At 45.8% G+C, this 288,358-nt stretch overlaps 1 long non-coding RNA gene across 3 annotated transcripts; it reads right to left on the bottom strand.

Annotated features, from left to right (window-relative positions):
- Positions 1-176,782: 176,782 nt before the first annotated feature.
- On the bottom strand, positions 176,783-287,977 carry LOC138515669 (uncharacterized). Of its 3 annotated transcripts, XR_011282147.1 has the most exons (4): positions 287,851-287,943; positions 263,844-263,946; positions 177,628-177,794; positions 176,799-177,057 (listed from the first exon to the last, which is right to left on the bottom strand). It is a non-coding gene; the product is annotated as an uncharacterized lncRNA (long non-coding RNA). The 3 variants fall into 3 exon arrangements; XR_011282145.1 differs by lacking the exon at positions 177,628-177,794 and having other exon boundaries at positions 176,783-177,057; positions 287,851-287,959; XR_011282146.1 differs by lacking the exons at positions 176,799-177,057; positions 177,628-177,794 and adding an exon at positions 223,809-224,079 and having other exon boundaries at positions 287,851-287,977.
- Positions 287,978-288,358: the final 381 nt, after the last annotated feature.

Here is a 288,358-nt window from a genome sequence, read left to right as displayed (position 1 = left end):
GCGCTGCACAGAAGATGTGGTTGTGTTTGCTCGCATTCTGCTCCGCACAGAAGATGTAGTTGTGTTTGCTCGCATTCTGCTCTGCACACAAGATGTAGTCATGATTGCTCACATTATGCTCTGCACAGAAGATGACGTTGTGATTGTATGCATTCTGCGCTGCACAGAAGATGTGGTCGTGATTGCGCGCATTCTGCTTTGTAAGAAGATGTAGTCGTGATTGCTCGCATTCTGCTTCGCGCCGAAGATGTCGTCGTGATTTCTCGCATTCTGCTCTGTGCAGAAGATGAGGTTGTGATTGTTCGCAATCTGCGCTTCACAGAAGATGTGGTTGCGATTGCTCGCATTCTGCTTTGCACATAAGACGTACTGGTGATTGCTCGCATTCTGCATAGACGATGTAGTCGTGATTGCTCACATTCTGCTCTGTGCAGAAGATGAGGTTGTGATCCTTCACATTCTGCACTGCACATATGATGTGGTCATGATTGCTTGCATTCTGCTTTGCACAGAAGATGTAGTTGTGATTGCTCTCATTCTGCTCAGTGCAGAAGATGCGGTTGTGATTGTTCACATTCTGCTCTGCACTGAAGATGTAGTCGTGATCGCACTCATTCTGCTCTGTGCAGAAGATGGGTTGTTAGGGTTTGTATTCTTCGCTGTGCTGAAGATGAGGTGTGATTGCTCACATTCTGCTTTGCGCAGACGATGAGGTCATGATTGCTGGCATTCTGCTCTGCGCAGAAGATGTAGCTGTGATTGCTTCCATTCTTCTCTGAGCAGAATATGAGGCAGAATATGAGTTTTTGATAGCTCGCATTCTGCTCTTCACAGAAGATGTAGTCGTGATTGCTCACATTATGCTCTGCGCAGAAAATGAGGTTGTTATTGTTCGCATTCTGCTCTGCGCAGAAGATGAGGTTGTTATTGTTCGCATTCTGCTCTGCACAGAAGATGCGGTTATGATTACTCGCATTCTGGTCATCGCAGAAGATGAGGTCGTGATTGCTTCCATTCTTCTCTGAGCAGAAGATGAGTTTTTGATAGCTCGCATTCTGCTCTGCACAGAAGAGGAGGTTCTGATTGTACGCATTCTTTGCTGCACAGAAGATGTAGTCGTGATTGCTGGCATTCGCTTCTCCACAGAAGATAAGATAAGGCTGTGATTGCTCGCATTCGGCTCTGCACAGAAGATGTATGTGTGATTGCTTTCAATCTGCTCTGCCCAGAAGATGTAGTGGTGATTGCTCACATTCTGCTCTGCGCAGAAGATGAGGTTGTGATTGTTCGCATTCTGGTCTGTGCCGAAGATGAGGTCGTGATTGCTGGCATTCTGCTCTGCGCAGAAGATGTAGTGGTGATTGCTCACATTCTGCACTGCACAGAAGCTGTTGTGATTGCTCGGATTCTGCTCTATGCAGAAGATGTAGTCATGAATGCTTGGGTTCTTCTATGTGCTAAAGATCGCATTCTGCTATGCGCAGAAGCTGAGGTCGCGATTGCTCATATTCTGCCCCTTGCTCGCTTTCTTCTATGCACAGAACTTGTAGTTGTGTTTACTTGCATTCTACTATGTGACAAAGATCGCATTCTGCTATGCACAAAAGATGTATTCATGATCGGGGAAATGGCCACTCAAAGACCTCATGCTATCCACCAACCAAAGGCGGGTGTACAGACACTTGCGCATAGGATTTACCATGCAGGAGTAAGATTGGGTGTTGGTTTAAGGGGTGCGTGTACACTGCCGTGGTTCTGATCTGAATTAGGGGTGTGCGTATGCAGTGTAACAGGGTGCAGGAAAGTTTTACGGGGTGCACACACAGAATTTCTGAGTTTTACCCAAGTTACGATAAATTGTACGTATGTTGTCGTGGTGCTGGCAACAGTTGAGAGTATCCCGTGCAGGGTCCCCGGGATGCAGGTCTGCTTGCGCGGGACCCTACACACTGTTTGAAGGGTGTGTCTATTCGCCCAGGGGAGCATGCAAAGGTAGCTGCTCTGGCTGTTTTGTTTTGCGTGGTGGTTAGTGGGGGGCATTCCGGCCATGGCTTGCGTTTACAGTTACTGTGCACAGACAATTCCATAAATATGCAAATCGCACATTTTCTATTCTGCGCACAGGCTCGCACAGGCTCATGCAGTGTCGTTCTCAGCACTCAGCCTTTGCAGGATAAATGTGCCTGTTAAACTGTGTGAACGACTTGAACAACAGATCGATATTGCAAGATGGTGTATCTCTACCAAATACCACTGCAGAATCTAGACTGACCCCTGCCATGAAAGCTTTAAAGCAGCTCATCAGATATGACTAAAGCAGAATTGTCCCATTGATCTAAATTGTTGACATACATCAATAGAACCCAAACTGGAATGACCTTGCCTGAGTGTTGGGAATGATTGCATCAATGTCCAAGTCAACACAATGTTCATTAAAAGAAGAACTTTATACTTGGCTTGGAACCATACTAAGAAAGACCTTAAAACCCTGTGACATTGCATTGTTTTGTTTTACATAAGCGTACATTGAGCAAAGAGACATGCTCGGTCCATCAACCAGTGAACTTTGAGGGGAATCTTTTCTTAAAGCCTGAGCTTGGGACCTCATTATGAGCAGTGGCGGTAATGTTAAAACATGCATTATTTCAAAATACACTTATCAAAAAAGAAAAAACCTGGGAACAGCACCAATAAATTGTGTGCGGACAATACAGGCCTACCTCGGGCTCAACCTACAACAATTCAAACTATTGGCCTGTATATCTTTGGTCTTTCACAGCTTAGAATCCCACAGTTTCAAATACACAAAGTTTTTTTTTTAAATTAAAAAAAAAACATTGTGTTCATAAATATTCAAATATTCTAAAAGCATGACCACATTTCATCGAATATATATGGTTGAATAACTCTACATGGATAGCCATGTTGAACTAAATTTCGATTTCAAAATACTGCATGTTTCTCCGTTCCGCACCATTTTGAGTTTAAATACAGATACCCAAACAATTCTTCTTCTTTTGTACATAATCATCCTTACATCACTAGTTCGCATGATTCCATGAATGTTGCCACCCTCTTTGCATGGGCATCATGGGTAAACGGGTGCTGGGTCTCAGCACATTAGCCTCATCCTGCTGCAAACAGTTGTTATCAAGCAGTATATCAAATCAACAGGTGAGACCAAGCCTGATGTGCACATGGTCTTTCCCCTTCTGTAAGTTTGGCAGGGAAAAGAACGATGGTCTAACCGGTCTGCAACCTTTGGCTCCCAGATGTGTTTGGACTACCATTCCCATGATCTCCTGACATTGACTATGCTGTACAGGCCGGATGGGAATGGTAGTCCAAACACATCTGGGAGCCAAAGGTTGCAGACCAAGGGATGCCCATAGCAATGCCAGAGGTTAAGATTAATTCCAAAACCTTCCAGCTATCACCTCCTTTGTGTTGCATCAAGCAGTGTATGCCTGTGTATACATGGTCTCATGTAACATGTATTATCCTAATTTGTGTCCCTGTAATAAATGGTTTAGTAGGGTGCTACACATTCACAGACCAGGTGATTGGGATGTAAAGGAGGCGTGCTATAAGAACCTATGATGCTATGCTGGATAGTATGGAGATCAAAAGCATTGTATGGGCCTTGATAAATGGCTCAGTAGGCAATATGCATTATGCCCAAACTGATGATTAAAAATATTTCTAATTTTTAATCAGCTAGCGGCTCAACCGATGATAGTTGCATGATGGCGGATGTTTCAGCTTACATGCGCTATTTCCTTTGACAATGCTTGTCGTTCAATGTAAGAATGTGTATATGTTGCATGGACACCTTTTTTTCAGAAATACACATATGAACAATATACATACATAGCAAGTGAATGAGTGAGACCACTGGTCTAACGTGTGCCATGCAACTGAATCATGAAGATATGAAGCAACATCACTGGCCGAAAGCAAAGTCCTATGCCATATTGGAATTGGTAAAGGTAGTAAGAGTGGTTTGGTCAACATCGTAACTAATCTCGAAATCTTGTGATGTGTGGGGTGCATGCAAAGGCCCCAAACAGAAGTTCCTTTCACCTGAACAGCAGCATTTAAACACTGCAACCAAAAACGGCCCTGCTTTGCTTTCCCTGTCACATGAATGGCAAGAAGTTAAACACTGCATGCAAAAACAGCCCTGCATTGCTTTCCTTGTCACACAAATGGCAAGAAGTTAAAGACTGGAATCAAAAACAGACTGGCTTTTGCTTTTATATCACATGAGTGGCAAGTATTTAAACACTGCAACAAAAACAACCTGGGTTTTTATTTTGTGCTTATGTAAAAATAAAGATCCATGTGGAAAGGGGCCTACTCATCATCATCTATGCACAAGCAGCAATGTAAATTTACCATAGAAGAAGAAATCAAAGAATCCTTGCAACTGCAAGACAGGATTTAAAACATTAATAGCAAAAACGGCCTGCATATGTGTTGAAAATAAAAATGGCTTTAAAAGGCCACAATGGAAAAAGATCTCACTGCTCACACAGAAAATGTCAGGGAAACATGATGTAGGGGGTCACCAAAGCAAATGTATACTAGGTTTCACCCACAAAACTCCTGTTACCTGTGAAGAGACACTACTTCAGGAAACACCAGTTCTGGCTGAGGCAGGAACTTCACAATGGCAATCCCCACATCTAGCTGGATATCACACCTATCCTCTAACTATCCTGCAATAAAATGTGATGTTGCGGTAGGCGTCATAATTCCCTGATCTGCAAACATGATGGCAGTAATGCAGGAATTTCAACGAAGGCAATCCTTGGCTAAAGCATGATGAAAAGGTGCAAGTTCTTGTTGCACCCACTTCAAAGAGCAACCTGTGCATTTCAAAGAGATTCATAAAAACCCTTTGGTCACAGGCTGACCCAGAAGCACAATGGCTGTGGGGGATGAAGCGGCTAGCCCATTTGCTGACAGACACACTCATCATTCATATTAAAAGACTATTTTGTTTTAGGCCTTTTGGGCAGCCATCAGACTGAGGATGGATCTCAATTTTATGCCATTGTTTATGTAATTTCCAGCTGGTTTTAAGGATATACATTGCAATTACCTGGGACTCTGGGAACTGTAATGGCCAGTTAGATCAGGCTTCTGGCTGACATGTGACAATTATCTAATTTGATGAAAAGGAGGAAAATGAAATTAGGAACATGCTTGAAAACGTACATATTCATAACTGTTGTACATTTTATGAAAATGACAAAAAGCTGGCTCATGGCCATGCTACATCGCACGGATTTGGTGGATTTGTAAGTAGCATATAACCCCAGCCCTAAATTGCATAAGCCCTTAATTTCTATAGTAGTTCATCCAATATTTCCCATTGAAACCCCCAGTTGCCCATATAGCCCAGTCATCTCCCCCTAGAAAAATCTCTTGTTTGCCTCTGTATATTAGCATATCTCCTTTGAAAAACCTCTCTGTTGTCTGTGTAAATCCTTAGTATTTTTTCAAGTAAATCAATTCATTCCCCCATTGAAATTCACAGTTCAAGATTGTTGCAATTTGAAATAAACCATCTTGTTCTTGGTGTTTTTATTTCATTGTTGTAGTCAGTAAAGTGTTCCCTCAAAAGAATTATTCTCCTTGTAACTAAAAAACGAATTTGTCTTTGTATTGTGTGCATTAACCAAACACATTCCTGTTTGCATCTGTTCTATTAAACCCAAACCATTGTTCCCAATTTGAGCAATCCCTTTTGCCTAGAAGTCTACCTGTTTTGAGCCTCTGTCCTTGTCATGATCCTTGCCCCTGGCCCTCACTGGCAAGTCAGCCTTCCAGTTAGGGCCATGTCAAAGGCCTTAAAACCTCCTCCAAGACTCTCTTGGAGTCAGTCCTGGCACCTTTGGCGCTAGGCTCATAACCATCATGAAGACCAACATTAGAATGGGACTATTTACTTGGGACTATTTAACTTCGGGGGGGAGGGGTTCAGCCAACATGGAGGCACACACATAGCTCAATTACAAGGAACTGAGCTATGCGGTCTAGTCTTTTGGGTGTGGCAGGCCTGGGACTACTTTACCTGGACTACTTTGGGTGTGGCAGGCCTGGGACTATTTTACCTGGACTACTTTACCTGAGACTATCTAAACCGCACCCAAACAGTAGAACATGCTTTGCGTTATTCTGCTGTGGGCAGCGTAACGCTCACCGTGTCCAGGTCTTTGATGCCAGCTTACCTGAAACCAAGGACCTGCAGAGAGAGAAAGAACACTATGAAATTTACCTGGAACAGTATCCTGTCTTCAATCCATCGCCGACTTCAGTTCCACTCACCTGAATGTACGTACTCCATCATCCGTCACTGCATACATCCTGGAATACCATAACCTGGGAAGAGGAGAAAGAAACACAGCATTAGTAAGCGTTCACTTAGGTTTCCTCCCAAATGAAGAAAGCCAGACATTTCTTACCTGGGTAGTCATCTCCTGGTCAGTATCATTGCTGGAACAATACGGCGCTCGGTGAGGAACGTCGCAACCTGCAAGGAGAGAAAAGACACAGGTTAGCACTATAAAAGGCAAATCAGCACCGCGCATTGCGCATTGCTCACCGGACAGCATCGCGCACACCGCACTTTCGCCTGCCGGCCCATGCTCATCTTCAAACTGTTGACAACACCAAAATACCTTTCCATATCTAAGAGGAAAGAAGCAAGACATTATTATTCAAACTAAGAGGAACATAAGAACTGCAGATAAAGAATGTAAAGTAGGAAACCTACGCAGTCGCAACAGGCAGGCCTGGATTCCCACAGGGGGGGGGGCTTGCACTAGTGGAGTAACTTGGACGCCGCTCGCCCCCCACGTCCCTGCCACGAGGAGCAGGACAGAGAATCCACATTTTACAATATTAAGGTGAGGAGAGGGCCAAGGGCGAGGAAGGAGTTGAGGCCAAGGGAGGTAGGAAAACATAGAGACAATCTGGTATTGAATCCAGCTCTCCTATATTGCAGACCCATCTTTAACCAGAGGTCTTACCAAGGGACCAGGAGAGGGTTCGAGAGTGCAAATCATCCAACCAGGGCTGGGTGGCGTCCCCGTGGATACCAGGTGAGCGTAACAGTCCTTGACACTGAAACCCGATTTTCCTATTGTAATCCAAACCCCTTCCCTGAGCTGCCTGTCAATGTAAACATCAGTATAAACACATTTCCATTTGCCACCGTATTTTACCTTTGCATTTGCTTTTTCTGAAAACCAATTTTCCTACTTTATTTCTTTTGATCTGGTGTTCTGATTAGTATTCTCTAAAACTTTGCCTATCTCCTAAGTGTAAGCAATATGAATTTTCTTCTATCCTGTCCCCTCGCAGTTGTGAAAAATAATCAAAATCCCCACTTCAAAAATGGGTTTTCCCTTTCTTTGCTGGCTTCCCATCTTGTGGTGTTGGGATTAACCCCAAAACCGATTTTACCTCTATATTCCTACTCCTTGCCACTGCCTTACATTCAAAGGACTCAAGTCCAAATTGATATTTGGGGGTGTGTGTTGCAGAGGGGAGTGCTTTAATGAAGGCACTATCACTTTGGGTGGAATTGTTATTTTCCTCTTTTGTCATAAAAAACATGAGTTTAACAGTCTATTTCAACCTGATTGTATATTCCTGATTGTCATTATAACAAAAGTGAGTGTAACAGCCCATTTCCAATTGGTTGCTCTAGATATTACATTTGTGTTGCCACAATTTTGGTGGCTGTCGTATATTGATTGTCCTCATTTACATTGAATAATAAATTAATAAAGTATCGTATTAATACACACCAACCTGGTTGTGACAAAGTGTGTTTGTAGAGGTTGGTGGGACACGGGTTGGAGGCCTACTGAAAAGAATCTGCAGTATATTAAAAATAAAAATTCTTTTATTGTGCACCACTTCCATTGCAGGGGAAGGAGTTACCTGGCTGGAGTGTGCCATGTAATAAACTGTGACAGATGTCTCAGCACAGTAAAAGTGGTAGTGTCCTAAATTGGGGAAATCTTAGAATGTGTGTCCTTTAGGGCAGAAGGTTGCTGCATTGGGATATGGCGGTTCTCCCCACACCTCGCTAAGGTGGATTCAACACTCCTTGCACAAACCTTAGAAGAGTCAATAGCAAACTCCCCTGCTTAGAAGAAGATATGCACATTCCCCCTTAAAATCTGACATTCTCAGACATATGCCTTCAGAGCAGAGCTGCACCAGCCATGTTCCTGGTCCACTGAAATCACTCATCTGATCTGGTCCCCCAAATTCTATCAAGAGCAAGTGCTCAACAAACCACTTGAGACCCGAGCAATAGAGCTCAAACTGGATTATTTCACACAAAAATACACCTAGCCATGGAATGGACTGCAGAAATGAATGAGGGATTTTCAATGAAATAATGAAAAGAGATCAGTTATAGCTCGCTTGAGAACTGTAGTCACTCCTTCACTTCTTGGGGGCCACACCACCTGAACCTCAAACAAAAGTCACTCACAGCAAATGAGGTTTCAAGTGTCACTGAACTTTATTTTTATTTTTATTGATTTTTTTGTGGTTGTCTTTGGCTTAGCCAGAATGTATGGACTCTGGGGAGCTTCAACTGTGAGCCTGGACTAATGGCTGCATACTCTGTCACAGGCCCTGCCAGCACAAACATGTTTCATGCTCCTTGGCACAATACTTCCTTCACTCTTTCTCCTCCTCCTGGTCTGGTCGATTCTTTCCCTCTTGTCTCCTCTCTCCACCGCTTTATTTATTTATTTAGATTTGTAAAGTGCACTGCAGCCCACGGGCATCGAGGCGCTAAAATGAGCTTAAGAGGCTTGATTCTGGGTTACATGTATACCGCCCATGGAGGATTCTTAGACATGCTAAAGGTTTCTACAAACATAAGAGAGACTGCATGGTTATAAGGCTGCATGGTTACAGAAGCAGCGTAGACGAAGCAGGTTACAACAACATATTCAAACAAAGAGCATAGTTTTGACTGCCTTACGGATGGCTGCATGCGAGTCAATGCTCCTGATGAGTGGCGGTAAGGCATTCCAATTGTGCGCTGCCTGGGTAGGGAAGCTACTTCCACCGGCACGCGTTTTGTGAGTTTTAGGGACGGTGATCAGGTTTGTGTAGGGTGTTCTAGCTGGCCTGGAGGAGAGGGGTTTGGTGATTCTCTGGGCCAAGTAAGGGGGGGGAGATGATGGAGGCACTTATGGGTAAGGGCTAAGGTCTTGAACATGATTCTCTGCTTAATTGGAAGCCAATGGACCTGCCTCCTAAATACTGAGATGTGGTCTCTGCGTGAGAAACCCGTGGCAGCCCTAAGGGCATTATTTTGAGCAATCTGTAGTTTAGCTATGTTTTCTACAGATGTTCCCACAAGAAGGGCATAGCAATAGTCCAGTCTCGAACCAATTATTGCCCTGGCAATGATGAGACAGTTCTGCTGTGATAGGTAAGGTCTGACTGAGTTGATGAGTTTGGAATGGTAGGCCGAGGAAGATGCAATGGCATTAACCTGCCTATCCATAGTTAGGTTTGGTTCAAGGTAGACACCCAGGGTCTTAATCGCCTTTGACACATTGATGGGAATATTGTCAACAGAGAAGCAGTTGTACTGCTTGTCCAGCTTGCCCAAGGTGGACAGGGATCCAATGAGCAGAAGTTCTGTTTTCTCAGTATTGAGGCATAACCATTTATCTGCCATCCAGGATTGGATTGTCGAATACATTGAATTAAGGGTGTTTGAGTCTGACGTGATAGGGGGATGAGTACCTGTGTGTCATCAGCATAGTTCATATATGAGATGCTCAGGGCATCAAGGATTTCAAAGAGAGTTCTGGTAAAATGGTTGTACATGGTGGGGGCAATGCAGGAACCCTTGGGTACACCACATTTGGGGATGCTGGGTGTGGCACAAGAAGATTTTGAGAAAACCTTCATAGCCCTGCCCTGTAGGAAGGAGGTTATCCAGTTACAGGCCCTAGGCGAGAAATTGTCTGCGGTGGTGACACAAGGTCTTGTGGTCAACCAAGTCAAAAGCTGCTGATAGGTCGAGTAGGAGGAAGAGAGCAGGCTTGCCGGTGTCATCTGGTTCTTCAGGTCAAGGAGGGCCGTTTCAGTGCCATGACGCGGCTGAAACCCTGACTGCTGAAGACCGAGGAGGTGGTGGTCTTCTAGAAATGTTTGAACTTACAGATAGGCTGCCTTGTCAAGTATTTTAAGTAAGAAGGGGACAGTGGTGATAGGCCTGTAGTTCCCTGGGGCCAATGGGTCAAGGGATGTTTTTTTTAAGGAGCGGATGAACCCACGCTTCTTTGAGACCAGTAGGGACGTGGCCTGACTTGAAGGAGGCATTAATGAAGGCCGTGATGAGGGGGGCAAGGGATGGAGCACAGTCTTTGATGACTTGTGCTGGGCAGGCATCACCTTTGCAGTTGGACGGTTTAATAGAGTTGAGGAGTGTGATGATTTCAGGGATGGTCACGTCCTTGAATTCAAACATTGGAGAGTGAGTGGGGCAGTCGGAGGGGGTGAGCTACTGTGACTTTTGGCTATAAGGTTGGAGAGAGCTCGCTGGTGAGCAAGGATTTTAGAGTGCAGGGTGTCAAGTTTATTCAACATGGCTGACTGAATGTTATTACACCACACTTCGTCCTTCAGAAGTGAAGGAGGTGGAGGGGCAGGGTTTTCTAGCTCTCTAAAAATGGAGAATATTTCTTTGGTCCCTGACTTGGCATTGGATATTCTAGTATTAAAGGATGTGGCTTTAGCGTTGACAATGTCCATTTTGTGTTCTTTTGCTAGAGCCTTGAAGGCTTCTAGTGTGCTGTCCTTGGGGTTACTATTCCAGTTGGATAGAACAACCCTTTCCTTGGAGTGTAATTCAAGGAGGTCCTGGGTAAACCAGGCATTGGCGTGCTTGACTTTTTTAGCTTTTTTGAGGGTGAGTGGGGCCTCAATGTCAATGGCCTGGGTGATGGTGGTTTTAAATACATTAGCTAGTATCTCAGGATCGTTGGAGAAGGGGGGCAGTAGTGCCGGCACCGAGAGATGTTGCATGAGATTTTCCTTTGTGAGTTGCCTAGAACTTCTAGATAGTGCAGCTGGGAGAGGGTTGTTGGGCTTAGGTTGTTCTTTAGAGTTCAGGATATCGAACATGATGCAGTGGTGATCAGAGCATGGGAGAGGAGTGATCTTTTTACGGAGGAGAGGGCAGTTGTGTTGGGACACCCAGTCTAGAGAACAACCCTTGATGTGGGTGGGCTGAGAGATGGCTTTGTTTGAAACCGAGTGTGGAGAGAGCTTTTTGGAGGGCATAGCCATGCGAGTCTTTGGGGTCGTTGAGACATAAGTTGAGGTCACCAAGGAGTAGTATTTTAGAGGATTTTTTGAGGTTATCAGAGAGGGAGTGGATGAGGGCTTCCTGGAAGTCTGAGATAGGACCAGGGGGGCGGTACACTACATGGAGTGTGATAGTGGAGTTGTGAGAGACTTTCAATTCGAGCAGGAGGAAGTCGGAGTTCTGATCGAGGTCATACTGAATTATTCTGATCTGGAGAGTGTCCCTAGCAATGACTACTACACCTCCCCCTCTATTATAGGAGTGTTCTTGTCTGTAGATGGTGTAGCCTTCCAGAATAGCGAGGGTGCGGGTGGGGCCAGAGGTGTCACTGAGCCAAGTCTCGCTGAGGAAGATTATGTCAAGGTTGTTCCTGCAGATGAGGTTGTGTATGTCCAAGGTGTGTGCAGGTAGAGATCGCCAGTTAATGAGGGCATATTTGAGTGGGGTATCTGTCACTGGGAACATGGTGGTACTAGTCTGGGCAGGAGAGTGCAAGGTAAGATTGGTGGGGACAGGTTGAGTGCCTAGCAAGTTAATATCAGGGCCATCGCAAGGTTCCACAATAGCTACAACAGGGGTGCAGTGCACTAAATCAGTAGCAGCGCTGGGAGGAGGGGTAGCAGCATTCACAGTACAGTGCATGTTAACAGTATTGTCATCAGAGTATTTCACAGTAGCTACAACAGGGGTGCAGTGCGAGGTGGCATGGTATATAGTTACGTTGGCAGGAACTGGTTAGTTACCTGGTATGGCAGTAAGGCTAGGAGTTGCCTCAATGGGCGCACATGAATCATTAGACGGACCGGCAGAGGTTGGCACGCTAGTGGCAATGTTAGTGTCTGGCATGCATTTATTCAAGATTAGATCCGGTATTAGGGGCGAGCGGCGTGAGTGGCAAGATGCTGAATAAGTCTCTGCAATGGCAGCCGAGGGCAAGTGCATGCTGGGCAGAGGTGCCGTGTTGTGGTGTGCGGGGGCGTGAATACGCCTCGGCACATGTGGAGGCAGGCAGAGGTTCGCGAAGTGGGATTCTGTGACGAGCATACCGCGCCGATGAGACACACAGGGAGGAGTGGATAGGTAGGTGGTTGGGATGCGACCTAGTCTCGAGCAGAGACGTGCAAGCCTGCAAAGAAGACTCAGAGTGGTGGAGGCGTGGGGGCGGGGCATAGCTCGGGAGCGTAATTGCTCATTTCTGTTCAGGCTGGGCACAGAGCATGGGCGACTGTGTGAGGTGTCAATGAAATCGTTACCTTGTAGGGAAGGGTTGGTGGCAGCGCTCTGCCCTGTCGAGCAGTGGAGAGCTGCAGAGAGCGAACTGCTTGGCCTTTAATACCCCAAAATGATCAGGCGCTCTTCACCTCCACTCATGACGTCTCTTGTCCTGCGAGTGGTGCTCTTCTTGCACCCCACTGTGCTATCTTCTTTTTCTGTCCTTGCCTCAAACTGGTTTCTACTCATTTCTCTTTCTCATTCCTTCTTATGTCTTTTCACTCTGTACTTTTGTAAATGTCTGCTTCCTGCTCTACTCACTAATACTACTCTATTCTATGCTCACCTCTGCAGGGCTTTCTGTTATTCACCTCCTCCTTTCTCTACTCCCAGCTTTTGGTTTCTTTCTGCTAATCCCACATGCTATATGCTCAGCACCATGTCTCTGATCTTTTGTCTCCTCCACCATCTCCTCTCCTCTTTAGGTCTGTCTGCTCCTCTTTGCCTGCACTGCTCTTTACTCCTCTCTCCAGGTCACTCCTCTCCTTCCTCACTCCTCCATTCTCTGCTTCACTTCCCAGGTCTCTGCACTCCTCTCTCCTTCCTTCACTTCTTTCTTTCCTCTTACCTCTGCACTCTCCTGCCACACTGCCTTTACCTGCCTCTTGCTCACACTTCCCTCTATTCCTTGTTAAGCCCCCCTTCTTGTGTATTCTCTGTCTGATAGTACCCTTCCAAGATCCATCCCAAGTTTGGCCTGGGACTATTGTTTGTGGTACTGCAGACCCCCTTCATTCCTGAATAGCTGACGGCTCACAGCTGCGTGGAGCAAAGCGATTGGTTGTCCAAATTTACCTTTCTTCCTTACTTCTTGTGCATTATTTTGTGTATGTCAGCATCACTCCATCTGGTGGGTTTACAAGAAGGGCGTCGGCCATCTTGCCTCTCCTACCACTCGTGTTGATTGTATCCGCCATGTTTGGCTGGCAATCTGCCTGGTGCCACGCTGACTCTATGCTTGGATTGCAGAGGTGTAGATAGGATAGGGCCTGAGTGGGCAAGGCACACCCAAAATCTCTAAATGCCCACTCAGCAGCGCCCCGTGGGCATTTACAGGTGTTAATGTCACTTAGGTGGGCCCAACTACATGAGCGTTAGACAATCCTGGTTACTCCTCTGGTGGATTGTCAAAATAGTTCCTGTAAAACAAATGGAAGTGTTTGTATGGACATGGGACTGCTGCTGAATGTTTGCTGCTGACAGAGGGGGGTGCACAGTGGGCATTGATTCCTCCATTTGTATAGGTGTATTTGATCAGTGCCACTGGGCATGCCACACACATGACATTCAATGCAAGAATTTAGCACTACACGAATTTGTTCTGGCAAGTGACACGGTAACTCCCACAGACCGTGATAGACAATGAGGGTTTGGGAAGGAGAGTCTTTCTCAAAGGGGTTTGCTGCTATAGCTGATGGGTTATTGGGCACAGTGGAAGAGTCTGGGCGATGGGTTGACCAAAACTCTTTGGTTGTGGGCCTTCTTAAAAGGGTGGGGCTACTGTGTCTTATACTGAGACCATCATTTTTAGAGCAAACCTCATTATGGAAAGGGGTGACTTTGAGGTTACTCTTGATTTCCTCATCCAAATAATGTTGATCTCAAGCCTTTCTCCTTTCAAGGTATCACTTAGTCTAAGCGTCCATATTTCTCCAATGATGGGGATCCTTAGTCTCAAGTAGAAAGATATTTCTTTCTAGGCTGCTGATGGGCAGGGGGCCTTGTGGACCCCAGCCTTTTCCTACTCTAAGTCCTAGGTGACAAAGCAGGTGAGGGGACATGGCCCTCAAAGGTTCCATCAGCTCACAACCGGTTATGTTATGTTACGGAAATTTGTAGCACGCACCTTTGGTCTCTTGGCGTGAGGAAAACAAGGACGAGCAGAATAGGGTCTTCTGAGAGCATCTGAAGTCGAAATGGTTCTCACTGCCCTTGAGGGCAAGTGGTAGCTTATTCCACAGTTTTCTAGTGGCAACCGAAAAGGCACCAGTTCTAACACGGTGGAATCTTGAAGGTCACTAAAAGATGAGCATTGCTAGAACATAGAGTCCGATCCGGAATCTAGTGTAGACATGTGTTCTGTAGATAGTTTGCATCATGATGGTAATAGGCAGTGTACTAGGCAAAGAGATTTAAATTCAATCCGTGTGGACACTTATTAATTTATTTATTTTTACATTTGTATAGTGCACAGGCAGCCCTACACTGGGAGCCAATGCAAATCCCTTAGCATTGGACTAATATGAGCAACATAAGGAGTAGCAGTAGCTTCCCAAGCAGCCATAATCTGCTGAAGCTGAATCCGATGGATCAAACCCAAAGGTTGTGCCTGGTATTGAGAGTTACAATAATCAATCCAACTATTTATGAGAGATGCCTCTACCGGAGGACGAAGATGCTCCGGAAGAAAAGGCAGCATTTTACGAAGCGTTCTCGGGACAAAATGACTAGTTTTACAAACTGCACCGATCTATGGGGCCATGTAAAGTGAAGTTGAAAAGATAACTCCCAGATGTTTAACCTCCTTCTCTGGATCAGGAAAAACACCAAGTCATAGGCGCCAGAAAGAAGGAGACCAAGAAATAGAATTAGATGGAGAACCCACCACCAGAATCTCTGTCTTGTCCCCATTAAGTTTCAGCCAATTCAGGTCCATCCATCTTTTCACATCCTCCAGGCAAGCGAACAGACCTGCGGACACCCCGATCCGGTCACAATGAAGCCAGACCAGGGTCTAGGTGTAATCAGCTTGCAAATAGCACCGGAACCCGTGAGAGCGGATCAGACTCAGAAGTGGCCAAACATAGATGTTAAACAGGGTTGGGGACAGAGCCGAGCCCTGAAGGACTCCACAAGAAAGTGAATGAGATGAGGAGAGAAAAAAAAGAGAGAAAAAGGGATTGGCCCCCCCTCAGTCAGGAAGGAAGAAAGCTAAGTGAGCCCCTTTACCACTCAGTACGCTTAAAGTCCTAGGTACCTGGACACATTGTATCTACGTGCTGCCTGCAGCCATGTGAGTAGAAACAGGCTAGATACCTGCACTAGCTCAATGAAGTCAAGGTCACTGTGCTCAGAGCCCTAACCCTGCGCATGGATATGCACATAGGACAATACCCTGTGCCGTGCTGTGCATGCAGGACACAACCATGTGCTGAGCAAGTAGCACCTAACCCTTTCCTGTACAGTGCAAGTAAGACCTACCTGAGTGTTGTGTTAGATCCTACTTGCAAAGGCAATAGTCATGCCCCAGAAGCTTTTCCTTAGTGGAATGAGGTTTTGGAATGCAGATTTGTAAATATTAAAAATTGAAAATTCAGGGGAGTAAACTGTGGTGTGCGCTAGTCCAAAACCTCACATGAGAGGGTATTTTAGCAGCAAAAGCAACTAGTGTGGTCCCCCAGACCAACACCATAGAATCAGAAATGATATAGTTGGTGCCGCTTTTGCGCCGATTTGTATATATAACTACGTTTTATTTGAGTAGAACTTTTACTATGATTGTTCACGTATTGCCAAGGGTATCATTCTGGATGAGAACCAGTAGAGGACATGGACGAGTCTCCATCACCAGCCTGGGCCACATAGCTTGTAAATATACCCTGGCCTATTATGGGATTATCAAAGCCCTTTATGCTTTCCCGAGTGGTCTCCTGTGTGATCTTTTGTCCTCAACCTGCCTTCTTATATGTGATCACACCAAGGTGTCCAAAGATGCGAAGGTCTGTTCAGGCACTACCTACAGCCTTGTCCCACCACACAGTTCTGCTCTTAGTGAAAGATTAAGATGATTTTGAATTCTTAACCTGCCCAAATTCCACTCTCAGGTCGACTGTATTTTACTAATACAAATGCTACAATTTTTTGCATTGGGTCTTATGGAAAGATTGTGGTTGCGGGAAAGAAGTGGCATCAACGGTCAATTTTACGGTACCACCAAATTCTGAGTGTGGCTGTAAGGTTGAAGAAACGTCTAGATATCTTCACTGGTTCTAAGCGATTTCATATTGCCATGTGTTAATTTAATTTCAGATGTGTGTGAATAAAAATACAAAGTTACATCATCTAAATGTAAAGATGTTTCAATTTCTTTAATTTTAGGATTGCTCCAGAGCTAACATTCAATGGCGAGGGTGGGCAAGGACTCTTCTTACCCGGTTTCTATTTCTCTTCCTCCAGGACCCTCCACGTGTAGCCACTGGGCAGCCCACATGTCCTCTACATAACAAGGACATAGTACATCCAGTGTCTTCTTCTAGCTGCCATTCCACTGAATTTCTCTACCCGATCCACTACAAGATCAAAAAGTTGAATTTTTCAATTGTAATGATACCAACTGCTATTAAATCCAATTGCAAGACGATGTGGGTGCAACCAAAAAGAGGCAATCACCCAGAATATACTGGTTTTGCATCGATCTGAACTGAAAATGAGGCTTCTCCTTGCCATTTCTTCTTGAAGTTGGGGGTTAATACTAGCGCAGCACTGCTGGATCTAAGTGTTCTGGAAGGAGCGTAATTTACTTCTGAAGGAGGAAGGGCCTCCTCCATGGTGGGAACAATGAACAAGTTGCTGAAAGGAACCATTTTTTTTGATGGGTAGCCAGTGGAGAATATGTCATGCCAGCGTGATATGCTTAAATCACTTCAATCTAAGTATGCTAAGATGCAGCATGATGATGGCTTTGGCCTGTGGATCAAGGATGAGGGTGTAGTCCATTGTTGATTCAACATTCCTTACTGTTGTTGATGGATTTGGGAAAGGGGCTGTTTCGACAGATGAGGGATTGTGGTGGAGTTAGAACCAGAGCATCAGTTGTTAGGGTTGAGTTTTAGTCAGTTTGCGGTCATCCATGTATCCTCCTGTACAAGGCAGTTTTTAATGTTTGGGGCATTTGGTGAAGGGTGGTTTCATCCACATTGTTTTTAAGTGTATCCCAGACGGAGCACAGAGCTGATACTGTACTCCTGGACAGTCTAAATATGTGCTGTGCTTCATTCAGGAGCTTTATTCAATGAAATCCAGTAAATTACGATATAAGTACTTCTCCAAATGTTTTCCAATGAAAGCCGTGTTTGAGATGGGGCGATAGTGATAGCTGGGACATATAGGTCAGCTTTGGGCTATTTAAATAAGTGTCTGATGTATGCAGATTTCAACTGAGCTGTGACTCTTCCCATAATGGTGGAGTTGCTTAGGAGGGATAGGAAGATGGGTGCTAAGTCTGGGGTGTTCATGATTGATTTGTAAAGATTGGGGGCCATGGGTCCTGATGGGTTGGTTGTGTCAATGGTAGTGTGAAGGTCCTCTGCAGACAGAAGGCGGAAAGACAATAGAGAGGAGGTAGTGGGTGGTGTTTGTGAGATCTCATTGGTAGCGTGTGGGATGGAGAGTCCTTCATTGTCAAAGTGGCCCTGGATGCAGAGGATCCTTTGGTTGTAGTGTGCGGCATCCATCACAGAGCTCTTATGTATGGGTAAGAGTTGCATTTCAGACATTCAGATTTTTCAACTCTTTGATGATCTTCTATATTTCCCTTTCACTGTGATCCGATGAAACAACGCATTTGGAGTATTGATTAATTGATTGATATTTTATTTCTATCGCGCTCCTACACAAGTGTTTCAGAGCGCGACAAGGCAAAGGAGGGGAGCAGGGGAGAACAGAATAGCGATCTTACTAGGCCCAGTGACATTGAGAACGCGCAAGTGCATGGGAGAGGGGGGAGGGGAAAAGTGCATGGAAGGGGGGAGAAGTGGAAAGTGCGAAGCAGAGGAGAAACAGATAAATAACAACACATTTTCTTTACTTTGAATACTTCAGCATTATGAAAACTGTTAATGGTAGGCTAAATTGTCAGTGTTTAGGTATTTTTTTCTCCATATTGTCTCCATTTTGCGATATTACTTTTTAAAATTATTTATTCTGGGGATTAAATATTTGGCTTGTTACTTTAATCCAGGCGTAATTTTGCATCCAATGTGGCTGTTGGTCCATCTGCAGGTATGGTACATTTGGTTGCTTCTAGTCCTTCTAGTAGAGAGTGAATGTATATTTATTTCCATGGTCTGGTCATGGTCGATGGTTCTTTTGAAGATCCCGTGAGGCGGGGTGACACTGTGAATATTCTAAATGCAACAGATAAGTAAACTCCCCATGGGGAGGTGCACCAGGAAGCTTATGGTGATTACATTTTCATTACTAAAAAAGCCAATCAGCTTGTGTCCAGCTTTGTGGGTGGGCCCCTTAGCCATCTGTTTGAGATGTAATGCAGCAAATGACTTTGTAATAGTGTCATATTTCTCCAGCCAGGTGTTGAAATCTCCAAGTATAGTCAGTAGTTTGCGATCTACGGACAGGTTTGTGGCGGCATTAGTGAGTTTGTCAGCAAAGTGAGGGCTGTAGGAGGGAGGTCTGAAGATTATGAGGAGGCTTAATGTAACTCTGGGAGGGATGAAGCACGTCAGAGCAAGCGATTCACATGCGGGGATGGTGTCAATGGAGGATGTTGAGACTATGAAGAAGTATCTGGAGACCAAAGTTATGCCACCTGCTCTCCTACTGTTGCCATTAGAACAAATGTCCTTGAAGCCCAAAAGGATACCCTCATTGATATCCGGGCACTATTCATCTGAGAATCACATTTTTGTGTCTATCTCGTCTTCCGAGGGAAGGTAAAAAATGCCAAAGGAGTGCTTGGAGACAGAAGCGCATTGATCAAGGGGTATCTTGAGCCTGTTGTTTCTGGTTTGGTTCAGCTGGTTGGGTCAGTGCTGTTGGATTGTTTAAGGTTGCTTTCATTAGTTTCGCAGGGCTCTGCGTTAAGACTTTCAGACTCAAAGAGACTTAGCAGGTTTATTTTTTATTTTTTATTATATATTCATAAAGCATCGAAATCCCGTGGGCATTGGGGCGCTAGAACAGAATCACAAAAGACAATCCATAAAGCACAGTACAACGTTCAGGGGGTGGGCAGAGCAGGGGGGACGGTGGCATGAAAAGATTGGAGAGAGTTATCTGAACAGGTGAATTTTAAGGTTTTTTTGGAATGTCTTCAGGTTGCTGATTTCTGACAGAGATGTGGGCAGGGTGTTCCATGCTTTGGCCGCTTTCATGGCAAGGATTTTCACAAGCCTTTGTCCCGTTTGTATCTGACACATCTAATTTGATTTTGTTCTGCAGATCGCAGAGCCCTGCCAGGCTCATAAAGTGAGATATGATAAGATATGATATGAGATGGCATTTGTAACGCGCCTATACACAAGTGTTTCAAGGCGCGACGAGTCAGGGAGGGGGGAACAAAGGGAAGACAGACAACAATCCTACTAGGCCAAGTGTCATACAGATCGTGCAAGCGCATGGGTGGAGGGAAGGGAAAAGTGCAAGGGGACAGGGAGGGGGGAAAGTGCAGTAAAGGGAAGTACAATAACAAATAAATAATAGGGCCAGCTAGTGGCAAGTGCAAGGTAAGTGCAGACAAGTGCTGGGAAGGCGGGCTGTAGGGATACAGAGACAGTCCCGCAGTGCAGGTGTTGCCAGGGAGGCAGTACAAGTGGCGAATGGCTGGGCCAGGACCGAGATCGGTGAGAGTGGCCCAGTTGCAGATTCAGTGCAGTTTCAGTCAAGAATTTAACAGGGGAGAGGGGGAGAGAAAGCAGAAGCAAAGAGGAAGGTTTTGAGGTGCTTCCGTAACCGGAGATGGTTCTCCTTAAGTTTCAGGGAGGCAGGAAGGCAGTTCCAGAGGGAGGCCCCTGCCGAGGAGAGAGATCTACCCCCAACTCGTTGCTTGGAGAAGCGGCTGACCCTGAGGGAGTTGGAGACGGATGAGCAAAGAGCTCGAGAAGGAAGATATGTGTTTTTTTTAGATAACACATGGCTTCTTTGAGACAGGCACATCTCTTAGTTCCTGCTGTGTGGTTGTGATGGATGGTGCCGCGGGTTGTCTAGTGATGAATCAAGTATCAGGTATTGCTTCTTGCAGGTATGGTATATTTATGGACAATCCTCATTGGAATATTGCGTCATTACAGTGCTTTAAGTGCCACACTGTGTTGAGTTCCATAGGTAATGACTCATGTTGTCCAACTTGTTTCTTTTCTTCATACCTCGTTCTGTATTGAAACCCACAATAAAACATGGCTAAAAATCTCAAAATCCCTTTGCCCAAATACCTGCGCACAGAGGAAGACCACCCTTCCTTTTTATGTTCAAATAACTCATGAAGCTAGCACTGAAACATCAACCAACAAACGTTCATTTGGGTTAAAGTCAACCTGGTAGAACTCATCTCCCAAGGTATTTGATCATACCACAAAACCCATGCAACCTTTTAGCAAAGGATTGTGGCAGAACACACTCATTCGGGTCAGCTCTACCTGCCTTTAATCGGAACGGAAAACACACTGCAACAAAAGTGTAGTCAAACAGCACACAATCCATCTGTCAATGTGTCGGGGAGACCAGAATCATTAAGGGTGACCTCTCCACACGCCACTATCTATAGCTGAGTATCTCCACACCTAACCAGTAGGTTATACAACCAAATAACCAACTCTGGACCTGCTTTCTTAATTTACATCACCAGAACTCCTGGAGAAAACCTTAACCAACATGTGCCAATCCACAGTTGCAGCAACCACACAGGACTTCTTCTGCTTATACGAAAATACTACAAAGCAACACTAAGCTCTACAGCAAGGGATCTTTGTAGATTAGAGACTGGATTCATTTGGGACCTTTGAAGCTGAATCAGACAAATACTGCTGTGCTAAACTGCATTTTGAAGTGTGCCCAATAGCCCCTCTGTGAAAGTTTGAATTTCGAAGTGTGCCCAATAGCACCTCTGTGAAAGTTGTTCTTGTAGTGTGCACAATAGGCTCTCTATGAAAGTTGTTTTTAGAAGTGTGCCCAATAACAGCTCTGTGCTAAACGGCATTTAGAAGTGGCCCAATAGCCTCTCTGTGAAAGTTGTTCTTGAAGTGGGCCCAATAGCCTCTCTGTGAAAGTTTGAATTTAGAAGTGTGCCCAATAGCCTTTCTTTGCTAAACTGCATTTAGAAGTGTGCCCAATAGCCTCTCTGTGAAAGTTTAAATTTAGAAGTGTGCCCAATAACCCCTCTGTGAAAATTGTTCTTGAAGTGTGCCCAATAGCCTCTCTGTGAAAGTTTGAATATAGAAGTGTGCCCAATAACCTCTCTGTGCAAGTTGTTTTTAGAAGTGTGCCCAGTAACCTCTCTGTGCAAGTTGTTTTTAGAAGAGTGCCCAACAGCCTCTCTGTGTAAGTTGTTTTTAGAAGTGTACCCAATAACATCTCTGTGCTAAACTGCATTTAGATGTGCGCCCAATAGCCTCTCTGTGAAAGTTGTTTTTAGAAGTGTGCCCAATAGGCTCTCTGTGAAAGTTGTTTTTAGAAGTGTGCCCAATAGCCTCTCTGTGAAAGTTTTGCCCAATAGCTTTTCACTAACCATGAGTGCACCCAATCCACCAGGGTCTACCGGAAACGACCACCATGGACCCCCTTCACTCTCCGGCCCGCTTTGCCTCCTGTCCCCCCTTCCCAAATCATCCCACCCTCCTTCACATCCCCTACCCTTCCCCTTTCCAAACACCAAGCCAGAGGGGCACGGTGGAGAGCCAACCACCCTAAGACCACTGCTCCCCAATCCCCACCTCTGACCAGCCTATGCTGACCATCCCCGCTCCCCTCACTATCATACTGGACACACTCCAGCCTGCAATCATGCACCCACGTTCTTCCCACTAACCCCCGCCATTATCCCCCATCGACCACACCCCTTCCCCTCCCTAAAAACTGCTCGCCTAGCCCTAGCAAGAACTGAAGCCTCATCCCTCTCCCCCTATGAACCCCCTACCCTCTCTCACAACCCAATCGCAACAAAGATACTAAAGAGGAAACGTACCTGGTCCCCCTCAACCTCTCAACACTTATCACCTTCTCTGTCTCGACCCACCACCTCATTCCCCCAATCACCACCATCCCCCCTCGCTTCACACTTCCTGAAACCCCTCACCCTCAATTTCTCACCGACTACAACTGAAACTCCTAACCGCCCACACCCCACCTTCAAATCCCCCGTGCCAAACCCAATCACCCTAACACACACATCCAACCACTCCCACCTGAAACCCGCCAACTTTTCTGCTCGCCCACTTTTCCCATCTATCATCAATCACCCCACCCCTCTCCCTCTCCAGTTTCCACCCACTTCCCCCCACCCCCTCCCGCTGCAGCTCTGGCACCAACCTCCCCTTCCAAAGTGAATTGCATCCTATTTAATGCCCGATCCGTAGCAAAAAACAGACACAGCATCTTTGACCTCCTCGCCTCTGACAAACCAGACCTGGTGTTCATCACCGAAACTTGGTTCTCTGACGACTTTGCCCCAATCGCCTATGAAGCCTTCCCCACCCCACGACTACTCTCTAATCCCACTGAACCGTCCCTCTAGAGGTGGGGGAATAGCATTCGTCTTCAAGTCTCACTTCCACGTCTCAATCATCGACAAGCAATCATCCATTCCTTCCTGCAAATCACTCCTCGTTAAACTATCCCTCTCCCCGTCGTTCTCACACAGCTTCCTAATAATCTACAGACCACCTGGCTACGATAGACAATTCTCAAACCACCTCTGCAACTCTATTGCCACCCTTCAACTAAACCATCCCAACCTCACCCTTCTTGGAGATTTCAACATATGGCTCGACATCCCCACCAACCCTATGACACACTCTCTGGTTGACGGTCTAGACGCGATTAACCTCCAACCTCACATAAAGGGCCCGACTCACTATAAAGGACACACTCTTGATGCCATCTTTAGCTCCCACAACCGGATACATCTAAAACCCCATACCCCTGTCATCTGGTCCGATCACTTCATTGTTTCTTTCGCCATTTACTCACCCGACCTGCTTCCTCTACTTGAATCTGAACCCCCGAATCTACGCAAATGCTGGAAAAAACTAATAATCCTTCCTGACCTAGCCGATGCACTCCGCCAGTCTCCTCCACCTACCTGCCAACTCAATAAACAACTAACCCCCGACACCTTTGACTCATGGCTCACGACCTCACGAATGCGCCTCACACACTCCTGCAAACCATCAGCCCACCGTGGCCTGTTCCCTAGATGGTTCACACCTGACTTGAAGACCACTAAACAACTATATAAATAACTAGAATGCAAATGGCAGAAAGACAAAACCCAAGAGAGCAGAGCCACCTTGGCCCGACACCTTCATCAATACAAGGACGAAATCCAGAAAGCAAAAAAAGCCCACTACAACTCCTGAATCCTAAACTGCAAAAACCCCAGCAAAGAACTTCACAAGATCATCTCCGAACTCACCAAACCAGCATGCACTACCACCGTCCCGACTCCCTCACAATCACTGTGCAACTCACTCTCTCTCCACTTTTACGCCACGGCTCTCGAAAGAATAAATGCACTATCCACCAAACTGGCTCTCTTACAACCACCAGGCAACCCTCCCACCATACCGGCCAACCCCCCGCCTGCGACCACTATGCAACCAACTTTCGATTCCTTTAGTCCAATATCATCCGACCAATTTCTCAAACTTCTCTCTGCCCGCAAACCATCCGGCTCTCTGCTAGACCCTTGCCCCGCCACAACACTCAAGGAAATTTTCGCTTCTACCTGCTCAGGAAAACACGCAAGATCCATCATAAATGACTCCCTTCCCTCATGTATTTTTCCCGACACATTCAAAATGGTTCATGTCAAACCTCTATTAAAGAAAACCTCCCTCGACCCTCTGGAGCCCAAAAACTACCGCCCCATCTCAAACACCAGATTCCTTGCCATACTCATGGACCAAACTGCCTCCTCCCAACTAAATGCCTTTGTTGAAGCCAACAATCTCCTAGACCCCGCGCAATCAGGTTTCAGAGCCCGTCACGGAACTGAAATCACCCTAACTTCAATCTGGGATGACCTTAAAATCAAGGCAGACTCTGCGGGATGTGCCGCATTAATCCTTCTTGACCTATCCGCCGCCTTTGACACTATCAATCACTCAATCCTCCTTGACCGCCTCCACTCCATAGGAATTTGTGGAATCACTCTCAAATGGATAGCATCATTCCTCAAAGATAGACACCAAATAACGATACTCTCCACCTATTCCTCCCAAGCCCGAGGAGTCGAAATGTGAGTCGCACAAGGAGCATGCCTATCTGCCCTCCTGTTAAATATCTACTTAACCATCCTCCCACCAATAATTCGTTCACACAACATCCTGTGTTACAACTACGCAGATGACACTCAACTAATTCTAAAACTCCTGAACTCAAAACCCAACTGCCGACCTGACCTTGCTTCCTGCCTCCTTGACATAGAGCTCTGGATGACCCAAAGCCACCTCTTGTTAAATCCCTCCAAAACTGAAATCATGGTATGTGGCAACTCTGAACTTCTTCCACAACCGCTACCCTGGCCATCCGCCATGGGCAACTCACCGACTCCCTCTAACTCAGTAACAAACCTCAGATGCACCCTAGACTCTGATCTAAAACTCTCGCGCCAAGTCAACAACGTCTCAAAGGTCTGCCACTACCACCTTAAAACTCTTAGGTGCATCTTTTCATATCTCTCCTTTCACAACAGACTCTCCACGGTCCAATCAATTGTTATATCAAGACTGGACTACGCAAACCCCCTCTACCTAGGAATCCATGCTTACCAACTGAATAAACTTCAAAGGGCCCAAAACGCAGCAGCGAAACTACTACTTGTGCGTGGCCCGAGAGACCACATCTCCCCATCCCTTTAGACTCTGCACTGGCTCCAAGTGGCCCGAAGGGTGACTTTCAAAACCTTATGCATTTCTCATCGAGCATTGCATAAAGCCGGACCTCAATATCTTCAAGACAAGCTAAAACCCTATCACCCTCCACGTCCCCTAAGATCAAGCTCAGCCGGCCTCCTAGTCATACCTAAAACAAACTCAGTCAGGTTAGGCGGATCATCATTCTCTGCCTTGACCCCCACGCTGTGGAACGCACTCGCACCCCACATCCGCCTAACTGAAGATCTAATGTCCTACCGCAAACTACTGAAAACCTGGCTCTTCCCCAAAAACCAACCCTTATGCAAACTAACCCAAACAGAATAACAGCAGCTCAATGACCCCAATCCAACAAACTACTAGATCCTGGATAACAATAAGACAAATAACATTACAACATCAAGATCCATGTGAGAAATCAACAACTACTAACCGCTAATGTAAACTAAAAGGACAAACAAAATAGAACAAGTAAAGTAGTCCAAAGCAGTGAAGTGGGTAAAAATAATAAATTGCACGGAAACAGTAATGAAGTTTAAATTAATTAAATGGATGTAATGAGTGCAATGGACAAAATGAACAAAACGGGCAAATTGATGAAAGAGAAGAGGATGGAAAGATGGTTACGAGAGACTGATGAATACACACAGATGTCTCCGACTGTATGAGTGCATTGCATAAATGGAAAGTACAGAATAGAAGATTCAATTACATGAGACGAGAGCAGTTCATGAACTAGATAGAGAACACGGAGCGGAACCAGTGCGTATGTCAAGTAACATGGCCTCAATCAATAATGCATGATGAATGAATGAAGTGAATGGAGCGGATGAAACCGTTAGAATGGTTGAAGTGAATGGAACGGATGAGCGCGCTGTGCGGATGAGTATGTAGATCGGATGAGTGTATAGAATGGATGAGTGTATAGAATGGACGAGCTTGCTGAGTGGATGAGTGTGTTGAGTGGATGAGTGTATAGAGCGGATGAGTGTATAGAGCGCATAAGTGTGTAGACCAGATGAGTGTGTAGAGCAGACAATTGTGTAGAGCAGATGAATGCGTAAGTGTGGAAGAGTGCATAGAACGCAGAAGGGCACAGAGCAGTTGAATGTGCAGAGCGGATGAGTGTAGACCAGATGATTGTGTAGAGTGGACGTGGCGGATGAGTGCAGAGGTGCGGAAGAGTGTGTAGAACTCAGGAGCGGATGAATGTGCTGAGCGGATGAGTGTATAGAGCAGATGAGTGTATAGAGCGGATGAGTGCATAGAGCGGATGAGTGTATGTTGCGGATGAGTGCGTATACGCGAATGACTTTGTAGAACTGATGAGTGAATGTAGCAGATGAGTGCGTGGAAAGAACAATTGCATAGAACGGAGGACTGCGTGGAGCGGATGAGTGCGTGGAGCCGATGGGCCTGCAGAGCAGATGGGTGCGTAGAGCGGATGGGTGTGCAGAGCGGATGGGTGTGCAGAGCGTGATGGGTGCACAGAGCGGAAGTGTGCGCAGAGCAAAAGAGTGCGCAGTGCAGAAGAGTGTGCAGAGCGGAAGAGTGAGCAGAGCGGAAGAGTGAGGAGAGCGGAAGAGTGTGCGGTGCGGAAGAGTGTGCAGTGCAGAAGAGTGTGCAGTGCGGAAGAGTGCGAAGTGCGGAAGAGTGTGCAGAACAGACCAGTGGGTAGAGCAGACGAGTGTATAGAGCAGACGAGTGCATAAGAGCGAATGAATTCACAGAAATTAGTGGATTACATGAACAGATCCGAGTGCATGGAACAGATCCGAGTGCATGAATGGACTGGAGTGCGTAGAACGGACTGGAGTGCGTGTAACGGTTCAGAGTGCGTGGAACTGTTCGGAGTGCGTGGAACTGTTCGGAGTGCGTGGAACTGTTCGGAGTGCGTGGAATGGTTCGGAGTGCGTGGAATGGTTCGGAATGCGTGGAATGGTTTCAGAGTGCGTGGAATGGTTTCAGAGTGTGTGGAATGGTTTGGACATGCTTTTGGAGTGTGTGGAATGGTTTCGGAGTGCGTGGAATGGTTTGGAGTACGTGGAATGGTTTGGAGTGCGTGGAGCAGCCTAGAATGCATGTAGCAGACTGGAATTCAGGGAGCAGACTGGGACTGCATGGAGCGGACGGGGAGCGCATGGAGCGGACCGGGAGCGCATGGAGCGGACTGGGAGCGCATGGAATGGACCGGGAGCACATGGAGCGGACTGGAATGCATGGAACGGACTAGAGCCCATGGAGCTGACTGGAGCGCTTAGAAGTGTGCGACATACATGAATGGTTTGGAATGCATGTAACGCTTGAAAGATCATGTAAACCATCTTATCACATCACCATGCTTACTCTCCTCTTTACACCACCATTCAACTAGAACACAGAGATACTATGACACCATTCGGTATAGCTGTTCTCATACCAACATCTGCCTCAAACTCCACATCACTCTAACTAATCACTGCTGGTTTCACACCCCCCAGCCAGGCGTTCTCCTCAGGTCTAACGCAGCCAGAACCAGTCTGGATAAAACCTGCCAGAACAAACACATACTCCCGATCTCTCAACCACCACACCTACCGCTATGAAGCAGCTATTTCATGAATGCCACACCAGCCGCACACATATCCGGTGTTCACAAGCACCTTTGACTCTCTCTACTTTCTCCACTGACGTGAACTTCGGTTCCCGAGGGCGTTCAACCTACCAGCGGCTTCAGACCATACCAATGGTACATAAGGCGCTATATAAATGCAAAGTAACATAACATAACATAACAACGTGATCGGCCATTACACAAAGCATCAGCCATGGAGAACAGCTTAATAAGATGTCGGGTTGATAACAGATTAATAAAACTCAATAAAAACCATCAGAGATGGCTCACCACCACAGTAACTGTACTCAAAAAAGAAAAAAGGAGGAGAGAGGAGAAATGACAGAATAATCCATCCCAGGAAAACAAAGATAGCTGGAAAGAAAGTGTAAAACTCTATAGAAAATGTATTTGTGACACCAAGAGAAATTACTTCAATGAACAAATAAAAGCAGTGGAACGTTCATCCAGCAAATTAATTGGAATTCTTAAAGCTATAGAAAAGCCCAGAACACTAACCCCTCTGATCTCACCAAATGTGACATGGTACAAAAGCCGTTTTCAGAAAAATCAGGAAAGCCAGAATGTCATTAAATGAGGTGCATAAAATCACACTGAGTCAGGTCGAGGCAGCAACTGACGCTGATGCCACACCCCCACAAGGAACTTTCAAATACCATGAAATCACAACCAAAGAAATGTTCAAAACTTTAAAATCCATCAACCATACCACGTGTGCCAAAAACATAAGCCTACCAAAACTAATTCTGGAGAATGCAATCATCTTCGCCCCCTATTCACCAAGATGGTGAATGCCTCGTTTCGGGACGGCCTTGTAACAATGGACATCAAAAAGGTCACCATTACTCCTTTAGCAAAAAAACCTGAATTAGATCAAAGTGACCCGGCCAATTTATGACCCATCACCAACTGCAATTTCATACTCAAGGTATTTGACAAATTGTCACAGAACAACTACAGGCCTTTCTTGAAGAAAACAACATCTTGAATAGCCAAAAATCAGAATTCCGTGCGCACACAGCACCACAACGGCTCTGCTTGATCTTCAATCCCACGTGTTGCACATAGTAGAGCGTGAGAAAGCAGGACTATTGGTGTTACTAGATCTGAGTGCAGCCTAAGACTTGCCCGATCATAACCAACTGAAACTTGCATTAGAAAAAGGTGCCAATTGTTCCAAAGAGGCAATCAATTGGCTATCCTCGTTTCATTCAGACAGGAAATCAAGGGTTCACTTGGAGGACAGCTTCTCTTTACAGGAAAAGATCAGCTGTGGGATCCCGCAAGGAGCCAGTTTCTTTTTGACCTGTATATCAGGTTCCTCTGCATGATCCTGGAAAAAATCGGCATATTTTTCACCAATTATGCCGATGATAGCCAGTTAGTCATCGAACTGAGTGACAACTACCCCCAGGGCAGTGCAAACGTGCAAAAATTCTACTAATCAATTGAGTTATGGATGACTTTGTTTTCTTTAAAAGAAAAAACTATTTGTTGTGCAATAGCCAACATTTGACTTTTAACACATTTACAAGAGATACAAAAGATATAAATAGAACTAAAATTCTTCAAACACTTCAGAAAATCTGTATTAATAAAATCTTCATCTTAAAAAGAAAAAAGAAAAAGAGAAAAAAGAATAAGAAGTAAACTGTTCTCCCAGAGAAATCAATCAATCGGTAGATCCAAGTTTCACAAAAGAAAATTCTACAATATAAAAAAGAACAGATTAACTACACAAAATCTATTAATAACCCTCCACAGTAAATTTGGCCAAAATGACACTAGTTATTAGGATCTTAATTCATACGTAGGCGAGACAGAATCACTGATTAGATTAATTTCTCTTAGAGCTCTAACAAGTTCCATGGAGAGAGCAGATTCATGGCAGGAGGATAATCTTCCCCAGAACGCATCAGAATCAAGCCAGGATAGTTGGAGGACAAACCTGCCAAATCTTCTGACCCTCATATTCCAAGTGCCCTGACAGCCAGAGAGCAGATGCTTTAGGGACTGAAAAACCTTGATAGAGCACTTATCACAATGCGGGTCAATTTTCCCTTCTCTATCTCTAGAGGCCAAAATCTCTTGAGTAGGAATTAGATTTAGACGGAATCTAAGAAGAGATGATCCAAAACTCAGGTCAGGTGTTATTTTTAGATAAGTGGTAACCAAGGAGAGAGGCTTATCGATCACAGAAAAAGAGGCAGATCTTTTTGTCCTCTTCATACTGTTGATCGTATCAATCCAGTCTCTTTGTTTCATCTTTCGTTTTACTCTGTCTGGTTTTTGGAGTAATAGGGTCGAATCACAATCCGCTCTCTCTAAAATTTCCAGGCATCGCTGTTTGAACTTAATAAATAATAGATTTTTTCCCTGATTTAATTCACCTGCAATTTCCTCAAAAAGTGAGTTTTTAGGAGCATCTAGAGCTGCTCTATATAGAGTTAGCCACTTCAATTGAACCCATGATCTAAGAGACAGCAGTCCCAGTTCATAACGAAGAGAGTCTATTGGAACGCAGTCCGGGAGTCCCAGGGTACGTTTCCATAGTCTGGCTTCCCAAAGATCCCATTCGAGGTCCATTCCTAAGATGTTATAGTCAAGACCAAACAGAAAAATCGGGATAACTTTCCCTATATAAAATTTCATCAAGGGGAGATTAGAGAATTTGCAAAACTGGGATTTAATTTTTCTTCATTTGTGCTCCCAATTTTACAACTTTCAATTCCAACAAGCGGTTCAAGTTGCCTTTCGTTGGGAAGGAGCTGATTGGGGCTCCCAAGTACGTTAACTCCGAAACTATGGATGACTTTGTCTTAATGCTAAAAAGACAGAATTAATGATCTTTGGATCCAACACAGCCAGAACCAAATTGAACCATTGTTACGAGTCCTTTACCATCAATGATTTCTAAATAAGGGTGGTACAGAAAGTCAGAACCTTGGGTTTGCACATGGAAGCAACTCTGAGTGCAGAGGCTCAAGTTATGCAACTGAATAAGAACCATTCTTACTACTTGAGACTTTTACACAGAATACCCCCATACTTAAGTGAGGAAAACTGCACCACAGTCGCCAGAGCTAGATTATGGCAATGCCATGTTATCAGGAGCAAATAAAGGCCATATTGCAAAATGCTAAACAATCCAAAACAGGGTGGTAAGAATTATCAAAGAAAAAAGGAAAACTGAACACATCAGTGAAGACAGGAGAAACCTTCACTGGCTTAACATCGAAGACAGACTCCACTTCAAAGCCCTGACCTTAGCTCATAGGTGCGTACGCAGAAATGCCCCGGCCTACATCGAAACCAAATTGGTTCTCTATGTGCCAGGTCGTGCCCTTAGATCTATAGCGCAAGGACAACTGGCAACTACTAGATTCAGAAAAACAAATGGACTAGGCAAAGCATTTCACACCGGGCGGCTGTTTTTAGGAACTAGCTCCCCTTATCTATTAGATTAAAGCCCTCCTGCATTTTTTGCAAAAAATAACTCAAGACTCATCTATTTAGATGAATCCGAGAACTAACTCCAGACTCTGCCAGGTTTTTTTTGTTTCTCTGTTTGACGTTGTCCTGCAATGCGTGTGTCTAAACTTTTTTATGTGTAAATGTTGCGCCCCAATGCCTGCGGACTCCGGCACGGTAGAAATAAATAAATGAAAATAAATAAAATATCTGTTTGGAGCCATTGGGCCTCATTATGACTCTGCCTGTCTAGAAATAACATGCTGGTCATTTTGTTTACCGGAACATTTCCGGACTGGCAGAGTACAAGTTTGCCAGCGGGGTGGCTTGATTTACTACCAGCCACGAGCAGGAGATAAATAAGACCCCCACTGACAAAAAACAGCTGGTATTACCGGCATCAGTATAACCGGTGCTGGTAATACCAGCAATTTCCTATTGGAGTCCTATGGATTTAGTGGAATGGAGATTTACCTACTGTTGCCGGCACCTGTAATAAGCCGGTAATTCGGGCATAGCAGGCTCTGGTAACCATAGGTCTGTTAGCTGGTATCCCACTGGAATTACCAGCAGGATACCGGAAAACTTATAATGAGGGCCATTATGGTCCATCATTCTAACCCAAACCACTAAAGAAGAAATGCTGAAAATAGAGACCACAATAAAACACTCAAACAACGACTGAGACGACCAGGTACCTGTGGCATTGGTTGACTATTCAATCTCTAGTTCTCCCTTCTGGATGAAACACAGCAATATTAAGGATTTGGGATTTGTGTACTTCCGGCCAGCAAGCATCAACACTTCAGAATGTGCACATGCCTTTCCCTCTAGCCAACCATAGCCTTCCTCATTTCTTGCACAACCTAACACTGTGAAGTCACCCAGGTGCGCTATGTTAGACCACTTTATATTACACAGATGTATGGCCCATGGCATACACACGACAGTACATGTATGTACATGTATGTACATGTATGTGCCTATGCTCAACATGGCATATGCCATTACAGAGGGGATTATCTCCTGCTGATAAACCAAATGAGGATGTGGGTAACAAGAGAAAGACGGAGGTTCAAGAGGGATGCATGGCAATTGGGGCAAGGGCCTTGGCATTTGATCACAATTCCTGACAATGGGGCGAGTACCTAGGCATTTGATTATAAACCCTGGAAATAGGGTGAGTACCTGGGCATTCAATGACAATTCCTGTCATTTGGCTGAGGGCCTGGGCATGCAAAGGCAATTCCTAAAAATGGATCAGGTAGATGGGCATTTGATGGCAATTCCTGAAGTTGGTTTGAGGACCTGGCCATTCAATGGCAATTCCTGAAGTTGGTCTGAGGACCTAGGCATTGCTGATAATTCCTGAATATGGAGCATGGACGCGGGCATTCAATGGCAATTCCGGAAAATGGAGCATGGACATGGGCATTTGATGATAATTCCTGAATATGGAGCATGCACGTGCGCATTTGATGGCAATTCCTGAATATGGAGCATGGACGTGTGCATTCAATGCTAATTCCTGAAAATGGAGCATGGACGTGGGCATTCAATGGCTAGTCCTAAATATGGAGCAGGGACGTGGGCATTCAATGGCAATTACTGAAAATGGAGCATGGGCATTTGATGATAATTCCTGAATATGGAGCATGGACGTGGGCATTCGATGATAATTCCTGAATGTGGAGCATGGCCTGGGTGTTCAATGGTAATTCCAGAAAATGGAGCATGGACGTGGGCATTTGCTGATAATTCCTGAATATGGAGCATGGACATGGGTATTCAATGGCAATTCTGGAAAATGTAGCATGGACGAGGGCGTTTGATGATAATGCCTGAATATGGATAATGGACATGGGCATTTGATGATAATTCCTGAATATGGAGCATGGACGTGGGCATTCAATGGCAATTCCGGAAAATGGAGCATGGACATGGGCATTTGATGATAATTCATGAATATGGAGCATGGACGTGGGCATTCAATGGCAATTCCGGAAAATGGATCATGGACGTGGGAATTTAACGGCAATTCCTGAAATTGAAGCATGGACGTGTGCATTCAATGGCAATTCCTGAATATGGAGCATGGACGTGTGCATTCAATGGCAATTACTGAAAATGGAGCAGGGACATGGGCATTCAATGCTAATTCCTGAAAATGGAGCATGGACGTGGGCATTCAATGGCTAGTCCTAAATATGGAGCAGGGTCGTGGGCATTCAATGGCAACTACTGAAAATGGAGCATGGGCATTTGATGATAATTCCTGAATATGGATCATGGACGTGGGCATTCGATGATAATTCCTGAATATGGAGCATGGATGTGGGCTTTCAATGGTAATTCCAGAAAATAGAGCATGGACGTGGGCATTTGATGATAATTCCTGAATATGGAGCATGGACGTGGGTATTGAAAGGCAATTCCGGAAAATGGAGCATGGACGCGGGCGTTTGATGATAATTCCTGAATATGGAGCATAGACGTGGGCATTTTATGATAATTCCTGAATATGGAGCATTGACATGGGCATTCAATGGCAATTCCGGAAAATTGAGCATGGACTTGGGCATTTGATGGTAATTCCTGAAAATGGAGCATGGAGGTGGGAATTTAACGGCAATTCCTGAAATTGAAGCATGGACATGTGCATTCAATGGCAATTCCTGAATATGGAGCAGGGACGTGCGCATTAAATGGCAATTCCTGAAAATGGAACATGGACGTGGGCATTCAATGGCTAGTCCTAAATATCGAGCAGGGACATAGGCATTCAATGGCAATCACTGAAAATGGAGCATGGGCATTTGATGATAATTCCTGAATATGGAGCATGGACCTGGGCATTCGATGATAATTCCTGAATATGGAGCATGGACGTGGGCATTCAATGGCAATTACAGAAAATGGAGCATGGACAAGGGCATTTGATGATAATTCCTGAATATGGAGCATGGACGTGGGCATTCAATGGCAATTCCGTAAAATGGAGCATGGACTTGGGCATTTGATGGTAATTCCTGAATATGGAGCATGGACGTGGAAATTTAACGGCAATTCCTGAAATTGAAGCATGGATGTGTGCATACAATGGCAATTCCTGAATATGGAGCATGGACGTGTGCATTCAATGGCAATTACTGAAAACGGAACATGGACATGGGCATTCAATGCTAATTCCTGAAAATGGAGCATGGACATGGGCATTCAATGGCTAGTCCTAAATATGGAGCTGGGACGTGGGCATTCAATGGCTAGTCCTAAATATGGAGCAGGGACGTGGGCATTCCATGACAATTACTGAAAATGGAGCATGGGCATTTGATGATAATTCCTGAATATGGAGCATGAACGTGGGCATTCAATGGCAATTCCTGAAAATAAAGCATGGACAGGGGCATTCAATGGCAGTTCCTGAAAATGGAGCATGGACATGGGTGGGCATTCAATGGCAATTCCTGAAAATGGAGCATGGAGGTGGACATTCAATGGCAATTCCTGAATATGGAGCATGGGTGTGGACATTCAGTGGCAATTCCTGAAAATGGAGCATGAACGTGGGCATTTAATGGCAATTCCTGAATATGGAGCATGGACGTGGGCATTCAATGTCACCCTACCAACTCCTGACTTTATCACCTTTCTCGTCCAGCCCTGCCCAGCTAACCACTTCAGAACACTCTAGCAAAATGGGTCAATCCACTTACTGCAAACCAACCCTAAACCCCTCCACCCTACTGGTAATCTGAATTTCCCATGCGCTCCACACTCACTTGTAGACAGCAACTCCAGCCTACGTGCAAGACTAACTAGACTCTTCAAACCTCTTCCAAACACCCCTCTTATTTTAAACACCTTCACTATCAGGAACAACCCCAAACCTAAAACAGACAAGAGAAGTAAACATACTACAACAACTTTAAGTCAGAACTGTACGCCAGAATCACCCCCAAAAACAGTCCTCGGTAATCACGCCACCTCTCCAGAAACCAACCAAGTTAACATTAAGGGTGCATTTATTAACACCAGCTCATTAGTAGCGCATGCTACAGAAATTGCAGCTATGATCACAACAATCTTGACTTCCTTGCGATAACGGAGACGTGGCTCCATGCAGCGGCAGGTCCTTCCCTCCTACTGGCAGTCCCTGAGAACTACAAAATGTTTAGAGCAGACAGAGTGGATGCCAGAGGCGGAGGCATTGCCACCATAGCCAAAACTCACCTAGCCATGAGAATAACCCCCTCTCCCAAGGTCAGCTCGTGTGAATTACTCTCTGTCAAATTACCCATCTCTAACGCAGGTACTCTTAACAATAAATCTAATCTTTACAGACCTCCTGGCCCTATTGGCTCATTTGATGAAGGCTTTTCAGTAATTCTATCCAATAAAACAAAGCTGACCTCCCAAATTCTCCTGCTAGGAGACTTTAATTTAGGATTTAACGACCATAACGAGCAACACTCTTCCGCTATCTCTAACCTACTAGGCTTATTGAGACTAACTCAAGAAAATCCCAGGCCACTCATAATAAGGGAAGAACCCTCGACTGGGCAGCCGACCTGAATTGTGCCATAGCTATTACCTACATTACGCCTCAGACCGGGACTCACCACTTTCAGATTTCCTTTACCCTGCCAACGAAGTTACCTCTCGCCAAGATCAGACCTATTGCGCCTCCTCTCCCCACGAGGAATAAAAGAAACATAACCGCAGATAAGCTCATAACACTTATTGTGCCTACCCTCAACTCACTGCCGGACTCAACTAGTCCAAACAAATTAGTTGACGCCTACAATGACACCATCACCAATGCCTTAGACATTATCGCCCCTCTTATGATGCGGAAAAGCAAGCCCAGAGCGACCCTGAACTCATGGTTCACTCCTCATCAAAAATCCTTGAGAATAGAAAAAAGGAAGCTTGAAACACTGTGGTACCTCCTCCCCACTGATGAAAATAAAAATACCCTTATCAAGTTAGCCATCCACTACAAAAAAGAAATAATATGTTCTAAACAAGAATCATACCACGAGAGGATTACTAATGCAAGCTCTAATACTAAGGAACTGTTCACCATCATAAGGGAAATGGAATCACCCATTCCCCAGACAGACAAATTACTGAAGGACAAACTTTGGTGTACGAACATCCAAAATGCCCTCATGATCAAAATTGCACTACTTCAAAGAAAAAAGCCAACCTACCTAGTACTGACCAGCAGCGCTCCACTTCATCACCCTCCAATAAACCACCACACAATTTCAACTTCTCCCAAGTCTTTCCCTTCGAGGTAGAAAAAATCATCTCTGCCCTTAAACCCTTGTGATGTCAAGTAGATAGCTGCCCAGCACAGGTAACCAAAGATGCTGGCAGAGACCGGGCGGAATTCATAACCAAATTAATTAACTCCTCATTCACCGCTGGCATTGTACCCAGCAATTTAAAGGAATCCTGTGTCCTAGCTCTATTGAAAAAACAATCTTTGGACCCGACCATCCCGACAAACTACAGACCGATTACCACAGTACCTTTTTTACTTAAGATCCTCAACAGAGTTGCTTATATCCAAATTCAGGATTACCTTGAAAAAAAAACACCTCCTTGGTGACCGCCAATCTGGCTTTAGACCTTCTCACGGCACCAAGAATGTGCTAGTTGACTTAAAAACACAAATTGACTTACTCAAGGACCAAGGAAAAGTAGCACTATTGCTAATCCTTGATCTCTCTGCTGGACCACCAAGTTCTCTGCAATCACCTGGCTTCAGCGGCATACTTCTCACAAGATGCGATCACTTGGATTAAGTCGTTTCTAAACAAAAGGACCATGAGAGTCTTTTCAACCCTTGCACCTGCTGATCCAATCCGAATAACTTGTGGTGTGCCACAAGGCTCTTTTGTATCCCAACAATGTATAATATATTCACCAAGAACTCTGTTCGATGATCGAGATGATCTGGGTGTCACTTAGACTAATTATTCGGATGATACCCAGATCCTCATTCCCCTTACACGAGATTATGGCAAGGACGTGGCCTTGGTGAATAGAATATACCTCATCATTAGGATTGGATGGCAGCACACGGCTTATGCCTGAACGATGACAAGACCGAACTCTTAATACTTGGAAACTCAGCCAACCTCAACAAACTGAGCCCTACCTACACTGCCTTTAACATAGAAGGCAAACGACGCATCAAAGTACTTAAAGAAGCAAAAACACTTGGTTTTTACCTTGACTCCACCCTCACATTCAATAAACAAGTCAGCACCAGGGCTTCCTCGACTGCGTACACTTGTAAACTGATTAGAGCATGCAGACCTTTCCTCTCAAAAGATTGCTGCAGAACCTTAGCCAGAGCCATAATCCTTTCCACATTGGATTATTGTAATGCTTTGTATCTGGGAGAAAGTAACTACATCACCAACAAAATACAAATCCTGCAAAACAACGCTCTGAGAGCTGCCCTTGGCATTCCTAAGAGAGACCACATATTGCACCTGAGAAGACACACCAAATGGCTCTCCACCAAATACAAAATTATGCTTAAAACTGTAGCTTTTACACACAAATACCTCAATCAAGCTGCCCTTACTTACCTTATTGGGAGAATCACGAAGAAATCCACTTTACGACCCTCAAGGACAATCAGCTCATCCTGTCTAGTCGTACCTAGATTTAGACTCAGGAAAGCAGGAGGAAGCAGCTTCCCAGTCAAGGCAGCACAAGCGTGGAACTCTCTACCCTCTTCTCTGAGATCCACCCCCACCCTACCATTCCACATGTTCAGGGGTAACACCATAAATTGGTTGCTTACCAATGATGCGGGTTAGCCTAGGACTGCCCTATACTAGGCCACATGATCTACTGACCTGCTTTTTGCATATTACACTGATGATCTGGTACTCTGCCCTGGTACTCTATATGTATTGCCCTTTGCCTCCTCTTGTACCACTCACCTTACACTTTAGATTATTCTACTGTCACTGTTGCATTTAGACTTCCACTGTAGCAATAATATTCAGAACTGCTCTTCATGTATTTGGTATACACTGTATTTATCTATGCTCATGCTCCTGCTGTATTTGGTATACACTGTATTTATCTATGCTCATGCTCCTGCTGTATTTGGCATACACTGTATGTATCTATGCTCATGCTCCTGCTGTATTTGGCATACACTGTATGTATCTATGCTCATGCTCCTGCTGTATTTGGTATACACTGTATGTATCTATGCTCATGCTCCTGCTGTATTTGGCATACACTGTATGTATCTATGCTCATGCTCCTGCTGTATTTGGTATACACTGTATGTATCTATGCTCATGCTCCTGCTGTATCATGCTCCTGCTGTATTTGGTATACACTGTATGTATCTATGCTCATGCTCCTGCTGTATTTGGTATACACTGTATGTATCTATGCTCATGCTCCTGCTGTATTTGGTATACACTGTATGTATCTATGCTCATGCTCCTGCTGTATTTGGTATACACTGTATGTATCTATGCTCATGCTCCTGCTGTATTTGGTATACACTGTATGTATCTATGCTCATGCTCTTGCTGTATTTGGTATACACTGTATGTATCTATGCTCATGCTCCTGCTGTATTTGGTATACACTGTATGTATCTATGCTCATGCTCCTGCTGTATTTGGTATACACTGTATGTATCTATGCTCATGCTCCTGCTGTATTTGGTATACACTGTATTTATCTATGCTCATGCTCCTGCTGTATTTGGCATACACTGTATGTATCTATGCTCATGCTCCTGCTGTATTTGGCATACACTGTATGTATCTATGCTCATGCTCCTGCTGTATTTGGTATACACTGTATGTATCTATGCTCATGCTCCTGCTGTATCATGCTCCTGCTGTATTTGGTATACACTGTATGTATCTATGCTCATGCTCCTGCTGTATTTGGTATACACTGTATGTATCTATGCTCATGCTCCTGCTGTATTTGGTATACACTGTATGTATCTATGCTCATGCTCCTGCTGTATTTGGTATACACTGTATGTATCTATGCTCATGCTCCTGCTGTATTTGGTATACACTGTATGTATCTATGCTCATGCTCTTGCTGTATTTGGTATACACTGTATGTATCTATGCTCATGCTCCTGCTGTATTTGGTATACACTGTATGTATCTATGCTCATGCTCCTGCTGTATTTGGTATACACTGTATGTATCTATGCTCATGCTCCTGCTGTATTTGGTATACACTGTATTTATCTATGCTCATGCTCCTGCTGTATTTGGCGTACACTGTATGTAACTATGCTCATGCTCCTGCTGTATTTGGCGTACACTGTATGTATCTATGCTCATGCTCCTGCTGTATTTGGTATACACTGTATGTATCTATGCTCATGCTCCTGCTGTATTTGGTGTACACTGTATGTATCTATGCTCATGATCCTGCTGTATTTGGTATACACTGTATGTATCTATGCTCATGCTCCTGCTGTATTTGGTATACACTGTATGTATCTATGCTCATGATCCTGCTGTATTTGGTATACACTGTATGTATCTATGCTCATGCTCCTGTTGTATTTGGTATACACTGTATGTATCTATGCTCATGCTCCTGCTGTATTTGGTATACATTGCATGTATCTATGCTCATGTTCTTGCTGTATTTGGCATCTACTGTAACCAAGCTAAAACTATACTTGTATTCCCTGTGCTAAAGGCGCCCAGATACCTCCGGGCCAGGTGCGCCATACAAATAAAAACAAACAAAATATGGCAATCGCTGAAAATGGAGCATGGACGTGGGCATTCAATCGCTGAAAATGGTGCATGGACGTGGGCATTTGATGGCAATTCCTGAAGCTGGGTTGAGGACCTGGGCATTTAATGGCAATTCCTGACAATGGGGTGAGAACCCCTCAGCTGCCTCTGTGTTTTGTAAGCGTTATAAATGCAAAAATAAATAAATAAATAGATCAACTTTGCCATTTAGTGTCAATTTGTGGTTTCTGTGTGACCTTGCATTTGAAATCACCGCCAATGGTTTCAGTGCAAGCATTTGTGAAATGAATACGCACGGGCGATGCTGGCCCGTAGGGCAGCATTGGCATAGTTTCAGAAGGTGAACCGCTGAATATTTTGCCTGCGCTTCATCTTCAACAGCAGCTCTCCAGCTGTTTTGTACTACACCTCCCATTATCCCTCACCGCTGGATGGCTAGGATTGATGGGAGTTGCAGTCCTAAACATCTGAAGAGCCAAAGGTTGAAGACCCTTGATCTATGATATGGGTTTTCTAAATTGAGCATAGTCCTTTCAACATGGCTGCACGCCCTATTCATCTCTACTTCCAAGTTGGGATAGGAATCGGAGGGCGGGAAAAGGAGTGGCTATCTGGGGACTACCCCACATGCTTTTGTGTCGTACCACTGTAGGTACCACCTGGTTCTTGCTTTCTTGCTAGCCCGGCTTCACTCCTGTGACATGTCCATTTGTCTCATTCTTGCAATTCAATTCCCCCTGCCCATGTAGCCCTATGAAACTCTATACCCTGGTCCCCCCCTTTTCTGCGTGTCACCATTCCTCCTGATGCTGGATCCTTCTTAATCTCCACAAGAGGTCTGGCCCAGAGTCTCTTCAAAGATGTCGGCACAGAGGATGTCTTTGCCCGTACAGGTTTTTCCTCTTGTTATCGAGTCCACTCCCAAAGTCAACTGTGAATCACCTGCTGGCTTCATGATAATGATTTGTTATTTATATAGCGCTTTCACCAAAGTACTGTTCAAAGAACTCCCAACCGAGGTTGGTACTCATTTATCAACCTCGGAAGGATAAAAGGCTGAGCTGGGCTTGCCAGGATTCAAACCTGCAACCTGCACACATACACAGATCGCAGCAGTGAGTATGCAACCCACTCCGCAATCTTACCAGACAGGACAGTGCCTTGTTAGTAACAGGATATTTGATGATATTGCATGACACTCGTATGTGTGTTGCATGACATCTGATGCTATCACCTGCAGAGTTATGTTATCACCCCTGAACCTGGTGTCCCTATGGACATGGATATTGCAAGACCTATTAACAGGGTAACTCATGAGGATATTTGATAGCAATAGTTGATAAATCAGAGCAACACCTGCCAGAAGGTTCCAGCACCTGAGCCTGGACATTGGAGGGCTATACCTGCCAAAATGTTCTCGGTATCCTGGTTCTGGGTGCCAAACCATAGCAACCATGGGAACACCTAGGCTTTTTTGTTGATAACTGGCAATGGTTTGGATATGTGAGGCATGGACATGTGATGTCAATGCCTGGGCCACCCAGTGCCTGAAAGATGGCGTGATTATCAGGGCATAGCTGGCCCTGCCTGGCAAGTGGTCATCGTACTCGAGCCTATGATGGCAAGGCTTAGTCCATACTCAAGACAACACAGCTGGCTTGATAATGTGTGTTCGCTGGTGTTCTAGTGTTTGTAGACCTCCATTTAGTGAAATACTCTCCAAGTCACGCGGGATTACTTTCAAATGGTGCCCAGGGACACGTGCGCTCGCCTCTGGGTATTCACGGATTGTTAACAGCGTATTCTGGTATTTTATTGGTTCAATTTTCTATAATGTTTGTAAAGAGTTTAGGCGTAATACATATTGATACGGAAAGGGTAAGCGAGAAAACTTGATCTGCATCCATGGAGTAAATAAACTTCAACTGAGGCACATGTCACATAAAGGAGGCAACATCGGATGTATGGATGGATGGATAGATGGAACAGAGAGAGAGGATGGATAGATGGAACAGAGAGAGAGGATGGATGGATGGATGGATGGATGGATGGATGGATGGATGGATGGATGGATGGATGGATGGATGGATGGATGGATGGATGGATGGATGGATGGATGGATGGATGGATGGATGGATGGATGGATGGATGGATGGATGGATGGATGGATGGATGGATGGATTAGAGTGAGAGGATGGATGGGTGGGAGGATGAATGGATGGATGAATGGATGAATAGATGGATGGATGGATGGATGGATGTATAGATGGAACAGAGAGAGGATGGATGGGTGGGAGGATGAATGGATGGATGAATGGATGTATGAATGAATAGATGGATGGATGAATGGATGGATGGATGCATGGATGTATAGATGGAACAGAGAGAGGATGGATGGGAGGGAGGATAAAGGGATGGATGGATGGATGGATGGATGGATGGATGGATGGATGGATGGATGGATGGATTAGAGTGAGAGGATGGATGGGTGGGAGGATGAATGGATGGATGAATGGATAAATAGATGGATGGATGGATGGATGGATGGATGGATGGATGGATGTATAGATGGAACAGACAGAGGATGGATGGGTGGGAGGATAAATGGATGGATAGATGGATGGATGGATGGATGGATGGATGGATGGATGGATGGAATAGAGTGAGAGGATGGGTGGGTGGGAGGATGAATGGATGGATGAATGGATGTATGAATGAATAGGTGGATGGATGGATGAATGGAGGGATGGATAGATAGATGAAACAGAGAGAGGATGGATGGGTGGGAGGATAAATGGAAGGAAGGAAGGAAGGAAGGAAGGAAGGAAGGAAGGAAGGAAGGAAGGAAGGAAGGAAGGAAGGAAGGAAGGAAGGAACAGAGTGAGAGGATGGATGGGTGGGAGGATGAATGGATGGAGGAATGGATGTATGAATGAATAGGTGGATGGATGGATGAATGGATGGATAGATGGATGGATGCATGGATGGAGGGATGGATAGATAGATGAAACAGTGAGAGGATGGATGGGTGGGAGGATAAATGGATGGATGGATTAATGGATGGATGGATGGATGGATGGATGGATGGATGGATGGATGGATGATGGAGTGAGAGTATGGATGGGTGGGAGGATGAATGGATGTATGAATGGATGTATGAATGACTAGGTGGATGGATGGATGGATGAATGGATGGATGGATAGATGGATGGATGCATGGATGGAGGGATGGATAGATAGATGGAACAGAGAGAGGATGGATGGATGGATGGATGGATGGATGGATGGATGGATGGATGGATGGATGGATGGAACAGAGAGAGGATGAATGGATGGATTAGTAGGTGGGAGGGTGGATGGCTGAGTGGGAGGGTTGATGGATGCCCAGTATGAATGATGGGTGAAGACACATATTGAATGATGGAGAGACAGCTAAAGTATGGACGGAGAACTGAATGAAAAAGAATACATTGACTACTAGATGAATTCATATCTGGCTGAAATGATGCCAGATAACCAAACCAAAAAAGTAATTCACATATTAATTGGTGGATGAATGAATGGACACATGAAAGAAAGATCGAGTCGACAGACGTAGCCTCTAGGCGCTGCATTTTTGAATGACCTTCAAGGTGGATTACAACCATGGGCCCGTGAGGTGGGGAACCTGGTGTTGCTGCCCACTGCCTCCTCGGGCTCACCAGCCCCTCCTCCGGCAGGCACCGTGCCTTGGCATGCTCTCCTCGCCGGCTGGCGCTTTGTGCGTAAAGCTGAGCCTGGCCCCCAGGGGCACCGGCATGGTCCAAAGGCCCTTCCCTACCCCTCGCCTCCACATCTGCTCGCTGGATGAATAAATCACAGCCCGCCGCTGGTTGACGTCCCGGGGAAATCACAGGGCCCGCGTCTCCAGTGCAGCTGCAAGCTGGCATCCTTCCCCATGCGTGCTAATTAACAGATTGCGCTCTTAAATGATTAAAAAGTCGGAGCTAATTCGGGTCCGTGCGTTCATCACTTATGCAGGGGGGAAAGAGGCGCGCGGGCAAACACTGCACCCGAGATAAATTAATTTACTCCAATTAGCTGGGGCTGTCAGCACGCATCATTGTCTGCCGTAGAACTTTCTTTGAAAGAGGGGAAGAAAGTGTCGGGTCCTCTGGGCCTCAACTGGGGGGCGGGCGGGGGAGGGGGCAGATGAGAACGGACTCCATAACCGGGTTGGCATCACGGCAGGCTTCTGCGGGAAGGCGGGGGCCTGGGTGTTGGTCAAATTATCAGATTCCACTCCCGTCCCAACCCCCTAGAATTTGGGAATGTTGGCAGTTCCGTTGAAGAGAGTGGCGTGGTAGTGCCCTTGCAGTGGCTGCTATGTGCCACGCCCCAACCTTCCGGTGTTTCCCACGTGCATCTCAATGCCTGAATTGCAGCATTCCGACAACTTTCCCAGAGCCAGCCCTGTTTTTTCCGATTGCATGCTGGGAGTTGTAGGTCTATACTTGCAATGGGATAAACACAACTACACGTCCCAGCTTGCAATGGGAAAATCAGGACTTGCTCGAGGTGTCGGGCAGGGAACTAGGAACATTGGCAAGTATGTCACCGGTTGGAATGTTCTAGAATGTTCTAGAGGTATTACAGCACTTTAATTGACAGGTATACCGCCATAAGCACTCGCTAGGTAATGGCACAATCTGTCAAGAGGTTCGGGAAGCTGGCAATAAGCCTATTAGTGCCCAGTTTCGAGCAATTGAGGGAAAGCTCAATGCACATGCATCCTATTTTTGAAGGGATCCTGTCATCCAGGACAGCACATCCTCCATCAATTCCTTCCCTCGACGACTTACTGCATCCCTGGAGCTGGTCACCATGGACATTTAAAGGGGCCCATTCTTTTTAGAAGGCGATCGCTTTCTGTTAATGTGGCGGCCATGTCACTTGCGTCTTTTCTCTGCTGGAAAGGTGCTCGTGCTCAGAGAGCATAACCCTGTGACCTCGTTAAAGGCCTTTCCTTCGTTAGGGCCATTCTCTCTGGCCTTCAGGCCTTTACTGCCGGCCTGGCATGCAGCTGCTTTGGAGACAATCTCAAAATAGGCGGTCTCACACCTCTTCCAGCTTCCTGACTCGTCCCTAGATCCCATTAAAAAATACTGTTCTGACAGCCCATCCTTACCTGCATGAATTCTCCAGTTCATGAAAGTATTGTCTTGATTCTAGTGGCCAACGTGTTAATAATCCTACCTGATATTGCCTGCTATCTTTGCTGCCTCATATTGCCTGCTATCCACTGTACCTCATATTGCCTGCTATCCTCTCTGCCTCACATTGCCTGCTATCATCTGTGCCTCATATTGCCCGCTATCCTTGCTCCCTCATATTGCCTGCTTTCCTTGCTCCCTCATATTGCTTGCTATCCTCTCTGCCTGATATTGCCTGCTATCCTCTCTACCTCATTGTCTGCTATCTTTGCTACCTCATATTGCCTGCTATCCACTGTACCTCATATTGCCTGCTATCCTCTCTACCTCACATTGCCTGCTATCATCTGTGCCTCATATTGCTTGATATCCTTGCTCCCTCATATTGCCTGCTTTCCTTGCTCCCTCATATTGCCTGCTATCCTCTCTACCTCATTGTCTGCTATCTTTGCTGCCTCATATTGCCTGCTATTTTTGCCACCTCATGTTGCCTATCCTTGCGGCCCCATTTTACCTGCTATCTTTGCTGCCTCATATTGTCTGCTATCTTTGCTGCCTCATATTGCCTACTATTTTTGCCACCTCATGTTGCCTATCCTTGCCTATCCTCATTTTACCTGCTATCTTTGCTGCCTCATAGTGTCTGCTATAACTGCTGCCTCATGTTGCCTGCTATCTTTGCTGCCTCACATTGTCTATCTTTGCTGCCTCATTTTGCCTGCTTTTTGTAGCTCAGTTTCTGGGTGAAATTGGTGGTGAAACCATTGACTTTACAGGTCGTTCTGTAGGTGGACCCACAAAACATTCCATTACTTCGGATGCCTGGTCACCAACAGTACACTGGGGCATGTCACCTCATCTAATCATGTATGTACCATTCAGGAAATTGCATGTTCAATAGATACGACAGATGTGGAGCAGACAAATATATATGAATAGGAAACACTGGCATTTTATTGTTTGAAAAGGCAGTAACACTTTCAGATAGAAATGTGACATATTTAGATGGCTCCCAGAAAATGATCCTGCAGTCTCAAACATGCCTAACTCTAAACATCTAAATCAAACATGCCAAAATCTATTTTCATATTGATTGGTACACTCCCCCAAACAAACGTTACAAATCTCACCAATTACATGTCAACACTTCATCTGTAAAAGTGATTCTAATGTTAGTTTTGACATTGCCCCGGAACATTTTTGCGTGTATGGCCACAGTCAAAAAATCATTATCATGGAACATATGCATGGCCTCTAGAACATTGTGATTGTGAACAAAGACATGCCAGTGTTGCCCCAGTATACTTGCATGATAATGTGTTTCACTGAGGCAACACTGGAACAGCATGTTTTAAATAGCATATCAATTACCTCCCACAGACAGGCCCACCAGAACTGCATACACCGACCCCATCACCATTCCCAAAACACTCAGGAATCGTGCAGGAGGTTCTAGATTCCCGGTCATGGCGGCGACACACAGGAACTCCCTCCCTCCCCATCTCAGAGGCATAGACTCACTCCTAGCTTTCCGGAAAAACCAGGTATAACGTTGAAACTCTGCGGTGAGCAATCATTGTAGGAATAAGATACCATTACCTGTAACCACCTATGCCATACAGTGTCAGGCCTTATGCTCACTGTAGCCCAGAGCAATTAACTATTTCCTGTAACTAAGACACCTTAGTTACTTCTTGCAACAGTGCCTCGATGCCTATGGGCTGTTAGTGCGCTTTACAAATTCAAATAAATAAATACAAATAAATATATTATCTGGGGCAGTGTACACACATTTTTATTGCCACTAGGAAGTTGTGGTGTTGTCAGGCCCAAGCCAGTGCTATCCATGTCAACCGCATTGCCATGCTGGTGTCTTAACATCAATGATACTAGGCCAAAAAATGCCATGAAAGTGTTACTCCACTAAAATGCATATTCGTTGCGGTTTATACATTGCCCCAGTCTCAATTAAGTTATGGTTGGATTTAAGTAATGCTGTCATCTCAGTAAAGCAAAAGCACATTATCATTCCAGCATGGCAATGTATGCTACAGTTGCAACAGTCGAATGTAGTACTTTAAACTGGGAATTTAAAATCACTGTAATGTTAAACAGTGCATGAAATCAATATAATAAATTGTTTTAGGGCCTTTTTGAGGTACGGCCCAACTATAGACTTGTTCTGCGAGTTGAGTATATCTGTGAACTAAAGGGCATTTCGTCTATTGACCACCGATAAAAGACTGGGCCCTCATTACAACACGGGCGGTAACCAATGGTGCTATTAGCACCATGGTTGCTGCCGGTATTGTAACGAGTCCGCCAATGGTAAATGGGGAAATACCACCCCATTCCAAGGTTGGCGGGGCGGTAATTTCCCAATGAACATTGGCCCTTCCCCATTCCCATTTTTGCCCCATCGGGCTCAATGGGACTGGGGAAGGCAGTAATTACGATTCTGCAAATTGCGGTACCGTTATTACCACGGAAGTCCCTTTGCGGGTCCCTACTTTAACGGCTGGTCCAGACCAGCCATTAAGGTCGGGAGCCGCAAAGGGACCTTGTAATCAGCCATTAAGGGTTTAACGGCGCTGACACCTTTTACGGCGCCGTTAAGGCCTTAATGCCAGGCTCGTAATGACCCCCATGATAGCGGAATTATTCCTGCCATTCATTTCATATAGGAGACTGACGTATTCATGAATTGTTAGAATATTAGTTATTGTTTTCTATAGCACACGTCACTTTATTGGTGTTTTTTGAAATGTGATTGGTATGTTTACATTTTTATGTGGTTTTAACCAATATTGATGATTAATAATAAAACTAACATTTGTTTAGAAGATATATATATAAATATATATATTTTTTTGTGTGTAATTGTAACTTTGATAATTTTTACAAAAACAGAACATCTTGATATGAACATTTGGAGGAAGATGATGATCAGCGCCATCGTCTTTTCCTTTCTCTGTTTCTTCATGGGACCCGAGTAGGAGGTTTCAATTGAGTCATTCTGATTCGCCGGAAGTGGTATATCGAATGCCTGCTTTTCCTTCCAGGTCGAGGCTCTGAAAGATGGTTGCCGTTGCTATACCCAGAGAGAGGCATCTTCTCGCCACTTATCATCCTGTTCCACCACTCCTCCTCGTCAAGAATGTACGCTGGCTGCCAATGATGTTTCAAGTAGGCGGTTCTTGATTCTGCTGTGCCGGGGCACAGCCATAGGAAGTGACGTGCTGTTTCTATCTGGTCCTTGTTTTCACAATAACGGCAAGAGATATTTGCAAATAGTTTTTTGATGAAAATGAAACTACCAAAGTGAATTGGAGTACACTGATTGTGGAGTTCGAGGTCTAAAGAAACAATACATGGGTTGTTGGGATCCCCTGTTTTGTTATGTATGGGTAGTACTGGGGAATGACCCCAACACTTTAAACATTTTCCCTGTGTCTTTCTCTGGTTGGTATAGTACCTTAAACTGTTATCACAATCTTTGGCAGATGAAGTAGATGCATGTCTGCTGCCCAGAAGGAATACTGATGCCAGTCTCATCAATGTCATACCTTTACTACCCAAGGAAAGCGCATTGGCATGCTGGCATATACATTGCCCCTAGAAATGCGTCTTGTGGCACACCATTGATCTGTGAATGTCACACAGTGATTTAAGCTCTGTTCATGCCATGTTCCACCAATGTGACCCATACCACTAACATTGTAACCGGAACAGCCCGTGTCAATCCTGGAGTCCGTGAACCGCCTCATTCCTGTTGTATTATGGAATAAAATGATGGAGAGGGAACCTGGAACGCAGGGTATCTTGGGGATTTTTGCGGTGGCTGTTGGAAGAGTTGTTGGGATTGATCTGGACAGCTGGGGGGCCTACATCACTTCAGTACTTGCTGTTGTGATATCTGCTCATGTAATGCTTCTTACTTGAAAGCACTGTGGTGGCTGGTCCAGACTTCATATCAATTCTCCGCACATTAGCCCCAGGAGTGAATGCCCTATGCAGCCCTCGGGACACATCCACTTCTATCTCCCACCCACCTCGTCTATCCACTGTCTCTCATTGCTCCTGGTGACCAGCGGGGGGCACAAGCACTCACAGGCCGTGTTCAGAGTAGAGTCACATTCCCCCTTCCTGTCTCGGGATTGATACCAGCCCAACCAGAAGGGAAGCCATCAAGCACTGGGTCCCTCCCTTCACTCCAGCATAGTCCTGCCTGGTCATCAGACAGCAGGCAGGTCAGTGATTACCCCAGTCCCCTGCACTGTGGCATGTTAATGTTAAAGGACATTTGTACTGTGCACTATCACCACCACCCCCAGAGTGGTCCTCCTGTTCTGTGGCATGTTAATGTTAAAGGACATCTGTACCACGCACTATCACCAACACAACCGGAGTGGTCCCCCTGTTCTGTGGCATGTTAATGCTAATGTTAAAGGACATTTGTATTTGTATTTGAATTACTTTATTTATATTGCACATCTGGCTGGAGGCATCTATACCGCATCTACATCTGTACCGCACACTATCACCACCACCCCCAGAGTGGTCCCCCTGCTCTGTGGCATGTAGGTAAAGAGAAAGAGGGTGGAGTCTCTTTCCCATTGCAGGATCATATATTAGGTGCCCTGCACAGATGAAAGGGTTCGCTACCTCAACATCAGGCAGTCCTGGAATCTCCAACACCCTTTTCGGACATCTGCTCTTTGTGTAGATGGCATGATGTGCTCCCTCAAATTGACACTCATGTTCAGCGCAGTGTAAGTTGCCAGAGACACCAGTCTTTGCGTGTGCTACATACCACATCCTATATCCCCCTGAGTTGCATTTGCTGTATTCCCATTTCCCTGAGACCAGAGGTCTGCAACCTGAGGATATCCAGATGTTTGAGACTACAAAGCTCATGATCTCTCACCATTGACTATACTGGCTCGGGCTGATTGGTATTGTAGTCCAAAACATCTAAAGACTGCAGGCCCCTGTGGCCTTTCCCATAACTGTGCCAATGCTACTACAGTGTTTCTGAGCCATTTAGAACAGTGAAGAATAGTCCATGGCTGATGCTGGATGGTAGGCGATCAACCAGATTCTCACCAGATCTGAGCTCCCAGAAGAAAACAATGGCACCAGAATCTCGAAGTTGAGGCAATGAGGTTTAGCAACTGTGGCAACCACCAAAACAGCAATCACTGCATCAGAAGGGCAGATGTAAAGTATGGTGAAGGCACCTAAAGACCTCGAGTTTCATTGTGATTATGGTAGCGGCTCCAGCGTGGATCGAAGGAAATACAGCAACAATATCTCGGAAGTATAGCTCAGGGGCAACGTGCTCGCCTTGGAAGCAAGACGACACGGAGCAACACAGGTTTGATCCGCGATTCCGCACCTCTGGGTATTAAGCGTGTTATAACTAACCTATCATATCATCCCTTAACAGGGTAAAACACTATGGTTTACGAACCCCGCTATTAGAAACACCTGCAATATTCACTACTGGATCCCTTGGAATGGCAGCAGTTTCTTGGCGCTGGAAGTGCCGGGTATCACAATCAATCATTCATCCACTGGAGAATATGGGCACGTCAAGAAGTGTTTGGGATACACCAAGAACTGAATTCACTTGCCTGCATTTGTTTAAGCAGAGACAAAGGACGCAGTGTCCCAGTTCTGCCGGGAAAGCACTTTGCCAGACTTGGTATACTAGCCAGATTAGGCAACTATGGCCATGGGCCTATTTTGTTGATACCCAAAGAAAGATGTGATTTGATTTTCTTTTAATTTCATTGATTGGTTTGATCCATTTATAACGTCCACCGAATGGATTGAACTCTATCCTGGGTGCAGGTGGACCTATTCTGCACATAGATCATTATTAAATTCCATAGAAAGCACCTTTGGTGGGTTTTCAATGCCTTTCGAAAGTCGTTCGAGGGAGGTAGTTCTAAAGCAGGGCGGGGGCATAAACCGAGCACAATCTGTCGCCTCCAGATTCCCATTGAGGTTGTGGCACCACCAGCAGATGATCCCCTCCCGTAAGTAGGACATTAAGGACCGCTGCCAGCCTGGAAGTAGAAAGAGTGCATCGGAGTGCCAAAGGTAAGTGGGTTGAGGCGGGTGGAGTGTGGTTAAGGGGCAGCATAACAGAAGAAGGGACCCGGGGGATACACCCGGAAATTGATAGAGGGATGAAGGGAGAGTACAACTTTACTTTTTGGGTGGCCTTCATGGCAGCCTTCCGCTAAATTGGTGTTTTGTATGCAGGATTTGCACCCCAATCCCTTAGATCTAGCGGCTGGATTAAACTGAATTTTGGAACCTTAATATGGTGGAGCACACTCATGAAGGCATTGTAAAGCAAAGCAGGGTAGTTTAGATTCAACACATTGGTCAACGGGAAGCCAGTGGAGGGATTTACGGAAACAAGACATGGGCAAGCCCTCAGGAAGTCCACACCTCATCCATACAGCGACATTTTGAATAGTTTGAAGATGGTTAATCTGGAGTCCACTTGAAGGAACAGTATGAGATGTGACTCTCTCACATCTGTACTCTGGAAAAATTTGCTAGATACCAGATCATGGTACAGTGAATGGTTTACCTTTATGCATGTAGAAGACCAGGAAGACGGTTTAGGTGCCAGAAGATAATGTCAGAAGATGATGGAAAAACCTTTTTCTAGATGATAGGTGAAAGACCAGGAAGACGGATTAGGTGCCAGAAGATAATGTCAGAAGATGATGGAAAAACCTTTTTCTAGCTGATAGGTGAAAGACCAAGAAGACGGATTAGGTGCCAGAAGATAATGCCAGAAGACGATAGAGAAACCTTTTTCTAGCTGATAGGTGAAAGACCAGGTAGACGGATTAGGTGCCAGAAGATAATGTCAGAAGATGATAGAGCAACCTTTTTCTAGCTGATAGGTGAAAGACTGAAAACTATGTGAATATTCATATCAAACACCACAAATTAAGAGATTAACTTGACTGGATGAAATAAGATTGCATAATGAATCAACGGCAAAGCAATTATCAGCTGTTTAAGGTAAAAGGTTGTCCAGTGTTTAGCACCACAATTGCATTCTCAGAAGCAAAGTTTAATGATTCATTGTTAACTTAAATAGACAAAGTCTCAGTGGCACCTTCCAAGGGGCAAGAAGGGGCACAGCTTAGTCCCCTGCCACCAGACCTGAGGCTTGCTCACAGCATTAATCGAGCTTCAGTCCATAACCTGCGAGTGGCCAATGTGGAGATGTTGAACAAACTCATAACTTTTCATAACCTCACCAGGATAAAATCTGGTTCTGGTCCTGGTAATATATATTACTTGTGTCTGTATTGCCTGGAATTACTCTGCATTGATTAAAGGCTGGCCTTCTGTCCCCAACAGGACTCAGCCAGGTTGCCTGGTGCCCATCACCCTCTAAATTGTCTTTCTCCTTGTCATATGCCCTAAGGTCAGGTTGAACAGTGGGAGTATTGTGCCTCATGACATGTTGAACCACGTCTACAGTCATTACCCTAGTGCCCAATTCACTCTAGCATGGCTTTCTTCTCTCCTATACCCTGATGTCAGGTAGAGCATACGTGGGTATGATGCCCCATGAGAGGTTCAACCCGGTTCACTGCCTTTGTCCTAGTACCAATCATCCAGCAAGTTATCTTTCTCCTTGACATACCCCTCCTAGAGCCAGGTGGAGCACATGCAAGTATTTTGCCTCATGAAGCTTCAACCTGGTCTAGAGTCATTATCCAAGTCCACCCTATTTGTTAGAGTGTCTTTTTTCTTTCCCTGTGATCTGGAGTTAGGTGGAACATGTGGAAGCACAGTGCCATATTCTTGAAAGCAATAAACGTTAGAAGGATGAATCATCCCGTATTGAGGGGAAAAGAAAGAACATCAAGAGTGTATTTATTTATTTAAGATGTTTAAATGCTGCAGAATAGGCCAGCATCATGGTCTGCAGTCACGTTTGCTGAGGATAGAAATAGAGCTGAGCTTGGAGTCCTAGAAAACTGATAGTGAAAGCCTGTACTCCCATATATTCCCACAGACAAGGATACTTTCCAAGGCCAAGTTCAAAGACAATCTGTGTGGCAGAAGGCATGGGTGATGAGAGATGTGCTAATTGGGTGGGGAGGTAAAGTTGAGGACACCTCCTAGCACCTAGGAATGAGCTTACGTGCTGCTAAGTGAACCGAATGTTCCATACATGGCACAAGCGTGTCAACCAATTGTAGAGGGACTTATAATGAAGGGCCTTATAGTTTGAGAGCAAATTATATACTGTGCACTTAATAGTGTTGAAGATGACATCTAGACAGCCAATAACAATCCCAGCCCTGAAAGAAAGTATACTTAGATGTTCCATCACAACCCCTCATAGGTTTTTCTTATTAACCACATAGTATGACATCATGTTTTGCATATAAGGATGTTTTAAGTGAAATTTGTCGAGAACTGAATGAACATCCGTTGATGTCCGTTGTTACCTCCCTGTTTTAGATAATTGTTAATAAAACAGCAACCTTTGCCATCTTCCTGAGTTGGTTCGATTATTTGGACTCAGAGTTATTCTGCGAACCACATTCATTACATGTAGACTACTAAAGAACCATAAGTTCATGTGCTAGCGGTGTGGATGGATGGAAAAGATCCAAACCAGTTTGTCCCCAGTCTTTCGTGCGATCGAGTACCCTCCGCCATTAGCTGGACGATCATAGGGTTTCCTATGGGGAGCGGCCAATAGAAATTAACTTGCAAGAAGAATCGAGACAGTGGGCAGTTCTCCCTTTGAAGAAATCCCTGCCCGGCTTCCACGGACGCTCTGCAGATGGAAGGCGAAGTAGTCAGATTGAAGGATGAGTCGATACCGAAGGCCTCGAGCCGATTAATGAAAGAATGGTGAGTAGACTAAGGGGAATGGCAAATTAAGGGGATGGAATTGTGATCATTTGTTAAGTAACAGGAAATATTGTGTGAAGAAAAGGTAGCACCTAGAAGTCCTGACTGAAGGGAGTTTAAGAAGGAGACGTTTCAAATCCTAACGGGGTAGAGCAGAAATATATAACACGTAAACAGGTTTACATAAGATGACATCTCAAACCCTGTATAGGGTATAAAGTAAAGGCGAGAGAGACAAAGGAGATCACTGTGTTTATTAATGTGTAATGTCGACTTGTCTGTATGTTGTTTGTTGAGTAAAAATATCGAAGTGCGATAAACGTAGCAAAATAATTGAAAAAGCTGAGGAGCAATAGTGATTCAGCATAGAGAAGTGATTGGTATCAATCAAAAGATAGAGATAGCTAATTAAGAAATTAAAGGTTTGAACAAGGATTTATGGTGTATGTTCATATTTGTTGTTTTAAAGGAATTGAAAAAAGTGATAATTTAAGCAAAAGTGCTTTGAAGAAGAAAATAAGAACAGGTAGAAGAACAAAGGAAATATGACAATAGACAGAGAGTGATAGAAGAACGAGATAGACAGGAAAACAAGAAATAAGAGGTGGAAGTGCAAAGACTAAGGGACAAAAGATTACAGAGATGAAGGAAAGAAGGGAAGGAATACGGAGAGGTGATGAACGAAGGCAAGAGGAAGCAATAATTATAAGGGATGCAAGAAAGCAAAGAGAGATAGACAAAGAAATGGAATGAAAGAGGAGGCAACAAGGTCTTGACACCAGTTAGACTTGTAAAGAACCAGTAGGAACGAGCCCAAAAATATGATGAGATAGAATAGAAGAGTTCCTTTCCGGTAAAGGAAGCAATGTCAGGGGCATCTAGAGTTGTGTTAGATGAAGAAAGATTTGATGCGGAAAGCATCGGAGAAATGATCGATAGGGTCTTTTAACAGTTGAGATGAAATAGCGAGTATGAAACTCAAGGGAATGATGATCGATCCCTAAAGTCTCCATCATGAAGAGAGGAGGGAAGCCTGTTTAGTGATGAATGTCAAGCATTGTCTTTAAGTAGATTGAATCTGGATAAGGGTGAAGGGGATGATAGTCACACTAGTTGGGCAAAAGACATGTCAGATGAGGAAATAGAATCTAAACCCAAGGTAGGAGGAGGGAGCGTGTTAGCCCCTGAAGGAAGCTTGCAAATGGACAAGGAAGTGAGATGGTCTGATCTGAAACAACCTAAGGATAGGATGCAAGATCCCACAGCATATCCTGAGCATCCCTGAGAACTATCACACAGGTAGAAGGGAGAGTTGCCACCGTATGTGAGCACGTTAAGGTTGTTATCCACAAGGAGGCAGACAGGGATGTTCATCACTGCCAGAGATAGACTAATTGTAGGATCCGTCTGTGGGGCCAGGTTTACAGAGTTCCCCTTATTGGAAAAAGGGAGAGCAAGATCACAGTATATTCAATGGCCACAGATGGAAGGATAATTTGAGGTGGAAGCTCCCGAGTTTGACTTTGGGCGCACAGAAATGGATATACGAATTAGAAAAAATAACAGGAGGAAATACGTTGGCCATAGTGGTCATAAAAGGTCTCCTGGCAGATATTCTTGGGGAAAGAGCTGATGACATATTGGAGAAGAAAACAAAAGTCAAGTTCCAACATTCGGGAACTCATGTCCTCTGCACTCTATGGGTGGCTCAATGATGAGTCCTATTATTCATTTTTTCTATTAAATAGAAGATTGGGTAATATATTCGATTGAGATTAACAGTAGAATGATCAATAATAATTGTTCAATTCCATATGTACAAATATACACAATGACAAAATGTATATTAGTTTAAATCCAATGATTTATTTGGAAGCACAACACATTTTGTGAATCGGTTCACTTCTTCATGGGCAATTTTCATACTTTTCAAAATGTTCAAACTTTTCAAACAATCTCTGAAAAACATAACATTCAAATAAATCCACATTAGAACAAATCATCTCAATACAGAATATGTTATATACTATTACAAAGGTAATCAAGCCAGTCATATCATAACGCCTAATTTTGTGAATAAAGATCCAAAAAGAAACCCATATCACGCTCATTCATGTGTTCCTTACTAATAATCATAGACACACTGTGTCCTGTCTGTACAAAAAAGTCCATCACAAGGTTAATCACATATAATGTCTATTTGGTATGTTGTGTTAAACCCAATAGTCAATAAAGCAATTGCTGTCACAAATAGGGCATGTCAATATTCCAAGAGAACATTTACCTATGGTTTAGATTATATCAGTCATCAAAAAGATAGTTTTGCATCATAGAGAAGGTGGGAAGTAGATCCTCTGTCTATTCGCGTCAGAATATGCAGAGGTCCTATTTGAAGAATATGCAAAAAAATAATTGTAAAAAATTATTGGAATGGATAGGTAGATAAGAAAAATTAAGGATAATAAAGGCTGTGGCATAGCTGTATCTTACCTGCAAGGGTCTCAACACAGTTAACAAGTAAATACTGAGAAGGTATCCAGTTTGGTAGTGTGGTCAGCCATTTTGTTCATCAATGAATGGGCCAGGGAAAACCACTGATCTAAAAAAGAATCTGAAAAAAGGAGGGTTAAATGACCCTAGTGGGCTTAAAGTCAGACAAGTATCAAAGGTCGAAGTTTTCTCATGTTGGACAAAATAATGTAGAAGAAAAGAAGAAGAACACAGTCTTCCGGGGGGAGCTGTCGCCTGGCAGGATCCGCTACAAAGGAGGTGACTGGAAGTGGTCCTTAAATACTCAGAAGTATAGCGATGCAAATCAACATACTGCGTTGAGAGAACGTGTGATGTCACAGTGTAAACACTGTGACGTCATCACGCGCATGCGCAGTTGCGGTCAATATCGTAGTAGATACGAAGAAACAAGGATTGCAAGAGGATGTCCTTGGAAAAGATCCGCTAAGTAGCGAATGAAAAAAGGAGCTGGGGTTTGATACTGTATGATAAAGCAGGAACATGTATATTCCGATGTAAAGTGTCTCGGTAAACACAAAAAGATAAGTAAAAGAATATTTAATGGATGCTGAAAGCAAACTCGACTGGCATAAAACATCTGAGTGATGTTTAACGAGTAAAGACATCTAAAACAAAGTAAGAGCCAATAAAACCGGATGATGCACATAAAAAAGTATTATGGGATCATAGTAAGAGATAATAAATGTGGTCAACATCGTAAGAGTAATAAAAAAAGGGAGGAGATGGTAAAAATAGAATAATTAAGAAAATAGTGTTTAGACCCAATCGGGCTAATGCATCAAGTTTGTGGATCCAATATAATTCTCTTTGTGCAAGTCTTTTTGCATTATCTCCTCCCCTGGGTAAGTGTTTCATGATTTCCAGGACCACCCATCGGATCTGTGAGATGTTATGTCGGTTCTCATTGAAATGCCTAAATACTGGTGACTTCTAATTGCCTGTTCTTATATTAGATTTGTGCTCGGTAAGTCTTTCCTTTATTTTTCTTGTGGTTTTGCCTACATAGTATTTGCTACAAGGGCATTTCAAGGCGTAAATTAGATTTTTGTTGTCCCAAGTTGCAAAATCTTTTAGAGGAATTTTCTTGCCACTATTGGGATGTCGGATGTGGTCTCCTTTCAAAATATTAGAACAATGTTGGCAATTAAGACAGGCAAATGCGCCGTGTTTTGGTTTAGCCAGGAACATTTGCTGTTGACTTTTTTGTTTTTCAGCCCTGATCAATGAGTCTCTGATGATCTTGCCCCTTTTAAAGCCCAACATTGGAGGTTCTGGAAATAGTTTGTTGAGCTTGCTATCAGACTTTATGATGTCCCAATTCTTGAGAATAATTTTTTTGATCTGAAAGCTTTGACTTGAAAATGTAAGTGTGTGTATCAATCTCATGTTTTCATTTCTTGGCTTCTCTTTCAACAGTTCTTTTCTCTCAAGGTTCCAGTACGTTCAATAGCCTTATTGATAGTATGTTCCGGAAATCCTATGTCTTGAATCTTGTTCACATTTTTTCAAATTCATGTGTCAATTGGGTTGCATCTCAAGTGATTCTTTTAGTCCTTAGGCATTGGCTGTAAGGTAGATTCTGGTTCAAATGTGATCGGTGAAAACTTGCGTTATTGTGGGTACTATTGGCATCCGTAGGTTTTCTATAGATTTTTGTGATAAATGTGTTGTCTAGTCTGGCGATATCAACATCCAGAAAATGTATTTGTGGATTGCCTATTTCCAATGTGAACTGAATCTTTCTGTGACACCCATTAAGGTAGACAAAAAATTGTTGCAATTCATCCTGTGTTCCAATCCAGATACCAAAATTGTCATCAATAAATCGTTTCCAGAAAATCAAGTTCTTGTTCCAAGGTTCTTTGTTTAGAATAAATCTTTTCTCAAAATGGTACATAAAAATATTTGCATATGCAGGGGCCGCCGAGGAGCCCATTGATGTGCCCGAAATCTGGAGGTAGAATTTGTTGTTGAAGCGGAAGTAATTATTGTAAAGAATAATATTGATGATTTCAATCGCAAATTCTTTATGTATCAGAACGTCATCATGTTGTAACAAGAACCATTCCAATGAGGCTATACCTTCTGCTTGTGGAATTGACGTATAAACGCTGGTAACGTCTAGTGTATACAAAAGGACTTGGGATTCACTTAAATGTAATTCATCCAACAAGTTCAAGAAATGCAAAGTGTCTTTTAAGTAAGTTTCTGTCTTCTGTACCAAGGGTTGGAGTGCCTTGTCAAAATATATAGCCAATGGGCGAAATATGCTTTCTGTACCTGCTACAATGGGTCTGAACGGTGGATCCTGCCTATTCTTATGAATTTTAGGTAATGCGTATAGTACTGGAATGACTGGGAAAATCTTGAACAGAAATTCACTAGTGCAGTCTGAAATCCAATCATGGTTGATTGCTTTGTCAATGGTCTTTTTGATCACCTCTTTGAATGCTGTAGTAGGGTCATTATCCAACAGCATGTATGTTTCTTCATCTCTTAATAATTTGATGCATCCTTCATTGTACATTGTAGTATCCAACATAACCAAAGCTCCACCGGTGTCCGCTGGCTTAAGAGTGATAGTGTTATCCTGTGCAAGTTCTTTTATTAGTTTCAGTTGATGTTTTCTTATGTTGATTTTACTGCTGGGGCAATATTTGAGGCGTTTGAGAACTTTAGTGGTTTTATGTTTGAATAAGTTGATTGCTGCATGGTTAAATTGAGGGTGAAATGTGCTTTTGTTCTTCATTTCAAGGAACTCATGTTGGTTACGTCGAGTTGGAGGTTCAGGTATTGAGTAGAAGAAGACTTTAAGTTCCATTTTACGGATTAGTTTAAAAATGTTAACTTCTTTGTCAAAAAGTGTTGTGTAGGTTGTGGGAATAATATATATTCCCAAATTGAGAGTGTCTTCTTGTGCTTTGGTGAGTTGTTTAGATGAAATATTGAAGATAATTGAATCCTTTACTTGTTTTTCTGTCTTTGTTTTCTTTTGCCCTCTGCGGGTCTTTTGCCTCCTTCTAAAAAAGGAGGTGGATCACTTATGGGTACTGTTGGTGTAATTATGTTAGCTGTTTGAGCTTCGCTGGGTGGTGTCCGATTTTCACTGGTGCTAGTACTTGGATTCTCGCACTCTCCACTGGTCACGTCTGTACTGTCAGTGTTGTCCTGTTGGTTTGGATGTCTTGGAGGTCTTCTTGGTGGTTTTTGAGGTCTTAAATTACTGTAATACTCCTGCCAGGAGTATACAATATCTCTAGTATAGTCCAAGGTATCCCTTCTAAATGTACGTATTTTCCTCTGTTCGATCTCTTGTTTGTATGACGTATGTTTTTGATTTGTGTCTTCAAGAATTTTTTCAATTCCTCCTGTGTCTTAAGTTTTGAAAGCTGTGATGTGATTTCTTCAATTTCCACATTGATAGAATTCAAAGATTTTGACCGTTTCTCAATTGTTAATAGGATTAAATCCAATGAACATTTATTTAGTATCTGCTCCAATCATTTGACGAAAGCCTGGTTTTCTTTGCACAATGTAGGCTTAAGATAGACTCTGAGTCCTCTGGGTATTTTCTTGCTTTTAAAATATTAGGCTAATGTGGTAGCATGAAGTGTTTGTGAAATTTAACGTCTTATTAATTTTTCCAATTTGAATATTAGCCTTTCAGGGTTGTCATCACTAGCAGAAGTGGTCTCTGTGTCTTTAATGAGACCTAGGATTCGATTTGCTTCTTCTTCGCTAAATTCTAAAGTAGAAGCTGATTTGTCAGTTAGTAGATTGATTTTGGAAAATGACATTCTTATAGTGAATAATATGGGTGTGATTGATTGCATATGCCAACCCAACAGGGTCAAATATATACAAACAATATGAGTAGATCAATCGACACACCTTATTTTTGTGTGTATATAATGAATGTATTTTATACAAGGGAATAATGCATTTTAAGGTGCAGAGGAGAAAGATGACAGCCCTGGCATATGGGCTGCAAAGACATAAAACAAAAGTCAAGTTCCCAAATCTGGGAACTCACGTCCTCTGCACTCTATGGGATGGCTCAATGATGAGTCCTATTATTAATTTTCTTATAAATCTTACTAGAGATAAGACGAATCTAGATGATAATTAACTCCAGTTTAAACAACCCTACTGTTCCTGTTGATGTTTTTCTCATGATGTTTTCCTCATGATATGTTTCTGAGATTGTGAGCTTGCGTAAAGACAGTCTCACTGTTACTAATGGTCTCTTTCTATCCTATCTCTCTGTATACAATTGTATATACCTTACAGAACTGAATGGTTCTGATTATATGGTGATTTCTATATTATTGTCATTTTTACCATTTATCACAAATTAGATAGATTTAGTACTAGGGACAAGTGAATTCAAGGCATGACGACGACTGATCTTTTGAGATGTATCCCACACAACATGGCTTTTTTACACTATTTTCTTAATTATTCTATTTTTACCATCTCCTCCCTTTTTTATTACTCTTACGATGTTGACCACATTTATTATCTCTTACTATGATCCCATAATACATTTTATGTGCATCATCCGGTTTTATTGGCTCTTACTTTGTTTTAGATGCTTTTACTCGTTAAACATCACTCAGATGTTTTATGCCAGTCGAGTTTGCTTTCAGCATCTATTAAATATTCTTTCACTTATCTTTTTGTGTTTACCAAGACACTTTACATCTTAATATACATGTTCCTGCTTTAACATACAGTATCAAACCCCCCCTCCTTTTTTTCATTCGCTACTTAGCGGATCTTTTCCAAGGACATCCTCTTACAATCCTTGTTTCTTCGTATCTACTTCGATATTGACCGCAACTGCACATGCGCGTGTTGACGTCACAGTGTTTACACCGTGTTGTCACACGTTCTCTCGACGCAGTACGTTGATTTGCATCGCTATACTTCTGAGTATTTAAGGACCGCTTCCAGTCACCTCCTTTGTAGCGGATCCTGCCAGGAGACAGCTGCCCCCGGAAGACTGTGTGCTTCTTCTTTTCTTCTACATTATTTCGTCCAACGTGAGTATACTTCGACCTTTGATACTTGTCTGACTTTAAGCCCACTAGGGTCATTTAACCCTCCTTTTTTCGGATTCTTTTTTAGATCAGGGGTTTTCCCTGCCCCATTCATTGCTGAACAAAATGGCTGACCACACACACCAAACTGGATCCCTCCTCAGTATTTGCTCGTTAACTGCGTTGAGACCCTTGTTGGTAATATACAGATATGCCACAGCCTTTAATATCCTTATTTGTTCTTACCTACCTATCCATTCCAATAATTTTTTACAATTATTTTTTTGCATATTCTTCAAATAGGACCTCAGCATATTCTGACACGAATAGACAGAGGATCTACTTCCCACCTTCTCTTTTTGATGACTGATATAATCTAAACCATAGGTAAATGTTCTCTTGGAATATTGACATGCCCTATTTGTGACAGCAATTGCTTTATTGACTATTGGGTTTAACACAACGTATCAAATAGACATTATAAGTGATTCACCTTGTGATGGACTTTTCTGTACAGATAGGACGCAGTGTGTCTGTGACTATTAGTAAGGAACAAATGAATGAGCGTGATATGGGTTTCTATTTGGATCTTTATCCACAAAATTAGGCGTTATGATATGACTGGCTTGATTACCTTTGTAATAGTATATAACATATTCTGTATTGAGATGATTTGTTCTAATGTGGATTTATTTGAATGTTATGTTTTTCAGAGATTGTTTGAAAAGTTTGAAAATTTTGAAAAGTATGAAAATTTCCCCTGAAGAAGTGAACCAATTCACGAAACGCCTTGGGCTCCCAGATAATTTATTGGATTTAAAATAATATACGTTTTGTCATTGTGTATATTTGTACATATGCAATTGAACAATTATTATTGATCATTCTACTGTTAATCTCAATTGAACATATTACTCAATCTTCTATTTAATAGAAAAAATTAATAATAGGACTCATCATTGAGCCACCCATAGAGAGCAGAGGACGTGAGTTCTCAGATTTGGGAAATTGACTTTTGTTTTATGTCTTTGCAGCCCATATGCCAGGGCTGTCATCTTTCTCCTCCGCACCTTAAAATACTTTATTCCCTTGTATAAAATCAATGTATTATATACACACAAAAATCAGGTATGTCGATTGATCTACTCATATTGTTTGGACATATTGGAGAAGGGTATTCAAGTGTGACTTCACATAATACAGCTCATGATGGGGCGCTGTTTAATAATTGTAGAGCAGATGTTTGGAGAACGCTCAGTGTACAATATATTGTCACAATAGTTATTGTTGTAATTATGACACGCAAGATGAAGGAAGATGAAGACCCTATTGCTTACATTCAGGATATTCTGGAGAAAAGGCAACTTGAAATTCGCGAGACATGGGAAAAGACAGTGGCATTATTTTACCATATTTTATGTCAGGGGTTGCCTGAACCACTGCAGAGACAGATGAAGAAACGCGTGGGGATGGAAGCGATGTCTTGGGCTGAGATACAGTTGGCAATAGTACACCACTGTCGGCTATTGCAGGAGAAAAATAAGAAGAAAGATGAGAATAGGATAATGGAGGAAGCCAAGTTAGTTCACAGAAAATTGTCAAAATATGTCATAGAAGGGGCAGTATTCACAAGTGGAGAAGGATTGGGAATGAAGGAAGAAGTGGGTACATCGTTGATGAGAAATTTTACCCGATTGACCAAGGTAGATATGGGTTTGTGCCATGAGGCAGAGGTATAGGCTATAGAGGAAGAGAAGGATTTCCAAATAATCAAAGTGGGTTTCAATGTACTAACAATGGGAATCAGAGTACTCAAGGAGGGCTTGTCAGATGGGTACCCCAAGTATTCTGGACTTGTGGGATGGCAGGGCACATTGCATGCATATGTGGGAGTCATGGGAATGTACAGAATGGCCAATTCTCAAGAGTGGGGGCAGCTTATCCTTCACCATATAGCACACACACAAGAGACGGGTTCGCCCAAGATCAGATTTTGTATCAGACACAAATGCCACAAGTGCAGCAGGTGCAACAGCAAGAACGAGTGCAAATGAATCCAGCGGAAGGGCAGTCGCAAGAAGTCCCCATGCAGACACAGCAGTATGCAAACACAGGGCAGGTACTGACACCCGGAATAGGAGGTGTCACTGTAGTAGGAGGGAATCCTTTTACAGGGATGGGGATGCACCTGTAAACATAATAGGACAGCTCACAAGGTGAATTGATGTGTTCAGTACTTTCTGTGACACCAGGCCTTGAGGGGAACCAAGGGTCAATGTGACGATAAGAGGCAAATCCTTTTCTTTTCTAGTATACACTGGAGCTCCTCGTTCATGTATACGAGAGGGAAAATATCTAATGTCGGGAATTGCCATGAATGCTCAAGGGTTCTCTGGAGCTACAATTCGAGTTCCTTTTACTAATGAATTGCCAGTGGTATCCCTTCAAAAAATCCCCACCAAAAATATCGCCGTACATATGGCCGTTTGTCTCGCCACTGGCAATATTTTTTGGGGGGGGGATCATTTGTGGGAGCAGGGGTTGCCAGGGTCCCCCCCCCACATTTTAAAATAATGCAGCGGTTGCAGGGGTGTTTGTTTGTTTGTTTGTTTGTTTTATTCACTTATAATGCGCACCAGACCCGAAGGTAACCGGGCGCAGCAGTACAGAAAATGCGAAGCTTAGGTTGCAGGGTGGGGTCATGGGATACATACACTGTACAAATACAAAATACAAATATAGAATGCAAAATATCACGGAAAGGCAGCAATTGCGGTTTACATGCAGAATAAATACAAAATATGATCAAGACAGTCTATGTACAGGTACTGTGTGGGCGAAAGCTCAACGGTCAGGTGGGCAAAGTGGGTGGGACCATAAGATCATGATGAAATGTATGTTCTGGGGTGGGGTGAAGGATAAGTGGGCGCCGGTAGGCTATTCATTGGCAGTCCTTAGCAGATTGATGTAGTTATTTCTGAATTTAGGGAAGGGCTGTGCCTCGCGTAGGGGATTAGGCAATGAGTTCCATAATTGAGCTGCTTGCACCGGGAAGCTACTACCCCCCGCCTTAGATAACCTGAATCTCGGAATGATGAGGCTGTTGGCATTTGCAGTTCTGGCAGGGCGCGAGTGATGTCTTATTGTGAGTTTGTTGCGGAGATAGCTTGGTGCTGCATTGTTCAGGGCTTTATGAACTAGGGATGCAACTTTAAGGTGGATTTTGTTTTGGGAGGACAACCATTTGTTTTGACGCCTAATGTTTGAAATATGTGATCTTTTAGGTACACTAAGGGCGGCTCGTAGGGCATTGTTTTGAAGAATTTGCAGTCGGTGGGTAATGGATTTATTTGCTCCAATGTAGAGGGCATTACAATAATCAAGCCTCGAAAGGATTAATACTCTCGCTAGGATAAGGCAGTTGTAATCGGACAGAAAGTGCTTGCCTGCTCTAATGAGCTTGCATGTGTAGGCGGTGGCAGATGCCAATGACTTCACCTGCTTGTCAAAAGAGAGGGTGGCATCCAGATAGAAGCCAAGTGTCTTCACATCTTTGGAAACCTTGATGATGTTCCCGTCAATTTCAAATGATGTATAGTCCTGACTGAGTTTCTGTATGTTAGAATGTGTCCCTAGGATGAGCAACTCTGTTTTGTCATCGTTCAGGCATAGACCGTGGGTTGCCATCCATGCCTGGACGATGATATACACCCTATTCACCAAGGCCAAATCCTTGTTGTAGTCCCCGGAAAGTGGGAGGAGAATCTGGGTGTCATCTGCATAGTTGGTGTAGGTGATACCAAGATGGTCCAGAACATCAAAAAGGGGCTTAGTGAATATGTTGTAGAGAGTCGGGGAGACGCATGAGCCCTGAGGGACTCCACAACGGATGGGGATTGGGTCCGCCGCTGCCGAAGGGGAGAACACCCTCATGGCTCTATCACTGAGGAAGGATTCAATCCACGATATGGCCTCCTTGGAGAAATGTGCGGCTGAGTCTAAATGGCTACAAAGTACTCCATGGTCTACAAGGTCGAATGCCGCCGAGAGGTCCAGCAGCAAGAGGAGAGCCATTTTACCTTTATCTCTTATTTCATCTATTTGTGCCTTTAGGTCAATAAGGGCAGTCTCTGTACCATGTTGTGGACGGAATCCTGATTGGCACTCTCCTAAAAGTTTATGTTGTTCCAGGAAACTTTGGATTTGATTGTAGGCGATTTTATCCAGGATTTTGAGCAGGAAGGGGACTGTTGTAATGGGGCGGTAGTTTGTGGGTATAAGAGGGTGTAGCGTTTGCTTTTTAAGCAATGGTATTACCCAGGATTGTTTTAAGTTGGTGGGTACCGTGCCGGACGTGAATGATGAGTTGACGAGTTTGGCAATAAACGGGGAGAGGTCTCTAGCTGCGTCTTTTATAAGCTGGGCAGGGCAAAAATCGCCCTGGCAGTTAGACGGCTTAAGAGAGAGGATGACTTTCTCCACCTCGAGAATCGATGTTTTGGAAAACATAAACCGTGTGGCTGTGACCTGGGTCTTTGGGGTATGGTCTGTAATGAGGTTGTTAGTCTTGGGATGATGAGTAAGGGAGGCTTTCTTTTTGGTTATTTTTGTTTGGAGTAGGGAGATTTTGTTGGATAGGGCTAGCTGAATGTTGGAGCACCAAGTTTTGTCTTTGATGCAAGTGTCCGGAATGGGGATGGGTGACTCTAGTTCTTTGAGGATGGTGAAAAGTTCCCTCATGCTTGAATTGGCGTTGGAGATCCGCTTATTAAAGGAGTTCTGTTTGGCCAGATGGATTTCTTTTTTATATTGGGAGGAGATTTCTGTTAGTTTCATTTTATGGTCTACTGAAGGGGTGAGCCTCCAAGCTGTTTCACAGCTCCTCTTAAGTAGTCGCAGATCCTTTAGTTCGGGGGTAAACCATTTATTTAGGTGAGATTTGGGTTTACTTTTTCTAAGTTTCAAGGGTGCGATGTTGTCGAGGGTAGTTAGCATAATTTTGTTTTACTCGTTGACTAGTGTTTCTGGGTCTAGATGATCTGCTAATCCGTTAAGTGTAGGTAGAATGGCCGGGATCACTTTGTCTCTGGTGATGCTCTTTTTGTTTCTTGTTGGGCAAGGCGGGGCCATGATGGAGGCTGGTGAAGGTGGTCTGGAGGTAGATAGTTCAAATGACAGGAAGAAGTGGTCTGTCCAAGGTTGAGGGATAATAGCTTTGATATTGGCCGTGCAATTGTAGTCTACTAGCCAATCAAGGATTCTTCCCTTATTATGTGTAGGTTCAAGAGTTTTTTGCGTCATGCCCAGATTTGAAAGGGAATTGGCAATAATGGTGGCATTTTTATCTGAAGGGTCATTGAAACCCAGATTGAAGTCTCCTAGGACGAGTAGTTGTGAAGAAGTTTTAAGGTTGTTGGAGAGTAAATTATGTAGATCCTCCTCGAAGGTCCCTAAGGGTCCAGGTGGTCTGTAGATGAGGTGGATCGTCAAGGTTTGGGAGCTAGCTAGTGGAAGTTTGATAGTGAGTGATTCACATGAGTCAGCTGCTATTGTAGGTGAGATTCTCATATCTAAGCTGGTCTTTGCGATGATGGCAATGCCACCGCTGCGCGTGTTGGTTCTATCTTGCCTGAATATAGTAAAGTCTTCTGGGATGGCTAAGGAGAGTAAGGGTCCTGCTGCGTTGTGCAGCCAGGACTCGGTGATGGCGATGAAGTCCAGATTGTCAAGCACTATCAGATCGCAGATATCTGTGGCATGTGCTATCAGGGATCTTGCATTTATTAGTCCTCCTTTAAGTAGGTGGTATGACGGATGAGGTGGTCTGGGTAGTGGGAGGAAGTCTCCTGTTTTTTGGGGGGACGTTGGTGTTGGGCTTCTGGGTATTGGATCTTTTGTTGTTGGGAGGTAGGGTTCTGGTCAGAGGCTCATAAAGTTTCGAGAGTCTAGCTCTGAGCCTAGAGTTTCGACAGAGTAGACTACATGGGTTGCTGGGAAGCTCGGATAGGGGATTCAGATCCGGGTGTTCCATACTGGTGTCAGTAGAGAGGGTGGTGATGGTGGAATTTAGGGGTCTTGTGAGCATAGTAGGGAGGCTACTGTCCTCTCTATGGTGGAAGATAATTGCAGATAGGTACAATAGCAGGCTGCAAGGTGTGATACTCATGATGTGGAGCTGGATACACCGGGCACGGTGGGCATAGATTGGCATAGGCAATGATTAAGTTGCACAGGGTCAGTGACTAAGTTGCACAAGGCACAGTGGGCATAAATAAACATAGGCAGTGACTAAGTTGCATAGGGCACAGTGGGCATAGATAAACATAGGCAGTGACTAAGTTGCACAGGGTCAGTGACTAAGTTGCACAAGGCACAGTGGGCATAGATAAACATAGGCAGTGACTAAGTTGCACAGGGTCAGTGACTAAGTTGCACAAGGCAAAGTGGGCATAGATAAACATAGGCAGTGACTAAGTTGCACAGGGTCAGTGACTAAGTTGCACAAGGCACAGTGGGCATAGATAAACATAGGCAGTGACTAAGTTGCACAGGGCACAGTGGGCAAAGATTAGCATAAGCTTGCAGATAACCAATGTCAGAATGTCAAATTGATGGTTCCCCTGTTATGAGATGTAAGAAAAAAGAATAAATAGCCCCTGGGCTTACCATAGTAGTATGGGTCCGTCAGGCAGTGAGCAAAGGTCCTTGCAGCATTTAGGGAGCGGGCGCAATAGGAGTAGGCTACGCCTCCCATGCGCCGAACAGGGTGCAAAACAGGGCCTTTGTAAGGCCTTCGTGTGGGCCGGCGTATCCGCCTGCCGGCGGAAGCAAAGGGCTTAGAAGTGCCCAGATCGAGGCTCAGCCTCGCTTTGAAGCCGCGTCGCGCCCGGCATGGCATGGTGTCCCCCGCAGGGTCCATGAGTCAATTTCGCTGTATAAATATGGCAATATTTTTGCGGGGATATTAACACATGGAACTTTGCCAGTCTCTGTATGAGAATGTGACAGGTCTGTTCCTTTGTTATATTCACAACATAAACCGGTTAATATTTTGAGAAGCGATTTAATGACAAAACTGAATATGACAATTTCATTCACTGATCAAGGGATAGTGTTCTCCACCCCAGGAATACACTATTTAAACGTGGTAGAATTTCTGCTGGCATTTACAGGGAAAGTGGCCCTGCGAGGCGTTCCAGTAGATCCAGAGATGTTTCTGTATGGATGAGCATTCTACTGACATGGCTACCTACTTAGTGGGAAAGATTGTGAGGATAGCTGACGAGTTCTTATTTAGACCACGAATACCTATGGAGGAAGAGGACGGACAGGCTATCCCTATAGAATTGGTAGCAGCCATAGTACGATAGGAAAGGGCAATGCTTGAGGGAGTAGATGATGAGGGTAGACCATGGAGGACAGTAATAGCTCTCGAGGAAGGGTACAGATTGACAGACATTACTGATGATGACATGTTCAGAGAAGACCAAACAGACGATGAAGTGGTTTTCTTTATAAGTATTACATACTGGATAAGGATAGAAAAAAGGGATGTCCCATAGTGAGTGGTGATAATGCAGCAACGTCCAGCATTTTTTCAGGAAGACTTGAAGTAAGTGCCGAGTGTCCTTTGACCACAAGCCCTTATGACGTAGGTTTATTGAATGGCTTAGGGGAGGTTAAAATAAAACATAAGCCAGGAGTGATTTTACCTCAAGCAAAGCAGTACCCCATGTCTCGAGAAGCTGATGAGGGTATATTCCAGACTACCTCACCACTGATGAAACAAGGAATTCTGGTGCAATCGGAATTGTCATGTGTATACGATCAAAAAATATAAAGGAGGGTTGTGGAGATTTATACAAGATATGAGACCTATTAGCCAGATTGTAGATACAGAGTTTCCTTTAGTTCCTAATCTCTGACGATTCTGTGTAGTATCCCAGTGGAAGCTCGATATTTCATGGTGATCGATTAGAAAAATTTGTTTTTCTCAATCCCGTTGCACAAGGACCCACAAGACTTAATGTAATTTACGTTTCGCCAAACCCAACTGAAACATACTTGTTTCCCCCAGGGGTACTGTGAGTCCCCTTCGATCTTTAATAGAGTCCAACAGATGGATTTAGGCAATATTGATCTTAAGAGTAAAGTGATATAATACGTAGATGACATTTTAATTTGTAGCACCACAGAAGATGAGTGCAGACAAGATTCTGTTCAGTTGATGACCATTTTAGCAGCAAAGGGATATAAGGTAGACAACGAGAAATTGCAATATTGTCAAGAAGAGCTGTTATACATAAGTCAATTGATTTTGCATGAAGGAAAGAAAATAAAGCATTAAAGAACTGAGGAGATTATGAAAACGCCAAAACCAAACACAGTGAAACAGTTGCAAAGGTTATTGGGGTTATGCAACTATGTCAGAGCATGGGTGTTTGATTATGGTACATATACTTCTGAAAGCTTTAAAGAAAGCACAGGTGGAAAAAGTAAAAATAGAATGGACTGGAGAGTTTCAGTAACTGAAAAAAGCAATATGTACAGCCCCTATTTTGGGAATTCCCAATTATGCTGAGGAATTTTCTTTGATTTCACACACAAATGGGACAGTTATGACAGCAGTGCTTACACAGAGAACTACATCGGAGTACAAGCCTTTAGCATATTACATTGGGATTTTAGACCAAGTTATGAAAGGACAATTTGCTTATGAACAATCATTGGCAGCTGCCACGTTCACAATTGAGAAGTCCCCAAGTATTTTATGGGCTGCTCTATGACTATCTTCATGGAGCATGATCTGTTTGCCATTTTAGAGAAACCCAAGGGCACATTGACAAGAGCTTCAGCATATGAGGTAATGATTTAGAACCCAGTGATTCAAAATGTAAGAAGCAAAATAGTGAATCCCGCAACGTTTATAGCTGAGCCAATAGAAGAAGGCGATCCTGTCCATGACTGTGCTAATTATGTTGAATTTTATGATGATATACCCCATGTGAAGGAGAATGCTTTAGCAGCAGAGGAAATTCTCTTCATTGATGGTTCTTCAAAAATGTATCAGACGAGTGGGGAAAGCATTCAGGCGCAGCAGTAGTGCGACATAGATTAAATTGAGAATTTGAAGTTGTAGCAGGAGCAAGGCTACCTCTCACTTTTTAGTGCAAGCGGCGGAATTGGTAGCGCTCATTGTCGCGCTCGAGAAACATGAAGGACAGGAAGTGACGGTGTACATTGTACTCTTCCTATGTGACGTCAACCGTACATGCAGGGTTAGCACATTGAAAAAGGAGGGGCTACCTCCATGCAGATGACGCTCCAGTGCAGCATGCATCCTTATTGGATAGGCTTAATAAGGCACTGCAACTTTCAATAGCCATAGCAGTCGTTAAATGCTCAGCACACACTAAACAAACAGACTTCATCTCTTGCAGGAATGAAGCCGCAGACGAAGAAGCCAAAAGGGTTGCATATTCCCCAGATATTTCGAGTTTGGAGACTGAGAATGTTAAAGAAAAAGTAGTCACAACCGTGTTAGTGCAAGACGATTTAATACATTATTGATAACCCAATTAATGGAGATTCAAGGAAGTGTCCCGCAGGAATTGTGGAAGCGAAGGGGGTGTTCTTTAACCCCCACAGAAGCATTATGGAGACAAGATAGCACTGGAAAGCTGGTGATCCCAGTAGCGTTATTGAAGGTCGCGCTTGAACAGCTGCATAACCCTGCACATGTAAACACAGTGAGTCTTTCAGCTACAATTGCAAAGGACTGGTTCATTCAGAATTTGTTGGAACACGTTGCATTGTTTATTGTGAACTGTATTGTGTGTCAGAAGTTTACTGCTGGGCATACACTGAGGACAATTAGATGAATGATACCTCAACCGGAAGGTCAGTTTCATATAGATTATGTCGATATGCTGCAGGTGTGTAATGGATATAGGTATCTATTAGTGGTGGTGTGTCCCTTTTCCAGATGGATAGAGGCAGGTCTGTGGACACACCCTGATGCCACTTGTGCAGCAACATTTTTAGTGTGTGAAGTCTTCCCGAGATGGGGTGTGTGTGAAGTGCTGAGATCCGACAATGGGCTACATTTTATTAATGAGCTATTTGAACAGATAGGGCTTCTATTGAACATTAAACATACATTTCCCTCGGCTGACACCTGCAAGCAAACAGGATATGAGAGAGACTCAACAGCCTACTTAAAGAAAGGATTGCCCAGATTAAAATGACTTTGAAGAAGGGATGGCTATTGCCTACCTTTAGCCTTGTATGCTCTACAGAATCAGCCAGGATTAGACAATCACCTCACCCCTCATGTACTAGTGACAAGGTGGTGTATGAGTACGCCACTTACACCTCCATCTAGAAGTAGAACCAAGCCTTAGCAAGCCCTGCTCAATTGGTGCCTTCCTGCTTGCCGCTCTTTTTCACCACTTAGCAAGCCCCGCCCACCCGGTGCCTTCCTGCTTCCCGCTCTTTTTCACCACTTAGCAAGCCATGCCCACCTGGTGCCTTCCTGCTTGCCGCTCTGTTTCCCTACTTAAGGAGCCCTACAGCTTCATTTCCTTTGCAGATGGGGAGCAGGTGCAAGTGGATCTAGGTCACCTGGCCTAAGCCCTGCCCACCTGGTACCATCCTGCCTGCTGCTCTTTTCCACAACTTAGCAAGCCCCGCCCACCTGGTGCCTTCCTTCACATCACTGTCTTGTGGCCAATGCTGGATTTGACTTTTATGGACTTCATTCATTCACGGTGTGTCACTCATTCTCAACTCTCATGCTGGACTTCCTTTGCATCTTGTACTCATGGTGGCCCTGAATCATGCTGTTCCCATCTTCATCTTGTATCCTGGCTTGCAACATTATGTGTTACTACTGACTTCTGCAATTGTATTCGCTCTCCACTCTTGCTTCTCCACTCTTTTTCACTGCTTACTCTCTTTTCTCTCCTCCTTTCCCTTCTCCCTTTTCCTATCTCCTCCCCTTACTTTCTTCTATGCACTTACTCTATCAGAATTGCCCGTGGACCTAATATGATAGCAATCTCATCTGTTTCCTCCACCCTCCCATTACTGTTTTTTTCCTCCCCACCATCCCTCCAGCACTATCTGAAATGTCGTCAGGCCTAGTATGATAGTCGCTTGTTTTGTTCCTCCCCTCCCTTTCTGCACCCCTCTCCCTCACCTTTTGTTTTTCTCCAGCTCTACCAGAAATGTTGTCAGGCCTAGTACGGTAGTCGCCTGTCTGTTTCCATTTCCTTCCAACTCTCCCACTCCCTTCCTTATCTATGCCTTAGCTCTTGCACTATCTGAAATGTCGTCAGGCCGAGTACGATAGTTAATTTCACATTCTTACTGTTCATGGCCTGTAAGAACATGGTTGTATTTTCCATGGTTCCCTCCCTTGCCTTGAAGCGCTTTGAAACACATTGTGTATAGGCGCTATATAGATAAACGATCATATCATATCATATCATGCCCAGAGTGTAGCTAAAACTTTGGGTGATGAAAAACATGATTATTTGACATGTATGACCTCTAGCACTCTCTCATTTCAGATCAAGAAGAAGACAATACAACAACCAACCCAAATCAATTACTATCAGTACCTAAGTTATATGTTGGAGACCTAATCCTAATCAAGAATTTTACTAGAAAGTGGCATGAGCCACGTTTTAATGGTCCCTTTTGCATTGAGACTATAACTGCTACAGCTGTGAAAGTCCAAGGGAGACGAGCTTGGCTTCACTTAGGGGATGTAAAGGCCTACAAAGGTGAGACCTGCCCTCCCACCGTTGCAGATCCAGATGCAAGACAAAAAGAAGAATTTCAGCATGTGCAGACTTGATTGATGATGAAGAAGGACAATAAAGCAACTACCAGTGAGTGAAAAGACTTCCAGCGAATTTCAGTAGGCTGAAAATGAACTTCAGAAATACACATTGAAGTGTCGGTGTCATGCCTAAAGGTCAGTTCTTGATTAGAAATTGGAACCAAGATCAGTATCCAGATTCATTTGTGGAGAATACTTATTCTAAGCAGTTAATCATATGTGCTTACTGACAGTGACGTTCATTGACTTTTGCTTGCTGTCTTTGAATTTATATTCCAAGTTTTCCCTGCTCTTGTAAGAAGAAACGTTGATGTTCGCACGTTCTTACAGGATCCTAAAAATGGCCCAGCGATAAGGAGACTCCTTATTGCAATTATCGAGCTGATTCTGCAGTAACAAGTATAAAAGAATTTTGATCAATTGTATTAAAAATGATTAAAGGGGAAAGTGGCATGGTTCAAGGCGAAGAACAAGTGCAACAAGTAGTAGGATGGAGCGGAAGATGGATGCCAATGTTTTTATGCATAAAATATGCTTGCATGATTGTTCTCTTTGTCTTACTGTTCCTCATCTTTCACACTCTCTATCATGTTAGTACCTCTCTTGAGGGAGAGGTCCCTATTGCTCTCCCCACCATGAGATTTACTTTTGATTTGCTTCATGAGTATTACACAACTTTTGGGAGACACAGGAGAAATGCAGAGGAAGATAGGGAGGGGATAAACACTATTTAGATAATGCAGCACATTTTGGGAATAACATGTTGTATCAGTACATGAGAATGGTTGGATAAAGAACATCTAAGGAGAGTTGCTAAGTATGCTCTATGTCATGAATACAGTGCAAATGTTTATTGCCAGATAAGTTCCAGAACACAATGCTAGGTGCCTCGGCCATCTTGCAGCATGCATGACCAGAGAACAATTTCAAGGCAGTTCGTCCACTTTGCGATGGAGATCAAAATGGTAATTTCCATAGCAGGATGACTACATCAAGACCACAAAGATGGAAAAGGAAACCAGCAGGAAGATCAGGATGCTTGTGTATCCTGCAACAGGACAGGGAGAGGTAGTCATTAAAGAGATGAAGAGAATGAATTGCCCTAATGTGAAAGAAATATCTGGATCACCTGGATGTTGGGATCAAACTCAAATCTTAGTCTATGGATGAGGGAAATCCAAAAAGGGATGGGAAGAAGGGCTGATGTCATGTGCAGCTCATCTACTGAAGGCAGAGTTTGTACAAGAGGTACAGAGTGTAAATGATGGGTGCTTGAAGTCATGGGCTAAGCATGCCAAACTGCTGACATGGGTAGAAGATGAATCAGGTCCCATCACTGTGATCCTATTGACTAATGCAACATTGTGCTTCCAAATATATGTGAAAAAGCATGTGGGAGACAACAAGGACTGCAAAACTACAGTTCACGTTTCCTGAATAGGAGCAGGGACATCCAGCCTTGTGGATCAATATTGGGCATGTGGGTCTAGAGCCTACAAGAAGCTGTCCAAGATTTGGGGAGGAATTTGCTCCTTGTTGCTTATTCATGTTCCAGCATTAGTGATTTCTCAGAATGACATGAACATTCGAGAATTTCCAAAAGCAGATTCCCATTTGAGAAAGAGAAGAATGCTTGAAATTCTCAGTTGGACGAGAAGAAAGCATTGCTTCTCAGCCAAATAAATAGAAGCATATGATGCCATTCCTTATGAACACGGGTTGTTCAACAAGACTGCTTCAATCTTCACATCTATCTTCAACCCTGGGATCCAAACCATGGCAAATGCCAAGTGGTTGCATATAACAAGACGGGAGCTCCTGCAGATGATCAATACCTCCATAAAGGGATTCCATACTATCAAAGAAGAGCTGAGGGCTAGACGAATGATGACCCTGCAGAATCACAGCAATGGAAGTTTGTGCCAAAATTGGGCCTTCGTGTTGCACAGTCATATATTCTCATTATGTCGAGAATGGGACCTTGACAGAGGCTATAACGTAGTATAAAAATCTGCATAACAAGATGGAAGATGGGACTGAGGACATTATGGATGACGGTTGGTTTGCCTCCATATTCTCATGGACACCGCAGTGGTGGCAAACATATTTAAGATCCTTGGAGCGATATTGGTCATGGTGATGTTTGCATTCTGTGTGATCAGGATAATAATTGCTAAATATAAGAAGGCAGCAAAGAAGGCACTAGGAATGAAGATCTTGATCAATGTTGAATCAGGTTTTGGACCCAAGGAATTGACAGATAAAGATGTCAGAAAATATTTAGAGGCTAGCATTATAGCATCTGAAGGAACTACGCTCCTGTATCCCAAGAATCACAAGCAGTACGTCGGACAATGGGTCTATTTTAATGCAAATGGACAGTGCAACTGCATGACCTGGAGTGTGGATGAACATGTTAAATCAGCTGGCTCCTGAGGGGGTTTTCAAGATTTCGACTCCAAAGAATCATTTCTGCAAGAGAAAATACCAGGATGTGGAGACCATTGAATGTGTGGCGATGACTCGACCAGAGGGGGGAATAGAGAGGAGCAGCTGCATGCCTCTGCCAGAAATCCCACCCCCCTTCCTCCTATATGTTGGAAGTCAGAGACTGCGACATGTTTGAAACCAGCAGTTGTGCCGATTCCGCAGCCAGTGTTTGAGAAAAGGTACCCTCTGAGAAAACCCTATCAAATGTATCCCTGAAAAGAGGACAATCTGAGGGAGGAACTCCATGAAAGGAATATAAAAAAGAGAGAAAGAGAAGCTAGTGATGTCACAAGAGATGAGCATGACGCAATGAGAATACTGGCTGAAGGGAATGTATGGATCTTGCCGAAACTGTTGACCAAGTTAAGAATCAAATAAACTTTCATATGCAGAAAAGAAGATTGCATGCATGCAAAGTTCTATAGAAATGCAATCGTTCAATGATTGTACAGACACTGAAACGTAAGTAGATTAAGTGATCATAGAAGATGGATATACATGGTGAATAGACTGTGCAGGCGAAGCTGCCTTTTTATAGAATCGGATATCGGTGTCATGAAATCTAGTAAACTGAAACCCATGGAGAGGAGAGACCGAGAATTGTGTCACAGTAAGAATAATCTGAGATCATGGAAGAGCCTGGCAGGGCTGTTTGGCATGGCATCAAAATAGAAGTAGCCCAGGTCGGTTATCTATTCTTGAAAGAAATAAGCATTAGAAGGATGAATCAGCCCTTATCAAGGTGCAAAGAATTATCACAAGAGTGTCACGTTTTATTTATTTAAGATATTTAAATGCTGCAGAATAGAGCAGAAACATGGTCTCCTCTCACGTGAGCTGAAGATGGAAATAGAACACTGATAGCAAACGCCTGTACTCCCAGATATTCCAACAGAGAAGGATACTTGAAAGGCCAAGTTCAAAGACAATCTGCATGGAAGAAAGCAAAGGTAATGAGAGATGTTGCGCTAATTGGGTGCTAATTGGGTGCAGAGGTACAGTCAAGTCCACCTCCTGGCACCTGGGAATGAGCTTACGTGCTGCTAAGTGAACTGCATGTTCCAGACATGGCACAAGCCTGCCAACCAATTGTTGAGGGCTGTATAACAAAGGGCCTTATAGTTTTAAGACCAATGATATATACCAAGTACTTAATAGTGTTGTGGATGACATGTTTTATAGGTAAGCATAAGTTGTCCACCTGACAGTAGACAGCCAATCACAATCCCAGCCCAGGTTTTTCTTATTTGCCATGTATTTTTTTCATATAAGGATGTTTTTATGTGAAATTTGTGAATGAAACTAAAGAACCATAAGTTGTCCGGGTAATAATATCTTTTGCACATGTCAGCCATTATTGACCCCCTCTCAGCCAATCAGAATGTTTGGAATGCAGTCAATAACTGCTGGTGAGGAAGCAGCCAAGAAAACAACAGAAAGCATTCCTCCTGAGAAAGCCTAACATTTTTAGGAACGTCAGAGGTGGCTCTGTTAGGTGGTGCGGCTTGACGTTCTAACATTTGGGTAGGTTCCTTTCCTCTGATCTCCACGTTAGAAGTGCAGAGAGTGTAGCAGTCACGGCAGTGAAGACTGCAGCGAGGTCCGCAGTTTCACATGGAGCCCAACTGCGGGGACCACAGCATTATAGCATTGCTGTGATCTGCTTAATCCCCAGCCTTGGAGACCGGTTCGCCATGGCTTGTCTGCTCTCGGCAGTCAATGGCTGGGATTGGGACACAGGCTCATTCCCTGAGCACCACTTCTGCTATCACAGCTGATTACAGCTATCACAGTGCCACACTTGTGGGTAAGTTGCTAACGCCGTAGCCTGCAAAAGGGAAGAGATTTGAAAGTTGCACACTCTGGTTGTGCTCTTTATAGGTGCACAATTGTTGACGGAGCATCTCCTTTGCTTTGCCATGACCTTTTGAGCCATGCCTGTTACAAGGTTGCAGTTAGTGTCAGGCATGAACAAGGGAACAGACGTGATTACTGAAGGGGAAACCAGCCCAACCCAAGTATTGGGCCCTTTTAGCCACCTATCCATCGCTCGGTGTAGGGAGGAACCCCTTCCACAACTGTCACTATTGACACCCCCTAGGAATAATAACCGCTTATCGGATGTTTTGGCTATTAGTGCCAAACGCAGACTGAATCTCCAACAAGAACAGTCGCCTGTTCTAAACTTTTGCTTGTCAGCAAAGAGTTTCAGAATGACCTCGACTTTGAAGATAATGCTGTGGACTCTCTGACACCAATGTCCATGCCCTCGCTGCCTAAAATAGCTACCCCCCAAGTGAACCAACGAGTGACTAACGGGTGTCATGTTATGAATAAGGAAGTGGATCACCCAGAGGGATTCATGGGAGCCCATTTTGTGCTAACTCAGCCAAAATTAATGGGGGATCAGTTAGGACAAAATGTAGTGGTGAATATGGTTAGGGGTTCGGTGGACTCCAAGATCTTAGAGCCTTGGCGACTACAGCAAGAGCAGTTGTTACAGGACCTTGTGGCTTGTTTGAATAGTAGAGACTTTCAGAGATGGGTGGTATCTGTTGGTTCTAATACTCTTACTACATCCCTGCCCAACTCTAAGAAGTCCAATCTTTTGGAAACTGAGAGAATGGAAAATTTCTCACAAACTTCCCCTCCTAAGAATGGTCATCCAAATGGCTGCCAAACAGACCATATAGAGTCCTGTCGTGTGGGTGCGTCCTTTCAGGCGAAGATCGTCAATGCTGCTGTTGGTCGGTGGTATAATTCAGCACAGGAGGTCATTATGCCGCTTACCAAGTCAGTTTCTTTGATTGCCCTTCCATCTTGCAAGGACATTCGACAAAGGAAATCCAAAATGGTTTGTATTGCGGACCCCAGTCTAAGGAGTTTTGCTCTGGACACTTCATCATCACTAATGTTGATAAGCCAAACCAATTTGAATCCTGAGAGGCCGTGAAAAACACAATTCTGGCTTGGCTCAATTCCAAAAAGGGTCCTAACTGTGTGAGAACACAAGACCTAAAGGTCCTCCGGGGAACTCATATTGCTAAGTGGTGTTCTACTGACAATACTGATTGCATCATTGTGGGATGTGGGTCTAGCAGCTTACCGCTGTATTTGAACAGAATTTCATTCTCACAGTATATATGCTCTTTCACTACCCTTAGAATTGCTTTGAATTACTAATTGTTGTAGTTTCTTTTTTATAACAGTTTCATTTTCACCATTGGGTTCACAGTTCATTTATCCACCCATTGTGGTTTTTTACCATGTTACTTTTTTGAATGTTAAGTATTGGTCTTGGTGTTGTGCTTAGTTCCTGTGTTTATTCTATGTTTTGGTTTGTCATTTGTATAATTTATGTTATGCACCCTGATGCCCGCAGGCTTTCGGCGAGCTCTAATTTTTTTTTTTTTAAAAGAATAGAAACAACAACGAAATTTCCCTGCATCAATTTAACAAAGTAACGTGATAGCTAAAACATGGAGCAATGCTTTCACTTTAAGATTGCATCTTAAGCAAGCCGATGGTAAAACTGTTCCATTTGAGCCAAGTTTACAGTGGAAAAACGTACCTTCGGAAGACAACCTGGTTATTTCAATATTACCAAATTAAACCACCATAATTATTCGCACCCAGGGAAGGACCTGCTTATTCATGCGCTGGCAGGCTGTTACTGCCCCGGTACGCCACCTGAAGCAAGGGTGATAGTTATATTAAACTGGAATAGTACAAAAATGTCGACCTGAGAATTGCGATGGCCGAAAATGCCGACTTTTTTTTTAATACCCCCCTTACACCACATATATATGGGGGGGTATGGGATATTATAGTATACGGGAGCTGCGGGGGGTCCCCCCCGCATATCTATGTGGTGCAAAGAGTGTTTTATAAAGTCGGCATTTTCGGACGTCGCAATTATGTGTGGTCTCAGTGACCACATAGATTCTATTAAACCTACATGTACACGAAAACCGCAACATTGTTACTGCTAACAACACTGTCTCCTGAAAGCCTTATAGTACTGAGGGGGAGGGGTCATTATCGCTCAGGATAACACCCCTTGCCCAACTTGGGAAAGGGCCATTATCCCTAGATAATGCCTCCTCTCTCTGTCTTTTAGGTTATAATATGGAAATGGGCTCCACTGGAATATACTGAGCCTATCCTATTTCATCATCTGCTTTGTTGCTCCACACGGAGGAAAATACTCATCCCTATTGCGTCATCAAAAAAAAAAAACACTCAACAATAATAACCTTGAATAGCATCCAAGAGTAAGCCGGAACATTATACCAAATTCCTGTGATTGCAGCATGTTTTGCATGACTACCAACACTCGCTTTGTTGCCAGTGGAATTTTAGTTCTGGTGGTGAAACATTTTACAGCAAGACAGAAGAAGGAGCAGTGTTTTTGATCAGTAGAAATTTTGCTGGTGTAAGGAATTCGAACATCCGCATGGGGAGTGTGTGCTCGCCTGGGCTTTCTTGATTTTTTGGAAAATGAAAATGAATGATGGGAGAACAACCTCCGAAAATGTGTGGAGCTAATCCACACACATATTCTAATGCTCGCTGCACAACAAACCCATACTCCACTGGACTCTAGGCGACACAGCCTACAGGCGCAGTCCTCCCTGTCACATTTATTTGACAGGTGACCGTTAGGGGTGCACGAAAACATCCAGAGGAGAAGAGAAATACCTTCCTCCGCCCATGGCCAGCCTAATGAAATATCAAAGGCTCCATTAAATATCCTCCCTGTGCTATTGTCTAACTACTGTGTGGTGGCGGCACATACTAATGAGAGTTTATTGAAGCAGGCCTGAGAATAGGCCTGGCAATTGGCAGAAAAAACGAACACCTCTGTGATATGCAATGTTTCACTTTGAGCTCCCATCCCTGTATGTGAAGGACAGTGAATGGCATGTCTGCGTCAACTATTTAACATAGGCAACCCCTGCAGAGTTGACCCCTTTCAGAGGGATGACGTATGTTATTTGAGGGAGACAGAAGTCTGTTCTCACCACAAACCTCAAGGGAGACCTCTGCTTTAAGAACCACAGAGATCTCAGTTAACCAGAGAGACATGTTGATCTACAACATACAGGAAGAAGGGTGGAACTCAAGAGTACATGTTGTCATCTCTTACCTTCCATGTTGCAAAACACTAGTGTCCTGACCTCACGCATAACAGAAGGTTGTTGGTGGGGACTCCGGATTGATTCCTTAAGGTAGGGTTAGCCTGCACCAATCACTGTGACCCATTTGGCTTTAAAAGAGAGGTGCGCTCCTCACTTACCAATTCATACAACAACTTCAAAAGGAGCAGGAAGAAGGACTAATTTGGACCCTGGCTGAAGGTACAATCTGCCATACATCTTCCACCAGTGAAGGAAGGCCAGGATTTCCAAGAGGGAAGCAAGATCCATCCTCTAAACATCTCCCAGGGAACAGAGGTAGATACCAGACTCAGAGGACCAAAACAGTTGCTCCAGAACCACTACCCAAACAGCACACAGTGTGCCTTGCTAGGTTCTGCCAGCAAGCTTCCTCGGTGTGAAGTGCCAGAGAGTCTCTGAGCAAAGAACAAGGCTGTTGCCTGCAAGCACTCTACTCAGATTTGGGCTGTCACCTTAAAAGGATGCCACAAGACCTGCGAAGAAGCTAGGAGGATTTCCACAGTAAGCATCAAACAGCGTCCAAATTTTAAGGATATTTTCAAGGCAGTCGAGCCCTCGAACAGCGACCGGCTGCACAACTGGCTGTTGTCACGCTGCAGTTACTAAAGTCATTGGAAACGCCTCGACCAGAGTTCTAGAAACACCAACCAGCATAGAAACAAATATTCTTGACCCCAAGCCTCCGTAAACGCCAGCCTGCAGTTGTCCATCCAGCCTCACTTGCCAAACTGCCTGATATCCGTAGCTGTCACTTGTCTTGAACTCTGTTGCAGGAGCTGCGAAGCATCCTGGAACCAACTCGACGCTGTCGAGCATCAAGAACATCTCAAGCACTAGGTACATTGTTGTTCTGTACCCCTTGTCCTTCCCGGAAGGCCTCTAGAGACATTTATGACCCCTTGCTCCCTTGGTGCTGAAACCAAATAACATTGAACAGTTAAGATGGATTGCTTTACCGATTACCCTCCTGTCAATATCCAGATTGCATCCTTTTCCTTCGTGAACTGTCTGTCCTCTGTGTTCCTTAACAGGTTGGATTGTATTTTGTAGTGTGCTAGAAATGTCTGTTGTAATAATAATAAAATAGTTATTTTTATATCTATATATCTATATCTATATCATATATATATATATATATATATATATATATATATATATATTACATGGTAACGGTAGTGGCCATGTAGTTATGGTTAAGTTGCTGTTTCCATTGGAAGAGCACTTTTTGGGCGGCTTATAACTCCGCTCCCCCTGGACGAATGATTAGTGATATCTATGTTTGCTCCGCGGTCTCACTTCCCTGTTGGCTAAGGGGCTGCCGTCAGGACCGCGTACATGCAACGTCTCTGCCCATTGGCTGATGCGAGACATGTTCTGCGTCAGATACTTTGGATGCGCCCGACATCTTGGATCCGCGGAAAGCAGAGCAACAACCAGCGTACACATGCTTTTTCATAACCCTTTTGCTGTGTCACAGAGCATTGGGAAAGGTTCACACAGTAAGAAATGGGCGGTCTATGCTTTTGTTCTTCGACGGTCATGATGTAATTTCTATGGACACCTTGTACGTACAGTAAATGTGGGGGGTAATAACGATAGCACTTAAGTCCATATAGTGGGCAGGAAATTTGTAACACTTCACTCCATGTAGTGGACAGGAAATTTGTAACTCGTAAATGCACACGGGTATAGGTAGGCAACATTGAAATTGACAACATGCTGTGAACGTATTATTTTTCCTAGTATTTTTCCTAGTGTTTTTTTTATATATTCATTAGTACGCCGCTATGGGTGGCACATGCTACGGTGGTAGTGGCCAGGGTCTACAGTGTTAACATATGGGTAATTAATGCACTTGTTCTGGAGGTCGGTCGTCATGATGTAATGTGTATGGACATCTTGTACGCACAGTACACTTATACCTACTTAAAGACGTATGTTCTATGGCCTCCTTGTACGAACAGAAACGGAGGGGTCCAATGAGGCCAGTATTTCAGCCTGTGCACCACACGGTGGAGTTGTTACATTTGTAAGGACACGTGTGGTGTTAGGGAACATTGAAATTGCCTACATGCTGTGAATACATTTCTGTTTCCAATGGCTATTATTATATTCATTAATACGCTCCCATGGTTGGCACATGCTACAGTGGTTCTGGCCAGAGCCTAGAGTCTTGGATGCATGGCCGTCGGCCGAAGGCCGAAGGCCTTACTTCCAAGACTCTAGGCCCTGGCCACAACCACCGCCGCGTGAGGCACCCATGCAAACACCCCTTGTGCTGCATTTTCATTGGCAAGTTGTGGGGAGTGCGTGCAGAAGGCCATGCAACCAAGAACAAAGAGGTGGTTGTGGGGAAATCCTGCACTCTTGGGTGCAAGGCCGAAGGCCATGCACCCAATAATGCACTTATACCTACTTTATGACGTATGTCCTGTGGCCTCCTTGTACGCATAGAAAATGAGGGGTGCAATAAGGCCAGTATTTGAGCACGTGCAGTGCACGGGAGAGTTGTTAGATTTGTAAGGACACGTGTGGTGTTAGGGAACATTGAAATTGACAACATGCCATGAATGCATTATTTTTTCTAATAGTTAATCATTATGTTCATTAGCACGCCGCCATGGGTGGCACATGCTACGGTGGTGTTTGCCAGGGATAGACTCTTGGATGCATGGCCGTCGGCCTTACTTAGAAGACTGTAGGCCCTGGCCACAACCACCGCCGCATCTGCCACCCATGCACACACCCGTAGTGTTCTGTTTTCATTGGCAAGTTGTGGGGAGTGCGTGCAGTCTTGGGTGCATGGCAGAAGGCCATGCAACCAAGAACAAAGTGGTAAGTACTAGACTTGGAAGACACTGCACAACCATCCCATGTAAGATCTACAGACATACACCTATGAGGGAAGCCTCGGGGCAGAGGTACTGAAGGATAACACACCTATAGAATAACCCCCACTACCACACATCACTGAGGTGGTTGTGGGGAGACCCTGCAGTCTTGGATGCATGGTGAAAGCCCATGCATGCAATACTGAAGTCGTAAGCAGTGGAGTTACAAGGTAATATGGGTGTGGTGGATTGTGGTAATTGTTTTGATGCCCAAGTTTCTTCACTTCATGGCTGCAGACGATGGTCCAAAAAAGTACATTTATAAGCAGCTACTTTACAAAGACCATGTTTTACATATGCAGCGATGGTTGTGGATAGGACCTGCACTGCTTGCAACTTGGTTGTAAGGCGTAGGTGGTAGGTTACTCACCAAAGATGGAAGGGCAGCCTACAGGCACTGCAGCATATTACTGCCATAGATTAGACGAGTAGATTCCCATGTGTAGAAAATGCCCGCCAATATACTTACTACTTACTTTCTTCAGAATCCACAACCTTTTGTAAAATTGGTTATCGTACTTGGCGGTAGTATCACTTTTTCCATTTCTGTGATGAAAGAAAAAGGTGCGTTAGTGTTGGCAGTTTTTCCACATTTGCCACATTGCATAATAGACAGTTCACTTTTTTTTAGACCCTCATATTTAGTTTACAAACCAGTGTACTGTGCATTGCGCTCAGTTTCTGTGTTTGCTTTTCTAATCGTTGGGTCTGGGGAAAAAAATCCTTGTCGGATTAAAAAAAATCTTCATTTCTTATGCAACTAAGTACTTCATTTTTATTGTCAGTGTTTTCTTCAATTTTATAATCAATGTTATGCTTGTTGCCTTCCTGCCCATTTGTAACAACAGTTAGATACCTGTAGGCGTATTCTAACTGTGCATTTGTTCCTACAGATTTGTGATGCTCATTCATTTGTGTCATTGACATATCCTCTTTCCTTTATCTTTCCCATTAATGTTTTCTTTGTTGCCTTTCTGCCGATTTTTAACAAAAGTTAGATACATTTAAGCGTATTATGCCTGTGCATTTGTTTCCAACGATCTGTGATAATCATTTGTGTCATTCTTCCATCCTGTTGGGTAGTTAGATACCTGTGGGCGTATTCTAACTGTTTGTAGTCTTTCACTTACTATGTTGACAATTTTGAAGCACACATTACTTCGCAAATTTTGGCTTCAAGATCATTAAATACGCATTTGTTAGGTTAGCTGGCAACCTCTGCTTTAGAGTAATGGTGCTATCATTACATTCGAACTATCCACAATTCTTTTTAATGTGTGCAGTGTAGTGACCTGCATTGGTTGTAGCTCCTGCATGGTACATTATTCCTACTGTTGTAAAGGTTTTCTTTCCAAGTGACACTTGACCGTGTGTAAATCCAGTTAGTTTGCAGTTGTTTTTGGTGCCATCTGCATTATAACGTAAAAGCATAAGTATTATGTAGGCACTATGTGATTGTATCAGTAAGGTAGAGCGATTGTCTGAATTGCAAATACTATATAATATTCCATGGTTTGCATTTTGTACAAGTTGCTGAAATGGAATGCTCTCACAATTTGGTATGGAAATATACACAAATCACTCATTTGGGATTTCTTCCTGCATCACTTTGTTACCGAGAGTGTGTGTATGCTTTCACATGTACGAAATTTGGAAGATGTCATTTACAGGTATGCTTTTGTTTTCCAATACTAATAGTATGTACATTAGAAATTCTTGTGGATCTTCTTGTGAGTTCATAGTGAATCTCACCATTCCAGCACAGTCGTCCAATTGATGCCTTACTCCATGAACACTGTATGTGTTGTCAGGATTGGTTGTTGCATTTCTATGCAGCACCAACATTTGTAAACACAATTGGTCTGTGCTGTGCAGGTAAATATTGTTAACAATTGGTGGTAATTGAAATAGAACTTTCCCCACTTTCATTTGTAAATTTGAATGGGCCAGAAACTTCTGTACCTGAGTGCATTTTCGTTTTTTTTGTTGCTTCTTTGCCGATGTGCCTGGTTTACATTCCCTAATAGGTTCTTCTATGTTTGTGGCAATTGATGAAAATGTAGTTTCTTTTCTTTTTTTTGCAGAATTTCCTGTTGCATTCTGTTGCATTTCTGTTTCGTTTACTTTTCTTTTACCACGTTTCACGTTATCTGGAACAGGGTATTGTTTCAGGTGAGGGGTGTACAGTGAATGCAATCTATTTTATTCTAGAATGCAAGGAATATCAGCTTTGACTTTACTTGTAGCAATGTTTATTAGCAATAGATTGTCAAGTGTTTGTAAGCGTGATAATGCTACGTAGCTCATGCCTTCCTTAAACACTGTCTTTCCTATATCTATCAATGCTTTCTCTAGGGTAAGACCTTGGGATTTATGAATGGTAACTGCTTATGCAAGAGTTAGAGAAAATTGCTCTCTACGTACATGCATGTCTTTGAAGAGAAGAAATGAAGCCATTGAGTGCCCTATCCTTTTCACTTCTGAAACTTTATCAAAGTGAATATTTACAAACTGAATGCTACTATCAGTGGGTATGATTGAAAGCCAACAACTGTGCCCAGTGCTCCATTAACTAGCCCTTGCTCTACGTCAAGGTTAAGTTTAAGCATTACTCTACAATTTAATGATAATTTCAATTCTTTTTCTAACTCAGCTGTGTTGGAGATTGAATTTTCTAAACTATTTAGTCTTGTTGTGGCTTGCTCACACATTGGTAGTGTCATACCATGTACGTCTAGTTTGTCTGTGGCGCTAATTTCTATTATTGCTTGCATTTCTTTCTTTAACATTGTTTCATTGAATTTGAAACAGCTTGCAAAAGTTGGCATCAAGGCCATACAATTGACATTTTTGTGTGCTGTTTTTCCATAACATCAGTTGCAAATGCATCATCGCCATAAAGTGCATGTATATGCCGCTTTTTCAATATAGCTTGTGCTTCTTGCGATAATACACCAACTCTAATACTTTTTAAGATGTTGGCATAAGTGAGATCTGCAGATTGCCGCATGTTCACAGTTAATTCTCGGTATTGGAAATGTTGCCAAAGGTTAACATTACCTATGCCATCAACAGTTTTCTGGCAGAGTTTGTGGCCTAAGGTTTTAAAAATCGGTTCACCTTTTACTGGTGTCAATTGTAGGAGATCTCCGATAACGATAATGTGTTTCCCTGCAAAGAGTTGTTTGTTATTACTTTTAAGTACTTCTTGCAATCTGAGATGAATCAAAGCCAACATTAGATTGGAGACCATGCTTACTTCATATATTAGCAGCATTTTCATTTGTTTCAATACTCTATGTAATTCCATTGCAGCTTCTGCAGAAAGTTTGTAGTAGTCTAATTTATTTTGATGCTCTACTGGAAGCAGTAGTAAATGGTGTAAAGTCACATCACCTATGTTGTCGGCAGCTAAACCTGTGGGGGCTGTTACAACAGCTAACAGTTTGTTGTTTGTCAATTGTTGAAGGAACTTGCTGATAATTTTGATTAAGAATGTTTTCCCTGATCCAGCTTCACCACTGATGTACAGCAGTATAGATTTGTCATTTTGGCAGGTACATTCTTTATTTTCGTGTTGAACGCCATGCACAATTTGTTTTGTTACCTCTTCAAAAATGGTGCACTGATCGTTGTTAAGTTTTGCTTGTTGTACAGCTAAGTCCTCTGTATCTTCTTGATACTGATACATGGTGTTTTCTACTTCTGCCATAGCAACTTCAGCCTCATTTGCTTTTAGTGGTTGTCCTAATGGTTCTTGACTTCCTGTTACAGAAGGTTGACTACTGTCAGAAGAGTCTTTATCTAGTTGGGCCTGAATTTCTTCTTCCTGTTGCTGCTCATTGTGTAACATTGTTTTGTACTGCGTAAACTTAACATCGGTTATAGTGCCTTCATTTGCTTTGAAAGCATCTTCATAGCACTCATAATTATCTAGTATGTCTTCCTCTTATCTCCATGGTTTGAAAAGTTGTAACAGAGACATGTAATATAGTTCTTTCTGTTGTGGAGTTTTCAATGACAATTTCACATAATTAATTAAGCTTTGTTTGTTAAGTTTCACTAAGCTCTCTTCACAATCGGTCACTCTATATCTACGTTTGCTTTCATCGGGTTTTACATTATTTTTGTATGCAAAGTTTTGAGATATGTGGTATAGACACATGCTTTCCAGAGTGGTACTCCTGTTCGGATAGTATGTGTCCAGTAAATTGTTTTTTAGAATGTCTTGGCTGTTGGGATCATTTCTGGCAATTGTTTCTATGTCCTCATATGATTTTAGCACTCGTTTTCTAGATTTTGCAGGACCAAGGCTGAGCCATACTATGTTGTCTGACTTTCCATACAAAGCAGTGCCGGTTAAACCATCTGCTGCTTCATAGGCCCCACATTCTCTATGAGAGAGCATTTTTATGCATAGGCTGTACATTTTCTGTGATAATGTTTTGTCTGATGCTAGGTCATCCCAGAGGTCTTGAAGCTCTGTTTTTTCTGCTTTTGTTAAGTAGGCTGTAACATATCGTGCAGCAGCAGTTGAATTGTCTGCAATGTACTGCACATCTATGTTTGCATGCCATAAGAGGGCAATGATTGCATTGTAATCATTGATATATTTTGATTCTTCCCTTCTTTTTATGTAATATGTGTTGTTAGGTGATTTACCTTTAACACTATGTCGAACTGAAGACATGAAGTTGTTTACTTCACCTGTTCCTGTAACTGGTCTGGGGAAACCAACGCGGCATTTGGTGTAATATTTATCTTTGTTTTTTTATTTACGGCGACAATATTTGTAGCATTTGTGTCTTTGAAATTGCAAAATCTGCCCATGCAGCTCACTATGTGTCTGTTGTGAAGGGATTTCACATGTGACATATTTTTGAATAAAATGCAAAACAGTGCTATCACTCTCGTGCCAACATTTTGGAGCACCTTTGATCCATAACAGCATGTGAATATGTGGTGCTCCTCTCGCTTGATATTCTTTTATCCAAAAGAAGTGTTGCACTTCTCCAAGGCGAGGAACAGTTTTATTGCAAATAAAGTGTAGCATTGCAATGAAACGATGATGGAAATATCTTGAGACATTAACCGGATCTAGAGAGCAAAGTTCTCCAGGTGTTAGTATATCTATGTTGTTTTTGTTGCTGTTTGCTATGCATAGGAACTCATGTAAATCTTCCCATGCATATTCTGCACAACTTAGTGTAACAAACCAAGTTGGTGGTCCAAGGTTTCTGATCATGCAACGCACGTCTCTGTGCCGTCTAAACCAGTATTCCTTTGTGCCATGCATGTTTGCAAACACATTTGTTATACTTGATTGTAAAAGCTCATCTTTTTCTTCTACTTTTTGTCATATTTTGAAAGTGTATTCCAGATTTAAGAATGTTTGCAACTCCATAACATAATGTTGCTAATTCACTTTCATAGAGTAGGTGGAATATGTATTCCACATTTTGCCTAAATCTGGGATCTTGCGAATACATTCATAAGGAACAGTATTTTGATGCCCCAATCTGAGTGGGTCTATCATTGTATCTCCCACCTTTGCCAGTAGGAAATAGCAGTGGAAACGCACGTGCTTCTATACTTTTTTCCCATATACTCATTGGTGACCCTTTGGTTTGTCGGATTTGGTAAGTTTCTAGTGCATCATCTATGCTTTCATTGGAATGCAATGGATGAATTGTGTAATGGTCCAAAAGAGTGGATAGTGCAGCTGGATCCAGAAGTTCGAATTGGCCAGTTTCTGATGGCTCTTGAATTATTTCAGTTGTTTGCCTTAAGCTTTCATCCATATTTATTTCCTTGTAGTACTCATTGTAGTCTTTTAGATATTGCAATGCGTGTGTAACTTTGTGTAAGTCTACTAATTGTTGCCAAATTCTTTTGTCCTTTGTTGGTACTCCATTTACAAAGACTATTAAAGAATGATCTATTGAACGCTCCACTCCTGGAGTGTGCCCATTCTCCGTTAGATCTAATGGCAAGTAAACTACTTTGCCACAAATTCCTTTCACCAATTTAGAGGAAGGTACATTTGCTGTTTTTGGATGAAGGCGTATAATTGCTTGAAATGGGTGAACTGTTTAAATTATTATGCTCTCATACAAATTGAGCTGTTGCAGGATTTTTGGTAATGGAAACAATTCCAAATTATTTGTAATTGCACGTGAAGGAGTGTGGTTGTTGTCTAATTTTGCAGTACAGTAACTGCAACATATTAGGCATTCAGTTATTTCATATTTGCTTTCAGCTAAAAGGTACAAACCTAATTCAAACCATTTAGAGTCTTCATTGTTTTCAATTTTGTATGCTATGTCCACATTGTTTGTGTTCCTTTTGTAAAACATTCTGCAGCAACATACACACACATGGTTTGGTACTTCAGTCGATGACCTTTTAAATTTTAGTATTTTTTTTTCTGTATGTGTGTAATAGAAGGTTGCCATGTGCAGAATTGTCGCTTCTATGCTCTAAAACTGTTGCATTTTCTATGTGACTCTCACTTCTAAAATACTTTTTCTGAATATGGTCCATTTCCTCTTGTAAGTATTTGGTTGTACCATGCAGAAGAGTGGTATTTAAATTGCCTAATTCTAAAGCTGGACTTTTTGCACAGTATATTTTATACACTAAATTTCTCACTTTGGAATGATGTACTGCTATTCTTTTGATATCATGAAAGGTGCTTTTGCAAATAGGGCCAGAAATGCAGGCCAATGAATGTCCTTTTAGTCCTGGTTCTTTCCGCACTACACAAATATCCATATTTTGCAGCACTTTCATTTTACTTTTGTCTTTACCTTTTACATATTGATTGAGGAACTGACGCAAAGATTTGAAAGCTTTGTTTGGAATGGCACGCATTGATGTGCATGGCCATCTGTATACTGGACGGTGTGGTTCTGCTGAATCAAGAGGTAATTCTGAGTTTTCAGAAGATAGTTTTGTAAGCAGTGTTTCTTGTTCCAAGATGGTAGTATTGATTTTCTCATACCCTCGTCCACTGCTATGGATGGCAATTGTGTTTGTTTGATTTTGTTTGAATGCTTCTTCATTAAAATATGGCTCTGTGGTTGTTGTGTGACTCCATTCACCACTACAAAAATGCAAAAAATTATTTTTGTTCACATTCTGTTTATTGCTGAGTTTCATTTGTAGTTTGGTATTTAGTTTTGTTAGTGCTTTCATCCTTTTTAACACTAATATGAACAACTTCCTTTTGAGAAGGATTGCACTGTCCACGAGTGCTTTTAGAATTAACTTTCCACGGTACGTTTTAAGGGGTGAGAATGATTTTGGTATTTTTTTTTGTAGATTCAGATATATCATCTGCAGTGCAGATGCTGTTGATTCTCAGGAGAGTAGTCTTCACTGTGAATTAAAAAAACGATATCAATTACTTTGCGTTTTTGCAGCGGTCATGATACTGCAGACTTTACTTGAACTTCTTTCGTCAGAGGATTTAACTTTTATATTTCAACCCAATCCACGTGCACATTTCACTTCTCTCTGTGCAGTCTTTCCATACTACTTTCAATATGGTACTTGAAAGTCCTTCCAAATAACTACATTTTTTAAGGGTTTGGAAATGCCTTGTTCTTTACAAAGTGTACTATGCATAGGAGAGAGGTTTTTAAGCGATAGGGTAAAGTACTAGATGGGCAAACATTTTGTACTTGTTAATGAAAAGCACGATGTCCAAAAATCGGGAGACCCTCTGAAGGACATGTCAGCACCATAATCGGGAGCGATTACTATTCTCATACAATCACATTGCAAGTAGCATTACTGCAGGCAGTACAGAGTACAGAACTTCGACATTGTCACATACAAAATTGAGGTGTGCCCTAAATTATACTTCTCAACTCACATGCTTTTGGCGGGTGTTACCCGCCTTGTAAAGGGCAGACTCACCCGCCAAGCCTCCTGCACAGCCATTCATTCCAATGGGCGTCTCACCCGCCAAAAACAAAATCGTCTAATTTCACCCGCCTTTAAGAGAAAAATGGTTGAGAGCTATGCCTAAATAGGCATGCTTGCAACGTATGTACAAGTTATGCAGAAGACAGTAAGCGGTTGTGCGATTTTTTAATGACAAATCGGCATTCTTGCACTGTAAAAGGGGGAGCGTTGTTATGTGTTCCCTATGGAAATTTACCGCCATTATTTTGTCAATTTTAAATCATAAGGCTTCCACATGTGCTCTGATTAAAATATACATACCTGTACTCTATATTGATGCATGTGCACATGCATGGAGCTGTACGTAGAAATTCACAATCCTTGCACAGTAGCTTGTGAAGTAGGTCCTGTGCATTGGTATGCGATTTCCATTAACAATCATCAACAGTAATTTTGAAGTGCGCAATGTTGATGACGGAGTTAAAATTAGCGATGTTCTATGTGATTGGTGGATGATTGTGCGCCCGCTTAGTTGTGTCCAATGAGGGACTCGCTTTGGCACCACTGTCGAAAGGGTGGAAGAACTGGGTAAGAGTTATGTTCGCACGGTCTATAGTGATAATTTCGAAAACAATAATGTCGAAAGTCATTTTTTCGAAAAAAAAAATGTCGAAAAAAATGTCGAATTTTTTTTCAATACGTTTTTTTTAAACCCCCCTTTTTTTTTTTTTTTTTTTGTTTTACCCTTCTTTTTTTACTCCCGGACCCCAAAATAAATATATAATTTAAAAAAACGGAATTTGACATTTTTTTCGACATTTTTTTTTCGACATTTTTGTCATTCGACATTATTTTTTCGAAATTATGACTGACCACAGTGCCGCACGTAGGCAACGCTTGACTGCTGGTAGGACGTGTCACATTTGGGTTTCTACAGCAAATCCTGCATGGGAAGACAACTTTAGGCATCAGCCAATCAGATGTTCACATTAATCTTTTGTGTGGAAAGACGGTGGACAGACTGAAAATGACAGAGGTGCAGAGGGTCAGGGTTTTGCTGCTTGGAGACATTTTTGTGCAAGGCTTACATGTGCGAGGATTGGAGGTGGTGTGGAGCGCTGACACTGATGCCAATGCTGCAGCAATTCTGCAAGTTTGCAGAGACATGCGTGTAATGACCACTCCTCATGTGGTAATTTTGCACTACGGTGCTTGCCACTTGGGATACCTGACTTCACGTACTTTGTTGTCAGATTTGGCACAGTTGGTTGAAGCACTCATGACCATCTTCCCAACATTGAAAGTTATTTTTTCTGCTTTACTCCCGAGAGTGCAATGGAACAACACTTCTGTTTTCTGTCCAGATCGAAGCATCGGGAGGTGCATCATCAATCGCGGCATGCGTGCATTCATGCTACGAGTTGGTATGTTTTTTTGTAGCCACGATAACAGTGCTCCAAGCAATGCCCATTACTTTGAAGGAGATGACATTGCGCTATCCTCTTTGGGAAATGCAATGTTTTTTTGGAACATAAGACTTGCTTTAGAGAAGGTTCTGTAATGTTTGCAAGAGTAAAGCAAGGACAAAAAATACAAAAAAATACATAAAATACCACATGTCTGTACGATACGTGGGCAAAAATAAAAATTAAAACGGCTCTTTTCAGAGCCTACCTTAAAGGGGAGAAGGGGGAATAGTACTTTAATGTACTGTCGTCACGCTCTGATCTTGTACATGTCCGCGAACATGGCGGTAGTTAGCAGCCAGCACATATCACCACCGGGGATTGAAGGGTGGAGCCGCATGTAAATGAGAATGAGTGGAGCTAGGGATTGATCCATAAAGTTCAGTAGGTGTGTTCTGACTGACGTACTTTAGTAAAACTGTCTTCTCCCTCACAGGACAGCACACAGCCATGGCTTTCCATGCTCGAAAACAGATTATCCGGATTGTGGGAGACTCATGGATACATTGGTTGAAGGTGCATGCAGAAAGCTGCAGTTTATCTACAAATCTCGGATTTCCACATGCGCAAGTGCACTGGCATGGCGTGCGTGACATGAGATGGGTGGACTTGGTACCGCTTTGTTTTACTTTACAGACATAGCTTCCTCCAGATATACTCATCATTCATTGTGGAGGAAACAGTTTAGGCCATGCATCTGGCATTTCTTTACAATTTGCCATGAAGGAAGGACTCGCAAAGCTCATGGACATGTTTCCAAATTGTCAAATACTTTTTTCCCGTTTTGCCCTAAGACAAAAATGGTTGCGTTCTTCTGCATTTGGCCCACAAATGGAGAAAGCGAGATGAAGATATTAAAATAAGTGCCAAAATATGAACACTATCCTCTCCAGTAACCTCAAAAGCTCTACCCAAGTTCTGACCCTGGGGGACTTTAACATGGGCTACAATGATCCTGAAGACCATACCGCCAGCACCATAGTCAACACTCTCTCAGAATTAGGTTTTGCGCAAAGAAGTATGGCACCTACACATTCCACAGGCAGAATACTCGACTGGGTGGCCGATTACAACTGTCTAGCGAACATTACAAATATCTCACCACTAGCCTGGACCGACCACCACCTGGTTTCGTTCATGCTTTCTACTGACAGACCTCCACCCCCGCCAATTATTAGGGCCCCGCCTACCCTCACAAGAAACAAGAAGAATATGACAGTTGAAAGACTCATCCCGAACCTACTCCCCACACTCAACACACTCCCCGACAACCTGGACCCAGAGACTCTGGTTGAAGAATATAATAAGATCATGGCCACCTCGTTGGACCTAATTGCCCCCCTCAAACTTAGACCAAGTAAACCGAAAAGGCCACTTGGAAAAAATCCCCCTCAGCCGCGAATAAACTCAAACTTTCCAAAGAAGCCGCATTCAACAAAAAAGAAATCTACCTGGCTAAATGAACCTCCTTTGACTCTCGCATATCCCAAGCGAAATCAAACATGAAGGAACTATTTTCCATCCTCAAAGAAGTAGAAACCCCCATAGAACCTCCAGACACCTGTACCAAAGACAAAAAATGGGGCTCAGAAATCCAAAGCGCCCTAGCGAATAAAATTGTGATCCTCCAAATTAAAATCTCCTGTAACAAAGCGTCCCTCAATGACACTCTCCCTTCTAAAATACCAGATAAGCCCACACTCACAGATCGCACTCGCCTCAACTTCTCCAAAGTCACCATTCCTGAAGTAGAAAAAATCATCCTGTCTCTGAAACCTTCCAATTGTCAGGGAGACCTGTGCCCGGCACAGCTCATCAAAGATGCCGCCCGTGACCTCTCCTCCTTCATCACGAAACTGAATAGTGCCTCCTTCGCCACTGGCTCCATCCCCACCAATCTAAAACAATCCTGGGTACTTCCACTATTAAAAAAACACACTTGACCCAGCTACGCCCACAAATTACAGACCCATAATGACTGTTCCCTTCCTAGTAAAGATCTTGGACAAGGTCGCCTATGTACAAATACAGAAGTACTTGGAAGAACACCATCTATTAAGATCCAGACAATCAGGGTTCCACCCTCAACATGGGACTGAAACCGCTCTCATTGACCTGAAAGCTCAGATCGATACGCTCAGAGACAACGGCCATGTTGCCCTACTCCTCCTCCTTGGCCTGTCTGCAGCTTTCGACTTGGTCGATCACTCTGTCCTATTCAAACACCTCCACACATCAGCTCACTTCTCTGCTGAGGCCATCATTTGGATGACCTCTTTCCTTAATGGCAGAACCATGAGGGTCTTCTCACCTACTGTGGCGGCAGACCCCATACCCATCACTTGTGGCGTCCCACAGGGCTCCTGTGTCTCCCCCACATTGTACAACATATTTACCAAGCCCCTTTTCGATGATTTTCATCATCTCGGTATCACCTACACCAACTATGCAGATGATACTCAGATCCTCCTTCTGCTTTCTGGAGATTATGGAAAGGATTTGGCCTTGCTAAATAGGGTGTACATCATCATCCAGGCATGGATGGCCATACATGGACTATGCCTGTATGATGATGAAACTGAACTTATCATCCTAGGTACTACGTCCAGTTTAAAGAAACTTGGCCCTGCCTACAACTCTTTCATGATCGATGGTAACAACATCAAGGTTGGACAGGAGGTCAAAACTTTGAGCTTTTACCTGGACTCTAATTTCTCCTGGTGAAAGCCAGGTGAGCTCCCTGGCTTTCTCCATGCCATATACGTGTAAATTAATCCGCACAGCTAAACCATTTCTGTCCAACACTAGTTGCCTTACCGTTGCCAGAGCCCTTATACTGTCCCGCCTGGACTATTGTAACGCCCTCTATCTGGGATCCTCCAAGGCTACCACCAGCAAACTACAAACTCTTCAGAACAACGCTCTCAGAGCGGCTTTGGGCATCTCCAGAAGAGAGCACATCTCAGGATTTAGTCAACAGAACAACTGGCTCTCCATCAAAGACAAAATTCTCTTAAAAACTAACTGCATAACTCACTCGCAAATCCCTCAATAACGCTGCCCCTACCTACCTGATCAATAGATTCCAAAGACAATCCTCCCTGAGACCTACCAGAACTTCCTATAAAGACTGCCTTTCTGTCCCTAACTTCAAATGTGCCACCATAGGGGGCAACAGCTTCCCAGTGAAAACAGCCAAACTGTGGAACTCCTTACTGCCTAATCTTAGAGTGGACCTGCCCTACCAGAACTTCCGCTCTAAGGTAGTTTCATGGCTGAAAACGTAGGCCGTCAAAGACACTCAAGTGCCAAGGCTGTTCCCTTTCGTGCTACCTGCACACACTGTAACCACGTGTGCCCACCTGCTTATATGTATATAATATCTGTGTACCTGATTGTTGATATGTATATAATATCGGTGTACTGTATTGTCTCTATGTATATTTTATGACTACTGTAACCAAGCTTTGCAAATTCTTGTAAAGGCTGAACCCTAAAACCCTCGGGTATGCTTGCGCATTATAAATAATAAAAACAAACAAACCTATCTGACAATCCGTTTTCCCCAATCCACTGTTTTTGACCCACACAACACACCACTAAAAGGCTCTTTTCAGAGCCGCCACTTACTCCCAACGTACACTTTATTGCGTTTGCGCCGCTTGCACCCTCTCTTTTTCCCCTCTACGACTGTCCGCAAACTTTTGCTGAACTCCGCAGGGGTCTACGGCCTTCACTAAGTAGTTCTATTGTTACACTGTGAAAGGCGGCTCTGAAAGGAGCCTTTTGTGTCATTTTTGTTGTTTTTACGTTCATTTTTTAACAGCACTCAACACACTAGGAGAAGAGGCGAAAGGAGGGTAAGGAAGGGACACCAGCCACGGGGATAAGAAAGGGCAACTGAACAGACAAATATTACGGGTGAACTTTATTTAGGTAAGGAGCAAATCTTCCGGTGCTCGGTGACTGCAGCCTCAAAAGCACTTCGAAAACTCTTCCCCCTGCAGTGTACCGCATCACAATACGTGCACAATACTGTTACCTTTGAAAGGTAAGGGTCCACAGCATTGCGAATGGCTTGTGAAGCAGCTGGAGGGAGGCGCTCCCCCACAGTAGTGTCTCTTCTGGTGGGAGGAGCGGATTCCGAGGATGCTGTGGAGGAACTCAAACGACTACGCTCTTCACATGGCACCACCTTGCGAATGCCTGCAGTGTGGAACGAAGTGAGGTGTTGCTTCATGGTTGTTGTACCAAAACTGTACGCTCCAAATCTCCCGTGACTCAACACCACATCGCACTGGTTACACTTCACCAGGTTCGCACGTGCTTTTGGTACGTTCCCATAAAAACAACCACCACACCCATGACTCCCGCCGAATGCTCCTAGTGCGGAGTTCCGCCACCTCATTCTCTTCTTCCTCTTCTTCCTCAATCTCTACATCCTCACCATATCTCTCTGCAGGCCCTTGGTGAGGTGGTGATGGTGGCGGGTTTGGGGGTGGTGCAGAGGTTAATAACCCAACAGCAGCCATGGAAGCCATACCAATTAGTTTCCTTTTGGTCACTACAGCAGTAAAGGCAACGCACCTCAATCTGCTATAGCTAGCAGGACAATGAAGATGCGCTCAGGGGTGCGGCCTTTTGTAGGGGTGCAGGGGTGTGCCTCGTGACCGTCTTCATACCTACAAAGCGGTACACACATTTTACACAGCAACTCTGAGGTGCCCTATTGTTTGGGATGTCTTAAATTACATTTTTACACTCCACAATAATTTGCCTTGTGTCTACAAGTTCATTTTTATTGTTGCGGAAGCACACAACCCGCAGAAACTAGTCCCCTTGCTCAGCGTAGGTGCGGTCACAAGATGACGTCCTCAACACATCCGCCGCGTAACGAAAGTCCCCTGGACAACAAATGCAAAGAATCAAACATGCACAATGCGCACAAGTGTCCTACAAACAGTGTTCGGGTTCTCAAACTACTTCAAAGTGCGACACAAGTGAGACGAACAGTTAGGAAGTGGCGCCCTGTTCGCAATACTTATGTTTGTACTGCGCATGTGCACGCATGCTATGTTCACTGTGCGGCCAGTTCCAGTGTCCTTAGGAGAACTCCATTTTGTTTGCCTACGAACTTGCCGGCCACCTTGCCTGTTCTAAGACGGCACCATTTTGACTGCGCCCAATAAGGACCGCTATAGTGTCCTTCACACACTCACTTTTTACTCATTTACACCCATTCCAGACATCTTGTGTGTTCTACAACCATGTACTGTCTCGTTTCCAGGCGGAACGCCGACGTAGTATATCATTTCGATACCCCTTTCTGTTTATGTACGCACATTTTCTAAAGATGGTGCAGTCACACATCACATCCGTCTTACTTCACATTAGACTGCACCCACATTCCATTGCTTGCGGATAGGTCGAACAGGCGCGCTGTTCGTGAACAATTTATATCTTTTTTTAAAAAAAATGTACACACACACTCTTTCTCTACAACTACTGTACAAAACCATTAACTACACACACACACACACATCATTCTAAAGAAACAGCGGGGGAAGCAGACAATGAAACAAATATGGGGGTATTTGGATTTAACACAGGCTGGTTATGAGGGGAAGATTTGTGAGGAGAAGAAGGGATGGATACTTTGTCGCAACGTCTATTTTCCTCTTGCAGGTTTGGGGATGGGTCACTAGGGAATGGAGAAGCAGGGCAGGTGTAAGTGGGGCAATGGTACCAAACTTTTCCTCTCCCAACGTCCTCCACAAACTCCTGTAAACTTTGAAAATTGTCATTCAAAATGTCCATTTTCTGCTCTATCTTTTTTATCCTGTCTTCTTCTATCTCGTTTGTTGCCCTTTCCTCTTTTTTTTCCTGGTCTGTTGAAAAAAAACACCATACATTAAATGCCTATAAAATACTGGTCACTATTCTCCATATGCAGACTAATGTGTACCATTGTTGTCGCTGTCTTCAGACATTTCCCCGTGCGGGAAATACTCCTACAGCCACTCCAAAGTACTAGCCATTTCTGAGTCAAAACAACAGAAAGAAATTATTATTTTTGCATCACATTCCAAAAAATAAAACACAGCCACATAACAAAATGACCTGCACTCACACTTTTGCTGTAATCTCCCTTCGTCCTACTGCATACGTCCACTATCGTTCCAGGCTGCCGAGTTTCTGTGAAGTGATTACACTGGAGGCATCCTTTCTTTTTTTTTGGCACCATCCACTTCATTCTACATGGTTATTAAATGTGTTGTTTTCTTTTCCCACCTTCAGGTTTCCATATTTACTTATTACTACTTACAATATCTTTATGTCCTTCTTCAACGTTTCACACTATTTGTGTAAGACAATAGAACATTTTCAGATACCCCCCGCCTCTTTGGGTAATGTTGCTCCTGTCTGCCCCCGTCCGCAAACCGGCGCTCAGTCCGTCCCTGTCTAAAATCAATAGGGAGGGGGTTCTGTATGTTCTATGTTAAATGTTTATCAAGTACGTACATTACAGTACATATCTCCCAAGATCACATAATAAAAATGCATATTCTGCACACCAACTTTATTGCCACAATGTCATGATTAAGTTCCTCTTCCAAAAACCTGTACAATTCACTACAAAACAAAATTGATAAGGGGACGTTATAGTTAAGTTACCCTCCCCAAAAATCAGTGCAATTCACTACAAAAAAAACTTTGTTGAAGGGACGTTATGGTTAAGTTGACCAAACAAAAACCTGTTCACTTCACTACAAAATATACTTTCCTCCTCCCCTTTATGCTTCAAATTAAAACTGAAAAACCCCTGAAATTCGACAGTTATGGTAAACTAAGCCCCCACTCCTGCCACCTCCCCTGTGCACTGCTACCACTAACACCCAGCTCATGTAAGATGACATCTCAAATGTCAATGATGACATCAATGACGACATCACTTGTTTGGCCCCTTTCTTTCAGTTTCCTGCCCTACATATATATGTACATTCAGTAAAAAAATTCCACTGCATGAATATTTTACTTCACAGTGCAACCACACACCACTGCACATTCCCCCATTATAGTAACCATAACTCACACCATCTAAGTGCATTGCTAACACTAACACCCAGGACATGAAAGATGACATCACAAATATCATTGATGACATCAATGATGACATCACATGGCAGCCTCTCTTATTTTGGTGGATTGAAAAATGTAGGCCAGGTGGTTTTCTTCACTGACATTCACAATATAAAAATTGAAAAAGTGCTGTACATCAAAACGTTAACCTTGTTATTTGTTATTAACCCTCATTGCTTAGGGTGTACTCTCTGCTCATGATGCACAGGCATGTGGCAATTGCGGGCCTCCAACTCACATTTAATTTTCACACGGGAAGATAAAGTTTCGGATGATGCTGTTTCTTCATTACTTCAGTTTCCCTGTATGTCCCTCTGATTTATATTCCTTGGCTCTTCATATGTATTGTTTGTAGTAGCAAAAGTGTGTAGAAAGTCTTGCTTTGTTAACTAGTTATTACATGTTTAATATTACACAATTACCCCAGACATCTTGCTACCAACATAATAGAAAGAACCCCTTGTTGGTAGGGACTTTTCATCAACATTCATTTAGCATGTGATGTCATCAGTGATGTCATTAATGATATTTGTGATGTCATCTTTCATGTCCTGGGTGTTAGTGTTAGCAATGCACATAAATGGTGTGAGTTATGGTTGCTTAGTTTACTATAATGGGGGAATGTGCAGTGGTGTGTGATTGCACTGTGAAGTAAAATATTCCTGTAGTGGAATTCTTTTACTGAATGTACATATATATGTATGGCAGGGAAGGAAAAGAATGGGGCCAAGCAAGTGATTTTTTATTTTTTTATTTATTATTATTTGTAATGCGCCGGAATACCCTAGGGTAACAGGGCGCAGCAGATACAAGAATTTGCGAAACTTAGTTACAGACAATAAAATATAAACATGGCATATACATGGCATATACACAATAATAAAGAAGGAAAGCAAGGAGTATATACATATATACAGTTAACAGATGTGTGTCCGGTATGTCCAAGTGGCAAAAGGGAGAGGCGGAGCCTGGCCCAGTGTGTTTTAGACAGCGGCTGTCTTCAGCCAAGACATCATCTTGGATCGGAAATTTTGGTAGGGTAAGTCCATTCTGAGAGTGGGTGGTAAGGAGTTCCACAGTTTAGCTGCTTTTACTGGGAAACTATTACCTCCTATGGTGGAGCGTTTGAAGTTAGGGACGGAGAGGCAATCTCTATATGCTGTCCTTGTCGGTCTCAAGGATGTCAGTCTGTGAAATCTGTCGATCAGGTAGTTGGGGGCCGTGTTATTGAGGGACTTATGGGTTAGTGAAGCAGTTTTTAGGGAGATTTTGTCTAAGATAGGGGTCCAGTTGTTCTGCTGGCTGTGTGCTGTGATGTGGTCTCTTCTTGAGATGCCCAGGGCCGCTCTGAGTGCATTGTTCTGGAGCATTTGTAGCTTACTAGTAGTGGCTTTAGAGGACCTAAGATAAAAGGCGTTACAGTAGTCTAAGCGGGATAGTATGAGGGCTCTGGCCAGGGTCAGGCAGCTGGTGACAGATAGAAAAGGTTTGGCTGTACGGATCAATTTACACGTGTAGGCCGTGGAGGAGGCTAGTGAATTCACCTGTCTGTTAAAGGAGAAGTTGGAGTCCAGGTAGAAGCCTAATGCTTTGACTTCATGTCCCACTCTGATGGTGTTGCCATCAATTATGAAGGATGAGTAAGCTGGGCTTAGTTTCTTTAGGCTGGCAGTGGTACCCAAGGTGATGAGTTCAGTTTTATCATCATTCAGGCATAGACCGTGAGTGGCCATCCATGCCTGGATGATGATGTAAACACTATTCACCAAGGCCAAATCCTTTCCATAATCTCCAGAAAGCGGAAGGAGGATCTGGGTATCATCTGCATAGTTAGTGTAGGTGATACCGAGATGATCCAGATCATCGGAAAGGGGCTTGGTAAATATGTTATATAGTGTGGGGGAGACACAAGAGCCCTGAGGTACGCCACAGGTGATGGGTATGGGTCTGCAGCATCTGTAGGCGAAAAATACCCTCATGGTTCTGCCATCGAGGAAAGATCTAATCCATGTAATGGCCTCGGGGGAGAAGTGGGCGGCCGTGTGTAGGTGAGTACAAAGGACCGAGTGGTCGACCAGGTCAAATGCTGCAGAGAGATTGAGGAGGAGGAGAAATGCTGCTTGGCCATTGTCTCTAAGCAGGTCGATCTGTGTTTTAAGGTCGATGAGAGCTGTCTCAGTCCCATGTTGGGGTCGGAAGCCTGATTGTCTGGCTCCTAACAGGTGGTGTTCTTCCAGGTGCTTCTTTATTTGAACATAGGCGACCTTGTCCAGGATTTTCAGGAGGAATGGTACCGTTGTTATGGGTCTGTAATTAGTGGGGGTAGCTGGGTCCAGAGTAGGTTTTTTTAGTAAAGGTAATACCCAAGATTGTTTTAGGTTGGTAGGGATGGACCCAGTGGAGAAGGAGGCATTGATTATCTTTGTGATAAACGGGGAGAGGTCACGGGCAGCGTCTTTTATGAGCTGTGCTGGACATAAGTCTCCCTGGCAGTTAGAGGGCTTCAATGACAAAATGATTTTTTCAACTTCGAGTATGGTCACTTTGGTAAAATTGAATCGTGTATATTCACTTGTGGTCTGCTTCTCAGGTGGCTTGGACAAAGCAGGGTTGTTTAAGGATGCTTTTTACAAGACATTTTGTTTTGTAACGTGGCGATTTTGTTAGCTAAGGCATTTTGGATGTCGGTGCACCAGTTCTTATCTTTAATGCAGGTGTCTGGTGGTGCTATGGGGATTTCTACTTCTTTCAGAATAGAGAATAGTTCCTTCGTGTTTGAACTGGCTTGGGTGATACGAGAGTCAAAGGAGGTACGTTTTGCTAGTATAATTTCTTTTTTATATAGGGCCGCTAGTTTGGTGAATTTGATTTTATTGGCTACTGATGGGTCTCTTTTCCAGATAGTTTCACAATTTCTTTTTTGCTGTCTTAGGTTTTTGAGGAATGGTGTATACCAATTATTCAGGTGTGTTTTGGGCTTACTTGGCCTGAGTTTCAGAGGGGCGATTAGGTCCAGGGAAGTGGACATGATTTTATTATATTCCTCAACCAAAGTCTCAGGATCCAGGTTGTCAGGGAGTGAGTTGAGCGTGGGGAGTAGATTGGGGATACATCTCTCCACCGTGATGCTCTTTTGTTTCTTGTGAGTGTAGGTGGGGCCCTAATGGACTGCGTAGGAGGAGGTCTGGTGGTGGACAGCAAGAACGATACCAGGTGGTGGTCAGTCCAGGCTAGTGGTTAGATGTCAGTGATGTTAGTTAGGCAGTTGTGGTCAGCCACCCAGTCAAGTATTCTGCCCTTGTCATGGGTGAGTTTTAGGCTTCTTTGAGTAAATCCTAATTCGGTGAGGGTGTTAAGCGTGGTAATGTCAGCTTGGTCTTCGGGGTCGTTGAAGCCCATGTTAAAGTCTCCAAGGGTGAGCGCCTGTGTGGCGTTTTTTAGGTTAGTGGATAGGATAGTGTTAAGATCCTCATCAAATGTGCCTAATGGGCCTGGAGGGCGATAGATCACATGGATGTTAAGGGTTTGGGTATTGGTAATGGGAACTTTGGCTGAGAGTCGTTCGCAAGAAGAGACACTGATGGTGGTAGCTGCTCTAATAGGAAGGCGGCATTTATGAATGATGGCAACACCGTCTCCTCTAGAGTTAGGTCGGTCTTGTCTCAGGATGGTGTAATTGTCAGGGACTGCTAACATAAGCATGGGGCCTGCTGCCGGATGGAGCCAGGTCTCTGTGATAGCAAGGATGTCCAAGTTTTCATTGATAATTAGGTCTGCAATTTCAGTTGCGTGGGCCACTAGCGATCTAGCGTTGATTAGAGCCCCCTTAATTTGGGGGCTCATTATGGGTTTAGTGGTGATGGAGGCCGATTTCTGGGTAGGTTTAGTACTTCTCAGGTTAGTGTGATGAGGGGGATATTTAATATGGTGGTTCAGAGATCATTTAGGTTTGTTGGTGTTAGGGCTGGTGGCAGTGATTCTGGGTCTCTTAGTGGTAGGCATGGAACGGGCGAGTGGCTCGTGGATTTTGGCTAATCTAGCTCTGAGTCTTGTATTCCTGTCTATAGTGGGGCAAGGGATGCTAGTCAGTATTACTTGAGGTGCCTCAATTATCATTAGCGGTGAGCTATTGGATGAGTTGGGGCTAGGTAAGGTCACGCACATGGTAGTTGGATATTGAGGCGGCATGATGGACAGTATTATGGTGATTAAGAGGAGCAGGGAGCAGGCAATGTATTTGCTGAGCAGGGGAGGCATGCTAGTTAGTTGCAAAGTGCAAAATGCATATGCAGACGGGGTTCGCCTAAATGCAGGATACCCACTAGGGCTAGAAAACATGAGCAGGCAGGGTGCACCTAAGTGCAGGATACACACTAGGGCTAAAAAACATGAGCAGGCAGGGTTCACCTAAATGCAGAATTCACACTAGGGCTAAAGAGCATGAGCAGACAGGGTTCACCTAAATGCAGGATACACACTAGGGCTAAAAAACATGAGCAGACAGGGTTCACCTAAGTGCAGGATACACACTAGGGCTAAAAAACATGAGCAGGCAGGGTTCACCTAAATGCAGGATTCACACTAGGGCTAAAGAGCATGAGCAGCCAGGGTTCACCTAAATGCAGAAATCAGTCTACTCCTGTACTTTAAGCAAACGTATGCCTATAATCAGATGTCAACGTAGTACAGATGCCTGACATACATATACATTAAAGATATCAAGTGGCAGTTCAGACTGACCTTGCGGACAAGAAGTGGATTCGAGTGCAAGTTACGTAACGTGCAAAGTGTTGTGCGCCGTACGGTGCTAGTTGGGGAAGCGTTGGGCAGTATTGAGGGCCCTACGGCCGTGACAGGCCAAGACAGGCACAGACAGGTGCTGCCCTTTGTGTGGATGGCCCGGCTGACACCTTCCGGCAACACGGGTGCCCGGAAGTAGTGTGCGGCGGCCAATCGGCGTTACAGGGGATGCTTAGCAAGGGTAAACAAATGCGATGAGGGAGCCGCCATTGCGCTCCTCGTGTATGGCGGTTGTTGGCAAGGCTGGGATCACAGAGGGATCGGGATGATGGGAGCGGGCTGTGGCTGCAATCATTGCTTACCCGCGGCTCCTGTGCTCCTCATCCTTGGTGTGCAGCAGGGCGCCTGCACGGTAGAAATCCTCTGGGTCTGGATGGCTGCCTGGAGGTGGTAGGCTGGGGGAGGCTCCTGCCTCATGGGCGCGGTTTCTGAGAAAAACTGGCAGTGTACCTTGGTGCTGTTTGCAGCAGACCGCGGGTGGAATCAAGGGCAGAGCGAGGCAGGGGTCTGGGCCCTGGACTCTGGCAAACTCTGGACAGGCCCGGACAGGGTGAGCCTTTGCTAGTAGAGCCTTCGTTAGGAGGGCCGGCTATTGCCTGCCGGTTTGGATTGGCCCGAGATATCTGGGCGTCAGCCAATCGCTGGGCAGCTTGCTCGGGGGAGGTTTCAGGCACAAGGGTGCTGCCGATCAAGATAGGTGGGCGGCCATCTTTAACAAACAAAGCCTCATGGTAGGCAATGGCGTTGCGCAGAGTAACGCAAATATGGCTTGTTGCAGGGGATCAGCTGGAAGGTTGGTGCTGATGGAGATGGACGGCCAATAATGTTGTTGCGATCCAGGTCCCTACCGAAATTATTCGTGCATTTCGGCGTCGAGGCGCAAATAAGCCATCCAGCTTACCTTGCAGCATGCTGTTGCTGCGGCCATTTTTAAGCTGTAGCACTGCTCCAGCAGTGTGGGAGGGAGAGCTCCTGCTCGGACCACAGCTTGGAAGGGCTGTGCAGGGGAAGATGACATCATTGATGTCATCATTGATGTTTGAGATGTCATCTTTCATGGTCTGGGTATTAGTGGTAGCAGTGCACAGGGGAGGTGGCAGGAGTGGGGGCTTAGTTTCCCATAACTGTCAAATTTCAGGGGTTTTTCAGTTTTAACTTGAAGCATAAAGGGGAGGAGGAAAGTATATTTTGTAGTGAAGTGAACAGGTTTTTGTTTGGGCAACTTAACCATAATGTCCCTTCAACAAAGTTTTTTTTGTAGTGAATATTATATATACATATATATATATATATACATATATATATATATTTATATCACACAGTGCAGCATGACACTAAAAGAACCCCCCTTCTGTCTCACAACCCTGACTAGGCAGTCCCTTTTATCATTGGGTAATACGTGTATTTTCGCTGTGTTACAACTAACCAACGATCCACGACCTTGCAGAAATTTTCCTGCCGTTCTGTCCAAGTTACGGAAATTGGACAAGGAGGTTTATAATTTACCGCTGTTTCCAATCTGTTTGGACCCCTTCTGGTGTACTAGAGTTGTGGGGCTGATTGATGGTTTAGAAACCGATATTCATCCCTCCACCACTGGTGCCCCGGAAGTTGATTTGTTACATTGGTGGCAAGCGGTCAGATCAGTTGGAGCATTGCACACAGCTCAGTCACCCAACGATAAAAGTACTATTGCATGCAACGTTTAGTCACTTTTAGGTATTAGTAATGACCATGGAGCTTGACCTGCAGACTCTAAAAGGCATGACCAAGGATGTCCTGTGCATCTTACGTCACAAGAGGGGACCTCCCCACAGCTTAATAAACCTGAGTTGCTGACCAGCTTCCAAGCTTGGGTATAGGCAAGGGCGGTTGGTGAGAAGATCCCAGGGGATGGGCTAGGCCCCGTGTACGGACAAGACCTTCCGGAGGGGAAAAATGAAGAGGACGACCCCATGAGCAGTGTTTCTCACCAATCATCTTGCTGGGGGGCAAGTATAGTTTCTCAACACTCTAGAGTGTTAGTGAAGACAGGGGCAAGTGCGGCATCCTGCAGGTCCCAGGCCTCAGCGCAGTCTCTAAGTGACCCAGTAATTGTTCAGGCTGTTAATGAGGTAGCGGCTAGAAAGCTTGTGCTCGAGGAGAGCATATTAGTGCCAGAGGAACAGAAACAGCTGGACAAGGTTATTATAGAGCAGCACAAGATGGCGCTTGAAGAGAAGAAGGAGGCCAACAGTTCCACCTCTAGCAAAAGCAGCAGTATTGAATCAAACCAGAGTGCCGGCGGCACGTCCCCAGAGACTTCGTGTAGGCTTATGAAGTGGGGAAGGATATTGTTGACTGGTTTGAAGTGCTTGAGCTGACATCCTAGCTACAGGAGGTGGATGAGGTATTGTGGGGTGTAGCCCTGATGAGCCGCTTACCGACACCAGGGACTGATGCAATTCTTCAGTAAAATCCTGAGGAAAGGCCCATTTATGAGAGCATGAAGGCAGCCCTCCTCAGGAAGTTCTGTAAAACCACAGAACAGTATCTCAAGGGCTTCAAAGAGCTCAGAAAGAAAAGGGGGCAGACATTTGAAGAGTTCACACACTTGTCGTTGAAGTATCTGAGTGGGTGGGTGACTGGTAACAAGTTGACACATTTGAATGGATGTGCAATTTGATTGCGCATAAGCATGTATTGAAAGATTGTGGGTTGACCTACGCCAGCATCTTGTGGACAAGTCTATCACAGACCCTAGGGAGCTTGCAAAGGTTGACAAAAGGTTTGTGAGTACTCATTTACAGAAAAAGGCTCAGAGGAGCGCACCCAAACCAGAAGAGAAATCAGCAGACAAAAAAGTAAACAAGGAGGGAAAGGACAACGTTCCAACTCAATCCTATTCGAAGTCAGGTCCCCAAAAGAACTAAGGGAAGCCACAAAATTCTAGTTCAGCCATGCACTCCAAAAACAAGAGTGCAGGCACCCCTAACAGTGGGATACCTGTGTTCTCACCACCCAAAGGTAGTTTCATGTCTAAGGAGCTGGGCCATAGGAAAGAGGATCCTGCTTGCAAGGACTTACCCAAGCAAGCCATAGTGAATGTTGGACTCATAGAAGAGGCCATCATTAGTGTGGGCCTCTTAGAGGAGGACTTCCCACTAGGCCAGGGAGTGACCGTATGTGGATTGGTTACACTGATTGAGAATGGTAACAGGTCTCCAGAAGATAGCCCAGTTCCCAATAATACTCAACTCTATCTAGAACGTATGTATATCAATGGACACAAAACTCCTAAGGTCCAAGACACCACAGGGCTAGCATCACTGCTGTCACCCGACAGTGGGTACAGCCAGGCCAGTATATTGATGGGCCTGATTGTAGCATGAGTGGGTTTGATGCAAAGAGTAAGTGCCCCTTGGAGACAGTAGAGTTCAGCTAGCGGGGCGAAACGACCCAGCGCCGTGTAGCAGTGAAAGACTCCATCCCTGTCCCATGTTTGTGGGGTAATGATCTTCCTGATCCCAAGATAATCGCAATGGCTACCTGATCAAAGGCCAAAGAGATCACCAGATTGAACACTCTAAGAGTCTTAGGGCCTGAAGTGCTTCCAGAGCGTTTATTGGAAGGACCAGCATGGCCAAGAGCCACATGTCCAGTTCCACAGACTTCTGAGTCACCTACTCCTGCAGGGGAAGGGCTAGTAGTCACTAATGACCCTTCTTTGGTAGAGGGAGACTCATTGACTTCAGAATTACATGCCGCAGCACAGGAACCTGAGGCAGAGGAACAGGCGCAGATCTCAAGGGCCTGTTCAAGATGGTTGAGTTTGCATCAGCTGGGGGCCTGAGTCGGACTGACTTCTTCACAGCCCAGACAGGGGCGTCATTTGGGTTTTCAAGGGGTCGCAACTGAGACCCTTGAGGTCTCCACTGCTACCCCTGTGGTCTCCATTGATACACCTAAAAAACATTTTTAAAAAATATGTTTTTTTATTTTTATTAAAATATAAGCTTCTGGTCTGGCTGTGACCAGTGCCATGTGGCTCTTTGTTTCTGGAGTGGCTGGTTTTCTTGTTCAGGCTGCTTAAAAAAACAGGGGGTTGAACTAGTCTAACACTTTCAGCAGTGACCCTAAATAACAAAGAATAAGAATAACAAATAATTTGTCTTTCTGGAATTCTATACACTAATTGCTAGACTCATTAAAGGTTTATTTCAGGCAAACTTCAGGGGGTGAGTCCCTGAGTCTGTTCTTAAACACCTCAACTCAGCCTTTCATCCTTCTGGGGTCGATAAATCCGTACCAACTCAGATTGGGTGATACTGTAGGTATATTTGTTAAATATAAAGCGCTGAAGCATAAGCACTATATAATAACACATCACTATCATTTGGCCTTGGTCGTCTGCATGCATTCGCAGTAATTTGGTAATATGGGCCTATGGACACTGATATTAACTTGTGTTTCGAATCTGCCCGGATCACTTCTGGTGTACTAGAGGTATGGGGCTGATTGATGATTTAGAAACCGATATTCAGCCCTGGACCACTGGTGTCCTGGAAGTTGATTGGTCACAGCTGGCCGGCTTGATCTCAGTTGCACCCTCATATTTGGGGCGAGAGATGCCACCGGCATTAATAAATGCATGCAATGAAGCTTGCACCACGTTAGGTTTTTACCTTTGCCCTTCCATTTGACATCCTTGTAAAGGGCACCCCTTGGAAAACCTTGAGGTCATGATTGCTTGTGTCTCAAGCGGCTTTGACTCTCCTAGCGATCCGATGAAGGCCGATGGTACCTCCGACTGTTTGTTCTCTGCATGGTGTTATTTTCAAGGTATGTTCAATCTCCCGCTGTAGAATTGCTTCAATGTGCACAACTCGGAGGGGCCACGTGATCCCACCCTAAATACTTTAACGAATGCTAAATTTGTTGTGCAATATGTGTAGGAGTTATTAAACGTTATTGACCTGTTACAGCCATATTTCAATATTACATGCAATAAACTCGGCCGGTGTTTAGAATTGCTTAACTCAGCTGTTAGGCGGAAACCTGTGCAGGTCCCTCTGGGACCACTGCAAAAGATTTAGGACTACAGGTGTTTGGCAGTAAACCCACTTGGTAGCAGCTGTACCACACAGATTCACTTGGTAGCTGTGGCTGAGCAGTCAGACGTTCCTCAAGAAGAGTTAGGCAGTATGTGGAGTATACAATATAGGGCAATATACACAGTAGAACAAGCAAACACGGAACAAGGCTTCGGTGTAAAGATATATAGTTATTTATTTATAAGAACACATCTATAGAAAACACTCTGGCACACAATATGGCAAACAATCTCAATCACAATTACTATACGAAGAAAAAGATCAATCCCCCTAACAATAGTTCGACAAGTCTAGGTTCACCGGCATCACTTATTTGCAGACAGAGGTGTATGCTTTAACCTAGATGGCACTCTAGTATTCGTTAGGTCGGGAGAGAAAAATAAGGCAGGTTATGAAATCAACTCGGTACCAATACTTTACGGACAAATTCAAGGCAAGTAAGGCAGGGTCTACTGCAGATCACAAAGTTCAGAGGCCAGGCCCACTCGGAGAGAGGCAAGGCGATATGTCCCAAAAGTGTCTCAGTGGAAATGCGCTTCGAGTCTTTATCGCAAATTGTTATGGAAAGATTGGACCAGTTCAGAACAACATGTTAAAGAAAGCTTGGAGGCGACCCAATGGAAAGGCGAGGCTTAAGACACCTCACTCTATCCGGCAGACAGGGAAGCCAGGCGGACACGGTACCTCGTTTGTGGAGAGACAGCTCCGGTAGGGGCAGTTGTTCCTGGTGATGGATGCACGTCAGGTCTTTACCAAGAGTAGAGAGGATCTCGTCGTCCAAGAAAAGTGAAGTCCGGTGCACCACCAGGGAAGAGACCAGCCGCGGAGTGCTCCATCACAAGGCACCACCTTTTGGTCGCGGTGCATGGGTAGTGGCTATCTGGTTGCCGAGGTGCTCTGCACGGGCAATTCGACCACTGCGTCCTGGAGCGAAGAAAAAGCAAAGGGGACTGGTTGTTCCCACCAGTCAGGGGAAGAGACTCTCCAGCAGGGAGATCTCCTCTGTCGTTGGGAAGTGGTGAGTCGGTACCGCAGGGCTCCACCGGAGGTGTCGTTGTTGCAGGTCGGCTCAGCTTTACCCTCGTCGGATTCTTAGGTCCTGTGGCGACTTCTGAAGATCCAGTCCCAAAAGCCCTGGTTTTATGCAGAAAACCCCCATTCATTCAGCCTAGCTGTCAATCAAAACACGCTAAGTGGTGAGCGGGGTGGCTCACCACTTGGGCCAATCACACTAGAGTGCGACCAGAGTTGGCAAGGCAACTCAGTCCAGGGTGCCTAAACCCCCTCCCACACCCCTGTGGTAACCCAGACAGAATGGCACCACTTTGGAGGGTCTCTGTACAGAAGCCCACCAAAAGTGGAACAAAGGGCTCAACCTTTGGTTTAGGAGTCACAGAGACGAACACAGACGCCATTTTAAAAACCGAGTTCTGGCAGAAAATACCATCCGATAGACTTATTTAAGATAAGTAAATCGGTGGTATGTTAGAGATTAACGAGAGAAAAAGTATTAATCTCCAACAATGGGAAGAATCCCATAGGGTTATATACGGGGTCGAATATAACAAGTAGTTTCCACTGCCACCAGCCAAAACTCGACGAGGGGGGACGGGACAGTGCCCCCTCGAATAACAGACCTAGGAGTAATCGAATTACCCCTACTAGTACGTCCACAATAAGATGGTGTGTACTAGTTCTGTTAGTAAATTTAGGTCTAGTAAAGTCAATGGTGACTTTACATGCCCGGGGAGACAGTAGTCAGTCCCCGGGTATGGAGTCTATGATGGAGGTCCGCTAGGACGCCCCAGTGCTACGGCACGGAGGGTGCGTTGTAACACACATAGCAAAACATATGAGACCCTATGGAGTAAAAGACCCCATTGCCCATAGAACACATTGACATTCAAAGGAATTACACACATTCATGTCCAAGAGTGGGAGAAAAAGAGTCTCACTCTTGGCAGGATGGAAAAAACAAACTCCAGAAATCCAGCAAAGCTGCTGGGGGACTCACTAGGTTAGGAAATTCAGCCTAAACAGAGAATTCTCCCTAACATCAGCTCACATGGTAGCGGAAAAAAGTGTCCCGTCAAACAGCAATGGAAGAACATGTAAGCTAGCGCACATCTTCAGTTTTGGGGCCAAGAATCTGACTGTTTGTGATTAGTAATGTGAGCCTCTATCACCACTTTTGAATGTTAATACAATCGGTGTGTATTTTGTGCAAGATGTGCATTTGTGCCAATGTGCCCATGTGCATTTGTGCAAAATGTGCATTTTTCTGCTGGGAGTGTACCATTTCTACAATAGGGTTGGAAATGCGTGCCACACACGTATGGCAACCCACAGATGTGTGCATGCAGTAATCAAGCTTACAAGTGAAGAGAGCTCAACTCGGCACATTCACAATAACATTTTTAATAATTGTAATATGACTTTGTATAGCTCCTTGTTAGGAATTGTCAAGCTTCTAATCATTGCATAAATCGGTGTTATTAACCTGCTCAAAGGATCTCAATTTAGCCAAAATGGAGGAGTTGCCTCCTTTTAGCCTCTACAAAGCCCCACCCAAGCATGTGTAGGGCACGAACAATGAAATTAGACAATGCTAAGGTGCTCATTTGGAAAGATCATGTAAACGTTTAAAGCTGGTAATCTACTTTTTAGCAAGACATTTAAACATGTAATAACTGTTTTCTTCATGAAATAAACATGTTAGGAACTTTATAATGAATGCCAATGGATACACAGTCAGAAAACATTTAAAAAACAGCTTACTTAATGCTTAAATAATACTTAGGAAATGCTTAGCAAAGCCTTTGCACTATGATTTCAATGGCCACCTGCTTGATAAGGGCTTGAGAAAAGTTAAGCAAGCATTTCTCTTTGTCTAGTGTCGGCCCTCCTGGGGTTCGTCCCTATGTTATCCTGTGCAAGCGCTTAACTCCCTGAGCTATCACATCGTCTTTCCGCAGGTTGCAGACAATTGGCGTGTTGTCCCACTGACTCTTGTGCTGTCCAGAAGATGACCATACGTCAGTGGGCCAATGGGAAGCGTGTTCTGTGGGGCACGCACAGTGCAGCATGACACTAAAAGAACCTGCCTTCTGTCTCACTAAGGCAGACATCCAATGTCAAGTTCCTCAGGGTGTCAAAGTATCGCCAAAGCCAATCTGAGGCTGACGCATTGACACAAACGCGTTTTACTGTCTCACTCTCTATTCATTTTAGAAGTATTTGTGGGATACGAAAACATGTCTCCGTTTTTGTAAACCTTTTTCAACCATATGTTCGCTACTAATAAGTAGTTGAATTATATATGCAATAATTAAACATTACCCACCTCCATTTTCTTTTATCGTCCTTAAAAGTTTGAAAGGCTGGGTTGATGTGGCAGGTTTCAAACCCGTGACTGTTATAGGCTGAATCCTGTGGAAAATGAAATATCAATTATTATTAAGGCTTCCAGTTTTCAGTTTGTACTGATTTGTACACATAAATACAGATGGAAATCAATCTTCATTCTGTCTGTATCTATTTATAAAAATGGGAGGAAATGGAAAAACAGGTTTTTCTGTCTGGTTCTCTATGATGTCACTCATACATCGCAGGCCAATCACATTGCAGATTGGCAGCATGGAGAGTGTAAAACTTTTATACAAATAGCATTCAAGTTCTTCAAATTGCTGACAGCATATATCTTAAGGCAGCAGCAGTCACAGGAGCAACTGTTTGTTGTTATGGAACAAATGGAGCTAGCATTTCTCTCCTATATGGCTGCATGTGTGCTTAAATAAATGCATGTTTTTATTAGAATAAATGCAGAATAATACTGGTTCGCAAATTATCTGTATATATGACACCAAATAAAGGTGGATAAATACTGAAAAATAGGCCCAGAAATAAATATGAATGCATGCAGTTGGAAGTGGCAGAAAAATAAATACCATAAAATCAGAAGCCTTAATTATTATCCACTTTTTTTGCAGAGAGAAAAGAATGTCCATTCCCCTTAGACACATTTGACATGCTTGAAATAACAAGGAGGACACCTGTATGGTGCAAAAAGGGGAAAAGTCAAATGCAGAAAAAAACATCATCTTGAGAAGGACCAGGACATGAGTTAATGAAGAAAGACTACTGAGAATTCCCGTAAAACCCTTGAGGAATGTGTGAGCTGTGATAGAATTCAAACCACATGACTGGAAGAGGGTATCTAGAATGTATCATCACTGTACGACATCTTACAATATTCTCAAACAACTGACCAAGGCAGACATCTTGTAGTGCCTAAATGAGACATTATCAACTTTGACTCTGTACAGGCAGATGAGGCCTACGGTGCAACAAGTTCAATGAAAATTACATAAGCCCACACTAAGGAGCCCACAACACACAGGTACTGTAGCGCCATGATGGCCAATCTGTTGAGAGATTCTCCTTCAGGCAACCCCTACAACCCTTTACAACTTTAATTAGATAGTAACTCTCTTTAATGTGGATTTAAGCCTAAAGGGCAGAAGCAGAGGCAGAGTAGGGCCTGAGCTGGCAAGACCCACCCAAAATCTGTAATTTCCTACTCACCAGCGCTCTGTGGGCATTTACAGATGTTTATCTCACTGAAGTGGGACCAACTTCATGAGCTTCAGGCCCCACTTGTTAGACAAGCCTGGCTTCACCACTGCTAAAGGGTGTTACTTTGGTGCTGTTTCACATCTATATGTAGGTTAATTCTTCTGGTCCCAACCTTGTTGGGAATAAAACACAAATTCTCTTGTGCCTATCACCCACAAGCAAACAGATGTGTGAATGTTTCAATGGACTGCTGAAGTAAGGCAATAGCAAAATAAAAAAGACCCTTAACAAGAGCTGGGTGCACTGTCTCCCATTAGCACTATTCGCATTGTGCAATAAACCAGGGTCCGACCACCATTTAACCCCATATGAGGTGGTAACAGGATGGTGCATGAGATTCCCTCTGGCTCCACCCACTAGGGCATTAGCTGATGCAGAAAAAATGCCTGATGTATTGGGTCAAAACATGTACGAACACACTGCTTGCTTGATGGCTACTGCCTCTTTTATTTCTCGCCAACTGCAGGGAAAACGGGAGAGGCCTGAAGCAAGAGATGAAAACAACAACCCAGAAGCAAGCAAATAACTTCTGAAACCTCCACAGTTGTACACCGGTGATCAAGTGCTTTTGAGGGACTTTACACATTCTTGGTACAAGTCTTGACATAAGTCTTGGTTTACAGGACCATATACAGTGGAGCAGGTCAGAGATCGTGCAGTAAAGTTGCAAGATAAGAAGGCCTGGAGTTACCTGTAGGATTCCATGACCTGTCAAGTGGTGCCCCCCCCTAGCACCAACAATGAAAGGGCCAACGTTGCACAAACAGAAGGCCTTTAGTAACATGCATGCAATGGATGGGATTGCAGAGTAATTCTGAGTCCAAATAATCGAACCAACTCAGGAAGATGTTATGTTATGTTATTTTGGCATTTATGTAACGCCTTAGGTATCATTGCTATGACCTCAAAGTGCTGGTAGGTTGAACGCCCTCGGGAACCGCAGTTCAAGTCAGTAGAGAGAGAGTGTGTCGTATGATGCGTGGGTTCACCGGATATGTGTGCAGCTGGTGTGGTTGTTGCATGATAGATGCTTCTTAGCGGTAGGTGTGGTGCTGAGGATCAGTTGGAATCAGTTGGATGTGTTCAGTCTGGAGGGTGGACACTCAGACTGAGTTCTGGCTGCGTTAGGCCTGAGGAGACTCCTAAGCTAGCCGGAATGTACTCAGCTAGCTGTGTTTTATTAGGATAATGAGGTGTTTGTGGGGTCATGTTAGTATGAGAATAGCTAGGCCGAATGTGCCAAAGCATAGCTGTGTTCTAGTTGAATGATGGTGTATAGGAGAGAGTAAGCGTAGTAGTGTGATATGGTGGTTTCTCAGTGAAGCTCTTGGGGCCAGACACGAGAGCAGGACAGGAGGCGTACATACGTATATTTAAGCAAAGAGTCTGTTTCATTAACAATGATCTAAAACAAGGAGTTTACAACAGACATCAACGGATGATTGCTCAGCTCTAAACGATTTTCTCATAAAAACATCCTTATATGCATAAAATACATCAGAAGTGACGTCATACTACATGACAAATAATAGAAAACCTATCAAGAGTTGGGATTGTCTTAAGGGGAACATCTAAATATACTTTCTATATGGACTAGGATTATGATTGGCTGCTCACTGTCAGGTGGACAACTTATGCCTACCTCAAAAACATGTCATCTTAAACCCTTTTAAGTACACAGTATATCATTGGCCTTCAAGCTATAAGGCCCTTCGTTATACAGCCCTCTACAATTGGTTGGCACGCTCGTGCCATATCTGGAACATTTGGTTCATTTAGTAGCACGTAAACTCAGGCCCAGGTGCCAGGAGGTGGACTTGACTTTACCTCCCCACCCAATTAGCCCAACATCTCTCATCGCCCATGCCGTCTGCTACGAAGATTGTCTTTGAACTTGGCCTTGCAAAGTATCCTTGTCTGTGGGAATATATGGGAGTGCAGACTGTCACTATCGTTGTTCTAGGACTCCAAGTTCATCCTTGGCTCACGTGACAGGAGACCAAGATTAGATTCATTTTGCAGCATTTAACTGTCTTTAACGAATAAAACTTGGCACTCTTGGTGTTCTTTCTTTGCCCCTTAACAAGGGATGATTCATAGTTTGCACATTCACTGCTTTCAAGAAGAGATAACCGACCTTGGCTGCTTCAGTTTTAATACCAGGCCAGACAGCCTCACGAGATGCTTAGGCGATCTCAGCTTATTCTTGCTGCCACACAATTCTCAGTCTTTCCTCTCCATGGGCCTGGGATTACTAAATCCCAGATTACTTCATGACACTGATGTCCAGCTCCTAAACAATGGTGGCTTTGCCCGCAGTCTATTCACTACATGTAACCAGCTTCTATGATGACACAGTCTACTTGCGTTTCAGCGTCTTACAATTATTGAACGGTTGATTTTCTGCTGCACTTCGCACACGTACAATCTTCTTTTCGCATATGTAAGTTTATTCGATTCTTAACTTCGTCATCAGTTTCTGTAAGATCTATGCATTCTCTTCAGACAGTATTTTCGGGGCATCACACAATTTTCTTGTGATGTCACTAGCTTCTCTCTTTTCTTCTTTTCATATTCCTTCAGGGAGTTCCTCCCTCAGATTGTCATCTCTTCGGGAATACATTTGATAGGGTTTTCTCCATGGATACCTTCTTTGAACTTCCGCTGTGGTATTGGCACAACTGCTGGTGTCAAACATGGCACAATCTCAGGCCTCCAAGATATAGGAGGTAGGGGGGGCCGGATTTCCTGCCGAGGCCTGCAACTGCTACTCTACAATAACATAACTATAGTAGAGTTACATGAAGCCACAGGCCTCATAATAAGGGACAAAGGAAAACAGATTTTGCAACACGCTGCTCCGACTGGTGCTCGCAGCCAAGATCAGAGGTGAGCAGAACATTCCTGGCTCTAGGGACAGGGAGCCGCCTGCAAAATAGCAGAATAAATCCTCACTAATTGCAGAGCAAAAAGCTCAGTTTTGCGGTCCTCAACCATATGGTATGGCCAAGCCGAACAATAGCCATTTACCTATGGTGGGAAGAGGAGCAGTTCCCAGCGAAGAAGACAAGATCTGATACATGTGTTGTCTAACAACGTTTCAACCTGCAGGAACTGTCTCACGCTAGGAGGATATACCATTGCAGCAATGGGGACACATAGGGCCTCATTACGGCCCGGGCGGTAAGTATAAAACGATGCCGGTAAAGGATTACCGGCATCGCTTACCGCTCCGCACGATTAGGACAGGCCAACCCGCTATTAGCGGCACCGTAATTAACGGTGCCGCTAATAGCGACATGAGCGCGGGCACGCGACCCATCATGGCGACAATACTGGAATGGCGCAAACAGGGGAACATCACAAGTCAGGCGGACATGCACATAACGCCCTAGTGAAGGCTGAAAAGTACCTTACCGGCATGGTGCAAATACCGGCATCGCGGACCACCCGTAAACGGCCATGTGCAGTGTTCCCAAATGCACAGGTGCAACCAGCACAGGTGGAGGCAATACAAACTGGGCCAGCACAAAAGGAGCACACCCGGCCCCTTCCCACACCCAGTCACACACAAAAATGTATCCAATACTACTAGCAATGCTGGGGCTGGAGGACATGATTGCACTGGAACTTCTGCAACAACAACAACAACAACTACAACAACAGGCAGCACAGAGGAGACGCAGGAGGAGAAGGAGGGTGAGGCAGGCCCAGCATGCCCCACCTGTGCAGCCTGTGGCACCACACAGGCAGCCCCCAATCCCTCGCATCAGAGCCAGTCCATTCAACCTAACCACACCCACACCCTGTACCGTCTGGACCGGGACACCATCACCACTGTTGTGGACATGATACATGACGACATTGTCAGCATCATTGAAATACGCACCGCCATCCCCCTCTACTGAAGGTAGTGTCTGTGCTCCACTTCCTGGCCACAGGCACCTACCAGCAGACAGTGGGGCACGTGCATGGCATATCTCAACCATTATTCTCACGTACGCTGAACCAAGTGCTTGATGCCCTCCTGAAGCACACAGGCGACCACATTTACTTACCACGTACTGCCCAGGAGATTTCAAACACCAAAGTTGGTTTCCATTCACTGGCCGGCATCCCTGGTTTTATTGGCGCCATCGACTGCACCCATGTGGAATTGGTGGTCCCACATGCCATGGAGGTAGAGTACCTCAACTGTAAGTTATACCACTTAATCAACATGCAAATGGTATGTGACTCAAACAAGATATCACACATTGTTGTGCCAGATACCCCGGATCAGCCCATGATTCAATGGTCCTGTGGAACTCCACGATACCACGCTACATGGAGCGACATGCAGGGCAGAGAGCCTGGCTTCTCGGTGAGTCGCATGTTAGGCTCATGGAAATGCAATGTGGGTAGGTGATTGGGGTATAGATGCATACTTCACCTGGCTGAGTTGGGGGGGGGGGGTTGGTAGAGATACATACTTCACCTGGCTGAGATGGGGGGGGGGAGATGCATACTTCACCTGGCTGAGATGGGGGGGGGGGGGTTGGTAGAAATGCATACTTCACCTGGCTGAGATGGGGGGGAGATGCATACTTCACCGGGCTGAGATGGGGGGGAGATGCATACTTCACCTGGCTGAGATGGGGGGGAAGAGATGCATACTTCACCTGGCTGAGTTGCGGGGGGAGAGATGCATACTTCACCTGGCTGAGTTGCGGGGGGGGGGGATGCATACTTCACCTGGCTGATTGGGGGGGGAAGAGATGCATACTTCACCTGGCTGAGATGGGGGGGGAGAGTTGCATACTTCACCTGGCTGATTGGGGGGGGGAAGAGATGCATACTTCACCTGGCTGAGTTGGGGAGGGGGGAAGAGATGCATACTTCACCTGGCTGAGTTGCTGGGGGAGAGATGCATACTTCACCTGGCTGATTGGGGGGGGGGAGAGATGCATACTTCACCTGGCTGAGTTGGGGGGGGGGAGATGCATACTTCACCTGGCTGAGTTGGGGAGGGGGGGGGAGATGCATACTTCACCTGGCTGATTGGGGGGGGGGAGAGATGCATACTTCACCTGGCTGAGATGGGGGGAGAGATGCATACTTCACCTGGCTGAGATGGGGGGGAGAGATGCATACTTCACTTGGCTGAGATGGGGGGGAGAGATGCATACTTCACCTGGCTGAGATGGGGGGGTAGAGATGCATACTTCACCTGGCTGAGATGGGGGGGAGAGATGCATACTTGGCCTGGCTGAGATGGGGGGGATGCATACTTCACCAGGCTGATTGGGGGAGGGGAGAGATGCATGCTTCACCTGGCTGCGAGTGCCAGAGAGAATGGACCATGCTCATACCCCAAAGCAGCCCAGACTGGACCCGACACCTGACTACATAATGCAAGATGTAAGCAGCCCTACCATGTGAATGATGCAGTGTCACAACCATTCCATAGCCATCTGCATGTGCACTGTGCCTAATCAGACCGTATCCCCCTCAACACAATGCAGCTACAAGCAATTACTATGGCCAATACACAGCACCAAATACCATCAACTGAAAGGACAGTCCCCCATTATTGCATACAAAGGAGTCACATGAGGGTCAAATACATTAATACACCACTACACTGACACAGAGGTCCAACAGAATTGCATGTCACCATTTGTTGTGCATAGTGAGATCATCATGAGGCTGACATCAACGGTGCCAGGATGAAAGCAAATTACCGGACATCAGCCAGATCATGGAAACAACCGCCGTGGACTAACACAGTGCATGAGCACTCACAAGGACCTGGACCCCCCTGCGCCCACTAGTTGATGGCACGCACACCGGTCCATAAGAGGAATACACACATAGCAGTCACATCGTGTGTCTCCATTCATGCATGGGAATGTGGTTGCAATCAGGAAATAAATGCATGCTATGGTGTCATTGATCGAGGTCCCATATGATGTGATGACTTACACATATACATTGTTACCCACATGCAGGTGATGCAGGCTATCCCTTGAAGAGGTGGCTCCTTACCCCCTTCCGGAACCCACACAACAGGCACAAGGAGGACTATAATGTGCACATACACGCACCCGTGTGGTGATTGAGCAGACATTTGGCCTCTTGAAGGCACGGTTTCACTGCCTCAGCAGGTCTTGTGGTGCACTGCTTTACCGCCATGAGAAGGTGGCCAAGACCGTCATGGCAATATGTGCATCAGACGGAATGTGCCCCTGCCCCCTGATGCTGAACTGCAACCACCTGACGATGAGGATGAGGAAGGTGGAGATGGGGCAGCACCTCAGGGAGGCAGCGATGCACAGGAGGGAGGTGACATGCGTCAGACTCTGATCAACCAATGTTTCTAGCTCACATGGACGGGGAGTGTGACATGGAGGTGGCACTTGGGGCACTGGGTGTGTCAGGGACATGGACACTGTAGACTGTTAACCAATAAAGCACACGTACGTAATAAGCAATGTCCAAAAAGTGAACAAGCCCTCCAACCCACACACCCTCTCCCCCCTCCCCCTTCAACTCCCCCACACACCCTCTCCCCTCTCCCCCTCAACTTCCCCACACACCCTCTCCCCCTTACACCCTCAACTCTCCACACAACCTCTCCGCCCTCCCCCCGCAACTCCCCCACACACCTGCTCCCCCTCCTCACTTGACTTCCCAACACATGGTGTGCAGTAGCGCGCACCAGTAGTCCACATGGCACTAGTGTGCATGCCTGTGCCTACTGCCCTCCCCCTCTTCCAGCACCAGGTGCCCCCTGTCTGATCTGCGCAGGTTCCTGGAAGAGCGACACACAGGGTTGGTCCTAGTAGACCTGGCAGTTGATGATGGTCCTGATTGTCCGGGCAACTGTGGTGGATGCATGTCCCGCATTGCTGCCACCATTTCTGAGAGGACATGGCGCACTGCTGCAAGTTTCGCACAAATGTCCTTTGAGGTGGACTCGATGGCTGTTTTTATCAATGCAGCACTGTCCCTGATGTCATCCTGTGCACGGGTACATTCGGTAATATGCTACGTCAGTAGCCCTGTGAGTTCCTCCTGGCGCCTCTGTATAGCCAGGATCCCCTCTTGGGTGGTTGTCACTGGGGCGGAAGTGTGAGGCGTTTCAACCATGATTTGGTCATCAGGCACAGTTGGTGTAGGGCTGAAACTTGCTGGGCATGAATCTGCAGGTGACAGCCCATGCATGCTGCCGTCCACCATGCTGCATGGGGATAGGTGTGGTGAGTGGAGGGGGCCTGTGGCGTATGTTGGGCCATGCAGCTATACGTCGCTCTCGTCGTCAGATATGGCTGCTTGGCCTCTGCCCCTTGAGGTTGAGGTTGAGGGGCGGTGTTCACCCTCCTCGGCCCTGGCCTTCTTCTGTGGTGTGGCACCGGTGTCCTCATCTGCGCTGTCTGATTGTGTGCCTGTGGGGGACCAAAGGAGGGAGAGGGTTAGTGATGGGTCTACGGGCATTGAGCATGCATTGGGGTGTCTGCATTGATATGGAATGGTAGATGATTAACATTGGGGGGAGTGACATACAGGTTGCCTCACTCTTGGGTGGGTGATGCATGGAGGCGTCTGGGTTGCAACACAAATGGGGTGCATCATGCATGTGGATACGGTGATGCTCTGCACTGCCTTTAGGCAGTCTTGTGCTTATGTGTCTGGTGGACCCTGCTCTACATCACTGCACTGTCAGTTCAGGTGGACATCATCGTGGTGGTATTGGCATTGTTTAATTAGAAACACCTACCTGCATCGGCTGATAACGGGGCTCCTCGCTCCATGTTTCCGACTCCCTCTATTGCCTCATGCCTATGGTGGTGCCGCATATCTCCTCCCATGGTTGTAGTTTTATGGGCGACTCTGCACCTCCATCTGTCACCATCCCAAGGTTTCGGTTGGCAGAGAGTATACTTCGCACACGTAGACGTAGGTCATCCCAGCGCTTACGGCATTGTTTGGGTGTGCGGGGTGTGGTGCTGACTCTCCGGGCGACCTCTGCCCAAATCTGCTTTTTATGCTGCTGTGCTGGATGGGACATGTCGTTTGCAAACACCACATCTGCATGTTCCTGCAGTGTCTCTGCTAACATGGTGAGATCCTCTCTGGAGAAGCGCTCCTGGTGCAGCCGATCTCCTGTTGTTTTCACTGCTTTTGGCATCCTAAATTGCAACAGGTAGTGGTGGAGGTGTGTTGGAGTTCTGGGGGTCAGATGGCTCCTGGTTGTGGTGGATGGCAATGGATTGTGTTTTTAAAGATGGCCACCGTGCTCTTTCCCGTTCCTGTGCGATGACGCTACTTCTGGTTCCGCGTATTTACGGTCACTGCTAATAGCGGTTACCGCTATTTGAGGTGACTTGTATTAGAGGTGACCGCTAATGCTGATGGCTTGGATGCCGGAGGAGCTATTTCCACTACAGACGATGCCGGAAAGGGGGATTTTTTGGGCTTTTGCGGCATGGCTGTGAGTTCATTACCGTCATGGCGCAAAGCTCGTGCCCGCAAACTCGTAATGGGCTGCTTTTATGGGTCTATTGCCAGCACGGACACAGTAATTGCGCCATGCCGGTAATGACCGGTACTAAGCACCCGGGTCGTAATGAGGCCCATAGTCTTTCTCATCACTGTGAGAGGGTACACAGAGCGCTGAGAACAGACAGGAGTCCCAAGCCTGAGGAGACCGGCTCCAGCCAATCAGGCTGTATCGCCTACCTGCACTTCAAAATGCCCAATGTTCTTGGTCCTTAATCTATGGATGTCCACTTACGTATTGTCCCTGGTTACTGTTCCGCTTACTCCCCTCTGCAACCTGGTTAGAATGTCCCTCAAACTCACCCCATTGTAATAATCTCACCAGTTCCCATCAAATCTGATTTCTTATCTATTGTAGGTTCTTTTGTGATAAAAAGATCATTGTTCCTCCTGTATATAAATGTTCCAACTTAAAACATATACCAGGAACAGCCTCAGATGAGAACCTCCCTTCTCCCTTCCCCCTCTCTCTTCCAGCCCTCCTTTCCTTTTTTCTATGCACTCACTCTGTCAGAATTGTCCCTGGACCTAGTATGATAACAACGATTGTTTGTCTCCTCACACCCTCCCTTTACTTGTCCACCTCCCCCTCCAGCACTATCTGAAATATCGTCAGGCCTAGAACGATAGTCGCTTGTTTTGTTCCTCTCCCTCCTTTCTCCTCCCCCTTCCCACACCTCCTGTTAAACTCCGGATCTACCAGAAATGTCGTCGGGCCTAGTACGGTAGTTGCTTGTCTGTTTCCCATTTCTGTCCTATCTGTGTCTTAGCTCTTGCACTATCCGAAATGTTGTCAGGCCGAGTACGATAGTTAATTTCACAACCTTACTGTTCATTGACTGTAAGAATGTCACTGTATTTTCCCTTGTTCCCTCCCTTACCGTGAAGGGCTTGGAAACATATTGTGTATAGGCGCTATATAAATAAACTATCATGGCATGATATGATATGGCATTTATAAAGCGCCTATACACAAGTGTTTCAAGGCGCGATGAGGCAAGGGAGGGGGAACAAGGGAGAGACAGACAACAATACTACTAGGCCAGGTGTCATTCAGATTGTGCAAGTGCATGGGAAGGGGGAAGGGGAAAGTGCAGTACATGGGATAATAGAATAAATAACAATAAATAAAAGTAAGGCCTACATGTGGTAAGTGCAGACAACAGGTGTCAAGAGCTGGTAGTGGGACTGTAGGGATACAGAAACAGTCCCCAAGTGCGGGGGGTTGCCAGGAAGGCAGTGAAGGTGTGTGTGAATGGCGAGGGAGGGACCTGGGCCCTCAAACTATCATAGCATATCATATCATATCATATATTTTTAAAAAATTGTGAGTTCTTGATTATTAGAGCTGATTAGCATTACTGTTTACGACCCCGATACTCCTGTGATAGCCTGCTTATTTACTCATTTCACCGTGCCTGCTATACCCTTGTGCCGTTATCCTTGCGTTCACATAGTTTACTATTTATTTATTTATTATAGAGCATAGAACCCTTGGGTATGTAGGTGCTAGTTACATTGAGGAGAAAGAAGGGGGTAGGGCGAGAAAAGAGGAGGGATATGCATCAGGATGAGTAGCGAGTCTTAGAAGGTGCTTTTATTTATTTATTTATGGGACATGTAGAGCACAACCAAGGCCCGAAGGCATCTAGGAACTGGGAGGCGAAGAACTGGTAAAGGCGTAGTTGTGTGTCCTTGCTATCTTATGCACAGTTCAGAAATCCTGTAGGAGAAAAGATGCAAAAAAGTAATGACTCTATGCGTTTAAGATGCCAACTAGGCTGAAGGACGTGTCTGGGGTTGCTGGGGTACTCTTGTTCAGAGGAGACTTGCCTAGCATTTCGGTGCTGGACTGCCCCTGGGCAGGACAAAGACTGATATGTGGGGACATTTCTTCTCTGTGAAAAGAACAGGGAGCTAATGACTTGGTTGAGACTCTCCCAGGGACCATCCACCCAAGAACAAGTCAATGGGCTGTGTTCCCCAGACCCCCCTCTGTTTGGTCTAAGTGCACAAGGACTTCTACTAGAAACCGCACACACCGCTGGTAAACATAGGTCCTCGCGGGGAGTTTAATTGAAGAATTTGAGAAGTAAATCCCTCTTCCCCCTCATGGCAAACTTTCCGGAAGCAACGAAACTTTCTTCCCCACTGAAATGCAAACGGCGGTGTTGTCTTTGGCATTTGTGTGAAGTGCTTGGAATTCATGTCGCGGCCCGCCACGGCCATTTTATCTTATTATGCCCATCAGTGACTGGGAACATGTGTGGCATGAAAAGACTAATTAGACCAAGCAGGCTAGGGCGCCCCTGGGTCAGCGCGGCGCATAATGAGGCGGCGGCGGCAGCTGGAGGCTCCGTTCATTAGGCCTCGGCGATGGGGCGTGTGGGACGGCGCGTGCTGCATTCCACCACTGGTCTGTGACACCTCCCCGAGAAGCAGGGGGGCCGCTGCCAGCCGGCGGCATCCGCCGCCAACATGCCCTCTCTGCGGGCGCCGCGCTATGCCAGGGCGCTGCTCCAGCAGCTGACCTTTCCGATGGCAGAAGGTTAAGGGCTAGGCCGCCGCGCGCTCATTCCGAGGACCTCCAGCTCTGGCTGGTGCAGGATCAGGCGAACAAACGACCCCAGCGCCGAGAGACCACGCAGGTGGCAACAGCGCGCAGCGCTATACGAACCCATAACACAACACGGCGTCCACAGGCTAGAGCGCCGCGCACCGTGGCAGCCTGTACCTTTAAATGAGTAATATTCTATCTACACTGGGATACATTGCTCGTGGTACTCACATCTGCCCAACCTGACGGACGCAGTATAGAAGGATCAGTCCGTGTAGGGTTTTTGACCATGTGTATTATATTAAAAGGTTTTTGTCCTGTTCTGCTATGCCTTATAATAAGGACTCCGAGTTTTATGGTATTCACGTTTTCAACATTTGAGTCTTTATTTATCCATATTACATTTTTGGCCGTGTAGCTGAATTTATCTGCATGTATTACTTGTGATTTTAAAAGATCATTTTCAGTTAGTATTTATTTAATGTGCATTTATTTGAATGGTAAATATGCAGTTGTTAAGGCCCGCACACAGACATACTGGACACACATGACACTCAGTTATTTCACATCAATGTCAGCTCCATTGTTATCATATCAACAAAAGGCTGCTTCTGTGATTGCTGCTGAGCTGACATGTATGTTGCCAGGAATTATCAGAACTTCAAAACAATGTTCACACAACCTTTGCACTCTCTTTGCTGCCAGTATGCAATGCCATTGGCCAGAAGTGCATGATTGGCAGCACGGGGAACTAATCAGAAAGACTGCTTTTCGTTATTAGATATATTGAATACTTATGTTATGTTATGTTGAATTATACCACACACCGCTACCACCGTCGGGCTGTCTCCCAGGCGCTCATAGGAAAGTAGATATATTTCCCGCTTTATTTATGTGTACAAAATGGAAAACAGGGAGCCTTACTTATAATCTTAGCTAAAGAATTTGAATTCCTTAAAAGTAGGGTCTTCAGTCTACCCTAGCCGCCAGTTGGATCCTTCCATCCATGTCAAACATTCTGGAAGGTATGCAACCCTAAACCCCACCCCCATAAAGGGGGTGGGGGGTAGGGTTAGTTGGGGAGATTAAGTTAAAAACAATCATGCGAATGAGTTTTGAGGAGAAAGGACCCAGGAAGTTATGAAGTACCAACATATGTGAGAGCTGGCAAACGCTGTGGTGCAAAGAAACAGAAAACGTGTGTTGACAGCGAAAAAGGAGTAGACAATTAAAAACAAAAAACAGAGGTGGTGCCAAAATCACCTTGACAAGTACATCTTGGAGAGATATTGACACATGTCGTATATTACCCACCGTGCCCACGTGACCTAAAGTATTCCAGGCTTATGTTTAGAAGGGTCAGAGGTTAGATCAAGGGTGGATTAATTCCCACCACAATGTTCTCAAACAACAGTAAGACAGAGATAGAAAAAGGAGAGTTGCTAGACAAAACACAACATTTAAAGAAGGGAAGGGGTTGCTCAGAAAGTCCTGTGGTACAAGCTCTCCTACTGGATTCAAGTAATTGATGCACTTGACACATGGTTAGATGACAGCGAGGAAAGCCCTGTCCTTTACAACGACACTAATGAGCTGAGGGGCAAATCTCAGGTCTTGTAAATAAGGCTTTACTGAGTAGCATGGGTTCGGTACCCCGACCCGGTATTGCAGCCTTAGAGGCTGGAGTCAGACATGAAGCGCAATATAAGAAATTGAATGAGTTTTTAATGATTTTAAATGTCTTCTCTTCCTGTTAGGATGGATTGAGGTCGAAGCTATGGTTGGGAATTGATCGCCAATGGCTGTAATGAACTGTCCAGTCCTCAGCTGTAATATGAGGTAGGCTATCGTGGCCCTATTGAACGGTCTAATCCAGATTCCATGGATACTGATTCCAGGGATCCAGATTCCAGGGATACTGATTCCAGGGATCCAGATTCCAGGGATACTGATTCCAGGGATCCAGATTCCAGGGATACTGATTCCAGGGTTCTAGATTCCAGGGATCCAGATTCCAGGGATCCAGATTCCAGGGATACTGATTCCAGGGATCCAGATTCCAGGGATCCAGATTCCAGGGATACTGATTTCAGGGTTCTAGATTCCAGGGATACTGATTCCAGGGATCCAGATTCCAGGGATACTGATTCCAGGGATCCAGATTCCAGGGATACTGATTCCAGGGATCCAGATTCCAGGGATCCAGATTCCAGGGATACTGATTTCAGGGTTCTAGATTCCAGGGATACTGATTCCAGGGATCCAGATTCCAGGGATACTGATTCCAGGGATCCAGATTCCAGGGATACTGATTCCAGGGATCCAGATTCCAGGGATACTGATTCCAGGGTTCTAGATTCCAGGGATGCTGATTCCAGGGATCCAGATTCCAGGGATACTGACATCCTTTGTAAACACCATTCGGTGTCCGGATGTTCTTAAACAGACACCGCACCAAGATGGCAGCAGTAATAGCTGATGGAGCGCAGTCAAATGCTGATCCACATTCCTGGTTCAGGGGGTTCTTAATGTGTGTCATGTCTTTGTGGTATTTCTTCATACAGTGCCTTTTTTGCTGCCATGTCACAGTCGGACTCTCTTCACTGGCGGCCCACAAGTGGACATATGGGTGCACCCCATAAGCCACTCCCGGCCAGGGACCCCACCTTCTGCATCAATTTGCCCTCTCTCCAGCCTGATTTGTTTGTCCTTTTGGCCATTATATTCCTATAGAAGGAATATTTTATTGGTAGAACCCAGAATCTCCTGATTCCATTACTTTTACTTGCTTTATATTTCTATTGCCATACAGGGTGCAGCCTTGCGACCACCCTTTTCCAGACTATATGTGCTTGGTTTTGTTGTCCACTCATGTAAGTGACTCTCCCACCCCTGCATCCAACTACCGATCTGTCAATTCTTTTCCAATGGCTGCGAAAGGAACTGTTGCAGAAATCCAGCCACTAAGGTTGCATGGGGATACGAACCATCTGTAATCAATAGGACCAAAGATCAGGGAAGTTATGGGCAACGAGGAGGGAGTCCCTTTAATTGCAAAATTTTCTTGAGGAGTATGGCCTCAAGATCATTTTAGTTCTGGTGATTATCTTTTAGCTTAATACGTGATACATGAGGCAACAGAAGCCACTGGATCGTAAACCATAACTCAGTGGGTATCTAAAGATATTGTTAAGACAGCCCAAAAAGTCCCTAATGACCCAGATGACCTGGAGTCAATCCAAACCGGACTCAAAGACAAAGTAGACAAAGTGCGAGGCAAAATCCAACTCTGTTATCAGTCAAATAAAGCAGGGAGAGCATACACGCATTACAATTGCGCCGCTCCCTGCGCATCCATTGCAAACAACGATTTAAGCAGTACATGACATCATCACATTTTATCAGTTTACAAAAACCTATGGGCGATGGGGATTGGATAGTGGTGGTGGCTACATAAACACTCTATAGGGGTCAAACATCTGATTGGGTTATACTTGTCTGATGGCTCCTCCTGAGACCACCCCTATATTGATAAAGGTTAACCTATGTAATTTCTACGACAATGGGTTGATTGACACATAACTTGATTGGCGGCATAACACCAGGGACTCAGGAGAGAGGGGTCTACGGATTGCTTTTCTACTAATGAAAATGTTGCCATCCCTTATTCGTAGGCCATGAACCATTGGGATTTCTTTTTACTTGGCCTTGCGTGGTGTCTCGTGTCTGTGTGTACATATAGGAAGTCCGGCCGGTGTCCTTTATGTGTTCTTTCTAATGAATAGACAGTGTTCTCCAATTATGGGTCACGTGTGATGGGACCATGATGGTAATAGATTTATCATGTGTCTATTGAGAATTTAGCTATAATTAATGTACGTGTTTTTCGGTTGCTACTGGAGACCCTCTTACATTCAGGGAGTGTTTTGGATTATATTTTGACTGCACCTGGACAACAAAGACGGATTGTGCTCTTAATCTGAGAGTATACTGCTTGCATCCTGGGAATTGCTGTCTCGTACCTTCTCTCTGCTCTTCCTATCCTCCCTTATTTCACCATAACCTTGGCGCGGGTTGTTAGCTACTGTCTGAGTTCTGCACAAATCTGTATTTCTGTGAATTTAGCATTTTGAGTTCTCTAGAAGTCTTGGGGCCTTAGTTTATTTAAAAGCATGCCATGGCTTCCATTTTGGAGAAGATGAACGCCCCATTAGACTTGTTTTTCGATGTCAGTGAGCAGTATGTGCGTGTCTTTCATGTTGCTTTCAGCTGGTACATTGGTTATGTTAGTGTTCTCCGTGTCTAGCGGATGCTGTGTTAGTATTCATCATGTGTAAATGCATATATTACTACTTCATGTTGAGTGCACATTTGCTTCGTGTCTAATGCATGTGCATGTAAGATTATAATGTTGGTTTGACTACTTTTTCCATCTTGTTTTTATTTTCCATAATTGTCTCTATGTCCTACTGCACCTGCCTGGGTTAAGGGCAGTACGGTTGTCTTAGTGAGTAACGTTTATCACCTGTGTGGTATTGGTCCGGAGGAGGGGCAGAAGCTATGGATGATGCATGCATCAGTCTCCCAACAATATTCATCTCACGGGAGAGTTACCTCTGCCTACATTTTCCCAGGTAATCCTTACCACTACATCAATCTACTTCATAAGACAGGTCCTATTAAATGAATGGAGTTCATAAGGCAGTTGATTTCACAATTTGTATTCTCATTTCTGAATAGTTCCACCACTGGCAAACAACAGTTTTCCTTTGCAGACTGGTAGTAGCGTTTGATAAATTCAGGTTACCCTGAGGATTTTCGCTTTCATTAAGGTTAAGGTCATATGCCTTCTTCATGAATTAGAATGAATGCAGCCTATTAAATTAATATCCTATTTAATTTATCAAGTAAATTAGTCAAAGAAAGAAACCCAATAGTTATTAATGCCTAAAACAAGAACCTTTTTTCAAGAATATTTTTCGAAATATGGGGCTTGTTATATTCAGTTCACTAACCAGCAATTAATGTATTCAATTGTAGGTGTTGGTGTTGCTGTGGATTATTGTGCACTACCATTTTGAAACGTGAAATGTCCTGAAGAAGACCGGGATGGACTAAGTTGTACAGACAATGTTTTCACTCATTGAAACACGTGTCAACCGCCAACTATACGGATGATAATTCAACAAGTGAAAAGGTTTTATTTTTTGGCCAATAGTAATAGTTCCCTCTTTTCTTTTGTTTACACATACATCATGTGTTTTGATGTAATATATAATGTACATGTATCTGAGTTGAATGAAATGCTGTGGCAGTTATAGAGAACCTCTATGAGGAAGTCCAGAGCTTCCTTCGTTTGGTGCAGGACAGAATTGAATAAGTAAACACACAAGCATTAATATTTGAATTAATGAATAATGATGAAGGATTCAAAATAAATTGCAGTCTTGTTTCAGTGGGTCACACACATTGGGAATTTGTGTTTATTTTGACTAGAACATCTGGTTGGGATAATACCTGAGACATGTACTTTCAAACATGTGTGTTCTCCTGCACTTTGTAGACAGACTCCTTGTGCGTGACACCTTATATATAATGACCACATATACTATTTAAGACCGGGGGAAACAGAAGCATTCCCCCCAGTCGAGATATTTACTGAATGCACACGTGTGCCATCGTTTGACTCGGGGGGGAACCAGGCCTGCTGCACGTGCAGTTGTGGCAGAGAGGCGTGCATATACCCACACACTCAAGCAGTGGATATACAACCACAAGGATTTCATAGCAAACCATTCTTGGGGTAGGGGGGTTACAAATGCCTGACTGTTTGCACTGCCAGGAACATATATTGTGCTCTGCTGTATGTGAGGATTGGGGGGGACATGGGGGGCATGTCATGTGCTCTTGTGTTGTTGGATAATGTGCATTGGGATACATATGGCACCTGTAGCAGCAGGGAGTTCATCATGCATATTGGCTCAGCCCCACTGGGTGCGATTTACATGGTGTACTAGCCATGGGTCACTAATCAAGTGATAAATAACGTTTATGATTACAGGCAAATTAAAATTGATGTCACATGTTATGTTCCGTTATATTGCATTACTTATGTTGAGTCAACCGTCAACCTCTATTTACATATGTGGTTGTGCTTCGTGCAGCACCGCACACGCATTGTTCTCTTGTGTCGGCTCCCTGCTACCTACTGCATATTAAGTATCTTATTGCACAACATAAAGGAAGCAGCAGGAGGACACAGCATGACCTGGAGGGCAGGGGGCAATGGAAAGGTACTAGGGTATTAATGGACAATACGTATGTGGCTGTGGTTTTTGCGACACTGTACACACATTGTTACCTTGCCTCTGCTCCCTGGTACCAACAGTACATTGGGTATCTTACTGCATAATATATAGGAAGCAGCAAGGCCACACAGTAAGACTTGAAGGACAAGTGGTAATGGATGGTTACTAGGGTATTAATTGACAATGCATATGTGGCTGTGCTTTGTGTGGCACTGCACACGCTTTGTTACCTTGCCTCTGCTTCCAGGTACCTACTTTGTATTAAGTATCTTGCTGAACAATGTATAGGAATCAGCAGGGGTACACAGTAAGACTTGGAGGAGAGGGGTCATTGGAAGGTTACTAGGGTATTAATGGGCAATGCACAGTAGAGTCTGGGATCTAGCTGGTTTGCTAGCAGAAAAAAGGGGAATATAGAAGCAGATCCCCTAACACTCTCCCCCGAGCCCCCTGCAGTATACTTGAGTATAACAAACCAAGCAACTGAGATTCCCGAAAGTGGCCTTTTGTTTAGCAGCAACACCAGCAATTCATACTCCTTGGGTACTTTATCCGAGACTGACCTTCTCTGGTGCTTGTCCCTTGCAATCAAAAACATTGCTGGGATCTGATGAAACACACATACCTCTCCAGCCCCCTGTTAGGGAGAATTCTCATTCTATGGCTAATTTCCCTTACCTAGTGAGTCCCCCAGCAGCTTTGCCGGATATCTGTAGTTTATTTTTTCCACCTTGTAAAAATGTGAGCTTTTCCCCCACTCTTACCTGTGTTTTGCCATGTGTATTTCAACTGTTTTTGTGATTGTGGACTCTGGAGTACACCACTTCAGTAGCCCCACTCTTTTGTGTGTTACACAGCACCTTCAGTGCAGTAACACAGGGTTGTCTCTTAGACTTCCCACTGACTCCATTTTCTGGGGCTGACTAGTGTCCCCCAGAAAAGGGTAAAGTTGCCATTAACTTTACATAGTCACTTTTACCACAGATCCAGTACGCCCCATCTTATATGGAGTATTGGAAAGGGTTAATTCTTAGCCCTTTTTATATGTGCCCCTTGGAGCATTGTTTCGCTCCCTTAACATTAAGACTTAGCTGGTGGCAGTGGTACCTACCCTAATTTTCCTACTGTGGTTATATTACATAACGTTGTAACGTTTTAGGCTATTTTAGTAGCCTCGAACTTTAAACCTGCTTGCCCAAATACTTTCTATTTTGGCTCTGGTTGGGTTTAATAACCATTTCTTTTTGTTAACATCCTTCTTGCGTTTTTGTTTGCGCGGCAAACCAGGTTTGCCTCCTTTGTTCGCCGACCTTTGGCAGGCTTCTGACTAGAAGCCCTCCTTTGGCGTCTGGGTGTGTAGGTGGGCTGAATGTGAGGGAGGGGTGTAGTCACCCCCTGCACAGGGTCTCCCTGGAGACCCAAGTCACACTTTGTGTTGATTGGCTGAGGTGGTTGTCCGGGCTGGACAACCCCCCCTGCTTGTGATTGACCGCCAGGCTGTGTTAATGGGGATTTTGGCATAAAAGGCAGGACTCTTGGGCTAGAAGTCAGAGTCACCACTGGAACTGCAAAGAACCAAAGAGAAGCGGAGAAGAAGATGGCTGCTGCAACCCAGAGTCCCAGTGAAGCCTTGCTGCAGTCCTGAGCTATCTACCCTTCAACGACAAGAGAAGATCAAGTCCGGAGTCTTCTTACCTTGAGCCTAGTGGGATCAACCAGCTCACCCTTTCTTCAGTCAGAGAATCCTTTCCTGGGTCGAAATCACTGCTGTGCTGTAGTGGTCCGGACAGCCATCAGAAGAGCCCTCTCCTGATTTAAAGGAGCGCAACTTTTATTCATCGTTTTCTTTTTCGCTGCTGCTGGCCTCATCCCTGGGTAGTGCAGATTGCTCCAGACGTCCTCCTTCTTGTCCCCACAACTGAAGCCGCAGAAACTGTGAGTCTGCAGGAACTACCAGGAACAACTGCTGTGGCACCAGCTTTCATCCAACGGAATAAGGTACTGTGCACATTTGGTCGTTCTCTCTGTGTGACCATCCGGAATCGGGGTGAACCCTTTTCCTCCTCGAAGATTTGTTCCTTCTTCCTTTCTTCTTATAACTTTTCCTTCTATCTGACAATATTTAAGTACTCTTGGCATCTCGAATCCTGAACTGTTCAACGTGTGATCCTCGGCAACTGAGCATCTGCTCCTATTGACACTGGCGCAGGCCTATTGACTTTAATCTGTATCTTTGATCGAGTCCTCTGATTCCCTTGCCTTGACAAAAGTATTGCCTGTGATTTTATCCACTTTTCCCTTGTTTGAAATTCCAAAATACAAAGTGTGTTTTAACTTTGTGAGCATTTCTTCGCAGGTACGCGTTAGTATCGCAACACAGGTCTGTCAAATCCTAATGTACTTACCTTGAATTTGCTGGAACAAGTGGAATTGGGTGTGTGTAGTGTATTTTACTTGTGGTTTTGAATTTATAGAAGTGAAGTGTTTTGTGAACAGATGGTTTAAAATAAATGACGTTATATTTTTTACCTTAAACCTTGAGTCAGTGTTTGCTTGAGTCACAGTAATTGTGTTCCTTTGTGTAATCTCTACTACTGCTCATTTGCTCTTGAGATAAGTCTGGCTGCTCCGCTACTGCTACCACTTTAACAGTGTAGTACAGGCTTGTACCAAAGGTGAACTTGTATTGCCACTTGTAGTCTTAATTGTGTGTAGTGGTCCCTAAGGGCACTGCACAGGATTCTGCTTAAAACCCCTCACCCAGCCAGATATTGGCAATAACATTTAAAAAGCACCTATGCACTTTACAAGTACTCTTTGCCCAAGGCTCACTAGTGGTGCAGCACAACACGCCAGGATTGTCACAACCTCCAGTAGGCCATAAGGCAGGCCGTGTGGCTCGACCCCTTGCAGTGCTTTGGTAGCAATGTTCTTTCACTGTGGGATACTCCCGGGGACCTTAATACAAGGGCCTTAAGCTTAATGCCTGGCAACGTTTAATGCCGACTGTTGACACTTAACGTTTGCACTGTGCTCAGTTCTGGACCCTATGAATGCAAACGCATGTTTTTACGTGAATGTTGACTCCTCACTCTAGTTTCTCCCACCACACTGTCTCATTCTATTCCCTCCCCAAACACACCCTCCCCAAAATCACTACCGCCTCATCCTATCTCCGCCTCAAACACACAGCCTTCTGTCGCTATTCCGTCTCCAAACACACAACCTCCTCATCCTGTCCCCGCCTCAAACACACGGCCTTCTGTCTCTATTCCGACTCCAAACACACTACCTCCTCATCCTATCCCTGCCTCAAACACACAGCCTTCTGTCGCTATTCCGTCTCCAAACACACTACCTCCTCATCCTATACCTGCCTCAAACACACAGCCTTCAGACCCTATTCTGTCCCCTAACACACTGCCTCTTCTTCCTATATCGTCCCAATACACACTGCCACCTATCCATATCATATTTCCTCCTCAAACATACTGTCCCCTCTCCCCATTCCCTCCTCAAACACACTGCATCCTCCTCCTATCCCTTTCTCAAACATATGCTCCTTTCCCTCCCAGAATACACTAACCTGTCTTCCTATACCTTCCCAATACACACTGCATCCTCTCCATATTACCTCCTCAAACACACTGTCCCCTCTCCCCATTCCCCGCTCAAATACACTGCCTCCACCTCAGTTCCCTTTCTCAAACACACTGCCTCCTCTACCTATTCCATCCCCTAACACACTGCCTCCACATCCTATCCCTCCCATAACACACTGCCTCCACATCCTATTCCCTCCCATAACACACTGCCTCCACATCCTATTCCCACCCATAACACACTGCCTCCTCTTCCTATTCCATCCCCTAACACACTGCCTCTTCTCTCTACTATATCATTGGGAAAATCCTCTGATTCGCTTGGTAGCAATTTTGAATTTTAATAGGATTCTATTCTTTGGTTTTTAATTGAACAGAAGAGGGGGAGCAATAAAGCATAGGGAACTCCACACCTGTGCAGCCTATATGTCTTGTACAGAGGTTTACATTTAAAGGAAATGGGCTCGCTCTAGATGCGAAAAGCAGTTTGTTTTTGGCACACACACTATGGGGTTGACTTTCGCATGTGAGTAGGGTTCTTCACGCTCTGCCATCTATTGACTAGTGAGCATGAGCGCTGTGGCTCGTGCCGAGTCACATGTTTGGGATACATGGCCCGCACTAATAAAGGTGCTGATCGGTCTCCCGCTTGGCAGTTACAGCGAGACACCAAAGCCGTTTCTGTGTGTTTGTTTTGGTGCCACCGCCATGAGCAACACATCTCCCGCCTGAGGGAGTGATACAGTGAGGCCTGTAGAAGCCGCCGCAAATGCGAGTCGATTGGAGCCTCCTGTCTGTGGGAGAGCGGGTGGCTCGGCTCTGCCAGAGCCACAGCAGAGTAAATTAATGAGTTGCCCACATGGAGCGGAGCATCGTAGCTGGGGGAGGAAGGTGGAAGGTGGAGGTGCGGCCTGTGCTGAGGCCATGAGGCCACGGACAAAATGGCATAGAATAAGGGAGTGGGCAAGCATGCACAGTGAAATTTGTATCTGCCATTTACTGCAAACAAAGTATGTTTGCAGTAAATGAAAAATATGTTTCTAACATCCTCATACTCACCAGCAAGGTCAAGTATCATGTAGGAAAACACCAGTGTGACTCTGCCTATCTTTGTGGCCAACAGGTCAAGAGCAGGTCAGGCATTGGGGCACGACCCCTACACTAAACGGGAGAAGATCGGTACAGCAAGAACCATGGCTGCACTGACTTTACCCCAGAGCCCAGGACAGTAAGTAAGAATAGCTGCAAGACCCAGAATAATGCAATTGGTGTGCCTTGAGGAAGAGCCAGAACCCTACACCACAATGTACCCTCAAACTGACACAAAGTATCCGTTGTACTTATCAATTCAACACCATGAATCACAGTCAGGATGTTTTAGTTGTACTATAGAGGTGGTCATTGCTGCCTTACTTGTCAAGAGTTGTTGATAGGTTTTCAAAGTACTACATATATTACTACCCAAACATGCAGGATATGTTCCAATTTTGTATTCTTAATTAGCCAAAAATATCTTTTACTAGACTTTCTCAGCTTATTTAAAACCAAAACCTTGGATTTGACGATGTTAATTTCCAGCCCCACCGACTCAAAGTATTCATTTGAAGTGGTTACGGCTCTCTGGAGGCCTACATGCGTATAATCTAGTAGAACTAAGTCATCTGCATAGAGCAAATATGGAATATGCAAGTCCCCAAGGCGAGGTGGATAAATCTTGAGCCCACGGAGGGTCTTACCATAATCGGCTAAATAGGCGTTAAATAAGAAAGGGGCCAATACGCATACTGGGTGAAGGACCCTCACACTCCTTATCCAGTCAGACATTGTTCTGTGCGTATCCAATTGGACCCTAAGTCTCGTCCACGAATGCAGAACTTCCTGCATAGCTCACAAAGATATTGGGCAGACCTGAGTTTTTAGCTTGGACCATAGCAAGGGCTGATTAACACAATCAAAAGCCTTCCTTATGTCAAGGAAGGCAATACAAATCTGTCTCTTGGAAGATTGAATATGAGTTGACAGTAAAGAGACAATGCAAAGAAGTGTTTCCCTTTCTTAACTCCTGCTTGGAATATATCACTATATAATGTAACCTCAGTTTACCTCACAACATAATTCAATGTAAGAGATGCAATAATTCTGTAAGAAATTTCAAAAAGAGAAATTGTCCAATAGTATGACGGATCACGCCTATTTCCTGAATTGAATATAAGTATGATCGACGCATCCCTCCAAGAAGGAGGGATTCTTTTTGGGTTTTTTAAGTCATCAAAAAGTTGGGAGGGGCGCTGTTGCACACACGGCGAGATGTCTACTCATGTGTGAGCTCCTGTGAAGTTCCAGGCTGTAGTAACGATAACTTTGTAAAACTGTTCCGGTTCTACCTGATTTTTTTTGTAAATATCATCATAGCCCCACTGACTATACTGTCCAAATTAGGGGGAAAACCGCTTAGGAACACCGAAGTTCTACCGCGTTGAAAAAGCAGGCGACCACGCGGTCACCGAATTCAGCAAGACCCGAAGGAAGCAAGTAGCAACGCCCAGCTGCATCAGAGCTTGGAGCGAGAAGCCCGTCTACGAGAGGACTGGACAACGCGAGTGAGGCGTCCTGAAGCCCTGGGCCACAATACACCGAATAGTTGCGGGCGCTCCGGGTTCCGTAGAGCACCGGCAGACTCAGCCCGACTCCCCGCCGAGGTGGGGAACACGCCTTAAACACTAGCTGAGTGAGAAAACAACGGTAAGGAGGGTGGGCGGGCGCTCAAGACATTGGAACCTTTGGCAGAAAGTGCTACACGCACTACGGTGCAGCGCCAGCCGCCCTCCCGCCCCCTCCACCCAGCCCATGGACACAACTTGTGGTAATCTGAATACCCAACCATGATATTTGCGGAGACCGCTGAAAAAGAAGCCACCCACCCGCTACTGGACTCACGGATGAGCCACATTCCTACATTGGACCCAAATAGAAACGGGCCCACCCTGAAGCACCAACATAATAAACGCCCCGCGGAGCGATATGCAACATCGAATAACACTGCCATTGAGGGCCTATATTAGGTGGGTGTAACAAGAAACCCCAGCCACAACACTGTCAACAATCCGGTGACACTGCCCCGCTTTCCGGAACCCGTTGCGCAGGTCAATCACCGAAACTGTGGCGGAGGGTGAGGGGCCCACCACGTGTATCCTTGCTACGGCCTGGCACACGCAGGCGACGACCGCTCCAGTTGAACCTGGGACTCCGGGACAGACGAGTGGTGTACGTGGGGATACGTTTGCTCCAACTTTTCAAACCCTCTCACTCCCAGACAGTTGCTATGCAGGGATCTACCATAGCACTGGCCCGTCTCAACTGGTGGCCCCCCTTCTGATAAACAACAGCAGTCGAGAAGTGCATAGTGATCAATCTCACTGCAGAGGGGATCGGGGAACTTGCGTCAAGCCCCCTCCCCCTTTTTTCCATGGCTATATTTCAGTTACACCTACAGGAGAGAGCACAATCAGGTGCACGCTTCCTACCACCAGTGAGCACCCACGCACAGACTGCTTTGACTCGGCACATTCACGCTACAAATAAGGACACATGTTTGGATGCCCCAGACCTTTGTGGGCTGTGCCACCAGGGATATACAAGGCTACGAGATAGTCAGCGAGACCCTGGGGTTGTGCAACGGACCACAACGGAAAGAAACAGTCGCTCTGACAAGCCCAGAACATCCAAAAGACGATGCCCAAGGGCCTACATCCAAAGAAAGGGAAAGGAGCTATAGACAAATATACAACTGCGACAAAGAAGGGAACTGAGACCACTATGTCTACAGAATCAACACCGCAAACACAACCAGCCACAGCTATATCCGCAATGGACCCACAGGCAGTCTTCACGGCTATGCAACAAGGGTTCACGTCTCTCAATGAGAAATTGGATGGGATAACGGCCAACGTTGCTTCAATCAAGACACAACTAGACAAGACCACAAGTCGTATCACAGAAGCTGAGACCTGATTCAGCAGCACGGAGGACATACTGGAAGCGTTAGAAAACACTGTGACAACAATGGCGAAGGAACTGGGAACGGTCAAAATAAAGTGTGAAGATTTGGAAGCTAGATCCCGACGGAATAACATTCGCATAATTGATATTCCGGAAGAAGCCTTGAAAGGACCCATGGAATTGGCTGTAGAAAATCTACTACAAGACCTCCTGGGGGACCCCGGCTGGTCACCCATGTTCATTGTGGAGCATGCACACAGATCATTGGCACCACGTCCCAAGCCTGGAGCCTACCCGATGCCCATCATAGAACGCATGATGAACTATAGAGACAGAGGGCCTCATTACACGGATGGCGGTAAGGGTTTACCAGTACCGGTAAGGGCACCGGTACCGGTAAACCCTTACCGCCTTACTACGAGGTCCCTTTGCGGGTAGGTACTTTAACGCCTGCTGTTTACCAGGCGTTAAAAACCAAACTGCAAAGGGACCAGTGTGCTAATTACGGTACCGCAATTTGCAGCACCGTAATTAGCGCCTTCCCCATTCCCATTATGCCCATGGGGCAAAAATGGGAATGGGGAAGGGCGATGGGGGAAGGGGGAATTACCGCCCCGCCAACCTTGGAATAGGACGGTAATTCCCCTTTCCACGAAGGCGGTGCCGGTATTTTACCGGCATGGACCAAGGTGCTAACAGCACCTTGGTCCTCCGCCTACCGTGTAATGAGGTCCAGAGACTTGGTACTGAAAGCAGCTAGGGAGAAGCAAGAACTGAGATGGGAGGCCGATACTATCCGTATATTCCCTGATTACACGCTGGCAGTACAGCAAGAACTACGCTCATTCACCGGGGTCAATAAGCTACTGCATGAACGTCACATCCCCTACGCAATGTTAGGGTACGTACACCACTCGTCTGTCCTGGAGTCCCAGGTTCAATTGGAGCGGTCGTTAAGCCAGGTTAAGGCTACAATATCAAAATAAGACCTATTTCTTTAAATTCCCTGAGGAGGCGGCAAGCTTCGTTGAAGCCAATATCCCACTACCAACTCACCAGCCAACGAACAAGGAAGATTCCTGAAACGCCAAGCGCTCATGACTGAAAAGCAAGATGAGAGAACAATGATGAGGGGGCAAGGGTTCCCCCACGTGGGTGCTCAATAAGTATTAAGTTTCAGAAATGAATTATTGGTATTAGTAATGAGTGCATTTCCACTATTCAACATGGGTTTGAGCAACAAACAAGCAGAACTGGCCGGGACAGAAAAGAATATTAAGCGATGCGGCCTGGAATGTCGCAGCAGAACCCCCCTGTTGAACGTGCACATCAAGTTATGAGAGGGAATGGGGATGGGCTAAGGGGCATAGTTGAAGTTCGGGTAACTATGAGGGAGGGGTAGGGGAATGGGACAAGTTTGTTGGGGTATCTATTGCGGAAAGAGGGAGTTATAATAAAAAACACACAGGTACCGAGACTTGACACAGACATATTCACAGCAAAGACAGAACACGCTAAGCATCACCATATGAAGCAACGAGACAATGGCTAAAACGAGTAAAGAGGATATAAAAATGTCTGAAAAGCTGGAATGTCTGAGGGCTAGGATCCCAGATAAAGAGAAGGAAAATGATGGCGTATATCACTAGGCTAGGCCCTAAAATAGTATTTCTGCAGGAAACTCATTTATTACAGCACCAGGCCGAAAAGCTTGCCCCAAATTGGAGACCACATCAATACTACACATCGTACTCTAGCCGCGCTAGGGGAGTGGTAACCCTAATACATAAACTCATACCATTTGCATGTCTCGACACTGAATGTGACCCTGATGGCAGGTACGTCATTGTGCATGGCACCCTCCAAGACAGAGGTGGTATTGCTCAATATATACAGCCCAAATATAGATGACCCCGGGTTCTACTCCACATTGTTCAGGAAACTTGCGAAATTTCCCACGGCTCATCTCTTATGCGGCAGTGATATAAACACTATCCTTGACATACATCTGGACGGCACATCGGATCAGCTGAGGGGACTGACCAAGCAACTGATCAAGGAGGCCCGAATGATACTCACCCACATGGCGGACCTAAGCCTCAGGGATGTATGGCACTCCTTAAATGGCACCAAACGGGCATACACGTTCTACTCCTCGGTGCATAACATGCACTCCAGAATAGAGGTATGGCTATTATCCCATGAGGTACTAGGCTGGATTACCAATACTCATATTTATCCCAGAACATATTCGGACCACTCACCTATTCAGATATCATTACGAATTCCTGAGATTAAAATGAATAGACGCCCTTGGAGGTTTAAACCTGCGGCACTACATGACCAGGTCTACAAGACATTGCTGGCCCAACACATTCAGGAATACTTTGAAATTAATGAAGGCTCAGTGACTAGCCAGTTATTCAAAGTGTGCATCAAATGTACTGCAATGTCAACTGAATTCGGTGTCCTGAAGGATATCCACAGGGATCTAGCGTGACGTTAGACAGACATTGCCAATAAACAGAATCCGTACGCACGAACACCATCTGCACAACTGGGGCTAGGCATTAAAACCAAGTTCGACTAATTCAGAGAGGCAACTGATCGTGAGATCCGCTACTTCGATAGGCCCGCAGCAGCTCAGGGATATGGGGAGCATGAGAGCCCGTGTAGATTGCTGGCCAGGATGGTACGAGGGGAACGTGGGCCAACGAGTATTCCATGAATAACATGAAATGATGGAACCGTGACCACAGACAGACAAGAGATCGAGGGGGCATTTTACGACTTCTATAAACACCTATACACCCCACAGAGCAGTGCTATTGATGCAGAAATAGATCAATATCTAACTCAAATACCAACAACACTGGTATCTGATGCCACTAGGGAGGCCTTAGAAACTCCTATCACTGAAGCAGAGATATCTAAAGCCATTAAAGCGTTACCCAATGGCAAAGCGGCAGATACCAATGGCCTTGGGGCAGAATTCTACAATGAATTCACCCAGCTCCTCGTTCCGAAGCTACATGCCATATGGACAGAAGTCTTAGAAAAAGGGGAGCTACCCGAAACCACTAGAGAAGTGGTCATTACTCTGCTGCTTAATCCAGGGACTCCCCCCCCCGAAGACTGTGGCTCTTACAGACCACTATCGTTAATAAACACTGATGCCAAGATTTCTTTGAAGATCCTTGCCACTCGGCTAACCCCATTAATGCCTTATATGGTCCACGAGGACCAAGCGGGATTCATAATGGGAAGATCCACCGCAACGAATATTAGGCACTGCCACAAATTCTAATGGCGATACCAGAAGAATTACAAGGGGTCGCAGTCTCATTAGAGATGCAAAAGGCATTCGACATGGTATACTGGCCGTTTCTATTCATGGTCTTACAAAATTATGGGTTTGGCCCTAACTTCATTAAATGGGTCAAGGTTCTTTATACCCGTCCCTACGCTAGGATAAGCATCAATGGCACATTATCTGAACTACTGGAGCTATTAGGGGGCACCCGTCAAGGCTGCCCACTGTCCCCCCTCCAATTTGCAATGGTGATAGAATCCCTGGCGGACATACTAGAGATTATTACACTGTATGCTGAGGACATTCTACTATATTTAAAAAACCCTTAACACACGCTCAGTAAGGTCTTATCAGCGGTCAAAACTTTCGGAGAGTACTCTGGCCTGATGCTCAACACTAAAAAATCAGACATTTTCCCACTCATGAGCGATCGTTAAACTGACCGACCTTCACAGCCTTATATGGAGTCCAGTACATATCAAATATCTGGGGGTGAACGTGGCCAGGATGGCGCAGCTGTCCCGCACACTAACTTATGACGTCCTCGCTGATGCCCTGTGCGCCAAAATGGCACGATGGAGCGCCCTACCAATATCAATGATGGGGAGAATCGCCCTCATAAAAATGATAATTCTCCATAAACTTTATTTATTTAGCACTGTGCCGGTATGGCCGGGCAAAGCACTATTTGCAAAAATAGGGAGCGCATGCACCGCATTCACTTGGGGCAGACACTCCAGATTGAGATGGAGGGTACTCACTGACCAATATCCATGGGAGGATTAGCAGCAGCAGATTTTGAACTCTACTTTCTGGCAGCACAAGCACATTACGCCGCTCAATGGGCGACAGATTTCCTCGACCCTAAGGGAACATTAAATGAACCCCCATACCGAAATCGACCATACTACTCCATGGCCTGACGACGTCACACCCTAAACGATACAATATCTTCGACCCCACACTGGTCACAACCACAGCCTGGGCCATAATTGCTGATATACATGGTAAAGACACGCTATATCATCCGAGCATGCCAATTTGGGGTGCTCATTATATACCTCCTACTCTAGATAAAGAGGTAGCCACACAATGGGGCGCTAGAAGAATTGTGCAATGGGGGCAATTGTTTCAAGATAAACGCTTCGTGACATGGGAAACCCTTAAAGATATAGTAGAGGACACGGCAAAACATAAGTTGCACTACATGAATATGAGGTCTGCCATCGCAAAGATATGGAGTGAATTTCCAGCAGAGCCAACGATAAACCTGGGACTGGGTTATATGTTCACATCGGGGAAGATAGCAGCATCTACACTATATAAGACCATCACTCAGACCCAACCGCCAGTTGCACATAGTCCAAAGTAAAGTGGGAGCAGGATCTGGGACACGCGATCAGTGATAACCAATGGACATAAATATGCGTCCTAACTAATCACATATCATGCAACACTAGATATAAACTGATTCATTACAAGGTTGTTCACAGGACACACTACACTCCAGCCAAATTGAAACGCATATATCCCACAGCAGAAAGTTTATGTCCTAGATGTCGCTGCGACGAGGCTGATATTTTCCATATGTTTTGGTTATGTATAGAACTGAAAGACTATTGGCTGGAGATTTGCAAAGCACTAGATGACATGGCTAAACAGCCTATTGAAGGGTCTCTGATGCTGTGTTTACTGGGGGCCACAGGGAAGATGAACACAACATGGCGGAAATTACTGAATATAAGTTTATTACTAGCCAAGAGGGGGATGCTGCTGAAATGGAAACGCAAATGCTCCCCCACGAAGGGAGATTCAGACAGAGACATGATCTGGACAAACGATAATGAAGAAACATATATAAACTCACTGCAAGCAGCCACTAAACCAGGAAATATATGGGCCAGATATAAACAGTACCTAGCTGACAAAACTGAAGACGAAGACATGCAATGATATGCTATGACACCTGAAAGAAATGTACAAGTTGTGTAAATGGTATATGCTGTATGTGTGACGTGCAACAATAAATAAAGTTTAACAAAAAAAAAAAGTCATAAAAAAGTTCAATAAGAACATCTATGTATGATTGGTTATGTATAATGCGCTTAATACCAAAGAGGTTTCTAAGCGCGGATCCAGGATTTAAACCTGTGTTGCACTGCGTCATCTTGCTTCCAAGACGAAAGCGTTGCAACTAAGCTATACTAACTGTTCCCAAAGGATTGGATTAGACTTAAACGTGAGGTTAGAGAGGCCATCAGGCCCAGTGGCCCTCGAAGATTTTGCCTTATTGGTGGCACCAACCACCTCATTGTAAGAAGTATCAATCCCATCGCAATTCACCAGGTCGTAATCATAATTCATCTTAGTGACTGTTGACTCTAACCGTTGTTCTCCATAGAGTACAGTAAAGTATTCTAACCATGTTTCGATGGCAATTGGATTAGCTTGCATGGAGGTCTGGGCCTATCTTTCTTTAATCAGTGACCAAACGGAAGAGGCATTATTTTTAGAGACTGAAGCAGACAACATAGCCTCCGCATCATGTTGATATTTTAAATGCCCTCAGCCTTCATACGATTTACATAAGAATTTTTTAACTTTTTAACCAAGGCTAAAGCTTCACCACCCTGCTTCCTCAAGCACAGAAGCTGAGGTTTAAAATGCTTCCTTATACGACAGACCTCCTTTTCATATACATGTATATGTCCCTTCCCAGGCCCCATATTATTTAGGATCTTCGTTGGAATCAATCCCTTAAGGGGGTCTAGAATGAAAGGAGAACATTTCCCAGGTGAGAGACCACACACATCTTCTGTCACTAGACAATCCGTCAATCTATTATTGAGTTGAGAGGCCACTTCCTCTCTTTCCAATAGATCTTATTATTGGTCCCTTTGATCTCAACAGCCATATTACCGATGGAGGACCTGTAGTGTGTTTCCAACAGCAGCGAGCGTATAAGGCACAATTGGTCACTGTTATCATACCCACCTCTTAGAACCTTTCAGTCACATTAAAAACGCTCCAAGGTCGAATTCACCTTGCAGCCTATTCTCGTGAACTGTGATTGGTCATTTCCCTGGATATTACCATTTACCTCATAAAAATCCCACATGGCCAACAATTTTTTCCATTGAAGTCCTCTTTCTCTAGTCCCCGGGTCTCGAGATCTGCCACCTCCATAATATGTGTCATCTAGACATTCGCTGTTTAGGTCCCCCAGGAGAATACAGCTTATGTCTTCACCCAATACACTTCCATAATATCTTGAATTTTATCAAGAAAAGTTCCCAAGTCATCCATACCAGAATTAGAATACACATTCAAAACAAGGCAGGAGTATGAAATGCCATTCTCATAGACCTTTGAATTAAGAATCACCACCAAAATACCACTATGGTAATTTTACAATTGAAGCATCACAGTCATTATGCAGGGTGCAGACCAGTCCACCAAATGGACTGCCCCTCGTGTTTGTCGTTGCAGGTTCAACACAGATAGTTTAGCCCTCTGAGATAGGAGTCTCTAATAAACAAGTTTCCTGAAGAGCAATATGTTGGCACATACCACAGATAGTGTATGGATTAACAAGGTGCAAAAAGCCTCTAGTGTCCCAGGAGGCCAAACTACATGAGCTACCTCACTTTTCTGGATGGAATCCCTCGGATTTGAAATGTGGACTATTCAAAATATGAGACCATACAAACCCAGGCTCCCTTTTAGGGCTTACGGATTAATCACCATCTGTGCAGAATTCTAATTCGTATTAAAACGTATGTCTAGCGCCTCCCTAGATGACCTCTTCAATTCATTTTTTTCCATAGGAGACAGGTCATCCTGGGAGATCGAGATGTCATAACCCATTCTTGTAAACATGGGGGCTCCTTCCAGAATATCTTTTTGGATAATCTCCGATTTAAACCCCAACCTCACAGAATCCACTCTCGCGGGATGGGTAAACTGAATCTGATCAATGTCACTCGAGTTCATTGTTCCCAACGTTGGAATTTCTTCAGCTAGGGCCAATGTGTATTGCCTATTTAAAGGCAAGAAATCATGAACATTAAACGTTCTTTCAACAAACAAATACCACAACGGCTCATGCTGCTGCACAGTGCACCCCATTAGCAATTGTGGCAGAAGTCTTAATGTTGTGTTGAATCTCTCCCTTCTTAGGCAACTTAAATGACGCTTTAGATGGTTGTTCAGTGTTACGTTTTCTACTCTCTATCTCTTTAAGTACCTTTTTCTACGTTCCTCTAGAGACAGAAAGGTAGAACATGGTCCCTCATCACTTCTCATCGATAGACCCTTCTGCTTCTTCACTTTCTTCAATAGTTCAATATTGTTTCACAAAGGTTAAGGCCCCTTTTGGAACAAAATGAATTGCACCCACACGAGGAGCCAGCACAATTTGCTGGCTATTTTGGGATTTTTGCGATATAGGGGGAAGATTAGAAATTAACATATTTGAACAGTATTTGTGGTCAAACTAGAATGAACCACTTCCTCCTTAGATGGGACCTCGAGAAAGTCACTACCCTTGTAAGACGCCTTGTGCCTTCTCTGCTCCAAGAGCGCAGGGGAACGTCAGTGAGGCTGAGGTATAAGAGTTACAGACACCTTAGTTTACTTTAAGTCATGAGACATAAAATCTGTATCTGAATAGAAAGATAAGGCATTAAGATCTAAAAGATCTTCCTGATTTTTTAGGGGTATCAGAAATGTGGTATTAGAGCCTTTGGCCTCCGCTAAAGAAGGTTGCTGTACCTGGTATACTTCATCTGTTACACCTCTTCCCTCCACCATTCTGGGGCAGCCATGGGATTACAAATGATAGACCTATCCCCAAACTCAGTAGATTCAAACGGATCGGCCCTTGGAGAATCCAAATTAATTTGTTGCAAACATTTTCGGGATCCACTAAGGCATTTCTTAGTGTGATTTTTTTGATTTTTAGATTTCTTTCGCGGCAGGTTAACTTTCTCTACCTCCACCGCTATGTGTTCCTGCTGCGCCTCAAGCTCTGGGGCAACTAGCCCTCTAAGTACTACATAATTCTCTGCATTGGTGGCAGGGTCTCCAGCTATAGAAATAAACAAAATACAAACACATCTACCAACCCAGCTGATTTCATCACTGCATCAGTGCCCTCAAGGGCAACCCCCCAGTAATTACCAGGGGCTACTACAATCAGTTACTTGACAACCACAATAGACCTGCATAGTTACCGCACCCGTAAGTGGAGAAGGTTCCATTTGAGTCTTTTGTTGGAACGTAAATCCCCCCCTGACCCACTGTTTGATCAAAAAGGTTTTTTTTTCTTTTAGTGTGGAACATCCATAAACATTGGAGATACTTATACACCCACTCTCTACAAATTGGAGAAGTGGTTTCTCTCACCACTTCTCCAATTGAGGGGTAGCAACTTGATTAGGAGTTCTAAAAAGAGGCACGCTTTCTCTATTGTCCCACACCATAGAATCCACTTTCTAGGGCCCAATGATAAAAGTACTCATGAAAAAGTAGACTGTTCGCCGGCAACAATTTTGTTTAATTCTCCTGGCAGAAAAATTTGCTGCACTCACGCTCTGCTCCCGCTTGGGAGTCCTGTGTTTTGAATGCAAAGCTCCTCCTCCTCCATCAAGGTGGGTAGAAAGTAGACTGTTGGCCGGAAACAATTCTACTTAATTCTCCTGGCAGAAACACTTCTCACACTCGCACTATGCTTCTCCTTGGGATGCCAGTGTTTTAAATACAAAGCTCCTCCTCCAATAATGTGGGTAGAAAGTAGACTGTTCGCCAAAAACTATTCTGCTTAATTCTCCTGGCACAAACAATCAAAGTACTCCCGCTGGTGAACTGATATGATATAATATGAAATGGCATTTATAATGCACCTATACACAAGTGTTTCAAGGCGAGACAACTCAAGGGTGGGGAAACAGAGGGAGGACAAAAAACAACAATCTTACTAGGCCTAGTGACATTGAGATCATGCAAGTGCAGGGGTGCAGGGAGGGGAGAAGTTCCAGGGGAGGTGGAGTGGGAGAATGGACAAGTGTAGTACAAGGAAACAACACTACAAGTAGTGCATCCAAAAGGTGGCAAGTGTGGGTGTTAGAAGTGCAGACAACAGCTGTCTAATAAGTATAGGAATGTGGACTGTAGGGTTACAGATACAAACCACAAGTGCAGGGGGTGCCAGGAGGCAGTGTGGGTATGCAGCTGGATGGGCAGGGACCTGGGCCGAATTTAGTGGGTAGCCAGGTGACCAGTCCATGTATCATACAGGAGATTAGCAGGGAAGAGGAAGAGAGAAGGCAGAAGCAAAGAGGAAGGTCTTGATGTGCTTCCGGAGCCAGTGATGGTTCTGCTCAAGTCACAGAGAGGCAGGGAGGGTGTTCCAGAGGGAGGCACCAGCCGAAGAAAGAGATCTGCCCCCAACTCATTGCTTGGAGAAGTGACTGATCCTCAAGGAGTTGGAGATGGATGAGCAAAGAGCTTTAGTAGGAAGATATTTCTGTAGAGAGAGTTGGAGGTATTGCAGTCCCAGGCCCCAGAAAGACCTGTGGACAATGCAGATGATCTTGAACTTGATCCTTGCCACCATGGGGGCCAATGGAGAGATTTGAGAGCTGGAGATATACGATCCCTGGGCTTGAGATCAAGGACAAGTCCCGCAGTCCTGTTCTGGATGAGTTGTAGAGGACAGAGAGTAGAGGCAGGCCGATTTAGAAAGTGGCTGTTGCAGTAGTCCAGCCTAGAGAGAACCAGAGCTCTGGAGACAGTGAGCGTCTGTGGGAAAGTGAGGAAAGGAAGAATACCTCTGAGGAGGTTCAGCTGGTAGTTTGACTTCTTAGAGACATCATAGATGTGAGGAGTGAAGGAGAGTGTGGAGTCGAAGAAGACTGCAAGGTTCTTTGCCTCACAGGTGGGAGTAGGAAAAGGCCCCAGGTGGGTGGCCAGAGAGTAACAGGAAAGGAAGGTGCTGGTGAGCCGATGAGGAGGATATTTGATATAAGACAGAGATCATTGGCGGCGCACCACTCCTGGATTGTGGACAGACAATCCGAGATGAGAGAGGGAGAAGAGGTGGCTGAAGGGCACGTGAAAGCGAGCTGAGTGTCATCCGCATAGCACTGAAAGTTGGAGCAGAGACCAGCTATGCGGTGGGAGAGAGGTGCCAAATATTGGTTGAACGGCAAGGGAGAAAGATTAGACCCCTGGGGAATACCAAAGCTAGAGAGGGACAGATAGAGGAGAGGAAGGACCCAAGTTGGACCTTGGAGGGTCAGTCAGGGAGAAGGTGGTCAGCCAGGCCAGGGCCTGATCAGTGATAACCAAGTTATCACAGAGCCCGGTTGAGCAGGATGACATGGTTGACAGTTTCAAAAGGAGAAGAGCGATCGAATAGGATGAGGACAGAAGGGTGGTTATTAGCAATGTTTTTAGCAGGTCTTCACAGATGTTCAAGGGAGCAGTTTCTGTGCTTCTGGCCACTCAGAAGTCAGACTGATGGTCATGGAGACAACCAACAGATTTGGTGTGAAGGTTAAGCTGGGAGATGGCCAGCTTTTCCAAGAGTTTGCCCAGAAAAGGAGTCATGGAGATAAGGCGATAGCTGGACAAGAGGGGTTGGCTGAGGGGTTCTTAAGTAGAGAGTGAACAAGAGAGTGCTCCAGGAGGGAAGGGAACGTTCAAGTGGTGAAAGGGTGGTTGCAAAAGTCAGTCAAGGCTGGAGCGAGGGTATCAATGTGGTCTTTAATGGTTTTGGATGAACCGGGATGAACCTGTTTTGACGAGACGTTGATAGATCAGACTTGCCTAGACACCTTGTCAGGGGTGAACAAAGTAAAGGAAGAGAAGGCAGGAGGAGAGGGGGCCACAGGAAGGCTGGTGGTAGAGGAAAAGGTAGAGGAAGAAGGAGCAGAGGAAGAGATGTTGGCTGGGATGGCCTGGTTTATTTTAGATAAAATGTGAAGCCAAGGCTATGGAGAGGGCCTGGGAGGGGACAGGAGAGGTAGAGACTGCAGCAGGATTGGCCAGCTTATTGCAATTTTAAAGAGTTCAGCCTAGTTGTTCGATGCCACAGAGACATGGGCTTGGATGTGAGCTCTCTTCTTACTACGGAGAGAGAGTCAATCCTGCCTTTGGAGAAGGCGGCAGGCCAGTTTGTCAGAAGGTGCAAAAGATGCCCGGCATTTCTTCTCAGCCACCCTACACTTGCTTTTAAGGGTGACGAGGTCTAAGCCATACCAAGAGTTGCACTTGGTTTTGGGCTTCAAGCGGATCCTCATGACAGGGGCAAGTACATAAAGAGTGTCAGAGATAGAAGAATAGAGGTTGGAAAGAGCTGTGTCAGTATGTGAGTCAGTCAGAGGTTCAGGAGGGGGACAGAAAGTGGCAGCAAAAGCATCAGTTTACAGATGCTTCATGGGTCCAATGACCAAGAAGGATGGTTGCAGTGCCGTGGTTGGCTCAGTCTGAGTTGTAGAGAGAGAGAGAGAGTGATGGGAGAAGAGGAGATAGAGCTCTCTCCAGGAGCGAGCAGTGGTGAGAGGGTTAGAGAGGTGGAGGTCTGAGGGGATCAGAACATCATTGGTGTGCCCTGCAAAGTAAGTCGGCCAGAGGAAACAATAGAGAGAGAAAGAGAATCGCAGAGATTGCGAAAGAGTCCAGACGGGGGGACAAGAAACATCCAGGTGATGTTGAGGTCTCCGAGGAGGAGGAGTTCTGTAGTCAGGGCCAGGAGGGAGGAGGAGAGGCCCGCCCACTCAGAGATGAAGGAGGTTCTCTGACCAGGTGGCAGGTAGACTGTAGCCACAGTGATAGAGCGGCCAGCATAGAGAGAGAGCCTGCAGACCAGGCATTCAAAGGAGGAGTAGGCCTGCATAGGGATGATAGAAGCAGCGATCCACTCCGGGAAGAGCAAGACTATACCCCCACCGGTACGGTTGGATCTGGGCATGGTGAGACTCTGGTAGGCATCAGGGAGGAGAGTGTCAAAACTCGTGACAGATCTGGCCGTGAATCATGTCTCGGTAAGACCGAGAAGATCAAGCTCGAATTCTTCAAGGAGATGGCAGATGCCAGAGGAGTGTTCACATCTGGGCAAGAGTTGAGAGTAGCAATGTGGAGAAGGTTGCCACACATGAAAGAGTTCTGTGGTGATTTTTATCCTAGTGCTAATACATAGAAAATTGCACTTGTCATGGGGTAAAGATCTTCTAATATGGGCCCAATATATTTTGCACTAGGGCAAACTTTGCTCTAGTGCTAATACTATGCAAAATTACATATTCTCTGGTGCAAAGTTTTTGTACTCCCGCCCCAGAGGGTTTTGTGTGGTGCGCTGACCAGTACTAATTTTTTTGAGCAACCAACAAGCTGACAGAGCCTTGCGTCCTGTGGCCCCGGTATATTCAAGACCATCTGGGGCACGTCAGTGCTTCCTGAATTTCCTGCCTAGCCACCCACTCGATTTCATCACTGATGCACACAGAAGACAGGTCAAGTTTATTGCATGCAACCCTGTTTAAAAGTAACATGTGTTTGTGCGTGTGCAGGAATTTTGAGTGAGCATGTGTTGTAAGTGTATGTTAGTAGTTAGTGTCAAAGTGATTGTGTATGTGTCAGAGCGTATCCTTGTGTCCGCGTGCATTGGTGTTTGTATGCAATGCGTGCATGTGTTGGTGTGGTGGCGGAATACGCAGAAAGAAAGCTGTGTTGAGAAACTTACTCACAATACAGATTTCGTCTCTTCCTGATGAGTAGAGACACAAAACGGAGGCTTTCTTATCAAATAAGAGACTAAGAAAGTAGCTGGAGTCTGTTATTTGGTGTGTAAGTGGGTTTCACTGCTCATTCAGCAATAGAGGTGAGTCTACTCTACTTAGTCACTAGTCTAGGATAGGAGGTCTTAGGTTAGATGTTCAGCAGAGAGTCTTCAATATTTTCTTATGTTGCATTTTATTTTGTATGAGGGGTAATGTATTGCAGATATATTGTGGCCTCAGATTCATGGAAGTGATTTACAGTGACCATTAGTGGTGAGAGCTGTAGCTGCCGTTTGATGAAAGTGATTTAAAGCAGCATTGCTGGCAACACAAGGTTATGTCTGCAGCCTCATGCGAGTGATGTCCAGTGCCCAATACTTTAGATTGGTAACAACCTTATGCAAGGGATTTGCAATGACATTGCAGTCAGAGATTTTGACTGCAGTATCCTGCAAATTATTTACAGTGACCACTGATGACATAAATCGATGATAGCGGCAGCAAGTGATTTTCAGTAGCTATTACTGATATAGATTAATTGTGCCCACAGTCTCATGCAGTTACTCACTTTGACAATTACTATCTACAATGGAGCACAGCCTCATAGAAGTGATTACAGTGACTATTACTGCCATTGACTGATTGTGCGCACATGTTCATGAAAGGATTTGGAGTGAACTGGGATAGATAGAATGAAGCCGCAGTCAATGGCAAGTGATTTACAGTGACCATATCTGATGATTATTGATTGTGCACAGATTCTCAAGCAAATGATTTACAGTGATGACTGCTGCGATAGTTTGGCCACAGCCACATGCAAGCAATTTACAGTGGCCAATACTGGCAAAATTAGATTGTATCTATGCCCTCATGCAAGTGAGCTACAGTAACTGTCAGGGGACAGCCCCTCCAAAACCTCCTACCTTATTTTGGCATAGTTTGATTGCGTCTGAACCTCATGCAAGTGATTTACACTAGCTATTACTGTCGTAGATGGATTGTGGCCATAGCCTCAGGTAAGTGATTTATGATATGATATGATATGATATGATATGATATGGTATTTGTAACGCGCCTATACACAAGTGTTTCAAGTGGCCATTACTGGCATAGATTGATTGAGGCTGCAGCCTCTGGCAAGTGATTTACAATTACCATTACCAGGATATAATGATTGTGCCACAGATTTAAGAAAGACCTTTCAGACTGTAAATCACTTTAATGAAGCTATAACGCAATCTATCAATGTCAGTAATGGCCACTGCAAATCACTTTCATGTGGCACATGGATAGATTATGGCATAGGGAGATTGCGGCTGCAGCTTCATGAAAATAGTGTACAATGTTCCTGTTTACTATTAGTGTTGCCTTGGAGAACACATTATAAATTACACAGCCTTTACCCCACTTTTTAAAATGCACCAGTTGAACAGATAATTTTAAAAATGTTATGGCGGTGTTCGATGAACCCACCTTGATTTGTTGTACTCCCTTCCTTGCTATGGCTGGTTGCTTGTACCAATTTAAGAATATTTAGACCCCTCCTCTAATAATAGTTACCAGCTGAAACTGGCCATGATCTATTGGAAAGGCTGTTGCCGCCTCAGGAGTCCCCCGCCACCATCCACTGAAAGCTGCCTCTGTCACTGTTAGTTTGTCCAGCACTTCAGATCACTTAGAAACATGCTTATTGCTACGACATCAGAAATATCCTCGTTCTTGGCGTGTATTGGATGTCCTCGCTTGTCAATGTGTGTACTTGGTAGATATCTTCCAGCATATGTCAATCACTGCTAGTGGTTCTGGCTCTTGGTAGCTTGCCCTCTCTGTCTCTACCTGCTCTGCAATCTAACATATTCCTTGCAGGCATTTTATATGGGACATGTCTTTGCCATGGTTGGCACCAAATCGACATGTCATTGTCAGTTCTCTCAGATTTGTCCATTCCTCATGTGTAGATCCTGTGAGAGGTTGAACAAATTCTGTGTTTCATTTGTATTTGTATTTATTTGGTATTTACATAGTGCCTTAATTCAAAGCGCTTAACCTAGCAACAATATAAAAATGAATCTTCACATTAGGAGCCTTGCTGGATCAGATGAAGTTTCAGTGATTTGCAGAATAAGGAGTAGGAAGTGATAGAGTGCAGAGAAAGTGGAAGAGGAAGACAATTCCAATGCAGGGGGGCAAGTTGAGCAAGTGTGCAAAAACGTGATTGTGCACAGTGAGGGGCTGCACCTACAAGACAAAACTGAGAACTAGAGCGAAGGGAGCGGGAAGGAGTGTAGAATGAGAGTTGTCTTGTGAGTCCCACTCCACTGTCGCCATTTCTGAGAGCTCTTGATACCTGTCGGTGATCAGCGATCCACCTGGGCTCTTCTCAGTTGGGAGCATGCTGAGAATGCATCACTCCTCAGTCCCTGGTGCATTTATCATGAGCACTGCATTTCTGCCTGCTGGTGCTTTGCAACACAATCATCATCATGTAGCAGATATGTTCTTACGATGCAACATGAATAAAAACAATGATCTGTGACGAATCTAGGGAATTAATCCAATCTCCCCAGACACCCCCTTTGGGACTAGGGAGGTGAGTCCACTAGGAATAACAGGGCAAGAGGGATCCCACTAAAGGCGAGACCCCACCCGGCATAGAGGACAGGGCTTCCCTTAGCAGGGATATGTGTTACCCTCCCATGTCTCAGGAAACCAATCTCCCTATTGGCTATGAGGGGATTACAAGAGACAGCTGTGTGAATGTCCCTAGGGAAGTGGCTGGTGTGCTTTCTGACCCTTTAATGTTGCCATCCTTACATGAAGCTCAGAACCAATGGAATACACCATCTTGTTGCAGGGAGAAACATAAAGGTCCCCTGAGACCCAGTTCAAGAAAAAGAGCAGGGGAGACTCAAGCCTGCAGAGTACGCAGAGGACGGATTGTCCCCCTTGGAGGCAGAGCCAGGAAGCAGCACTGCATGGACTGTGTGGAGAGTGGAGGAGTGAGAAAGCCCATGGAGCGCCGCAGCCTAGGACCAGACTAAGGGCTGTAGTAGCTTGGGCCTGCCAAATGAGAAAGAGATGCAAACTCATGGAAAGTGGTCGACCAACACCTGCTGGAACCAACGCTGAGGTTCCATCACAAACCGAAGGTAGCAACTGACCAGAAAGACCAGAAAAAATCCAGAGTTATAGTCCCACAAGAGTCGAGCAGCCGCCTCCACATAGTATGCTGTCACAGCAAGCAAGGTATGTGGGGTGTCCAGGGAGGCGGTAGGAGGGCAGACTGGCCAGCAATACCCCAAACCATGATGAGGAACCAAATAGCACGGAGAAGGCACAGAGAAGGAAGAAATACACCAAGATGGAATGAGAGACACTGTATTTTGGGTCTGAAATCATGAGCTCTATCAAAGGGACTGAGACTGTTATCCAAGGAGATTAACGGCATTGGGAAGTCTGCTGTTAATATGACCAGGCCCTGCTGCTCAGCTGCTCTGCCCGCCACCGATTTCACCAGTCCTCATTAGGCTTCCTTATCGCCGGAATCCTCATCGCCAGCGTCCTCTGCCAAGGACGGACTAAGACAAGGCCATCACCTGTTTGTGCCTGTTGGAGCTTGATAGGGTCAAGGGCCAAACCTGCTATCTTGCATTTCACCTACAAAGCAGTTGCTACTCTCCAAAAGACATCACCATGAGTCTCCTCCCTCCATAGCCCATCCCCACTCTCACTACCGTTTGAATGGCCAGCGTCCTGGGCAGCCCCGGCTAGCTACCCTAGTGAATCTCATCAATATCGACTTTGCCCCCATCCAACACATATAGTCCACATGCCCTCTCATGTTAATTGATACCCTATTCATTACTAAAACATGATTTACCTCATTCTCCCCTTATGCCTTTAATGTCTACCTACCCAAAGGTGTCTGCACCCAACATTCCGACCGGCCAGGAAGGGCAGGCGACAGACTGGCAATCACCCACAGGAGCATTGGCCATGCTCCATCACCCCCTCTCCCAGAACAAGCTAATTTAAATCACTCGCCTGCTGGTTCCCTCTGTCGCACAAGGAATCCATCACCTTCCATCTCACCTACAGACCACCTCACAGGAACAGCTCTTTCATTTCTGACATCTCCAACTTACTCTCCTCTGCCAAATTAGCACTCCAATAATGTTTTCCTCTGAGATTTTAACATCCCTGAGTCACATGCTGATAACCACACTCAAAGCATTTTGCAGTGACCAGTTCCATGGACCTTAAGCAATATGTGCACTCTGCCCGCTCAATAAAGACAACACCCTAGACATAGTCTTCGCAACATCCCCATCATCTCCTGCGCTGACCCTATCCCACTCATATGGTCTGCCAAGCTCCCATCCCACCATTGGTCACCCACTCGACTACGGCCCACAAAGATCAGGCTTAACACACCCTCACTAGTTGTCTATTCAAAACCTTCCCAGTCAATGAGCTAGAAGCAAACATTTCAGACTTCCCCACCACAGGGAATGCCTCAGGCCTCCTAGAACTATTCAACAACTCTGATATAAAACTGTTGGACACTGATGACCCCTTAAACACCAGCTGGGTTAAAACCAAACCATCCACCTCTTGGTACACCCCCGAGCTCATCTCCAACAAACGCTCAATCAGAGCCCTCCAGATACAGGGGTGTAAAAAACATAACCCTGGATGTCGGAATAGAAAGTATATTGTGCCTCCTATTGTGAAAAATATATTTAATATTGGCCTACGCCAAGCTGCTCGAAAGTCGCTTGCGAGAGAAATATGTAGGCCGCCATTTTTGGTCAAACCGCCATTTTAATATTTGTTGTGGAAAAGTCACCCTGTGAGCTAAAATGGTGGACGATGTCATTGCAAAATACAACATGGCCGTCTTGACCTCTGTACATAGCTAATGTGTAATCTGCCTGCAGGCTACTTGTTGAGGTCATGAACTGAGACCTCGTCCTTCGTTGACCTATGTGTAAAGGGATTACTCGTGCAATGAAATCAATCCACGAGCATATATTAAGATAATGTATTTACATATTGAATGAAGAACATCTGTCTTACTACATTGTATTTATGTTTAAGAAGACCTGCAATGTGAAACTTTAGAATCCACAGTTAATGCATACGCTTATTGTTACATGTATTAAAGACAAACCAGTTATATGCAGTTATTTGAGACTTGGCACGAACCCTAGAATTGGTGATGTATAAAGTAGAATATTAACCCGAAGTAGGGCTGGACATAGTGCCCACAAAATGTATAAAAAGCAAATGCATTCTAATGTACAGCGTCTCTCACTGAACACACTGAACCACGCTGGAGTTTGTTGTGTTGTACTGAGGGCCGATAGCTATCTGACTTTGCACTGTTTTTGTAATTGAATTCAGTAGAGAATAAAGTACTTTGTATGTCCGTTTGTAACCCGTGTTCGGTGTATTTCCTTTTGGGGTATTCAGCCTCGATATTTTACTTCTGTTTTCACATGGAGAACTCACCATCCTCAAATCTCTCTGCACCAACCGTAGGATTCTGATTGCATAGGGCCCATCTGCTTACTAACCAATGTGGCAGCCTCTAACAGGAGGGATCCCCTTTGAAGTAGTAAAACATCAGGCCTCATTACACGGTAGGCGGTGGACCAAGGTGCTGTTAGCACCTTGGTCCATGCCGGTAAAATACCGGCACCGCCTTGGAGGAAAGGGGAATTACCGCCCTATTCCAAAGTCGGCGGGGCTGTAATTCCCCCTTCCCCCATTGCCCTTCCCATTCCCATTTTTGCCCCATAGGGCATAATGGGAATGGGGAAGGTGCTAATTACGGTACCGCAAATTGCGGTACCGTAATTAGCACCCTGGTCCCTTTGCGGGTTAGTTTTTAACGCCTGCTAAAAAGCAGGCGTTAAAGTATCAACCCGCAAAGGGACCTCGTAATCAGGCGGTAAGGGTTAACGGTCACCGGTACCATTACCGGTGACCGTTAACCCTTACTGCCTTCCGTGCAATGAGGCCCATTGTACCAAAACCTCATCCGGCCCCGAGGTACCAGCAACTAACTCAACACATTATTCATTGGAAAAAAAGACAAACTCTGAGAGACCATAGAATCAACCTCTCACAGCATTGGGGCCAGCTATGGGCTTCCAGAATCTTTATCAAAGCTGTTTGAATCTTTCGTCGAGCAGGGGGTGGACTGGAATAAAGGGGCAAGCCCAAGCTGCTGAACGATGGCTGTTTAGATGTTGTGGGACATGGGTCTTCTGGCAAACCTGCTGGATTACTGCCATTACCAGTGGTTGAGACATCATAAATAAACAAGTGGCAGAAAGCCCCGATAAGGTGCTTCGTTCGGAGCTGTCACCAGCTGCAGGACTGGGGGTGATGGTCCTTTTTTGTTCGGTGGTCCTGGATTTGTGGAATCTTCTGGCTAAAGTGCATGTGACGGAGTCGCAGGGTTCAGGATGCACATTGAACTGTTTTTGAATTTAAGAGCAGCTATGGATATTTCCCTCTGGCCACATCTTGCTGACTCTAGGTGGCCAGCATAATGAGCCTTTTGGCTTGTATCCTCTATACTCAGTAGACTTACAATTGTCGGTGATAAATCATTTTGTCTTCTGTTAGGTCTTTTTAAAATTCTCTTGAATATGTTTTCCTGTTGTGGTTGAGTTTGGAGTTGTACCATTTGTTGACATGCATGTTTGCGTGGAATTTGAAGTGATTATTTGGGAGTAGTATGTTCAGTTTCTTCGGTATCCATATTTTAAAGTTGTTTAGTTCATACGAGTTCCAGCTGCCTGTTCGGTTTTGGACGTTTCTAGTTTATTGTCGGGTCCGGTTTGATCTGGTGCTATGGCCTGAGGTATCCTGGGGGTGTTTGCGGGAGAAGAGGGGGTCTTTGACTGCTTTGTGTAGTGATTCTTCACGTGTGGAAAGAATGTCCATGATTTAACCGAAAGAGAAATGTATGAGGGAGAAAAAAACGAAAGACATTTGAACGAAAAAATGACTTTCAGTTTTCACTCCCCCGAACATGTCCACGAACATTTCTGGTAACCTGAACCCCCATCCCCCCTACTTACCTTTTGGCAGCACACTTACGTGCATGGGAACCAGCGCCGCAGAGTCCTTTATTTTTTTATTTTTTTATTTTAAATACATTTTGTCTTAGTGGGCTACACCCCTGCACCTCCAAAAGCCATTCTAGCGAACAAGGGTGTGGGGGACACCCAGCCCCCCTTGTGTGCTACAATGGAAACAAGTGCTAGATATGCCCGAAATGTAATATTTCGGGGTTTTTTCGATTGAGTATACGGAAACCATGTTGAAATGGTTGTTTGGAGGCCCTTCTTCTTGAGAGCAGCGGAAATCTCAGCACATTAAAGTTGTGGAGCTAGCTTCTGCAAGAAAGGCAATAAACCAGTGAGTGTCCACTGTCTTCCATCTCTAGGGAGGCCGAGCTGTATTACTCCCCTGTGTACACTGTCTTCCATCTCTAGGGAGGCAGAGCTGTATTACACGCCCGTGTACACTGTCTTCCATCGATAGGGAGGCCGAGCTAAATTACACGTCCGTGTACACTGTCATCCATCGCTAGGGAGGCCGAGCTGTATTACTCACCTGTGTACACTGTCTTCCATCTCTAGGGAGGCCGAGCTGTATTACTCACCTGTGTACACTGTCTTCCATTGCTAAGGAGGCCGAGCTGTATTACACGCTGGTGTATACTGTCTTCCATCGCTTGGGAGGCTGAGCTGTATTATACGCCCGTGTACACTGTCTTCCATCGCTAGGGAGGCCGAGCTGTATTACACACCTGTGTACACTGTCTTCCATCGCTAGGGAGGCCGAGCTGTATTACACACTTGTGTACACTGTCTTCCATCGCTAGGGAGGCCAAGCTTTATTACATGCCAGTGTACACTGTCTACCATTGCTAGGGAGGCCGAGCTGTATTAAATGCTGTGTGCACTGTCTTCCATCGGTGGGGTGGCCGAGCTGTATTACACGCCCGTGTACACTGTCTTCCATCGCTAGGGAGGCCGAGCTGTATTACACGCCCGTGTACACTGTCTTCCATCGCTAGGGAGGCCGAGCTAAATTACACGTCCGTGTACACTGTCTTCCATCGCTAAAGAGGCCGAGCTGTATTACACGCCCATGTACACTGTCTACCATCGCTAGGGAGGCCAAACTTTATTACATGCCAGTGTACACTAGTCTTCCATCGATGGGGAGGCCACGCTGTATTACACGCCCGTGTACACTGTCTTCCATCACTAGGGAGGCCGAGCTGTATTACACTCCCGTGTACACTGTCTACAATCGCTAAAGAGGCCAAGCTGTATTACAAGCCCATATACACTGTCTTCCATCGCTAGGGAGGCCGAGCTGTATTACACACCCGTGTACACTGTCCTCCATCGCTAGGGAGGCCACGCTGTATTACACACCCATGAACACTGCCTTCCATCGCTAGGAAGACCGAGCTGTATTACATGCCCGTGTACACTGTGTTCCATCGCTAGGGAGGCCGAGCTGTATTACACACCCGTGTACACTGTCTTCCATCGTTAGGGAGGCCAAACTGTATTACACTCCCGTGTACACTGTCTTCCATTGCTAGGAGGCCGAGCAGTATTACACACCCGTGTACACTGTCTTCCATCACTAGGGAGGCCACGCTGCATTACACACCTGTATACACTGTCTTCCATTGCTAGGGAGGCCGAGCTGTATTACATGCCCGTGTACACTGTGTTCCATCGCTAGGGAGGCCGAGCTGTATTACATGCCCGTGTACACTGTGTTCCATCGCTAGGGAGGCCGAGCTGTATTACATGCCCGTGTACACTGTGTTCCATCGCTAGGGAGGCCGAGCTGTATTACATGCCCGTGTACACTGTGTTCCATCGCTAGGGAGGCCGAGCTGTATTACACACCCATGTACACTGTCTTCCATCACTAGGGAAGCCACGCTGCATTACACACCTGTATACACTGTCTTCCATTGCTAGGGAGGCCGAGCTGTATTACATGCCCGTGTACACTGTGTTCCATCGCTAGGGAGGCCGAGCTGTATTACATGCCCGTGTACACTGTGTTCCATCGCTAGGGAGGCCGAGCTGTATTACATGCCCGTGTACACTGTGTTCCATCGCTAGGGAGGCCGAGCTGTATTACATGCCCGTGTACACTGTGTTCCATCGCTAGGGAGGCCGAGCTGTATTACATGCCCGTGTACACTGTGTTCCATCACTAGGGAGGCCGAGCTGTATTACACACCCGTGTACACTATCTTCCATCACTAGGGAGGCCACGCTGTATTACACACCTGTATACACTGTCTTCCATTGCTAGGGAGGCCGAGCTGTATTACACACCCATGTACACTATCTTCCATCACTAGGGAGGCCAAGCTATATTACACAGCACGAGGCTTGTTGTCAGTAATGACAATAAGCCAAAAACACTTTGTGGCTCAATCCGATACAACAGTTATTGTATGGAGGGATCCTACTTTGGACAATGTTCCTCTTTTCCACCACATCCTGGAGAAGTGAGGAGTGAACAAAGGCGATTCCAGCCTTTTCTTGTCACTTTTACACTGCATGATCGAAAAGAATAAAGGTCCCTTGAACAGTATGCTTTGAAGGAAGCATTTCCAATGGATTACCATGGACCCCACCTGTTTTACCAGGTGGTAATTGCAGCATGATAATCCAGGCTGGTGTTGATGCACACCGGTTGGTAAATCAGAGTGGCAAGTGGAGGCCGACTCAGTATGTCCGCTAATAATGACTTACACATACACACAAATGAGGCACTCGGGAAAAGTGGCAGAATGTAACATGACCCCCCATGTCCCCATTTTGCTCTGTGACTGGTGCTTCACAGTGAAAAAGTGGCAAGCAGTCTGAGGGAAGCAGACAAGAAGTCTCTACATAATTTAGCCACCCTTCCTTTGACAGTAAAAAGAACTGTAATCTACACAATATTGAAGTTTATACTATTACACTTTACTATTACACTACTATAGTATAATAGTATTATTTATACTATTATACTATTACACTTTACTATTATACTACTTTAGTATAATAGTATTATTTATACTATTACACTTTACTATTATACTACTATAGTATAATACTATTATTTATACTATTACACTTTAGCTTCTAATTGACTCTGCCATTGGAGGGGGGGCTACATTTGGGCAAACTAATCAGTTTAGCAGTGACTAGTTTAGAAGAATAAATTGCAAGTAAAGGGTGTAAACCTCACATATATTTTGGATAGAAAACAGGAAAGGGCGAGGATGTTGACCAGGTTATTGTTCCCTTACCCCACCTCACCTATGCTCGAGTCTATCGGACTACTTAGATCCAAGGCTTTCTGCGCTCCACGGCTCCATCAGATTAGACATGAGGGCCCTCTAACCAGAGGGACATCACAATGCAGGAGTATTGTGGGGGCCACATGTTCTTGTGCAAATGCTGATCATCATGTCTGTAAAGGGCCGTGTTTCCTCACCAATGTGTATAGGATCCGCTGCTGCCAGCTGTGACTAAAACATATGATCCTAGACATGAAGGCTTGATGTGCTCCCTACGGCCATTGTACAGTGTTAGTCATGGCTTTTAGGGAAAGTCACAGATAAAATGCTTGGGCATTGAAGGGTATGATCAAGATATGGCACGCATCAATGTGTGAGTACACGATCCGCTAATGCCAGCTGTAAATCAAGGATATGATCTTAGACATGAACTCATGTTGGACTCCCTATGGCCATTGTACAGTGATCCTCACAGATATCAGGGAGATTCAAAGACTAAATGATTGGGCTCGAGTTACCAGAAGAAGTATCAGAAGGAGCATACACCAGGCAAGAAATAACGCTGTTTATTACAGCTGAGCAAGAACAAATCAAAGATCACAGTGGAACAGGACTGGTTGATGATCGCTGACAAACTGGCTTGCAGCGAACAATACTTTTATACTGCTAATGCAATGTGTGTACAGTTAGAAACAGATGCACTTCAAACCTCACATCTTCACTGTTCTCACGAAGCTAGTTTGAATACGTCATGCCCCTATAACTAAACATATGTTAGTTGGACATTGTTGGAGCAAAACAGACCTTCCTTTCCTGGGTTACCCCCCTCCCCCTCATCCCCAGTGTTGCACTAGATATCCTCCAGCTCCCCCAGCAAACTATTCACAATTAGTAATACACAATTATGCTGATCTACGGATATTTATTCATCTGCCTTTGGTCAGTACCAGAAAAGATAGAACACGAGGCACCCTGACATAGTGGGAAGGTAGACATTCACACGGCACCTGCCCAATGAGAAATCTTGCAAACATTACTGTGGACACACTGTGGACTTGTTGCTTTTCAGGAACACCAAAATGTACCATTCAATTGGCTCTTCTTGGAGTGCACCTTCATTCCACATCCTTGTTCCCATACCTACTGGCCGTGGGGTGATTTGACACCGCCTTTGGTGTTATGCGAGTGCCTCCCCAGGTAATTTCCATTTCCCCAGTTGCCATGAGTAGCCGTGGGACTGGCGCTCACTGACCTTGATTATATCGTCCGGTGTTCTTCTCAGTGACAGCAGTCTGCTGGAAACAAGCAGGGAGAGTTCAGCTTCCACAACCGCTCCAGCGCTGCATGTTTGCTGTGTGTTCTAACTGGCCTGATGTGAACGGCTAACCTACAGCATCCCTATGGAGTGCGCTTATCTGTGTTTTTGCCTCACTTGCACTGATGCAGCACGTTGTTATGTATACAGAGTATCCCCCCTTGTTGCCCTCCATGCTTGGTCCCTGGGGTGAGGCAGAGCTTCCAGTGATCCCATGTCCCTACCTTGGGGGTGTTCCCAGCCACCCACCTGCCATTATTCTGCAATTGGTAGATGTGTCCCTCTGCCTGCCGCTGAATCAGCACCTTTCTTACATTCCCCCCCTTTCAATTGAGCTTTCATTATGCCTTTTCCCGATACTTTCTTTATTCTTGCTCTTGGGCATCAATAGCCATGGTACCCTGTCCATGTCCCCTCCTCGTCTTCATATCCATCCATTGTGGACCCAAATATTAAACAACCCCGTCCATATAAAGAGCATGCTACCCAAAGAGTATCATAGTCCTATGCATTTGGAGGTGGCAACACAAAGACCACATGCACTCCAGCCTCACCCTCATTCACTCTGGGATGCTGCATCTCAAATTCACTACCCTTGAGACCAACTTTATTAGCAGCCATTTTATACAGTACTTTCCCTTTTCACAATTACAGTTCTTGTTGACTCAGTGTCCGACACGGAAGGCAACAAGCATCACAATGAGCACGGGGACAGTTATTTTGAACAAAGCCGCTAGCCACTCGGGTACCCAAGCAAGTAGTGAATCCAGCCAACTATCTGAGGCGGTGTCATGCATTTCTTTTAACATCTTTTCAATTAGTGTATGGATCTCCTCAACAGCTTCCTTAAGTGTCCCGTTAGCAGCATCATCTGTGGGTATCGCCATACAGCAGCTGTTCCCAATTTTATAGCAGTCCACGCCCTCCATTGCCGTTATTAGATCAAGAACAGACTTTTTCTAGAGAGCCACCATGAGCAAGGCACAGAGCTTCTCCAAGATTCTCTATATTGGTACAATGTGGCGAGCAATCAAGGCCTAGCTTCTCAGGAGGTGATGCAGGCTGGTTCTTAATTACAGTGTAGTCCCCAAGCACCCACAAAGCAATGTCCACACACTATGTTAGTTAAAAACACAGCTCTTTATATAAATAAGCTTTGCGTTATATACACAATCACAATAAGACACTTTGTGCTCCAACAATTCTAAAATTGTAAATATATACAGTTCTAGGTGATACCATGATTACTCTGATTCCATTAAAATGCATCAACTGTACTCAGTTCAAATAGCATACAAATCAACACAGCAAAGCGATATCAACCATAGACATAGGAGGAAAACAAGTTGGTTAGACAATGGGCTGAATACTGGGCCCCTACCCCTAAGCACAGTTCTGTATGATGATCCCCCCACCTGGGCAACCAGTAAATGAAGATGCACTACAAGCCCAGTCCATATACTGTGTATTAGAGTCTTATCTCCTTCTATATAAGTTCTACTACCACAAGGTACCTGGTTTCGTAGAGTTCTTCGGTGAGTCGTCGACAGGCCCTTCTTGAGCACACTCCCTTTCAGGCAGAAGCCGCGTGCCATCGAGATTCGGTGAAGAAAGAGGTGAACGTTGTCATAGAGGGAGCAGCTTCAATCTTTGCGGGGCTTGTTGACGAAAGCTTGTGAACGTCCTGTGAAGAAGAGGTGTGCGGTGCACCGCGATGACGAGCGTTCGTTGCCGCAAAGAGTCAATGAAGAACTTTGGCCCAGCAAGGGCGTCGGGTCATCGGCGTCTGGCGTCAGCAAGCGGGACGTGACCACGGCAGGCTTTCAGTAGCTTCGCAGGCATCTCTGAGGTCTTCGGGTGGTGGGAAACCCACCAGCGGATTCTCCTCGGTCATCGGCAGCCTTGACTTTCTCCGGTGGGATGAAAGCGGTCGACAGGGCTGAACAAGGGAGTCCTTGGATCTAAATGTTCTTAGGCAAAGGGAGCACTGCAGCTCCGGTCAGCGAAGGCGGTTAGCAACTTCAGATGGCTGTATGGTACTTCTCTTTGTTCTTCTCAGAGATCCCCTTCTCTGGTCGGCAGCCTTTCATAGGTCTGTCTACCAGGGAGCTTTGGCAAAGATCAGCTGGTGCACGATGGTCCCTCGTAGCTCAGGGAGAGGTCTCCTAAACAGGTCCTCTTATGGATCAGTTCCTTGAAGGCACAGCAGCTTTCAGATTAGCGAAGGACAGCAGCAGCAGTTCTTCTTCTTCCAGTGGGCTTCAAAGTTAAGCATCAGATTCAACTTCAGCTTCTGAACGGCGTCAGTTTTGATGTCAGCTTCTACTTCAGCTTCTGAACTGCATCAGTTTTGATGTCAGCTTCTACTTCAGCTCCTGAAAAATTTCTAGCAGTGAGAGGCCTCTAGATATACTGTTGATCTCCCATTCACTCTGCTGGGTCACACCCAGGCAACCAATCCTCCAGATGGGCATTCAGGCAGTCAGGCAGCCCATCAGGTGCATAGTGCATTCAGGCCATTCTTCTCCATCCAGACACTCACAACACAGAATGTGGATTCGGACAAGCATTCTGCCATTCAGCACTACACACTGCATTCATACCAGTTTCGTGCAGGGCTGTCTCAGTCATTGTATTACATTCCAGAAACCAGACGCCCATAACATGAAGTTCATATTGGTCACACTCTACATTCACCCAGGTCCCTCCCCACAGGTGTACCCACAGCATACAGTCATTGGGAAGGCTCCAGACAGTCTGCCCTGAACTTCCCCACAACACCATATATAGAACTTTCACCCAACTGCCAGTCAGGGGGAAGGGACAGAGTCAGGGCTTCCCGGGACTTCGGGAAAAGTAAGGTAAAAGGCGATAGAAAGAAGGAGGCCATAGGGGCCATCTTGTTTCCTGTCAGGAATCCATTGATTCCAATGACAGGGCCTGGGCATCCCAAAATGGAGGATGCACAGGGCAGCTGTCAATTCAGCACGGAGCTGCCACCATCCCATACCCTGCACTAGGAGTACAGGGTCGTACTCTCACCCATGGGTGCCATAAGGGTATCCCAAGGGTCTGTTCACCAAACCAAATACGGGAAGAGCCGCACTGCCAGGAGTCCCACGTGAACTCCTGCATGGAAAACAAGTCAGGACACACGATAAAAAGCAATAAAGGACAAGATTTCAGAGGCCCTGTCCTCCGATGTATTTCCAGGATCACATGGGGTACAGCCAATTCAGGGTTGTGGAGGGTCATAAGTCTGCAAAGGGTCAGAGAGCCTATACCCAATCTGGAGGCAGCTGGGCATAGGCTCTAGATCCACAGGCAGCCAAATAAGCCATCACATCTGCCGTCCCTTTATGCAACACTAGGATGCTCATTGTGTTCCCAAAAGCAGTGTTCCTCCCCATTATGATCATCCCTGTTGCTCTGACACACAAGGAAAGCTGTGTGAGTGGCTTTATGTACACTGGTCGATGTATCCCGTCTATCCATGTCAAGGCATGTACATTAGCATTCCATATTGTCCTGCAATCATTATTTATCTTTTTTACCACCCCTTCTTCATTTCCCACTAACCATTCTGTGCGAAACTGCACCATCCCCTGTTCCCATTTCCCCTCTTGAAAACTGAACCCCCAATCCACATCACGGGTCTGGTGTGGCACCACAGGATATCATGTCCTGTTGAGGTCTTGCAATATATTCTCCTGTGGGCAATAGGCACCTTTGCACCCCTTCTGTAATGTACGCTAATATGACATACTTCATTTCTTCTTCCCTAACATGCTTTCAACCTGTTCAGAATTGTATGCATACACCTCTTCCCCTTTCTCTAACCATTCTACCTCTTCTGCATGCTCTTGAAACAAGCCCCAAGTCCTAAATAAGACAGATGAATTGGTCACCCCCCTGTCTCTGCTGCTACTTCCCGTAGCAATAATTGCTTTGGTGTCCCTTAATGTTCAGGATTAGCAAGGACACATAGCAACAGCCATTAGTGCTCTCTCTCCCCACCCTCTTCAACTCATCATACCAGACATGTCCAGATGCTGTGCCGCCTCCCTCCCCAATGGAGTCATAGAACTTTTCAGCAACAAATATACTTCTCTTAGTACATGTCTCTTTCACATTTTTGGTGGACACGCCCCCCTGTTTTCTGGAATAAACAACAGAGTAATAAAACAAGACAAGAAAACAAGAAAGAAAACATTCCTATCCCTATTATCTTCATATCAAGTTTATAATTCCTCCAATACCCCCACTTCTCGCATGCGCTCCTTCATATTTGCTTGTGGGCTTTCTGTAAAGTCTTATAGCTGAATATAATGTCAATGGCCCTCATTACGACCCTGGCGGAGAGGGGTTTACGCCAGCGTAATGCATGGCATACCTCTCCGCCAGACTACGACATTCCGTAGCGCCATGGTGATTTTTACGCCTGCTTTTTGCAGGCGGAAAAATCCATGGCGCTACGGGACTTGTTGTTAATTACGCCACCGTAATTTACGGTGGCGTAATTAACGCCTTCCCCACTCCCATTATACCCTATGGGGCAAAAATGGGAATGGGGAAGGGTAAATGGGGATTGGGGACTTACCGCCCCGCCAACCTCGGAATGGGGCGGTAAGTCCGCCAACCCCCATGGCGGTGTTGGCAGCTCTGCGCCATGGTCCATGGTGCAAATTGCACCATGGACCTCCGCCAGGGTCGTAATGAGGGCCAATGACAGTTGGGTAAATCTTCCCATCAAGTTTGGTCTCTCTCTTCTTCTTCCAACGAGGTGCTGCTGTTGTCTTTACAGACGTCAGACATGTGAATCCATGCCCTTCTTTCCTTTACCTATACTGCTGTGGGTATCACGTACACTAGTTCGTAAGGGCCAGTGAATTTCGGCTTCTGCCACTTCTGTACGAAATTACAGATGAGTATCTTATCACCCGGATAGCGGGGCTGAACTTTTAGGAATTCTCCCTTGCTGTGTGCACTTGTCTCTTCTTGGGCGTTGGTCAGCCCACTTGGTGAACGTTGAGCCTGGCAGGAGACATATTTGAGGGCATTTGTCATTTCAGTTAGATACTTTTGCATTTCCTCTCCCAAAACCTGTGTTGTGGTTTTAACGCCCGAAATTGAACATGCAGTAGGAACATGCGCATGCATCATTCTGCCAGTTACAATTTCATGCAGAGTCAAATGATGATTTGCCCTGGGTGGGATGCAGAGAGCAAAAAGTGCTAATGGTAAGAAATACAGCCAGTTTTTGCACAATTAATTTGTTAGCTTTGCTAGGCATTTATTACGTGAGCTGCTTACTCTTTCAACATCCCCGTTTGCTTGCAGCTGGTACATTGTGCATAGTCTGTTTTATTCCCAAGAGGTGCGTTATCTCTTTAAAAATGTTGCCCATTATCCAACCTTATCTCGTCACATACCCCCCTCTTAAAAACACCTATAAGCATGTACCTATAACAGGTGCATCTGTCTTGCATGTCAACATAGTCGATATGCAAGAGCCCTTCCAGCTGTGCAATGTCCCCAGCACCATTTTCAAAGCATGACCGGAAAGAAATTGCTGATACACCACACAATTCCCTGTAAACTCTGCCACTCGCTTGTGAAACTTCAGAACGTATCAACCTTCGTTTATTTCTGCCACTATATGTTCTTTGAACACGTAGGTGGGAAAATGCAACTGCTCTGGCGCTATGCTGAACTACTTCTTTGGCATCACTAGTTTCTCTTTGCTATTTTGCCTTCATATCAAATCTGTCAGTGAGAGGCAACAACCCCAATCTGTTCCCTCCTGTGAAACTTCTCCCTGCAACTATTATCTGAACAATGGGTTTTGTGCTAAAATGTTCCCCTTTCTCTTGACCCTTTCTTATCCCTTCCACCATAAATTGTATTCTTTTCTTTGCTCCTGGGTATAAATTGGTGAGCCCTTCAGGCAAGTAGGCCGCTTCTTTGACTGCTCTCTCAGCAGCCATCTTATTCCCCAATGATATTAAGTACTGTTGACCTGTGTGGGTGGCACATTATATTATGGCAACCTCCACTGGTAATTTCAATGCTTCTATCAGTTGCCCGAGCATCTCGGCATGTTGTACCGGGAACCCGTCACTTCTCATGAACCCCCTCCTTTCCCATTGTGCTAATCCTGAATGTATTGTTGACGTGACGTAGGCAGAGTCGGAGAATATGTTAGCTGCATGCCCTTCCGTCATGTTCAATGCGTTAATCATGGCCATTAGCTCTGCAACCTGTGCTTAATAATGCATGGTAACATCCGCTGTGATGCATCTACATACTCCCCATTGTTGTAGCACACTATCACAGCCCCAGTATGTCTCCCTCATGTATTGGGGGTCTATGTTTGAAGACCTATCAATAAAGAAAACGTCTGCCCCCTCTATTTCTTCTTCTTTTACCCTGATGTTCCCTTCCAGTCTGTCCATATGGGCAGCACAGTCATGCATGTAATCTCCTTCCTCTGCGGGTTCTGCTATAAATGTCGCTGGGTTCACCACACAACACCTCACTACCTCAATGACTGGGTTTGTCAGTATTATTTCATATCCAGAAGCCTTTGTGTTGTCAGTGCACTCTTGGATTTTTCCAAAATGGCAAATAGTGAATGCTCCACGTACAGTACTTCTGGACACCCCATAGTAATTGTTGCTGCCTTCTGTATTGCAAACGCTGCAGCCGCAAGCACTTGTTCACAGGAGAAATGCTTCTGCATTACTGGGTCTAGGATACCGATGTAGTAAGATAATGACTTGTGCACCTGTGGCTTCTTTTGCGTGAGGACTGCCGTCATCACTGAGCCATCTGAGTGGGAGAACAAATAGAATTTTCTTTGTAATTAGGGGTAGTAAACACCGGCACATGGACCAATGCTTCTTTAAGTTCTGCAGAATTATTTTCTGATGTCTATTTTATTTTCCTTTTCTCCTTCTGTGCTTCCTTAAGGGCCTGCAGTAGGGGTTTTGTAAATGTGGAATTATCGAAAAACCCATGCTCTGCAGTAATTACATAACCCCAGGAATTTCTGCATCTCCTTCACTGTGCTTGGACGTGCACTCACGTCAATTTCTTCTACTCTCTCCTGTGTTATCTTGCATCTCTCTATGGATATTATTTGCCCTAAGTATGCAACCTCCTCCTGGCAGTATTGCAGTTTCTCCTTGTCCACCTTACAACCTTTGTCTGCTACTAGCATCAAGAGATGCACCAAGTCAATCCCACACTACTCCTTAGTCTCTCTGCACACCAATAAATCATCAATGTATTGTATGACTGTGCTTGACACTTGTAAGTTAATTAAGTCCATCCTTATCACACTGTTTAAGATGCTGGGGGATTCACAATACTCTTGGGGTAGCCTAGTGTGTGCAAATCAGGTTCCCTGATACATAATGTCTGTCAAATATCTATAGTCTTTGTGTAGCAGGACGGAAAAGAAGGCATTCTTCAGGTTGATGATCGTGAAGTACTTTACCTTCGTTGAAATATTGCACAGTATTGTAGCGGGGTTCGGTACCAGTGGAAAGTCTGCTTCAACCACGTTGTTAAGAGGATGTAAATCTTGTATAAATCTCCACGATCCACCTTTTGATTTCTTTATCAGGTATATAGCCATGTTGCATGGTGATGTGGATGTCTGTATTATACCCTGCTGCCACAATGCATGTAGAGTCGAGTATATCCCCTCATCTGCTTTTCGGGACAACAGGTATTATTTTTAGGTGCAGCAGTGACAATTCCTTTAACTTTATCTTTACCGCCCATACTCCTTTTAATACATCATGGGGCCCTTTTGTCCATAGTCTTTCTGGACCCATTCTAGATCATCGTCTGTGTGTCCTCTTCCCCTGTTTACTAATTGTGTGAGTATCAGCACCAGTTCTTCTACTACTCTTACTGGGCAGGGTATTTGTAGCTGGAATATCATCTCCTCTTCCTCCCCATCAGAGAACAGTTGTTCATTCTTTACTCGTGTGATTGTAACTGTTGAGTGAATACATAGCACTGTGTGCCATTCCATGTATTCATTATCCGTTCTGTATAGGATCACCATGTCTTTACGGACCACTACCTCTTCAAACTGTAGCACCATCATGGTGCCTTTTTTTTGTCTTCCTTCTGGCACTGTTGTCAGAATAGAAACTCTGACGCCAACCGGACCATCTTCACTTGTATCCCCGGGACCCATACCAGCAATATCTCAACCCCATACAAAAACAAGCTTGGATCCATGGGTTGGCCTGATAGCGTGCTTTGGACATGTGCTCCTAAATGGAACGTGGCCACTCGTGTGTAATAGACACTGTGTGTCAAGCACACCATCCCCTTTTCTGTGAATAATATTGTGGGGATCAGCTTGCTCAATAAGTCCCTCCCAGGTATGTTGATTTGGAATAAAAAAGGAGTGCTATGATGTGCTGCGTCCCTATTGTTAGTGGTAAATATTTCATTACTTGAACCATCAACACTGCCCTGGAGAAGCCCTGCATGTTCATTACTTTGTTTGATACTTGTAATCCCCCTTCCCTTATACAAGATTTGGTGGCTCCTGTATCTATGAGAAATAGATACAGGAACTCTCTTTGTCCTATTTTCACTGCTACCTTGGGTTCCTCTTCAGGGCTGTCAGTTACTGCTAGGTATGGACACACTCAAATGCTCTGCGGGCCCCTTTATTGTTGCAGGCTACTCTGCGAGAAAGGGAAGGGATATCCCCTGACAATGTTGACCCCATTGTAGTGAGGTACCACATTCTATCCTAATACTACTGCATTTCATGCAGCTGGTGCTGGTGTTTGTGTTATACTCAAAAGTGCCACCATGCCATCCATCGTGCCCCCTGTGGCCTGGTACCACCCCTGGGGCTGTGGCGGGTACCCCTTCTGCAATTGTGCCTGGTGGGACTGCACCTGCCACAACTGCTGCTGTGCTGCAACAAACCCTTGCTGCTCTGCCATATATTTAGCCTGTTCCTGAGCTTTTGTCTGAATGAACAAGTGCGTGCAAAATGCCCCATGTTCCCACATATAAAGCATGGCCCGGACCCCCAGTATCCTACTCCCCTGAATCCTCCTCCTCTTGCACACTGTGGGTACCCTCTTCCCATTGGAAAGAACCCCTGATATGTAATGATGTGAATCTCCCCATTGTGACATAAACAGTGGCAGCACATTCCCCCCTTGCGGGAGCATGTTTTCCATGGGAAACCCTCCCTGTTGGGCAGGCACCACAGCTGCAGCATCAGGTATGAGCACTGCCCCTCCCACGGTGTACCATGCCAATTTCTTTTGCACCAGTCCTTTTTCTGCCTTTGTAGCATTTTACGCCACCTTCCTCTCACTCTCTTGTTTCCTTTTAAATAGTGCACTATTGTTGCCTGTGTTTCTGCCTCCCCTTCACTTCTATTCCTACAATCTTGTCTAGTGACACCTGGACATCAGCTGGCAGTACCTTGACCAATATGTGGTAGAACAGGGGTATGCATTCATCCCAGGGCTTCCGCATTTCCAACAAACAAAGGTCCTGGACCTGTTTGATATACTCTGCTGCTGGGCCTTTGTCAAGCTTTATCTTGTGTGCCATAACTACCCCTAAATCTGAACTATCTGGGTACATGCTGCTTATGACCATCCACACGTGTGCTTAGCAGTTGTTGAACGCCCCCCATCGTATGCATTGATACTCAGCTTCACCCCTTTGTACCCCGCCTACCCCATATTTTATCCCATTGATCTCATATTATGGCCGCAAATAAGCTTTTCATGTCCCCTATTGCCAGCGTCACGCCAGCTGTCTCTTTCCCGAGTGCATATATCCACTTGCTGGCCATGGCCGCAAGTGAGGGCAGGCTATATATTAGTTTATCTGTCAATTGTATGCCATGGTAGTTAGTGAGTGTCCCCTCTCCCCTTCTGTATTAACGGCATCTGTGTCGCCTAGGGTCGTGCCCCCCCGCGCCTCTTTGTCACCTGTGCCAGCCCTATTTCACCTTCTCCTTCCTGCTGCAAAGGCAGGTCGACCAGTTCCTCCTGAGCTCCTTGTGTTCCTGTCTTCTTTGCTTTCCTCACCTTCTCCTCTCCCTATCGGGGGTCCATTGTTCGTTCTCTCCATCACATAAGTCTTCTACATCTTCTTCATCTGAAGCTACACTATCCTCCCCTCCTTTTGCCGCCTCCTCTCCCTCTTCTTGCTCATCATCCAGTCTGAATTTTTTCCTTCCCGACAACCATTCCTTTCCACCCCTTTTCCCCTCTCTATCCTTCCTCCTTACCTCCTGTACAAATCATCCTCTCTGCTTCATTAAATGATGCCTCCACCTGTTGGCGTGTGCTCTGCTCAATGTACGCTAAGTATTTCCTCTCTCCCTTTTTGTGTGCATCATTGCATTGGGTGTCTCTATCCTTCTTTTTCCCCCATCACCCCTCCTTCCCCCTCTTGGCACTCCTGCTGCAGGTTGGTACACCTTGCTGCAGGTCGTAGAACCGGATAGGCACCATAGAGCAAGGCGGGGCCCTTGGCCAGTCGCCTTCCTCAGACCCTCCTTCTTTCTTTGTGAACCCCCCTTTTTCTCCTCATACAGTCTAAAGAGCCCCAATATATTCTGCAAGCTCTTTAACTGGAGTCTTTATATCTTGTAAGTAAGTGCAAGAACATGTTTTCTATGATTTTACTATTGAACGTTCCCTCCCCGGGGCATACATGGAAACACTGACTTCAGTCTGCTGGACTCACTGGAAGTTATACTTTATTATTTCTTCATGATATTGGGGTAATTGTTCACACATATGGTTGAGGGGGCTGTCTCGATAAGCCGTTATCTCCTATCTCTAAGCTATCCCTCCCCTATAGAAAACATAGTGGGAATTGATCCCACTATCAACTTAGGAACTACGATGGCTAAAGTATCCTATTTTATTTCCAAATCTTCTCATTGAAAAAGGGGATGGGCTTGCTGAAAATGTGTAATATGGGGCCACTTTGAATATTATTTCCGGGGCCTCTTTAGGTTTCCAGTCCACCCCTGCCCGAGTGGCTGTGGGACTGGCTGTCTAACCTTTATTGTATTGTCTGGTACTGTTCCCAGCGATGGCGGTCTGCTGAAGACAAGCAGCCAGAGTTTAGATTTGCCTAGTGTTTGCTGTGTGTTCTAACTGGCCTGCTGTGAATGGCCTACCTACAGCATCCCTCCCTATAGAGTGCACTTACCTGTGTTTTTGTGCTCTTGCGCTGATGCAGCAGGTTCCCTGGTGTCAATGTTGTTATGTATACAGAGTGTCCCCCCTCGTCCCCCCCCATGCATGGTCCTTTGGGCTAGATGCAGCTTCTAGTGACTGCTTGACTCTCCCTTGGGGATGTCCCCGCTCGCCCCCCATTATTCCCGCAATTGGTAGATGCGACCCTCTGCCAGCCGCTGAATCAGCACCTTCATTACAGGGCTTTGAAGGATAAGATCCAGCTATGGGGCGCCCTTAACGAATCCCAACAGAATGTGCAGCAAGACTCCATATGCTAGAGACACCTTGACACCAGTATTTACTGAACTTCCTCCGACTGTATCATATCAATTATTACATAAGTTACAAACAGGCTCAGGACCGGGTTCATTAAAATATAAATAATAAACCACGACAGGGTGATGACCCGGAACATAAACCACAGCAAAGCAAAGAAAAGAACGATGTCAGTGAACTTCTGAAAATCATCACCATGGTCCCCGGTGATGTCCATGCTGGGGGTCCTGTTTGGGGTTTTCCTGGATGCACAAATCTTGTGAGACTTTGACCTGAGGAGCAAGTAATCAATAACAAAAAGTTATGTGATGTCCCATTGACTGACGTGTTTGTTGTTTACAATTTTAAGGCAAGAAGAACATAGAGTCGAGATGCCCTCAACCCGGCCTCTTACAATCTGGCTTCTGGCACTAATCTGTGTCCACTGCCTTTAGCTGACTCCCCTCTCTCCATATTATTCTAAAAGACCCCTTAATATTGTTTCATAATGGTTCCATATAATGCTACCCTGCTAGTGGATCCTCTGCTTGTGCAACGCTCCATTGTGTACCTGCTAGGTGTGGGCTATAAGAAAGGAATACATGTCTGCGCCACTCTCACCCGAATGTACAATACTTGAAAGGCTTAATAGATATTTTTTTGAACTTTAGTTGTTATTGCACATTTTTTATTTCTCAGAGTTTAAAAATACTATTATCAGTATCTGACAATGGTGTACACGTGACCAATATGTGGTAGAACAGGGGTATGCATTCATCCCAGGGCTTCCGCATTTCCAACAAACAAAGGTCCAAACAAAGGAAACAAAGGATTCCTCGCTAATAGTTGCAGTACGGAATTACCTTGTTGCTTTGCATTGCGTCAACTAGTTGCTCCGACATCCACAGCATTCACTTTCATAATACATCATGTTGTGATATACATAGCAGAGAATGACGTGATTCTTATCATCTCCCCCACCAAGGCCTTTCTTCCACCCCAAAGGGGTGTGCTAGACCCCTAGTAGGTTCTGGGGTAGGAATAGAGGCAGAGAAACAAGTGAGTCAGTAATAAACCCCTACAGTAGATTATCCATACTCACTTATCCACACAGGACAAATTTACTTATGACATGTAATTTATTGAGGGTCTACTGTTCAACCCTCTGGCAATCCCTTCCTTATCAAAACATGCCAGCATATACAGTAAGGCAATATACAGTACTTAACATAGGTGCCGCATATGTAATACATATGCACACATGCCTATGAATTAATGCTCAATAAAGAACACTCAAAGAATGCTCTCACTCTCCTGCAAAGTGCACTTTCTTGTTATTAAGCAAAAAAAGTAATACAAAAACATTGCCACTATTATTGTGACTACACATAACGCACTCAATTTGAAAAGTGTTATGATTGAAAACAATGCTATCATTATCTAACCTATATAGCTACTCCAAATTAGTAAACCATCACAAAAACCTAAGAGCTCCTTAAAAGCATTTGTTATGGTCATTGATTTTCACTAAACAGCATCATGAAATGTACTGCCTTCTCAATATGCTCATCAATTCTCACTAAATAGCCTCGTGAAATGTACTGCCTTCTCAATATGCTCATCAATTCTCACTAAACAGCCTCGTGAAATGAACTACCTTCTCAATATGCTCATCAATTCTCACTAAACAGCCTCGTGAAATGAACAGCCTTCTCAATATGCTCATCAATTCTCACTAAACAGCCTCGTGAAATGAACTACCTTCTCCATATGCTCATCAATTCTCAGTAAACAGCCTCGTGAAATGAACTACCTTCTCAATATGCTCATCAATTCTCACTAAACAACCTCGTGAAATGAACAGCCTTCTCAATATGCTCATCAATTCTCACTAAACAGCCTCGTGAAATGAACTACCTTCTCGATATGCTCATCAATTCTCAGTAAACAGCCTCGTGAAATGAACAGCCTTCTCGATATGCTCATCAATTCTCACTAAACAGCCTCGTGAAATGAACAGCCTTCTCAATATGCTCATCAATTCTCACTAAACAACCTCGTGAAATGAACAGCCTTCTCGATATGCTCATCAATTCTCACTAAACAACCTCGTGAAATGAACAGCCTTCTCGATATGCTCATCAATTCTCAGTAAACAGCCTCGTGAAATGAACAGCCTTCTCGATATGCTCATCAATTCTCACTAAACAGCCTCGTGAAATGAACTGCCTTCTCGATATGCTCATCAATTCTCACTAAACAACCTCGTGAAATGAACAGCCTTCTCGATATGCTCATCAATTCTCAGTAAACAGCCTCGTGAAATGAACAGCCTTCTCAATATGCTCATCAATTCTCACTAAACAACCTCGTGAAATGAACAGCCTTCTCAATATGCTCATCAATTCTCAGTAAACAGCCTCGTGAAATGAACAGCCTTCTCAATATGCTCATCAATTCTCACTAAACAACCTCGTGAAATGAACTGCCTTCTCAATATGCTCATCAATTCTCACTAAATAGCCTCGTGAAATGAACTACCTTCTCAATATGCTCATCAATTCTCACTAAACAACCTTGTGAAATGAACAGCCTTCTCAATATGCTCATCAATTCTCAGTAAACAGCCTCTGAAATGAACTGCCTTCTCCATAGATGTGAGTTACTGGACAATGGACCTTGTCATAACGACTATAAGTATTAACTGTTTCCTATGTCGAATTGACCCTACTTTCTGGATAGTGGGCCGCTGGGAATGCATTATGTTTGTTTTGGGTTGAGTTGAATTCATTCTTTATTTACACAGCCCACAGCTCAGGAAATCATGGGCCTAGCATGAGCGTGACATTAGTGTTAAGCTTTATGTGGAGTTTGCTTGCTAGTTTGTAGAGATGCTTTGTGCTTTGGGTACAACACTGCCTATGTTGCCTGCTTCTTAAGAACAATCTCCCTCCTTCTGCTACTGAGTGTGTGGTTGTTGGAGGCTGCATTCATTTCCACCTTCTTCTGAGGGAGTTGCGTCTGGTGATTGGGTCACACGGGACGTGTGCACACTTGTCTTCAGTGCTAACATGTTGGGTGTGTGCTTCTTGTATAGTGTTTAGTTTTCCTTGATAAATGTGGGTCCCACTCATACAGGATGAGCCTATCGCCTTGTTTGGGGGTCTAAGTGATCGCTGTGCTACCCATAATGTCGACAAAGAAAATGCTGACTTCCATTAAGGTGCGGCCAGTGATCACATAGACCACTTATGCCTGCATCCCCAACCCGCCCCCATTCTCCTTCCTACCGACCTTTCAACGGCTCCCCTCTGTTCCTGCGGAGTCAGTTCCCTTCCAGTAACTTGGCTCGGAACTGACACCGCAGCGTCCTTTTTTTTCACTTTTACGTCCCCCGCTATCCCCATTACACTGACCAATGGGAACGGCGGGGGTCACCACTACAACCTGCACTCCCCTTATTCACTGTAATGGGATTCGTCTTTCTTTCTTTGCTTCGCAAAAGGCATTTGCTCCGTGCCAAAATTACAGCTGCGACTTCAGTCTGAATTTTGGTACAGGGCAAATGCACAGTATGGTACAGGTCGCAATTTATTTGTCGACATTGTAAGATAGCGTTCATTGGTCGGTGACTAGACAGTGAGTTATTGTGCTTTCGACTGCATTGGACTAGACTGTTGGTTTGGTGTGGCATCGTTTTGCTTAGCCTGAGTGCGCCCCACTCAGCACACTTTGTTCATTCTTTCTTGTCTGGTGTAGGGTCTGACAGGTGGTCAGAGGTTTATCCAGGAGTTTTGTGTGGTGAGTGCGGCCGTTCGGCTCATGAGGATGTCCCAGGGTTTCACCGTTGGGATGTGTGGCGCTCAACCTGAAACTTGCTTCTGCCTGATTGTGAAGGCGTTGATCCTTGTGGCCACTCACCTTGTGAGTGAGGTATGAGTTTACAGTGGGCTTATGGAAGGAGCCCTTAGTTTCATGTGGTGGGGTTTCTCCGTTCTGTGTGACTGTTTGCAGGCGCATGGCTTCACTTTGCCCACACTCTTCTACCTCTCTTCTGAGCCCCTTTTACAGGCACATCCTTTGATGATGTTTCCATAAGGGAGACATGTGTTATGCCGTGCATTCTGGCTCCCTGCCTGCCTGCATGCATGCATGATGTCGTCAGAGTTCTGAGTGTGGAATGTTGTTTGCTGTGACCTGCTGAGTGTTGTACATATACAATATTTTGGGAGAGTCTGGCTGAATGAGAGGGTGTGCCAGTGAATGTCCCTTACCTTCCCTAATGCTACTTACCTGCTTGGGCCTTTACTTTTCAAACCTACAACAATGTAAGTACTAAAATAAAGACTGCCCCTTTGGTAATTGTGGCTTCTGGCTTCCTTGCATGTGGGCTTACAAAACATAAAAAGGTTTTGTATCCTTGGTTTGTCTTGTTTGTTTATCCTCATTGCTCGGAGATCCAGGGCCAGCATCCCCGACCCTCGTATTTCACCACCTATTTTGAATGAGGTCCAATGTGTTTAGCTTTCAACTTGAGCAGTTCCTGTCTACACCAAATTGATTCTCTTCAACTAACCAAAGAAAAGGTCAACACAATCAATATTTACTGCTTCCGTCAGGATACCCAAACCTACTTGCTGCATACCCGTCCCACTCCGGGTGGCATCGGCCAAGCAAAGGAGGTGAAATTAATCATAACCACGTGTAACACACTGGGCAACCTTCCAGATCACCGTTCTTCACCTGTCAAGCCATTACTAAAAGGGTAAAGACCACATTCAAATCAGACTTGGCCCCACCCCAAAAGAAGCAGTCCAGCCCAAACTGCTTGGTCACATCCCTTCTGCATACGAACACACACATTCCCAGATATGTTTCGGCCTCATTGGGCCTCATCAGTGAGGAGTATTTTGGGTCTCTAGGCCCAGCGGTCACAGGACCCATGTCTGGGCATACCTGTCCCGCTCGGGGTGAAATCGGCTAAGCAAAAGTGGTGATGGCTGGAAGGCTTAAAATTGATCTTCAACACATTACAAAAAGGGGAAAGACCATATGCAAATCAGGTTTGGTCACACCCCAAAAGGAGCAGTCCAGCCCAAACTGCTTGGTCACATAACTTTTGCATAAGAACACACACATCCCAAGACTTGTTTCGGCCTCATTGGGCCTCATCCGTGAGGAGTAGTTTGGGTCTCTAGGCACAGCAGGCACAGGACCCATGTCTTTGCATAACGGTCACACTCTGGGTAACATCAGCAAAGCAAAGGAGGTTGGAAGGCTTAAAATCAATCTTCAACACATTGTACAAAGGGGAAAGACCATATGCAAATCGGGTTTGGTCACGCCCCAAAAGAGGCAGTCAAGCCCGAACTGCTTGGTCACAACCCTTCTGCATGAGACCTCAATCAACCCCAGACATATTTTGGCCTCATTGGGCTTCATGAGTGAGGTGTAGCTTGCAACGGGCATGCCCAGACATGGGTCTTGAACCTACTAAGACATGTATTAATGCATGCAAGACATGAGGGATGCGTGTCCGCATAACTGCATCATATGCATAACTAATGAGTGGCACAAGGAGTGGCACAAGGACACAGCCCTCATGAAGCCCTCTTACTACCTTAAACAATACAAGGGATATGAGGAATTTGCAGGGGATTGCAAAGAGGGCTGGGTGTTCGTTCACACTCTTGTTAGCGTGTTCTCATTTTTAGTGCATGAACTGGTGGACACCATAGGAATAAAGACATATGCTTCTATAAGAGTCCTCTTCTTTCTGCAGGAATACTGTAAAACATCTGCATTTCTCGCCACCCATGTTTTGTCTCCTAGTCTTCCCGGGACACACTGGAAGCTGCCTCCCTGTTGACAATCGGGGTGGAATCTGAGGGTTCAGTGAGTTGCACTGGATTGGTCGTCCGAGGTCATACTTTTGCAGGCTTGTGGTACATTACATTTACATACTGTAATGAAACCCTCTAAAGCGGGAGAAGAACACAGCCAATGATCTTTTAAAAGGTACACATCATGTTGACGGACACCATTTTAATATTCATGTCATCATGTTTGAGTACTTAACCATCTATATTCCAAGATAAGAATTTTCAAGTGAGAATAAGAGGGCACACAAAGACATTGGTCCTCATTACCAGTTGGGGGTGGGGGGGTTATCCTAGGTAATCTACACAATTAGCAAAACAAAGAGGTGATGGCTGGAAGTTTTAGAATTCATCTTAAACCTCTAGCAAGTACTCTGGGCAACCCTCCAGACTATTCTTTGCCTGCCAAGCCATTACAGAAGGGGAAGATCCTATGGAACTCAGGCTTGGTCCCACCCCACAAGTGGCAATCAAGCCTAAATTGCTTGATCACATCTGTTCTGCACAAGACTACAAGCAACCCCAGACATGTTAGAGGCTCACTGCGCTTCAGCAGTGAGCTGTAGCTTGGGAGGGGTATGCGCTGACGTGGGTGCCGAGCCTGCTTGGCCTAGAGACTCACAGGCCGATTCATGGAATAAATGTGCGCCGAAAATCCCGGCGCAGAGGGGCCAATACGTGCGCTGCGCCGAAAATTAGCGAAAAGCGCAGGGAAACCAGCGCACGTCGATTCATGGAAGTCCGTGCGCAAGAAAAGCAGAGGACGTGCGCGGAAAAATCGCGCGGCGCAGGCCGGCGCACAGGTCAACCAACGTCGTGCGCCACGGCCACTGCGCTATCACTCCGAGCGCAGCGCACAGCTCTAAAGTAGGCGGAACACAGGGCGGGACACTCGGAATGGGGAATAAAATGGGGCACAACACTCGGAATGGGGAAGAATGTGGGCGGCACGGGAAAGTATAGGAGGCAAGTGCGCGGAACGGCCACACGCTCGCATACAACACGTATTCATGGAATAGAATAGGGCAAAAAAGCGCACGCTCAAAGCAGCGCACAGGCACAAACAGGCACAAACACGACCGCCACAAGAAAGCAGGCGGTAGCGTCTCTGCGCCTGCAAGAAATGTGCGCTAAAAGGTGCGCCAACAAATAGCACCTATATACAGACATGATCAATGTCCAATACTGTGGCCCTCCAGGACAAATGACGTACAAAGGGGTACCCACAAACACAGACACGCGCTGAGAGAAAAAATAAACGTGTGCGTGCATACCGGGGTGCGCGGGAAGTTGCACACGCGATATGGCCGGGTACGTGGATTACAGGGGTGCGCGGGAAGTTCCACACGCGATATGGCCGGGTACGTGGATTTCAGGGGTGCGCGGGAAGTTCCACACGCGATATGGCCGTGTACGTGGATTACAGGGGTGCGCGGGAAGACCCACACGCGACATGGCCGTGTACGTGGATTGCAGGGGTGCGCGGGAAGTTCCACACGCGATATGGCCGGGTACGTGGATTGCAGGGGTGCGCGGGAAGTTCCACACGCGATATTGCCGGGTACGTGGATTGCAGGGGTGCGCGGGAAGTTCCACACGCGATATGGCCGTGTACGTGGATTTCAGGGGTGCGCGGGAAGTTCCACACGCGATATGGCCGGGTACGTGGATTGCAGGGGTGCGCGGGAAGTTCCACACGCGATATGGCAGGGTACGTGGATTTCAGGGGTGCGCGGGAAGTTCCACACGCGATATGGCAGGGTACGTGGATTTCAGGGGTGCGCGGGAAGTTCCACACGCGATATGGCTGTGTACGTGGATTGCAGGGGTGCGCGGGAAGTTCCACACGCGATATGGCAGGGTACGTGGATTTCAGGGGTGCGCGGGAAGTTCCACACGCGATATGGCCGTGTACGTGGATTACAGGGGTGCGCGGGAAGTCCCACACGCGATATGGCCGGGTACGTGGATTGCAGGGGTGCGCGGGAAGTTCCACACGCGATATGGCCGGGTACGTGGATTGCAGGGGTGCGCGGGAAGTTCCACACGCGATATGGCCGGGTACGTGGATTTCAGGGGTGCGCGGGAAGTTCCACACGCGATATGGCCGTGTACGTGGATTTCAGGGGTGCGCGGGAAGTTCCACACGCGATATGGCCGTGTACGTGGATTTCAGGGGTGCGCGGGAAGTTCCACACGCGATATGGCCGTGTACGTGGATTGCAGGGGTGCGCGGGAAGTTCCACACGCGATATGGCCGTGTACGTGGATTTCAGGGGTGCGCGGGAAGTTCCACACGCGATATGGCCGGGTACGTGGATTGCAGGGGTGCGCGGGAAGTTCCACACGCGATATGGCAGGGTACGTGGATTTCAGGGGTGCGCGGGAAGTTCCACACGCGATATGGCCGTGTACGTGGATTGCAGGGGTGCGCGGGAAGTTCCACACGCGATATGGCAGGGTACGTGGATTTCAGGGGTGCGCGGGAAGTTCCACACGCGATATGGCCGTGTACGTGGATTGCAGGGGTGCGCGGGAAGTCCCACACGCGATATGGCCGTGTACGTGGATTGCAGGGGTGCGCGGGAAGTTCCACACGCGATATGGCCGGGTACGTGGATTGCAGGGGTGCGCGGGAAGTTCCACACGCGATATGGCCGGGTACGTGGATTTCAGGGGTGCGCGGGAAGTTCCACACGCGATATGGCCGTGTACGTGGATTTCAGGGGTGCGCGGGAAGTTCCACACGCGATATGGCAGGGTACGTGGATTTCAGGGGTGCGCGGGAAGTACCACACGCGATATGGCAGGGTACGTGGATTTCAGGGGTGCGCGGGATGTACCACACGCGATATGGCCGTGTACGTGGATTGCAGGGGTGCGCGGGAAGTCCCACACGCGATATGGCCGGGTACGTGGATTTCAGGGGTGCGCGGGAAGTTCCACACGCGATATGGCCGTGTACGTGGATTTCAGGGGTGCGCGGGAAGTTCCACACGCGATATGGCCGTGTACGTGGATTTCAGGGGTGCGCGGGAAGTTCCACACGCGATATGGCCGTGTACGTGGATTTCAGGGGTGCGCGGGAAGTTCCACACGCGATATGGCCGGGTACGTGGATTTCAGGGGTGCGCGGGAAGTTCCACACGCGATATGGCCGTGTACGTGGATTTCAGGGGTGCGCGGGAAGTTCCACACGCGATATGGCAGGGTACGTGGATTTCAGGGGTGCGCGGGAAGTACCACACGCGATATGGCAGGGTACGTGGATTTCAGGGGTGCGCGGGAAGTACCACACGCGATATGGCCGTGTACGTGGATTGCAGGGGTGCGCGGGAAGTCCCACACGCGATATGGCCGGGTACGTGGATTTCAGGGGTGCGCGGGAAGTTCCACACGCGATATGGCCGTGTACGTGGATTTCAGGGGTGCGCGGGAAGTTCCACACGCGATATGGCCGTGTACGTGGATTTCAGGGGTGCGCGGGAAGTTCCACACGCGATATGGCCGGGTACGTGGATTTCAGGGGTGCGCGGGAAGTACCACACGTGATATGGCATGGTACGTGGATTTCAGGGGTGCGCGGGAAGTCCCACACGCGATATGGCCGGGTACGTGGATTTCAGGGGTGCGCGGGAAGTCCCACACGCGATATGGCTGTGTGCTCCCAGGCATTACCTGTACACCCTCCACGGCCCCTGCAGGCAGCACACACCACAGGGAACTACCCTGCACACCTGCTCATGTCTCCCACCACCCCCACCCCCCATCCACCAGGGACACCCTCCACCAGGCCCCCACCCATGTCTCCCACCACCCCCACCCCCCATCCACCAGGGACACCCTCCACCAGGCCCCCACCCATGTCTCCCACCACCCCCAGCACTGTGGGGAACCTGCCAGCAGGCCCCCACCCATGTCCAACCCATGTCACCCACCACCCCCACCCCCAGCACTGTGGGGAACCTGCCAGCAGGCCCCCACCCATGTCCAACCCATGTCTCCCACCACCCCCACCCCCCATCCACCAGGGACACCCTCCACCAGGCCCCCACCCATGTCTCCCACCACCCCCAGCACTGTGGGGAACCTGCCAGCAGGCCCCCACCCATGTCCAACCCATGTCTCCCACCACCCCCACCCCCCATCCACCAGGGACACCCTCCACCAGGCCCCCACCCATGTCTCCCACCACCCCCAGCACTGTGGGGAACCTGCCAGCAGGCCCCCACCCATGTCCAACCCATGTCTCCCACCACCCCCACCCCCCATCCACCAGGGACACCCTCCACCAGGCCCCCACCCATGTCTCCCACCACCCCCAGCACTGTGGGGAACCTGCCAGCAGGCCCCCACCCATGTCCAACCCATGTCTCCCACCACCCCCACCCCCCATCCACCAGGGACACCCTCCACCAGGCCCCCACCCATGTCTCCCACCACCCCCAGCACTGTGGGGAACCTGCCAGCAGGCCCCCACCCATTTCCACCTGGCCCCAGGTCCTGACGATACACAATCATGGCAGTAATGGCCAGCATACCCAGCACAAACACCCAGGCAAGGATTGCATGCACCCACATAGTGAATGCAATCACATGACACAACCCCAAAGGCAAGTATGCAAAAGAACACATGTCTGTCACACACACATACACAATGGGTGCAAGTGAATGTCAAAACCCATATCATGACATGTAAGAAACCAAAGAGAAAATAACACAAGTGTAAGATAATATAAAAATGTATTAAAAACACAAATCAAGTAAACCAATAAAACTTACAACTATGTGGCAAAGTAAATAAAAGGTCCATGTCCGAGAACAAAAATGATAAACCAAAAAACAAAGGATTAAAAAATTAATATAATTTGTCCAAAGCAAAACCATGTAGTAGGAAATCAAAGAAAAACCATTACGTCATGGTGTAAACAATAAAAAATTTAAAAAATGTATCTCCCAAAATATATCAATATATACAGGAATGTTCCAGGGTCCCTGAGCCCAACAGCACAAATGAAACCTAATACTAACTAATAAAATAAATATGTACAAAAAAGTGGCCATTGTCCGAGCGGTCCAAAATAATAAAAATAAATAAAGGAAACCTAGCACTAACTAACTAAAAAACTATATACAAAGGCAGCGGGCTAGTCCTGCGGCTCACTTGGTGATGCTGGCCAGGGCATCCTCGAACTCCATGTCAATGTCCTGGAGGCGGGACTCTGTCCTGGCCCCGAGGTCTCGCAGGGACAACCCCATGTGCTCACCAAAATCCCTGCGAGCCTCCTCGAGGCACTCAGCCCGCCTCAATGCCCGATGCATGGAGATCTCCGCCCTGGCCATGGCGAGCCGCTCCTCTTCCGCCCGCTGCCGCTCCGCACCTATCCGCTGGCCAAACTCCTCCCACACGGAACACACCGCCATGCCAGGGTTGCCCTGCCCTCCGGCCGATGCCTGCCCCTCTGATCTTGATGGCCCTGAGCCATGATGCCTCCCACGTCGAGCCCGCTGCTGCCTCCGACGCCACTGCCTCTGCCAGCACGACGGCATCCAGGCTGATGGTAACCACCGACGCCGTCGTGCACGTGCCCTGCCCGATGATGCCGGCACATCTTCCATCTGCTGGGGTCCACTTGCTGTGTCGTCCACCCCTGCTGGACCTCCGACTCCCAACTGTGGCAGGGATGGGATCCCCACCGAGCTGGCTGCATTGGTCGGGGCAGGTCCACAGGGGGCCATGGTGGCATCTGGGCCGGAAGACGGCAAGGAGAACGACCGTTGGATAGCCTGCACAGAGGAGGAGAGGGCCGTCAGATTGGCCAACACATGCAGGAACCCCCCGAACATGGCCGATCCCAATTGGGCCACGTCGGCACGGTGCACTTCGTGATGACGTGCGTGCTCCTCCCGGGAAGCACGCACGTCATCACGAATCACAGCCGTGCGCATCGCGACCCCAATCAGGACCTGCTCCACGCGGCCAGGGGTTCCCACGGCCGCAGGTGGAGGGGAGTCAGTTGACATGGACATCCCCACTACCTGCGGACGGGCCTGGGACGGGGCATCCCTGCTGGTGCATGGTGGTGCACTCACAGGGTCAGGGACAGCGACATGCACAGGCACCTCCACGGTGACCTGTGCTGCCTCCTGCCCCTGGCCCTGGACTGCACCACTTGCACCAGCAGGGATGCTCCCACCAGGCCCCATGTGTGCACCAGTGTCGGCCTCCTCCTCCTCTGTGCAAACCACCAACCTGGATGGCTCCTCACCGTCTCCCGCCGTAGCAGGCCCCTGTGGGGGCTCACCCACCCCTTCCGCTGCAGCCGTGGGGGCATCCCCGCCGCCTTGCTCCACAGCGCCGTCTCCGCCCTCTTCTTCACTAGCCGCTGCGTAGAGGGAGACAAAGGACACAAGCATCAGGCTACTGTAAAATGGTCCCCTAGACAGGAAGCAATAGCAGATGAGCACCCCTGTCAAAGTACACTTCCATCATGTCCCTCCACAACACATGGGTCAGTCCAGGCAAAACACACACAGTAACAGGCATGGTGCATGCCATGCACATTTCCATGCATGTCCAATTGACTCTTGAAACATTCAATGATATGTGACTCACATGCATCATGGCTCATGCATATCACATGCACACACTTCACCTCAGTCACATCCATCTGGCCCCAAACACAACGAACACAGGCGAAACAAGGGTTAGTTGGGTGCGTCACAGAATCTGTGCATTGTCACACACATGTGTCATGCATCCATGGCATGCACAAGTCACAGACACGCAGGTCAGGCACACAGACATGGCTACCATATATGTACCTGGCATCAGCACCCATCCTTCACCCCCATCCATGTCCAGGTACAGAGACTGGCATGCTCTCATGTCCTAAATCTGCATAGGGCTCCCCATGCCACATTTCAACACATGCAACAACCATGTGGGTCACACATCACTGGTCGCACATGCATTACCATGATGTCCCTGCACACATACATGCATACATGGCCCATGGCACACATACAGGCAAGTATCATAGAACCAGCACACCGCAACATGCCCTGTCTCACACAGTAATGCTTGCACACTTACCGCTCAACTCCAGACGGGCCTCCCTCTCAAGGACCTGGGCGTGGAGCGCTGGGCGTACGCGTTCCAGGACCCTCTTCTGGATGGAACTCATGCGGCCCCGGCCCCCCTCCACGAGGCGCCGGGCCTTCACAAGGGTCCTGGACCTCAAGTCCTCCCAGCGCTTCTTGATCTTCTGGACGTTGCGGGTTGCCACCCCCTCCGCGTTGATGGCAACCACACAGTCGGCCCAGATCCTCTCCCGTCCTTCCTTGCTGGCGCGGGACGATCCAAAGAGGGCATCATACTGCCCCAGGACATGCTCCACCAGGACACCAACTTCGGTGGCAGTGAAGCTGGTGTCCCTCTGCCCCTCTGGCCTGGGGTTGCCACTGGTGCCAGATGTCGAAGTGCCCGACATGGCAACCCCAGAGGCAGGTGTGGGTGGGCAACTGGGTCCTGGGGCTGGGCTGTGGAGCGATGTAATCCCAGTTGGGAGTCTTCTGTTCCAGCAGGGGTGGACACAGCAACTGGACCCCTGCAGATGGCTGATGTGCAGGCACCAAATGGCAGGGCACGGTGGCAGCAGGCAGACAGGCAGGCAGGCAGCAGCAGATAGCACGTGGGAGGCTGCTCAGGGCACTGGGGGGGCAGTAACTCGGCCTTCTGGGCAGGAGCGTGGTGTTCCGTGTGTTTTCGGGTGGCCAGCTTGATACGGAGTGATTTGGCACGTGAAATTCCTGCACGTCAGCGTGAAATCCGAGGAAAGGGCCTTAGCGCGTAAGTGCATCAGCAGGCATACGCGATTCTATTGGACCAGAGTCCCTCACCGCGTAAGCGCGTCTGACGTGATCCGCACGGGCGTTCCCCACTCAGCACGTGATGACGGAGCACACGTGGAAATACTGCACGTCAGAGTGTCATCGCGTGTAATTGGCCAAAAGTGCGCGTACACGCGATTGGCCAATGTACGTGTATTACATCGCGTGTAATTGGCCAAAAGTGCGCGTACACGCGATTGGCCTATGTACGTGTATTACAGGGGTGCGCGGGCACTTACACACGCAAGTACGTCAGCGCACCTGTATGCCTGCTGCGTGGGAATTTCCACACGCTATTGGAGTGGGAACTAGATTCCAGGGGTGCGAGGGTCACACGCTCGCCTAGAACACGCACAAGGCATTAATTTGCGCACTTATCAATAAACAAGCCAGATGCCAGGATGAACATACCGTTCCTAGCAGCAGTGGCAGTGGGCTACCAAAGGAGGAGGAGGAGGAGAGTCAGGGCCAGAATATTCACACCCAGAACCAGCCTATTCGGGATGCCTGATGACCAGGTGTATGGGAGGTACAGGTTTCCAGCACACATCATACTGGACCTGGTCAGTGAGTGGGAGGATGACCTCACATCACCCACCCTGTGCTCCCAAGCACTCAGCCCCCTGCAGAAGGTCCTGAATGTACTGCACTTCTTGGCCACTGGATCCTTTCAGCGGACAAGTGCCATAGTGGGTGGTGTGTCACAGGCCACGCAGTCACGCTGCCTACACCAGGTCTTGAACATCATCACTGCACGGCCATCAGTCCGCAGGCACATATATCTCCCCAGGACTCATGCAGAAAGGCGGACGTGCATCCCGGAATTCTATGGTGTGGCTCAATTCCCCAAAGTGCTTGGTGCAATTGACTGCACACATGTGGCTCTACGTCCACCCAGGGCAACAGAGCACATCTATAGAAACCGCAAGCACTAGCATTCCATCAACGTGCAAGTTGTATGCAATGCCAAGGGAATAATCACATCAGTATATGCCAACTATCCCGGGTCCACCCACGACAGCTTCATCTACAGAATGTCTACACTATGCCGGGACCTGGAGGCTGGCCAGCATGGAGATACATGGCTGCTTGGTGAGCATGAATGCCACTGCACATGCATGCATGTCAGATACTGGGTCATGACACAACACCACTAATGATACCCATCACCACCTCCGCAGGGGACAGTGCCTACCCTATCAGCCCCCACATGATGACCCCAATCCGGAACCCCACCACGCCACCCGAGGTAAGGTACAACACAGCCCACATTGCAACACGGGGCATAGTGGAGCGCACATTCGGAGTGCTGAAGTCACGCTTTCGCTCCCTTGACCGTTCTGGCGGGCAGCTGTTATATGCTCCCCGAATAGTGTGCAGGATCATAGTGGCAGCATGTGTCCTGCACAACGTTGCAACACGCCGGGGCCTGCCCGTGGACATGGTGGTGCCCCCACATCCACAACCACATGCACGCCCGCTGCGCATGGGAGGGGAAAGGGCACGGGGGGTGGCAGCCCGTACGCAACTGGTGGCCAACTTCTTCACCTAGGAATCACAGTGCTGGCTAGTGCACACTGCTCTGGCACATACCATCTGACAATCAATGATGACACTACCTGACAATGTCACAAAATTACTCGACAATAAACTGTCAGATACACATCAGCCTGAGATTGTTAACATGGAAGTGTCACTATGTGTGCACCCCTACCTACACATACACCAGCAATGCATCACAACGAGAAGACACAACTCCATCAATCAAATATGCATTGCCACAGGCGATTCACTACATGACAACATTGCCATGTCACCCATTCCCTTCACAGTCCCGCCACTGAGGACACCATGTCATGGTATGTGAGAGCAAACAAACTGGCCATCACAACATGACACCGGTGTCACAAATAGCAGTGCCCCAAATGGAACATAGCCGCACTTGAACAGCTAACCGCGCTGGAGCCACTACTACACACCTGTGTAAGAGTAATTTCAATCAAATTACACACCAACCCACCCTGAAGCCCACCCAAACAAGACACAATGCATGTAATCAATGGTAGTCTCATTACCTGATTCTGCTGGTATGTCCTCACCGTCCAGATGTACAGTGATGGCGCCACGCAAAAGTGTCAGTGCACATCTACCGACATGTAGTCTGACTCCAGAGAGTATGCCCGTGTGAAGAACTGTGTGAAATACCTGCAAAACATGAGCAACATATGTAAGTAGAGGCACATATCAAACCATCATGCATAGTTAGGTGCAACAACAATGTACACTATGAATGTCTACACAGTATTGACTATGGACTGGCCAACAGCTCATGGGAGTCCAATGTCACCGTGTAATTTGCTGTCACTTGGGCACACCCTTTGCAAGCCCATGGAAACGGAAGCAGGAGGGGTGTGGATGTCTGCTACCCAAGCATCGAAACCAAACTCAGGACAAGCCTGCATGTGCCCAGCCACAATACAGTGTATGCCCAGGTACCCACACAAGGCAACACTCTTGGAAAAGAAAAAAGAAAATTGAGAAAAAATGGCCATGAAAGGGCCGGCGGGGGGGGCCACCTATGAGGTCCGAGGACAGGATGCACGCCACAATCCACCTGTGTGGATCATGGGAAACTAAAACACCCCATAGGCTCGTGGCCCACACGGCTACTCTGTTGTGGGAGATGAGTCGCTATCGCTCTGGCCAGACCCTGCAGCTGACTCAGGAGGTGGGGGAGCTGCCTCAGAAGATGGTGTGACAATGGGAGGCAGCCCACGCAAAGCACGAGTTTGCTCCTCCATGGCTGCAAGCAGGCGGGTCTGGTAGTTCTGGTTCTGGGTTATAATCATGCGGAGGTCCCCATGCAGTAACTCCCGGGATGACCTGACCTCCGCACGAGTTGCCTGCATCTCGGCCGAGAGCGTCCGTGTCAGACGCTCCAGCTGCTCCTCTGTCCTTCTATGGGATGAAGCCTCAAGCTCTAACAGGGTCGACCTGAGGTGACGGAATTCTTCCCTCAGGCCTTCCCTGTGGCGCTGGGACTCCATGGAAAGTGATTCCCGCAGAGTCGCCAGTGCCGCCCGCCTGTCCTTGTTGGACGCCAACATATCCTCCCTGTGTGCCTGGCTGATGGACTCTGTAGCCTGCTCCAGTCGCTCCATCAGCCTTTCTGGGGGGACAATGGAAGTGGCCACCCTATCCATGGCCTGTGCAATCATCTCGGATGATGCTGCCTGTTGGTTGGCCATACCGTAGATGGATTGCTCCCAAGCGGTATTGCCAGGTGGCATACGGCCACCACGTTGACGGGCACCACACCTGCCTGGGGCAAGGCGGACTGCGCCTTGCTGTGCCGGCAAGGCCTCAGGCTGCAGGACTGCATTCCCTCTCTGATCTGCAGCCCCAGGAACAGGATCAGAGATTGTGTGGTGTGGCCCTGCATCCGTAACCACCGGAGGCTGAGCTGCCGACACTGACATCCCCATTGAGGGCAATGGCCCGGCTGCAGGTGGGTCGGACAGAGGAGATTCTCTCCCAAGAACACTCACCTGCGACTGCACATAGGTGTCATCCTCCGAGTCTACACCTGAATACTGCTCGGGGGAGGAACCCCCAGAGACACCCCTCGACAGCACGACCTGCAGCACTTGTGGGTTTTCAGCCACAAACACACCACGTCCCTCACTTGTGGAAGGTCGGCCCAGGTTGCCCTCCTGGGACGGCTCAACCACCACATCCCCAGCATCAACAAGTGCTTCGTCCCCTGCAAAGACATGAAAGAGAAAAATGGAAACAGGCATTAGCACCATGGCATGCAACAAGGGCTGATGAACAACAGAGGCAGTAGTTCTACGACACATGTCCCACATGACTGGGAGACCTCCTATGCATTCACCATCACTGGGTCTGCAGGGGAGGCTCAGGGCATACAATGTACAGATTGGAGAGCAACGCCTGCTCACCATGCTGCCTAGCACTGCCATCACACATTGGCCGGTGATTGCCATGTCAAAGGCACATGCCATCACACACATGGCATGTGACATAGCCACCAAGTGAAGAGGGAGAGGAGGGCAACTTTTTTGGATTTCTACCACTCTGGTCCTGACATTGCATCATCACATCAATAAGTTGACATGTTGTACATGGATCTGCTAGTCCAAATTGGCCACGATGCACAGTGCCTTGTCTACATCAACAAAATGCAGTAAACAATGAGATTCCACCTCCCCATCACCTGTAAAGGAATCATATAGCATTCGTGAAGCACCGGTCCAGAAATGTATGAAGGTACAGCGGAGCACTGAGGGGTGGTGGGGCAGTAGGGGATGCCAGTCAACAATCCTACTGGTGCTGGTGTCATTCATGTCACGCAAGTGCAGGGGTGGGTGGCACAATGATGTGCAAGGGGAAGTGGCGGCTGGAAGTGCTGTACAAGGTAAGTAGGACTTAACGTCAAGGGCAGATGGTGTTAGGCACAGACAAGTGCTGGGGGGGGTGGCCTATAGGGGTACAGAGACAATCATGCAGTGCTGTGGGCTCGGAGGGGACAGGGGAGGTACACACTGCATCTGGCTCGGCAAGGTCCTTGCAGATTTCTATCTGTCCTGCAGAGTTGTCACATGCCGCAGATATGTGCCCTTGGATTGGGGATCTCATCTTGGTGAAAAGGGTGAGGCGCTATTGCCTTTGGAGCATGTGGCAGGCCAGTTTGCCAGAGGATGAGCATGATGCAGGACATTCCCTCTCTGCCACCCGGCACCTGTGGTCTGGGTTCACATGATCCGAGTCATGCCAGGACTCTGCATTGGCATGGGGCTTCAGACAGGTGGTCATGACCGTGGCAAAGACATCCAGTGTACCTGACATAGAGTGGAGCATGGAGTGGGCCCTGTCAGGATGGGAGTGAGCCTAAGGGGGAGCTGGATGGGGGGGAGATTTTGGCAGCATGAGCCTCGACTGACACACACTTCATGGGTTGGAATACCAAGAAGGTGTGTGACAGTGGTGAGGGTGGCTTTGCCTCTGGTGTGGTGAGGGTGAGCTGGGAGGAGAGGAGAATGTGATCACTCCAGGAGAGAGGAGTGCAGAGATGGACGGAGAGGGGAAAGTCAGATGAGATCAGAGCATCAAGAGTGTGCCCTGCAGAATGAGTAGGGACAGACGGGAGTCTAGAGGGTGAGAGGGAGTTGCTGAGGTCACAGAAAGGTCACGTGGGGGGGTCAACAAGCATGCAGGTGGATGCGTACAGCAACAAGGAAGAGGATTTCTGTGTCTGGGGACATGAGTGAGGAGGAGAGGTGAGGACACTCAGAAAGGAAGTAGTACATTTGACCAGTTTTCCCAGACACAGTACGCACAGTTTGTGAATGTCAAGGTGTGGTAGAGAGAGACGTCACACAAGCCATTCCAGAGTGGAGTAGGTCTAAGTAGGAGTGACAGTGGCAGGAATACCCTCAGGGAAGCCAAGGGCACACACCCCCTGCACAGTAGTGGCGGGCAAAGGAGATGGTCTCCTGAACATCAGGTAGGAGTGTGTGAAGGATGCAGACAGAGCTGGCCGTCAGACATGTTTCCATGAGACCAAGGATGTCAAGGTGCATAACCTCATGTAAGTGACAGATATCGGAGGAATGCCTGATGCAGCCGCAGTGAAAGGAGTGTAATTGTGGAGGAGGTTGACAGCCTTGGAGGACTTACGGGGAGTGCTAGAGATCAGAGGTGCAGCATGTGTAGGAGTTGGAGTGGGAGGCGGAGAAGGATCATGGGAGGGTGCAGGGAGGCAGTGCAGGATTGATGAGGAGAGAGGAGGGGGGACAGCAGGAGAGGTAAGGAAGTTGATGAGATGTGGCTAGCATTTCTCAAGGAGAATGAGGTTGGCCTAAGGGCCTTGGACTGAGATGCTCCCATTACCATGCACATCAATTGTGGCCTCTGAGGATTGGAAGGAGGCCAGGAGTACACCCCAACGGGTCCCACCATTGATGGTGGAAGAGGAGCAAGGAGAGAGGACAGGGACCATGTGAAGGGTCTATGGGACAGGCAAAGGCATGTATGAGCAGATGTCAGTGAGAGTTGGCTTTGAGTAGGCTCAGATGCACTTGTCAGCAATAGGGTGGGTCGCATTGGAGGGCAGGGTGCCCTCATTTGACTGTTAGCAAGCAGGTGTCGTGAGTAGGGCACGATGGTCTGAACTGTAGAAGTCAGGGAAGATAGACCATGAAGAGCAGCATGGAGTGTGAGGGAATGGGGCTCGAAACCAGACGGTACCAAAGCACACAGGTAGGAGGTGGATGTCAAGGCAACATCCACAGTATGACAGCATGTTGGTTGGCATTTATATACAGAGGACGCATTAGCATGTGGTATCATTGCATGTCAGGCATGTGAAGATGAAACTTGATTGGCTGGGGGAAAGTATAGGAATGGTATGTAAGACATCAGATGAATAGACAGGGGAGTATGAGCAACAATGTAGTGACAAAATGACAATTCAAGGGCAACTTCCATGGTGTAGGGCCATATGTGCACTGTTGCCAGTTGGGATAGTGCTGTGGGCAGATGGTGTTGCACTGAACATACTGGATGAGGCACATGGGTGCCACTATCTACTCTGCCACACACCCCCTTGACAGGCACCCAACATGGATGCTTCACACACACACCATGCACATGGATAATACACATGCATGTGCACTCACCGGATGATGCCTCGTAATCAGGGAGATCTCCCACACCTTGGAGTTGTCCCTCGGTGACGTAGGATCCAGCTACGGACTCGTGTGGTGTGAGTTCTATTTCCTGTGCTGGGGACCCACCTCCAGTCACCAAGGTTGCGGCATGACTTGAGGCCAGCTTATCCTTTGCCCTGCGCTTAAGGTCATTCCAGCGCTTCTGGCAATCACTAGCTGTGCGCCTCACTACTCCAAGGGCACTTATTCTGTCAGCAATGGTCTGCCAGTGTGCCTGGCGTCTGGCATGTGTGGTCTTGGACCCTGCAACGATGACCATTTCCCTATCATGATCTGACACATACTGAACAAGTGCATTCAGTTTGGCGTCTGTGAAGCTTGGCTTCCTTGATGGGCCGGACTGTGCAGCCGTGCCTGGGGAATCAGCCTGTGCCGGACGTGCACTCTTCCTCTTGCGCTTGGAAGGGGGTGGGGATCCAGAGTGTCCTACGCCGCTGTGGACACTAGGGGCAGGAGCCGTGGTGGACTCAGTACTGGGTGTGTGGGATTGCACACTCAGCATGGGAGTAGGTGCAGGCATTGGGGGTAGTGGGATGGGGTCAGGCCTGATCTGAGGTGCATGAACTAGGACCGACACAGTCTTGGCAGGGTGTATGAGAGGTGGGGTGGATGTAGCCACACCCTGGATACGGGGGCCAGCAGATGACCTATCTGGCATAGATGCGCGTGCCCTGATGACACCAATGTGCACCGGTGCACGTGCAGTGGACCTGCTGACCTGGATGTCAGCGATGGGATCACCCTCGGACAGGTCTGCTGCCACAATGGGCTGGTCCAACAAGGGCTGATCAGGGTTGGTATCAGCCACATGACCCTCAACTGGGGGGGGGGGCATGGGTGTCCCTGACTGGTCCTCCAGACTGGGGGGGACAGGGGCACCCTGCAAGTCACAACCACGTCCCCTAGTGGATCCTCCACGGCCACCACGTGTGGCTCGGCCACCTTTGCCACCCTTACGGCTTGCACGCCTCCCAACCATGGCACTGATGTTATTGTGCGTATGGGAGTCGGTGTGCACAATTGTCCTGGGCAATTGGGTGTCAAAGGGGTTGGGTACCAGATGGTATTCGTACCCTAGTGCAGTGGCAAGGCTATATGACACCCCTGGGGAAAGATGACGGGTCACGCAATGCACAGGCACCCCAGAAAAGTTAAGGAACGTGCACAATACCCCTCCTAGACCACGTGTGCTGATGGAAAACCCTGCACTACGCTGTGGCATCCAGTAACACAATGAACGTATGCGTGTCACACGCAGCCTAGAATTACCTCTGAAGGGGTAGGCTACACACGGGGCAAGCACAGAAGTTAGATACGTGCGTGACTCACCGTCTGCCAGGTAAAAGAGCGTGAAAAATGAGCGCGTTTGGTTGGCAACACCCCCGCCAAAAGAAGATGTGTACGCTGTCTGAGGAGACAGGACAACAGTAGAAGGGGACACTGTTTGAGGGAACAGGCCCAGGTAAACCAGTACAAGAGGAAAAAGAGAAAAAGCTGTCAGAGGTAACAGGGAGTACGAACTGGAAACGCCGTGAAGTAAATCGCGTGTGAAACAACAAGAAGTACAGAATTCACCCACTCGCTCTCCACGAAAAGCACGTACAAGGAAATGGTGTTCAACACTACCTTATATACAGGCCCACACGTACAGCGTCACTTACGGCGTGTACGTGCTTGGCCCATGTTCACCAATCACACGCTTTGTCACTTCTGCGTGTGGATCCTTTTTCACCAATCACACGCTTTGACACTCCTGCGTGTAGCTCACTTTTCACCAATCACACGCTTTGTCACTCCTGCGTGTAGATCCATTTTCACCAATCACACGCTTTGTCACTCCTGCGTGTAGATCCATTTTCACCAATCACACGCTTTGACACTGCACGTGCAGGTAACTATAGACGCACATATGCTGGTGACGGGTTTTCGCGCGATTCGCTGAGTGTGGGGTTTTCACGTGCTAAATCACTCCCTATCAGGCTGTCCATGCGTCCAAACACGAAAGACCACGCTCCTGGCCAGGAGGCCGAATTACAGTCCCCCAGAGCCCTGAGCACGCTCCCACCTGCCATCTGCTGCTGCCTGACTGCCTGCTGGCCACGTGCCCGACAGTGCTGGTGGGTGGGGGTGGTGGGAGACATGGGTGGGGGCCTGGTGGAGGGTGCACCTGGTGGATGGGGGGTGGGGGTGGTGGGAGACATGGGTGGGGGCCTGATGGCAGGTGCCCCTGCACTGCTGGGGGGTGGGGGTGGTGGGAGACATGGGTGGGGGCCTGGTGGAGGGTGCCCCTGGTGGATGGGGGGTGGGGGTGGTGGGAGACATGGGTGGGGGCCTGATGGCAGGTGCCCCTGCACTGCTGGGGGGTGGGGGTGGTGGGAGACATGGGTGGGGGCCTGGTGGAGGGTGCCCCTGGTGGATGGGGGTGCAGGGGGACATGATCAGGTGTGCAGGGTAGTCCCCTGTTTTGTGGGCTGCCTGCAGGGGCCGTGGAGGGTGTACAGGGTACACCTGTGAGGGCCCACCCAGCCTATTCGCGTGTGATAATTCCCACGCACCCCTGTGATACACGTACCCTGGCCAATCGCGTGTTCTACTTCACGCGTACCCCTGTAATACACGTTCCCTGGCCAATCGCGTGTTGAACTTCCCGCTACCCCTGTAATACACGCACCCTGGCTGTTCGCGTGTGATAATTCCCGCGTACCCCTGTGATACACGTTCCCTGGCCTATCGCGTGTTCTACTTCACGCGTACCCCTGTAATACACGTTCCCTGGCCAATCGCGTGTTGAACTTCCCGCTACCCCTGTTATACACGCACCCTGGCTGTTCGCGTGTGATAATTCCCGCGTACCCCTGTAATACACGTTCCCTGGCCTATCGCGTGTTCTACTTCACGCGTACCCCTGTAATACACGTACCCTGGCCAATCGCGTGTTGAACTTCCCGCTACCCCTGTAATACACGCACCCTGGCTGTTCGCGTGTGATGATTCCCGCGTACCCCTGTAATACACGTTCCCTGGCCTATCGCGTGTTCTACTTCACGCGTACCCCTGTAATACACGTTCCCTGGCTAATCGCGTGTTGAACTTCCCGCGTACCCCTGTAATACACGTACCCTGGCTAATCGCATGTTAAACTTCCCGCATACCCCTGTAATACACGTACCCTGGCTAATCCCGTGTATAACTTCACGCGTATCCCTGATATGCACGTTACCCGCTTTGCGTTCCTTGTTTGGCAGCCCTGTAAACTGGTCCAGGGTTAGCGCAGCCCTTTGCGATGATTTAGCGATTTTGATGGCTTTTCCTTGCGCGAGGGCGTTCTTGGGGGCGTTACTGGCGCTGCTGCAGGGTCGCTGCGATACTCTGCGCCACGGCTGGTTTGGGAGCCTAAAATCCATGAATACGCTGTGCGCCGGATTCGGTTTTGGCGCACGCGGCTGGCGCAGACTATCGCACGCGCACGCTGTGCGCCAGCCGCGTGCGCTACTTGTGCGCTGAATTCTATGAATTACCCTGTAAAGGTACACTAACGAGGCTCAATGAGACCTAAATACGTCTGGGGTTGCTTGTGCTCTCCTGCGGTATGTGACCAAGCAGTTTGGGCAGGACTGCCCTTTTGGACGTGGGACCAGTCCTGAATTGCATATGGCCTTTCCCCTTTCTATAATGGCTTTGCAGGCTTAAGAACGGTGGTCTGGAGGGTTGTCCAGTACAATGCCAGAGATTTAAGATTAATTCCAATCCTTTCAGCCATCACCTCGTTTGTCAATCAATTGATTCTGTTCAAAATATCATGGTGATTATTTACAGTGAGGATTACTTGGCCTCAGCCTTATACAAGTGATTTACAGTGAACATTGCTGGCATAGTTGGATTGTAGGTGCAGTTTCATGAAGTGATTCCGTGTGGCGATTACAGGCATAGATAGACTGTGGTAGCGTCATCAGGCAAATGATTTACAGTGAACATTGCTGGCATAGTTGGATTGTAGGTGCAGTTTCATGAAGTGATTCCGTGTGGCGATTACAGGCATAGATAGACTGTGGTAGCGTCATCAGGCAAATGATTTACAGTGACCATTGCTGGCATAGTTGGATTGTAGGTGCAGTTTCATGAAGTGATTCCGTGTGGCGATTACAGGCATAGATAGACTGTGGTAGCGTCATCAGGCAAATGATTTACAGTGACCATTGCTGGCATAGTTGGATTGTAGGTGCAGTTTCATGAAGTGATTCCGTGTGGCGATTACAGGCATAGACAGACTGTGGTAGCGTCATCAGGCAAATGATTTACAGTGACCATTACTGGCAGAGATTGCCCACAGCTTCAGGCAGCAATTTACAGTACCCAATACTGGTGATAGATAGATTGTGGCTACAGTCTCATGCAAATAATTTATAGTGACCATCAATAACATATTCTGATTGTGGCCACAACACAGCTTCAAGTAAGTAATGTACAATGACCATTATGGTTTCATGAAAGTAAATTGCAAATTGCAAGTCACTCACCAGTTTCAAGACACCTGCTGCAAAGCTTCCACTTCACTATGTTTAAGACCCTCAAGCCCCCCTTCTCTCTATATGGGGCATTTACGCATAGCCTCAGCCCAGGAGCTTATGTTTTTTATTCATCTCATGTACTTCAAGCTTGTCTTCAGGCTACTGCAGAAAACCTTACCAGATCTTCCATCGGACTCATCGGCCGCCACCTTGAAAACCTCAGATGGTCTCAATACCTAGGGAGAGCTAATCTGTTCATGCCAAATCTCGGTTTCAAATAAGCACTACACCCAGCATCACTACATTGGACACTACAGCCAAACCATTGCCTTCCAGTGTCAGGTTATTTCCAGAGCCCTCAATGCCCCACTCCTGTACCTCAAACATGGTCATGCTTGGGAGCTCCGGACTCCAAGTTTACTCACTTTCATGACTGGGACAACCAATAGGATGATGGCACAACAAAACCCCTTATCAAATCATTACCCTGATCTGTGAAGTATGAAGTACGCAACAACAAATTGTGGGTGTGCCGATCCCAGCCATCAATTGTGTTCATAGGTGTTTAAAGCTCTTGGAACGAGATGTGACTGGATAATGGTTGTCTTTTTAAATACCTAATCAAAAATAACCAAAATTACACAGAGGGCCATGGCATTCAAACCATGTTAACCACAGTTGCTACTCTGTAATTTAATAGCCAATTTTTCATAAGGCTGTGTTTTTTTTGTTTTGTTGTGTGGCTATGTCTAGCGCAACAAATTAATCTCTTAATCGCAGAAAAGTAAAATAAATTCAAATTCCAGCCCTCCCTTTTGTTTCAGACGTGTCCATTTTGCATTTATAATTTTAGTTTGTTCATTTCTCAGCAGCAAAATATGCATATTGATTGTAGTTTTTTGAAAATCTGCAGGTATTGATGAGAAAGCTTTAAAAGATCTGAATTTGCGACAGGACTGTCATTCTTATATAGTTGATCCTGACAACCAGAGATAATCATACAATTATTATTTGATGGCGGTACAGTGCTTCTCATTTATTCACAAATGTGTTTTAGTTCGTAATAACATCGGAGAGTGTGTTGACCTCAATATACTTCAAAGTTGGAACATTTTGTTGGTATTGGCTGCAAATATTTGACAGGAGGGCAGTGGCACCAGGAATGGGTCAATATTCTGGAAACAGTGCTTTACCTTTCATAATCTGATATGAACGGGAAGGCCAGGTCAGCATTAGATAAGTAACTCAGCAAATCATTTGCATTCAGTGATATAATAGGGGGCATCTCCTCATGTTCACCTTAGGGAAGTCCTTCATATTTTATTTTTTGGATTTATTTATTTATTTCTATAGCACCACAGCCCGTAGGCATCAAGGCGCATTACAATTAGACAGGACAACATAGCAAATTTGCAGTCAGGGTAACAGTGTCTTATAAAGGGGATTGTGTCTGTCTTATGATTTATGGAGGTTGTCTATTTAAATAGCAGGGTTTTGAGTTTATTTCTGAAGCATAGGTAGGTAGATTCTAGCCTTAAATTACTTGGCAGTTCGTTCAATTTGGTGCCTGCTTAAGAGCAGAAGGCCCTGCCTAGTCCATTATTTTTTTGGAATAGCTGACATTCACTAGTCATTGGGTCCTAGATCTAAGAGCGTGGCATGGTTCATAGAAGGTGAATTGTTTATTTAGGTAGGCGGGGGCTACTCCAAATAGACAGTGGTGGACCAGAGACATTGATTTAAAGGTGATGCGGTCTTCCATGACAAGCCAGTGGAGAGATTTTCTATCACCAGTGATATGTTGTCTCTTTGATTTTTCAGTGGCGCCCCTAATCACGTTATTTTGGATAACTTGGCATTGTTTGATGCATTTGCTGCTAGCTCCCAACATCAGTGAGTTCCCGTAATCCAGTCTTGAGAGGATTGTGGCTCTGGCAATGATGATGATGGAGCTATTCTGTTGACTTAACAGGGGTCTGATTCGTCTAAGGAGTCTTTGGTGATATTGACAGTTGCGTTTGAAGTATGCAACTTGAGCATCGGCTCCAAGTGAGGATTTCAGATAGACACCTAGTGCCTTAAATTTGTTAGATAGCTTGATCATTGAGTCTTGATTTTAAAGGATGAATAGGCAGGATCTAATTTAGCCCTAGCGTGTGGGGAGCCAAAAATCATGAGGTCGGTCTTGCTTCCATTGAGGCACATCCAGTTTGTCTTCATCCAAGCTTCAATGGAGTTTTAAATACAAGAGAGCTTGTTGTTGTCAGTGGTATGGCAGCCGCTTAACTCAATGATCAGTAAGGTATCATCAGCAAAGTCTGTAAAGAAAACACCTAGGTTAGTCAATAAGGGTACATAAGCAACGCAAATAAAGGTTGAAAAGAAGGGGTGAGAAACTAGCGCCCTGTGGTACGCCACAGTCGACTAGCCGAGGGGGGGGTGGAGTCTTAGAACACCTGTCTGCTAGGAAGGAGGCCACCCAGTCGATAGCTTCTTTGGAGAACTTTCCAGGTTTGTCTAGGGCCTCTTGGAGTACAGATGATCAAGCAGATCAAAAGCTGCCAAGCCAAGAGGTCCAACAGTTTAAGACCCATTTCAGTAATTACCGGCTCAGCATGAAGAGTGCACAGAATGGGCTCTTCCGTTTTTTATGGGTGATCTTAAATTCAATCAACCACAGTCAAATGCTACCTCTGCATATTTATTGATCAGTGATAGTGGTGTGTCTTGCTTGATAGGACAGTTAACGGCAGTAACGTCATTCTGGACTTGCATACGACCTTCCCGACGACCTTCGACGAGGGTGGTGGGCAGGAGCCCCCCCTCCCATCCAGCAGACCACCCGGCAGCAGCAAGTGCAGATCCGCTGCACTGCACACGGCGGCCTGCCTGTCCCTGTCTCTCCCGCTCGCCTGACTTCGCCATGCCGGGCGCGACGCGGCTTCAAAGCGAGGCTGAGCCTCGATCTGGGCACTTCTAAGCCCTTTGCTTCCGCCGGCAGGCGGATACGCCGGCCCACACGAAGGCCATACAAAGGCCCTGTTTTGCGCCCTGTTCGGCGCATGGGAGGCGTAGCCTACTCCTATTGCGCCCGCTCCCTAAATGCTGCAAGGACCTTTGCTCACTGCCTGACGGACCCATACTACTATGGTAAACCCAGGGGCTATTTATTCTTTTTCTTACATCTCATAACAGAGGAACCATCAATTTGACATTCTGACATTGGTTACCTGCAAGCTTATGCTAATCTTTGCCCACTGTGCCCTGTGCAACTTAGTCACTGTCTATGTTTATCTATGCCCACTGTGGCTTGTGCAACTTAGTCACTGCCTATGTTTATCTATGCCCACTGTGCCCTGTGCAACTTAGTCACTGCCTATGCTTATCTATGCCCACTGTGCCCTGTGCAACTTAGTCACTGCCTATGCTTATCTATGCCCACCGTGCCCGGTGTATCCAGCTCCACATCATGAGTATCACACCTTGCAGCCTGCTATTGTACCTATCTGCAATTATCTTCCACCATAGAGAGGACAGTAGCCTCCCTACTATGCTCACAAGACCCCTAAATTCCACCTCACCACCCTCTCTACTGACACCAGTATGGAACACCCGGATCTGAATCCCCTATCCGAGCTTCCCAGCAACCCATGTAGTCTACTCTGTCGAAACTCTAGGCTCAGAGCTAGACTCTCGAAACTTTATGAGCCTCTGACCAGAACCCTACCTCCCAACAACAAAAGATCCAACACCCAGAAGCCCAACACCAACGTCCCCCCAAAAAACAGGAGACTTCCTCCCACTACCCAGACCAAAACTGTACCACCTCATCCGTCATGCCATCTACTTAAAGGAGGACTAATAAATGCAAGATCCCTGATAGCACATGCCACAGATATCTGCGATCTGATAGTGCTTGACAATCTGGACTTCATCGCCATCATCGAGTCCTGGCTGCACAACGCAGCAGGACCCCTACTCTCCTTAGCCATCCCAGAAGACTTTACTATATTCAGGCAAGATAGAACCAACACGCGCGGCGGTGGCATTGCCATCATCGCAAAGACAAGCTTAGATATGAGAATCTCACCTACAATAGCAGTTGACTCATGTGAATCACTCACTATCAAACTTCCACTAGCTAGCTCCCAAACCTTGACGATCCACCTCATCTACAGACCACCTGGTCCCTTAGGGACCTTCGAGGAGGATCTACATAATTCACTCTCCAACAACCTTAAAACCTCTTCACAACTACTTGTCCTAGGAGACTTCAATCTGGGCTTCAATGACCCTTCAGATAAAAATGCCTCCATTATTGCCAATTCCCTTTCAAATCTGGGCATGACGCAAAAAACTCTTGAACCTACACATAATAAGGGAAGAATCCTTGATTGGCTAGTAGACTACAATTGCACGGCCAATATCAAAGCTATTATCCCTCAACCTTGGACAGACCACTTCTTCCTGTCATTTGAACTATCTACCTCCAGACCACCTTCACTAGCCTCCATCATGGCCCCGCCTTGCCCAACATGAAACAAAAAGAGCATCACCAGAGACAAAGTGATCCCGGCCATTCTACCTACACTTAACGGATTAGCAGATCATCTAGACCCAGAAACACTAGTCAACGAGTACAACAAAATTATGCTAACTACCCTCGACAACATCGCACCCTTGAAACTTAGAAAAAGTAAACCCAAATCTCACCTAAATAAATGGTTTACCCCCGAACGAAAGGATTTGCGACTACTTAAGAGGAGCTGCGAAACAGCTTGGAGGCTCACCCCTTCAGTAGACCATAAAATGAAACTAACAGAAATCTCCTCCCAATATAAAAAAGAAATCCATCTGGCCAAACAGAACTCCTTTAACAAGCGGATCTCCAACGCCAACTCAAGCATGAGGGAACTTTTCACCATCCTTAAAGAACTAGAGTCACCCATCCCCATTCCGGACACTTGCATCAAAGACAAAACTTGGTGCTCCAACATTCAGCTAGCCTTATCCAATAAAATCTCCCTACTCCAAACAAAAATAACCAAAAAGAAAGCCTCCCTTACTCATCATCCCAAGACTAACATCCTCATTACAGACCATACCCCAAAGACCCAGGACACAGCCACACGGTTTATGTTTTCCAAAACATCGATTCTCGAGGTGGAGAAAGTCATCCTCTCTCTTAAGCCGTCTAACTGCCAGGGCGATTCTTGCCCTGCCCAGCTTATAAAAGACGCAGCTAGAGACCTCTCCCCGTTTATTGCCAAACTCGTCAACTCCTCATTCACGTCCGGCACGGTACCCACCAACTTAAAACAAGCCTGGGTACTACCATTGCTTAAAAAACAAACGCTAGACCCTCTCATACCCACAAACTACCGCCCCATTACAACAGTCCCCTTCCTGCTCAAAATCCTGGATAAAATCGCCTACAATCAAATCCAAAGTTTCCTGGAACAACATAAACTTTTAGGAGCGCGCCAATCAGGATTCCGTCCACAACATGGTACAGAGACTGCCCTTATTGACCTAAAGGCACAAATAGATGAAATAAGAGATAAAGGTAAAATGGCTCTCCTCTTGCTGCTGGACCTCTCGGCGGCATTCGACCTTGTAGACCATGGAGTACTTTGTAGCCTTTTAGACTCAGCCGCACATTTTTCCAAGGAGGCCATATCTTGGATTGAATCCTTCCTCAGTGATAGGACCATGAGGGTGTTCTCCCCTTCGGCAGCGGCGGACCCAATCCCCATCCGTTGTGGAGTCCCTCAGGGCTCATGCGTCTCCCCGACTCTCTACAACATATTCACTAAGCCCCTTTTTGATGTTCTGGACCATCTTGGTATCACCTACACCAACTATGCAGATGACACCCAGATTCTCCTCCCACTTTCCGGGGACTACAACAAGGATTTGGCCTTGGTGAATAGGGTGTATATCATCGTCCAGGCATGGATGGCAACCCACGGTCTATGCCTGAACGATGACAAAACAGAGTTGCTCATCCTAGGGACACATTCTAACATACAGAAACTCAGTCAGGACTATACCTCATTTGAAATTGACGGGAACATTATCAAGGTTTCCAAAGATGTGAAGACACTTGGCTTCTATCTGGATGCCACCCTCTCTTTTGACAAGCAGGTAAAGTCATTGGCATCTGCCACCGCCTACACATGCAAGCTCATTAGAGCAGGCAAGCACTTTCTCTCCGATAACAACTGCCTTATCCTAGCGAGAGCATTAATCCTTTCGAGGCTTGATTATTGTAATGCCCTCTACATTGGAGCAAATAAATCCATTATCCACCGACTGCAAATTCTTCAAAACAATGCCCTACGAGCCGCCCTTGGTGTACCTAAAAGATCCCATATTTCAAACATCAGGCGTCAAAACAACTGGTTGTCCTCCCAAAACAAAATCCACCTTAAAGTTGCATCCCTAGTTCATAAAGCCCTGAACAATGCAGCACTAAGCTATCTCCGCAATAAACTCACAATAAGACATCACACGCGCCCTGCCAGAACTGCAAATGCCAACAGCCTCATCATTCCGAGATTCAGGTTATCTAAGGCGGGGGGTAGTAGCTTCCCGGTGCAAGCAGCTCAATTATGGAACTCATTGCCTAATCCTCTACGCGAGGCACAGCCCTTCCCTAAATTCAGAAATAACTACATCAATCTGCTAAGGGCTGCCAATGAATAGCCTACTGGCACCCACTTATCCTTCACCCCACCCTAGAACATACATTTCATCATGATCTTATGGTCCCACCCACTTTGCCCACCTGACCGTTGAGCTTTCGCCCACACGGTACCTGTACATAGACTGTCTTGATCATATTTTGTATTTATTCTGCATGTAAACCGCAATTGCTGCTTTACCGTGATATTTTGCATTCTATATTTGTATTTTGTATTTGTACAGTGTATGTATCCCATGAACCCACCCTGCAACCTAAGCTTCGCATTTTCTGTACTGCTGCGCCCGGTTACCTTTGGGTCTGGTGCGCATTATAAGTGAATAAAACAAACAAACAAACAAACAAACAAGCATAAAAATGATCCATCATGTAACAATAGTTTATACAGCAATTATAATGTTATTTGAAACTCTTTGATAAATTATGTCCTGTTGCAACTAATGACATTTCTTTGGCAATCAAACCTAACATGATGAAGTCTTTATGAAATATCACTTAAAAGAAATCATTCATCAACTAAATTTCTTAAAAAATAAATTGACATTTTTAATCCATCAGATATTCATCTAGAGCAAATACAAATATATACGAGTTCTGCTCGTGGGTGCCTTTTCGCCCGCTGTGTCTTTGTTAACGGCAGCTGGAGCTACCGCACGCTGATGGAAGGAAGGTGAAGCAGAGCAGCTCGCAAGACTCACCGTTAGTGAGTGGGGCTAAAGCTAAGCTGTGGGTCAAATGCGAGGAACACAGAAACAGTCATAGAAGGCCGGTAAATCCTGGGAGAGTAAACGTATTACCAGGGCAGTGTGAATGCAGCGTATGACACACAGTGCGTGAGAGCCCAAGACAAGGAAGTGAAACAGTTGATACCAATACAAACATTGTTGCGAGTCAAAGTAAAGACGGTGTAGTGATACCAATAAGAATACTGGTAAGAGTCCAAGGAAGGACTGTGGAACTGATAAAAAAAAACATTATTAAGAGACATAATTAAGAGCCAAATTAATAAGAGACAAGACAAGAGAAGTAAAAGTGACAGACATTGTTAGGAAAGGGTCGGTGAACCTGCATATGAGGATTGTTTTCTGGATACAACAGAGTGAATGAAAGCTGGAAAAGATGTGCCAGGGTAATGAACCAGGCAATGTGGAAAAGCCCAGGCAAGGTAGTTCATCAGGCAACGTGCGAGTCTGCGACCAGCAGCCAAGTAAGAAAGATCTAACACCCTGGGAGGCAGGTACCCCTTGCTTATTAGCCTTGCTATATGGTATGAGAGCAGCCGACATTTTGCAAGTTCAAATCCCAAGGCAGGCCAGATACAGAAGTTCCTCTTTCTGATGTTAAATTGTGTGTAATAATAATACATGTTATTGCACTGCCTAAAACTGGAGCAATCTTGCATGACGCAATAAACAATAATGCACACATTTAATATTCTTCATGTTGTTTCTGTTTTCCTTAATATGAGCTTGAATAGACAGAAATCAGACAATTATAACACCAGTTCCAAATGTTAATTGATTATTTTTAGCTGCCTTTGCTCCCTGCTCTTGATAATGTAATTTGTGTAGTGGTTCATTCCTGTCCTCAACTGGTTGCTCATATTCCTGCAGTATATTGTGTACCAGATCTTATAATTCCTCATTTAGTTTATCTGAGTCTTTTTATTTTGCAATCTTTGCAAATGTGATGAAGGCGAGGTGACCTCGGAGATACGCCTTGAACATGCCCCAGATAATTCTGGAAGAGGTGGAGACTTAACTTGATATAAAACATACTTTAAATTAATTCATCTTTATAATGCTCTGTAGATCAGTCTCTATGTGCGAGACCCGGATTCGAACCTGTGTGTCTCTGCGTTCTCTTGCTTCCAAGACAACTCGTTGCCCCTGAGCTATCCTAGTCTAATCTGTCCTTGTAACATACCCTGGAATATGGGCTCACTCAGTAGCACTCTGTCCATTGTCCATCTCAGAACAATACGCTTCTCCCTGATGCAGTTAAGTGTTACCTCAATGACTTGACGATCGAATAGAAATTAAGTTTTGATTTCAGAGTGAATACTGTTGGAGGTAATTGAGTAGCCGATGACCAGATAGTTCAATCTGCATGAACACATATATCTAGGGGAATGCAGGGTCGATTGATATTTCTCTCCACGTTATTGGAAGCGCCATACCACACCTTGACTGGGTCTATGATTATTATTCTTAAGTGTTTATTTATTAATAGCACGTGCATGGCTCCACCAATCAGTGCGAGTTCCTCAAAATGACCTTGTAATGGCCAGATGCTGTCTTATTGGGGGCAATAATACCAGACTGTTGTTTAGGGGTTGCCCACCTGTTGTGGCCCACATTGCTACCCAGCGGCCAAAGAAATCAGTTTGAGCCTTTAGAACTTCTTTATATTATTTATTTGATTACAGATTAAAAGGCACAAGTGCATGGTGAGAGTATACACACACACTATACACATAACTTCTAATGGCAAATCTGTCCCGATCATAAATGCCATAGGTATTGTCTTTTGTGAAACATGAAAAGTATATTTGTTATACCCACAGATGCTTGAACTGACAGTGTTCCTCACAAAGAGGTGTGGCTCTTGCATTATTGAAACGAAATCCCTACTGTGTACTTAATACAGGTGCTAACAGACATCAGAAATGTTCAAGCCATTCACATTACAACTAGTAAATTACCTATTTGTCTGCATCATACATTGGTCTGATGCCATATTTTCCACTTACACCTGTTCTTCTAATCTACAATTAACCCTTTCCTTGTAAATTTCAATAGATTTTTATTAGTCTGTTTCAATATATATCTGTTTTACATGCAGGTTACTTTGTGCAATAATGTATTTCTAATTGGGGTCCTCTGATAGTGTTAATGTTAAAGGATATTTGTATCACGCACTATCACCACCGGAGTGGTCCCCTGGCGCTCTGGCGGCTATGAAAACGGCTAGGAGGGGTGAGTTAGTGGGGGTAAGCAGAAAGTGCAAGAGAGCGGTGATGTGCTGTTGGCAGCCTCAACCCGGTTAACTCCGTTGGCCCAGCTTGGGGTGTTTTCCGGTCAGTAGACGTCATGTGCTGTTGTGTGAGTCTATGTGTGGTTTGTTTTGTTGTTGCAGTGTGTTGAAGTTTGTGCAGTTTGCTGTGGTATAGGGTTGTGGATGTGTTTGGTTAGAGGTTGAGAGGTGTATGCAGAGGGGTGAAATTGATAGCGATTGGTTAATTGGCATGGCTGTCCGGAAGTGATGCGCTGCATTTACACGTTCTTTCTAGGTGTGGCGCGCGAACATCACTGTATGTCTATCTTGCTCCGGCACCAGCGATATTCACTATCCTTCCATAAATGACGCTAGCCAATATTCACAGTTGTGCCAAAATTTGGCTCCTGCCCCCTTTTGGAATTTGTCTATATGTCTGCAGCTAGCAGTAATTTGCGGTTCCATCTAAACCATTCCCAATGCAGTCTAGACGCATTAACCGATCTGTTTATCATTCGTTGACACCCACTTACCTCTTTTACTATTGCTGCCTATTTCTTTTAAAATACCACTTGTATTTATAGCAAATGTATTACAGTTTGACATGTAGTGTTTCAGCTTTTTCTGTAGAGATCACATGTTTAAATTATATTTAAATTTTTGCAAGCAATTGTAAATAGGAATTTCTTTTCTAGTCACTTAAATTTGACAATACATTATTTCAATTTCATGATATTTTGATTGGATCAAGCGGTGGCAGCTGGATGAAAGAGACATCTCCACTGATTACAGGATAACTATGCTTCAGATCCTGGGCATTGGCCGACCTATGAAGTGCTGCCGTACTGGATAAATACCGGCTAAGCACATTTTGGTCTTTCTTAATTAGGTTTTATCCAGGCCGGGTCCCTGTGGACATGAAGTATAGAGTTTGGCAAATCAATTCCGTTTTCTTCAATGAATTGTCTCACGGTGAAGATGTCACTCACACATTTTGTCTATATCTTTTCCAGGTTCAATATATTCTGGGAATGTAATGAGTTAGAGACCATTTTGTGTTTAAATAGTGCTCGTTCCTTTCCTGTTGATCCTTTATTCTCACAAGAGCAGGATCCTGTTTTGCTTTTCTCGCAAAGTGAGAACACTCACAAATCGGGTTGTTTCTGTTCTTTCTGAATGTCACCAATTTTTGTAACTAATGGCTGCAAAGGAGATAAATATATATTAAATGTGTTGTCATACTATTAACCAATGTTCTGTTTCTCCTCAGTGACCTCTGTGTTTTGTGAAAAATGCAGACTATGTTGGTGGTTCATGTCTAACTAGACATGTTATGTGTTGTGCAATGATATACGGATCTGCTGTGACTGCCAGTTCCCCATCAGCCAGGTTGATGTTACCTGTTCTAGGGGTGCTTTCAAAAACTCGCTGCCTGCCTACATACTCCAGGATTTCAGTGCTCCCGGACTCTTTTTGTCTTTTCCTATTAGGTCCTCACCTAGCATCTGAACCCCTCTTTCTGTGTTACACATTCTAGCAGTTATCACCCTCCTAGCTCTTCTGCTGAGCAGGAACCTCTACTGGAGGTTCTGGGAGATATTGCATTTGATAACTAATACCATTAAATGTATATCTCTGACTGATGCATTGGGGGGCAATTTAGAACCTCTAAATGTCTACCTACCTTGATTCAAAGGCCTTTTTCGTGGTAGTTTCTTCCTGGTTCTCAGGCTCTTCAGTTTCACGTTTCTCCTGTATCTGTTGATGCACTTAAGAGGTTTTTATGAGTTATTTGAGCTCTTTGCACTGATCTTTAAAATGAGGGATCATATTGCAAAATCGCTGCAGTACTAAGAGTCATCTCCCAACCATAACTTGATTTCACGTCATCTCCTTTAACCTACGAAATTTACAAACTTCTCGATGGCGGTGTTCTTATCTTGATTTCGATACATGTTTGGGATTCATTTTAGCTTCTGTCCCCTAAGGTTCTACCTACTAGCTTTATGTCACTAGCCTCTTAACCGATAACCAGCTCTTACCCACTCCACCCATTTTTCTCCATACCGCCGTTGTAGGTCCGTAAACTGCAGTATGATTCAGGAAGGAACAGGAGATGGTATGTAATGTAAAGAAAGCCATGTTGCATGGCACTACTCTGTCAATGTGTGCCCTGGTTGTATGTGGCCCTGCAGGAAAAGATGGGTGGAAGTTTGGCTGTTATTGGGAGGGGGGTGGGTGCAGGTGGAAATCCTGTGATGTTGGTGCATGAAGTCCGGAAGTACCTAAGACATGAGTGCCAGTATGATTCTGAGTAGGGGTGGCAGCGACATTTGGGAGAATTATTTAACCTGAAGGGAGATCCCAAAGAAAATTTGAGGAAGTCACTGCTGTGATGTTGTGTTATCCACTGGTGTGGTGGGTGTGTGGAATACAACCAGTGATGTGAGCAGTGGCGTTGCCCCATAATTGTGCTATTTTGATATGATATGACGGGTTGTTTATAGCACGCTTAATGCCTAGGGGTTTTTAAGCGCTGACCCAGGGAATCAAACCGGTGTTGCTCTGTGTCGTCTTGCGTCCAAGGCGAGCACGTTGCCCCTGAGCTATCCTCCCGAGACAGGTAGGTAGATATCTGCTGTGTGCGTTGGCTGATGATGTGAGTAGTTTAAGGTGGAACGAGATAGCGGTGCAAGAGTCAGTTAGTGGCAGAAGGAGAGGGCGATGGACTAGCGTTGACTCCTGCCCTAGGAACCTCAGCGCAAAAGGAAGCATAGAAATTCCAGTTGGTTGTTCAACTTTGCAATTCTTTGGAGTTGTTGTCCATCAAGATGAACAGCTCTGTCTATTGCTGTTCTGCTTCATGGGCACAGCTAGACAGACCTATCTGAGCCCAATTGCGCACATCCCTTGGCTGTGAGATTGTTCCCAGACATGTGGCTTCTTGGTCAGAGTGAGCAGAGGGGTCCATTTCTGTTTTGACTTGGTTTGGAAGTTTGTAAATGTCTTTGGTCCTTGCACCGGCCTATCTTTGGGTCCTTGAGCATGGTGTTTACTCATGGTGTAAAAAAGGTCAAAGCATAAGACCTTAGCTTCTGCATGTCCATATGTCTGATTTTAAAGAATAGTTGAGGTATCAGAGATTGGCTGCCTGTTAGTTGAGGCTGGTCAGGTGCTTATGTTTGGTCAATCGTTATGAGTTCTGTACCAGTGTGTCATTGGACTAGTCAGGCTTTCTATGATTTTCTGAAGGCTCAGGGATTTTCCACTGTGTACTGATTTCTGGGGATGGAGTTCTAGATCATAGTTGATAGAAAAGAAAATAATTCTCAGTGGCATTTTTAATAGGAACTTAAAATGCATTGAATGCTTGTATTGCTGTACTGTAGCTCACTCGTTGGCTTGTAGAGGAGGCATTATCTTGTTGTAGAATTATTATTCAGTTGATTGTGAGCCAGTAGAGCATTGGGGGGGCAGGGATCATGCGCCCATATCTTTGGCGAATCAGACATTATGTGCTCTGTTTATTGTGCTCAACAAATAATCAAGGAGATTATAGTAGAGATTTTTAGGCAGAGTTTTGCCCGGAGAATATTAGTGGCTGCCATTGTTCTGTTGGGAAGGACGTGATGCAAAGGATATTATTGATTTGAGCGATGCCGCTTCTTATGATGGTTTTTACTTTTGGTTCTATTGTGAGGGTGATGTCCATCAAATGACAAAGGTGTTTCGACTGATGTTGGTGGCCGGTTCATATTTCTTCAAGCCACGGGATGTTTGTGGGGTTCAAGCTTGAGGCACTGTAGATCATTGATTTGGTTTGTTTTGGACGGGTTGGATATCAGTCTATTCCCATCATCCATGAGTCGAGAGCTGTGAGACCTGTGCTAAAGCCTGGTTGATTTAAAATTCTAAATGTGTAGATGATTTGGGATCTTCTGCTTGATTCAAGCATCTAAAGCATGAGTTATTAATGAGTAACCTTGAAGAGAATGTACAAAACACTAGATTCTCTTGCTTCTTCACCAATAAGGATGAGGGGACGAGCCCGGAAATAGAACATGCGTGTATTTTCCATCCTGTTCTAGCTGCAAGAAAGAATGGGATCCAGTTTAACTTTAATCAATTGTTCTCCCATCCTAATATTTTTCTGGCTGATAGTGTTGAATATGGAGGTTATCCCTTATAGAATGAGTGTACCCATTGTTTTTTAGTGTTCCGCAGATATAGGAGAGTCTAGAATCTGTTCCGCTTATCAGTTTGAATCCATGTTTCGATTCATGGAGGTTGTTTTTCGTTCCCAACTGTTCCCAAAGTTTTTGCTAGATAAAACATTTGAGGTTTGTTTGGAGTGAAATCGAGCACTGGAGATTACTTTCTAGATTCATTGGTTGTTGGGGTCCAATGTGAGAGGAATATTTATAAAGTGTGTTGTTTTGAAAGCCTTCTTCTGTTGATAAGTGGAGCAGGGATTAGAATAAGTAGGAGAGCCTTCGATGCTGGGAAATGGCTGTTTAGATGTTGGGGGTCATGGTTATTCTGGTAAGCATGTTAGGTTACTACCAATGAAGGTAATCAAGAAATAACGTATAAAGAACGGGTGGAAATCTCTGCTCGGTGCTGTGACCAGTGCTGCTTTGCAGACTTGGAGTTGTCAGTGGCAAATCAGTTTGTCTGCTGCTACGGTAATGTTATCTCAATCTTTGGTTTTCTTTTTTTTCTAATCTTTAGTTTTGGTTCTTTCCAGTCCATGGTTTTCTATTTTGGTATGGCTGAGTTTTGGTTGTTTCAAGTCTCTGAATTTCCTTGTTTGTAATGCTGTGTTTGGGTCCTAGGAGTCTCAGGTTTTCCTTTCTGTGTTATGTTTGATTTGTGTTCTCTTGAGTAGTCTCTGGTTTTCTTTATTGTAATGCTGATTTTGGGTCCTATTCGGTGTCTGGTGTTCTTTTTTGGTAATGTTGATTTTGGGTTCTGTCAAGGCTCTAGTTTTCTTTTTTGGTACAATTGGGTTTGGGGATGAACGATTTGGTGACTTGGGTCTTCTTTGAGTATTTAAATGGCTACTTCGGGATAGTATGTTGCGATTATTTGATATCCATGTATGGTGTGTGTTGATTTGGTTATCCAGTGGTTATACACTTGCCCTGCTAGTGGTGCCTGATATTTAGCATGTTATCATTATGGGGAGGCAGATGAAACCATCATCCACAGCTTCTGCCCCTCCCTCCGGCCCAATGTCGTAAAGGTGAGAAACGTTACTAAGACAACCGTACCACCCTTATCCCAGGCAGGTACAGCAGAGATGGACACAATCTAAGCTGAAGATGTCAAGAGTAACCAAACTAATGTTGTGCTAATACATGTGCATGCTATTAGACACAAAGAAAATGTGCACTGAACATGAAGAACACAAACACTAGGTAACCTATGCCTTTATACCTGAAGAATATTAACACAGCATCCTTAAGACAAGAAGAATGCTAACATAAGCAATCTATAAGATGAACGCAACATGAACGACATGCCAATATAGCTCACTAACATAGAAACGCGACAGCAATGGGCAGCCATCTATTGTAAAATGGAAGCTACAGCACGCTTTCATATAGGTAAAGGCCTCAAGGCTTTGAGAGATCACAAGATGCTGAAACCACAGAAATAAAGATCTGTGCAGAGCCCAGACAGGATCTGGCAACCACAACCAAGGTTACCGTGAATTAAGGGAAGGCCGAATATTGCAATGAAGGCATGAGATAGTAATTCCCAGGACACAAAAATGATACTCCCAGATAAATTAAGGTTTTATAAGAGAACAACCAGCCTTTGTAAGGCATGTGCAGGACATTAGACTCCATGAAGAATAACTCAAGAGTGTTCCCAATGGCAAGAAAAAACATAACACTCGCATTAATATTAGCTAAATTCCCAATAAATGATGGGTGACCCATAATTCAAGAACACTGTCTATTCATTAGCATGAACACAAATAGGACACACAGGGCCAAATACAAAGAGATCACCCATTTTATGGCCTAAAAATGAGGGATGGTATCTTCTTTAATTGAAAGGGAAGCAGTCCATGGACCTCTCTTCCCCTATTCTTGTCTGGCTCATGTCGTGATGACCTGTCAGTTGTCCAGGGTTGGTTAGTAAGAAGCCAACCAATGAACATTTCTAATGTTACTCTGCCCATGAAGTAAGGTGCCAGCCAATTACATATTGTGGAGTTGATAATCAATTTAGAGGTGGCTACAGGAGGGGCCATCAGACACATCAACCCTTCCCCTCATCGACCTTCACTGGCTTGCACAAATCACCTTCAAGTCTTGCTGCATCATCTCTAAGGCAGTCACCCTCAAGTCACTGGATGTCCATGAAATAAATGGAGAAAAAACCTAACCTAAAAAAAAGCAGTACTTTTTACTTTTTGCACTTTTTATTTTTTTTGATAAAGTGGGGGGGACCCCCTGAACCCTCCACTCACCCTCACCCTTAACTAATACCCTTACCCCACCCCACACCTATATTTTAATTAAAATGTACCAACATTTTGAAATAAATCACCAAAAACAATTTGATCATTTCTTCCCTCGTTTTCTTGTATGAGGTTATTTCTACAGATACCCAAGACACCAGGCTATCTCACAGAGAAACTCAGCATCTCCGCTGGACAGTGCACCACCAGAAGCCAGACCACGTGCACTCTGCCGCTGCAAAAAACAAGCCTACGTCCCACCACTATGGAACCTTCTCGCTGTCAGCATCAGACTTGCCCCCATGATCCTACAATTCAGAAAATAACTCAAGACCCTCCTCATCACCTAGGCCATCAAATCGCCCCCATGCCACCTGACTTGCTAGATGCTGTCCACCCATCACACCCCTACCACCATGTACAGAAGTACCCCTCCTCTGTGTCCCTCTGAATCCTACAAGCCGCTGTATATCTATTCTGACAAGCACTCCGTTATGCATCTGTACTGTTGTATACCTCTGTAAAGCGCTCTGTTGTGCATTTGTATTGTTGTATACCTCTGCAAGGTGCTCCATTGCTTCTGAAAGCTAGGTCCATGCTCAATAAATACAATAATAATAATAATAATAATAATAATAATAATAATAATAATAATAATAAGACAAGCATTACCCAATTAGAAATATAACCCCGTAGGTTTTGGCAACTAAGATTCCAGTATGATGTCAGTTATGACAAATGTTGAATATATAAAACACTGTTTTAATAAGCATGTTGCGAGCACTAATTAAGGCTATGCTTGTATGCTGTCACTGCTTCATTTTGATGATAATCAAGCTGGGTGTTGTCTTGCACTTTGTCTTTTCCCATTATTGAGTCCGGTTTGAACTGGAACCAGAACCACTGTGTAATTTGGGACTTCCCAGGCCATCTTAACATCTTTTTATCTGAGTTCATGTGTGATTCTGGCAATTAGCTACGGCTTGGAACTTCAAGGTTTCTGGAGGAGTCGGTCCACATTGATATCCTTACAGGGTCTGATAGATGACGGGGAGGGCTATGACTGCATTTGGTAGAGTGCAGTTCGAGTGACTGGGATGGTGAAGTTGTCCATGTTATTTAAGAACTCTGGGGAAGAGACTGCAGTGATGTTTCTGTGGCAGAAGACTCCACCCAATGTGTGCTCGGAAGCATGAATGGGCCTTCTAACACCCAAGTTTGCAGACAGAAAGTTTGTAGCGATGGTGCCCCCCTTTTCCCGACATTCATTGAAATCGTCCAATGTGGTGTAGTGTTGATGGTCTACTAAGAGGTTAGGAACGGCATCCACCTGGTTGTCTACAAAGGAGGGGTTGAACGTGGGTGGTGTGTGTAGAAGGTCATTGTGGAAGTGTGTGCCATAGAAACGAGGAAGGGAAGTGATTCCCAGTGCAGATTGTTGGGTGCGGTTGATATGTTAATGTCTATAAAGTCCTTCCATAGCAGTGCAATTCTTATTCTTTTGCCGGTTCTGTTGGCAAATGTAATATTGAACTCTGGAGAAATGGACCCATGTATGAACGATAAATAATACTCTATGAGCCAGACTCGTTGATGAACAGAAGATCTGCTTTGACCTTACCGAGAAGGTCTTAGATGTGTGTGGAATGTTTTACTGTGGATGTGGAGCAGGTGTTCAAGACAAGGCATCTTTAGGAGTCTCGGGAGGATAGCTCAAGGGCAGCGTACTCACCTTGGAAACAAGACCACACGGAGCACCGCAGGTTCGATCCTCTGGTCTGCACTGAGAAACCTCTGGGTATTTAGCGTGTTATAAATAACCTATCATATCATTATCTGTTTTTCAAGGGTTGCTTGAAAGTCTAAAATCTCGTCAGGCTTATCCATTCGTAATATTCCACCCTCTATTTTCCATCCTCTCACTCAGAGCGTTTGACGTTTTGTAAGGTCAGTGGGGAGCCATTCCACATAGCACCTCACTGTAAGTCCTTTCCAACAAACTTTGTGAATTAGTAGCGTCATGTACTCTTAGCTCATGCAGAGCTGCATGAGCTGAGAGTGAATCATGGCGTGGCCCCCCATGTCTGCCACCTTTCATGGCTGGGCATGCCAGGATAGATTATGTAAAAATCAGGTTCACTGCCTGTAATGACCTGGTAATTTAGCATATAATTGATTTGCTTCAGTTGTCCTCAGCTAAAACAGGATTGCTTTAAGAGGTATAATTGAAAGAATCTCGCCCGAACACTACCATTTTGCTAAGCAGCTGCGGCCTTTCTGTGCCAGTGGTGAAGGCGGTCCAAAGGAAATATACAGGAGATGTATCTGCAGAACTGGGATGCTCATCCTGGAGATAGTAGTATTAATATTATAGTATTTATTGAACGCAGACCTAGCTTCGGGAAGCAACGAAGCGCTTTATAGTCATAGGTGGAAGATCACAGTGAGTGAAGCAGAGATAAAATGAATGGGGAGCAAACACGGGGAGGTGGGCAATTGGCAGCATGGGAGTAAGACAGTAGGGATAAGATCACTGAATCTGAGTTGGGGGGAGTGCAGGATGTGTGGACCTAGGTGTTATGGAGGAGCCATTCCTTTAAGAGGAAGGGCTTGATCTCTTTCCTGAACTATAGATGTGATGGGGCAAGTTTGATGTTGATGGGTAGGAGGTTCCAGAGTCTTGGAGCCTAGACAGAGAAGGCCTGTCCTTTGGTTCTTGCCTTCCTGCACTGTTGTAATTCAAGTCGGCACATGTCCTTGCTGCTGGTGGATCGCAGGCCTCCGGAGATGCTGAGTTTCTCAGTGAGGTAGCTTGTGGATCTCAGAATGACAGCCTTGTAGATGATGCAACAGGATTTGAAGCTGATACAGACTTGCAGTGGGAGCCTGTGCAGTTCAATGGGGGTTGGGGTGTGTGGTTGAATTTGCAGAGTCGTTTAATGAGTCCTGCTGCAGCACGCAGGACACATTTCAGGGGTGGCAGGGTAGTCACCAAAGTCCTTCCAAAAGGGCATTGCCACCATCCAGATGGCAAAGTACCAAGGCTGGGACAGCAGATCTGATGTTTTTTTCTGAGATGAAGAGCTTGATTCTCTGTAGGAGAGAAAGTATGTAACAGGCCGTTTGTGTCTTCCTTGCTATGTGCTGTTTGAACGTAGGGTGTCTGTCGATGTTGAACCCAAGGGACTTGGCAGAGGGGGCCAGCTGGGTTGTGAATCCTTCGAGGTTCATAGAAGAGAGGTAGGTCTGGATGTCAGGGTATTCGATGTCGTTGATCAGCAGTAGGAATTCAGTCTTGGTGGGGTTGAGCTTTAGGTAGGCACTGGACATCCAGGACTGGATCCATGTGAGGCAAGCATTGAGTCTATGGATGTCTTTGTTGGAGGATAGCTTGAGGTAGATCTGCGTGTCATCTGCATATTGGTGAATGTGGATGTTTTGTGGGGAGAGGAGGGTTCCGAGCTGTTCCACGTAAAGCATGAAGATCATGGGGGACAGGGAGGATCCTTGCGGGACTCCACAGGTGATGGGTAGAGTTGGTGATCTGGAAGAATCCATTTGTAGGAACTGTTGAAGATTAGCAGGGTAGGCTATGAAGCAGCTGAAAACTAACTATCTTGCTGATAGATTGTTGGTGAGTGTCTGGTGGTTTATTGTGTCAAATGTTGCTGAGAGGTCAAGGAGAAGAGGCATGGAGACCATCATTAAGGCTTTCAAGAGCATCATAAAAGGGTTTGGGCCTATTTGACCTAAACATTTGACCTTATCACATTTGATTGAACTTATTTGACCTTTTTTGTTATCTAAATTAAGGAGGGAAACCCCTCAGCAATCCCCCCACTTCCCCTCAACCTAATCTATACCCTTACCCACCCCCATATAAATATTTGATTAAATTTGACCGAATAAAAAAGGTCAAGAAAATTCAATCAAATGTTTTAGGTCAAATGTTTTTAGGTCAATTATGCTAATACCCATAGAACGTAGTATCCTGTTTATACTATTTAAATGAATGCTATTACACATTAGCTTCAATTTGGTTCAATTAGGTCACTCACAGAGGAGTGGCGGCTACATTTGGACATGGTAATCAGATTAGGCTTAATCGGAACAGAGGGAAATATTTCTTCGGATAAAGTCAATTAACAGATAAAACAATCAAATGGATTTTGAATAGAAAATGGGAAGAGGAATATCCGTTGCTCAGCATCCTGTTCTCTTCCCTCAACCCTGATTGTCCTACTGCTCTCCATGCATGGTGTGTGGCTATTGACCTCTGGCTCAATGCCAGTAAGGCAGAGATCCTTCTTATTGGGACACCTGCTCCCTGTTATCCTCCTACCCTCTGGCCGCCCACCTTGGCCCCCCTACCCTCACCTTCCCTTGAGGCCAAAAACCTTGGGGTCATCTTCGACACCTCCCTTTCCTTCACCCCTCAAATCTTGGACCCTGCCAAGAAGGCCCACTTCCAGCGTCACCTCCTTAGAGGCATTCTCCCTTTCCACACCTTTCCCCAGAAGCTCAATGTTTCCAGAGCTCAGGTCCTCTCTAGGCTGGACTACAGCAAAAGTCTCTACGTCAATCTCTCCCTTTCCTCCCACCCCTCACCCCCCTTCTGCTAAATCAGAATAGGGCTGCAAGACGTATCCTTGTCCTCAAGTTCTGGGACCGTATCTCTCCAGCCCTAAAATCTCTCCACTGGGTTTCGGGGGTTGAAACATCCTCTGCATTATCCACAAGGCTTTCTAGGGTGCTGGGACCACGCTATCTCCAACCTTCTCTCCCTAAATACTTCTTTGCAGAGACTTCTGCTCCTCTATCTCAAACTCTCTGCTTGTCAAACACTTCAGAAAGCAGAGAGTGGGGGGGCAGGTCTCTCTCTTCCGCTGCTGCCTCTCTTTGGAACAGCCTCTGTGCCCATATCAGACTTGAGCCAGACCTCTACTTTTCTCTACCTCTTTTCCTCTTTACCCTCTCTGCTAATCACCCCATTGCCACTGAGACTGACGATCTGGACCTTCATGAATCTGACAGGTACCAGGCACCTACCCTGTCGACACCAGCACCCTCCCTCACCCCACAGCACTGCCCTTGTCAGCCCCCTACCGGGCGGCTTTGCATCCCACCCATGGGATTCCTCTGCTCTAGCACTTAGCTAGCGGTTCCTCTTCTGGCACTTCCCTACCGAGCTCTCACCAGCACTTGCCTATACCTTTCTCCCCTACATCCCCCTATCTCCTGCACTTCTCTTCACAGAACGAACATGTCCGAATGTCACAAGCCTAGTAGGACCACGATTGTATATTGTCTGTCTTTTGCCATTATTTTTTACTCACCTTGTTACCTCCCCCCTTGAGACACTATTTTGTTGTATAGCCGCCTAACAAATGCTCAATACGTAAATAACACCATCTCATTAGAAGAGTTAGCCCTCAAGCTTTCTGCACTCTGTGGCTCCATCATCTGAGAAGTATTTCCCAGCCAGAGGAACATTACAATGCTGAAGAGTGCTCTTCTGAAATGTTCTTTTCAGTTCAGGGTTCTCAGATTAGTATATGTAAGTGATTATCATCACACGTGCGAGTGACAGAAAAGCGCTGTATTTCCACCTATGATTGAGTATTTTCATTATGAGTTGTGAACCAATCCTATGATCTTAGAAATAGTGATGTGGTAGTGAAAAGATATGATGTCTTCCCGATGCCAAAGATTCATTTCCAGGCATGGCTATTAGTAAGAGTCACAAGAGTACAAGCTTCAGCTTCAAAAGGGTCAGTTCTGTTGTACAAATGGCAAAACCCGACTGAAAAACCAACAAGACTCCATACAATAGAGACATTCACACCAGTGTTTACTGAACCCCCTCCTCTGATTACATCATTTCAATGACTAGATAAGTTACAAACAGACTCAGAACTGGGTATATTAAAATATAAATAAGGCACCAAGACAGGGTGATGATCCGGAAAATGAAGCACAGCACCGCAAAGAAAAGAATGATGTCTGTGAGCTTCTGAAAATCGTCACCATCGGTTCTGGAGATATCCATGCTGGGGGTCTTGTTTAGGGTTTTCTTGGGTGTACTAAATCTTGTCAGACTTTGTCCTGAGAAGCAAGTAAGGGATAAAAAAAAGTTAAAAAGGGGTTGTCCCATTGATTAAAGTGTGGTAATTTATGCTTTGAAAGTGTGGAAGAACGTAGACTCAATCTGGAATTGGACAATCTAATTTATGGCCCTAATCTGTATCACCTGCCTTTACCCTATGACTGCCTTCACCCTATGACTCCCTTCTCTCCATATTATTCTAATGAGGTCCTTAATATTCTCTCCTAATTGGATCCATACTATCATATCCGGTTACTCTTACCTCTTGGGGAATGACACGCCGTTGATTGTCTGGGCTATTTACGGCCCAATGCATACACATGCTACATACACAAACATCAAGAACAGCTGAAAGACGTTAATAGATATTTTTTTTCAAACTAGAGTTTGTTACTCCATTTTTTAATTTATTTTGTCAATGCTCAAAATTAGATTATGTGTCTTTTATGGTGCAGTATAAGAGCCCTGGCAAATACTATCTGTTGGTACGAATTGCATTAATGAATAACCATATTCACATTATATGAGGTTCCATTTTTAATTCTTAGGGATTCTGGCGAGATGGGGTCTAATTAGAGGTATTTCCTTATTTCCTTGAAATTCGATGTTGTCGATGTTGTGCTAATCCTGAATTTTTGAAAACTCTTGGAAAAAAAATGTTTTGTCCAGTTACTTATAATCTTTGTTTTAGATGTTTTAAGAATGTTAATTTTTGTAATATTGATAAATTGGAAAGAGTCTTTCTGGTTGAGAATAATGAATTGTATACAGACTCAAATAATAATTGCACTAATACATTGTTTGATTGCCATACATGATCTTTTAAAGGAGCATGTTTATGAGTGTTAAAAATTAGTGAATTCATGGATTGTGGCGGAATTGTGTTCTGATGAAATTTTATTAATGATTGTTGATGTTAGTCTATGAATTCATTTGATTGTGTGATATTAGTTTGTTATAGGAATTTGTGGTTATAATATGTCAATGACTATTGTGTTTGTTGCATTGCATTAAAGATTTAATATAGTACAGACGCACACAAATATAGAATCTGTGCATGCTTGGGCAATAGAGAAGTGGAAGGTTTGTCTTTTGTGGGATTTCAGTTGTACAACATTTGTATTTTGACTTGTAGGTGCCCACAATGATTGATTCTTCCATTTACAGCCACCAGCTATCAGGAACTGACGTGCTAATCCACAGAAATGCATACGTGAATGTGAACATACCACAAGATACATACTGGATTCACTCTAGAGTTGCCTCTACAAAAGTGTGGATGCTTTATGAAGAAGTGTTCTCCATGAATGGGAGAGATGTGTGGAAGAATGGAACGGAACCTCTTAAATAGCAGAAGACACTAGTCCCTCTAGCTTTGATGGCCAAAGTGGCATAGGGACATGTCCATGCCTTTGGAGCCCAAAGCAGACTTTCCAAATAACTACACATATGTCTATCGATAATACCACATATTTGAACACAATCTTAAGACATTGGTGTTAATTTAAAGGTTTCTATTGAGTGTCCTTTTGCAGACACTCATTCAAATATTCAATAGTTGATATTGTGACTGTCACTAGGCCCATATCTTGCCTTACATAAACCCTGGGTCCATGTAAACGATGTTCTGCTTAAGCACATCCCCGTAGTCGATCAGAATTTGAATGTTAATGATTGATTTGCAAATTGCTTTTATACAATTGAGTGGGCCTAATATATGGTTAATAATTGCATAGTGCTGCAGATGTTTAGGACTGCAATTCACAGGCTCCTTCAGCCATTCGAATTGAAGTCCAACACATAATGAGTAACCAGGATCTAGGGGGTGTTATTGTTGCCAAGATTCAGACATTCATTTGGCATCAGAGAAGCTACAGAGGTAAAGGCCGGGTCCATGTTTGGTGTTACTATTTAGGTTTTAACTCTCATATTGATTGGGGAGACAGTTTTGAGATGGGTACACCATGATTAATTTAAATGTTTTATAACCAAATGTGTGCTATCAAAAGTTGCCCCCTGATAGACTTCAAGTTCAAGTGCCAACCAGCCAGCATCCTACAGGTACTTCAACAGATGTTACTGCAGCGTTAAGGCATTCTACACAAGTGGCCGGTTCCATGTGATAATGTCGCCTGGAAAACGTGTCCAGGCACGCAACTTTCTTTCCTGACCCCTAAAATACTTTCGCCAAATATTCTATGAGGGATATCATCTTATATTACAAAGTCCAATCCTAGAATATTTGTGAAAGTGTTTGAGTGCACCGAGGGTGCTTTTTTGTGTGCAATGTCGCCTCCTGATGGTCATTTACTTGGAGACTTTATCACTGGACACCCAGTAGCCCTATGATGGAGATTGATGATCATGGATGAGTTACTTAAATATACGATTGATAGGCAGGGCAGACAGTGGGGCATGGTCGCTCTACGTTGTTGGTTGATATAGCTCCACTCTTTATAGTAATGCAACTATGGGAGTCACTGTGCAAACAATGTGTTAAATGGTCCATACTTAGTACATGGTATGGCCCTAGGGGTCTCTGCATTGTCAGGGTCCAGTTGTGTGAGATCTCAAAGAAGGACAAAGCCAAGAGATCTGCACACCGGCGCAGATGCCCAAGGACAGTGGTGTCTGTGGTCGTCACCACTCAAGGCAGTCGAGGTGGAGGAATAATGACAGTGTCAGAAGACAGAGGATGTATTACTTATGATTAAGAAGAGGGATAGGGCAGTATGACATCACAGTGATTAGCTAAGAAATGGTTTGAGGATAATACATGTGCTGGGCTGCACCTGTATTCTTAGACTGTGCGTTAGGTGCAATATATGTTTATAGAAGAAACCCCCTCTCTTTACCTTGGTTCCTCTCAACCTTGATTTGTTTTTCTGTTTTTTCTCATTGTTCAGCAAGCCATGCTCGGCATCCTCAGACCCTTAATAATTATAATTTGTTATTTATAATGCACTTAATAACAAAGAGGTTTCTAATACCAGAACCGGGATTCAAATCTATGTTGTCTCCATCGCCTTCCTACCAAGAGGAGCGTGTTGCTGCTGAGCTATACTACCCTTGTGTTCCGCCACCCATTGAGCATAGAGCTCCAATGCAACTCCTTGGGATTAATTCTAGCTTTCAACCTGCAGCAATTCATGTCTACATAGAATGGAGTCTCTGCACCTTACCAAGAAAAAGGTCAAATAAATCGGTACGTAGCGGTTCTCTCATGAAGCCCAAATATAATTGCTGCAATCTCAATGCATGGAACTCTTTGTTTTGGAATTCTGGTGCACGCTGGGAAAGAGAAGGGCTGGGAGCAGTACTGCCATCTCTGAAGCCCTGACACAGCCTGAAAAGGGCACCCCATTAGAATTAAATGTGTCCACCAATTGCTCTTTCCCTAGTTTAATGGTATATCACCAAATCCCAAGCGAGATTTCAGTCACTTGAAGACTCACTTTAAAACCCAATCCTACATCTTGAGGGGTTTCTACTTAATCACGTATTCTTTTCAAAACAAGGGAAACGCTTTCAGCACCACACGATCGGGCCCGCCAGACTCTGGCCCTCATTACGACCCTGGCGGAAATCGAAAAACGATGGCGGAAATGCAATACCGCCATCGAATAGCGCTCGGTGCGATTATGACCCGTCACCGCAAAGTACGATGCCATTAGCGACACCGTAGTGAACGCCAACGCTAACTGCACCAAGTACGCGCGCGTGCGCCATGCCAAACCGTAAATACCACCATGGCGCAACGGTACGCGAATTCTGACCCTAGCGGACATGCACCTAACGCCATCAAGCACGGCGGAAAGTACCATTCCGCCATGGTGAGAAGTACGGCATCGCGAATCAACCGTAAACGGCCCCACTGAGTGCCTGTACACCGCTCCCTGGCCACATTGTACAACTCCCCGTAGGTGCAATGAAGTCACAATGCAACCAGTGAAATGTACAAGTCACCCATGCATGCCAACGAACAAAAGAATCTCAAGAGGGGCCAATGGGAGCTGCAGGGCACAGATGGCACGAATACAGAAGCTATTCCAATGGACATGACCTCAGTCTCCCACCAAGAAACGCACGCAAACACAGGCACCTGTGACCAGCAATATTCAGAAAATCACATCATTCCACCAATCCACCTGGCTGACCGGCATCTGTTACACAAAACCTAATCCCCCGCCCCTGAGCATGACATCATTCAAACAGTCATATTGGCAGCCCTTATCCCTGACCTCACTGGGCTTCGTAGGCAAACGCGCCCAGCACAGTACCACGCAACTATACTCCGAAGCTGGAACCCAATGCAGATCTCCTCACAATACATCGCTCCCCAAATAGGAATATGCCACATCACTTGCAAAGAAGAACGCTACACGGCCCATATCAGAATAGAAATTTAATGCACAACAAATTCACCAAGCCCATACAGCCATTAGGCCATGAACTCCAAAACACATTTCACCATTGTGGGCTGCATCCGCAATAAATGACCAGCTACTTCTTGTGTGACGCCCTGTTCCTTCATGGTACACAGGGCCACATTCTCGTACGAAAAGGCAACATGGAAGCGCCCAGAACCGCAGGGCCGACCCAATGGGGAGGCACTAGTCCAGCTGAAAGGCCGAAATGTTGCTCCGAGCCACTAGTACTGCGTAAGGGCATGTGGCCCATTGGCGATCGTCCCATAAGATCGTAATGCTGCTCCACTGATTAACACGAAGCAGCAGGTGTCGGGAGTAAAATCCATCTGCAGGAGTGGCATACAGATGGCAGTGGCAAAAGGGGAGGAGATACCTGTCAACCAAATGAAAAGAAAAAGAATAGAATGGCCATCAGAACTACATTTGAATTACTCACTTCAATGATCACACCAAATCCACAGCCATATGCATGCTAGCCCACTCCAAGGGATCATCACCACCCAAAAACCACTTGCGACTCATAACTATCTACATCGAGGTGAAAACACCATCACAAACGAGTGTACCTGTGCATGCGTCTGTTAAAACAGAATCCATCAGATGGGATTGGTAACGTGCATGGACACAAGTGTCTGAAGGCGCGTCGAGACAGGGAGGGCTCAACAAGGCCAGATAGACGATGGTCCCACTATGGCAGCCCTGCATCACATAGCGCAGGGGAGGCGGACAGATCCCAAGAAGCCCTGTACATGGCAAACTCTGTATCAAATCATCTGTCCATGCATCCATTCATCATTCCCTCATCCCGTAATGATAACGCCTGTTTCCATACTCACATAACATGTGAAAATTCCATTGAGTCTGTGCGTTATGCAGCCTGCATAATCCACTGTGCCCCAGCCCGTAATTCCAGTGTTGTGAAGTAACATGTATTTGGGAACGTCCGGCCTCATCGTCCACTTCGCTATTGCGCATCCCAAACTATTCATATCAATCATTGCATCCTCGCCATGGCCCCTGTCCCAAGGACATTGAACAATAGAACGTTATATTTGCAGTCAGACCTGTGGGCATCTCCTCGCCGCTAGCTGAAAACCGAAAGCGCCGCCCTTCGAATTCCTCATTTGCAACATCACGTCGAAAAGGCATCTGTGGCCGCTTGAAATCACAAATTAATCCATCTAGTGCGGCTGTGTGTGTAAATGGCAACTGCCTTCACTCACAAATGGGACGCCCCGCCCGTCGGTGAACCTCGGTACAGTGATGCATGAGGGTCCACCGTTACTCGAGTACTACGTTCCACTGACCCTTCACAAGTCTGTTCGCGACTGCTAAGATAGTATGTGAAACAATGGGACCATAGCCGAATGAACATATCAACCAATGTTACACTGCCATCGGGTACAAATACATGATTGTAATAGCAAGATGCCATTCCTCGAATTGCAGCGTTGTGTGCGGGACGTGCTCGCCCAAAGGGGAGAGCAGCTTGCACAGGTGGAATGAATCACCACAAGTGGAGGCCATACAGCCTGAAAACACATAAATAGCACACCCAGTCTCCTCCCACAACCACACCCACTCCGAAATGCTACCGGCAGGACTCGCGATGTTGGCCCTGGGGGACCTGATAGCACTGCAAGTACTCCAACTCCAAGAAGAAGACGAACACCAACTACAACCGGCCGCACGGAGGAGACGCAGGAGGAGGAGGAGGGCAATGCAGGGCCAGCAAGGGCCGCCAGCACAGCCACTACCACCACGCAGGCAGCCCGCAATCCCACTCCTCCGAGCACATCCGTTCAACCTCACTGATGAGCAGATCCACACCCTCTACCGTTTGGACCGGGACACCATAGCCGCCATTGTGGACATGACACAGGCTGACCTTGTCAGCATGATAGATAGCCCAACCGCCATCCCACCCCTACTGAAGGTGGTGTCTGTACTACACTTCCTGGCCACAGGCACCTACCAGCACACAGTCGGACAGTTGCATGGCATATCACAGCCACTGTTCTCACGGACACTAGTGCAAGTGCTCGATGCCCTCCTGAAGCACGCAGACGACTACATCTCTCTACCACGCTCGGAGCAGGAAATTACCAACACAAAAGTGGGATTCCATGCACTTGCCGGCATACCGGGTTGCATTGGTGCCATCGACTGCACCCATGTGGAATTGGTCGTCCCACATGCCATGGAGGCCCAGTACCACAACCGAAAACAATTTCATTCACTGAATGTACAAATGGTGTGTGACTCCAACAGGATCATTACACATTGTTGTGCCCGATTCCCTGGATCAACCCATGATTCTATGGTCTTGAGGAACTCAACAATACCACGCTACATGGAGCGACACGCAGGGAACAGATCCTGGCTACTCGGTGAGTCTCATTTCATGCATGCTGATGTGGGGTATGTGATGCGGCAATGACCTGGCAGGAAGGGGGGGGGTGCGTACGTAGCAATGGCATTCCACATAATTCGTTTATCGTCCACATACAGGTGATGCCGGATATCCACTGAAGAGATGGCTCCTCACACCAGTCCGGAACCCACGGGACCAGCATGAGGAGGACTACAACCATGCCCACTCACGTACCCGTGTAGTCATTGAACAGGCATTCGGCCTACTGAAGACTCGTTTCCGGTGCCTCAGCAGGTCTGGCGGGGCACTCCTGTACCGCCATGTGAAGGTTGCAAAGATGGTGATGGCATGTGTCATGCTACACAACATGTGCGTACGTAGAAATGTGCCCATGCCCCCTGACGCAGAACTGCAAGCACCTGAAGATGGTCATGATGAGGGTGGGGATGTGGCAGCACCTCAAGGAGTCTGCGAGGCACAGGAGGGCCGTGACATTCGTCAGCATCTCATAGATGCATGCTTCTAGCACTCACGCCTGGTGGCTGATACATGGACACGGGACTCGTGGCACTGTGTGTGTCTGGTACATGCACAATATGGACTGTACGCCTATGATGGCCTCGTACACAAAGATCAATGTCCACACATCTCATTGGTTGATCGTGCATTGTTTATGGCATATGTGATATCATGTTGAACACCCTATCGACCCGCCACCCAAGTGAGCCCAACACCCCCCCTCCACCCTCCTACCTCCCCCCCGAACACCAGTGTCCAAAGATGCTCATTGTCAGTGGGCAGTCGCTATTGCAAGCCCCCTCTGCGGGTATCAGGGGCACCCCTGCCTGTGGAGCGCAGGTTCCTCCCAGATCTACGTTGGGGGCTGCCCTGGACGGAACTTGCAACGGATGATGTCTCTGCCTGCTCACGTCCATGCATGTCCCTAAGGGTTTGTGAGAGCTCAGCGAGCACACGGCGCACTGCGGCAAGTTCGGCACATACGTCTTTGGACGTCGCATGCAGTTCCCCCCTCAGGCTCTCGGTGCTTCTCTCCATTTGGACTCTCAGGCTCTCGGTGCTACTCTCCATTTGGACTCTCAGGCTCTCGGTGCTACTCTCCATTTGTGCCCTTAGTGTCTCTGTACTTCTCTCCATTTCTGCCCTAAGTGTCTCAGTTGATGTTTCTATGTCTGCCTTAGTGCCCCCACATTCATCGGCATGGTCCTTGAGGAGCGCGGCCAGTTGCTGCTGTTGCACGATTAACTGGTCGAGGGACTGTTGCCTCTGCTGGGCCATGGCCATTTGCGGTGGTGTCACAGAGTGGCTGTTCGCCTCATGTTGCCCTGCCACAGGGCTTGTGGGGGATGGCCAGTCGTCGTCTTGTGGGTGCCCCTGCGTGGTATCCTCATGGTGTACGGGATGGAACAGACAGGGGGATTGGGACAGGTCATGGATGGATCTGACTTCGACATCCCCGTCTTCTGTGTCGGAGCATGCTGCCATTAATGGAGTGTCACCTATGGTGCTGCTGCCACCAGAGGCAGTGCCTTCTGTGGCATCCATTGGGGGGACCTGTGGTGGTGCTGTTGTGGGCATGCTGGCTGCTGGGGTGCCTGTTGGAGTTCCCTCCTCTGTGCTGCCACTTGATTTGTGCTGCTGCCTTGTCTTGATGCGTGCAGCTGAGGTGGAGGGTCTTTGGCCGTCGGTCTTGGCCCTCTTTGCAGGTGTGCTGGTAGGGGTGTCCTGAAGCTCGTCGTTTGGATCGGACCCTGTGGTGGAGTAAAGGAGGGCGAGCGTTATTTATGGGTCTGTGGGAATTGGAATGGCAATGTATCACATGCATTGGGGTGGTACCTGAGGGTGATTTGGGTCGGGGCCTTGGAGGTGCTTTCATTTGTGTGTGGAGTGAGGGTGCAGTTGTTTGGCAGCCTGCAGTTAGGGTGTGCCTGCTGCACGTGTAGAGGGTGTTTTTGGGGTTTTTAATTATTTATGTATTTATTGTGATTTTTAAAGTGCGCTGTCAGGCCAATGTGTGTGGACGTTCTCCTGGACATGTGTTACTGTTGCGCTATGTGGACACATGGTGATTCACATGATTGGACATTGTGGATTTGGCATGGTTTTATTTGGGCCACCTACCGGATTCTTCGGATGTCTGCACTCCTTTCTCCATCCCTCCGACTCCCTCTGTACTCTCCATTCCAATGGTGGAGGCACAGATTTCTTCCCAGGGGGTCAACTTGATGGGTGATTCCGATCCTCCCCCGGTGGCTGTGGCAATGTTGCGGTTGGCAGAAAGCATGCTACGGACGCGTATCCGCAGGTCGTCCCATCGCTTTCTGCATTGCTGTGGGTTGCGGGGTGCGGTCCCCACCGCACTTACCCGCTGTGCCACCAGGGCCCATATGGCCTTCTTGTTCGCAAGTGCCGTCCTGGTCATTTGCGTGGAGAAGACGGCGGCAGCATTCTCCTGGAGGGTCTCTGTGAGCACGGTGAGTTCCTCACGGGAGAAGTGGACCTGCCGCTTGCGGTCGCACGCTTTCTTCGCTACTTTTCCCATTTTTCTTGGTTACACTAGGGTGGATGACGGGTTGGGATGTGTCTCAGGGTAGTGTTTTTAGTGGTTGTGTGGATTTTGTGGTTTTATAGGTGTACGGCGTGATGTTTCCCGTTCCGGGACCATGTTTTTACTTCCGTTTCCGTATATTTACGGTCACCGTACTTTCCGGTTGGCGCTCACTGCGGTGTCCGCTAAGATGGGTGGCGGTATTGCACCTAGGGCGCCGTACGGCGGCGGTGTGGGCAGTTTTGGGGTCATTTCCGCCATCGCGGACTTTGCACTTCCGCCATGGCGTGGTGCTCGTGCCCGATGGGTCGGAATGGGCCGCACTTTGCTCCATCGTGCAATGGCGGAAACGCTATTTACGCTGTGGCGGTCCGGTCAGTCACTTTCCGCCAGGGTCGTAATGAGGGCCTCTGTCTTCTCTCTGTCCCCAGTCTCCAGAATGGCTACATCTCCACCTAGGCGCATCGCCCGTTATCAGTCTGACATGTTTTACTCTGGAATCGACACTCTAAAATCTGACCAGTTCCAGAAAATAACGAGGCCACTTCCCCTTCAATTGATTAATGAATACAACTTTCACCGTCTCAAACAGGAATCAGAAATCTTCTGAACTTCAAGTTCCTGATATTCTTCTACTTACCATGGCCTTGAACTGAAAATGATCGTAGGAATCTTTTAGACGCAGCTGCATGTTTTAACAACTCAATATTACCTTGAAGGCAAACACAGTGGGCCTCATTACACGGTATGCGGTAAGGGTTTACCGGTACCGGTATTTTACCGGCACCGGTAAACCCTTACCGCCTTACTACGAGGTCCCTTTGCGGGTTGGAGAATTTAACGCCTGCCTTTTGCAGGCGTTAAAAACCAACCCGCAAAGGGACCAGGGAGCTAATTACGGTACCGCAATTTGCGGTGCCGTAATTAGCACCTTCCCCATTCCCATTATGCCCTATGGGGCAAAAATGAAAATGTGGAAGGGCAATGGGGGAAGGGGGAATTACCGCCCCGCCAACCTTGGAATAGGGCGGTAATTCACCTTTCCACCAAGGCGGTGCCAGTATTTTACCGGCATGGACCAAGGTGCTAATAGCACCTTGGTCCACCGCCGTCCGTGTAATGAGGCCCAGTGTCTTTAATCACTTTTCTTAATTGAAAAGATCCTTCATAGCATTATTGAAACCTTTGAGTAGTCATCTTCAGATGCACATACGTAGTAGATAAGCAAACCTTGTCCCCAGCTTGATAATGTGGTGTGGTTTTCCTTCATCCAGAGTTCTGATTCTGGAAGATTCTGTCACACTCTTGTCTCAATATGCTATACATCTCTTCACTAACTCTTTCACTTTAGGCCTAACAGAGGTTGTACTGAAAGAATGTTCTGTTGTAATGGAATCCATTGGAGCAGGAGACTACAACATGGCTTTTTGAATGGAACTAATGTATGCAAATACTGCCACTGTCAAGTAAGTCAACCACGTTTTGTATTAATTTGTGCAAAAGCAGCTTAGACATTGCTCCAGTCTTTGGGTTGTTTGTTCTGTAATACCATCCATCTGAGGGTGGTTGCTTGTATAGTTCTTCAACAATGTGGTCAAAGCTGTTTAGCGACTATTCTAAAATGTAGATATGAACTGAGAACCACTATCATTGATGATTAGTTCTGGTAGTCCACAGAGATATCTTTTTCAGGAATCCTTGGTCCAAAAACCTTTCACAGGGTAATGTTTTTTGGAGACAAAGTCAATGGTCTCTCTTCATTCTGAATGCCCTGTCAATGGATCGTCTTGACCACAAGATTAAAGTTGTGAATGTTGCTGTATCTCTTGAAAATATCAATTGCCCATGAGAAAGAGCAGATGCATTTTATGTTGTCCTTTTGTATTTTACTTCAGATACTTCTCAATCAATTCGATGACAAGACTTTTTCACCTCCGAGAGGTTAACCCTACATTGTATCATGATATCATTGTCAGGTTCCCGGTTACGCATTAAGCATCTTATACTATCTAAACGCCAGGACACACCATGTATTACAGTTTGCCTCATTTAGAGTGCACACCTAATGTATTATAGTTTGTATGATTTATTGTGTTCCATTGACATCTCTAAAGATATAGAGCCAGAAACCTTGCCCTTTATTTGGCATACACCATGACTCGTGTACATGTGTGGGCACATAGTTATAACTCAAGTAATATTGCTGTAAGTTGGTTTGGCCTTGACATATATCCCCCAGAAGGCTGACTGTTTCTCCGGCCAAGATGGTGAGAAATAGCTGGCCTCTTGATCGGTTGAAGGAGGAGACGAAGGACAGACCAGAGAATTCTAACCTGCCTTTCATTTGGTTTGCCCTATGAATAGGTCCTATTTTTTTGAACTCACATCCTTGAGTTAAATGCAGTGCTGCTATGATATTTAAAAGAAATAATATTTAGTTTTAACTAGGTTTAAATAGATAAGACTATATTTTGTACTTGTTTCTTGTTCCGGAGTCAATCCCATTTAGTGGCAGGCAGGGAAGCTGTCCGAAAATGTTGCTTTTTGTTTATTTTTTCAGGAAGACTTCAGAGTCGTTTATTTAAATTAGAATTGCACAGGCGATCATAGTTTGTGTTAACCCGGCACGCTGAGTGAGTAGCTTTGATCATTCCTTCTGCTTCGACACAGTTAGCACTGGCAGAGCTGCCGGTGGGAAAAGTGAACGTAAAAGTGAACACTTTCACTTTGTGCAACGCATCTCCAGGAGGATTACCAGAAAGAGAACGGGATGCGCTTCGCCATCGTTAAGAGCAGGAAGAAGGTCTCCGGGAAGCAGAGTGGAGATCTTTTCCCTTGGCAGGCAAACACATGGCGATCGCCACCCTTAGTGGGGACACCCACCCAGCCTACACAAGGGGGAAATGAAGGAAGGACAAGGTAATGGCCCCCCATCCATGGGAGGGGGTGGGAGATAAGAAACACATAACGGGGGTGACAGAGGGAGTGGGAGCATGACCAGGAAAGTGGGGGGCTACATAAGGCCTCTTATGCTCCCTCATGGTCCTGCTCCCCATCCCAGCTTAGAGAAAACCCACTCACCCGTCCCCCATCCATCCCTTCCGAAAGGAATGTTTAAGGAGGGATGAGCCTACTTGGCAAGGTCCTCTGGATGCTGACAGCGGGAGGGGGGGGGGGGCGGACGCCTGTAAGATAACTCCTGGCTTGATGCAATAAAGCTTGCTGCAGCATTTGTGACTTCCACCTTTGAAAACTGATCCTGCCTCTTTATCCCGGGGTATCCTCAGGAGGTCTTTGTAGGGTGGTGGGAAGGTAATAGGCTGAATGTGTTGATGGATGCTACAACCAGGGGAGGCGCAGTTGTGGGATGACCCTGCTATGGATTACTGAAGGTGAGGCTCTCTGCATTTTCTGTGTGTGACTGTGTTCTTAATAGGTAAAATGTATGTTGACCTTCCAGAGCAGTGCACATGTTTTCAGGCACTCAATCTGTCTGAAGACTCATGTGCTTTGTGCCACAAGTTTATTAAAGAAGACCACGATTTTTTTTTTAACTACTCATTTCAAAAAAGTGACATTTAAATAATGTTGAGTGGCAATTTTTGTTGTATTAGAAGTTACAGAAGTTAGGAGGCTAATATGAAACTGAAGCATCCTGAAAGCTTTGTGACTTAATATGATGAAAAGGCAGAAGTGTAAAAGCAAACACTGGATTTGGGTAACAGAACTATTGGAGAGTTGAGAACCTTCTGCAAGCAAAAACGCAGAAACTGTTGGCAAGTCTCCATCAAGCCAGAAGGCAGTTCAGTATTTCCTCTTCAAAACCTGAATTCGAGTATCAGATGATATTAGAGAATATTTTTCCCTGCATATGATACTACAATCAGAGAAGCTCTTAGTTGAAATACGAAGCAAATGGATTCCTATTTCAACAATTTCTCTTCTAGCCTTTCTGCTGACAAGTCTCGGGTACTGTGATTATCATGTGGGATGAGAACATAGAGAACAAGAACCTTCACATTTATATTCTCTCGTCCCTGCAGATTTCTTTCCAAGAGAGGAAGATACAGTGTCCACGTTGTATTGTTTTATCCAATTCCACTTTCCTCCTAAGGTTGTTTTGCAAACTCATCTGTAGAAAGAATTAGTTGAGAGCCAAACACTTTTGTGTTTCGGCAGCTCGTGAGGACCTCAAGAGGCAGAACCTGACCTTCATCAACCTTATTGTTTGTGCTGTGCAGTTGGACATACACAGTGTTATCAAAGATGGCTCAAAGAATAATCTAAATCCCAGAGATGGTTCAAGGCTTTTATTGAAGGTTTCAGCCGGGTGCTTGGGTCATCCTGTCTCTCTCATCTAGAAGAAGCCTTTTCATCCCAACCCAGGTGTCTCTTTTCCCTGGGTTAGTAGTTAGTGAATATTGACCCCCTACTGTTTATTCTCTAGATAGCTGATCAGGAGAGGCTAAAGAGAGTTGCTTTCTGTATCTAGACACCCGCATGGACTTCCTAGACTCACCCTACACTGTTAGTTAGTTATAGCTACCAGAGGATCTGAGGATGTGCCTTCCGGCACTATGCACAACTCAGTCATCTTCCTCTGGCATCCTGTGGTTCCTCTCCTTCTTTCTATGCATAACCTACCTCTCTCTACCTCTCTCTACTCTTCTCCACCGAACTGTGCCAACTTCCACTGCTTCTACTTCTAGCATATTTCCTCCTCTGTCCCCCCAAAGTCTTTCACTCCTTCTACTTCTGCCTCCACTAACTAACCTCTCCTACACTTTGCCAACACCTCATCCACACTATGGCCCTTTCCTCCACACCACGACTCCCTCCTTCACACCACTACTCGCTCCTTCATACTACTACTCCCTCCTTCACACTACTTCCCCACCCTGCTACTTACTCTGCCACACTACTATTCCCTCCACCACACTCCTACTACATCTCCACCCCTCCTTCACAGACACCTCTCTTGCACTCTTACCATCCCCTTCACCTTCACTACCTCTCTACTCTTATGCACTAGTCCTACATACACACTCACAACAATGTACTACTTGCAATCACTAACCAATACCTCGTCTGCTCTACAATTTGCCTCCACACTCGTCTCCACTGTCCTTTTAATACTGGTCTCTTGGTCTTTTGCATGTTCTGCCTCAAACCTCTCCCAATCTACCCACAACTTCCTGTTTTCTGGGACTCCAGCTCCTCCTTTGTTGGTTCTTTGTTCCTGGTTGCATCAGTACACAGACCATGCAGAGCTTGGAACAGCCACCACGTACCAGCTCGGGCTCCCGTTATGTTGCCTCTCTCGCACTCCGTTTGGTTTTTGCATTGGATTGCATGAGGCAATTAATTGCAATGGTCTATTCTTGTGGCTGTAGTTACTATAGTAGTTCTAGAAAAGAAATAGAGAACTTGCTCAGCACTTCTGTTAAGAGTCATGGGAGGATTTAAGATGGTACTGCACTGTCTCCCTCTAGAGTGGGTCTGTCTCTGGCCTCCCCCCTGGTGGGCCTCCTATCCTAGGCTGAGAGGGGATCCTATCCTATTGTGACTGGGTAAGATTACAGTTTCCTAGTTTGTCAGTCCTACATTGTATCATGATGTATTGGCCTTACCTTATGAGCTGCACTCCCAGTCCTGCATTGTATCATGATTGAGTGGCTTCATTGTTTCCGCTGCTCAGTTAGACCTGTTTGGTGTCCTGCACAGTCAACCTTATGTTGTATCATGATTGCTCACTTTACCTAGGCATTACTATTGTGGTTTGAGCCTTGTACGTCTGCTTTATGTTCTAAGATTCTTTAATCTAAGAATATTGTCACACTCACTATGGGTGTCTATGGTTAAGTGTTGCTCAAATGTACCTTTAATCTTAAGGGCCATCCCTCACAACCCTGGCTTTCTTCCCTCTTGAAATCTTTATGGAGTCATGCCCTAAGAGCTGAACACTGCAGGCTCAAAAGCAAATCTGCTGCTAACTATCTTTTATTCTCTTTTATTCTACACCCATAGACTTAATCAAGCTAAATCAAGCTATTTATTTTCAAATCCTTATTTCTTCTCAAAGCAATTCTCCTAAACTGCCTTTTCACACTATGTACTGATCCCCTGATCGATCCCTCTTCGTCCTCCATTCTTTCTCCCAAAGACTTTGCTGATTTGGTCCGAGCTAACATAGACACTCTCTGTTCCTCTGCAAGCTCTGTAGTTTCATCTACTAGCAGTAGTCCTCCCGCTTCCAACGATTCTGCTCTGTGTGCCTCTCTCTCTTTGTCTTCTTCACTCTCCTCCCTTTGTACGCTTAATTCCGAAGGCAATGTAATATCTATGGTCCTTCAGACACACGCCATGGCTGCTCCTTCAGACCCTCTACCTGCCTCTACACTGTCTATCCTTCTCTGGCTTCTTTTCTTACTACTTTCTTTATTCTCTTGTTGCTCTCGCGTTACTTTCCCTCAGTTTTTAAAAATGCCTATTTTCTACCACTCCTCAAAAACCCCTCTCTTGACTCGTCTGATCCCTCTGTCTGTCCAAACATGCTTATTCTGTACTCATTTAAGCTCTTGGAACAATTAGAGAGCACAGTATGAGGCATGCTGTTGATTGCAAAGTCTTCCAGTCACGGACAGAGCAAGGTATGAGGCATGCTGCTGAATGCAAAGTCTGCAACTCACACAAAGAGCAAAGTATGAGGCATGCTGCTGAATGCAGAGTGAAGGCACGCCCACAAACGCTCTTACTAGAAAAAATACAACCCTCTAGGGAAAAAAGACTAACAGATTCTTGCAAGGATAACATGTTTCCATCATACAAAATATAAGTATGCCAAAAAATGGCACAACCAGAATTTCATAAGGAAAAACATTGTCATCAATGATGCACACATATACAGAAAAACCTGTGTGGCTGGTTGGTGAGACCCTATACATGGTCAGCTGGCTCCGTAGGAGATGCCAGGCCACTGGCCCCAGCCCTGTCCATCTGTGGGATCTGCTGGGCTCATCATCTCCAGGGAACCAAGGCCGAGTTTGCAGTTAGTTACTGTGTAAGGCAATGCTATTGATCATTATGGCATGCACCTGGGAGGCCCGGAGACCGGCACAAGGGGAGGCTTAAGATCGAGCTGACCCACACATTCTTCACTCATTCAGTATCACACTATCCGCCCCCAAGCCTTCCACCCTCGCCTTGGACTATAATTGGTTCCACCTCTTACCTCATGTTACAAAGCTTGTCATCCTGAAATAAGGTGGAACGGCCATGTTCTTTTAGATCTTTTATGCCAGTGAGTTTGTGGTTGGTGGTCTGGGGTCACCTACTATCGTGAAATTCATGGGAAATTTCTTGGGATAACACGAATTAGCAACAGTTAAGGAACAAAGGAAAGTTTCTATGGGAGCTGGCAGCAGAGGTCTATCATCAGCGTTTGTACATTTTACAAAGTAAAAAATAACAAAAATGTTAAATAAATATATATGTGGTAGTGGGGTAAGGGATTAAAATGGGGGTGTGGGGATAAAAGAGTAGGAAAACAGTGGGCTTGGGTGGACCGCCCCCCCAACATCTTTTGGGATTTTTCACCTTGGTAAAACTTACCACTCTGAATTTTACTTCAGTAATATCATATATAACCCATTTAGTCCACTTTCAACTTCCATCCTGAACTCAAATAATGTACTTCCTTCTCAACCATCTGGCTTTGGATCTGGCTTTTCCACAGAAACGACACCTCTTTGTGTACCTGATTCTATTTATCACGCACGCCAGAGGATTAGCTACAGTAGGACCGTATGGGCATTTACAGATATTATCATCACAGTGCCAGGCCCAACTACATTAGCTTCAGGCCCCACTCGTTAGACAATCCTGGCTACGCCTCTGACGCACGCACTCTGAAACCTTCCCCTCTATTGTTTCTTCTCGATGTCAGTGCACACTTTGACACTGTTGATTACCTCAATATGCTCTCTACACTCTCCACACTTGGTCTCTCTGGCACAGTGTTCAACTGATTCTCTTCCTAACTCTCTAATCTCCCCTTTTCAGTTTCTTGGAAAGGTTTTTCCTCTTCTTCATTGCCTCTCTCTCTCATGGTGTCCGCAACTGTTTGTTCTGGGTCCTAGTCTTTTCTCTCTGTATACCTCACCCCTCCCTGCTCTAATGATTGGTTGTGGGTTCCAGGCACACTTCTGCACTGACGATAGGCAGGTTCTTCTCGCCATTCCTACCTTCTCTGATCCTATTCATCATGGTCTATCCTCTTGTCTTTCTGCTATCTCTGCCTGGAGGTCTTGATGTTCACTGGTCTCCAACTCAATACAAAGCAGAATCCTTGTTCTTTCCCACTTCCTCTAAGAATATCCCCCGTCATCTATCTAGGTTTCTAAACTGCACCATCCATTGTCCTCTCGATCACGGAACCTGGAGTCATCTTTGAACCTGCGTTCTCCTTTTAAAGTCAGATCTTGTCGGTATCGCTCTCTTGTCATTTTCTTGTGTTTAACATCAGGAAAATGTATGATTTGTTCACTTTCTACTCCACTAAAACTTTGCTCCAGTCTCTGGTGCATTCTCGACTCTATTATTGCTCTTCACTTTAAATCTGCTCCTTGATTTTCCTTTATCAACATACTCAGAATCTCCGGTCTTCTTCTCAATTCCTCCTTTCTGTTCCCCATCCTCTTTGTGATGCCTCTCGCTTTCGTTCATTGAAACTTTTTGGCCTAAAACTTGGAACTCTCTCCTCTTTGAAACGTGCTCTTGCCCCTATCTTTCTCTCTTTAAACACGTCTCAAGACTCACCTACTCCTTTTCTCTGTCTCTTGAAAACGGTATGCTCTTGTGGTCTTTGTTCCTCACCCCCTATTGTGAATGATCTTTCATTTTATTGTATCATTTTCCTTTTGTTTAAGCACTTTGAATAACAGTGCTATACAAGCAGAGCAAAAAAACATATATAAATAAGGAAAAGTAGCATTAAGGAATACATTATAGCGCTTTTACAGGATTTGGCGGTAACAATGGGTATGACAGTGTTGGATAGAATTTCTTTTTTAGAAGAACAAGATTACTGTGTGGGCAACCAGACAAGATAGCAATATGGTTCCCAATAACAGAAGCACTCTGCACTGGATTGAGTAACAATTTGCTTTAAAGTGTCTTCCATATAAGCTGTTTTTTTGTTTCTCCGATTGTGGAATATAACTGGTGGTATCAAATAGCCAATTCCCTGTTTTTTGGTAGCGGGGGATCGATATTTTAGCGGGCAAAACAGTTGTGTAAACAAAGGAAAATAAGATTGATTACCCCACTCTTTTTCCGGATACTAAAATTGTATCTCTATCACCAATTAGGTTAATAGATATCACATGTTTTCTTCACACATGTATCATTAAAACACATTTTATTCATAGTTATACAGTTCAACAAACATAAAAACAATTAAGATTTTCAAGTTTCTAGTTCAAAAAAACTTTTGTATACAGGCTGAATCTACAAAACATTTTCTCAACAGTTGTAATTCAGCAAGGTAAGCAAAACTTAATCAGACATGGGTTTAGTAAGTAAAATTAGTCCATCACATTCTGTCTTTTAAACTCTTTGGCAAAATTCCAAGAGGAAACGTGACAATATTCTAGTATATGTTTTGATCACCAAAATTCTTATGCCTTGCGACCTTAGTTCCGGTCTCTAGTTCACAGGTTTTATTTGAAAACCTTTTTGGATATATACATATGTTTTGGCCTTGGAAGGGCATGAGACGTTATCCCTAACGTCTTTTGCTTTTAATGTGGACATCTTCAGGACAAATGCATTTCTTCTAGATTTGGCGAAAAACATATCGCACACAAACCCCTTGTGTATCGTTTTTTCCAACCACTGTTTTATCAGTAACCGGAATTGAGCTTCTTAATTTTTAGGACGTTTTTCATACACTACCCAGATATTTCTTATAATTTCAGCTACAATTGCTTCTATGTCAATTTGGGAATTTTTCTTTACCCTTTATTTTGGCTATATTGTCAAAGTCAATTGCACATTTAGCTGTTCACTGATTAATCACATTATTTTGAGTCTATTTTATTCAAATTTGTCTGCTAGATTTTTGGTGGAAAAATGTAGAACGCACATTGGTAGGGTGGATTGCAGGGTCGTTAGGGTAGTGGGGAGTCTCCCCCTGCTTTCTATAACAAAAAATCAAACAAAGAAATGTAAAATAGTTTGACCAAAAATAAATATCATTAGCCATACAACTACATTTGTTTCAGTATTAGATGCCAAGGTTCTCACACCATTTTCCAGCTGTCACCAACTTATGGCCAGGTAGTGCCATTATGGCAGTGCTTGGCAAAGGCGTATCCAATTCCTATATAAAAGTCAATACAGGCGGCTTTGTCAATGCTTGTTCAACGCCTTACGACACATTTGATAATCCCGTGCTAGGGGGTGCTCCACGCTTGCAGCCACGTGACGGAATCCTGCTATGTTCTAACTTTCACCCAAGCCTGAGCAATAATGCAGCCATTTGCAAAAGCGCCGGCCAAATTTTATAGCCAGAGGTCATTTACAAAAGCAACAGCATTTTGTTTTGCGGTTTATTCAAATCTGTCAGTGGGTCTTTCTAGATACCTGGCATCTAGATATATTCTCACCTAATTCTATATGGGAATGGGGGAGACCTACAATGTTCTCGACCTATTTGCCCACATGCATTCACCGCTTAATGCAGCATCCAGACTTTTCTGCTGGCTGCTCCTTTTGCGGTGAACTGAGTGGGTTGCGTTTCACTGTCTTATAGCGCGCATCCAATTCAGTGTAATCGAAGCATTGGGGACACGTGAGAAAGTGTTCAACCTTTTGTTACTCTTGAATGAATAGGCTATAGTGTACAAGCTCACAATTCGCATTACACCCTCAGTAGTGCATTTAACTCTGTCTAGAACAGTGGTCTTCAAAGTGGGGTGTTAGGGGGCCTGAAGGATGTCCAAGAGGGGCCTCAGACTCGTTGAAACATGATTAAGATGACTGCTTTTCATATAAAACAGGATTAAAGTGATTTATTTTAATAGCAAATAAAAGTAGAGAATCTGCGTATAGATTAAAGTGCCTGAGCCCCCCTGGACAGCCTTTTGGCCTTCTGGGTGGACCCCTCTAGGTAGTGCAGACTAAAAACAATATAGGTACTCAGGAGGGGCTCGGTATGAAAATGTTTGAATACCACTGGTGTAGAGTGATCATTTGCGGGACCTTTTAGCTCCTAAGGGCTATCCTCTACCATTACCGAACATACTAAATTAAATGCACGACATATTAGGAAATGACCAATATGGGGATCTGTCCCTTTGTTCCCCCATGATTGATATATCAGTAGCATATGTATCTTCACTGGTCGACACTGCGCAGGCAACTGGTATTACTTTCCATATAATATTGCATGCAGACGAATCTGTGTTGCTACCCCATACTCTCAGCAGCCTACTGACATTAGTAACTATGTTACTTTAATGGAGAGTCAATGGGGGTCATTACCAGGTGGGTGGTAAGGAATTACTGGCACCGGTAAGGGCACCGGTGCTGGTAATCTCTTACCGCCCTACTACGAGGTCCCTTAGCGGGTTCCTTCCTTAACGCCTGGTTTTACCGTTATTAGCTCCATCCCCATTCCCATTGAGCCCTCTGGGGGCTCTAATGGGAATGGGGACTTACAGGGTCCTCCAAGGTCGGAATGACCGCCAATGTCTTGTTTTTAATACCTCGAAATAAAAAGTAATGGACTTGGACCCAAAACATAACTCTCAGTATCCGACCATTCGTGAAAGTGAGAGGAAGGCCTGGGATGAAAGATACTACATAGGTATAACCCATATGAAACTAATCATTGGTTCTTTGGTTTGCAACACTGTTGGGCCCCACCATGTGAATTCCTCTGTGACAGCATATCAATGTAAATCTACTGAAGGTTTTAAGGTCATTACAGAGCACATACCCAAGGGAACCATTCAGTGGGACCTACATCTGGGCACAGGTGTCAGCTAGAGAGAACCAAACAGGGTGACAATTGAATGAATCGGGCAAAATGCAAAGTGTCAGCCTTGCAAAATTCAAAGTGATGCCTGTTCCACAAGGTGGGTGCAATTACTGCAAACCGTCTGTCACCTCTAGAACAGCAACGTGTGCGCGGAACTACCAGGAAGTTACTGTCTGCTGGACTTAAACCCCTTGCAGGCTGGTACCATTCCAGATGGAAGGTTAGGTAGGGAAGGGCAAGGCTAAGCTTGATTTAAAGACCTAGCACAATGTATTCTTTGCTGAACCGGGAGCCAGTAAAGGCCCCACCGCCAGGGTGTAACTGATGATGTAGGTTTTTTAAACAAACTTACATCTTACATACCTAACTTACAAAACAGGGTGGCAGGGGACTGACCCGGGCACCACATCTTCCCGCTGCCAATGTGTGTGGCAGGCAACATCATCATACACATTGTGCCAGGGGTTCAGATGGCTAATAAGGGAGCAGTGGCATTGTAAACAATTCAAGGTCAGTGGCAGCAGGTGATTATATTTAATGCAGCAGCATAAGAATCTTCAATAAATTAGCAATAAATTAGCATGAAAGATCTAAGTAATATAGGACATTGGTAGGATCCCCCCAAAAATTATTTAAAACATTGTTTTTAAAGGGTGAATTTAATAGCACAATGTGTGAGAAAAATCAGTTAAAAAGCCATACAATTTACAATTGTTTGTCTAGACTAGGGTAACATATGAAATAAATCAATAGATACCATGTCATCAACAGTACTTGGAGCATTTGCCAACATTTTCATAAGGTCTGTGTACACAAAGTATGCCAACATTTCCGCTGTAAGTCTTGTTCATGCACCGGAACCCATTACATATGCCGGCATGGCCAGTGTAATCTATTTGTTTTTTGTAGACACAATCATTGCTATTATGGTCTCTGTAAATGAAGTTTCTGCAGCTTAAAACACAATATATGCTCGCATGTTCACTGTAAATCAACTTTGTGAAGCTGCAGTCACATTCTCTGACTGTATGGTCATTGTATATCATGTTAATAAGGTCTGGCAATAATCTATACCAGTGTGGCTACAATTAAATCTCTTTCCTGAAGCTGTGCCCACAATGTCTGAAATTATAATTATAAATACTGTTTCTCACTTTATGATGATGTGAGTGCTTTCGCTGAAAATCTTTAATGAAGCTGTTCCCACAATCTACAACAATATGATTACTCTAAACCACTTTCATGAATTTGCCCATGGCACTATGGTCACTGTAAAAAACATTCATGAAGCTGCAGTCACAATCTATACCAAAATGTCCCGTATATCACTATGGATGATTTTGCAAAAACACATTAAGGCAAGCGTTATCTCTATCAATATCTTTCATGATGCAGCCCCTACTGGCAAAGGCCTGGATGCATTGCACACACCCACACATTAGCCTCTCCACACACACATCGCTCACACAATAAATCATGAGACTCAAGAGGAAGTGCCAAGCACCATCCACACTCTGGCCGACCCCTTCGAGGTACCAGGTACATTCATGCCAAAATATGTGACGTGTGGAGAACAGATAAACCAGCAGAGAGCCGCAGCTGGGCTTTGCCCAGTGCCTATCAGGAAACCATATCTACAGGCAAGACAAAAAGATGGTTGTCAGAATGTGATACCCGAAGAAGCCAAGAAGGTACTAAAGGAAGACGAATGGTGACATCATGAGAAATTGGACTGATTGTCAAGAATGAACACTAGAGGGATAAGGGTACGACACCCTCCCCCGAACCACAGAAGCCGAATAGATCAACCCCTCCATCCGTGGTGGGCACGGGCTCCTGATACTTGAATCACAGAGTACCACGCAGCAGCCAATGGGTGGAGGAGGGATTAGGAAGAGTTTGTGGATAGGGAAGGGAAATTGGGGAGACCAGAAAACAAAATAAGGGGGTTAAAAGGGAAAAGTCAAAACACTTACAACTGCCTTCTAACACCAGTCTGCAGCAACACATATAGGCACTCATTCCGAGTTAGGACTACACCATGGAGTAAATAGCTCCATGGTTGGCAACCATGGAGCTATTTACTCCATGGAATACCGGCATGGTGAATGGAGTAATTACCGGTCCATTTCAAGGTTGGATGGACCGGTAATTCCCCATTCACCATAGCCCTTCCCCATCCCCATTTCTGCCCCTATAGGGCTCAATGGGAATGGGGAAGGAGGTAATCACGGCACCGTAAATTACGGTGCCGTAATTTACTCCAAGGTCACTTTGCGGGTCCCGTAATTTACTCCTGCTAAAAGCAGGAGGTAAAGAGGGACCCGCAAAGCGAACTCGGAATACGGAGGTAAGGGATTACCGCCATCGGTGCCCTTACAGGCGCCGGTAATCCTTTACCTCCAACCTCGGAATGACCCCCATAGACTGTAACATTTAAGACTGGAATAGATTTCTGCATGCATCCTTCTTAATTCCTATGTAAAACTCCTGCCCTGTATCTCCGAGCACAACCTGATGCCTTAGAAAACTTCGCCACATGAAGCATATACACTTGATATAAAGCATGTGAACATTTCACATATGAATACAGACATATTGCCACACTGACATAGTAAACTGACATGTAGCACATTGTGATGTTGCAACACTTAATCGTTAAGCAAGCAGTAATGGAACAAACACGGGAATGACTCCCTTCATGAATGAGACAAACACATGGCCTGGTGGGCGAGTGTAAGCACTCATAAAGCAGAACATGGGAGACAGCGTCTTAATGCTGCCCATGGTGCTGCCAAACCGATCGTGACACCAAAGTCCTATTCTTTATGCAATGGGGAAGGTGAGTTTCTTACTGAGCCATTCTGCATGAAATAGCATTTATAAGTCTCTAATAGCTTTATGTCCACTGACTCCCCCAAGGCCGGTTGCCTGCCAAAAGTTACTACAATGCAGAAAGAAAAAACGTGCCGATATCTGATTTCCCAGCACTTAACTGACTGCCCGGGCCTCCCGTGGGAAATGACCCGAACCAAATGAAGCAGCGCGTTGAATCCTCAAAGAACGCTCACCGTCGCTGCCCGGAATGAATCTAGAGAAGCATTCCTTCGGCGTTACTTAGATCTCCAAAATTTCTCTGACATGCCGTCTTGACCGCCCGTGCGACATACTCTCAATAAGCCACACCTGTGCACGGCGGCCGATGGTTGAAGTAGGAACTGCAATCAGCCTTCAGCTGTTAATCCGCATGAAGCACGAATGACTACAGCGTTTCACCAAGCATGCTGGGAACTGAAGTCTCTAGAACCCCACACGCTTCCTGACCGCTCTCAAGCCCCAATTCCTGACACTGACACACATATAGAAGATATAATGACCTAAGAATGCTGACAAAGAGATGAAATACCATGGATAAGTGACATCTTGAGCCTAAGGTTAAACAGTTGTCGTCAAGATGAAGAAATGTATGCCATATGCACAATGAAGATATTCAGTTAGGCTAAACGTGTACAGATGCAGGAAACCGCAAGAAGCAAAGAAATCGTGAAGCTTGCTTATGCTTAGTAGTAAAATAGTTTGCGGCAAGCGCCAACTATACATATGTACCTCAAAAAGCACTTTACAGATGAGTGAAAATCCACTACGCATATGAGCAGAAGGGAACAGAGGTTAGTAAAGGTCTCAAGAGGAGAGGGTTGCAGCAAACAAATCGTGAATTAAGATGGAGAGAAACCCAGCTGAAGGTAACCATGCCAAGAAGCCAAGGTTGTATCGGGCTGGAATAGGCCAACAGTGGATACAATTAAAGAGAAAAGAACAGAGTATCCTGTTCAGAAATGTCAAGATAAGCCACATATGGTCGAAGACTGTCAGAATTAAAACAAATACATGAAATTGCATGAAGAAGAGGTCGATTTCATGGTGTCCTAATCACGTGACAAGCAGGCAGGAAGGGATGATACTTTCACACCTACGCATGGATCCCTGCTAGACATCAGTGGAAAGGTATGAATGTGGTTGATGCCAACCCAATCATAGTGGACCGTGTAATCTAGGGTCCTATAGTTAGTAGAACCAATGAGACGTTGTACTTTTTGTGACGTTTACAGTGGCCAATTTGAAGGAAGGGCTCAGTTGCCCCACCTGACATTGATTATCCAATCTCCTCTCCCAGTTACCACATACAGTATAGTACCTATGTTAAAGTTACCTTCTTATAACCAATCGCGTTGCATGTTAGTTTTTAAGATTACGCGTCAGTGAGGACAAGTTTTTGATATAAATATTGTGTTTTTTCTGAAATTAAGTGGAGTTTTTAAGCGAGAAGGAAGATCGAGTGGTTGCTGATGTTCATTGAACTCCCTGTTTTTTGTACTTGTCATGAAACGGACTGCCTTTGCCAAACTATTGAGTTGTCATTATTATTTGGTGCATGAGTACGAATCTGCATCCCCATCTATCTCGAGGGTGCAGCTGCTCTACTTAAAGGGCTGTTTGGAGACCCCAGTATTATGGGCGGCTGGGGTCCATCCATTTCAAGACTCTGCAGACATGTACTTTGTTAGGTTACTCATCATAGTCTACGGTGCTTTGCATCCAGTCTGCATATTGCAGACACCTTTCACTGGATAAGTAGGTAAATACATTTCTGTTAGTTAAATAAAATATTATCTCACTCAATATATAAACAGCTCATTCAGCGGGAACATCTCCCTCGTTCGATAAACAAATCTCCCATTGGAAAAGTCATGGGGCTAAATAGAACAATAGTTACTGGCTGATTTTTATATTTAACATGTATGTCTTTGAAAGTGATGCAAGCATGCAACTATTTTGAGCACATACTACACTCTGGGTTTGGTGCTCCTTTCATGCGTCATTATACTCACCCTATCAGTAAAATGTCTGCAAACTATGAGCCATATATACACATTTTAGAGACTTCACTCGAGGGTGCGAGCGATGGGCTGCTTTATTGAAGCAGAAGCCTCCTCTTGCTGCTCCAAATAGGTTGCTTGCAGGCACAGGTGATGATTATTGGGGCACAGCAGCTTGTTACAGTATTCTCGTTAGGGGCGTGTGATATGTCAGGGGACTACTTGGAATTGAAACTCCTAATACTGTGGCGCTCAGTTTGGCTGCATCTCTGTGTTGAGATTAATAAGCACCACTTGGGTGCTGTGGACGGTGGGGTTGGTGTGAGGACAGGCGTGCTCTGAGCCGGGCCTCTGAAATGCAATAATAATCTTTGCAGCATTTCAAGAAACAGAGCACTGATATTAATATGAGGATGAGAACCTACACAGAAGGTTGGGAACCTACACAGAAGATCATGCTGAGGCCCAGATACTTGAAGGATCAATACGGTGAAGAATGACCCAAGAAGTTGGCAAGATGGCACCTTGTTGAAAGAGACTGGGTCGCGACACTGAGAGGAGGAGCCACACTCACAGGACTTCTGAAGTAGAAGCTCCTTTTTTTTTTGTTGCGAAAGACTAGCAATGTTCCACTGATAGCCCGACTTTCAACAGGACGATTCCCTGCCTTGCCGATGACTGCATCCGGGTTGCCTCCCCGGGTTACAAATAGGGGGACAGACGCATCATGACGGTGGATAGATGTATATTAGAAAGGGAAGATAATTAGTGGGGCTGAGCGAAACAGATAAAAATAAGTTGATACCATTCCTGCAACACATAGGCGACCACTATGGAAAAGAACCTGTGAGGATGAAAAAAATGCTTTGGTGGAACCTCAGAAGTATAATAGTGGCACTATAGATAGAGGCTTTAGAGATGGGAGATGCTCTCCCTAGCTGATAGAAGCTGCAATTGCATGAAAGACAAGGTAGTCCTTGTGATTAAGATGCAGGGGAGATTGAGAGCTGATATTGGTTGTATTTTGTGCGATACAGCATCTATATACGTCAAGGAGATTATATAACAAACCTGATTGGCTGAGATTGTAGGGCTGACATCAGACTGAAATGTGACACTTCAGAACTATCATTTGGGAGTGTGCATCTTGATTTTCAGGTTGTTATAAATGAAATAAGTACTAGTGTGGCATGGCTGAGTGGTGAATCTTTGCCTATAGAAAAAGGGCCTGCTCCAATAATACAAACAGTCTAAAATATCACCAAATAAGAACACCATCTATAGATACAGAAGGACCAATATTGTCTCCCATGGTGGTACTCAGATCCTCACTAGAGACCATGACAGGTGACGTGAAAATAGATGTGTCACTGTGGTTCTATGTTCTTTTGACAAAGTTAATTACAACATGATAAACTACTTCAGCAAAACAATGGGGAACCACCACTGTTCCAGCAAGATTTAAGGGTCCTCTCAGATCATATACGATCCACAGAATTGCTGATCGTGTTGACAGTGGCACAAATGGAGACACTGAAGAAACACATGGAACACCTTATTATCAGGACAGTGAACCTGGAGAGGAAATTGGAAGATGCAGAAGTAAGGGCCAGGAGAAACAACATTAGAGTGCTGGTATTGTCAAATGGTGTAGAGGGAAGCAACCCCAACCATTATATATCAAATCTACTGCTGCAAAAGAATGGACCACTTACGCTGTTGCAAGGCTTTACGATAGAGAGAGCATGCATGGCTTTAACCGCACAGCACCTTAACCAAGGCCTGCAATAGTAAACATACCCAACTGCAAGGCTAAGGAACTCATTTAGAAATTCTCAAGGAAGGGGTCACAATAATCTGAGGTAACTTGAACTTGGCGATATTTCCTGCTTACATGACACAAGAGCCAATAAATATGGAAAATGTACAAATCCATAAAAGTGAGGATCAGACAACTGCAAATTACACTGTAATATACCCCGAGAAGGTGCGAATAGTCTTTATAGGTAATCCAAAGCAAGCACACCAATGGCTGGGTCAGAAAAACAAAACAATGATTCTGGAGAAGAAGGAAAGAAAGGAAGACAGTGGCAGACATAAATAACCTTAGGCTATAGAAAAATTAAGCTCTTTGATGATGATTACATCCTTTGAGTACTCAGAAGTGGCCCTGGAAATGATTTTCAAAGTGGCCCCATATTAACATATACTGGAGGCTTTGTAACACATTCCTTACTCAATCTAACTCAAAAGGCCCATCGGGAGAGGCCCAATGGGAAATCTCCAGAGTTCCTTGTAGGTAAATCCACCATTGGATATTGTGAATAATAGGTCCCCATGGAGGGTACAACAATATCACACAACAGAACTTGAACTGCGATGACCTGAAAGAAAATACATTGCGGTATCACTTTCTGAGCTTTGAGAGGCCAAGGAAATGGACCTTCACAAACTCAGTAATATAGGAACCGGGATTGCACAATTACTGGTCAGTGCTGCAGTTGATGATGCAGGAGCCCGCAAATATAGCAAGTTAAGCGTCTTATTGGGTATCATTAACAGATCCGCAAGTGTGTTAGGTGGCTCCTAAACAGGGGGCCTGTATGCAGAGCAACAGAACTGTGGTAACACCAGATGCAAGTCGCAAATGCACATGGCTATTGAGCTGGTCTAAAGTTTATTGAGTTTGCAGTTGTTAAGAGTATGTTTTCCTTAGTTTTATTGGCTTTTGTAGAGGGAATTGTCTATGAGAATGAATAAAACGATACAGGATGAGTAATGTAAAAGGACATTGTGATACTGACGGTGAAAAAAAAATGAATGTGATGATGCAGATGGTGAAAGATACATTGACATTTTAGGCATTAGTATAAATGGGGAACAGTATTATGGTACTGAAGGGGAACGCCACAGATCTGAATGACTACTAAAATGAATTGAGTCTACACTTATCTAAAGAGGAAAAGGATATCCTTAGGTCTACTAGAGGAAAACATTTGACACAGACTAGGCAGGATAAGCTATTGAAATAATGCCCTGGAAAGGGTACAGCACAACATATTCTACATTGTTTAAAGGGGTGCTAATATGCATTACAGATGGGAGTAGAGGGTAGACTGATGATGCAGATACATTCTAACAATATGCCGGTGGAAATAGACTGATGATGCAGATGCAGTCTAACAATATGCCGGTGGAAATAAACTGATGATGCAGATACAGTCTAACAATATGCCGGTGGAAATAGACTGATGATGCAGATACAGTCTAGCAACATGCTGGTGGACATAGAGTGTTGATGCAAATACAGTCTAACAATACGCCGGTGGAAATAGACTGATGAGGCAGATACAGTCTAACAATATGCTGGTGGACACCGACTGATGATGCAAATACAGTCTAACAATATGCCGGTGGAAATAGACTGATGATGCAGATACAGTCTAACAATATGCCGGTGGAAATAGACTGATGATGCAGATACAGTCTAACAATATGCCGGTGGAAATAGACTGATGCAGATACAGTCTAGCAACATGCTGGTGGACATAGAGTGTTGATGCAAATACAGTCTAACAATATGCCGGTGGAAATAGACTGATGCAGACACAGTCTAGCAACATGCTGGTGGACATAGAGTGTTGATGCAAATACAGTCTAACAATACGCCGATGGAAATAGACTGATGAGGCAGATACAGTCTAACAATATGTCAGTGAAAATAGCCACTTTTAAGAATGCCTTGTGGATATGATGAGGAGACTTTAATTGTACGATAGTCCCAGTCTGAAACAGAACAATCGGGAAGGAATTGAGACGATCTGCGGCAGCGCAGGCCATGATTAAAGTCTCCAATGCTACCGATCTGAAAGAGGCCTGCTGGCCATACAATTCTGGTGCAAGATGGTTTTCATTATATCGCCCACTCCCCCATACGCATATCGACTATTTGTTTGCTGAGAGAATTTTTTTTTTTTATTATTAGGAGCCTGTCTGATCATGTGTCATTAATGGCAAAATAATGTGTCAGGTAGACAGACCACTGATACCAACTTAGTGCCTTTGCCCTAAATTTGTATTTGTATTTTATGTAATTGTATTGCCTAGCCCAAATGCATCTTAGCCATGAGTCATTGAGAGACTGCCACGACATGGCTTAAAGAGAACTAATTGAGAACTAATTGATTTTCAATGACTGTAAAGCAGTGACAAGAGGAGAATGCATTGCAGGTATTGTATGAGTTAAGAGTGTTTTGATAAGAGGGGAATGCATTGCAGGTATTGTATGAGTTAAGAGTGTTTTGATAAGAGGGGAATACATCGCAGGTATTGTATGAGTTAAGAGTGCTTTGATAAAAGGGGAATGCATCACAGGTATTGTATGAGTTAAGAGTGCTTTGATAACAGGAAAATGCATCGCAGGTATTGTATGAGTTAAGAGTGCTTTGATAGGAGGGAATGCATTGTAGGTATTGTATGAGTTAAGAGTGCTTTGATAAGAGGGGAATGCATCACAGGTATTGTATGAGTTAAGAGTGCTTTTATAAGAGGGGAATGCATCACAGTTATTTTTGGAGTTAAGAGTGTTTTGATAAGTGGGGAATCCATGGCAGGTATGGTATGAGTTAAGAGTGCTTTGATAAGAGGGAACACATTGCAGGTATTGTATGAGTTAAGAGTGCTTTGATAAGAGGGGAATGCATTGCAGTTATTGTATGAGTTAAGAGTGCTTTGATAAGAGGGGAATGCATCGCAGATATGGTATGAGTTAAGAGTGCTTTGATAAGAAGGGAATGCATCGCAGGTACTGTATGAGTCAAGAGTGCTTTGATAAGAGGGGAATGCATTGCAGGTGTTCTAGGAGTTAAGAGTACTATGGTAAGCGGGGAATGCATCACAGATATTGTATGAGTTAAGAGTGCTTTGATAAGAGGGGAATGCATTGCAGGTATTCTATGAGTTAAAAGTGTTTTGATAAGAGGAGAATGCATCGCAGGTACTGAATGAGTTACGAGTCCTTTGATAAGATCATCAAGAGCTACGGAAGCAGAGGTGGGAAAAGAAAAGAATCCCCCTTATTGATTAGAGATGGATGACATTAATTTAGTGAGATAAAGAAAGCAGAGTATTGAAGCTTGAAACAGACCGCGTAGGTATAGTTACACTGCATATGCCAAAAACCTAACAAAAACGATTGGACAAGCCTTTGAGGTAGGTTGCATGGCTACCTAAAATGGAAAATCCTAGAACAACTATTATGACTCTAACAGGTGAGAGAGGGGAGATTTGGAGGGCAAGGACAGTGATACATAATGGGCCTCATCACAAGTTGGGCTGTAGCCCTTAAATGCGGTGGTAACGGTATTACAGCCGCACTTAAGGGCTGGCCCTATCACGAGTTGGGTGCTAAATGGGCTGTTTTACCTCCAGCCTTGGGGCCTGATCATGACCTCGGTGGTAACGCTAAAGCTATTAGCGCGGGGGCTATTAGCACAACCGCCATAGCCCCAGGCGCTAATAGCGCAGGATCACGAGTTGGGCGGACTTGGAAGTCCCCATTCCCCATTGAGCCAATTCGGGAATGCCCCATTCCCCATTGGACTCAATGGGGAAAATTTGCGCTCTTACGGCCGGCGGATTTCCCGTCGGCGGTAATAGCGCAAATTGTCGGTGGATTTCCCCCCAGCCAAGAGCTGGGGTGAAATCCGCCGAAGCCCTGATTCGCCGGACCATTAAATCCGGTGGTAATAGTGCTACCGCCAGATTTAAGGGTTAGCGCCGAGGTCGTGATTTCTCTGGAGGTGAAAATCCCGTTTTCGGCTGTATTACCGCCGGCTGTATTAGCCCGCATAATTAGCGCTGAAAATATCCCATTTAATCCAATGGACCCAATGGGGAATGGGGATTTACCGTTAACACCCAACTCGTGATCCGGCGGTAATACAGACCTGATGTAGCAGGAGATAGCCGCCAGATGCACTTTGACAGAGGCAAGAGCCAGCTCCGCCTTGGCCAAGGACAAGTATGGAAGAATCTGCAGTGCCGTGACCCAAAGAGGGTGATCTTCTGTGCCCGGCACCATGTCGCAAAACATTTCCACTTGTGTCCAAAGCACTTAAGAGTTGACAACGATCTGGCACTGGAAAGGACTTCCCTGCAGTCTGCCGGAAGCTCATACCTACCGAACTCTAAGGCTGCAGGAGGCAAGCCTTCAGGTTCAGCGATCCTGGATCGTTATGTAGGATTGCGCCTCCTTCTCTAGTGAGCAAATCCGCGACCGCTGGCAGCTTGACTGGTGGTGACGTCGACAGGCTGAGAAGGTCCAGGTACCAAATCGGCCTCGGCCACACCAGGGCCACTAGGATCATCCTGCACCAGTACCGTTTGAGTCAATCGATGACTCGCAGCAGGAGGGGCAATGGAGGGAACACGTACAGGAACAGGCCTTCCCATGGAAAGGAGAACACGTTCCCATGCTCTTCGGCTGGTGAAACTTGCTGTCCAATCTCTGGCATTTGGAGTTCATCGCCGTCACAAACAGGTCCATTTGGGGTCCGCCACACTTGTGGAAGAGACTTTCCATTTGATCCTGTCGAAGTTCCCACTCGTGGCAGGAGTGAAGCTCCCTGCTTAGAGAGTAAACAATGGTGTTCTTTACTCCCACCAGGTGAAAAGGAATGAGGAACATGCCCTGGGTGATGGCTCAGTGCCACAAGTTCTGTGCCTCCTTGGAGAGCACTGGGGATCTGGTGCCCCCTTGCTTCCTGATGTAGAACATCATTGTGGTATTGTCCGTGAAGACCCTCACCACCTTGCCCTTGAGGGATGGAAGGAAAAACTTGAGGGCCCAGAACACTGCTTGCAGTTTCAGGACATTGATGTGGTGATCCTTCTCCTCTGGTATCCACAGGCCGCTGGCATGGAGAAGTCCAGTGTGTGCACCCCACCCCTCCCCGGAAGCGTCTGTCGTGACCGTCTCCTGGTAAGGGGGGTACTGGAAATCTGTGCCTCTGGTGATGTTGGAGCACACCCCCCCTATCTTTTTGCTCGATGGTGTAGAGGAGGTCCCAAATATAGCCTGCACTCCAGCCGCCCATTTTGAAGTACCAGGAACGTTCAATCCGAGATATGTGACGTATGATGAGCAAATAAACCAGCAGAGAGCCGCATTAGGGCTCTGCCCAGTGCCCACCAGAAGAACAATACCTATTTAAGTGCCAATAACCAGACAACCATGGGCAGTAAGGTATCCATTGAGAAAACCCTACCAACAAATGACACGAAATGAAGACTGCTCAAACACCGTCCCGGAAGAAACCCAACAGGCTTTAATTGAAGATGAATGGTGACGTCGCGAGGGCCCAGACAGACTCAAAGATGTAAAAAACGATAATCAAAAGATGAAACACAGAGAAGAAATGTCTTGAATAAGGACATCATGAACTTAGAAGGAGAGAGGACGCTGAAATACAAAGAAACTTAAACTGTTAAGCAGGATGAAGCTATTCAACCAGCTAAATGCCTGTACATATGCTTGTAACCGCAAGAAGCAAAGAAAACAGTGCGGCTTGCTATGCTTAATAGAAGAATAGAGCGGCAAGCACCACCTATATATATCTACCTCAACAAAGCACACAATATAAGTGAGAGTCTACTTATATTTTTATACAAAAAGCAGAAATGAACTCAGGTTACTAGGGGTCAAACAGGATAGGATTCATATTCCAGCTAAAACAAGAAAAGAAACGGCTGAATCGAAACTCAACAAGAGCAGACCGTGCCTGGGAAGTCGAGGACAGACCAAGAAAGGGAGGTGGACAGTGGCTCTGGAGAAGCGAAAACTAAGAACAGAGCAGCCTTCCCCATGAAGGTCGAGATAAGGAGGCCCAGGCAGGTGGCAAAGCAAATAAGAATTAAATGCACAAATAGCAGGAAAACTAAGCAGATTCACGGTGTGTTAGCACGTGACCAGCCGAGCGAGAAGAGGCAGGTACGCCTGGCTGTCTCCCAAACAGAAGATACCATAACTTTTCCTGACAAGAAGCTACAGTTTTGAGGCCAACCACAGCCAACTAATTGACACATAGTAATAAAGTATTGATTGATGGAAGGGAGGCTGGGTGAATCTTGGGTCATCCTGCACCTGGTTGACCATTCTGCATGCTGCTAATTAAAGTGGAGATTTATTCATGGGGTTGAAGCCAACCCAATCATAGTGGACCAAATAATCTAGGGTCCTATAGATAGTAGAACCAATGGGACGTTGTACTTTTAGTCAGGTCCACTGTAGTCATTTTGAAGGAAGGGCTTAGACGCCCACCCGATAATGTTGATCCAATCCTCACACTCCATTACCATATATAGATATAACACTTATACTTAAGTTACCTTTTCCAACCAATAAAATGGCATGACAAACTTTTGAGTGTTACACGTCAATGATGATGACTTTTGGGTATAACTGTTACTGTATGCATGAAGACGTTGGGAGTTGAAGCGAGACGGGCTATCGCATCACTGTCGATTTCCATGTTTCCCCATTTTTTGTAGTTGTCATTAAACGGGTTCCCCTTTGCCAAACCATTGAGTTGTCCTTATTGACTGGTGTTAGAGTAAAAACTTGCAATCCATCCACCTCAAGTTGCAGCTATCTTGTCTTAAAGTACTCGAGAGCGAGCTCTGACTCTATGGGCAGGTCAGGGCTCACTCCCTCTCCTGTACAATGGAACTACCCATCAAGGACAATCTTGTCAGCGAAGCTTCCGGAACACCTAGAGCCATCAAGCATCCAGGAACTCCTGTATGGGTCGAATCCGCAACCTGCACAGTCTTATCAGGTAGATACACAACAACATCATGCCGAGCAGCAACTTGATGGTCATCACCGTGACGATTTTCAGTGCTAACAGCCGTCACACTTTGCCCAGAATGGAAGATATCCTGTCCTCCGACTGAGCCACCAGGCAACAGACTGTGTTGAGCTTGGAACCCAGGAACAGAGCGTCTTGCGATAGAATCAAACAGGACTTTGGAAAGTTCACAGAGAACCTTAGATCCATGAGCAGCCGGACGTTCCTCTCTTTGTGATCGACACGATCTCCCTTGACCTGGCCCGGATGAGCCAGTCGTCAATGTATGGGTATACATGTATCCATTGCAGTCGCTGATGGGCCACCACTGGGGCTAGGCACTTTGTAAAGAACCTGGGTACTGACTTAAGTCTGAAGAGAAGGGCCTTGAACTGTCAGTGCTTCCCCTGTACAATGAAGCGCAGGAACTTGCAATGTTTTTTGTGAATGGGCACTGGAAGTAAACGTCTTCCAGATCCAATGATCATAGGAAGTTCCCCTCCTCCAGCTGGCCGAGCACGTGCGGCAACGTGACCATCCTGAATTTTTGGGACTGGTTGTACTTATTGAGTCGTCGTAGATCGAAAATGGGCCTCCAGCCCCCGGTCTTCTTTCTTACCAAGAAGTATCTGTAGTAAACTCCGGAGCCATGGAGCCGCTTCGTAACAAACTCTATCGCCCCTTTCTTTAACATGGCCCAAACCCCAGCAGCAGCTGAGGGACGTGTTGTTCCTGCCGGGCTACTGGTGGTATTCGTGGACACTTTAGCTGACATTCCAAAGTGTGTCCATAGGCAAGAGTGTCTAACACCCATCGATCAGTGGAGATGTTTTCCATCACGCTGATAAAGTTCACCAGCCAGACTCCCACAGGGTGCAGGGGTGGGGACCAGATGTACTGGCGGTTCAATCCTGCTTGGTGTCAGGCTCGCCACCCTGGAAGCCTGGACGACTACGGCGGCCAGCTCCGAAGGTCTTGGAATGCCCCATGTAGGCTTCCTGGGACATGGAGTATTAGGGCTGGCGGTAAGAGTAAGAACCCTCACCGAAACCCTTCGAGGATCTGGTTGAATCCCCTACTGATGAAAGAAAAGGATGGATGGTGCTGTTGCAGCGTGCCCAGGGCACGGGCCGTCTCCATATTGCTCTTGATCACTTGAAGAGAATCATCGGCGGCCTTCCTGAACAGATTGTCTCCATTGAATGGCTTGTCCAAGACCCGAGCTTGTACCTCTTGCCTGAAGTTAGTGGCCTTCAACCATCCACAACGATGGAGGCACACTCTGTTCCCCATTTGACAGAACCCCTCTGTCTGCAATATCCCGGCCTATGGTAATGGCGTGGTCCGACGCAACCTCGCCCTCCTGGAGAATATCCATTGCCTCAACCCTCTTGTCCTCGGGGAGGAAGTCCAGTATCGGGGCCATCTTGTACCATAACTCCCGATCATACCTGGCCCGGAGAGGTAAGCCATTCACTGCCTTGACAGTCATCGCTGCCGAACATATAACGTTTCTCCCTACAGCATCCAAATTCTTCCCCTCGCCGTCTGGGGGATCGGAGGCTGAGGACGACGGATTGGATTATTTTTTCTGTACCGCAGTTGAGACCACTGATCCAGGTGATGGCTGTGATCGGAGACACTTGGGTGCTGACTCTGTGACCCGGTATTTCTTCCCTAGATAGTCTCTTTTCACCGGGACTGGTGCAGTGTTCTTCAGCAGCTCCAAACCCTCATCCCAGATGTCGTCCAGGAGAGGCACTGCTAGGATGGTCTTCCTTTTCGCCTCCCGGCAGTGATAGAGGCAACCCTCCTTCTTCTCCTCCGGTTGGAGTTGGAAAAGTTCTGATGCATGGGCGATCATGGAGTGAAAGGAACCCACTCCGTTGGGGGGAGAAGCCTTTGGCGGCAGATAGACATTGCCACCGTCACTGTGTCCGTCCACATGTCCCTAGGGGGAGACACTGGCAGTTGGAGAGGGGGCGTAGGATGCCTCTTCCTCTTCTTTGGCGGTGTCATTGGTGATGGCATTCTCTTCTGTATCTCTGACACCAGAGTGTGGAGGGTCAAAAGAATGTCATGAAACAGATCTCTAGGTGGTACCTGGGGAGAAGGGATGCTGTGCCCAGCGCCTATGTTGTCTCCCCGCTGACGTTCTCGCCGTCGTCACCATCATCACCTCCGACAGCCACCACTACCTGAAAGTTTCCATCGTCATCATTTCCCCTACTTCTTCCTGGATAGTGCCAAAGGAGGGGCTGTTAGAGGAGGGGCTTTGGGAAAGGACAGTCAATGGCTGGGGGCAGTGTGACCCAGAGCTCAGTGATTGGTTTATAGGAGAAAGACAGTTTATAAGTGAAAGTGGAACAGTTTTTTCTTTTACAAGGGATTCCCGGCTTGACGTAGGAGAATATTCAAGAGCATGTAAATCCATGCCAGACCTCATGCTGGAGAAATGTAAGTTTATATTTATATTCATATACAGGGAAGAACAATGCCCTTTTTTATCAGATAAGAACGAACAATACATTAGAGATCAGATTGGAAGTTAAGCAGTGAGCTTTGTACAATGGAGTGAGTTTGAGTGACATTCTGACCAGGTTGTGGAGGCGAGCAAACGGAACAGTCAACAGGAACAATACATGGGTGGACATACATAGATGTAGGACAATCAACATTAGACATTTTTAAGTGCAGGTAGGCAGTACGGTCAGCTGTGTTAGGGATATGACCATGATGGATGAAGTGCTAGAGTGGAGGAGGAACAGAATCAGGTTAGAGGCAGGGGAATAATGTTAATTTGAAGGAAAATAAGAAGTAGGTGAAGAGATTAACTCAGAATCGAGGAGGTAGGCTTGCAGTTTGGTTTTGTACAAATCGGTGTGGACAGTTTCTCGGATGTCCGGGGTAAGATAATTACATGCAAGTGGAGAAAAGGTAGTGTAGGTGGCAGAGCGGAGATTACAAAAAGGATTTGTAGCTTTGGATAGAGGAGGATAGATATGGTGGTGCCTAACCGTGGATAGATTTGTGAATAAGGAGATCAAATTTAAATCTGGACCCGCTTTGCATCGTCACCCATCCAGCCTGGTGATGGTAAGAGGAAGTAGGGGGGAAGTGAGGGAGTTCAAAGAGAGTCCTGATTGCAAAGTTAATGATCTTGTCGAAGGACAGAAAGCATAGTTGTGGGGACCAATGAAGATGCTGGCACAGTAGTTCAGTTTAGAGAAGACTTGAGTGGTCAAGAGATGCTTGGCAGGGTTGAAAGGGAGGAGGTGCCTGATTTACCTAATATGTAGGAAGTTGAGGTGAACCACCATTGCAGTTTTAAAGATGAAAGTAAAGAAGGCGTAAGAAGTGTCATAGATGACATAGAGGTTTCTAGCAGAAGAGGAGTAGGGGAGAGTGTCAGGTAGGAACTGGACGGGCAGGGGAAGAGAAGGGAAAGATAATTTGGCTGGGAAGAAGAGCACTTCTGTTTTGGTTTGCAATATTTAATGGCAGAGAGACAGTTGAAAATGTTGATGGAGAAATAAGAGGAGAGTTCAGGAAAGAAAAGAAGATGTGAGTTTTGTCTGAAAAGTGTTGGTACGAGAACCCAAAGGAAGAGATAGGTGCCCCGAGAGCAGTGGTGCGGAGTGATCAGGTGACAAGATCGCCTATGCAATCAATACCTGGTCTCTCTAATTGGGTCCCTGGTGTTGCTGGTATGAGGCAATTTCCTCCTGATTAGTGTTCGCAGAAGAGTCTCTTGTGGCCTTTACCTGGAGATAGGTTTGACTCAAGAATAAGCCAACCACGCTCAATATAATACTGATCCCAAAAGATTTGGGAAATTAGAAATTGAAATGAAGGGGCTGCCCACAAATCCCCATTTGTTAAACAGCGATTTGCAGGCAGAATGGTGCACAAATCCCTGTTTTTCAGCGCAAATAATTCCATGAATCAGCCTCCCAGTGTGGCTGTTCCTTACCTGTACGAAGGGTAAGGTGAGGAAAAATTCTCCCTCTTTTCAAAACGTGTGCGCCCTATTATAGGTGCACTCAAAGTGAAGCTGATCGGTTAAATATTTTCTAGAATTACCCGACAGCCCAAGCATGTTGAACAGCCATATTGTAAAAATTGAAAGATATACCACCCACTAATATTAAACCTAAAATATGTTTGGGCCTATATCATAGTAAAGGACCCCCAAAACATGTACTGAAATGTAGCTTTTATATTGGCTAAACGCAGAATAGCAAACGCATGGAAAAAGGAAGAAGGTCCGAGAATAGACAAATGGTTAGAGGATTTGAGAAAACAAAAAACCTCCTTGAGGAACGTTCTAGAGTTTTTAACAACATATAGCGATATATCTTGACATATAATCACATATGAAACTAACATTAAAATAAGTACACTGATGAGACACCCTATATATAATGACTTCCCATAAACAGAATAAATTGTTCAACAGACAATAAATGGCCAAGTGTTTGTCCATGAAGGAAGGGGCATGAAAGTTATTGTTTTATGTAAATTAGGTACAATTCAGAGATCCCATTGATTGCAAGATGTGTACTGATTTCTGTATGTCACTAGGGTAAAATAAGAAAGACATGAAAAAGAAAATGAGCCTTACTTGTTCGAGTTGATGCTGAGTAACTTGTTCTTGCGGAGTCTATGGTTATTCTATGGTAAAGCTGAACTGGGCAAGTTGGGTCTCTTATCGTGGTATATTCATCCTGAAGTCACAGATACAAAATCGTCCCGATTATTATAGTAGCATTTTCTGGAGTTCACATGAATACATGCAATGCAGAAGTCCACAAACCACTGGCAAGAAACTACATACCTCTTAAGGCTGGCCCAGATTAGATTTTAATCAAACATGTTACTTATAAACAATTGGCAGAAATATCTATCGTGAAAAGATTGATATCAGTTGTTACCTTAGTCCAGACAAAGATGAAAATGTTTTGCTTTTTAAGTACGTGTTTATGACCTTTGTATTCCCTGGCCAGAATAAAAACCTTTAATCCTGTGCTTAACACTTCATTTTACCCAAGGTAGCCAAGTTTATTTACAAATGCACAATGATCCATCAACTATTCTTTTACTGTCGAGAAGTTCTTAATCTGGGATTTGATTTGACTGTTTTAACTGACATAAAGCACATTCAATAAAAGGCTAAACAATAAAGTCCTAATTCATTGTCTCTAATTCATTGACTGAACAGATTTTAAACTCGCCAAATTCTAATGATCCATAAATCAGTGTTATGGGATTTTCTGCTCCTTCCAAGTAACGCCTCAATGCGACAAAAACATCCTTTTACAGCAACAGCTTGTTGTCAGAAATTGTAAGATATACTGCTGCAAACATGTTCCAGATTAAGAGACAAAAATATGTTACGAGTCCATCTTGTTCTTGTGTCTATGACTGCACTAATATTGCTCAGGTGCTGTGTCTAGTGGGGCTTCCTGGAGCACTTCATCCAGTGATCTGGGATGGGGCTAGAATCCTTTGTCAATTCCCCCAGAAATCTGATGTATAATCTCTAATAGTCATAAAGGACACAGAAGGTACATACACATCACTCCCAAAAAATAATATATTTGACGTCTTCAATGCGCTTTAGATTGGGCTTTGGAGTTCCGGTTGTGGATCATGTATTACCCACATATGTATTGATTTCAGGAAACCATCCAGTTAGAATCCTCTCGCAGAAAAGAATATATAAAACGCATCCTGAGAAATGCAATGTACACATCTTTGTTAGAATAAAGTGGCAGCGTTTGGGTGTGTTAAGGTCTAAATGGCATAACACCATATTCAAATTTCCAACAATGGGCCTCATTAGGAGTGTTGCGGTAAGGCAACAACATTCCGAGTTTGCTTGCGGGTGCCGCTCTGGACGCCTGGTTAGACCAGGCGTGCAGCGAGCGGCACCTGCGAACAGACCAGGATGGTAGCAGCGGTACCGTTATTAATGTTACCGCTGCTACCATCCTCCCCATTCGCATTGAGCCCTATGGGGGCTCAAATGGGAATGGTGACATACTGGGTCCGGGTCCCGCGAATGGGAATTACCGGGCCCTCCAAGGTCGGAATGGCCCGGTAAGTGCCCTTTTGCAGGACCTGGTCCCGAGTTTGGGGTTAGCCATGGCCTTATTAAGGGCATGGCTACCTCCAAACTCGTAATGAGGCCGATTGTGTTCGAAAAGTGGTCCTCTGTGAATCCTCATCCAGGTCTAATTGCAGGCTCTGACCAAATCTAATTTTGAGAAGCTCATTGACTCTCGATTTTGATACAACAACAGTGGAATTAGGGGTTCCAGGTGTTGGTCTTCACTGTGACCCTATTCAGATGAGCGATGTCTATGCCAGTGCTTAGTTCTGATTACTTCACTGGGGAAAAGAGAAGATGTATGGCCAGGCTGGGGATGCATAGGGTCTAATCAATACTGTTGCTACCGTTGTCATAAAGATATGTTTTTTGACGCGTTATTTTCTGGACCAATGAGCGCACACAGATCTTCCGTATTCAGTCTCGGTTTCAAAAACATATGGAAATCTTACGATTTGTGCGCAGATAATGGATCTGTTTCTTGGTCGTTGACCATTTTGTGGTATTCTACTGGAGTGCCTTGGATGGCTGAGCTTCCTGCTATCATCTGCACACCAGCATTTGGGTGCACTGTACAGGGTGCACTGTACAGTGCCTTGGTGTAAAGTGCTCTATAAATCATTGCATCAAATCAACCTCCTGCATTCTGCCTCCACTTCTACTTCCATGCACTAGGATTATTGCAAATGGATGGTACCCGTGCAACACTACATCAGTGATTAATATGTGATCAGCAATAGTGACTTCAAACAAGTGGGTTCTAAAGAGCACTCAAGACATTAAATATATATTTTGGGTTGGGGGCTTGTGTTAATAACCTCTGTGTTCATTTTTACTATTGGAGATAAGATATATTTCTGGGGAAAATGACCAAGTATTTTGAGCTCAGGCCACTGGAAGAAGCGCTCCCAGAAGGCCCCACTGTGCGCAGCAATTGGGCAAATTAGATTGAGATTTTAGGCGGCTTTCAACATTAAATCCAAAATACTAAGAAAGGCGAAAGGAGCACATGTGTTTTCATATGCCCCAGGTATGTTCTCTAATTTGCATCACGCAGTAAAATTGCTGGAGTTGGAATAACATGATGTGTAAAGAACTCAGGTGTTCTTTTATATCATCTCTGCACTGGAGGAATATCCTACGTTTGTCTGAATGTTGGATCTAGAAAATTCCAGTGTCGCCACTGTCGATAAAGGACTCACTGAATGACTCCCGCTACGGAAGGAAATGGAGAATGAAGGACCACATCCACCAGCTTTCTTCCTACTATTCATGGGTTTGTCCTTTCCTTCTTCCTTCTTATTTTTCCTCCTAGCGCACAAAAATGTCTCAAATTCACTAGAGCTCCTGTTTCTTTTATCCAAACAGTCATGGATGCCGGGGAACACCTACCTACATCAGGGAACATCTACCTGCATCAGGGAAGACCTACCTACATCAGGGAACACCTACCTGCATCAGGGAACACCTACCTGCATCAGGGAACACCTACATACATCAGGGAACACCTACCTGCATCAGGGAACACCTACCTGCATCAGGGAACACCTACTTGCATCAGGGAACACCTACCTACATCAGGGAACACCTACCTGCATCAGGGAACACCTACCTACATCAGGGAAAACCTACCTGCATCAGGGAACACCTACCTGCATCAGGGAACACCTACCTGCATTAGGGAACACCTACATACATCAGGGAACACCTACCTACATCAGGGAAAACCTACCTGCATCAGGGAACACCTACCTGCATCAGGGAACACCTACATACATCAGGGAACACCTACCTGCATCAGGGAACACCTACCTACATCAGGGAACACCTACCTACATCAGGGAACACCTACCTGCATCAGGGAACACCTACCTACATCAGGGAACACCTACCTGCATCAGGGAACACCTACCTGCATCAGGGAACACCTACCTACATCAGGGAAAACCTACCTGCATCAGGGAACACCTACCTACATCAGGGAACACCTACATACATCAGGGAACACCTACATACATCGGGGAACACCTACCTGCATCGGGGAACACCTACATACATCGGGGAACACCTACCTGCATCGGGGAACACCTACCTACATCAGGGAACACCTACCTGCATCAGGGAACACCTACCTGCATCAGGGAACACCTACCTGCATGCGGCTCTTTAGAGTGACATTTGGACTTATTTCTGACTGGAGATACTGAACTCAGGGTGCAACTCCAGTAATAAGAAGCCCTCGTTAAAATGGCGACTTGATTACGCAATAAACTGCACATATGCAGTGGCCTTCATTAAGATGCCAGCCATCCAAAAGTCCAGCACAGATAAGTCAGAAAAAAGATCATCCCTATTCAAATTCCTGCACTAGACTAGTTATTCACACATATAAAGAAACGTTGTGAATGGAATACAGTCAAAAAATGTTTATCAAGACATGTACCGGAGTGTAAATATACTTTTTAAACAATGCAGATACCTGAAAAATTTGGAGCTGCTTTTAAAAAATGTAAATGCAATACCACATACATAAAAAAAAGAGTTCTTCGTGCACAGAGTCAGTGAATTAAGCAAATACATTGACATATGGGGCACGAATGAGTGGCTGGATTTGCTATTCCAAGATGGCCACCACTGTTCCGCAGTGTGTTTTTCCTTCTGTTTTTGGCAGAGCAGCATAGGAAGAAAGAAAGCCGTTGTGCAGCAAGTGGTACTCAGTCAATCGTGACGTGGCAAAGGGCACTTTGTGTGCTTGGTGAGATTACAAATGTTTATGACTAGAACACAACACTAGTTAATTCAAGAATCTTTATGATCGAATTCTGCAAAAACTGGCCAATTTCTCCATTCATTACCCGTATTCCTGCCTTTTTAAAAAAAATGTTTTAATTTATATATGGTTTACATACGAAACCTTTACAATCACATATAACTCAGTACATCAGAAAAGTTCACATGCAATCATCATGGCATATTCTGCAAGAAACAAAGAAAATACAAAATAAAATAAAATACATACATCATCGCCTATTTTCATACACACACATTCCTCGAAATCCTAAAAGAGGTGGGAACCAAAAGGAAAAAAAAGAAGACAAAAAAACAAAACACATCTAACAATATAAAAGCTCTACTGTGAGAGATAAGATGTGTCTATTATTCTAAAGACCCATGTACCTAATAAGAGCACTATAGATGTCCGAATTAGAGGTACCTGATGTGTACCCTCCAGTAACATCCCAAAAATTAAAACAAATCTAAAATAGTCCTTCCACAAGCAGCAGTATTCAGGGTTAAAATGTCCCCGCAGTCAATGCGGGATCAGTGTAAAGGTCCAGAGAGTTAATGAAACCGGCCACTGGCAGTCCCGCCTTTTCTTTCTCTTAACCTTTCTTCATTCTGTAGAATTAAAATCGATGAGTCCAGCAATAACATCTTGCAAAGAACTAAAAGCCTCCTTAAATTTCACCTCTAAGCCTTGACAGACAGGGTCATCTCCATATTAGATGGAAGAAATTAAATTCTGAACTTCTTGCTATTTACTAATCAATTCATTCTTAATGATTGTGTTGGAAGATGCATCCTGGGCCTTTTTTGTATGGTCCCAGGAAAGGTTGAATGCTCCTTAAGTCGTGGTTTATGTCTGGTGGAGATAGATCCGCCTAATACAATTGCTTTTAAAAGTATTAACTAAGAATACAGCTCAGATTTCTCTTTTTTCTAGACCAGGGGACTACACCCCTGCCTTCATAAGAATTTGATATAGTGCTAAGAGGCCCTGCAGGGGAAAATGTGCCTGCCTTACTTCCCAAGCAGGCGCTGAGGATCCTGGACCGCTCAGCTCGGGGATTCTTCACTGGACCTGCAATAGAAGTCAATGAGATGTTGATGGCCGCCACCGCCGCTCCCAATGGTTGTTTATCATCAGACTCGTGGCCCGGTTTATTCTCTCATGACTCTGCATTGAACGCCAGCTTGAGGATCTGAAACACTAGTCTCAAAACGCAGGGGTCATATTTAGGACTTTTAAACGAACAAGTCATGCAACAGTTCATGCATTTACTTGTTGACCTCATGCTAATGTGTTGAATCGCAATCCAACATACACGATATTAATTCCTGTTCACTTTTGTCACATAAGAAGCTATTTTCTGGTCACACGTTTATTTATTTATTTTAATTTCGACTATTTCCTGACAAACCTGCCCTGAAAAAACATACTGTGCAGGTTCCTGTGAAACGCAGCCTAGTCCGTATTTGCTTCTTTCGATTTGCTGTACAGCATAAGCGCTTGCATACATACACACCTAAAAGGTGGCACATTGCAATATTCTGGGGGTAGTCTCCAATGCAATGTAATATTTTACCCAATCAGGAACTGGTCCCTTTTCAAATTCCTACCGTTTCGCTATAAACATATCTGCGGGATCGCCCCCTCCCACTCAGCAGCCTGACCCTTCCTCCTGCCAATGCACAACACACAATCTATACTCTAACACACAATCTGCCTGTCGCGTACCCTGCCCTCTCTGCACATCTTCGTCCACGCCTACGCCCTCCTTGCTCCCCATCGCTGGATTCCTCTTCCACCCCAGATGAAAGACATCGCTGATATAATGCAGCAGACGTGACACCCAACCCCACCACATCCTTATGTGGGTGGCCCACGTTTGGGGCCGCCTCCTAGGGGAAGTGACGTTGTGTTAGGGAGGGGGGCGGAGGGACGTGGGCAGTTCCGAAAGGTTATGTAGAAATAGGCCTTTCCCTTATTTCTCCCCTCCCTGTCTCTCTTTCTTGCTGTTTTCATTACATACCTCAATGATTTGCCTCACCCTCATTGCTCCAACCCTGCCAGGCTTCCCCTTGTAGCTGCTCTCAATCTCCTGCTCTTCTATTCTACAGTCTACCTATCCTGCTTCCTCCAGCCAACATATTCTGGGGATTCTCTGCTTCACCTCCCCACCCTGGGTACCCTTCTGCCTAATCATCTCCTCTCTGTCCAAAAATGTCTTTTTAGGCCCCTCCTGCCTAGGCACCTCTGTATTAAAGACTGCTTTCTTCTCTCTTTCCTCCGTGGTTCCTCTCACCAGCACCCCCTTCACTTCTCTCACCAACTGTCCCTTAGACCCTTGTGTAACCAGAGCTAACTTCATAATCGTCCAACCTCCTGGGTCCTTCTCTCCCCAGCCTCCAGATTTCCTCTCTACCCAACCTCCTGGGTCTCTGTGGCCTGGTCATTCCTCTACCAAACCTCCTGGGGCTCCGCTGCCTGGGCATTTCTCTGCCAGCCTCCCATGTCTCTGCTGCCTAGGTATTCCTCTACCCAACCTCCTGGGTCGCTGCTGCCTCGGCATTCCTCTGCCCAGCCTCCTGGGTCTCTGCTGCCTAGGTATTCCTCTACCCAACCTCCTGGGTACCTGCTGCCTGGGCATTCCTCTGCACAGCCTCATGGGTCTCTGCTGCCTGGGCATTCCTCTTCCCAGCCTCCTGGGTCTCTGCTGCTTAGGTATTCCTCTAACCAACCCCCTGGGTCTCTGCTGCCTGGCCATTCCTCTGCCCAGCCTCCTGGGTCTCTGCTGCCTGGGTATTCCTCTATACAGCCTCCTGGGTCTCTGCATCCTGGGTATTCCTCTGCCCAGCCTCCTGGGTCTCTGCTGCCTGGGTATTCCTCTACACAGCCTCCTGGGTATCTTTATCCTGGGTATTCCCCTACCCAGCTACCTGGGTCTCTATTGCCTTGGTATTCCTCTGCCCAACATTATTGGCCCTGCTGCCTGGGCATTCCTCTGCCCAGACTCCTGGGTCTCTGCAACCTGGGTATTCCTCTGCCCAACATTCTGGGCCCTGCTGCCTGGGCATTCCTCTGCCCAGCCTCCTGGGTCTCTGCTGCCTGGGCATTCCTCTGCCCAACCTCCTGGGTCTCTCCTGCCTGGGTATTTCTCTGCCCATTTATCTGCTATCTATAAAGGTGAGATTATCAGGACTAAATAGGAAACTTAGAATGAAAGGATTTAGAATGCCAGTTCCAGTACAAAGGAACGAATTATAATCCTGAGGGAACTAGAATCACCATAGTCCCTGACGACTCTTGCCCAAAAAACAAACAATGGTGCATGGACATCCAAAATGGTCTCTCCGACAAAATTGTCACCCTCCAAAACAAATTAGCAGCCACAACGCTCAACCTCGATAAGTCAGAGATAGACCAGAGACTACTAAAAACCCTGCCCTTAATAAACTCCAAGAATTAAAATTTGTCCAAGTTACTAGAGGTCGAAAAAATAATTGCTTCCTTGAAACCATTGAGATGCCAAGGCGACATTTGCCCGGCACGAATAATTAAAGAAGCAGCCAGAGACCTTGCCCCATTCATCACCAAATTAATAAACGCTTAGTTTATGACCTGCCAGGTACCCACTAACCTTAAAGACGCGTGGGTTTTACCCCTACTAAAGAAAGCTACACTTGACCCAACCATCCCAACTAATTATAAGCCCAAAACGACTGTTACCTTCTTGCTCAAAATAATTGATAAAGCGACATACCTCCAAATCCAGCAATTCCTAGAGGCTAATAATCTCCTAGGGTTTAGACAATCGGGCTTCAGGCATATCCACGGAACTGAAACTTCACTGATCGATCTAAAAATGCTAATAGATCAACTGAAAGATAATAGACAACGCACGCTACTCCTCCTACTAGACCTCTCAGCTGCTTTGATTTAGTGGACCATAATATACTCTGTGAACACCTTTCATCAGCAGCAAATTTCTCACAAAATGCTGCAGACTGGATTAAATCATTTCTAAGCAATAGATTGATGAGAGTCTTCTCTCCCTCTGCCGCTGTGGACCCAGCCCCCATTAAATGCGGAGTGCTGCAAGGCTCTTGCGTCTCTCCAACTATGGATAATGTATTTACTAAGCCTTTATTTGACAAATTGGATCACCTGGGTGTCAGCTACACAAACTACGCAGATGACACCCAGATACTCATACCTCTCTCGGGGAACTATGACTTAGACCTTGCCTTAATAGACAAAATCTATCTCATCATCCAGGAATGGATGGCAGCCCATAGCCTCTGCCTGAATGATGAGAAGACTGAAATTCTAATCCTAGGTGCCCCCAACAACATTAACAAACTTGATGCGCAGTACTCTTTCTTTAACATAAGCGGCAACTTCATTAAAACTGCCAAGGAAACTAAAACTCTTGGTTTTTACCTAGATTCCACTCTAAACTTTGGCAAACAAGTTAATGATACAGCCTCGGCTACTGCCTACACATGTAAGCTTATACATGCCTGCAAACCATACCTCTCTACAAATAGCTGCATTATACTAGTAAGAGCTTAAGGGGGTAATTCATAGAATTCAGCGCACAAGTGGCGCACGCGGCTGGCGCACAGTGTGCGCGTGCGAATCCCTGCGCCAGCCGCGTGCGCTGAAATCCATTTCCGCGCACAGCATATTCATGGATTCCAGCCACCAAAACCAGCCGTAGCGCACAGTGGCGCAGCGACCCTGCAGCAGCGCCAGTTACGCCCCAACCCCAAGAACGCCTCCCGCGCAGGGAAAAGCCATCAACATACCCAATCCAGCGCAAAGGGCTGCGCTAACCCTGTACCAGCACAGCAAGCGGGCTACGTGTATCACTGGGGTGCGCGGGAAGTACCTCACGCGATTGGCCCTGTGCGAGCAGGGTACGCGTATTTCAGGGGTGCGCGGGAAGTTCCACACGCGATTCCATCAGGGTACGTGTATTTCGGGGTGCGTGAAGTTCCACACGCGAAATCAGCAGGGTACGTGTATTTCAGGGTGCGCGTGAAGTTCCACCCGCGATTCCATCAGGGTACGTGTATTTCGGGGGGCGCGTGAAGTTCCACACGCGAAATCAGCAGGGTACGTGTATTTCAGGGGTGCGCGGGAAGTTCCACACGCGAATAGCCTGGGCGCGTGTATTTCAGGGGTGCGCGGGAAGTTCCACACGCGATTGGCCTGGGCGCGTGTATTTCAGGGGTGCGCGGGAAGTTACACACGCGATCGGCCTGGGCGCGTGCATTTCAGGGGTGCGCGGGAAGTTCCACACGCGAATAGCCTGGGCGCGTGTATTTCAGGGGTGCGCGGGAAGTTCCACACGCGATTGGCCTGGGCGCGTGTATTTCAGGGGTGCGCGGGAAGTTCCACACGCGACAGGCCTGGGCGCGTGTATTTCAGGGGTGCGCGGGAAGTTCCACACGCGAATAGCCTGGGCGCGTGTATTTCAGGGGTGCGCGGGAAGTTCCACACGCGATTGGCCTGGGCGCGTGTATTTCAGGGGTGCGCGGGAAGTTCCACACGCGATAGGCGTGGGCGCGTGTATTTCAGGGGTGCGCGGGAAGTTCCACACGCGATTGGCCTGGGCGCGTGTATTTCAGGGGTGCGTGGGAAGTTCCACACGCGATTGGCCTGGGCGCGTGTATTTCAGGGGTGCGTGGGAAGTTCCACACGCGATTGGCCTGGGCGCGTGTATTTCAGGGGTGCGCGGGAAGTTCCACACGCGATTGGCCTGGGCGCGTGTATTTCAGGGGTGCGCGGGAAGTTCCACACCCGATTGGCCTGGGCGCGTGTATTTCAGGGGTGCGCGGGAAGTTCCACACCTGATTCCATCAGGGTACGTGTATTTCGGGGTGCGCGTGAAGTTCCACACGCGATTCCATCAGGGTACGTGTATTTCGGGGTGCGCGTGAAGTTCCACACGCGATTCCATCAGGGTACGTGTATTTCGGGGTGCGCGTGAAGTTCCACACGCGATTCCAGCAGGGTACGTGTATTTCGGGGTGCGCGTGAAGTTCCACACGCGATTCCATCAGGGTACGTGTATTTCGGGGTGCGCGTGAAGTTCCACATGTGATTTCAGCAGGGTACGTGTATTTCAGGGGTGCCGGGGAGTCCTACATGTGATTTGACAGTGTGAGTCCTCCCAGGTGTTCCCTGTACACCCTCCACTGCCCCTGCAGGCAGCCCACCCAACATGGGCATGCCCCCCAGCAAAGGCACATGTCTCCTTGAACTAATGAACACCAACTCATGTCCCCTTGCACCCCCACCCCCCAGCACTGTGTGGCACCTGCCAGCAGGCCCCCACCCATGTCCAACTCATGTCCCCCACCACCCCACCCCCCCAGTCACCAGGGGCAGCCTCCACCAGGCCCCCACCCATGTCTACCAGCACCCCCACCCCCCCAGTCACCAGGGGCAGCCTCCACCAGGCCCCCACCCATGTCTCCCACCACCCCCACCCCCCAGCACTGTGGGGCACCTGCCAGCAGGCCCCCACCCATGTCCAACTCATGTCCCCCACCACCCCCATCCCCCCAGTCACCAGGGGCAACCTCCACCAGGCCCCCACCCATGTCTCCCACCACCCCCACGGCCCCAGCACTGTGGGGCACCTGCCAGCAGGCCCCCACCCATGTCCAATTAATGTCCCCCACCACCCCCACCCCCGCAGTCACAAGAGGCAGCCTCCACCAGGCCCCCACCCATGTCTCCCACCACCCCCACCCCCCAGCACTGTGGGGCACCTGCCAGCAGGCCCCCACCCATGTCCAACTCATGTCACCCACCACCCCCACCCCCCCCAGTCACCAGGGGCAGCCTCCACCAGGCCCCCACCCATGTCTCCCAGCACCCCCACCCCCCCAGTCACCAGGGGCAGCCTCCACCAGGCCCCCACCCATGTCTCCCACCACCCCCACCCCCCAGCACTGTGGGGCACCAGCCAGCAGGCCCCCACCCATGTCCAACTCATGTCCCCCACCACCCCCACCCCCCAGTCACCAGGGGCAGCCTCCACCAGGCCCCCACCCATGTCCCCCACCACCCCCACCCCCCCAGCACTGTGGGGCACCTGCCAGCAGGCCCCCACCCATGTCTCCCACCACCCCCACCCCCCCAGCACTGTGGGGCACCTGCCAGCAGGCCCCCACCCATGTCCAACTAATGTCCCCCACCACCCCCACCCCCCCAGTCACCAGGGGCAGCCTCCACCAGGCCCCCACCCATGTCTCCCACCACCCCCACCCCCCAGCACTGTGGGGCACCTGCCAGCAGGCCCCCACCCATGTACAACTCATGTCACCCACCACCCCCACCTCCCAGCACTGTGGGGCACCTACCAGCAGGCCCCCACCCATGTCCAACTCATGTCTCCCACCACCCCCACCCCCCAGCACTGTGTGGAACCTGCCAGCAGGCCCCCACCCATGTCCAACTCATGTCACCCACCACCCCCACCCCCCAGCACTGTGGGGCACCTGCCAGCAGGCACCCACCCATGTCCAACACATGTCTCCCACCACCCCCACCCCCCAGCACTGTGGGGCACCTGCCAGCAGGCCCCCACCCATGTCCCCTTTCCCCCAGGTCCTGACGATACACAATCATGGCAGTAATGGGCAGCATACCCAGCACAAACACCCAGCCAAGGATTGCATCCACCCACATAGCAAATGCAATTACATGATACAACCCCAATGGCAAGTATGTAAATGAACACATGTCCGTCACACACACATACACAATGGGTGCAAGTGAATGTCAAAACCCATATCATGACATGCATGAAACCAATGAGAAAATACCACAAAAGAAAGTTATAAAAACATGTATTCTCGAAGAAAATGAAGTAAACTAATCAAACATACAACAATGGGGATAACAAAATAAATTGTCCATGTCCGATAAGTAATGTAAAAATCCAAAAAACAAAGGAATCCAAAAACTAATGTTGTCCAAAGCAAAATCATGGTGAAAAAAAATAATGAAAAACCATTGCCTCATGGTGAACACAAATATAAATCAAAAAAATGTATTTTAAAAAATCCAACTATACACAAGAATATTCCAGGGTCCATGAGCCCAACACTATAAATGAAACCTACTACTACCTAATAAAAAAACTATTTACAGAAAAGTGGCCATTGTCCGAGCGGTCCAAAAAAATCTCAAAAAATAAAGGAAACCTAAAACTAACTAACTAAATAACTATATACAATGGCAGCGGGCAAGTCCTGCGGCTCACTCTGTGATGTTGCCGGCCAGGGCATCATCGAACTCCATGTCGATGTCCTGGAGGCGGGACTCTGTCCTGGCCCCGAGGTCTCGCAGGGATAACCCCATGTTCACCTCAAACTCCCTGCGAGCTTCCTCGAGGCACTCAGCCCGCCTCAACGCCCGACGCATGGAGAACTCCGCCCTGACCATGGTGAGCCGCTCCTCTTCCGCCCGCTGCCGCTCCGCACCTATCCGCTGGACCAACTGCTCCCACACGGAAGACACTACCATCCCAGGGTTCTCCTGCCCTCCGGCCGATGCCTGCCCCTCTGATCTTGATGGCTCCGAGCCATGATGCCTTCCACGTCGAGCCTGCTGCTGCCTCCGACGCCACTGCCTCTGCCAGCACGACGGCATCCAGGATGATGGAAACCACCGACGCCGTCGTGCACGTGCCCTGCCCGATGATGCCGTCACATCCTCCATCTGCTGGGGTCAAGTTGCTGTGTTGTCCACCCCTGCTGCACCTCTGACTCCCGACTGTGGCAGGGATGGGATCCCCACCAAGCTGGCTGCATTGGTCAGGGCAGGTCCACAGGGGGCCCTGGTGGCATCTGGGCCGGAAGACGGCAAGGAGAACGACTGGCGTATAGTCTCCACAGAGGAGGAGAGGGCCGCCAGATTGGCCGACACATGCAGGAAACCCCCGAACATGGCCGATCCGAATTGGGCCACGTCGGCACGGTGCTCTTCGTGATGACGTGCGTGCTCCTCCTGGGAAGCACGCACGGCATCACGAATCACAGCCGTGCGCATCGCGACCCCAATCAGGACCTTCTCCACACGGCCAGGGGTCCCCTCGTCCGCAGGTGGAGGGGAGTCAGATGACATGGACATCCCCTCTACCTGCGGACGGGCCTGGGACGGGGCATCCTTGCTGGTGCAAGGTGGTGCACCCACAGGTTCAGGGACAGCGACATGCACAGGCCCCTCCACGGTGACCTGTGCTGCCTCCTGCCCCTGCCCCTGGACTGCACCACTTGCACCAGCAGGGATGCCCCCACCAGGCCCCATGTGCGCCTCAGTCTCGGCCTCCTCCTCCTCTGTGGAAACCACCAACCTGGATGGCTCCTCGCCGTCTACCGCCGTAGCAGGCCCCATTGGGGGATCACCCACCCCTTCCGCTGCAGCCGTGGGGGCATCCCCGCCGCCTTGCTCCACAGCGCCGTCTCCGCCCTCTCCTTCACTAGCCGCTGCATAGAGGGAGACATAGAACAGAAGCATCAGGGTACTGTACAATGGTCCCCTAGACAGGAAGCAATAGCAGATGAGTGCCACTGTCAAAGTACACTTCCATCATGTCACACCACAACACATGTGTCAGTCCAGGCAAAACACACACAGTGACAGTCATGGTGCCTGCCATGGACATTTCAATGCATGTCCGATGGACTCTCGAATCATACAATGTAATGGGACTCACATGCATCATGGTGTCAGGCTGAGAGGTCCTGCATCCGCGGAAGCTGCTGAACCCCCGACAATCCCCCTGAGATGTATTTCCCAGAACTAGATTTCAATTCAGCTCTGTAAACTACACCCCAAAGGGAAAGGGGGAAATGGGATAACAAAACAACACCAGGCAGACTGCGTCAAGGCTAACCAGAGCTGAACCTGCAGAGGATAAAAGAATAGCAGATACACTTCCTTAATTCAATTACTTAACCTTATGAATGGAAAGACATTAATCCTTAACTAATAATTAAGAATCATACCTGGTTCTTCTCTTGAAATTTCTTAGAGAAGCTGATAAAGAAGCTGAAAATCTCTCTTACTTGAGACACTTGAAATTCACAGCAACTTCTTACTTTAGGCAAAACTGGAAGTCTTAGTTCATTGTCTTTTTTCCAAAATGCTCTGAATGTTCAGTTAGATTGTCTTTAAAATATTCTTTATTGTTCTTTCAAACTTTTCAAACTATTTATAATTGTATTGAGTTTTTGAATCCTTGAAGAAAAAACACGTGCTAAATGCACACGCAGGTTATTTCCATTCAGATTAACGATGAACTTCACATAGAAATCTTCCTGGTTGAAGAACACGCGCAAACGAATGAAGACGCGCGATCAAAATAATCCACACGCGCAGAAAATCCACACGCGCAATAATCCACACGCGCAATAATCCACACGCGCAATAATGTTCTCCTGTGAAACACGCAAAATAAAAACACCCGCGCTCTTGAGTTCAAACGCGGCGAATTGATTCTCACGCGCAAAATCACTCGCGCTGGAAATACACGCGCACTTACATCGCACGCGACAAACAGATTCTCGCGCTCTGAACACCCACGCTAGAAATCACACGCGCTCTTTAGTTCTCACGCGGCGTATAGTTTCACGCGCTAAGGATCACCCGCGCTATGAAATCGCACGCGCTCTTTAGTTCTCACGCGGCGTATAGTTTCTCGCGCTAAGGATCACCCACGCTATGAAATCGCACGCGCTCTTTAGTTCTCACGCGGCGTATAGTTTCTCGCGCTAAGGATCACCCGCGCTATGAAATACACGCGCATTTAAAATTGCACGAGATCAACATCTACTCGCGCTCAGAACACCCACGCTAGAAAGCACACGCGCACTTGAATTCGCACGCGACAGTCAAATTCTCGCGCTATAGAACAACGCACTGGAAACACACGTGCACTCCGGGAGTTCAATAGTTTTAGTAGAAACACAACTTTTCACGAATTTTCAAGGAGAATGTTATTATGATGAACAGAGTTACAGTAAATAATAAAGTCACTTATCTCCTGAGCGAATTCATAAGGATTTCTTGCTTTTCCTGTCTTCAAAAACGAATTCCTGCCAGCTGATGACTTCTCCTGTAACCCCCAAGAAAGTAGCCGCTCAACTGCTGATGTCTGAAGGATAAAATCCACCAGGCCTAAGATTAAAGCAGGAGCAGCCACTAAACACGTCCTCTCAGATGGGGTTTTGATGATGAAAGGCACAGAGTGACAGTTTAGAATGTTCATTGTTGTTCAGCATTGTCTTCTAACCAATCAGAGCTGTCACTGTGAGGCTCCATCTTGCCTTGGGTCAGAACCAGGATTCTGAATCAGCAAGTTAAGGCCAAACCAACTATAATGGAAAACTTCCCACCCACACAAAGCTAATCTGAAAAGGATAAATAAAGAGAAATAATGAAAAGGAAACTTGAATAAGGGAAGGAAACCTGACAAATAAGGGAAGGAAACCTGACAGTACCCCCCTCCTAATGCCCAGTCTCTGGGCCTATCTTGTGTGGGTTTTTAGCGTGAAACTTAGCAACTAAACGGGGGGCATGTACATCAACTGAATCTTCCCATGATCGTTCCTCCGGTCCATATCCCTCCCAATCAATCAAATACTGTAGCCTTCCCCTCACTTTCCTAGAATCCAAAATTTGTTTAACCACAAATTCCTCAGATGAATCCTCCAAAATCACAGGGGAAGGTGGTGTTCTAAATCTAGTTCCTGAACAAACTGGTTTTAAAAGACTAACATGAAAAGTAGGATGTACCTTCAACTGCTTGGGTAATTTCAATCTTACTGCCACAGGGTTGATGATTTTCTCTACCTCAAAAGGGCCTACAAATCGTGGACTGAACTTATTCTTCCCCTTAATTTTCAGGTATCGGGTAGAAAGCCAAACTAAGTCTCCCACCTTATATTCAGGACCAGCTTTTCTTCTCAAATCTGCACACCTTTTATATTTCAACTTATTTTCTCCCAGAACCTTTTTTGCTCTATCCAAGTTATTTTTCATTATCAACAAACGATCTTCCACTCTAGGATTCCCTGAATCCTCCAACACCTCAAAACTCAGAAAGCGAGGATGAAACCCACGACCTAACAAGAAAGGGGACATAGAAGTAGCATCTTTTCCACAATTGTTGTAAGAGAATTCTGCCAACCACACCAAATCCACCCATTCCTCTCTAGCTTGTAAATAACACCTTAAAAACTTCTCCAATTCTTGATTTACTCTCTCCACTTGTCCATTACTTTCCGGATGATACCCAGAAGTCAAACTAACTTCCACTCCAAGTTTCTTACAGAAGGCCCTCCAGAAGAGAAAATCAAAATATCATCGATATAAACGACAACAAAAATATCCAAGTATTCTCTAAAAACCTCATCAATGAAAAATTGGAAAGCCGCTGGAGCATTACATAGACCGAATGGCATAACTTGATATTCAAACAGCCCAAATCTGGTCTTAAACGCTGTCTTCCATTCGTCCCCTTCCTGCACACGTACAAGATGGTAAGCTCCTCTCAGATCTAATTTAGAGAAAATATTTGCTCCTTGTATTTGATTAAGCATTTCTGAGATGAGAGGAAGAGGATACCGGTTCTTAACAGTGACTTTGTTAACTGCTCGATAATCTATGCAAGTTCTAAGCGTGCCATCCGGTTTTGGTACAAAAAATAAAGGAGAGGCCGCCGGTGACTTAGAATGACGAATAAATCCTTTGGCCAAATTTTCCGACAAATATTCTTTTAAATAATCATTCTCTTTCTCAGTAAGAACATATACCCTACTACTAGGCAAAATTGTTCCTGGCTGCAGTTCAATTTTACAATCAAAGGGCCTATGGGGTGGTAATTCTCCTGCCACTTTCTCATAAAATACGTCCCAGAAATCTTTGTAACACTGGGGAAGTTGACCCACTACAGCTCCCACATCATGACCTCCAATTCCAGTCTCAGCCAAAAAACTAGACACGGAATTACTTTGTTTTACCTCTTCCTCTAAAAGACTTCCTGAAAAGCAATTCTCTTTACAAAAATCGGATTGCATGTCAATTGTCCTAGCACTCCAATCAATTAGGGGATTATGGAGAGTAAGCCAAGGCATGCCCAAGATAATCTTCAACAAAGGGGCATCAATTAACTCAAACGAAATTATCTCTCTGTGACCTCCTGATAACTCCAAAGTTAAAGAACCAGTTCTATGAGTAATTGGACCAGAAGATAAACACGTACCATCAACAGCCCTAGCCTGCTCTACAACCTCCTTCTGAATAATTGGAATTCCCAAAGATTTGGCCAGACCCCAATCCATGAAATTCCCAGTCGCACCAGAGTCAATCATTACAGGACCATTTCCCTTACACTCCAACTCAAAAAATAAGGATACATTTATGGTTATATGAGGAACCGCTGTCTGCACCGTATTGGCGATCTGTTGTACCTTGACTGCTGAGGAAGAAGTCTTCTTGGGAGTGTAAGGACAGTTTCCTAAAAAGTGCCCACCTCTTCCGCAGTATAAACACAGATTATTATCTCTCCTCCTAGTCTTTTCCTCCACTGTTAACGGGCCTCGGATTCTTGGAGATGAATTATTCCCTTTGGGTCTACTCTCTATTTTAGGTCTATCTACTTTAACTATAGACTTTACATCACTCTGACCATGACGTCTCTCTGCCTTCCTTTCACTCAAACGGAAGTCCAATTGAATAACCAAATCAATCAGACCTTCACAAGTAGAAGGGCGTTCAACTACTCCAGACAAAGCATCCTTTAACTCATCTCTAAGGCCCCGATAAAACAACGAGGCCTGTTTAACCTCGGGCCACTTGCTTTCTAACACAAGGGACTTAAATTGTGTTATATAAGCAATCAAGTCTCTACTACCTTGTTTTAATTCTAAAAGTTCACCATCCACTTCCAGAGATAACTGTCTTCTATCAAACATCTTTCGGAACATCTCTAAAAAACTGGTATAATTTCCTAAAACCGCACTCTTTTGACTCACCAACAACCCAGCCCAAGCAGATGCCTCCCCAGAAAGATATGACAACATAAATGTTATCTTAGAAGCATCCGATGGAAATAATTCTGGTCTACTCATAAAATGTAATTCACATTGTGTTAAAAACACCCTAAATCTCTTGGAATCCCCATGATAACGTTCTGGGGGCGCCAAAGGAACTGGCATAATTATACTCCTTACCTCTTCTGCCACTGGAGGCGCCCGTTGTATGTGTGGTAACTGATCTTCTCTTTCTAACTCAGGTGGAGAACCTGCGCCCCCTGAAACCTCATCCTCTCTCCTTTCTCCCCTCTGTTCAATTTGTGTAACTTTAACACTTAAGTCATCCACCTTTTGACTAAGTAAGGCATTTTCATCCCGAGAAATTTTCAATTCCTCCCGTAACTCCCTGATCAAAGATCCTAACATCTCCATGGATTCGTCGGGGTTCATGACAGCTCAGGCGGACTAAATTATGGGCCTTTCATACTGTCAGGCTGAGAGGTCCTGCATCCGCGGAAGCTGCTGAACCCCCGACAATCCCCCTGAGATGTATTTCCCAGAACTAGATTTCAATTCAGCTCTGTAAACTACACCCCAAAGGGAAAGGGGGAAATGGGATAACAAAACAACACCAGGCAGACTGCGTCAAGGCTAACCAGAGCTGAACCTGCAGAGGATAAAAGAATAGCAGATACACTTCCTTAATTCACTTACTTAACCTTATGAATGGAAAGACATTAATCCTTAACTAATAATTAAGAATCATACCTGGTTCTTCTCTTGAAATTTCTTAGAGAAGCTGATAAAGAAGCTGAAAATCTCTCTTACTTGAGACACTTGAAATTCACAGCAACTTCTTACTTTAGGCAAAACTGGAAGTCTTAGTTCATTGTCTTTTTTCCAAAATGCTCTGAATGTTCAGTTAGATTGTCTTTAAAATATTCTTTATTGTTCTTTCAAACTTTTCAAACTATTTATAATTGTATTGAGTTTTTGAATCCTTGAAGAAAAAACACGTGCTAAATGCACACGCAGGTTATTTCCATTCAGATTAACGATGAACTTCACATAGAAATCTTCCTGGTTGAAGAACAAGCGCAAACGAATGAAGACGCGCGATCAAAATAATCCACACGCGCAAAAAATCCACACGCGCAATAATCCACACGCGCAATAATCCACACGCGCAATAATGTTCTCCTGCGAAACACGCGAAATAAAAACACCCGCGCTCTTGAGTTCAAACGCGGCGAATTGATTCTCACGCGCAAAATCACTCGCGCTGGAAATACACGCGCACTTACATCGCACGCGACAAACAGATTCTCGCGCTCTGAACACCCGCGCTAGAAATCACATGCGCTCTTTAGTTCTCACGCGGCGTATAGTTTCTCGCGCTAAGGATCACCCGCGCTATGAAATCGCACGCGCTCTTTAGTTCGCACGCGGCGTATAGTTTCTCGCGCTAAGGATCACCCGCGCTATGAAATCGCACACGCTCTTTAGTTCTCACGCGGCGTATAGTTTCTCGCGCTAAGGATCACCCGCGCTATGAAATACACGCGCATTTAAAATTGCACGAGATCAACATCTACTCGCGCTCGGAACACCCACGCTAGAAAGCACACGCGCACTTGAATTCGCACGCGACAGTCAAATTCTCGCGCTATGGAACAACGCACTGGAAACACACGCGCACTCCGGGAGTTCAATAGTTTTAGTAGAAACACAACTTTTCACGAATTTTCAAGGAGAATGTTATTATGATGAACAGAGTTACAGTAAATAATAAAGTCACTTATCTCCTGAGCGAATTCATAAGGATTTCCTGCTTTTCCTGTCTTCAAAAACGAATTCCTGCCAGCCGATGACTTCTCCTGTAACCCCCAAGAAAGTAGCCGCTCAACTGCTGATGTCTGAAGGATAAAATCCACCAGGCCTAAGATTAAAGCAGGAGCAGCCACTAAACACGTCCTCTCAGATGGGGTTTTGATGATGAAAGGCACAGAGTGACAGTTTAGAATGTTCATTGTTGTTCAGCATTGTCTTCTAACCAATCAGAGCTGTCACTGTGAGGCTCCATCTTGCCTTGGGTCAGAACCAGGATTCTGAATCAGCAAGTTAAGGCCAAACCAACTATAATGGAAATCTTCCCACCCACACAAAGCTAATCTGAAAAGGATAAATAAAGAGAAATAATGAAAAGGAAACTTGAATAAGGGAAGGAAACCTGACAAATAAGGGAAGGAAACCTGACACATGGGTCATGCCTATCACATGCACACACTTCACCTCAGTCACATCCATCTGGCCCCGTACACCCCAATCACAGTGCATACAAGGATGACTAGGCTGCATCAGTGAATCTGTACATTGTCACAGACATGTGTCATGCATCCATGGCACTCACAAGTCACAGACACGCAGGTCAGGCACACAGACATGGATACCACATATGTATCTGGCATCACACCCATCCCTCACCCCCACCCATGTCCAGGAACAGAGACTGCCATGCTCTCATGTGTGCAATCTGCACAGGGCTCCCCATGTCGCATTCAAACACATGCAAAAACCGTGCGGTTCACACATTACAGGTCGCACATGCATTCCCATGATGTCCCTGCACACATACATGCGTACATGGCCTATGTCACACATGCAGGCAAGTATCAGACAACCAGCACACTGCAACATGCCCTGTCTCACACAGCAATGCTTGGCCACTTACCGCTCAACTCCAGACGGGTCTCCCTCTCAAGGACCTGGGCGTGGAGCGCTGGGTGTGCGCGTTCCAGGACCCTCAACTGGATGGAACTCATGCGGCCCCGGCCCCCCTCCACGAGACGCCGGGCCTTCATGAGGGTCCTGGACCTCAAGTCTTCCAAGCGCTTCTTGACCTTCTGGATGGTGCGGGTTGCCACCCCCTCCGCGTTGATGGCAACCACACAGACGGCCCAGATCCTCTCCCGTCCTTCCTTGTTGGTGCGGGACGATCCGAAGAGGGCATCATACTGCCCCAGGAATTGCTCCACCAGGACACCAACTTCGGTGGCAGTGAAGCTGGTGCCCCTCTGCCCCTCTGGCCGGGGGTTGCCACTGGTGCCAGATGTTGATGTGCCCGACATGGCAACCCCAGGGGCAGGAGTGGGTGGGCAACTTGGTCCTGGGGCTGGGCTGTGGAGCGATGTTATCCGAGTCGGGAGTCTTCTGTTCCAGCAGGGGTGGACACAGCAACTGGACACCTGCAGATGGCTGATGTGCAGGCACCAAATGGCAGGGCACGGTGGCAGCAGGCAGGCAGGCAGGCAGCAGCAGATGGCACGTGGGAGGCTGCTCGGGGCACTGGGGGGCAGTAATTCGGCCTTCTGGGCAGGAGCGTGGTCTTCCGTGTGTTTTCGCGTGGCCAGCTTGATACGGAGTGATTTGGCACGTGAAAATCCTGCACGTCAGCGTGAAAATCGAGGAAAGGCCCTTAGCGCGTATGCGCGTCAGCACGCGTACACGATTTCATTGGACCAAAGGCCCTTACAGCGTAAGCGTGTCTGTGACGTTTTGCGCACGGGCGTTGCCCTGGCAGGGCTTGGTGATCCCGCGTGCCTTTATGTTATGTACGTGCTTTTCGTGCGGTGCGTGTGTTTTCCATCCGTTGGGGTTCACACGCTATTACTTCACAGCGGGTGTTGGCTACGCGTTCTTCTACACGCAAGGCAGACGGTGAGTGGTACCCCGCTCCCCCAGGCCCGATCGCGTGAGAAACTTCACGCGAACCCCTGTAATACACGTAGCCCGCTCCCCCAGGCCTGATCGCGTGAAAAACTTCACGCGAACCCCTGTAATACACGTAGCCTGCTTCCCCAGGCCCGATCGCATGAGAAACTTCACGCGAACCCCTGAAATACATGTAGCCCGCTCCCCCAGGCCCGATCGCGTGAGAAACTTCACGCGAACCCCTGTAATACATGTGTTCTGTTCATCGCTGTGCCGTGCCTGCACATGAGGCAGTTGTGTATCTGTGAGGTAGCACATCCCGTGGGATCAGCCACTAGTCCCACTCCAACCACCTGGCCCTCAGTGACCTAAGTCGCCTCTACAGATCACGTGCAGCACACTTAGCTATGAAGCGCACACCATTGAGAAATTCTGTAACCAGGCACTACATTGGCCAGTTCTCATGCTACTACACTCAGGTTACTCTGGGTGGGCATGCATTGCCCCACACATGATCCGTAATAATGAGCATAGCAATAATTCAAAGAATACCTGTTTGTGGCACCAAACTGATATTGGGTTTAACTAATAGGCTTTCTGGTGCCGGGACCTGCACTACATTCAACACTCCCTTCCTAAATACCTTCCTTCTCGAACCCTTCGCTCTGCTGCCTCCAGCTCTCTGAGCATCAGATGCTTCTCCAGGCAGAGAGTAGGGGGCAGATCACTTTCCTCGGTATTAGCCTATCTGACCTAAAACAAGTGACCTAATGACCAATTGGATCGAATTTTGCATGTGTGATTTGCCTTCGTGCAATTTGGTTGTTTATATTGCAAAATACCAACCCTGGAGGATGGGGATTGCAGGGGTGTGCCTCTCTCCCCATGTTTGATATTTTTGTACTTTTTAAGGGTGCAGGGGTGTCCCCTGCTGCCTTTAAATTGGAGGTGGGGGACACAAATAAAATGCATGTGTTTAAATTGGGTCCGAGCAGATAAATTGCGTTCAGATTGCTGTGATCAAAAACAATTCGGTCAAACACACTCAAACCCTTTCCTCTGCAGGTGCCTCTCACTGGAATGGCCTCCCTGCCCCTCTTAAACTTGAGCCGGACCACTTGAAGTTCCGTAAGCAGCTCAAAACCTTAATTTTCTCCTCTGCTTCCTCTCCCCACTCCCTCCCCTGCTGACCTACCTGTCTGCTACGCCAACTGGTTGCTTGGTTACCCTCAGAATCTCACTGGTTACCTGGCTCCTCTTGACCGGTCTCCCCGCACTGCACGAGAGGCAGTCTCTGTAACCTAGATAGTTCCCCGCCTCCTTGCACTTACTCAGAGCTGCACTGTCCTTGCTGCACTTAAACGGAGCAATTCTGCCCTGATTGCACCCCCCCACCCTTTTGCACTTCACCCGTTCCCCTTTCCCTGCACTTTCCGTTAATGCACTTGCATGATCTGAATGATATAAGGTCTAGTAAGATCGTTTGTCTTGTCCTCCCTCTGTACCCTCCCGTGTCGTGCCTAGAAACACATGTGTGCAGGTGCGTTATAAATGACTTATCATATCACATCAAGCACTGAAAACAGCAGCTTCTAACATCATCATACTCAAAGCGTATTTCATGTTTAAACTCCAGAAACCAGAAAGCATACTTAGAGCCACAAGGATTTCAAACCGCAACTTTCAGGTTACATACAGAGCAAAGCAGCAGGTCCATAAACCACCTGAGCTATCTCACCAACAAAGGGTATTGGCAAATGTTCTTCAATTCTAGAAAGAATAGGAACATCTGCCCACATCTTGAAGACAAATGTGGGGGCGGGGGAAGGATTTGATTTACTATCTGGATTATTATAATTCTTGGATTTCAAAGTAACCCGGAATCAGGCAATGCCGAGTAGATGTGACAAACACAAAACCAAGAAGTAATTTGTCTCCCTCGCATGCACTGGGAGGATGGACTTACACTGTTGCTCCGTCTGGTCGTCTTCAGGCCTCACCCTATCTTCTCAGGGGAACCTTGTCACGTGCTTTTCAGGTTCATGACTGATGATGTCTGGCGCTGTGGGAGCTTTGCCTGGACGCTGCTTGCTGCATGTGCGTGATGTCACAAAGCACTACTGAGGAAGACTTGCATAGCTCCACAGGCAAACACAAGGGTATTTCATCAGTACTGGCACCATGCTTTCTGCCTGGACACTGAGCGACTTCATTTGGTGAAGGGTTTATCGCCATTAAGTTTTACTTGATGTAGAGGCACACGAGCGTCTCCCATCATAAAGAGACCAACCCAAGATGGCCACCAGAAAAACCAAAAGGGAGCTTAAGATGGAGTCCTTTTTTGGTTGTCATGGTGGGCCCAACACAAACGAGGTGATGAGGCACAGTATAGGGAGAAGGCACATGTAAATGAAATTATTGTTTAGTATGCGTGCGGGGTGTGGAAGTGATGGGCAAATGGTGGGTGGTTGAGG

Source organism: Ambystoma mexicanum, chromosome 6q (assembly GCF_040938575.1).
Source record: "Ambystoma mexicanum isolate Mex_15411 chromosome 6q, UKY_AmexF1_1, whole genome shotgun sequence".
Lineage (NCBI taxonomy): Eukaryota > Metazoa > Chordata > Amphibia > Caudata > Ambystomatidae > Ambystoma > Ambystoma mexicanum.
The sequence above is the reverse complement of the archived record's forward strand: the minus strand, read 5'-3'. Positions and strand labels throughout refer to the sequence as shown.